Consider the following 252,280-nt stretch of genomic DNA (forward strand, 5'->3'; position numbering starts at 1 on the left):
TGGCTTAATTATAGTGTAATTTGATTAATAATACATTTCTGAATATCCTGTTCATTATCTTCATGGAGCTTGGGATTCAAAATATTAGCATCAGCTTTTCTATAGTACAGTGTTTCCTGGAGGGTATGCAAGCCAATTTATTGGGGCACAGGAAGGAAATAATTTCTTTTCATATTTTTAGAAAATAATGATTTAAATTTTCTTTTTGAGTGTTTACAATGTCATAACTATATAAATATATAATACATGTACATATTTTATAAATAAACATTTTGGAATGCTCGCTAAAAAAATGTCTTACTAATAGAGCATGTGGTACAACGGTTTGGAGACAACCATTGTAGTTCATAAAAATAAGTACGTAGTTTAGAAGGATTCAAGGAGAAGTGTTACCCATCCGATGTTACTGTTCTACTTTATTCTGGAGAGTCACAAAAGTGGAGAGGTTATTTGATATGATACAAGGAGAGGAGAATTTAGAAACTGTCTTTTGGAAAAACAGAAGATCTGTGAGTAGCTCGATTATATCTTTACCTTCTTCCTCTGCTTCCTAATCTTTCTCCTGTCCATTCAGGGTAAAGTATCATTTTAGAAAAAAAATGTTTTAGATAAAATTGGAATACTTGCTTTAGGATGGATGTTTAACATTGAAATGACACTTGTGGGGCCCTTCCAAACTGTGAGATTCTAATATACCAAGCAACCAACCAAAAGAAAAGGGACTAGAAAAAGAGAGAAGGACCTAGCACAGAAGCCAATCACAAGAGGTTTTTTTCCTGTGCCTTCACTACTTAACAAGAGCATTAACTCACCAACTATCACATAGAAGATACCGCCCCACCAATTGATGTGGTAGACCAGAGGAAATAGGGCTCAAAGACATTCCCACTGTATAATTTCATTTGCATCAGGAATGAGATGAGGCAGAGGAGTAGGCAGGTGCCTGGGGTTGGAATGAAAGCTGTTACAACCCATGATAACCCTTCTTCTGCCATCCCTCTCATTCTACCCCTTCCCTCTCTTCTTGGCACTTCTTGTCACCCTCAGCCATCTCAGTTATGCCATGGAGGCCTGTTACATGGCAGTGGTCATGGGAAGACCCATTTGGCAAAGGCCTTCTGCTTTAACAGGAATAAAGTTGTCACAGTGGAGCCTGCAGATAAGATGGACAGAACAGGTAGCTTGAAGCTACATGGTAATTTTCTGGGTGCCAGAAGGGCCTCTAGCCTATAATATCTCCTCAGGAGTCCCTCAGATAACAACTCTTAGAGATGTTTCCATTGGATTAAGCATAATCTTTTCAAGGCTGCCTCTTTAAGAGGCAATGGCCCTGTAAGGAGTGAAAATTTATTGGAAGTTTTCCTCCCTTTGGGAAAGACACAAAGGTCCTATGATAGTAGTATCCATGTAAGGCTGGGAAGGACTTGATAAAAGAAGGGGTAATGGCACCAGAAAGGGAAGAAATACAAGGACTCTAGGGACAAATTTCTCCAACCTCATCATGCTGTACTACAGAAGATGGATATGCCCAGATCTGTGTTGGTTTTGTCTCCTGACCATTTGGTGAGAGAGATGTTGAGCCACATAATATTAATGAGGATGGAGAGGGCATAGATGAGGAAGAAGGCCCTGGAGTACTGGAGGTAGTCTGCCTGGGGAAGCGGGAAAGGAAAGGCTTGGCTGGGGCGGAGGTGACCTGCCATTAAAGAAGGCTGGACAGGGTCTTGGGGCAGGAGCCAAGAACAAAGGGGTTGGGAACTTGTCTTACTTTCAGTGTCTTACTTGCAGTGGAGTCTTAAGAGTAAGGAGCCACCAAGTGGGTGGCTTTATAGGACCCTCCTTCCATTTCCTTATTGACATGTGGAATTCCTTCAGCTAGGAAATAAATCATTTATTCCACAATGAGAGGAAAGTGGATATTATACTTATTAACTGGAGAGGCATATTATGAAGTAACTATTATATTAGGGTGTAAATGACCAACATTTCTTTTTCTGAGGGAAGTTGTGAGCGCAAAGGTCACTAGACGTTAGCTTCCAACAGGGAAGGAGCTTTGGCTTTTAAGTCATAGGAGGAGCCGAGATGAGACAAACTTGGGCACATTTCTCCTGTTTGGAGGGGCTGGTGAATCAGTCCGGGAAAGAAGAGGCAGTGTTGTGGGAAGGAGAAAGGAGAATGGTGAGCTGTGGGGGATCTGACTGGATCTACCAAAGTTGGGGTGGGGGGAGGTTGGGGGTAGTGCTAGGATTTGGAAAGCACTCACAGGGTGCCTCTCTGTGGATCTCTGTGGCTCCAGCAGAGATCGTGGTGGCACACGGTCCAGAATCCTGCCAGGACCCTCTGCTTGTTGGTCAGCACCATGAACCACACCCAAGTGTAAAGAGGACAAGCAGAGCAGCAGGACACAGTTGAAGACCTAGAGGCCAGTACAGAGAAGGAGAATGCAGCTGCAGATCTTCTCCAGGAGCCTATGCTGGAGGGCTGGCATGGAAGAGAAGCGGTGCACGCGAGAGAGAAATTGGCTGTGGTGGGGAAGAGAGGGGAACATCAGGAAAGGAATTTCTTCCAGGCGTCTCCATCTCCATTCACAGAAAAGACAAGCCCGGCATCTTGTGCTGAGAAAAACTCCTCCTCACTCCACACTTCAGCATCTTTTCCTTTTTTGGTTCCAGAGCCTCCCACATTTTTTTTTTTTTGGCTTTTTAGGGCCGCACTCTTAGCATATGGAGGTTCCCAGGCTAGGGGTCCACTCAGAGCTGCAGCTGCCGGCCTACACCACAGTTACAGCCATGCCAGATCAGAGCCCTTTGTCTGCAACCTGTGCCACAGCTCATGGCAACACTGGATCCTTAACCTACTGAGCAAGGCCAGGGATCAAACCTGCAACCTCATGGTTCCTAGTCGGATTCGTTTCTGCTGCGCCACTACGGGAACTCCCTCCCACAAATTTTTATTTTTCAATATTAACTTTAAAAAATATTCCATTTCACCTGCCCCCAGTTTTTTAAGGAAAAAAAAAAAAAAGCGGAGTGACCTTTGCCTCTCCCACCTCAACACTTTCCCCATGACACACACAAGCTGCTTCTTCCAGAAGGATCCCCACCCACTTTAGCCTACAAAAGGCTTCCTCACTCTGTAGGTTGGGACACTCATTCTGCTGATATTGTAAACATTCGGGAAGATCTAGTCGTTTCCTTCTCTCCATCCTGGCTTCTTGCTCAACTGCCATAGAACTTAACACCCCTCGGTCCTGACACCCTTTCCTGCCCCTCCTCCACCACAGGGGACCAGAACCAACAGGAGTCAGAACATAAAGCATGGGAACAACGTCTCTGTCCCATGATCTGCCAGAACGGATCCAATCCCTTTCTCCTGAACAGATCTCTGCCAAACTCCAGACTCCTACAGCAACCTGCCTGCTGCACCCAGGTTTCTCTCAGACACACCAATGCCCGAGAGGTCTTTGTGAAATGTAGCCACCCTCTTTCCACCCTGCACCCTCATCCTGTACGGTTTTCTTATCTCCCACTTGTCAGTCACAATGTGTTCTGCCAATTCCACGTCTTTAATGTTCTCAAGCCCATGTTGTATCTCATCCTGTATCTTTAATGTCCTAAGCCCATCTCAAGGCCACTTAAAAAAAAAAAAAAACCATCTCTTTGTCATTCCTATCCTGGATTGCTGCAAAAGCTTGTTACCTGGTCTCTCTTCCACCAGGTTTGCTCTCCTTCAGTTTATTCTCCACTGAGTTACAAGGTGGATGCCTCTAAAAGGCAAATCTGACTGCATCTCTCCTTTACTTAAAATACTCGGATTGCTCCCCACTGCTATGAAGTAAAACCATGTTAGCATGAATTGGTAAAACTCAGGAAGATGGGGTTTCTGCTCACTATCAAGCCTCACTCAGTCCTTTGGTAGCTCCTCTGTGCCAGGTATGGTGTTAGGTACTGAGGGTGCAGTGGTTTGTTGCAGATCTTCCATGCACCCCATCCAGATCCACTCTCCACCCTTGCTCAAGGAGGCTGACAGATTTGGACTCTTCAGTGGGTTTTCTTGCCATCCAGTCTCTGATTAGACTTGACCAATAGGCAGGCATGGGCAGATCAGAGGTGTAGAAATCAGTGTGTTTGTTCACTGATTCCCTCCCTGCCAGCGTGCCGAGGGGTGTCCATGTCCTTTAACTAAGGAAGAATTCCTAATAGGCAGCCCTCTCCACAGAGCCACCCTTTTCTATTATGGTCACTGCTGCTTTCACTTAAGTGATCAGGCTTAGGAGTGGTAATGACTCTTCCCACTGATGGTTTCCCCAAATCTTTTTCAATTCTAAGGGGAGCTTGTAAATAGTCCCTTAAGTCAGTCTGTGCCAAGCCATCTGTTTCCTGCTGGATGTGGTCCTTAGTATCATGGAACAAAACGAGCATCAACTAGGCTCATTCTCTCCCTCCTTCTCTCCTGGTGCTCCAATTTTATTCTTCTTGCAGCTTCCTAGCCCAGCATGGTCCTTCTTTTGCAGACGGTGCAATTGTTATGTAGCTGGTGCATGGTATCTATCACACTTCCTACTTCATCTTTGTTAACATTATCAAATTCATTTTAGTCTTACCTTTTGGGGAGAGCCTTCCCGGAAACCAACCCTCAATCCCAGAATGGGTACTCCTACAGCACTTTGCAGTTGCCCTCTCACAACCTTTATCACATATTTCTGCAGTTTGTATGTCCTTCTGGTCTGTGACCTCCTTCAGTAGCAAGGATATAGCCTATACAATTGTGCATACTCAACATCTAGCACGGGGCTTGGAACATCATAATGATTCAGGAGAGGTTTCTGGATTGAAGGAAAATTTTAAAGGTAAAAAAAGAAAGACTGGACTTCTGGTTTCTGGTTTGGCATGCAAAGAAGTTGGAAGTTGTCACTCCAGTGTAACAACAGGTAAAAAGCTAAACAAAGGAAAAATCAACAACTCTTCTGGATTGTAAGGCAAATTGTGAACCCCAGAACTGGAGAGACAGAAAGGCAAATACAGAGAATCAGAACTTACTAGAGGAGTCCCTGTTGTGGCTCAAATCCGACTAGTATCCATGAGGATGCGGTTTCGATCCCTGACCCCGCTCAGTGGGTTAAGGTTGCCGGGAGCTGTGGTGTAGGTCACAGATGTGGCTCGGATCCCTTGTTGCTATGGCTGTGGTGTAGGCCAGCAGCTATAGCTCCAATTTGACCCCTAGCCTGGGAACTTCCATATGCCTCGAGTGCGGCCCTAAAAAGACAAAAACAACTTACTAGAGAAGAAAGCTCTGCAGGAACCAGTACCAGGGTATGAAAATCTGAACTGTAAGGTTCAGTGTGAACAAGTCTGAGAGACTAAAAATTAGAGGTCCCTTAAAAACTACAGAAATTATAACTAATAACTAAAAATGGAGTATACCTTTAAAAATTGTGCATCACTACATCTGAAACACATATAATATTGTAAACCAGCTGTACCTCAATTAAAAAAAAAAGAATATATCCACATACTGGGAGGGTACTGCACCTCAAATTCCAAGGACAGAAACTCTCACGCTTGGGACCTCATCTTGGGTATCTTTGCACCTGGCTGAGCATTTGCATCCTTTAATAGCCTTTGTAATAAATCAGCAGCCATGAGTAAAGGACAAAAAAAAAAAAAAGACTAGAGTTCCCATTGTGGCTTAGTGGGTCATGAACCAGACCAGTATCCATGAGGATGCAGGTTAAAACCCTGGCCTTGCTCAGTGGATTAAGGATCCAGCATTGCCGTGTGGCTCAGATCCCACATTGCTCTGGCTGTGGCGTAGCCTGGCAGCTGCAGCTCTGATTCGATTCCTAGCTTGGGAACTTCCATGTGTTGTGGGTTCAGCCCTAAAAAAAAAGGACTATAGGACTCAGTCATAGAAAGATTCCCATATTTTAGTGAATTTTACCAGCAGCTTGACCAGGTTCTTAGAGTGAATATTAGAGAAAAGCCCCTATTTCTGGTCTGTGGGAGGGGAAAATGAACCATTTTGAAATACACCTGACCGTTCAGTTCTTCTTAACAAGGCCTTCCCCGAAGATAAACCATCTTATCAAAGACTAAACTGTTCGGGTTTCATCAGAGCTTAACCAACCTGGGGGAGAGGAACTATCAAACTCTAGCCTGCTCTAACCTGTGAGGAAAGGGACATTCCCAACTCCAGTTCATCTGAGCCATCCTATCGCACCCAATGGGGGGACAGACAAGCACTTGTGAAGCTCACAGTGAGTGCAGAGACACAGTCTCACTAAAAGGCTGAAACCTAATCATATGACTATAAAATTCTCCCCCTCCCCCACAGCTTACCACCACATTTCTAAACACCAATTTACCACAGTTCCTTTTACCCAGTATGGCCTGACCAGCTATCAAGAAAAAATTACAAGCGATACTAACAGGCAAAAAGCAGAGCAAGCACCAGAACTAGACTCAGATATGGCAGAAATGCTGGAATTGCCACACCAGGAATTTTAAATGACAATGTTTGATATGCTTAGGGCTCTAATGGATAAAGTAGACAGCATAAAAAAACAGATGGGCAATGTAAGCAGTGAGATGGGAATTCTAAGAAAAAAATAAAAGAAATGCTAAAGATTAAAAACACTATAATAAAAAATAGAGAATGTCTTTGATGGGTTTGTTAGTAGACTAGACATGGCTAAAGAAATAATCTCTGGGGAGCTCCCTCAGTGGCACAGTGGTTAACGAATCCTACTAGGAACCATGAGGTTGTGGGTTCAATCCCTGCCCTTGCTCAGTGGGTTAAGGATCCAGCATTGCCGTGAGCTGTGGTGTAGTTTGCAGACACGGCTCGGATCCCACGTTGCTGTGGCTCTGGCGTAGGCTGGCAGCTACAGCTCCAATTAGACCCCTAGCCTTGGAACCTCCATGTGCCACGGGAGCGGCCCTAGAAAAGGCAGAAAGACCAAAAAAATTTTAATAAAATTAAAGATCTACAAATAACAAATGCTGGAGAGGATGTGGAGAAAAGGGAACACTCTTATACTGTTGGTGGGAATGTAAGTTGGTACAGCCATTATGGAGGTTCCTTAAAAAAATTAAAAATAGAGTTACAGTATGATCCAGGAATCCCACTCCTGGGTGTATATCCAGAGAAAATTTTAATTCGAAAGTATACTTGGGAGTTCCCGTCATGGCTCAGTGGTTAACGAATCTGACTGGCAACCATGAGGTTGCAGGTTTGGTCCCTGGCCTTGCTCAGTGGGTTAGGGATCTGGCGTTGCCATGAGCTGTGGCGTAGGTCACAGATGCGGCTCGGATCCCATGTTGCTGTGGCTCTTGCGCAGGCTGGAAGCTACAGCTCCAATTTGACCCCTAGCCTGGGAACCTCCATATGCCTCGGGAGCAGCCCTACAAAAGGCAAAAAGACAAAAAAAAAGAAAAAAAAAAGGAAAGGAAAAAATACATGGACCCTAATCTGCACAGCAGAACTATTTACAATAGCCAAGACATGAAAGCAAACTAAATGTCCACTGGCAGATGAATGGATTAAGGCGATGTGGAATATATATACACAATGGAATATTAGCCATAAAAAAGAATGAACTAATGCCATATGTAGCAACATGGATGGACCTAGAGATTATAATATTAAGTGAAGTAAGTTGGACAGAGAAAGAAAAATACCATATTATATTGCTTATATGTGGAATCTAATGATGTATATGAATGACATACAAAAGAGAAATAGACTCACAGACATGGAAAACAAACTTGTGGTTACCAAAGGGGGTGGTGGGGGTGGGATGAAGAGATAAATTAGGAATTTGGGATTAACATATACACACTACTATAGATAAAATAGATAAACAACAAGGACTTACTGCATAGCACAAAGAACTATATCCAATACCTTGTAATAACCTATGATGTAAAAGAATCTGAAAAAGAATATAAATATGTATGTATGTATAACTGAGTCACTTTGCTGTACACCAGAAACTAACACAACATGGTAAATTAACTATATTCCAATTTTAAAAATGGTTATAACAAACAACAAAAACAAAAAAGCAAAATGCCAGGGGACAAAAAAAGAGATCTTTAGCCATCAAAAGATCCATGTGATTGCCTGAATGCCTCACCCTTACTCAGCGTTACACAGTATATGAAAATATGGAAACATTTTTAACTTGATCCATGTATATACTTAGACTGAAAAAAGCCCTTTAACTTCATTTGGCTCAGTGAAACATAACTGTAGCCTAAGGAATCAAAAGAGTCACAGGCTGTCAAGAATCTGAACGAAGAGGGGGGCTCTGGAGCCAGTTCCCGTATAAAAAGAGCCCAAGGACAGATGAGCTCTCTCATTCTGCCCTCTGCTTTCCCTTAGCAGTGTATTCAATAAATCTCTTCTAATTTACTTCTAAAAAAGCCTCTCCCCAAACACAAAACCAAACCAAACCAAACCGAAAACAAGAATCTGATGGAATCTATGGTCCTCTTCACAGAAAAGAGCATACAAGTTTTGTACAGTGTCAGAGTTTGTAGACACTTGGTTAATGCTTCCCCCAGCCTGGAGAGAAGTATTGGGTTTACATAATAGCCTATAAGGGCTTTAAATGACCAATCCTTATGAGAAGTGGGATTTCATAGATTCCTCAGAATCTATCCAGCACCTCTCAACTCCTCAGGGTGGTAGATATCATCTCTATTGTTGTTCATTCCATTTCTCCAATTCATATTCAACAATGTTGTCCAAATGCCTTCTATCCTGAGTATGCCCAAAGCCACACATGATAAAGAAAATTTCAAACAGAATTTGGTGTCATTTTTCTTCATGGACCAGAATGGTCCATGAGATCCCTGATGCCCAGAGAGCTCTGATCCACGTACCACATCTTTTGCTAGTTTCTTTCATTTACGACCCTAAACACTGATGTTTTCTTTCAGAAACCTTTTCTTAAGTGAGTTTTCATTACTTTATGACTGTCATACACATTTTGGATGCAACATACGCAAAGGACATTTCATCAGCTTTAATGCTGTCTCCTTCAGTAACATGGACATGATGTTTGGAGAGTTTCCTCCAATCTGCACAATTACTCCCTACTCAGTTGGCTTCTCCCCTGTTTTAAAGACAAGCAGTAGCTGGGTTGTCCTATCGCCGTCACAGTTCTGCACTTGGTAGTTTTGTCTCTCTTTCACTTGTAGATTCTATCGGAGACCTTAACTCCTCATCTTCAGCAGGCGATACTGTAGTCACTGGACCAATTCCCAGCCTTGACTTCTCTATGGGGACTGCAGAGACATTTTGATCAAGGGGAGGAGCTCTGGAAGTTATGTAGTTGAGGAAGAAGAGGATCCCTAAGGGAAGAGAAGAATTTGAGATGAGTTTCAGTAGACAGGTGGTCTTTTGGTTTTTAAAAATCTTGCTCATCTTTTACATACTCAACTCAAAAGGCCTCTTTTCAGTAAAGCCAACCCACCCTTCCCCACCAGGGTTGATTCCCTCCTGTGCTCCTAGTTCATTATAGTATTTCTCATGTGGTTAGGACAAAGCTTGAACCTCTTGGATGCAAAGCATAGTTCCACTACTTTCTGCATGGTCTTGAGCAAGCTACTCAACCTGTCTGTGCCTCAGTTAGTGGTACAACAGATTATGAATTCTAGATTTCCAGACTCCAAAATTCATGATTTCTTTACCATACCACAGTGCTTCTCCACATACAAATGTTTTTTGGGTTTTTTTGTTTTGTTTTGTTTTGTTTTTTTGGTTTTTGCTGTTTAGGGCTGCATTCGTGGCATATGGAGATTCCCAGGCTAGGGGTTGAATCTCGGAGCTACAGCTGCTGGCCTACACCACAGTCACAGCAAAGCAGGATCCAGGCCATGTCTACAACCTACACCACAGTTCACAGCAACACCAGAACCTTAACCCACTGAGCAAGGCTGGGGATTGAACCCGAAACCTCATGCTTATTAGTCGGATTCGTTTCCCCTGAGCCACAATGGGAACTCCTAAATGTTCTTAATAGGAACAGTTAGTGCTTCTATTTCTCCTAGATTCCACCTCCCTCTCAAGAACTGATTTCCCCTTCCATCCTTCTTGCATAAGTCAGGGAGGGAACTGACTCACCTGCAAATGTGTATAATAAGTCACTCCCCCAGGTAAGATAATAGGTCCATAGTAAATTTGACTCCATGGCACCCCTAGTATGCTCACGAACCTGTGCCAGAAATAGGATGAGGCAGAGGAGCAAGCAGATAGCTAGGACCAGAAGAAAATATGTCACATCCCATCAGTGTCTTCAATTTGCCTTGACCGCCACCCCCAACTCTTCTACTTCCAGACACCATAATGTATGGAAAGGATCAAAGGGAGAAACACTGGGGGACTGACCAAAATGGGAGACAGAAAGGGTCTCTACTTCTTCCCCGGCATAAGTCAACTAATCCATGTTTTATACCATAAGACAGGGGAAGTAACTGGCAACTTGATGTGATATTGAAGGAGAGAAAAAGGACAAGAAAAAGGAGGATGAAAGCCCCCACAGAGGAACTTTGGTCCCTTGACAATTTTACCATGGTGTTATCTTATCAGTCTAGGTCTGTACCTGAGATGAAGGTGAGCACGGATACCTTCAGATCCAAGTTAGCAGCCATGCTTTCTCTTTTAGGGAGGCAAGAGCGCAGGAGCCAGACAAGGACAACAAGTATGGTAAAGACAGAGATGAGGAAGAAGGCCCTGGAATATTGGAGGTAATCTGCCAAGGAGAAGAAGAGAAAGGCTTGGTTAGTCCAGTGGGGAACCTCTCCTTAAGAAAACCAGACAGGAGTTCCCGTCGTGGCGCAGCGGAAACAAATCCGACTAGGGACTGTGACGTTGCAGGTTTGATCCCTGGCCCCGCTCAGGGGGTTAAGGATCTGGCCGTGCTGTGAACTGTGGTATAGGCTGCAGATGCGGCTCGGATCCTGCGATGCTGTGGCTGTGGCATAGGCCAGCACCTGCAGCTCCAATTGGACCCCTAGCCTGGGAACCTTAATATGCCAAGTGTGCCACCCTGAAAAGCAAAATAAATAAATAAATAAAAGTTAAAAATCATTGCAATTCTCCCTTAAAGTAAAAAACAAAAAAAGTTTTTAAATTAAAAATAAAACAAAAAATAAGAAAACCGGGAGTTCCCATTGAGGCACAGGGGAAATGAATCCGACCAGCAACCATGAGGTTGTCAGTTTGATCCCCGGTCTTGCTCAGTGGGTTAAGGATCCGGTATTGCCATGAGCTGTGGTGTAGGTCGAAGACGCAGCTTGGATCTAGTGTTGCTGTGGCTGTGGCACAGGCCAGCAGCTGTAGCTCTGAGATTCAACCCCTAGCCTGGGAACCTCCATATGCTGCAGGTGTGGCCCTTAAAAAACAAACAAACAAACAAACAAACAAACAAACCAGACAGAGTCTTAGAGAAGGGACTTGCTAAGTGGCATCCAGGGCCTAAGTAAGGATCTTTTTTCATAGTTCTTCATTGATACTTGAATTTTTTACTATGAAAGCAAACCCTTCACTGTAAAACTAAAGATAATATGCAAACAGTTGTACATTAACACATTAAGCTGGACATAAATTAGTTTATGAGATGTGACTATAACATCACAACATAAATTTAAACTTTCTCTTGTTCCTAATTCTAATTCTGAAAGTAATACATGTTCATGGAAGTAACATAAATGTCAATTGATAGATGATTGGATAAAGAAGATGTGATTATACACACACACACACACACACACACACACACACACACACATACATAAAATGGCATACTACTCAGCCATAAAAAAGAACAAAATAATACCATTGGGAGCAACATGGATGGACGTAGAGATTATCATACTAAGTAAGTCAGAAAGAGGAAAACAAATATGTGACTTATATGTGGAACCTAAAATTTGACAGGAGTTCCTCTTGTGGCTCGCTGGTAACGATCCTGACTAATATGCCGGTTTGATCCCGGGCCTCCGTCAATAGGTTAAGGATCCAGCGTTGCCATGATCGTAGGTTGCAGATATGGCTCGGATCTGGTGTTGCTGTGGCTGTGGTGTAGGATGGCAACTGCAGCTCCAATTCTACCCCTAGCCTGGGAACTTCCATATGCCGTTGATGTGGCCCTAAAAAGACAAAATAAAATAAAATAAGATACAAATGAACTTATTTATGAAACAAAAACAGACTTACAGACGTAGAAAACAAACTTATGGTTACCAAAGGGGTAGAAGGATGGGGGGATAAATTAGGAGTTTGAAATCAGCAGACACAAGCCACTACTTTTTTTTTTCCCTGAGCCACGACGGGAACTCCTACAAGTTACCACACTTAAAACAAATAAACAACAAGGTCCTACTGTATAGCACAGGGAACTATATTCAATATCCTATAATAAAACGTACTGGAAAAGAATATGAAAACGAATATATATGTGTGTGTGTATGTGTATGTACAACTGAATCACTTTGCTATACACTAGAAACTAACACAACATTGTAAATCAACTATACTTCACCTAAAATTTTTTTTTGTAAACTTAAGAAATAAACAAAAGGAATACATGTTCAATATAAGCACTGGAGAGACTACAAAAGTACCAAGAAGCAGGAAGAAAATCAGCCACAGTCCCACTACCCAGAGACAATCATTGCTAGTATTTTATTTGATTTCTTTCTGGTATTTTTCTATCCTCTGTGCATAGTGAATACAACTCTAAATTTTGTGGGGGTTTCTCTCATGATCTTAGGGTAAGATTTTCCCCAAATCATCTGTTGTAAACATCGTGTTTTTCTTGGCAACACCCACGGCATGCAGAAGTACCCAGGCCAGGGATTGAACCTGCATCACAGCTATAACCAGAGCCACAGTAACAACAATGCATGATCCTTAATCTGCTGAGCCATGAGGGAACACCCAACATCATTTTTATTTTTATTTATTTTGTTTCTGTTTTTGTTTTTTGTCTTTTTGCCTTTTCTAGGGCCGCTCCTGCAGCATATGGAGGTTCCTAGGCTAGGGGTTGAACAAGACCTGCATCTGCTGGCCTACACCAAAGTCACAGCAATGCGGGATCCAAGCTGTGTCTGCAACCTACGCCACAGCTCACAGCAATGCCAGATCGTTAACCCACTGAGCAAGGGAAGGGATTGAACCTGCAACCTTATGGTTCCTAGTCAGATTCGTTAACCACTGTGCCATGACGGGAACTCCCAACATCATTTTTAATGGCTACAAAAGAGTCTGTCAGAGTTCCCATCATGGCTCAGTGGTTAACGAATCCGACTAGGAACCATGAGGTTGTGGGTTCAATCCCTGCCCTTGCTCAGTGGGTTAACGATCCAGCGTTGCCATGAGCTGTGGTGTAGGTTGCAGACGCAGCTCGTATCCTGCATTGCTGTGGCTGTGGTGTAGGCTGCCGGCTACAGCTCCAATTGGACCTCTAGCCTGGGAACCTCCATATGCTGCAGGAGCAGCCCAAGAAATGGCAAAAAGATCCCCCCCCCCAAAAAAAAGTCTGTCATCTCAACATATTTCCCTTTTTTTTTTTTTTTGGCTTTTTAGGGCCCCACCCACAGCAGGTGGAAATTCCCAGGCTAGGGGTCAAATCAGAACTATGCAGGCCTATGCCACAGCCACAGCAACTCGGGATCCAAGACATGTCTGCAATGTACACCACAGCTCATGGCAATGCCGGGTCCTTGATGCAGTGAGCAAGGTCAGGGATGGAACCCACATCCTCGTGGATACTAATCACATTCATTTCCACAGTACCACAATGGAAACTCCTGATTTTACCATTATTGGAGTTTGTTTCCATTTATTTTTTCTCTTTCAAATGTATCTGGAATGTACAGTCCTTGTCAGCCTGAGACAACAAAATGAAGTCACATTTACCTTAACTCCCATATTGTAGTGATTTCAAGCCCTCATGGATTGCAGGAACTTAACACCCCGCAAATATCTCTTCCCTCCTCCCAGCCCCAGAGTCTCTCAAGGTCCCATCTCACATGTGTTTGAGGAGAGACCTTGCTCCAATGCTCTGACCCAAGTGTGCTAACACTCCTCCTTCTCTCTCTCATCTCTTGGCTCCAGACTCTGCTCTTTGGCTCTGCCTCTGCAGCCTGGATGCTGGTAAGAGAGAAGACGGGACACACTAACCTTACTTTTCACTACCACATCCATGATGTGGAATAGATCCTTCCCTTGATTTCCCCGGCAATGTTTTACAGAAGATTTAAGAAATAGAGTAACTCACAATTACAAGTAGATGTATTCTTTCTGAGATACCGCAGGCCCATCAATATCTTCAACATCCTTTATAGGGTGCTTCCTTGTCTAGCTTATTTTCTGTCTCAGTGTAACAACGGCCAGCTCATCCACCACTGAAAGCTCTCTAAGCACATCTATGCCTAAGGACTGAAATCCAACTTCCGAGTAACCCAGAGAGAAGAGTATCAAGCTTATCCCAGTCTATGATCTGCCTCTTAAGTTTTGTTTTGTTCTCTAGAACACACCACTGGCCAACATGATCAATAACAGTAGTTTCCATTAAAAGAAACCACACTCCTACCCACAGAGGTCAGTTCTTTGGCCCCAACAAGTTATCCATATTAAAACCTGGTAAGCCAAGGGCAGCACATTTCCTGAAAACCATGTCATTCAGAGTAAGAGCATATGTAGTCAGTCAGAACCATCAGCCTAGATTGAGCTGCATGAAGCCCAATGTCTTAAGTATCTTTTGCAGTATGTGGCCCACAGTCCTCCATGGGCCCTAGAAGCTCTTGTCTAGAGCTCTGGACCCTTGATTATAACTCCCTTGATTACAGCTAATAGGATTAAGGAAGGGTGTCTGACCCTGTTGGACAAATTTGATTCTTATGCTTGGATATCTGGATTTGGGACTGATTGATGCTAATTTCCCCTTTTGCTTGCTTGAACCAAGAAGATATAAAGCTAGCCTGGGATATCACTTTTCGGGCACTTATACACTGATAAACAGGAAAGACTGAGCTGCAGAGATAAAAGAAAACATCAACAAAGATAAGTGACAAAGGAGCTCTAGAGAGACTGCATGACTGGCTGGCTTGATTTTGTTTGAGATCACAGCCTCCTTTGAAATCCTCTAAGGTTCAGAAAACTTCCTGCCTCTGGGAGCCTATGAGATTCTTTTAAATCTTTATAAATAAATTCACTCTTTAGTTTATGCTAGTTCGAATGTGTTCTGATATTTAAAACACAAAAGAGTACTTGCTAAGATATCCAGTCCAACTCCTAGACATGTTACAGTCCAGCCTTTCTTCTACCACAAGGCGAAGACTGCTCCTTCGTGTTCTTATTACAATCTGCTCTGTTTTAGCTCCTCTTCTCCTGAAAACTGCATAAACAAGATCACCCATAATTCCAAAGGAAAAATTAAAGTTTTGCAGCCTAGTATAGTCTGGCCCCATGAGGAACCAAGACTATCAGTCATAATGATATACAACACATTATCTAGGCAAACTAAACACTTAGCTTCAGAGTCTAAAACAGCCGCATTCAGTTAACTTCATCGTTTTTTTTTTTATTTGTGTAACGAGACAAAGTTCTGAAAAGTGAATTCAAACCGTTATCTGCTCTTAGACATAACGTATTTCAACTTTTAAATAACAGTTTGTATAGCAGCTTACCCACTAAAGTTTCAAAAATTTTAGGACCTAAGTCCAAAACAAAAGACCCTATTTGTACATATCGGTAAGAAACCTTGGTTCAGGAGCTCCCACTGTGGTGCAGCAGGTCATAGATAGACCCAGTGTCGTCTCCGTGATGGTGTGGGTTTGATCCCTGACCTGGCGCAGTGTGTTAAGGATCTGGTGTTGCCACAGCTGTGGCATAAGTCACAACTGTGGCTTGGAATCAGTCCCTGACCCAGAAACTTCCATATGCTGCCAGTGCAGTCAGAAAGAAAGAGAGAAATAAATAAATAAATAAATACATACACACACCTTGGTCCAGAGAAAGAAGTGCCCTAGATATAAGGAACACCAATGGGGGTCTCTTGTATGCAAACATTTCTGAAGCCTTCCCTAAAGACATGCATCAGTTGCAGGAACAGCAAGGCAAGGCTCCCAGATAATGAAGGCGATGAAACTAACACCATGGGAAGAGAGGGGATGTCAGTTTCTATTTGGAGAGAAGTCTAAATCATTTGTGAAACTTGGCAAGATCCTGGTTTTCAGAATCATCCCGGTCACTGTTTCTGCACTTCAGAGCACCGTTAGGTAGGATGTAAAAGCTACCCAGATTAGAGGGGATGCTACTCAACCAGAAAGCAGTAGTGTTTCTCAGTGAATTGAGAAACCATGTGGAAGTTTGTAACTGATGGACAGGATCTCCTTCTACTATTATGAAAGTAAAACTTTGCCCAAGAGTTACTGAAAAGTGGGAGGTACAGGACTATAAGCCACCCCACACTTGTGAACAAATAGGTTTGCTTCGCACTTGCTGCTCTTCTCTTTTAAGGCTGTTGACACCCTGGAAGGAAGCAGTGGAGAAGCCAAGATGACATGAGAAGAAAGAGTACAAGAAAGAAGCCACCTGGCACTCAGGTGCTCCAAAGGGGCTCCCCTCACTTAACTCTAGGTCCTTCAGCAAAAATCAAAGCTGGGATAGGACAGCAGTGCTCCCAAAGGATCTAGTCCCTTTTAACTTTGAAGGAGGCAGACTGAAGGGATGGAGGTGGGATGTAGAATTGATTTTGAGGGTGAGGAATGTGCTATTGGAGATAATCTTTTTCAACTAAAATTAAACCTCCATGCTGCTGCCATTGTGCCTTCATTCTAGACGCTCCATTATGTAAGGTCAAGACCAAACTCCCCCGGATTGAGGAAAAATGCCCAAAGGAGGTGGTTTTGGAAAGGAAAAGATGCTGGATGGATACCTAACACCCTGAAGAGGAAGCTTTGAACTCTGCTTAGTATTTAGATTCCCTTGCAACAGGTTGGTATCAGAATAAAAATCCCTACACAGCTTGTGGGTGATGACTGTGTGATGGTTCCTGGGGTCCTGACTCTGAACCAAAAGACCAAGGCTTTCTTCCCCACCCTCAACAAAACAGTTCAGGTTATTCTCTGTGGCAACACATTCTTTTACATTATGGTCTGATCTCACCTATGCAATGTGGGAAATTAGAAGTGTCTGTTTCACATTGAGACCTAGTAGTAAAAGTGAAGGATGGTGTCCTTTACTCCTCATCCTTTCTTCATCCCATGAGCAATAGCTACAGCACAGGGGCCATCAGTTACCTAGAACCAGGTGAAGTCAGAAGAGAGGAACAGGAGTTCCCTTCATGGCATAGTGGTTAATGAATCCGACTAGGAACCATGAGGTCATGGGTTCAATCCCCGGCCTTGTTCAGCGGGTTAGGTATCAGGCATTGCTGTGAGCTGTGGTGTAGGTTGCAGACGCAGCTCAGATCCTGTGTTGCTGTGGCTCTGGCGTAGGCCAGCAGCAACAGCTCTGATTTGACTCCTAGCCTGGGAACCTCAGTACGCTGCAGGTGTGGCCCCGGAAAAGACCAAAAAAAAAAAAAAAACCAGAAGAGGATCAATAGCCTGAAGTGAGTCGAGGACAGAAAAACAATGGTCTGAAGTGAGTCACATTCTTGAGCCTGAGAAAGCCCCAGTGAAACTCTCAGAAATGACTGGGGACACGATGGGACAGTGGGATAAATTCTTGCAATTCAGTCAGCAAAAGTTTGAAGCTTTTTTTTTTTTTTTTTTTTGTCTTTTTAGGGCCACACCTGTGGCATATGGAAGTTCCCAGGCTAGGGGTTGAAATGGAGCTTCAGCTGCTGGCCTACACCACAGTCCCACAGTAATGTGGGATCCAAGCTGCATCTGCGACCTACACCACAGCTCTCGGCAATGCCGGATCCTTAACCCACTAAACCGGGCCAGGGATTGCACCCACATCCTTATGGATCCTAGTCGGGTTCATTACCGCTGAACCACACTGGGAACTCCAAGTCTAAAATTCTTGAACTTTGGCAGTAATGTATTTGGGTAACACCAACATTAATGTCATAGGCTGATGAGACCCGGACATGCTGACTACACTTGGGGAATTCCTTATGAGATCCGTATTGCAGACTGATCACTAACCCTAGAAATAGGCCTATATAACATTGGAAATAGGATGGATACTTGACTTATGATTGTGTCCTTAAAGACTCACTTAGTTAAAGAATTAACAGTTGGCCTCAGGTGAGTTCAAGGCTCCAAGAAATAAGCTATTTGCTGATTATTTAAGAGACAACATTTCAAGATTTTGACTCCTTAAAGATTTAAATAATAGCCTCAGGGCCCGAGGTTTAGCTTGGGTACTCAGTCACATAAATAAAATGGCAACTTAATTTTTATGCCTACATCTCTTACTCAGTATCTCTAGAAATGAAATTAGCAATTGTAAATCTCTGGATGCACATAACCACATTGCTTTGGTTGTACCTATTTACACAATCCCAGCGCGTATGGGGGGTGTGCAACGTTGTGCGTTGCCATTTGCAAATCTCTGTGAATGTCATGATCGAGAAATCCTATCTCATCATTCATTTGGTTTGCTGTTATTTAATGACTGATTGAGGTTAAAGTTATTTTTCCTATGATTATTAGACATCTGTAGTTTCTGTTTTGTGAATTTTCTATTTACAAAAACATTTATTGGGGTATTCGTCTTCATAATAATAATTTGTAATCTTTTTTTATATATTAAGGCCATTAACCTTTTATCTTTTATATTTGTTGCACTTATTTTCTCCAGTTTTTCTTTTTAGTTGAATATGCAGTTGAATTGTCTGCCTGCCTTTGAATTTAGTTTCTTCCCAAGATCTTGTTTTAGGATCCTGAGTCTTAGTTCCAAACACCCACAGCCCATGCCAAATAGGTGAGGCTCTACCTCAGGGTTGGCCATAGGTACCCCCCTTCCTGCCACATTCTGAAACTCCTATTTATCTAAGAAGGAGAAATAAACATTTACTCATGTTATTTATTCTTTCACAATACCTCTTCCTTTGTTAAAATGTATCTCTTGTGAATGTTTGGGAAACTGTTGAGTGTAGTTATATCTTTTTTTTTTTTGTCTTTTGAAGGCCGCACCTGCAGCATATGGAGGTTCTCAAGCTAGGGGCCAAATCAGAGCTGTAGCTGCCAGCCTACACCACAGCCACAGCAAGACTAGATCTGACCTACACCGCAGTTCACAGCAACACCGGAGTCTTAACTCACTGAGTGAGGCCAGGTATCGAACCTGTGTCCTCATGGATGCCAGTCAGACTCGTTTCCGTTGAGACATGATGGGAACTCCTGCAGTTGTATCTTTCCTCTATACCTTGGTTCTGATTGAAAAACTCATGCATATGATATTTCCTAAAATACGATGTCTTGCATTTTCAGATTTACTTAAATTCACATAAAACTGGATGATAATTTACTCTCTAAATAGCTGGCATTTCTTACACTATATATCTGACATGCACTCAACTCCTCTTCTACTGCTAGCAGAACAAGCTGACCTTGAAAGTTCAATCTGATGGAGACTGAGACACTTTGCTTTATCTCCCAGCTAAGAACAATCACTTTGATTTCTGCAAGCTACATTAGAATAACAATCTCTGAGAAAGCTCTGAGAACTGTGGGGCCTATGGCATTCAATTTAGTGGCACTCACAGGGTGGCTTGGGGGTGTGGCTCCAGCACAGCTCATGGTCGCATGAGATCCAGAGTCCTGCATAGAGTTCAAGGCCATTCTTGATCACCAGGAGCTGCACCCAGTTCAGTGGGGACACGAAGATCAGCATTAGGAGGCTAAAACCACAGAGGCCGCTACAGAACATTCGGATGTAGGCGTGTGTCTGATCCACATGCTGTTGTCGCCTCTCGGGTGGCATTGAGGCACTCGGATGTTTGTTGGTGGGGAGGGTAGGCTACAAGGATGAGGGATGAGGAAGATATTGCCTACCCAAAAAGACAATCCTTGATCCCCGGGGTCTCCTGCTCTTCTCCAGCTCAAGTATCCCCATGTGGGTTCTATTTGTGGCTATCTTTCCCTACCCCGTCTATAAAAACCGGACATTTCAAGATCACCTTTCCCCTATCTTTAGGAAACTCTGGGCCCACCTTTAAGTAAGTCTACTTCCTCCCATCTTCCTCCATCCAGACCACTACTAGATGGAGCTGCTGTGGAAATGATATCATGATGGCTATTTATTCTCCCTGCAGAACCTACAATTGGGTACTGCCTCACCCTTCGATAGTTCCTGTTCCCCTTGACCTTGGGAACCTCGGGATTGTAGAAGGTAAAGGTTACTTGTTCTTCCCGCTCCATCTTGGCAGCCAGTTCACTTTCTAACTGTCACGGAATCTGTCTCACCACTGCCTTATATACACCGGCAGAATCAAAAGAAACCATAGCACAGATCCCATTTCTGTTTCATATTCTGGGTCTGGTCAGACCAGCAAAAAATAAATAAATAAATAAATCATTACATTTTACGCATGTGCGTGTATGTGTGATGCTCCTCACCCTCCCTTCTCTGACTCCTCCCAACTCCTTGATTAAATAAATCTACAAATATTTTTTCAGCAGTTGTTGTGGGTCAAGCTTTCTGCTAGGTCCTGGGATATACAGATAAATAAGACACAGTTCCCTAAAAACAAATTAAAAAATGTAACTCAGGACAGGGAATTTGCCAGGGCCTGAGATGCATATGACAAAATAAGCATTTATTCACAGCTAACAGCTGTCATTCACTTACTTTAAAAAGCAATGTGGGGTCTTCAGTCTGTGCTACAGGCTCCAATTCCAGGCCCATGGGGTCCCAGGGGAGCATGGCCACAGCCAGTGGACCAAGTGCCTTACTCCATAGACCACTACTGGATGGAGCTGCTGTGGAAATGATATCATGATGGCTATTTATTTTCCCTGCAGAATCCCAAAGCTCTGCTTTTGCACTGAAGGCCTTCAGTGTGGAACTGGCTCAAGCTGGTTAAAGACTCAGTCTCTGTGAAAACAATTGGACTGATGCGAATGCAGTTTTGGAAAAAAAAATGTGGCCTATATATACCATGATAATCCACCCCATCAGCCTGTGGCTAATGAACCACAGAAGGTCTGCGCACCAGCAGAGCAGGCCTTGTTTCTGGGCCCCAGACAGACTTCACAGATCCCCAATAAGGATGGCAAGCCAGGCCCCCACATGGGGGACTGAGAAGAAAAAAATGGATGGGAAGCTGCTATGAAAAATCGTAATTTGGGAGTTCCCATTGTGGCTCAGTCATTAACAAACCTGACTAGTATCCATGAGGACTTGGGTTCGATCCTTGGCCTCTCTCAATGGGTTAAGGATCTGGCGTTGCCATGCGCTGTGGTACAGGTTGCAGACGTGGCTTGGATACTGCGTTGCTGTGGCTGTGGTGTAGGCTGGAAGCTGCAGCTCCAATTCAACCCCTAGCCTGGGACCTCCATACGCCGTGGGTGTGGCTCTAAAAAGACAAAGACAAAAAAAAGTCATAATTTAGGGAGTTTCCTTTGTGGTGCAGCAGAAACAAATCTGACTAGTATCCTTAAGGATGCAGGTTCAATCTCTGGCCTTGCTCAGTGGGTCGGGAATCCAGTGTTGCCATGAGCTGTGGTGTAGGTCTCAGATGTGGCTGGGATCCTGAGTTGCTGTGGCTGTAGTGTAGGCTGGCAGCTGTAGCTTTGATTCAACCCTTAGCCTGGGAACTTCCATATGCTGCAGGTGCAACCCTAAAATGCAAAAAAAGAAAAAAAAACCCAAACAAACAACAACAAAAAACAAACAAACCATAATTTGACCTCGCAGTGGATCCTAAAAGTCATTGATGAAGGAGAAAAAAAATGTGGATGAGAAAGCATATTATAATGTGCAGAAACTGGAAAATTGTGCTGAAAACACACAGATATCTCTTCTTGTTCTTTTTTGTTTTCTTTCTTTTATTTTCTTTTCTTTTTTGGCCACACCATGGCATGCAGAAGTTCCTGGGCCAGGGATTGAACTCATGCCACATCAGTGACAACTCAGGATCCTTAACCCACTATGCCACAAGAGAACTCCCAGAGTTCTCTTTTTTAACGCTGGAAATACTGGGTGTAAAGGATCTTGGTGCAGACCATACTGTAAGTCATACTGGAAAAGCACAAGGCATTGTTGTATACTTAAGAGCAATGTCCTATCATGATAGCACAAGAATGGTGTTCCTTCCCTTTTATATTTGCATGTTTGACAAATACATAGTGTTTCACGAGAGAATTTTCTACAGAAGAACCAAGAATAAAAATGGGAGAGACATAATCTATGTCAGAGTGGGTTAAGATAACTGCAACATGTTTATCTAACAAAGGGCTTGTAGCAAGAATACATTAAGAACTCTTAAAAGTTGGGAGTTCCCGTCGTGGCTCAGTGGTTAACGAATTGGACTAGAAACCACGAGGTTGTGGATTCAACCCCTGGCCTTGCTCAGTGGGTTAAGGATCCGGCGTTGCCATGAGCTGTGGTGTAGGTCGCAGACACAGCTCGGATCCTGCATTGCTGTGGCGTAGGCTGGCGCCTACAGTTCAGGCTACCGCTCTGATTAGACCTCTAGCCTCCATATGCCGCAGGGCTCTTCAAAGTGAAGGGGAAGGAAAGCAAAGTATTAGAGAGATGAAAAGTCCTTAATCGTTATTTTGCAAGATATCAAAATGGCCAATAAACATACAAAAAGGTGCCTAACTTCATTAGTCATCAGAGAAATGCAAATCAAACCACAATTATCACACAAGTGCAATTATCACTACACTTCCATCAGAATGGCTCAAAGGAAAAAGTATTGGCAAATATGTGGAGCAACTGGAACTCTCCTATGCTTCTCTTGGCAGTGTAAATTGGTATCATCACTTTGGAAAAATGCTTGGCAGCATCTGCTGGAGCTGAGTAAACACATGCCCTCTTCCTTGCAAGTAGGTATGTAATAGGAAAGTGTCCTTACATCCACCAAAAAGCATGTATTATAACACTCACAGTGGCACATTTCATAATAGTTCCAAACTGGGATCTACTCAACTGCCCATCAACAGAAGAATGGAAAATTGGGGTACATTCATACAACGAAATAGCACACAGCAATATGAACCATCTATAAGCACACTGGAATTTTGGATAAATGTCATGAACCCAATGCTGAGCAAAAGAAGCTAGACACTAAAGGGTATGATTCTACTCAAATTGGGTACAAAACGGGCAAAACTAATCTGTGTTGTCAGAAGTCAGAACTACTCGGGAGTACCCGTCGTGGCTCAGTGGAAAAAAATCTAGCATCCACGATGAAGCAGGTTCCATCCTTGGCCTCACTCACTGGGTTAAGGATCTGGTGTTGCCGTGAGCCATGGTGTAGGTCCCAGACACGGCTCAGATTTGGCCTTGCTGTGGCTGTGGAGTAGGTCGGCAGCTATAGCTGTGATTCGACCCCCTAGGCAGGGAACCTCCATATTCTGCGGGGAGGAAAAAAAAAAAAAAGTCCGAAGTACTCTTTGGAGAAAGATGACTAGGGACTAGAAGGGGATAAGCAAGGGACTTTTAGGATGCTAGAGATGTTCTGTTTCTTGATCTGGGCACTGATTATCAGAGTTCTATACGTATACTTCAATAAAAAGTTAAAAAATAATTTAAACATATCAAGAATATATATCTTTTAAAATCAAGAATCTTAAAATGTATCTTTGGTAACTTCACCTCTAAGAATCTATAACATCAATATTTTATTATTAGGGCTTATTTACATAACCTCTTATCTACTAGAAACTCTGCTAGGTGCTTTGCATACATTAATCCAATTGCTTTTGTGAATCAATTTTTCTATTTTATTTCATAATTTGTTATTGTTAACATGAAAATAAGCTATCTTTTTGTTTTCTTTTCTTTCGTTCTTTTCTTTTTCTTTTTCTTTTTTGGCTTTTTAGGGCCTCATCTGCAGCATATGGAAGTTTCCATGCTGGGGGTTGAATCAGAGTTGCAGCTGCTGGCCACAGCCACACTAACAGCAATGCAGGAACTGAGTTGCCTCTGGGACTTACACCACAGCTCTAGGCAAGGAACCTTAACCCACTGAGCGAGGTCAGGCATAGAACCTGCATCCTCATGAATAGTAGCTGGGTTCATAACCTACTAGGCCACAACAGGAACTCCTAAGCTATCTTTTCTTATGTATTTATGTTTTGCTAGGGTATTTGATTAAATTATTTTAATTTCAATCATTTGTTCAGATATTTTTCTTGAGCTTTCTAAGTAAACATCGTCTCATCTGCAAATATTGATAATTCTCTCTCTTCCTTTATAAAATGTGTTTTATTGCACTGATTGGATAGTGTTTATTAAGAGTAGTGGGCAACCTTATCTTGCTCTTGACTTTATTTTTTTTTATTCTTATTTTTTATTTTTTGTCTTTTTCCCTTTTCTAGGGCCACTCCCACAGCATATGGAGGTTCCCAGGCTAGGGGTCTAATTGGAGCTGTAGCCACCAGCCTACACCAGAGCCACAGCAATGCGGGATCCAAGCCGAGTCTGTGACCTACACCACAGCTCACGGCAACGCCGGATCCTTAACCCACTGAGCAAGGCCAGGGATCGAACCTGCAACCTCATGGTTCCTAGTAGGATTCATTAACCACTGTGCCACAATGGGAACTGTGATTGCTCTTGACTTCAATGAAACTGACTATGGCTTTTTGTTTCATATGTACATTCATTTTCATGTTAATGAAGTTTCATTCTATTTCTATTTTATATTTCTAATTTAGAAGAGATGTATCAAATTTTTTAATCCATTTAACATAAACACTGCCTTTAATACACTTCCTTTTGTTTATCTAGTTTCACGTTCCTGTAATAAAATGTTTGGACAGGATACATTATTCTGATATACTTCTAGGCATATTTGTTTTTATAGTTGGCCCAAGAATTATTTAGAATTTTTTTTTTTTGTCTTTTTGCCATTTCTTGGGCCGTTCCCGTGGCATATGAAGGTTCCCAGGCTAGGGGTCCAATCGGAGCTATAGCCGCCGGCCTACACCACAGCCATAGCAATGTGGGCTCTAAGCTTCATCTGCGACCTACACCACAGCTCACGGCAATGCCAGATCCTTAACCCACTGAGCAAGGCCAGGGATCCAACCCGCAACCTCATGGTTCCTAGTCGGATTCGTTAACTACTGCACCACAACAGGAACTCCGAATTATTTAGAATTTTAAAAGTATATCCACGTATTTAGAAGCCCCCCCCCCATTTTAATATATTATGCTCAAAGAACATGTCCGTTAAGAATTCTAATTTTGGGGAGTTCCCGTCGTGGCACAGTGGTTAACGAATCCGACTAGGAACCATGAGGTTTCGGGTTCAATCCCTGGCCTTGCTCAGTGGGTTAAGGATCCGGCGTTGCCGTGAGCTGTGGTGTAGGTCACAGACGTGGCTCAGATCCCTCATTGCTGTGGCTGCGGTGTAGGCCAGTGGCTACAGCTCTGATTGGACCCCTAGCCTGGGAACCTCCATATGCCGAGGGAGCGGCCCTAGCAAAGGCAAAAAGAAAAAAAAAAAAAAAAACAAGAAAAGAATTCTAATTTTTGGAACTTAGTAATATTTGCCTTTTTGCCAGTTTTTCTAAATGTCTTATGAACATTTAATAACTGTATAAGATAAAAAGTTTTAAATATATTTGTGTAGGATATAAGATTCTATTATACATTATTATAATCATCATTATTATTTTGCTTTTCTTTTTTTAGGGCCACATGTGTGGTATATGGAAGTTCCCAGGCCAGGGGGTCGAATTGGAGCTGCTGCTGCTGGTCTACACCACAGCCACAGCAACTCAGGAATCCGATTGATGCTTGGGACCTACATCACAGCTCATGGCAATGCTGGATACTTAATCCGCTGAGTGAGGCCGGGGATTGAACCCATATCCTTATGGATACTAGTTGGGTTCATTATCGTTGAACCACGACAGAAACTCCAACATCTATTATACTTAAATTACTAATGATATCATTCAAGATGTTTCCATTCTTATTTTTTCTGCACTTGATAAAATATTTTCAGAGAAATGTCAATGTTTCTCACCATGATTATAGTTTTTTCTTTTCCCGTATTATTTGCTCTGGTTTTTGCTTTATACATATTTCTTTGTTGTTAGGTGTCTGATTGTTTATGCTGTCTATTTTCTTTATGAATTATACCTTTTATCATTAAAAATATTCATCTTCAATTTAATTTTTTTGTCCTGGGTTTTGTCAGATGTTAATAAAAGCCTTCCTTGCTCTTTTTGTTTGCATTCTCCTAGCATATCTCTGACCACTCTTTTACTGTCATCATTTTGGTTTCATTTAAAATGTCTCTTACCAACATTTACCCTGTTCTTTGCTCAATTTGAGTTGTTTGTCTTTTATTGGGGAATTTAACCTATTTACATATACAGTGATAATTTAGATATAGTTGGCTTATTTCTATCCTCTTATTCTTTGTATTTTTGGTTAAATATATAGTCATGTTGTTTCCTTCCCTCTCCCCTTTTTTTTTTCAGAATGATCCAGCTTCTTTTTCTATAATATGTAGAAGGCATGAATCCTGTTTCTCTTGCTTGAGTTTACATGTCAATTTTACTAGATACATCTTTTAAAAAATTAATTCCAAGGCATTAACAGTAGTGATGAGAAGATAAATACTAATGTAGGAAGAGAGTAATAAAAAAAACATTTTCATACATTATTGATGGAAATGTAAAATCTTATCCCCTGTTTCCAAGTGTTTATAGTGAGGGGGTGGGAAAAGTAGACAGAAACCAGGGAGGTCCTGGGGCTACTCTATGTCTCATTTAAGCTAGCAAACTGAAGGATGAAATTTCCAAATGAAAAACAAAGTATTCATGGTGAGAAAGGATGGTAATAGATGCTGGCATAACAACCAATATCCTTTATAATGTTCATTGTAGCATTGTTTCTAACTGAGAAAACCTGGGAGCCACCTAAATGTGCAGCAACAGGGAATTGGTGAAATTATAGAATGTGCACACAATTCCTCCGGGGAGATCAGAAGAATTTTGACTTACACAGAACTTTGAAAGATAGCAGACTCTCCAGAAGCATACACAGGAGAATGAGAGGACTCTGAGGCTGGAAATTTATGGAAAATTATAGATCTATTATGCCAAGTCATGTGTGAACAGAGGTTATAAAGAAGCTGATGTAACTGTCAAGCGATGTGGAAAAACTGATCAGAGAAACAGATAGAGAAGAACAGAAAAGCCATGAGAGAGAGAGAGATGAGAGTCATCAGGCCTTTGATTTCTGCTCTTTCTGCAGTTAGGTTTTCTGCTCTTCTGGGTTGTTATGCATATCACTTCAGTAGACCTCCTTTTCTCTGCAATGACATAATAAGTCATTAATCCTTGCAAGCAAAAGCCATGTCATGGAGATAAAGTCAATACATTTTGACAACATGAGGACTTAGGACCTATCTATATTTAAAGGTAGGAGGCAAAGGAAGTCAGATTTCCTGGTAAGCCCTTCATCCTCATCCACACCTCTAATCTCAGCTTACTCTTACTAGCTACCATCTCTCCTCTGGACTCCTTTTGACCCTCACAAACTTCTCTCTCACCAGAGTCCTCTTTCTCCCAAATTTTTAGCCTTCCTTCCCTTTTCCTATTTCCCTTGACTGTTCCATATATCTTTATGATCTCAACTGTCATCTTAAAGCAGATGATGCCCAGAGCTCTCTTGGCCCTGCTAAACATCCCAACTTTGCTGTCCTTCAAGCTCCCCCACAAAGCAGCATGTCTCAGAGCCCATCGTCTTTTCCCCAAACTTGGCTCTTCCTTTTGTATTTGGTCAATGGCACCATCATTCCCTCAGGAAACCAGACGTGTACACCCTCACATTTTTTTCTCTCCTTTTCCCTCTGTCCTCATTCCCACTCCACTCAGGTATTTGAGTTCTATCATCTTGAACTGAAATATTGCATTTGACCCATATCCCTCTTTCCCACTGTCAATCTTTTTGCTCAGATCTGCTGAAAGTTCCCTTGGGGCTTTAATTTTTCCAATTTTTTTTTTCCTTTTTGGCCGCCTTGTGGCATATGCAGTTCCAAGGCTAGTTATCAGATCTGAGCCACAGCTGCAACCTATGTCACAGTGGCGGCAATGCCAGATCCTTTAACCCACTGTGCCAGGCTGAGGATCAAACCTGTGTCCTGGCCCTGGAGATGCCACCGATCCCATTGCATCACAGCAGGAACTCTGTTTTTCTAATTTTCTGACCATAGAAAAACACCTGCATAAATATACTCAGGAAATTCTTTTTAAAAAGTCTATGTGTTGGAGTTCTCTTGTAGTGCAGCAGGTTAAGGATCTGGCATTGTCACTGCAATGATTCGAGTCATTGCAATGGTGAGGGTTCGATCCCTGGCCGGGGAGTTTCAACATGCCGTGCTCAAGGCCAAAAAAAAAGTTCATGTGGGAGTTCCTGTTGTGGCTCAGTGGAAACAAATCTGACTAGTATCCATTAGGATGTAGGCTTGATCCCTGGCCTTGCTCAGTGGGTTAAGGGATTCGGTGTTGCTGTGGCTGTGGTATAGGCTAATTTGACCCCTAGCGCAGGACTTTCACATGCCATGGGTGCAGCCCTAAAAAGACCAAAAAAGAAAAAAGTTTATGTATTGCTTAGAATTGGATAGATGTAGGGCAATTATTGCAAGAGATATATATCTAGAGTTAGGAAAAGTTGTTAAGAATGAATTAGGAACTAAATATGAATAAGATACCTAGGTGGTTATATGATAGATATGAGAAAAGAGGGGATAAAGCTCAAAGAGGAAGACAAACTGGACACGGAATATTTTTAGTAACCCCAAGGAATGCTGTACATGTTCAATAGAGGGAAACTGGGAAGCATTTTGTAATTCTGGAAATAGGATGGGAGGGGCTGGAGGTAACAGTATACAGCAGAGGTAGGGATGCCTCATGTGAACTGGAATGGGTCTAAACTCCATAAGGGGGCCTAGACAATTCTGGCCATCTCCACTACTGTAAACTTTGACAAGTTAAACAAAACTTAAGTCTCACTGGTCTGGCTAGCCAGTGCAGGAGAAGAGAAATGAAGCCATGAACACCAAGTGAATTTAGCTCTGCATTCTCTGAGTTCCACAGCACACAGAAATGGTCAGGTTGTTTAGACAGCTCTTAGCCGCAGGCCTAATCTCCCTGCCCGCGGCTTTCCTCATTCAATTCCTCCACATACGTTAACAGATTAATCTTAGCAAATTTCGACTCTGGTCTTGTCACTCCTCAAGTAAACAAATTCAACTAGCTTACTCAAGAGTAAGATCCCACCATAGTCTTCAGCCAGCTTTCAAGGAAGTGTGATAGATGTCTTAAGCAATAGGCTCTGGCACAGAAAATCTTGGTCTAAATACTGGTTTTGACAACTATCTATGGGGCCATAGTTATTTTAACCCTGTTTACTTACCTGTGTGTGAAATGTAGGTAATACTAAATTTCATACAACTGTTGTGAGAGATCAGTAAGACAGCATGTATCTAGTACACAGTACCTTGATGAAGAACTTCCTCCTTTCCTTACTTCATGACCTGGCTTCAACCTATTTTTCTAACATTATTTTTGTTACTATTTCTCTTTATTCCCTATTAGTTCCAGCCGAACAGCATTGCTTGGCATTCCCTTCATGGCACAGAGGTTAATGAACCCGACTAGGAACCATAAGGATGCGGGTTCAATCCCTGGCCTCACTCAGTGGGTTAAGGATCTGGCGTTGCCATGAGCTGTGGTGTAGGTTGCAGAGGTGGCTTGGATCCTGAATTGCTGTGGCTGTGGTGTAGGCCAGCAGCTGCAGCTCTGATTCGACCCCTAGCCTGGGAATCTCCATATGCCGCAGGTGTGGCCCTAAAAGGAAAAAACAAAATAAATAAATAAATAAATAAATTTTAAGGGCTCTCTGACATGTTGACAAAAGAAGAAAGGAAGGAAGGAAAGAAAGAAAGGCCCTTGAGGAGATGTCTAAGTGCTTCCCAAAGTTTCTCACGTCGTAGCACACACAGGAGATTCCTCTTGGCTGGAGATGACTGACTAGATATCTAGTTGCTCCCATGCTCTGCCTGGCCACCCTGAGGACTGGAGTAGGAGGGTGTCACTGTCTCAGCACACCTGTACTCCATCACAGCATACCTGTTGGTCTGTTCTAGGCTAAGACCTGAAGGATAAAAAAAGGCTAAGTAGAAGAGGAAATATTCAGGGCCCTTCACTCATTCATTTAACAAGTCTTTTTTTGAGAATCTACAATGTGCTAGACACTGAGCGAGGGGCTAGGAATACAACAATGAACACAGAACCTACCCCAAAGGAGCTTTTACTCTAGTGGGTAAGACAGACAAATGGACAGGCCATTACAATACTGAGGTAAGTGTTCCAATGGAGATAAGCTCAAAGAGGTATGGAACCTTATCCAGATTTGAGGAGTTAGAGAAGATTTACAGGGTGGTAAAATATAAGTTTAGACCTTCAAGTAGGTGGTGGGAGTGGGAGGTGGGAAAGGCATTCCAGAGTGAATATGGCAGAAGTGAGATAATTATGGCCCTTTTTCTCTTCTCACTATCTCCATAAACCCTATGCTCAATATACCATCTTTTTCCAAATTTCTGTGCTTTGCCCATGCTCCCCTTCCCTGCCAACACAAATGTTTTGGAAGCCAGCTCAAGTCACTTCCTCTTTGATAGACTTCCCCAGGGAAAATGAGTCATTCCCTCATCTCTTTCCACACTGATGACTCAAATCTATGAACCAAAAATCTGGACACATTGTCTGACAGTGAATTCTTTTTATGATATGTAAACTAATTTTATTAGAAGCTATACATATGGAAATTAAATGTTTTAATCATTTAACACATTGTCTTAATAAAAGGAAAAACAGAGAAAACCACCAGATATTGTATACCAAATATTATCTGTCATTATTTTTGTTATTCATCTATTGTCAAAATTGATGGCAATGTTATATATGCACAAAACTAAAGAGTTTACATATTCTTAAATAACTATTAATTTTAATTTTGGGTACTATATCTTTGCTTGGCTCTGAATATTTATCTGGATTACGATAATTTTTAAAAAGATTTTAGTGGTTGTTCAAGACGTCTCTGATTGTCTGATATACTGGTCAGAGAAGGAGGATGATTAGAATAATATGTTTGCAATACTCTCTCAGCAAAAATCTCTAAGTATTTTCATTAGTAATTTTTATAGTCTTCTTATTCGGGTTCGGTTCCTTTATTTTGCCACTCTTTTGTGTAAATTACTTCTCTCCTGATCCAGGGTGAGTGTCACACTTTAAGGGGTGCCTTGGCATATGTTCAATCCTGAGACCCCCTGTGAACCAATTGCTCTCACCTTCGAACCTGCTCTGAACTCTCCCCAAACTACCCATCCTGTGAAACAGTGGGCTGATTATGAAGTTGGCTCTTCTGACAATGATTCTGGATCTCCTTCCTAGGTCCCTTGGGTAAATGTCTCTCCTGACTGGTGGAATACCTATAGAGTTGCTAGCGGTGATGAAAATTTAGGTTTAAGCAATGTAGAAATTAGTGTGAATATCCAACTGTAGGATCTGTAACTGTAATTGTGAAATCTAATTTCTCCTTCCTCTGCTACAAGGGCCATTCTAAGCACTAACCTTCTAAGAGAAATTTCTTCTTCTTGTTTTTTTTTTGTTTGTTTGTTTGTTTTTTTTGGCTTTTTGCCTTTGCTAGGGCCGCTCCCTCGGCATATGGAGGTTCCCAGGCTAGGGGTCCAATCAGAGCTGTAGCCGCTGGCCTACACCAGAGCCACAGCAACACGGGATCCGAGCTGCGTCTGCGACCTACACCACAGCTCACGGCGGCAATGCTGGATCCTTAACCCACTGAGCAAGGCCAGGGATCGAACCCACAACCTCATGGTTCCTACTGGGATTCGTTAACCACTGAGCCTGACGGGAACTCCCTGAGAGAAATTTCTTGATGAACCCTAGAAAGTTACAAAAGTGAAAGACAATGTTTCTTTATCTGATTTCCCATTATGAGCCATGTATATATAACTGTTAAATTAGGTACTTGAAACCTAAATGTAAGTGATCATGATTTTAAAGAGCCCTATATTTTAAAGAGTTCACTTTCCTGATCTTTGCACTTATTCTAAAGCTAAAATGCAATTTCATGATAAAATTACCTACTGGCTAAATAATGACACACGGTATTATTTTTTTCTCCTTTTTCAGCGAGGGGCTAAACTATGCTCCCATAATACAGTGGTGAATGAGGAAGACTGGGTCCCTGACTCAGAATTGGGTGTTCTCACTGATCAGCCCTCAAGCCTCTCTTGTATTAACTCCTCTGCTTCTGGATACTCACTATTTTCTGGATCTACAGCTTCCTTCCTTTCCCTAAAGTCCTGACCATCAGACTTCCTATGAAAATCCCTGCGGGACTTATTTTGGGGTCTTATCTCTGAGCATTCTCCAACCTGCATGCAAAGTTTAATGATTTACTGCTTGCAGGAGGTACAGGACCTACCCTGTTTGTGGAGTTTTGTCTGCAAGGAGGTGATTTGGGGGCAGTTACTAGGAGATTATCAACCATCAAGAAAGAGCCCACGGAGGCAGGAAATGGGACGCCTCAAGCTTGCTTTGAAAATGCACATTCTCCCCGCCCCCAGGGATAAGCAGATCCCATTTTTGTCATTTTATGATGCTCTCCCTAGCTGAGCCATTCTGACTGCCAGCCCCTGTATGCCCCACAGCATTTCACTTCACAAGGACCTGTGGTTTCAAGCCTCCATTTTTCTGCTTCTGAAGTTCTCCGGGGCTGGGACGTCCTTTACCTCCCAGCAGGCCTGGCGACCTCTTATTCCGCGTTCAAGATTCCGGAAACTTTCCTTTTTCGCTAGCCCACTCGGCCTCCCGACAAGGGGCTCCTAGCCTCTGGTGCGTTTATAACTCTGTGACCACAGGCCTGGCATCTGCGGTGGCGCATTAGCTACTGCCCCAGCAGGCGGATGAGCTGCCAGCATCTGGGCCATCACCGAGGTCCGCACCACCCACTGCAGGCCGCACGAACTCCGGTCTCAGGCCGGGAGTAGGTCCTCCAGAATTCCTGGTGAGGAGCCGTCTCTGGTCACGTGACCCGCCAATTGTCACGCGGACGCCGCTCACCTGACCATGGCGTCACGTGACTCGGCCAGCTGGGAGAGAAGAGACCGGCGGTCCATGGCAGCCTCCACGCTCTGGTTTTCGCTGCTACTGGCGGCAGCTTCCGCTGGGCGGGCGACGGCCCTGTGGCCATGGCCCCAGTACATCAAAACTTCCGACTGGAGCTACACCATCGTACCGCACACCTTCCAGTTCCAGTACCACAAGAGTTCGGCCGCGCAGGTGGGCTGCTCCGTCCTCGACGAGGCCTTCCAACGCTACCGTGACCTGCTCTTCGGTTCCGTGACTTTGCACTTTCGCCATCGCGTGGGTAAGTCGGACCCGCCTTGTCTGGTTCCGGGCTCCGAGAGGGCCTGCCTTGGGACACCTCCCCAAAGTCTCCTGAGACGCCCTTCCTGTGGCTTTTGCACAACCCGCTAGTCCATCCCAGCCTTCTGGGCTCCACGTCCATCTCCCCCTTTTCTCCTCTCTGCCTCCCCAAGGATTAGTCCCCCACCTTCATTCATTTCTTCACTGGGCTGACCACTGGGGTCAGGGCTCCTCCGGAATCCTGCTCTCGGGCTACTTATTTCACCAAAAAGGTCTGCTTTAGCAGTACAATTCAATCAGGATGGAAAATTACTGAAAACATTGTGCCGGTAGAGATAGAAGGTTATCCCTCTGACCTTGTTCAAGTGTCCAGGGTTCTAGTGAGGTTGCGACCAGGGCTGGGGAGAGGATACCAGAGCTGACACCCCAAATTGGTAAGACAAGGTAGAGAGATGTGTTGACCTATGCAAAGTACATGAACTCATCTGACATGTAGCATATTAGGTAAATGTTTTAACTGCGAGGGAAATCATAGAACACTGCCATAAGGAAATGAGTCTTGAGCAGCCGCATAAAGTGAGGTGGTAGATATAATTGGCCAGAAGAGAAAGAAGGGTTTTCCAGGAGGGAGGGAAGGCTTGAGCAAAGGCACAAAAGATTATGATTGAACTCAAAGTGCTGGGCTGGTGTGTGATGAGGGTGGGAACTGGGGAAGGGTGAGGTTCAAGAGAGTGTGGCATTGAAATGGAGAGTCAGAGTGCTTTGGATATGGCTTTCATATGAAATAGCAGGGGCTGGCGATTTTCTTTAAGGCAGTTGCTGAGAGTTGTGTTTGAGGAAGGTTATTTCACAGCAAATTGATGAGTACAGTCATGAATAGAGTCAGCAATGAAAAGAAATAAAATTCAACTTTATAAGCTCAAAATTTAGAGTTTTCTAGAAACTTCCTGCAATCTAGTCCTCTGGTGTTGAGGTGTTTATGGAGGGAAGCCATATTTATGGGGTTGGGCCATATAGTAATAGCATTTTGTCTGGCGTTTTAAGTATGCTTAAATTACTTTTTATTTTTTAATTTTAAAAATTAATTAATTAATTAAAATTACTGAAATGAATTTATCACATCTGTAGTTGTATAATGATCATAACAATATGATTTCACAGGATTTCCATCCCACAGCCCAAGCACATCCTCCCACCCCCCAAACTATCTCCTCCGGAGACCATAAGTTTTTCAATTTCTGTGAGTCAGCATCTGTTCTGCAAAGAAGTTCAGTCTGTCCTTTTTTCAGATTCCTCATGTCAGTGAAAGCGCTTAAATTACTTTTTAAAAGTTCTCATTTGATATATAGAATTAAAAACATTTAATTAAACAGATGACACTGAGAGTGTGACATGATTTAGGGAAAGAAATAACACCAAAGGTATTTCTTTCATTAGGCGAAGGTAAGTTGCATTAGGCTAAGGTAAGATGCATTAGGCTGAGGAGGATAAAAGGCCTGCTCTTGTGTGCGTGGTTGAATCCTTCATGACAAAAATAGACTGCCTTGAAGAAGGACGGTGCTCAGAATGTTTATTTTGGTATAGAAAACTTAGGGTCTGACTTGGATCTGCCATCTATTTGGTTTGGTACATGCCTATTCCTTTGGTGCTTACAAGAATGATATATAACCTAGGTCCAAGCTTTGCAGTCCAATTGGGGAAATATGAAGCAAAAGGATGCAGTGTGTTATAAAATGCTTAAAAGACAATTAGAATGTTTACTATTATTATATGTTAGAATAATTTTCTACTTCTAAATGAAGCTTTTATCTCCCTTGCTATAGAACTACAGCTTAATCAAGAAAATGAAAATGTGGTTATATGACAATGCTGTGCTGTAAATTATTTTATTTTATTTATTTATTTATTTATTTAGTCTTTTGCCTTTTCTTGAGCCGCTTCCACGGCATTTGGAGGTTCCCAGGCAGCTGTAGCCACCGGCCTACACCAGAGCCACAGCAACTCGGGATCCAAGCTGCATCTGTGACTCACACCACAGCTCACGGCAACGCCAGATCCTTAACCCACTGAGCAAGGCCAGGGATCGAACCCAAAACCTCATGGTTCCTAGTTGGATTCGTTAACCACTGCGCCACAACGGGAACTCTGCTGTGCTGTAAATTCTTTAATGAAAGAGACTTACAGACAGCTAAGAAACTAAATAAAATGTTTATTTCAATTTATTACCTTCCTGTAAGTGAATCTGCTCTGTTAGTTGAGGGTTCTTATCCATTAAGAGAGAATGAAAACTGGTGTGGATGAACATCAGCAAAGACAGACAAGTAACTTCCTTTTCTACTGTTCTGCCTATGGAGGCTTCTCTTTGGAACAGCTTCCTAGAGAGGCTTTTGGAGGCCTTGAACCATAATCCTATTTTTGTGAAAACAAGGCTGAATCTATGGGGGAAAACAACATCAGCACAGCCCAAACCATACCATATTTCCCTATGGGGTTGATTTTAGTAAAGAAAACCACATTTGCAAGTTAAAACTTAGCTGAAGCTTTCTGTCTCTTTCCTCCAAATAACTTCCTGGTAGGCTCTGGGCCAGTGTTTTGCTTAATGCAGCACAATTTCTGGATTTGAATCTGGAATTCAGTTAAGTTCATACTTTGTTTTCTAAAAACCAAGTCTAGTATTGAGGTTCAACTCTAGTCTGAATTCGCCTTCAGTTGTTGCCGGTAGTCCATTAATTGCTAAATGGTCTGTGGGGGTGTTTAGTATTTACTACCTGTCTTTGTAATTGAGAAGTATTTCTGCCACCTGGAGGATGTGTGTTGCATGATGTTAAACTTGTTAAATGGAATTACTTTAGGCTCTAGATACTTGAATGAACCCAGTTTTCTGTTTTGATTATTAAGCCACATCCTGTTTGTGAATCAAAGACCTGATTATTTGGGAGTGCACCCATCTAATGTTGCTCCAAATACTTTTGGGGAGCCGATACAGCCCAGGTAAAGTGACTAAATTCAATTATGTCATATGACTGCATTTTTCTTTACTTCTCCTGAAACTAGTTGATTGAAGTCATAGCCCTTAAGAGTTATTCCCATCCTGTCCTGATGTTCACAGCACATCCCCGAGTTACTTAGGATGCCATTGTCCCTGAACAGAATAATTACCACTTCCTCCCCAAGCCCTTTTGTTCTAGAATGGAAGGAAGATTATTGTATGAGTATCATTCTGCAGCCATTATTAATATTTGACTTGTCCTTCCTCAGATATTAAACAAGTGACCAAGCTAATAAATGGCATAATTCATTATAATCTGAATCTCCTAAAATACCTCCTTTGGCCATTCCTTCTATAACTATGCCTGGATCATAGAAGACTCTTAATTATTTGTTGGTATTGTTAACTTAAAAGGGCTACTTTGTATAAAAGTTTGTAAAAAGACCCCATGGTTTTTGTTCATTTCTAAGATCATCAAAACAAAAAGGAGGTGATTTGCAGGTTTCATTTAGAATTGACTGTCTTTCAAGTTTCACATCTGGAGTATTGGCATGTGATTCCAGGGAAAGGAGAATTACACTAGGCTTTGGTCCCAACTCAAGCTGCTCTTAACCCATCACAAAGTTGGAGACACGCTGGGGATACATCTAGAGAGTGTAGGAGGAAAACTGATAAGGAGCAACTGGGCTGGGGAGAAAGAGGCATGCTGATGAGCTCTCTCCACTCTAAATGTCCTCTTTAACCTTTCCCATAACAAGGACAAGGCAGAGCCTTGTGTAAGACTTGATTGCCATTTACGTATGTTGTCTTAAAAACAAAGAGGAAGAAAATGCAGGAAGAGAGTTTTGTAGTTGAATTATTTTTCTTGGGAAGGAGTATGTGGAGAATAAAGGGACACATGAGGAGAAATACGGTTGAGTTGGGAAGAATAGGTAGCAGGAGCATAGTTTTCAAGTGAAGGCAAAATAATTGTGTTCCATTTTGAATCCCTAGGCCTAGATTAGCTTGACCTGTAGTCCTCTCTTCTCACAACTCTTGTTTTTTTCCTTATTGCTAAATCATAATGCTTTTCCAATAGCCCCAAATAGTACAGAGCCCAAGAAGCTCAGCTTGGTGAAGATGTGTCTGGGTAGTCTGGACCTAGTTTATGACAGACTCTAGTCTTTATTTCCTTGAGTTATCACTGCTCCCCCTCTCCCTCTGCCTTGGTGTTCTGCTTGCAGACCAATTACAGTAGAGGACTCAGGGACTGGAACATGATTTATTCTGGAATCAGCCAGAAAAGGTTTATCATTCTCCTCTTTAACCATGTGCTCTTGGCAAATTGCCTAATTTGTAAGCAGCTGCTGCTGCTTTTTGTTTTTTAAATATGCCTACATTCCAAGAATTTCCTAAGAACAGGAGATAATGATGAGTGTCTTCACAAACTTTGAAGGAGGATCCACAGTAGAAGGAAGAACCTGGTGTGTGGTTGGTTTTTTTGGGGGTTTTTTTTTTTTTTTTTTGAGTACTGCACCTGTGGCATATGGACGTTCCTAAGCTAGGGGTCTAATCAGCTACAGCTGCCAGCCTACGCCACAGCCACAGCAACGCCAGATCTGAGCCATGTCTGTGACCTATACCACAGCTTATGGCAATGCCAGATCCTTAACCTACTGAGCAAGGCCAGGGATTGAACCCGCATACTCATGGATACTAGTCAGATTCATTACTGCTGAGCCACTAAGTAAACTCCAAGAACTTGGTGATTTAAAAAAAAGAAACAAAATGGCGATCATTAATAAGTCCACAAATAACAAATGCTGGAGGGGGTGTGGAGAAAAGGGGACCCTCCTGTGCTGCTGGTGGGAATGTAAACTGGTACACCCACTATGGAGATCAGTATGGAGATACCTTAGAAATCTATACAAAGAACTACCATATGACCCAGCAATCCCACTCTTGGGCATATATCTGGACAAAACTTTCCTTAAAAAAGACACATGCACCTGCATGTCCATTGCAGCTCTATTCACAATATCCAAGACATGGAAACAACCCAAATGTCCATCAACAGACGATTGGATTAGGAAGATGTGGTATATATACATAATGGAATACTACTCAGCCATAAAAAAACAAAATAATACCATTTGCAGCAACATGGATGGAACTAGAGACTTTCATACTGAGTGAAGTAAGTTAGAAAGAGAAAGATAAATACCAAATGATATCACTTATATCTGGAATCTTACATACGGCACAAATGCACCTTTCCACAGAAAAGAAAATCATGGACTCGGAGAATACACTTGTGGTTGCCGGGGTTGGGGGGAGTGGGGTGGTTGGGGAGCTTGGGATTAATAGATACAAACTATTGCCTTTGGAATGAGTAAGCAATGAGATCCTGCTGTGTAGCACTGAGAACTATGTCCAGTCACTTATGATGGAGCATGATAATGTGAGAAGATAGAATATGTACATGTATATGTAACTGGGTCACCATGCTATACAGTAGAAAAAAAATGTATTGGGGAAATAACTATTAAAAAATAATAATTGCAAAAAATAAAAAATAATTAAAAAATGAAACAAAATAAAAATAAGATTCCTAAGCCCCAGCGCTTCCCTTCCTCCCGTGTCCTTACACTCCACTTCCTCACCTCCACGCAGAAGAATGAAGCAGGGCATTAGAGAGGTTCGGCCAGTTGATATCTTCTTTTTTGATTTTTAACAGTAGATGGCGGGCTCCCACTCTCCTTATAGTTCCACAGTCTTGCTGGGGTATATTGTCTATTTCTTAGCCTGTTAAAGACATAAACCTCAATCCTTTTCCTAACAATTTGTCGACTGAAATAAAAATGCACATCAATGTGAGAGCTGTGAGTTTCTTTTATTTAGGTTCTTACTGAAGACTATAGCCCAGGACACCACTCTCAGATAGCTCTAAGGAATTGCTCTGAAGAGATAAGGAGGGAGGCCAGTATGTCTGTGATTTTAGAGAATGGGTACGTGCAGTCATGCACACATCTCGGTAGAAGGATGCTACCAGTCACAAGGAACAGACACCTTAGTTCATGCTTTTAGTGCTTTTCTAAGTATGGGAAGATACGGGAATCTGGATTCATATAATTTTCTCCTGAAAATATCTAACTATCTGAAGGCCTGTTCTGCCAGTTTTCTCAGAGCACAGAGGGCCTCACTCCTGAACTCTGCCCTGAACTCCTATCAGACTGTGTTGAATGTCAGAGATTGCAGGGGCTAATCACCCAATCCTTGTAGGACCAGATGGCAAATGATATTCTTTAGGCGACAGAAGGAAAGGAGTTTTACTGCTTAACTAATATTTCTTTTAGACATGAAAGAGGTTATGCTTACGTTTCTGCATTTTCCTAAATTTCCTCTGTGGGCCCTGGAAATAAGTGATAGGATACAGAGTCAATGGGCAACATCGAGAGGTTTAACCAATTGGAAGAGGAGCTTGCTCCCTCTTTTGTGGGGCCCCTGACGGCAAGGTCAGCTGAGAGGCTGGATCTGTAGAGGGGAGAAAGGGATATGGGTGAAGGATTTTCTGTGATCTGCATTTAAAGTTTATGGGCCCAAGGTCTGTTGTAATAGAGAAATGGGTCGGCTTTCCTTCTCTATCCCTGGCAGTAGTGAATAAGACCTATTGTTGGATCAGGACCTTCTATCTTTTCTTTCTCCTACATCTGTTTTAAGTTTCTGTTATTGCTAAAGCTCCCTGGCCATGCACACCGTCCTGATCCTGATTGCTTGCCACCAGTGGGGTGCTAGTGTTGTGTCCACATCTTGAGGTTGGCTGGGGCTTGGGTATGCTGTGGAGCTCTCTTCTCTGGAAGTGTACGCTCAGATGTGGGATGTTTGAGTCTTGTCAGCTCGAGTGTCAGTAAGCAGCCTCCCCTTCTTTCAGAAAGCTTTGGGATAGGGGCAAGAGAGATGGTTTAGCACGTACCCTGTGTCCTAGATGAAAAGTTTATCTCCTGTCCTATTCAGCTTTGTTTTGGTAGTAACTAGTTCTAGGACCCCATCTGTGTGGCCTTGGTCTTTTGACTAGGGCCACGATCCTAGCTGGAGGCAGATTCAGAGTTCTAAGCCCATGTCCCTTTTATATGTTGGATTGTCAGCCTGTTTGCAGCACAGGGTAGCATTGCACAGTGCTGGAGCTTTCAGGCTCCTGTAAGAAGTTCTGTAAAGACGCTCCTAAAAGCCCTCGGGGAAGCTGCTCCTAGGGTGTGGCTATCCCACAAGGCACTCTGCCCCTGGGCTCCTCCAGCCAGGTGGCAAAACTGACTTGTTAAAAGGAAAGTAGAAAAGGGAAGGAAACTAGCATTTATTGAGTATCTGGCACTTGCTGTATGTTGTGCCCTCTGATCTTCATAACAGCTCTGTGAGGTTGGTGTTCTACCCATTTTTCAGAACTGAGACTCAAAGGGTTTAAGTAACATGTCCAGTTTTACCCAGCTAGTAGTAGTGGAGCAAAAATTCCAGTCAGGTTTGTTTATCTACCAAGATTTTGCTCTTTTCACTGTGCAGTTTGGGGCAGTCTACTGATAAATACCGTTACCAAGCATTACACCAAGTAATGATATACTTGGAGAACTACTGACCTCTGGTGGGATTAAGCCCTGATCACATTTCAGTGTTAATTACTTCAAATAGTAACTTCTGACATATAATTGCTTTAATTGTTAGTACTCATGTTATAAATATTTTGATCCCTGGCCCATTGTTCTCAGATGCTAATAGCATTTCTGGTTGGCTTCCTCCCTTCCGTTCATGCTTAGTACACACAGTATTTATTAAGCAACTATAATTTGTCAATAGCACTGGTCCAAAGAATATTAATGAGCTGCCCCTGTCCTTAAAGAATTTAGAGTCTCATACTGCAAAGCTACAGTAATCAAAACAGTTTGGTACTGGCACAAAAACAGACACACAGATCAGTGGAACAGGATAGAGAGCCCAGAAATAAACTCATGCACTTATGGTCAATTAATCTATGACAGAAGAGGCAAGAATATACAATGGAGAAAAGACAGTCTCTTCAATAAGTGGTGCTGGGAAAACTGGACAGCTGCATGTAAAAGAATGAAATCAGGACATTCTCTAACAGCATATACAAAAATAAACTAAAAGTGTATTAAAAACCTAAATGTAAGACCACATACCATAAAACTCCTTGGAAAAAACATAGGCAGGACACTGTTTAACATAAATCCCAGCAGCATTTTTCTGGATCCATCTCCTAAATTAAAGGAAATAAAAGCAAAAATAAACAAATGGGACCTAATTTTTGTACAGGAAAGGAAACTATTGGTAAAATGAAAACCAATTTACTGAATGGGAGAAAATATTTGCAAATGATATGAATGATAAGGTATTAATATCCAACATATATAAACAGCTCATACAACTGAACATCAAAAAAAAAAAACAATTTAAAATGAACAGAAGAAATAAATAGACATTTTTCCAAAGAGAAAATGCAGATGGCCAACAGGCACATGAAAAGATGCTCAACATTGCTAATCATCAGGGAGATGCAAACCAAAACCAGGTTGAGATAATCACCTCACAAATGTCTGAATGACTGTCATCAAAAAGAACACAAATAACAAATGTTGGTGAGGATGTGGAGAAAAGGGAAGCTTTATACACTGTTGGCGGGAATGTAAAATTGGTGCAGCCACTATGGAAAACAGTATGGAGGTTTCTCAAAAAAATAAAAATAGAACTACCATATTGCCCAGCATTTCCACTCCTGGGTGTATATCTGAAAAACACAAGAACACTAGGTCAAAAAGAGCCATACACCCTAGTGTTCTTAGTAGCATTTTTTCTAATTGCCAAGATATGGATGCAACCTAAGTATTAACAGGTTAATGAATAAAGAAGCCATGGTATACATACCCACATACACAAAGGAATAACACTCAGTCATAAAAAAAAGAATGAAATTTTGCCATTTGCAGCAACATGGATAGACTTTGAGAGCATTATGATAAGTGAAATAAGTCGGACAAAGACAAATACTGTATGATATCACTTGTATGTGAAATCTAAAAAATACAACGAACTTGTGAATACAACAAAAGAGGCAGACTAACAAACTCGTGGTTATCAGTGGGGAGGGGCAATGGGGGGGAGGGGGAATGGGAGGTGCAAACTATTGGTGTAAGATAGGCTCAAGGATATATTGTACAACATGGGGAGTATAGCCAAATTTTTTGGTAAAAACCATAAATGAAAGTAAACTTCAAAAGTTGTATAAAATTTTTTAAACATTAATTTAAAAACTTTAAAAATGAATTTACAGTCTCTGGAAGTGGGAATACAGATATATAGTAAAACGTGACTTTCTGTTCATAATTCTGTTCAAAGTACAGGTACTTTGAGAAAACCTGACGTAGGTGTATGTGCTTCTGTGCGCATGCACAGGGGTACTTTTTGTGTGTGTGTGTGTGTGTGTGTCTTTTTAGGGACACACTTGTAGCATATGGAGGCTCCCAGGCTAGGGGTCTAATCGGAGCTGTAGCTGCCGGCCTACGCAAGAGCCACAGCAACATGGGATCTGAGCTGTGTCTGCGATGTACACCACAGCTCATGGCAATGCCAGATCCTTAACCCACTGAGCAAGGCCAGGGATCGAACCCACAACCTCATGGTTCCTAGTTGGATTCATTAACCACTGAGCCACGACGGGAGCTCCAAGAGGTACATTTTGAGAAGGCTTCCAATAAGAGCTGTTTAATAAGATCTGAAAGGAGTTGATGGAAATGTAGTTAGTAATCCACACAGAAAAAATGCCGTAGGAAAGGCCTTCAGAAAAGAAGCCTTCATGCCCTAGTGAAGAAACTCAAGGTCACTTTGGTCAGTATGAAGCACACAGCTCTAGGGTGGATCACTAAGTTCCGAAGCTAGAGATGTGTAGACGCAAGGTCATGAAATAGCCTAGTGAGCCCTGACAAAGGACAGGAATTTTATCCCCAGGCTAAAGAATGCCAGTAAAGGCCATTAATCAGGATAAATGATGTAACTAAGCTCTGGCTGCATTGGGGATCTGTGGGGAATGGGACTCAAGGCAAGAAACCCAGGTAAAAGACTGTTGAGATAAGAGTGGCTGAAGTGGGTTGATGGGTGTACAGCCAGAGCAAACTAGAAATACTGAAGAAAAACTTAGCAAATGGAATGCTTGAAAGCGGGGGTTATGATGGAGAGGGAATGACTCCAGATTTGCGATTTAGCAATTTGAATGTATTCTGCCACCGTTCACAGAGATAGAGAAAATAGTAGGAGAGGAAGGAAAAGGAAGTGAGCAGTGAAAAGAGACAGATTAAGAGGTGAGAGGTGGATGAGACTTATAAAAAGTCAGTTTGATTTTGGAGCTATTGAGTATAAAGTGTCTAGTGTCTAGAGGACAGTTAGCTGTATGGCACTGAAGTGTGAGAGAAGGAGATGGACCACTTTCCAGGGGCAAGAGTGCCCAAAAGTTGACTATGAGAAGATGTCATTGGATAGCCGCTAAGCCAGCATGTGGTTTAGTTTTTCCTCTTTGAGTACTGACATTACCTAGAATGATAGCCAGCCTTGGGACAGAGAGGAAGACTGGACACTGAAATCCAAAGTCAATAAAGAAATCATAGGGAAGTTGCAGAATGTTGTGACAAGGAGAGGCTTAAGATTTTATAGCTGAATGTCTTGAGCTACAGAGAAGAGGCTTTTTTGTTGGTGGTGTTTTGTTGTTTTGTTTTGTTTTTCATTTGATGGTAGAGGATGGATAGCTTGGAAACAGCCCCATATCTTAGCCCTAGGATGTGAGAAGGAGCTGCCTCTCCAAGCTAATTGTAGTGGAAACGGTATTCTGTGGAGAGCCAGGCTTCAGTTAAGGAGGAAGTAGAAGAGGCTGAAGATAATGGTAATTGACCCTGGAATAAAATTCCAGAGGGTTTGCAGGGCTGTGTGATGTGTAGTAAAGGTGGTTTGGTGAAGGGGAAACTACCTTTTCAGGAATGGGAGTGTGGTTCCAGAAATGAGTAGAGGCATTTTACATATTGGGCAGAGTGACCAAAGATGGTAACAGTACGACACAGTAGATTTCCATGACTGTAAGATCGCCAAAGAAATAAGTTCCAGAGACAAACAATCCATTTACACTTCTAGGAGTTTTCCTACAGAAATCTCTCATATATGTGGAGTTCCTGCTGTGGTGCAGTGGGTTAAGAATCTAACTGCAGTGGCTTGGGTCGCTGTGGAGGCAGATTCAATCCCTGGCCTGGTATAGCAGGTTAAAAGACCTGGCATTGCTATAGCTGTAGAGTAGGTTGCAGTGCAGCTTAGATTCAGTCCCTGGCCTGAGAACTTCCATATGGCTCAGGTGCAGCCATTTAAAAAAAAAAAAAAAGTTTATACAAATATACATGAGAATTTTTTTTTTTTTTTTTTTTTTTGTCTTTTTGCTATTTCTTGGGCCGCTCCCATGGCATATGGAGGTTCCCAGGCTAGGGGTCTAATCGGAGCTGTAGCCACCAGCCTATGCCAGAGCCACAGCAACGCAGGATCCGAGCCGCGTCTGCAACCTACACCACAGCTCACGGCAACGCCGGATCCTTAACCCACTGAGCAAGGGCAGGGACTGAACCCGCAACCTCATGGTTCCTAGTCGGATTCATTAACCACTGTGCCACGACGGGAACTCCTACATGAGAATTTAATATATGATAAAGGAGTCATTTCTAACCAAAAGTGAAAAGAGGAGTTCCCTGGTGGCTCAGCAGGTTAAGGATCTGGTGTTGTCACTGCTGTGGCTCCTGTCATTGCTGTGGTGTGGGTTCTGCCCCTGGCCCAAGTACTTCCACATGCCATGAGTGTGGCCAAAAAAGGTGAAAAGATATAGTAGTCAATAAACATGTAGGCATGACTGGTTATCTATTTGGAAAAAATGAAATCTTTATCTTATATCAAACATAAAAGTAAATTCCAGATGTATTAAAGATCTAAAGATAAGATATACCATAAAACAATTAGAAGGAAATAAAGGAAACAAATCACATAGTCCCAGGGTAGAGGAGGCCTTTCTAAGCAAGCCAATAAAGGAAACTATAAAAGAAAAGACCAACAGATTTGACTTCATACAGATTAAAGCAAAGGAACCCATAAGGTTAGAAAATAAAGGACAAGATGGGGGAAATATCTGTAACCTTAAAGGACAAGGTTGAGATCTAAAAAGAGCTCTGCAAATCAATCAAAGAAAATTAACTTTTAAAAAAGTACAAAGAATATGGCCAGTAAATGAAAGGCAATGCTCAAGTTCAGTCATTATTAAAGAAATACAAATTAAAACAATGGTATATTTCTTTATCAGGCTGGCACAGATGAAAAAGAATTGAGATGGTCCAGTTTTGGAAGGATGTTTATCTTGGTTCAGATAAATCAGTACAATAATTTCAAAGAGTACTTGGCAGTGTCAAAACTACAAACTTTAATATCTTTGGCCTTGCATTTACACTTCTAGGAGTTTTCCTACAGAAATTTCTCACAACTGATTAAAAAAGTATATATATAATATGAATATTTACTAGACCATTGTGTATAACCTCAAAAACTTTAATGCAGTCTCAAATATACACAAAGAGGAGACAGGTTAGGAATTTCAACTTTTTTTTTTCTGTCTTTTTAGGGCCACACAGCAGCATATGTAGGTTCCCAGGCTAGGAGTCCAATCAGAGCTGTAGCCGCAGGCCTACCCACAGCTATAGCAACACAAGATCTGAGCCGCATCTGCGACCTACACCACAGCTCACAACAATGCCGGATACTTAACCCACTGAGCGAGGCCAGGGATCGAACCCGCGCCTTCATGGATGCTAGTTGGGTTCGTTAACTGCTGAGCCACTATGGGAACTCCAAATTTCAGCATTTTTAAGTTAAAGTATATCTGGAAAATGGAATTCTATTCAGCACTAACAACTAACAATGTAGCTCTATATATTATTGACTTTAAAAGATCTGCAAATCATTTTTGGTAAGTGGAAAAAAGTTACTACTATGTATTAGCATCTCATTTTTCATTTAAAAATAAATTATGCATTTACAAAATTAGAAAGGTTGTGCGAAATGTTAACCAGAGCTATCTCTCTTTTTTCTTTTTTTAGGGCCGCACCTGGGCACATGGAAGTTCCCAGGCTAGGCGTCAAATTGGAGCTGTAGCTGCTGGCCTACATCACAGCCACAGCAAAGCCAGATCCGAGCCACATCTGTGACCTACGCTGCAGTTCCAAGTAACGCCAGATCCTTAACCCAGGGAGCAAGGTCAGGAATCTAACCCACTTCCTCAGGGATACTAGTCAGGTTCTTAACCCACTAAGCCACAATGGGAACTCCCAAAGCTATCTCTGAAGATCTGGAATTATAGGGAGATGTCCTCCTTCCAGCAGGAGGCAGGGAAGAGAACAGATTAAGTTTTAAAAGTAGGGAAAAAAAGAAAATTTTTAATTACAACTTTCACAAAAGCAGATGGGAGGGAAAACACTGAGCATTCATCTGTGGGCTTGATGGATTGTACTTCCAAGGAGGTACTGGTAGTCTCTGGAGGTGAATAATCTTGGGACTTGTGGGAGGAGGCACCATGGTCCAAACTGAATCCAGCAGCACTAGGGACAGGCTCCAGGCTCAGGGCAGTTGGATTCTCAGGCTCCCACTATACTGGAAGAAGTTTGAGGGGGTCAGGTCTTGCCTCTTCCCCTAAACACACCCGTGCTCATATGTCTCAGCTGCTTCCCAGGCCTGGAATACCTTTTCTCCTCTGAGTAGCTGGCAAATACCAATTCAGGGTTCAAGGTCCTGCTCAGAGGCCCCCTGCAAAGTTAAGCTTTCCTCTCTTTCAGGAGGCAGCTGTTGTATCTGTTTTGTAATTGTTTGTATTTGTCTCTCCCACTAGACTGTGAGCTCCTCAAGGGCAGGGACCAGGGCTCGTTTTGCTTTTTAACTGCCCCAGCACGTAGCACAGTTCCTGATGCATAGTAAGTGCTCCATGGATCCTGGCTGGAATGAAGAAATGAGTGGGAGAGGAATGATTCCAAGGGCTCTCATTAGGCCACGTAGAGGAGAGGAAGCCTGGATGTCACCTATATGTGGGAGGGAACAAAGCAGGTGTGGAGAACCAGTGGTGGCCCCAGCGAGGAGCCTGTCAGGACATGCAAGGCAGGGTAGACCTGAAGGAGTGGGATGGTGCCAAAACTGGGTTGACACTCCTAGTTTACACCCCAGAAGCTAAACCAAATGCCACTTTATAACCAAAATGAGTGGTGTTTTCTTCCTGCTATTAAGATTCTGTGATTTAAACACATCAACATGATGGTAATGTTTTGTCTCAGGGAGGAGCAGGGCGGGTCGAGGGAGAGGCTAACATGCCCTGAGGTAAAGACTAGTTTTCGGGTACCCTGTTGCAGGAATGAGTTCTCCCGAAGAAGTCAAAAGATCTGAATCTGGATTTGTGAACCTAGCCCTCTTCAGAGCAGTGTCTGAAATCATTCCCACCCCAATCCCAGAACTTCAGAAATACTAGGTTTGGATATATAACCATTATATCCAGTTATATAAACTGCATTAACCGTTTGCCATTTATACCTGATTGTTGTGTAGCACAGTCATTATGCATATATATAGCCTTAAATATGCGTTTAAAAGGTTCTAGCATCATTCGTCTGTTTTTTTCTTTTTTCAGCAAACAGTTATTGAATGACTACCGTGTGTCAGGCACTTGGGATACAAAGACACTGAGATTGGTCCCTTCTGTTGAGGAACTCACAGCCTTGGTGAGGAGACAGACAAATAAACAGCATATATTAAGATACCTGTTATGAGAAATGTATGTATATGTTGCTTCGGGATCACATAGGAAGGTCTCTTAGGAAAGGGTGGGGGACCAACCAAGGAGTTTTAGAAAAGGAAAATCAGAGCTGTTTCTTAATCAGGTGAGATATGGAGACGAAATATGTTTCAACTGGAGGAAGCAAAATACGCAAGGAAAAAGGGGGAGGGGGAGAAAACGTGGCATTTACAGAGTTCTGTGAAGAGTTCAGTGTGCTCCTGTGAGAGTTCCTGCACAGCAGCAGAGAATACGAGGCTGGAGTTTGTATAATCATCCAGTGGATCCTGGACTTCATCTGGAAGCTGTTTCTGGGGAAGCATTGTAGGATTTTGAGCAGAGATTGTCATAGTCTGATTTTCATATTAAACGATCACAAAGCATAGTGGATTGAAATGGGATACATTTATATGGTCATCCATCCAGGTAAGAATTCACAAGAGGCTACAGTAGGGCATGGACCCAGTGGGGTGAGAAGATGGTGATGATGTTAAGAGCTAGTAAGGATTTTGTAGTTGTAACACTCAGTTGGGTCTTTCTTTTTTGCTCTTGTAAATCCCAGTGTTTAGCACAGTGTTTGACACCTAGTAGACAGTCAGAAATACTATGCGTGAATGAACTCGTGCTCTACTCAGAAAGATGGGAGACTAAGGAGGTATCTGGTCTGGGTAAATCCATAGATGGTGCTGTTATCAAACTGAGAGAGAAAGTCAGCCAGGAGGAGGAATGAAGAGTTAGTTCCATTCCGTATTTAAGATTCAAAGTGATATCTGAATGGAGGTGCATGATCTAGAGCTCCAGAAGAAGAGCTGGCCTGGAAGGGTAGACTTGCGAATCACTGCCTGCTGTGGCAGTGGGTGACACTGCCCAGAGAGTATGGAAGTGAGGAGAAAAAGAGCAGCTTGGAATGCTGGGGAACACCAGCACATACGGGTGGGTGAACGAAGAGGAGGACAAGGAAGCGTGTTCAGGAGCTAGAAGGAAAGCCAAGTCCCTTAAGCTAAGGGAGTTCAGTTTCTTTTTCTGTTTTTTTTTTTTTTTTATTTTATATTGGAGTATTAGTTGATTTACAATGTTGTATTAGTTTCAGGTGTACTGCAAAGTGATTCAGTTTTATATATACATATGTAAATGCACACACATATATCCATTCTTTTTCAGATTCTTTTCCCATATAGGTTATTCAAGAATATTGAGGAGTTCCCATTGTGGCTCAGCGGAAACGAACCTGACTAGTATCCATGAGGATGCAGGTTCAATCCCTGGCCTCGCTCAGTGGGTTAAAGATCCAGCATTGCCGTGAGCTGCAGTGTAGGTTGCAGACACAGCTGTATATATATATATAGAAGCTCAATATATATATATGTAGAGAGAGAGAGAAGAATTCCTTTTACTATACAGTAGGTCCTTGTTGGTTATCTATTTTTTATCTATAGTATGTGTGTTAATTCTAAACTCCTAATTTATCCCTTCCCCCACCTTTCCCCTTTGGTAACCCTAAATTTATTTCCGAAGTCTGTGAGTCTGTTTTGTAAATAAGTTCATTTGTATCATATTTTAGATTCCACAATATAAGTGATATAAAGGGAGTTCAGTTTCAAGAAGGTAAGGGATGTCTGTGGCTTCCAAGAGGTTCCAAAAGTGAGTGGTCAGTAGATTGTTACCTCTCTACAGCAGGGATCTTTGTTTTGATGACGTCTGTACCCCTAGCACTTAGAATAGCCTGGCATATAGTAAGTGCTGAATAAATAACTGTTGAATGAATGAATGAGTTTATTGAAAAGGATCCCTTGTGTTTAGTTGCAGAATACAGGCCCTTGGTGAAGGCATTTTCACAGGAGTGATGGTGAAGGAAACCCAGATTATAGTAGACTGAGGAGTAGATAGGACGTCAGGAAGTGGAGACAAAAGGAGGACTAAAGCACCTCTTGTGTGCCAGGCACTGAGCTGTGCACTTTACGTTCATTACTTCATTTAATCTCAGTGCCAAGAGTGTAGATACTGTCACGATCACTAGATGAGGGACCTGCAGCTCAGAAGGACAATAACTTGCTCAGGATCCCACAGCTGGAAAGAGCTGGAGCCAAGATTTTGAACCCAGATTGGTCTGACTATGAAATTCAGCACTAAACTGCTCAGCTATACTTCCTCTAGAACTTCTTTGTGACCAGAAGGAGAAAGAAAGCGTGACTTTTTGAGATAACATGGAGTTGAGACCAGAAGACTTGCAAATATTTTAATGCTAATGGGAGAGAAGCAGGAAAAAGAAGTAATTTGAAGATTTGGGGATAGCACTGGAAACTATGTCTGGTCACTTATGATGGAGCATCATAATGTGAGAAAAAAATGTATACATGTATGTGTTACTGGGTCACCATGCTGTACGGTAGAAAAGAGAACACTGTAAACCAGCTATAATGGAAAAAAATAAAAATCATTATGCAATAAATAAATAAATAAATGTTTTATAAATGAGAAAAACAAAAGATTCGGGGGGAAAGGGAAATAATTTATACAAGAGGAGCGTGAGGAGGTTTCCAGAGCATGCTTGAACGGAAACTCCTTCACTGAGGTAGGAAGAGGAGAAGGTCAAGATCAGGGCTGTGTTGCAGTCATTCCATCAGGGAGGAGAGGGGAGAGGTAGAGGTGGATGGGAGCTCCCTTCGGATTGTCTAAGAGTAAAGGAGGTGGTGATCCAATTACGGACTTGAAGTCTGAGGTCCCAGTTCTTTAACTGAAATAGATGTTGCAGAGAAGAGAACAAAAAAGTGGTGGAAAAGGAGATTTTTCAGGATGGCATTAAAGGCCAAACCAAGATGAGAGGCCAGGACGAAGTACACAGCAGGCAGAGGTTCGATTGATCCGGGGTTGAGGGTTTTGCCCACTGCATGATACAGAAGAAAAAGTTCCGGATGTTGAGAGTATTGTCCAGATAGTGTTTGAGGTGATGAGTCACCACATCTAGGGCAGCAGAGAAGGAAGTGAAGATGGGAGAGGGTGGAGAACAGAACGGAAGTGAAAGGACCATAGTACCAGCATAGTAGCAGACAAAAGTCAGCAGTAGGATTTTGGTAGTAAAAGGGTCTGGGGTCCTCTTGATCTCAGAGTTCCATAGCCAGAGCTGACCCGTCTGTGATGAATAAGGCTAAATTGTGCTAAAAGGGATGGGACACAAGGGTAGAAAACTAACTAACTCTTATTTTTTTGTTGTAAACAGTTCAGGCTGTTTGATTCGTTTTTTTTGGTTTTTTTTTTTTTTTTTTTTTTTTTTTGGTCTTTTTAGGACTGCACCTGCGGCATATGGAGGTTCCCAGGCTAGGGGTCTAACCGGAGCCGTAGCAGCCGACCTATGCCACACCCACAGCAACGCCATGTCTGAGCTGCTTCTTCGACCTATAGCACAGCTCACGGCAATGCCAGATCCTTAACCCACTGAGTGACGCCAGGGATCAAACCTGCATTTTCATGGATACTAGTCAGAGTCTTTTCCACTGAGCCATGACAGGAACTCCTGAATTTTTTAACTTCTTAAATTGAAAAAAACAAATTTTTCAATGAACCCAAAGAAGTGAGCAGGCTTTCATGAAAGCAGGGGGATGCGGGAACTATGGAGATAGGAAGTGGTGGTCTGGATCGGGACCTGGGGGGTGATCTGTCTGTGGCACCATGAGGTCTTTGCTCTGAAAGAGGATCAGCTGGAACCTGGTCCCATCCTGCCATTGTTTACCCTGGAGGGAAGTGCCAGCCCCGAGACTTGCTCAGCTTGGCAGCAGCAGAACCAGAACCAGAACCAACCCTTCCTGATCTCCCAGCTCAGTGTTATTTCCCATGCTGCTTCCTGAGTATTTGAGGCTTCAGATTCCTGCTGTCCCACTGGGGCTTATTGTGAGTGTGCCTGTGCTCCTGCCGGCTGAGCAGGCTGTTTGCCAGACCTCGCTGCCCACGCCTCGTTCTTCCCGGTGCAGGGTGTGTGGGTGTGCATAGAGGCGGCTGGCCTGTCCCCTGCCTATTTCCTGTTCTCTGCAGGCGGAAAACCACAATGATCATCTCTATTTACATCCTTTGAAATGACCCAGTGTCCCTCCTGTTTTGCCAGCTCTCACATCACCACCTCCCCCGGCCCTTCCCACTCATAGCTTGTTTAAGCAGCAGCCTTGACTCTGTGTCCTCTTTATCAGCCTCAACCCCATAGGAGTCACTGAAAGCATTTAGGATGGGGATTCTTCACCATGAGATTGGTGGCTGGGGGTGGAGGGATGAGCTCTTAAATTAGGGGGCATTATTCTAGAGAAAAAGTCCTTTCATCTTTGTCAGATCTTCAAAGGATTCTTCCCCCTCTAAAAGACCCTGGATTTAGAGAATGGAGTGCAGATGCTTTTGTTTGTTTGTTTGTTTGTTTTTGTTTTTAGGGCCTTCCTCGTGGCATATGCAGGTTCCTAGGCCGGCCTGCAGGACAGGCCCAGCAATGTGGGATCCAAGCTGCGTCTGTGACCTACACCACAGGTCACAGCAACGCTGGATCCTTAACCCACTGAATGAGGCCAGGGATCGAATTGGCAACCCCATGGTTCCTAGTCGGATTCGTTTCCGCTGCACCATGACGGGAACTCCCCAGATGCGTTTTAGAGAAACAAATGTATAATATCAAGAACAACAACAATTAGATTTTTTCTTGTCTTCCAAGTAATAGTTCAGATAACCTGGTGTTTGCACAGCCTCTCTTGTCATCAGCACAGTGACCATGGGTGGCAGTTGCTATATGGACAGTTGTGATTTCTCCTCAGTTTGGTCGACCGAGGTCCAGTAGCCTAAGACTAAAGCTCAGGACTTTTGCCCTCTGTTGGATGCCACCTCGTAGATATGTATATGTGCCCCCCACACATTGATTTTGGGGTTCTGGGATGTGTGGGGTCAGGGTGGGGACAAGGAGACAAGGGACGAGGATTCCAGTCGAGGAGGGATATTCTTCTATAGTTTTCTTCACCCCTGCCTCTCAGTGAGGTTTTCCCTGGTCTTGGGTCTGTCTGCTTGGGAGCTTGGGATGGTCCTGCACATTCTTCTCTGAGCGTGCCCTCTGCCCTGAAAGCCTGATTGTCCTGTGTCTCAGGGTGGAGTTTTCAGGGTTTACAATGGAGTTGTGAGTTGGCCTGGCCCAGAGTAGCTTCAATTTCTCTTTTCCCGGCAGGGTTTAGACAGCTATTAATGTGGGGCAACAGAGTATGTACAGGGAGGGGAAAGAGTATGTTTGCTCATGATGGTAGGAAAGGCCCCTCATTGGCTTGCCTCTCAGCAGGCCTGAGCCGAGGTGCAGCCATATGGTGTAGGGATCGGGTGTGAGCAGGCTTCCTTGAGATGGTTCAAGGCTTCTGGGTGCCTTCTGCCTAGAGGTAGATAACGTTTGGGACCCCAATTTCGTTCTGAATCCTCACTCCCTGCTTTCTGCCAGACCATCTTCTCCCTGGCTTTGTGGTTCCATAGGGCATTATGGAGGTTGTGGTACCAGTGGGGATGCATGTGGCTCCAGAAAAAGAAGAGAGAAAGGGAGTTCCTTGAGGTTCAGGCTTGGGGTGGTACAATCAGAACCGCCTTGAAGGTCATGGAGAAGAACTGGTAGGAGGGTGGAAAGAGACAGTACATTAGTGTTTTGGTTTTGGCTTTTTTTTTTTTTCCCTACTGACTAGGATCTTGAACTATATTGGATAGTGTGTTAGCTCCTACTGAGTGGCTTTCCACTGCTGGCCAGAAGTCTGCCTCAGACAGAGAACTTGTTAGGGAAGACGAAGGAAGGAAGCAGGATGGGCTGGTGACCATGTACCTTTGGCGGAGCGCCAGTTAGATCATCTTAGGCCTCCTCGGCATGGAACAATCTTCCTATCATCTGCTTCATCTGGAGCCCCCAGGGCAGTGCTGCCTCAAGTGCAAGTCTGCAATGACATGAGAAGCATACATACCAGAATGTAAAACTGTACCCTTCATCAAGAAAAACCTTTTTATAAAAATTACCAGAGCTAAACAGTGTGTTTGCTTTGACATAACTGATTTACATTCTGAAGTCATATAAACTTCTGACCTGGTGACCAACCAGTAATACAGTTTTACAAACCAGCAGCTAATCTGCAGGCCACACTCTGACTAGCAGTGCTCTAGAACCGCCTGTATTCTAGAAGCAGTTGTTGAGGTCTCAGAATCATGTGCTTGACCCATACAAGCCAGAAACAGAGAGCCCCAGCTCCAGAGAGCTGGGGCTCAAACATGGGTCATACATGGGTCAGGGTGGGTTATTGGGGAGAAAGGAGCACAACCAAAATGAGCAAGCTGAACAGATGATGAGGCAGTGCCCATGCCCAGGGCAGGTGTCCCATCCCCCTTTCCCTCTACCACAGGCACAAAAGCCGAAGGGCCTAGAGCTAGGGCCCCTCCTGTAGGGCCTTTGTTTTGCCTGTTGCTTCTGGTGGCAGGTCAGCCACACTGAGTTTACTCTGTCCTTGCAGAAAAATGGCATATATCAGAGAAGAATTCCTTGGTTGTCCTCGTAGTTACTCCTGGATGTGACCAGCTTCCTTCTTTGGAGTCGGTGGAGAATTGTGAGTACTATCTTGTTCCCTATTCTAGAAGAGCAAGCACTCATCTGAAGTTGTAACTCTAGATGGCCTGGCCTGAGTTGCAGGTGCTAGGCCTAGAGCTCTCCATGGATGTGGGGACCAGGGGTCACCAAGCACCCAGAGCCATTGAAGGTAAGTTTTTCCCTTACACCCTAGCCAGTGTTTGAATGCTGACTGTGAGCATCACACTGGTTCTTCACTGAGTCCCACGGGACCCCCGCCATCTGGACTAAATATAGCCCCATTAGCATTTTAGAAACTTTGTATACTTTGCTGATTTTCTCTACTAGACCCCACACTGGAGAGAGAAGTGGTTTTGGACATCTGAACTGAGATGAATCCAAGTCCTTAGTCCTGTGGCTGCCTCCATCTTCCCTGAATAGGGCATCTGGGGACTTATCAGTCTACAAAGTGAACATTCAAGTTTCAGCTTCTTCCTCCTATTCTTCTTGGAGTAGCTGAAGCTTGAGGGAAAGGAGGGTGACTTCAAAGGCTTTGAGAACTCTGTAACCTGGACTCACCCCTCCAGGCATCCTCATACATCAAGATAAAACCTGGCAGTAATTCACATTTCTGGTGGGGACACTGACCCACAGGCGGATGGTTTTTGCAGAGGACTCCGAGTCAGCCTGACCCTCCTCACACATCACCTTTCAGGGCCTGTAGAGCTGCTGGGTGTCCACCTTCACACTCTGGCCCCAGGCCTAAGTGCCACCCTGCTTGCTCAGGGAACATATCCTCTTGTTGGGGGAAAATATATGATCTTTCTGTTACTGTTTTTTTTTTTTTTTTTTTTTTTTTTTGTCTTTTGTCTTTTTAGGGCCCCACCCTCAGCATGCAGAGGTTCCCAGGCTAGGGGTCAAATCAGAGCTGTAGCTGCTGGCCTACACCACAGCCACAGCAACAAGGGATCTCCCACACCACAGTACATGACAATGCCAGATCCTTAACCTACTGAGCAAGGCCAGAGATGGAACCCGCATCCTCATGGACACTAGTCGGGTTCGTTAACCACTGAGCCATGACAAGAACTCCTTGCTCTTACTTTTTACTCCAAGAGTTTATGTAGAACATGTGATTGTAACCTGAGAATAGAAACCCTTAACCATATGGGGTCATTTCTGTCATTTCAGACACGCTGACTATAAATGATGAGCAGTGTTTCCTCCTCTCAGAGACTGTCTGGGGCGCCCTCCGAGGTAACAAGATGGGGCCAACGCTGGGAGAAAGCAAAGGATGATGTGGGAAGGCTGGTGCTGGTGGGCTGCACTGGGGCCCATCGAATAACCCCACTTCAGGAAGCTTGCTTTATGGAGACCATTGGGGGTGTCCTCCTTACAGTGGTCTCTGGGACCTGGCAGGTGTCAGCCTCTGTGGGACAGCAGTGCTCCAGGGAAGCAGTGGGAGTCCCTGCAGGCTGATATCAGGGTGCCCACAGGGAGTGGCCCAGCCTGCCACAGACACTGCCTGTTCAGCTCTTACTAAAGACACCTGATTGGAAAGCTTTCAAAAGGAAAGATAGATCAAAAGAAATAGAAAAAATGTCAAAAAAGAGGTGAATAGTGGTAAAATATGTAGGACTCCATTATTGGGGGAGAAAAATGAGGCCTTTGCTGGCTAACGGATGATGGATCCCTTCCCTTCTTGGTTTACTGAAAAGGTATTTGTTCCCTAGATACAGACGGACAAATACCCTCCTGCTTTTGGTAAAGGCTCTGCTGGTGAAGGATGAGGGAAATTCTCAAAAACCCCAGACCTTGTTTGGGTTATCTGTATCCTCTAGCTTCTCCTCTCCCCTGTGTTTGGAGAAACAGTGTGCCGACTCCCCTTTCTGCCCTCTTGTACCTTTTGCATGGGTGCTGACCATCAGTCAGGTTCAGGCAGGGGAGACGGGGGACCCTGAGTGCCAGGCACAGCAAGACTGGAGAGAAGCCCAGTTAGTCCACCAGTGTCAGGCTCAGGGGAGGTGCTCAGTGACCACGAAGGTCTCAGATCTTAACTTCTGAAAACTTGGGACCCTGGGAATCCATCATGGGTTTTCAGAAGTCAGGCCCAGCCACTGAGAACCGGGAGTGCTCTGGACTCAGCCTGCCTGTCCTCGGGCTTTGCTGGAGTCTGCGTGTCTGCATCCAGCCTTCTGGTGCTGCCTGCCCACACCTCGGCTCCCTATAGCAAGTTCTCTTCCCAAGCTCCGAAGAGGAAGCGTGGATGCTTCTCTGTCTTCAGATCCAGCTGTGGACCTGCAGGTTTAGGAGCTCATTGAGTTTATGAAACTCAAATTTATAATCACATTCTCACAGTTCAGTCTCAGAAGTGAAGGCAGCAGATTGAGGACCCTCTATTCTCAGCTCCCTAAGGTCCTGATGGGTATTATCCATGGAAAGCTTTAACCCTTTGCGAGCTGGCTTGTCCCTGCATCCGTCCTCACAGGCACACATGTTGGCCTCTTAATATCGTGAATTCAAGGCTTAGGAAATACAGTGTGTTGTGAGGAGGGGCACAGAAACCCCTTACACTGCCACCTCCCAAATAAAATAGAGTAAAAACAGATCCTGGCTTCCTAATGTCCCTTTTCATAACTGAGAATCATCAGGCTTCCACTAGAGCCCCTCTCACTGTGTGCCCAAGCATTGTGCTCTGCTACCTTCCAAATGGTTCCAACCCTTTATCCACCTCCCTAAGTCTTTCCATCTGCCTCTCTACTTCCCTGCAGGTCTGGAGACTTTTAGCCAGCTTATTTGGAAGTCTCCTGAGGGCACGGTGAGTATGGGCCCGCAAAAAAGTCTCCTTTTAAATCTCTAGGGTTTGCTCCCAATGTTTAGAGTCCTGGAAACATCTTATTTTGCCTTAAAAAAGTCCTTGTGGCTTGAGATGGCCCCAAAAAGAGTACACAAGGGGAGAGAGATGGGAAATTGGTTTGGTAGATTTTGCCAGTTGGGGTTTAACTTAGTTCCCCTGAGTCATTATTTAGTAATGACCTAGAGACCACACTGCTTTGAAGAAAATATTAACAGTCAGTGAAAATCTAGAATGTGTGGTCTGAGTGGAGTGTGGACAGCTGTATTTGGCTAGCGTAAGACAGCTGCTCTACGGACAGGTACCTGCTTGAAGTCATTGAGGTAGAGATGTAGCATGTTTGTGAAGATAGTTACCCTGCAGAACAGTCACAGACTGGCTTTTCAGGGATCTTGAAGACTTTTCTTATCTCCCTCCACCCCATGAGAGGATTCCCTTTGAATCCTGACGTGGTCAATGTTGTTGCAGTTCTATATCAACAGGACGGAGATCGAGGACTTCCCCCGCTTCCCCCACCGGGGCTTGTTGTTGGACACATCTCGCCATTACCTGCCACTGGCTAGCATCCTGGACACTCTGGTACCCAGGCCTTAAGGCCTTCTTTGCCCTTAGGGTTCTGGGGTGATGGGACAATGGATAGATCAGGTGCCATGTTCGTAAAGAGTTATAGAGAGAATTTATGTAACTTTCAGAGTTCCTGGGGAAAATGTAAAAGATGACCTGCTCCAAGACTCAAAAAATAAAATAAAATAAAATAAAATAAAAAGAGTGATTTAGGAGTTCCCATCATGGCTCAGCAGAAATGAATCTGACTAGCATCCATGAGGATGCAGGTTTGATCCCTGGCCTCGCTCAGTGGGTTAAGGATCCTACACCTTAGGTCTCAGACGAGGCTTGGATCCCATGTTACTGTGGCTGTAGCATAAGCCAACAGCTACAGCTCTGATTTGACCCCTGGTCTGGGAACCTCCGTATGCTGAGGGTCGGGCCCTAAAAAGACAAAAAAAAAAAAAAAAAAAAAAAAAAGAAGTGATTTAAACCTACCCCACTGACTACTGAGGACTGATGTCTAGGCTCTCTCCTGTGATGCAGAGGTGGTTTAGGGAATTGGCTTCCTTGACTGAGCAGAGCTAACTAGTTAATACAGAGTCATAGGGAAGAGATGTTCAGAAGCCTTAACTGGGGATATTCCTAACTGTCTTGAATTTGGTGGGCGGTCTTATTTGACAGTTGCTGATCTAGCTTATGTATCTAATTTTTCCTTTGCTCCTCTGATGGAACCAAAGAAGTGGACACATCCACCAGTCTTGGCATCTGAGATTTGTGGATTATGGTGCTACTAAATTCATAACAGACCTCACAGTTTGGATAAACACTAGTCAGACAACCCAAAACATATGCCAGGAGGAAATATCCGGGTATTGTGGGGTTTTCTGCAGCCCTCCTCTCATCCCCCAAAGAGAAGCTCCTGCTTCCCTATCCATCTTTGGATGTGGAGGGTCTTCCCTGTCTCCTCCGTACCAGGTACTCCCCGATGGGAAGGCTTGATGGAGAGGCCCTGTGAACACTTAGCAGGAAGCTGGGGCAGGTTGCACTTGATCAGTGTGTGGAGCTGCCCACCAGGCTGCCCAGCTTCCCAAGCTTGGGCTGAAGCTGGAGAAGTTTTGAGGGTTCACAGTGTGTGCTCTGACCTACAGGATGTCATGGCATACAATAAATTCAACGTGTTCCATTGGCATCTGGTTGATGACTCTTCCTTCCCATACGAGAGCTTCACTTTTCCAGACCTCACCAAAAAGGTATGTCTCAGTTTCGCACAGACCAAATTCATGGCTTGAAGCCTGAACCTGCTGTGGCCCTGCTGGCAAGGACATGGGCTCTCATCCTAACCAGCCAGTTCTAGGGACACACTGACATATGGGGGAAGGGCACAGTGGCTTTGGAGTCAAAGATCTGAATTCCATTCCAAACTATGGCATTAATTTGCTGTGACCTTCAGGAGACAATCTCTCCTGGTCCTGTTTACTTTTTATTTATTTCTTTTCTGTTAGCTGGGCATAATACCTACTTTACTCATCTTGCTGGCATCAGGGTACTGAGATAAGGCAATGATAGCTTGTGGAAATTAGGATAAAGTTCCTTGAAGACAGCCCCTGATACCAAAGGCCCATGGTAGATTTTTGAATGTCCAGAGGGTCCTGAGTGATTTTGGATATCTTCTACTCTGCTAGCTTCATGAAATGAGATCCTGAACAGTGTTGTGCCTTTCAGGGCTCCTACAACCCTTCCACCCACATCTACACAGCACGGGATGTGAAGGAGGTGATTGAATATGCACGGCTTCGGGGTATCCGTGTGTTGGCAGAGTTTGACACTCCTGGCCACACTCAGTCCTGGGGACCAGGTGAGAATAATATCTGCAGTTAGAGGAAGTTTACTGATTCCCCTCAGTGGGGCTTTGGGATTTTGGCTCTTGGATGTGGCATGCCCCAGCCTTGGTCTCTGGAAGAAATGTTTTTCATCAACTTTTTCAGCTGGAAATTAATCAATTTATTTATTTATTTATTTTTGTGTTTCAGGGCTGCACTCACGGTATATGGAGGTTCCCAGGCTAGGGGTTGAATCAGAGCTGTAGCTGCTGGACTACATCACAGCCACGGCAACACCAGATCTGAGCTGCATCTGCAGCCTACACCACAGCTAACAGCAACATCAGATCTTTAACCCATTGAGCAAGCCCAAGAATCAAAACTGTGTCCTCATGGATGCTAGTCTTATTTGTTTCTGCTGAGCCACGAAGGGAACTCTTTGGCTGGAAATTTATTTATTATTTATTTATTTGTTTTAATTTTTTATTTTTTGTTTTTTGTCTTTTTGCCTTTTCTAGGGCCACTCCCTCGGCATATGGAGGTTCCCAGGCTAGGGGTCTAATCAGAGCTGTAGATGCTGGCCTACGCCAGAGCCATAGCAAGCGTGGGATCCGAGCCGCGTCTGCAGCCTACAGCACAGCTCACGGCAACACCAGATCCTTAACCCACTGAGCAAGGCCAGGGATCAAACCCGCAACCTCTTGGTTCCTAGTTGGATTCTTTAACCACTGTGCCATGACAGGAACTCCTTTGGCTGGAAATTTAGATAGTCAGAATTTACTTTGGTTAAAGGAGGCCACTCTTACTGTTAAAATATGGGCAGATTCTTCTAAGATATCCTTGTCTCAATGATGCCCTTGTATGTTGTTGTGCCCTAGAGCGAAACAAAGAATTTGCCAATTTGGCTGGATCAGGCTCTTTGCTGCAGGAGGAGAGCAGGCTTTGGGAGCAAGGGTGCATGAGGAAGGCAGGCTCTGGGAGCAAGGGTTTCCCACTGGCTGCATGAGGAGAGCAGGCTTTGGGAGCAAGGGTGACCCCGGCTGAGTGTGTCAAGGCAAGAATGTATGTTTGACAGTTGTATGGCTGTAACCCAGCCCCTGACCGTGTATGACTGTGGACATATTTGTATTTCTTTGATTGTCACTAAATGCTCATAATTACCTGTGTCTGAGTGCCTCAGTGTTCCTCCCTGGGTGTGTGTAATGTCTATGAACATGACTGCCATCATGTATCTGACTGTGTTGGGGGTCTGTGTTTGTGACACTTGTGTGGGGCTCTCTGTTGCCTTAGGTGTCCCTGGATTATTAACTCCCTGCTACTCTGGGTCTCAACCATCTGGCACCTTTGGACCAGTGAATCCCACTCTCAACTACACCTATGAGTTCATGAGCACGTTCTTCTCAGAGATCAGCTCTGTCTTCCCAGATTTTTATCTTCACCTTGGAGGAGATGAGGTGGATTTCACCTGCTGGTATGAGCTCTGTGACCTCCCCATCCTGGCCCCATGAACTGCTTACTCAGAATACAGGTCAGCACTTGAGAGATTACCTGCCTCAGTGCTCCTCATCCATCTCTATACAGATGGCTCAGGTGTTTGACCTTTTCTCTCCACCTACAGAGAAGCCCTACCTGATTTTGGCAAGTCTGTGAATGTGAACCTCTCCTTTCCTCCTGGCATAGCTTTGAGATATTTCTTGAGATATTTATAGGAAAACTCTCTGTGCTCCAAGCATATAATTGTCTTGGAAAAATCAGAAGAGAAACAGTCCCTGCTTTTGAGAGCTTAAAACAATCTGGCTGAAGAGATAGGATGCATGAACTTGAGGCTAATATATGACAGGGTCTAGTTACTATTAAACTGTAGGTTCCCAACCTTCAGATCTACTTAGCTCAAAAGAGGGTGAGGGGCTTCTTGGAGAAGTGGGCAGCAGAGCTGGATCTGGGGAAAGCGTGGAGGAGGGGAGAAACAAAATGGAGATGTTGTGGGGCAAGGGAGCTGCAGTGGGTGACAGACAGCAAGGCTTGTATCTGGCAGGAATAAAGAATAAATATTAAGGGAAAAGCAGAATATGCCTGAAGTGGGGGGTTATAGAGGGAAGCCAGAATCTGGTTTGCTGGAGCGCCAAGCTAAGACCTCAGAGTCACATGTCGTAGCCCGGAGAGATTGATATGTGTTCTCTTTGAGAGTTTGAACTTGGAGCTCTTCAGGCCCAGACTCAGCCTTTCTCAGCTTCTGTCAGTGGCCCTCCTTCGTGTAGCTCTGTTCAGCCACACAGCCCAAATTTGTGGCTTTTTGAGATCCTCAGTTGATTGGTTTTTCAGGGGAAAAAAGTAAGTTGTAGGAGGCCAAGGGACAAATCCTCAAACTTCAGGCTTCGAGAATGTTGAAAGAATTAATCTTCATTTTCTCTTGGGATTCAGGAAGTCTAACCCAGATATCCAGAATTTTATGAAGCAGAAAGGCTTTGGTAAGGACTTCAAGAAGCTGGAGTCCTTCTACATCCAGACGTAAGGAAGGAAGGAGGATGGGCAGGGTCCCTGGGGGTCACCTCTTGTGGAGTCCTCACTCTCTATCTGCAGGACCATGCTCTGGGCCCCTGAAGGGCTCCTTTGTCCTGTCCTTTCAGGTTGGGGGTGGCCACTTCCCAAATGGGGAAGGCCCTGCTCAGTCAGGAATGGACCCCAGCCTGGCTCAGCCCCAGGGCACTGGCACCAGCAGTCGAGGGCCTATCTGAGCTGAGCAGACATTCTCTTTTTACTCTCCAGGCTACTGGGCATTGTCTCTGGCTATGGCAAGGGCTATGTGGTGTGGCAGGAGGTATTTGACAATAAAGTCAAGGTGAGCCGGGGCAGAGAGGAAGAGCTGCCTGCAGTGCCTCCCTCTGGTCTCCCATCCCTTCCCTGTTCTGTGCAGACTGATCCCCCTGGCTTGGCTTAGGCTTAATGTTTGGGGGTCCTGGGGCCATTTCTCCTTTTCCCTCTAGAAAGGTTGCAGAGGTTAGAACCTCTGTCTATCTCCCTTCACTACAAAGTGATCAGGAGTTATTATTTCTGCTGCTAGGTTACTGGGATTCCTGGGTCTGGCATGATGGGTTGGGTTTTCTAGGTCTGGGAGCAGGGCTACCTTCTCCCTCATTGTTGATCAGTGAGATCCCAACTTTCTGCCATATCAGGGCCTCTGTAGGAACCTCGTCCCATCCTCAGGAGCTTGGGCCTGGTAACTTCTGATGAGTCTCCTGGGCCCCACTGCTTGCCTCCCTTGGCTCACAGCCCATGTTACCACCCCAGTGTAGACAGGGACGCTGCAGAAGAACTGGGGTGGGGGGAGGTGGCAGCAGGGAGCTCTCCTAGGGCCTGTGGGATCCCTGGCCTCGGCACTGGGTTGGGAACTCACTGGTTAGGAGTCACAGAGAAATGCTTTGCTGCTAGGAAACAGATGGGGCACACACACCTTGGCCTATGTGAGAATGTGGCCCAGAGATCTCCTCAGCTACATGTAGTTACTGCCATTTGACCTTTCATGACAGGTTCGGCCAGACACAATCATCCAGGTGTGGCGAGAAGAGATACCAGTAAAGTACATGAAAGAGATGGAACTGGTCACCCTTGCTGGCTTCCGGGCCCTGCTGTCTGCCCCCTGGTACCTGAACCATATAACATATGGCCCTGACTGGAAGGAGGTCTACATGGTGGAGCCCCTGGCATTTGAAGGTGCAAGCAGGGAGCTTTCCTTGCTGACCCAAGAGGAGGCTGGGGGGTGGGCACCAGGTGGAAGGGAGGATGACCCGAGGAGAGGGCCACACTGGGAAGGTGGTCGAGGCCTGTCGTTGCTCGTCTCCCCTCAGGCACCCCTGAGCAGAAGGCTCTGGTGATTGGTGGAGAGGCCTGTATGTGGGGAGAGTATGTGGACAGCACAAACCTGGTCCCCAGACTCTGGTAAGCACTTTCCGGGGACGCGGAGGGCTGCACTTGTGAGCGGGGTTCTCCCTCACAGGCTCAATCTCATCCAGCCACCCCCAGCTGAGTACCCTCCTTCCAGGCCTGAGAGAGAAGGGGCATCGCAGTGTTGCTTCTGCTGTGTGTAACGTTCACCTCCTGCCTGACTTCCATATTTGCTCCTCCAATCTACTAGGTGTGTTGGATGGAGATTACTGTCCCCACTTCACAGATAGAGATAACAAGTAGGTTGAAAGAGTGTTGCTTTCTGGAGTTCCCATCGTGGCACAGTGGTTTAACAAATCCAACTAGGAACCATGAGGTTACGGGTTCTATCCCTGGCCTTGCTCAGTGGGTTAAGGATCTGGCGTTGCCATGAGCTGTGGTGTGGGTTGCAGACACGGCTTGGATCACGCATTGCTGTGGCTGTGGTGTAGGCTGGCGGCTACAGCTCCGATTCGACCCCTTGCTTGGGAACCTCCCTATGCCGTGAGAGCGGCCCAAGAAATGGCAAAAAAAAAAAATGTTGCTTTCAGAATGGCTTGCTCAGATCCAGCCCTGCAATGCCTGGTCCCTATAATAAGACTCCTCTAATGCTGTTTCTTCAGAGGCTGCAGCCCCTCACTAAACCTGATTGGGTGTGTAGAGTTTCCATAGAGAAAAGCTGCATTGCTGCTGCCAGTTAACTGTTCATGATGCCTTTAGAACACACTCTGGTTCCTGCACCCTGGGTGAGGAGGAGGTGGGATCATGACCCCCATTTTATTGAAGACAGAGCTGGGCCCTAGACGTCCCTAGGAGCCCTCCAGCTGGGTTGTTGCTCTGACTGAGGTGTCGATCACATCCCTTGGTCCTCAGCTAGTCCAGGGTGCCTAAGCAAGAGGCTGTGGGTGTCCACCAGCCTTGCAAGGAATCCAGAGCCCAATGTGGTGCATGTCCACTTTCCTGCAGGCCTAGAGCAGGGGCTGTTGCCGAGAGGCTGTGGAGCAACAAGGCGGTGACCAACCTGGACTTTGCCTTTAAACGTCTGACACACTTCCGATGTGAACTGCTGAGGTAAGCCTGCATGAGCAGGTCGGAGGCTGAGGAGCCCTTACTGACTAGAAAAGAAGAGCAGTAATATCTAACACTTGTAGAGGCATGCTGTGTGGCAAGCCCTGCATGCAGCCCTCTGCAGGCATTATTTCACTAAATCTTCACGACAACCCTAAAGGGGGATGTCGTTTTATCCTCATTTCAGAGATAGACTGCTGAGGCACAGAGCAGTTAAGTAACTTGGCCAGAGCTGCTCAGAACCAGTATTTGAACCAGGTGGACTTTAGAGTCTGTGCTCTTAGCCATGGCCATGCTTTCATGGGGTCTTGTGACACTCGTGCCCTGCATAAGACCGTCATTTCCCTGATTCGCTCATTGACTAGGTCTTGAGGACCTTGGAGACACAGCTTAGTTGGGACAGAGTCCCAGCCTTGTTGCTGAGCATGGTGGGGTTTGAGCCTCCACTTTCAGTGGTTTACTGGGTGACTTTGAGCTAGTTTCTTACCATCTCTGAACACGAAGCTCATCTGGATAATAAAGAAGGCATGCCTAGAGGTACCCAAAGGAAATTGGTCAGGTCCTGAAATTTGTGAGGCTCAGATCTAAGGATGGGATTTCAGGCCCACACCCTGTGCATGGGCTGGACAGCTTCTCAGTTCCCTGTCACCAAAGTCCCCCACGTCCCTAGATATCCCTGTATCAAAATCACCTGAGGCACCTGTTCAGATTGCAGATTCTTGTCCACACGTGGCCTCACCCCAAACAAGAATCGCTGGCAGTGAGCCCCCCAAGGAATGGTGGTGTAGAATGGGAGTTTGAAATCCACTGAAACTGGGCAAAGGGGAGGCTGTTGGTTGTAGTGGAGATGATGTTTCTGGGGCCTAAAGACTGATCTCCTGAGGGGCTCACCATGCCCTGTTTCGTCATGTCCTCTTGCAGGCGGGGTGTCCAGGCCCAGCCCCTCAGCGTAGGCTACTGTGACGTGGAGTTTGAACAAACCTGAGCAAGCAGCACCAGGCACCAAGGAGGGTGCTGGCCCTAGGAGAGCTTCCACTGCACCTCGCCCCGGGGGACGGAGCCCCTGCCCACATGCCCCTGTGCCTGGAGACAAGGGGGGCTGGTGCTGGAGCTGGTGTCCAATAAAGAGTGATGTGGTATTTTTCTTTGTTTTATAATGAATGTAAATTACCTGTGAGAGAAACAAGTGTGCGTGGCCCTGGGTTAGAGGACCTGCCAGGACTGGTCCTGAGGGTGATAGGGCTCAGCAGGGCCCAGCCAGGGTGGGCTCAGTATCTGTTCCTGGAGGGCTCTTAGAAGTTGCGGGCTGGGAGTGGAAGCCATAGCCTTTGTGCTATCCTGCTCTACCTGAGTTCTGAAGTCTCTCCCACCCCGCACACGGTCCAGACACGTACCCCATTCTTAGGGGGGTAGGTGGGGAGGTCACTAAGACCCCCAAGGCCCCTGTAAACAGAAGACATAGGGGACCAAAGAAGTCCTGGGAAGTGGCAGGGGCTCCAGCCCCAACCTGTTCACAGAAGAGCCCCTCCTCTGTGCATGCTTATAAACTTCCCTCTCCTACAGCTTTTCCTCTGCTTTAGGTTTCTTGTTACTTCAGTTTCACACAACCATCATTAAATACTGAATGTATACCATGGTCTTCACAATGTGGTAGGTGTTGAATTTGAAGGACTTGGTTCCCCAGATGCCCTGGTCAACTTCTCAAAATGGCAGCAACTTCTACCCCTCTTCCCATCCCTTTTCAGTCCAGTAGCATCTTCTCAGAGAATTTATGGCACAGGAGAGACAATGAGAGGAAAACCCTTGGGGGACCAAGAGGTGGGCATGTGGCTCTGGAAGAGGGTCTTTGCACAGTGACCAGTTTTCCCTAGGAGGTGGACCCTGACTGCCCCCTAGTGGTTTCATGTTCAGAATTGACAGTGCAGCCCAGAGGCTGAGGCAATAACAGACAGCAGCTGTTTGAGATAAGAATTTCTTTGAACATTATCTCAGTGATTTTACCTGGTCCTGGGGTAGAAGGGCAATGGAGAGGTCCTAGGCGTTTCTTTCAGAAAGGTACCAATTTGTGGATCCAGCAACTTAGGGAAAGCAGGTAAGAAAAGGGATCTCAGTAAAATATGGTCCTTAAAGAGTATTCTTCAGTCCCTCAATCATGCTTCTTTGGGGCCCAGTTGGAGGTGCACCAGCCCTGCCTTCTTGCACTGTTACTATAGCGACAGGGTGGACACCTCTGCAGAATCCTCTAGGGAACACAGTATTCACACAGCTCAGGTGACTCTGGCCGCTGTGTTCTCCCTACACCACCAGGGGGCGTGGAAGTGCCTGGACTGATTCCTGGCTCTAGTTAGCGATCTTAGAGCACAAAGGGCCTCCCCCTGCTCGCCTGTGACTCTCCTAAGGATGCAAAGCAACCTTAATGGGAACCTCAGTAAAGGAGTGAATGGAAGCTGAGAGGACATTCAGCACTAGCTCCCTGGGTGGAGCTGAAGTGTTCCAAGCTCCCCTCCCTTCTTGGAAATCTGGTGTTTTGAGGTACACCTCAGTGGTTTAGGGCAGGGATAGGATAGCCCAGGACTTGAAAGCACTGCTCCACAGCACCTGTGCTGTGGTACACAGCAACGGGTGAGGAAAGTTGAATGATGGGGAAAAGCGAAAAGGGGATTATATAGATAAAGACTGAATTTAATTAATATTACATGCTTGGTGGCAACACTGTTTACACTCCAAAGTTTAGATTTTTATGGTTTTCGTCAATTATCACTTGTAAGATTTATCAGTACAGGCTGTGACAGTTGTGTATTGTGTATTTTTTTTCCAATAAGAAAGAAAATAAGTGGGAATTGGGTACTCTGTCTTAAAATCATTCTGTATTTTTTCTTTTATAAACTTAAACTGAAAGTATAGTATCCTTTTGTATCATTAATAAATATATAAATATATATTAACTAACTTCAGTGACTATTATTCAGTGAAACATTCACTTGATTTTTTTTATATATACATACCTCTCTGTATGTGTATATATATATATATATGTTTATATCTTCACAGTTGTCTTTAAAAATCCTTTTTGAAGCAGTTGTATGTGTGTGAATATTCCTGCATTTTTCAGTGAGATTTTTTAAAAATGAAATTGTCCATGAACCTTGCTTATTTTCACAGTAATTACTTATTCTAACCACATCCATGTTAGGTCTTCCCTTCCACAGTAAGAACATTTATTTCAAATGTTTCAAACAGGAAAGTGTAGAAATAAAATAGTAAACAATATAACCACCAGTCAGCTTTATCACATCAGTCATTGTATTTACTTCAGATTTGTTTTCTTCTTAAGAGACGAAATGTTAGGTATGCCCCCCCTTTCCTAGGTCCATTCTCTTGCTTCCCAAAATAACCACTTTCTGGAATTTATTTTAAATCTCATTTCCTCTAGAATAACTGATACTTAGCTATGATTTTTCTTCATTGCTAATAAATTCTTTATGGCTCACTTCCTAGCAAATTAGGAAAGGATGTTTTGGAAGCCACTCAAAAAAGGGGGAGTTTGTGTGTGTTTGTGTGTGTATGTGTGTAGGGAGACCAGCTGGCAGGCAGACCCAGGCTGGGAAGCAGGCTATCTGTGCTATGTTGATGTGTTGCTGAAGTTAAGAGAGCAGGCTGAGGATATTTGGATAACTGTTATAAAAGAGAAGATATTTAAGAAGAAAATATTAAACTATTCAAATGTTTATGTGTTTGCTGTGTCAGTCATAGTTAAATGCACTTGGTTGGGAGGGAGGCACGATTAAGATGGCAGAATAGAAGGACTGGAGCTCAACTTCTCTCCTAAAAATAACAAAATTACAACTAAATGCTGAGCAATCTTCAATCGAATGGACTGGAAACTCTCAAAAAGACATCCTACTCCAGAAAACAAAGAGGAGGCCACATCAAGAGGTAGGAGGGACGATTATAGGATATAAGCAATCCCATACCTCCTGGGTGGGAAGCCCCACAGACTGGAAAGTAACTGTATTACAGAGACTCACCTATAGGAGGAAGAGTTCTGAGCCCCATATCAAGTCCCCATGCCTGGGAATCTGGCATCAGGAGAAAGAGCCCCTGGTGCATCTGGCATGAAGGCCAGTGGGGCTTGTGTGCAGGAGCTCCATGGAACTGGGGGAAATGGAGACCCCATTCCTAAAAGGTGCACACACACTTTCACATGCACTGGGTCCCAGGGCAAAGCAAAGTCTCCATAGGAATCTGGGTCAAACCTGACCAGTTCTTGGAGGATCTCCTGGGAAAACAGGGATTAATGTGGCATGTTGTGGGGGAAGGACATTGGAAGCAAAGCTCTTGGGAATATTCATCAGCATGCTTTTCTCTGGAGATGGCCACTTGGGAAAATCTGGCCCCACTCATTTGAGAAGCCCCAGGCCAAACAACAATCCAGGTGGGATCACAGCCCCACCCATCAGTAAACAGGTTGCCAAAAGACCCCCCAGGCACACAGCCGCCTCTAATCTCACCCAGAGACAAAGCCCCACCCACCAGAAGGATAGGAATCAGCTCCACCTACCAGTGGGCAGGGACCAGTCCCTCCCATCAGGAAGGCTACAGCAAGCCCCCTGTACCAACTTCAGCCACAAGGGGGGCAGATACCAGAAGTAAGAGAGGATACAACTCTTATTATCTGTAAAAAAGTCACCACACCAAAACCTATAAAAATGAAAAGACAGAGAACTATAACTCAGATAAGGGAGAAAGAAAAAATCCCAGAAAAACAGCTAAGTGATCTAGAGATTCTCAACCTCCAGGAAAAAGACATTAGACTGTTGATGCTGAAGATGATGTGAGACATTGGAAATAAACTGGAGGCAAAGATGGATAACTTACAGGAAACACTGAGCAAAGAGATACAAGATATAAAACTTAAGTGAGAAGAGATGCAAAATACAATAACAAATAAAAAATTCATTAGAAGCAGCCAACAGCAGAATACAGGAGGCAGAAGAACAAATAAGCGAGGTGGAGGACAGATTAGTGGAAATCACGGATGTGGAACGGAAAAGAGAAAAAAGATTGAAAACGAAGAGAGTCTCAGAGAACTCTGGGACAAGAATAAACGCATCAACATCCAATTATAGGGGTGCCAGAAGGAGAATAGAGAGAAAGGGACAGAAAAAATATTTGAAGAGATAATAGCTGAAAACTTCCCTAACATGAGAAAGGAACCACTCACTCAAATCCAGAAAGCATAATGAGTACCATATAAAATAAATCCAAGGAGGAACACCTCGAGACACATATTAATCAAGCTGACCAAAATTAAAGACAAAGAAAAAATCCTGAAAGCAGCTAGGGAAAAGAAAGAAATAATATACAAGGGAACCCCAATAAGGTTATCAGCTAATTTTTCAGCAGAAACCCTGCAGGCCAGAAGGGGGTAGCATGATATACTTAATGTGATGAAGGGAAAAACCTCCAACCAAGGTTACTTTACCCAGCAAGGTTCTCATTAAGATTTGAAGGAGAAATCAAAAGCTTTACAGATAAGCATAAGCTAAGAGAATTCAGCCACACTAAACCAGCTTTACAACAAATACTAAAGGAACTTCTCTAGGCAGAAAAGAAAAGGCCACAACCAGAAACAAAAATACCACAAGTGACAAGGCTCACCAGTAAAGGTATATATACAATAAAGATACAAAATCATCCATGCACAATTATGCCACCAAAATCAGAAATCATGAGAATAGGAGAGTACAAATACAGGACACTGGAGATGCACTTGCAATTAAGAGACCAACAACTTAAGACAATCTCATGTATATATAGACTCTTACATCAAAACTTCAGAGTAACTGGTTGGATGTTAATTTAATCCTCATCACAATCAGTGAGGTAGGTATCAATATTATTCTCACCTGATAGATGAGGAAACAGACATAAGTTAAATGACTTGTTCCTGGTTACACAGCTAGGCCGGGTCAGGATTTGTGCTTAGGGATTGTGGATCCAAGCTCATCTTGTTAATTCTAGCCATACTGCACCTGGCCATCAGCTGCCGCCCCACACTAACCCAGGCATCTTCCTGGGCTTGAACACCACACTCTGACACACAGCTAAAGCTGGGTACTTAACTATATCTAGGCTTGAGTCTACTTCCTTCCACTTTTCAAAACTTCCCAACAAATGGTTCCTTTCTTTCAGCACACACACACCATCTCCCTTATCTTTAAACTCTCTGTCCTGCTTTTTCTCAGTCAAGTTGCCTGAAACAGCTGCAAATTTGTCTCCATTTCTTGACTTCCCATTCAGTCCCCAGGAAGGCTGTTCTCAACAATAACCTACATGTTGCCAAGCCAAGGGACATTTCTCATTAAGTAAAATATCACCTGACCCTTTCTTGCATTGTGAGATTTTGATTACTCCTTGGAAATTCTTTCTTAGATTTCTGTGACACCATCTTTCCCTGAGTTTCCTCCTACATCTTTCATGATTTTTTTCTCAACCTGCATCACTGACTCCTCAAGCAAACTCTCGCCCGCAGCTAGTCATGTTTTGAAGGGTTTTTCCTTTTTCCTCTTCTCTACCTTCTTCTCAACAATCTCAGTCACACTCAAAGAAGACTTCAGCTATATCTATATCCTCTGAGCTCCAGACTCATATACTGCAGATCACATGAAGCTTATGAACCAGGAGTTCCCCTTGTGGCTCAGTGGGTTATGAACCCAGCAAGTATCCATGAGAATGCAGGTTCAATTCCTGGGTTCACTCAGTGGGTTAAGGATCCAGCATTGCCGTGAGCTGTGGTGTAGGTTGTAGACTTGGCTCAGATCTCACGTGGCTGTGGCTGAGGCTGTGGCTGTGGCCGTGGCTGTGGCCAGAAACTGCAGCTCCAATTCAACCCCTAGCCTGGGAACTTCCATATGATGCACATTCGGCCCTCCAAAGCAAAAAATAATAATAAGCCCATGGGCCAGACATTTCATCATCTTCCTAGCCCCTACCCTACTTCTGTACCACTATTTTGCTAGTCATTTGAGCAAAAATCTAGGGAATCCTCTTTAACTCCTTCCTACCTATCATAATTAATTACCTTCTAATCTTTCACCAAGTCATGTCCACTCTATATCAATAACTGTTAGAGCCATTTACTCCTCTCCATCTTCACAGCCACTCTCTTTTGGCCTATTACATCTTCCCTGAACTTGGAATGTACTCCTGATACACCTGCCTCAAGTCATCTTTTTTTAGGGCCGTACCCATAGCATATGGAAGTTCCCAGGCCAGGGGTCTAATTGGAGCTGCAGCTGTCAGCCTACACCACGGCCACAGCAATGCAGGATCTGAGCTGCATCTGCGACCTACACCACAGCTCACAGCAATGCTGAATACTTAACCCACTGAGCAAGGCCAGGGGTCAAACCCATGTTCTCATGGATACTAGTCAGATTCATTTCTGCAGAGCCACAAAGGGAACTTCTCAAGTCACCTTTTTAAGCTGAAGTCAGATTATATCAATTTCCTGCTTTTAATTTTTCCAAGCTGCTCCCTTGTCTAATTCACTCGGCAGGTTATGTTAGTCTCCCACTTCAAATGAAGTGTCTCTTGAGCTCTCCATTATCACTTCCTGACACATTATATTAGTCAAGACTCCTTTAGTTGCAAGGAAACAACTCAAACTGGCTTAAATAAAAATAAATGAATAAATAAATAAATAACATTGCTTCATGTAACAACAGTCAACAATTACATGACTCTAGGAATAAATCTAATAAAGGACAAAAAATTTATATGGGTGTTCCAGTAATGGCTCAGTGGTTAACAAACCCAGTTTGATCCCTGGCCTTGCTCAGTGGGTTAAGGATCTGGTGATGCTGTTAGCTGTGGTGTAGGTCACAGATGCAGCTTGGATCCCACATTGCCATGGTTGTGGCGTAGGCTGGTGGCTACAGCTCCAATTGGATCCCTATCCTGGGAACCTCCATATGTCACGGGTATGGCCCTAAAAAGACAAAAAGACCAAAAAAAAAAAAAAGAGAGAGAGAGAGACATAAAAAATTTATATAGAAAATTATTAAAAATTTCAGAGACACATAAGTCTTTTTAAAAGAAGACCCAGATGTAGATATGAAATATGTTCATGAATCAGAAGACTCAATATTGTAAGGACTTTAAGGTGACCTGTAGATTCAATGTGACACCAATTAAAATCCAAATTTTATTTTTTTCTTAATCTAAGGAATAACAGTTTGTTCAAAGTACTAACAGCAATGTTATTGGTTATGATACCTTATGAAATGCTATAAAGCATGGGAGGGGGAGATTGGGAATAGTCTAAGGTTCTTGTACTACTGTGAAGCAGTACAATGTTACTTGAAAATGGACTTGGATAGGGAGTTCCTGTTGTGGTGCAGTGGAAATGAATCTGACTAGTATCCATGAGGATGTGGGTTTGATCCCTGGCCTCCTTCAGTGGGTTGGGGATCCATTGTTGCTGTGAGCTGTGGTGTAGGTCACAGATGTGGCTTGGATCTGGCATTGCTGTGGCTGTGTAGGCCAGCAGCTGTAGCTCCGATTTGACCCCTAGCCTTGGAAATTCCATATGCTGTGAGTGCAGCCATAAAAAGGAAAAAAAGGTAGACTTGGATAAATTGGAAATAAATGTATTGTACAAACCCTAAAAGGGCAACCACTAAAGTGCAAAAAGAAGTATAATTGATATCCTAAGAAAGGAAAGAAGATGGAAACATAAAATGCTCAGTTAAAAGTAAAAAAGGCAGAAAGAGAGTAGAAGATAAAAAAAAGGAACAAAGCAAAAGGGCAACAAATGGAAAAGGGTAACAAATATGTTAGTAATCCAGCTTTATTAATAATTACTTTAAACATAAGTGGTCTATATACACCAACTGAAAGACAGATTGTCTGAGTGGATAAAAAAGCAACACCCGGAGTTCCCGTCGTGGCACAGTGGTTAACGAATCCGACTAGGAACCATGAGGTTGCGGGTTCGGTCCCTGCCCTTGCTCAGTGGGTTGACGATCCGGCGTTGCCGTGAGCTGTGGTGTAGGTTGCAGCGCGGCTCGGATCCCATGTTGCTGTGGCTCTGGCGTAGGCCGGTGGCTACAGCTCCGATTCGACCCCTAGCCTGGGAACCTCCATATGCCATGGGAGTGGCCCAAGAAATGGCAAAAAGACAAAAAAAAAAATTATAAAAAAAAAATTAAAAAAAAAGCAACACCCAACTACATGCTGTCTATAAGAAACCTGCTATAAACATAAAGACAAGATGGATTACATGTAAAGGGATGGAGAAAGATGTTTCATGATGCACTAATCAAAAGAAAGCTGGAGTAGCTATGTTCATTTCAGACAGAGACAACTTCAAAGCAAGGAAAATGGTCAGGGGTCAAAAGGGGACATTACATATACCACCCAAGGCAATCTGTAGATTTAATGTAATCCCTATCAAATTACCCATAACATTTTTTTTTACCAACAAACAAATAATCCAAAAATCTGTATGGAACTATAGAAGACCCAAAAATGCCAAAGCAATCCTAAGGACAAATAACAAAGCTGGAAGCATAACCCTCCCAAACTTCAGACAATAGTACAAAGCTACAATAATCAAAACAGCATTGTATTGGCACAAAAACAGAATATAGATCAATGGAACAGAATAGGGAGCCTAGATATAAACCCACATGCCCACAGTCAATTAATCTTCGACAAAGGAGGCAAGAATATACAATGGAGAAAAGGTCTATAGACAGTAGTGTTGGGAAAGCTGGATAGCTGCATATAAATCAATAAAGTTAGAACACTCCCTCACACCACATACAAAAAGAAACTCAAAATGGCTTAAAGTCTTGGAGTTCCCGTCATGGCACAGTGGAAACGAATCTGACTACAAACCATGAGGTTTTGGGTTTGATCCCTGGACTCACTCAGTGGGTTAAGGATCCAGTGTTGCCATGAGCTGTGGTATAGGTCACAGATGTGGCTCAGATCCCTCGTTGCTGTGGCTGTGGTGTAGGCCAGCAGCTGCAGCTCTGATTCAACCCCTAGCCTGGGAACCTCCATATGCCATGGGTGCAGTCCTTTAAAAAAAATGGCTCAAAGTCTTCAATATAAGACATGATACCATAAACCTCCAAAAATAAACACATGGAATCTAATCAAACTTATGTTTTTGCACAGTTAAGGAAGCCATAAATAAAATGAAAAAATTAACTACAGAAGTGGAGAAAAATATTTGTAAATGATGCAACTGACAATGGCTTCATTTTCAAAAAGCACAAACAGCTCTTACAACTCAAAACCAACAAAAATAACCCAATTGAAAAGTGGGCAGAACACCTAAAGATTTCTCCAAGAAAAACATACAGACAGCAATAGGCACATGAAAATATATTCAATATCTCTAATTATTAGAGAAATGCAAATCAAAACTACAATAAAGTACCACCTCCCACCAGTCAAAATGGCCATCATTAAAGAGTCTACAGATAGCAAGTGCTAGAAATGGTGTGGAGAAAAGAGAACCCTCTTATGCTGTTGGTGGGAATGTAAATTGGTACAGTCACTATGAAAAACAGTATGGAGGTTCCTTAAAGAAGTATAAATAAAGTTGCCATATGATCCAATGATCCCATTTCTGGGCATATATCCAGAGAAATATATGAAAGAATTTGAAAGAATACATGCATCCCTATGTCCATTACAGCATTATTTACAATATCTAAGTCATGGAAGCCACCTAAATGTCTAACAACAGATGAATAAAGAAGATGTGGTGCGATGGAATACTACTCTGCCATAAAAAAGAATGAAATAATGCTATCTGCAGCAACATGATGGACCTAGAGATTATCATACTAAGTAAATCAGAAAAATATAAATACCATATGATAGCACTTACATGTGGAGTCTAAAATATGATACAGATTAATTTGTTTACAAAACAGAAATAGACACACAGACATAGAAAACAAACTTATGATTACCAAAGGGAAAAGGGACTGGGGGAGGAATAAATGAGGAGTTTAGAAGTAGCAGATACAAAATACTATATATAAAATAGATAAACAACAAGGTCCTACTGTACTACACAGGGAACTAATATCCTGGAACAAGGCATAATGGCAAATAATATGAAAAAGAATATATATTTAACTGAATCACTTTGCTGTACATCAGAAACTAATGCAACATTGCAAATCAATTATACTTCAATAAAAAATAAAAATTAAGGGAGACATTATATAATGATAAAGGGATCAATTCTCCAAGAAGACATAATCCTTAATGTGTATGCCCTAACAATACAGCATAAAATACATGAGGGAAAAATTTATAAAATTGCAAGGAGAAATAGACAAATCCGCTATTCAATTTTTTTTTTTTTTTGTCTTTTTGCCTTTTCTAGGGCTGCTCCCGTGGCATACGGAGGTTCCCAGGCTAGGGGTCTAATCGGAGCCACAGCTTCCAGCCTACGCCAGAGTCACAGCAACGTGGGATCCGAGCCGCATCTGCAACCTACACCACAGCTCACAGCAACACCGGATCCTTAACTCACTGAGCAAGGCCAAGGATCAAACCTTCAACCTTGTGGTTCCTAGTCAGATCGTTAACCACTGAGCCACAATGGGAACTCCCTGCTCAGTAATTAACAAACACAGCAGGTAGAAAATTAGTACTGACATAATTTTTTTTTTTTTTTTTTTGCTTTTTCAGGCTATAACCATGGCATATGAAAGTTCCCAGGCTAGGGGTCTAATTGGAGCTACAGCTGCCAGCCCATACCACAGCCACAGCAACGTCAGATCTGAGCCACATGTGCGACCTATATCATAGCTCATGGCAACGCCAAACCGTTATCCCACTGAAAAAGGCCAGGGATGGAACCCATAATCTCATGGTTTCTACTTGGATTTGTTTCCACTGCACTATGACAGGAACTCCAGTACTGACATAATTGACCTGAACAACACCATGAATCAAGTGGATCTATACATTCCTCTCAAGTTCACATGGAACATTCACCAAGATAGACCATGTTTTGGAGCATGAAACACACCTTAACAAATTAAAAAGACTGAAATCATACAATATATGCTCTTAGACCACAATGGAATTAAACTAGAATAACAGAAATATAGCCAGAAAAATCTACAGATAATTGTAAATTACATAACATGCTTCTTCTGAGTAACATTTGGGTCAAAAAAAATCTCAAGAAAAAAAATTTTTAATATTTTAAACTAGGAGTTCCTGTCATGACTCAGCAGTCAAAGAACCCAACTAGCATCCATGAGGATGCGGTTTCGATCCCTGGCCTTGCTCAGTGGGTTAAGGATCCAGTGTTGCTGTGAGCTGTGGTGTAGGTCACAGAGGTGGCTCAGATCCCTCGTTGCTGTGGCTGTGGTGTAGGCTGGCGGCTAAGCTCTGATTGGACCGCTAGCCTAGGAACCTCCATATGCTGTGGATGTGGCCCTAAAAAGACAAAATAAAAAATTAATTAATTAATTAAATATTTAAAACTAAATAAATATGAAAATACAATGTATCAAAATTTTTGAGATGCAGTAAAAGCAGTGTAGAAATGTACCGCATTAGGAGTTCCTGTCACAGCTTAGTGGTTAACGAACCTGACTAGTATCCACGAGGACGCAGGTTAGATTCCTGGCATTGCTGTGAGCTGTGGTGCGGGTCACAGATGCAGCTCGGGTCCCGAGTTGCTGTGGTTGTGGTGTAGGCTGGCAGCTGCTGCTTGACCCCTAGCCTGGGAACCTCCATATGTTGCAGGTGTGGCGCTAAAAAGACAAAAAAAAAAAAAAAAGTACAGCATTAAATGTATATGTGTGTGTGTATATATGTACACGAGAACATAGAACTAATTTCATAGTTCTGTGGGAACTATGAAATTTTATATTTATATATTTATATTTTATATCTTAGTTCACAGGGATCTAAATACGTTTTAAAGGAATGATCTAAAATCAATAATCTAGAGTTCTCGTCATGGTGCAGTGGAAACGAATCCAACCAGGAACCATGAGGTTGTGGGTTCCATCCCTGGCCTCGCTCAGTAGGTTAAGGATCTGGTGTTGCTGTGAGCTGTGGTGTAGGTTGCAGATGTGGCCCGGATCTGGCGTTGCTGTGGCTCTGGTGTAGGCAAACAGCTGTAGCTCCGATTAGACACCTCACCTGGGAAACCTCCATATGCCATGGGGGCGGCCCTAAAAAGACAAAAAGAAAAAAAAAAAAGAAAAAAGAAAACAATAAAATCAATAATCTAGGCTTTCAACCTGAAGAAACTAGAAAAAATTTAATCCAATGTAAGCAGAAAAAGAAAATAGTAAAAATTAAAGCAGAAATAAATAAAATGAAAAAAACAGAAGTAAACAGAAAAAAACAACAAAAGCAAATGCTGGTTCTTTCAAAATATCAACAGAGGGAGTTCCTGCCATGGCTCATCAGTAATGAACCTGATTAGTATCCGCAAGGATGTGAGTTTGATCCCTGGCCTCACTCAGTGTGTTAAGGATCCAGCATTGCCATGAGCTGTGATATAAGTCGCAGATGCAGCTCACACCCGGCATTGCTGTGGCTGTGGTATAGGCCTGTAGCTACAGCTCTGATTTGACCCCTAGCCTGGGAACTTCCATATGCTGCAGGTGCAGCCCTAAAAAGACAAGAACAAAACAAAACAATAGAATCAATAAACCTTGAGAGTAATTAAAAGTCTCAACAGAAGTTCCCTTGTAGTGCAGCAGGTTAAAATCTGGCATTGTCATACCAGTGGCTAGGGTCGCTGCTGTGGTGCAGGTTCAATCCCTGGTCCGGGAGCTTTTGCGTGCTGAGGGTAAGGCAAAAAAGAAAAAAAAGGCTAAAATTTAGCAGATTGACTATTACAAGTGTTAACAAGAATATAGAAGAAGTTGAATTCTCATGCACTGCTAGTGAGAATATAATATACAACAGTCACTTTGGAAAATGATTTGATAGTTTCTTAAAAAGCTAAAAACATGCCTATGGACATTCCACTCCTCGGCATTGACCCAAGAGGAAAGGAAATACATGTCCATAAAAAGACTTGCACAGGAGTGTTCATAGCAGCTTTGCTTGTAATAACCCCAAACTGGAAACAATCCAAATGTCCATCATAAGGTAAATGGATTAACAAAGGGTGGTTTATAAATACAATAGAACACTACTTTCCAATAAAAAGGAGTAAACTGTTGATGTATACAACAACATGGGTAAATCTAAAAATAATTTAAGTGAAAGGAGCTAGAAAAAGAATACACACAGTAAGATTCCATTTGCATAAAACTATAGACAGTGTGAACTAATCTAGAGTGACAAAAAACATATCAGTGGTTGCTTGGGGATGGAAGAAGCAGGGAGGAACAGAAAGAAGAAATTACATAGGAGCACAATTAAGCCTTTGACTTTGATGGATGTAGTCACTATCTTGGTTGTGGTGATGATTTCGTGGATTCAAATGTCAAATTTTATCAAATGATATACTCATAATACTGTATGTATGTTTCACTATATTCAGTTATATAACAATGAAGCTATTTTAGAACAAGATATTGCCCTAAAAACTCACAAATACTATCATTTGCATATAAACCAATATGTATTCAGCATCTGTGTAGGAGAAAGGGAAGGGAAGGCAATGAAGGGTCTAAAAACCCTGAGAATAGAACTCCCAAATCATTGACGGAAGTAAATGGTAAGTACAATCTGAGAATAGTGCAAAAACTGGGAGGAATCATGAAGACTCAATTTGAAAGTGCATACAAAGGAACTCCAATAATTGTTGGAGATGTTGAAGGGGGATGAACCCTATAACGTCTTGATGCCAACAAATCAAAACCTACTTCCAGGACAAAGCCTAAACTGGGGAAAAACTGATGGGAGCAGAATCCAAACAGAGCTGGGTAGGGACATCAAGGGCAAAAGGAGAAGGGCGTGGTAAAAATGGATGGGACAGTAGAAGATGCAGATCTCAGATGTCAGAGTTTATTTATTTTTCTCTTCTTTAAAGAAAAATAAAGAAAATTCTAAAGCTTTAGAGATAAAAAAATCTGTTCTTCTTATTGCTCCTCATAAACAGAAAAACTCACTGCACTTAGACATTAGCAATTGAAGCTGATCTCAATTAAATCTCATTTATAATCACTATAAAAAAGAAGAGAATAAGAATTACAGCAATGTCCATATTGACAATGAAAGCATGATGGAAAGATTTACCCAGAAAGAGAAAAAACAAAACAAAACAATCAGAAGAAAACCATTAAGAAAATAAAATAAGTTATTTTAAAAATCAGTATAAGTAAGAATTGGAAAAATCAGATATGCGATAATTGGAAAAAGTAAATATTTTAAAAGGTAAGGTTATAAAACTCAGAAAAACAAATAAACAGAAAGTTATTTCTGAAATGAAAAGTAAACTAGAAGGAACACAAGAGAAAATAACAATGCTTTATATCTTCAAACAAGATTAAATGGAGGAACTTCAAAAGCAGTAGTTCTTAATTGTGTTTGTAAGCACTTTGAATCAACAGGGCTCACACATTTAAAACACATTTATGCCTAGGCCCCATCCCAGCAATTCTGATTCAATTAGTTTAGGCTGGCTGTGGCTGTAGCAATGTACTCCTTTCCCCCCCCATCATCAAAGTAGTGTCAGGGAGGTCGAATGGAGAACTGGGACATTCATTCCCACCTAACATTAACAAATTCTCTTTCTGTGGGTTCACTGGAGACCACATGAGTCTCCTCTCCCTCCATCCAATAGTAATAAGACATTACTTCCCTCCCATTCTGTAATTCAGTCATGAGACATTACTTCCCTCCTATTTAGGGTCGTCTTAGCAGAGATTTAGTAGGAAATGCAAACTTAAACCCCTACCTGTCAGTAACAAGCCAGTGTCACTGATTCTCAACTAGTGTAGGATCAAAGAAGACTGTAAAAAATAGAAAATTTAAGTATTCAGAGTATCGTAATAACATATTCAGAGCGTGATAATAGGCACCGACATTGAGATGACACAGATGTTGGAATTATCTACCAAATATTTTAAAGAAGCCATCATAAAATGCTTTAACAAAAAAATAGAAAGTCTCAGCAAATAAATAGAAGATATAAATAAGAACCAAATAGAAACTTTAGAACTGAAAAATACAACTAAAATCAAAATCTCACTGGATGGGCCTGACATCATAATTTAGATAAGAGAGGAAAGAATCACTGAACTTGAAGACAGAATATAACTTATCCAATATGAACAAGAGAGAAAATACACCAAAAAAAAATTTAACAGAGTCTCAGGATTCTATGGGATTATAACAAAAGATTCTTGTCATTACACTTCTGAAGAAAAAGGAGAAAGATGAAGGGGATGAAAAAGTACTTGAATGGCTAAAACTGTCCAAATTTAGCAAACCCCAAACACCATAAAGCCTAAGAAATCCACTTCAAGACACCTCATAATCAAACTTCTAAAAACTAAAGATAGAGAATTGAAAAAGCAGCAAGAAAGAAAGGACATCTTACCTATTTGGGAAGAATAATTTGAATGACAATAGATTTCTCATCAGAAACTGTGAAGGCCATAAAGAAGTGGCATATTTTTAAAGTGCTGGAAGAAGATAACTGTCAGGCAGCAAAAATACCCTTCAGGAAGAAAGGGAAAAATTGAGATATTTTAGGATGAAGGAAAACGTAGGGAATTTGTCACCAGAACAACCACCTTAAAAGAATGGCTAAAGAAGTTGTTAAAAGGTAAAGGAAATGATAAAAGAAGGAATTCTGTATTATCTGTAAGGAGAAAAAAACAATGGAGAGAAGAAAATATGGGTAAATATAATAGGCTTTAATGTCCCCTCCTTTTGAATTTTCCAAGTTGTTTTTTTTTAATAATACTGACGTGATTTAAAAATGTGTAGAAGACATAGTTAAGACAATTATATTATAAATGAGGAAAGATAAAAAGACTTAAAGGTAGGTACATTTTCTATACTTCACTCAAAATGGTAAAATGTCAACATCAGTAAACTTTGATGTGTATGTATAATGTACCCAGAATAAGGAACGAGTACCCCTTAGGAAGATAGAAGAAAGAAAACAGAAATGAAGGACAGAGAAGACAAAAAAATTGAGTGCAGATATAAGCCCAAACATATTGATAATTACATTAAATGTAAACGGTCTAAATACAAAAATTAAAAGACAAAGACTGATGGCCTGAATTGTTAAAAGGACCCAACCATACGTAGTTTGAAGAAACTCACTTCAAATATAATAGTCTACATAAGTTGAAAATAATAAGATGGAAAAACATAGGCTATGTAACACTAACCAAAAGAAGGCTATATTAATATCAGATAAAGTAGATGTCAGAGCAAGAAATTTGTCAAAAACAGAGAATGATGGAGTCCCTGTAGTGGCTCAGTGGAAATGAATCTGACTAGGAACCATAAGGTTGCAGTTGGATCCTTGGCCTTGCTCAGTGGGTTAAGGATCCGGCGTTGCTGTGAGCTGTAGTGTAGGTCGCAGACGCGGCTCGGATCCCATGTTGCTGCAGCTGTGGCATAGGTCAGTGGCTATAGCTCTGATTTGACCCCTAGCCTGGAAACCTCCATATGCTGCAGGTGTGGCCCTAAAAAGCAAAACGAAAAACACAAAAAAACCCCCCAAAAAAAACAGAGAATGAGGGGTTCCCATCATGGCTCAGTGGAAATGAATCTGACTAGTATCCAGGAGGACGTAGTTATTTTTTTTATGTTTTATTTTTGCTTTTTAGGGCCACACCCAAGGCATATGGAGGTTCACAGGCTAGGGATCGAATCAGAGTCATAGCCGCTGGCCTACATCACAGCCACAGCAATGCAGGATCCAAGCCATGTCTGTGACCTACACCACAGCTCATAGCAATGCCAGATCCTTAACCCACTGAGGAAGGCCAGGGATTGAACCTGAAACCTCATGGTTCCTAGTTGGATTCATTTCCACTGTGCCATGACGGTAACTCCAGGAAGACATAGGTCTGCTCCCTGGCCTCACTCAATGGGTTAAGTATCTAGCTGTGCTGTGAGCTTTGGTATAGGTCGCAGATTGGGTTCGGATCTGACATTGCTGTGGCTGTGATTTAGGCCAGCAGCTACAGCTCCAATTCGACCCCTAGCCTGGGAACCTCCATGTGCCATGGGTGCAGCCCTAAAAAGACAAAAAACTAACAAACAGAAAGAAAAAAACAGAATGACATTACATAATGATAAAAGAGTCAATCCACTGAGTTCCCTTGTGGTGCAGTGGGTTAAGGATCCTGAGTTGTCACTGCTATGGCGAAGATTTGGTCTTTGGCTGGGGAACTTCCACATGCAACAAGTGTGGGCAACATAAAAAAAGGGGAGGCACACCAAAAAGACATAGCAATCCTAAATGTGTATGCACCAACCAAGTTGCAAAATATGTGAAGAATAAGCTAAGAGAACTGAAAGGAGAAATAGATACAATCACAATTACAGTTGAGACTTCAACACCCCTCTCTCAACAGCTGTTAAAATAAATAGCCATGAAGTCATCAAAGAAACAGAACTCAATGGCACGATCAACCAAGAGGACATTATCAGCATTTATAGAACACTCCACCCAGCAACATCAGAATATACATTTTTTTTCCTATTTTTGTCCTTTTTAGGGTGGCACCTGAAGCATATGGAGGTTCCCAGGCTAGGGGTCTAATCAGAGCTGTTGCCCCAGCCTACGCCAGAGCCACAGTAACACCAGATCTGAGCCTCGTCTATGACCTACACCTCAGCTCACGGCAATGATGGATCCTTAACCCACTGAGAGAGGCCAGAGATTGAACCCACAACCTCATGGTTCCTGGTCGGATTTGTTTCTGCTGTACCACGATGGGAACTCCAGAATATACATTTTTTTCGTGCACCAAAAACACATTCACTAAGATAGATCATAATCGGAGGATGATACCTCAACAAATGTAAAAGAACTAAAATCATACAAAGTATGTTCTCTAACCAAAATGGATTCAAACTATAAATCAATAACAGAAAGAGAACAGAAAAATCTCCAAACACTTGGAAATTAAACAATACATTTATAAATAATCCATGGCTCAAAAAGGAAGTTTCAAAGAAATTAAAAACTACATTGAGCTCATTAAAAATGAAATGTTCTGGTAACCAGTCCCATGATCAGGTAATTAGAAGAAATAACTTTTATGAAAAGACGAAAAATGATTTTTAAAAAAAATCATAGTTCATTTCTGAACTTGAATATCTCTCTAAGACATTTTGTTGATTCCAATTGCTACGCTGCTCTTGAGAATTTTCTTGAAATAGTCAATGGAGAGAGGTTAGCAATTTTACTGAAAGAAGGCCAGAAAATTTTTTTGAAGTAAACATATAATTTATGAATTATTTATCTTTATTGTATTACTTCTCTGTCCAGACATCACCAGCCCATCAAGAGAATACTCAGACATGAGCAAGAGTAATAAAATTCCATCAGCTCTGATATTTTGCCAACTTTCAGCATATAAAAACAGTTTTACACGTATTTTTCACTTTTATGAAGTTGTATTTGTGAAAATAAGTGAACATATTTTATTTAACAAATTGTAACTTTATATATTTTAAGTATTTATACACACGATATGTCTATTTCCATTTCTTATCTTGCCCTGTGCCCAGCTGTTGGAGGTGGGCCTGGTCCTAACCTCCTTGACCTCAGACCCTCAGCTTCCTTTTCCAGAAAAGGAGGATAACACTCCCGAGCTCACGGAATTGGGATCAACTAGGCACCTGAGCAAATACGGTTAATGTAAGTTTCCTTACTCTCCAGAGGAGGAATTCATGTTAAATAAGTCTTTTGGAGTTTCTGTTTTGTTTTTCTTTCTTAAAATTTATTTTTTATTTTTTAGAGATTCAGGGGAGACAAAAGTGTTTGAGGCTCGTGGCTACAAAAGTGGTTGAAGACACCCAAGAGAGAGCCGTGTGACGGGGCAGGGTGGGGTGGGATCAGCTGGGAGGAACTGGCTTTTAGTAGTGGGAATGGAGACGAGGAATCCCCAATCCACCCCCGCAGGAAATGCTACAGTGATTGGAGGTGTGTATGCCTGTGTGTGCCGGTGTGAGGTGGGGGTTAGCTCTGACTCCCGCAGACATCACCACGCATGACGAAGCTACTTCCCCCTCACGCGGTCCAAGGCGCACAAGCGCGATCCACCGCCACGCCCGCACACACTCCAACACACACAGGGCATCCGAGGGTCCGGTTGCCATGGCGAGCAGGAGCGCGTGAGCCCAGGCGCCCCTCCCGCCCTCAGCCGAGCCCGGTCAACTCCAACTCTGATTGGTCGCTGCTTCCTCATTATGCAAATCATTTGCGTAGACCCGGCGGCCAGCTACCTTACGTCATCAAGCACGGGGGCTGGGGCTCGGGGCTCAGCTCCGAGAGAGCTCGGGCGGGAGCCCAGAGAGCGCCGCGCGGGGACCTCAAGCCAGACCCCAGCGTCCCGCCGCCTCGGCCTGGGCCTGCCCCGCCCCCTGCCCCGCCCCTTTCCAGCCCGCCCCACCCCCTCTACGCCCTTCCACCCGGACCCCGCCCCCTGTGCAGCTACCCCCCGCCCTCGCTGCCTGGGACCCGCCCCCTCCCCCCTGGCCCTCGCCACCGGTCCAGGGAGGGGACGGCGGGACAGGCGGGACCGGCGGGACAGGCGGGACCGGCGGGAGGGCGGACCGGGCGGGGATATGGCCGCGGCGCCCGGAGGGTCTGCGCCGCCCGCCGGCCCCGGCCCACGCCTGGGTTTCAGCACCGCGGACAGCGGCGTCGGCATGAGCGGGCTAAACCCCGGTCCTGCCGTGCCCATGAAGGACCACGACGCCATCAAGCTCTTCGTGGGGCAGATCCCGCGGGGCTTGGACGAGCAGGACCTCAAGCCGCTGTTCGAGGAGTTCGGCCGAATCTACGAGCTGACGGTGCTGAAGGACCGGCTCACCGGCCTCCACAAAGGTGCGCGGGGTCAGCCCAGCCCAGCCCAGGCCAGCCCAGCCCTGCCCAGCCCAGCCCAGCCCCAATCCGATTAGAGTGCGGCCCAGCCCAAATCCCAGCCTCAATCGCAGCCGCAACCCTAGCCCTACCTACAGCCAGTCCAACAGCAGTCCAATTCTAGCCCACTTCAGCCCAGTCTTCTCCCTATATCACAGACCCTCCAACCCAGAATTTTCTGACATCTTCACTCTGATTATCACTCTGGTCCCCTGACATGTTCTTCACTCTAATCTCCACCTCTCTACCCTTCACCTCACACATCCCAACAGTCCCTGCCTTTCAGTTGGACTTCCCTTCATCCTACCCATCAGACATCTCAAATTCTGGAATCTGGAAATTTATTCCACCTTCTTTTGATATTCCAAACCCTGGACCCAGTCATTCCTGAACCACCATCCTCCCCTCTGGTGCCATCCCACTCAGGCCTAACCAACTTAACACATATTTTGAACTTTCACCCCTCATTCTGGCCTCCAAGACTAGCCAATCCCTAGAGACTTCCTTTGATTCAGACTGCCAACCTAAAGCCTGATAGACCTAAATTCTCTCCTCCTTCAGAACCCAGGCCTGGCTAAGTCACAAAATCCAATTCCCCTCCAAGGAGGCTCTCAGCTCCAAATTCCACCTTCATGTTAACAATAACCCCAATCTCTACTACTCCCATCCAGAATCCCAATACTCTCTCCCTCTTCTGATTTGAATCTGACCTCAGTTGGGAACTCCAGCCACCTTGTGCCCTGTCATCTCAGGTTTCCTCTCAGCTGAACCCATGCTTGTTTCACCCTCCGGTGTCACCACTCCTCTGCCACGTATCTGTCCCTTCCCAATCCTCTTTATGGCCTTCTGTTTTCCCTCCCTCACAGGCTGATCTTGGACCAGAGCCTCAGGGTGGGTCAGGTTCAAGAGGCAGTAAGGGGTCTTCTCCCTACCCTTGCTAGAGAGATAGAGGCACCACCGTCCTGTCCAACCACACCCCTTTCTTCTTGTAGGGCGAGGGAGGAGGCTTGTTTACATGCAGAAAAGTCTGTCCAGGCTGGGCTGGAGTAAGAGAGCCAGAGTCACATGTCACACATGAGCAGGGGAAGGAAATGATTTGAGAAGAAAACACCTTTTTCTCTCCCTACCTTCACTGTGCTGCAGTTTCAGGGTTTGGGTGGGGGAGGGTCTCTAACTATCCCCCATGATCTTTCTAGGAGAGAAGTGGTAGGCCCTGGATAATAGCTAAATGTACTTTCCTAAGGGCTGAAAGCTGGAATCAGGCTGTCATCTTTTTGCCTGGGAGGCTTTGGGGAATTTCTAGGCACATTACTGTAGGTGCTACAGGAAAATGCCCATAAAACATCTGGGACCAGCTATGTAGCAGTGCATCTTCTACCCTATGGGGTGGGGTCACTTTTAAAGGTGCATGAAAAGGACAAGACCACACCATCCAGCTACTTGGCTCTCCACCTATCCATAACAACTTATTTTCCTATTTTTTAGACATTTATTTCACTATGCAAGTACAAGCTAATCTTTCTAGGCCATCTGTACAGTACAGGAAGTGTACAGAATACCTTTAATTCTCACTCTTCTCACTTAAACACCATCAGAGTCTGAACTATTCCCTTATCCTTTCTCTTTCTCTCCACTTAGCTTTAATTATTTCCAGGTTTTTTTTTTTCATTCATCTGTCCTTCAAGCCATGCTCCTCTGTCTTTCTATCCCTCTGTTCTTCCACTCCCTATCCCAGGTAGTCACATAGGACTCCTTTAGCCTTTCAGACAGCAGCCCAGTCCTGCCCAGTTCTCATGTCAGCTAATACAGCTATGGCAGAAGATGGAGCAGAGATGTAAGAGGGATCAGATGTTTGGTGATTTATCTCCAAACCAACCCACAACTCCTGAAGGTGGGACTGCCTTGCAAGATCATTGAGGAAGGTCTTCAAGTCAACATGTACCTACCCCTCCCCAGAAACAGTGACATCTAAAAGCTGGAGTAACTTATTTGCCTTTTGATGGCTGAATACAGAGAGGGCAGCCACAGTGCTTTGAAAAAAAGCTCAGCCTAAGAGTTTGGAGATTTCAAACCCTATCCTGCCACTTACACACTCTCTGGGCTTCAGTTTCCCTATTGATAAGAATTTGTGGAGTACCCTGGTGGCCTAGTGGTTAAGGATTTGGCATTGTCACTATTGTGGCTAGGGTTAGATCAATCCCTGGCCCAGGATCTTCCATGTGCTGCAGGCACACCCCTGCCCACTCCTCCAAAAAGTTTGTCTCAGAAATTCTCTAAGGTCGCTTTAACCCAGTGAATGCGGATATCCACCCTCCTTAAGGGGGCAGCCACCTAGAAGTAATTGGAGAAAAAGTTCCTATTTGCCTTTCTAGTCTGCTGAGGTCTAAGTGGAAGACTGCACCAAGCTCCTGCTGGCTTTCCATATCCACTTTCTCTTCCTTCAGTCTTTCTTCTTCCTATACTCAGAAGCCTTTTTTTTTTTTTTTTGGAAAAGACAGACCTAATGTCACAACCCTGCTTCAAACCTTTCAGTCGCTCCATTGTTGCAAGGAAAATGTTCAAAATCCAGACTATGATGAGGTTATAGATGAGCTGATCCTTGCATACCATACGGGCCACTCTGCCCCCAGTTACCAATTTCCAACCATACTAGCCTTCCATCTGTTTCTTCAACACACTGAATTCTTCACTCAGTCCGTCATATGTACTATTTCCTCAGCCTGAAATAATCACCACCCTTTTTGTCACCTCGTTAACCCCTGTTTGTTACTGAGAACTCAGAGTGTTCTTTGAGACATTCCTTAACCCTGTGGACTCAGTTACATCCCCTTTATGATCCTTTACATAATCCAAATGAGGGCAGGGAATGTGTCTGTCTTATTGCCACTCTACCCCCAAGCCCATCATAATGTCCCACCATAATAAATATTCAATAGATCTTTTCTGAACGAGTGAGTGCTCAATGACTTTTGGAAAGGAAGAAATCTTGGCCCTGTGCTTCCTAGCAGGCTATGGGTTCTAAGGCTGAAAAAAGAGAGGGTAGGACTGACTCTTTGGCTCAACCCGGACTCCTTCTCTGCCCTATATCTATTGGATCATTTAGAGAAGTCATATTTGGTACACAGTAATTCTTTAAAAGGCCCTATCTTGAACTCCTGGGAGAGCTGACAGATCAAGCTCTTTGGGTAGCATTGGAAGCCCCTGGAAGTTCCCACCTACAAGATTCCCTTCAAAGAGTCCCATCTTGCAAGTATCAAATTAATCCAGTCCTCAGACTCAAACTTGAAGGAGGTGTTAGGAAGGAGTTGTGGGGTCCTGGTCTTAGCTCCCAACACTTCTCCTCCTCTTCTGTCTCCTCCCATCTAAAACTGAATTGGGAAGGAACTGAGACTGATTCTGGGAGATGCTGGGAGAATGAATACAAAAAGGAAGGGAGACGCTGGGGTTAAAGCTGAAGGCAAAGTTGCTTAGGGAGGTTTAACCCCAACGGGACTTCTGGCTGGACTGGGGAGGGGAGATGTGGGATTGTATGAGCATGTGACTGGGTGTGGGTACGTGGGTACACATGTTCCCTAGGCAAGAGGCCACAAGCAAGTAAGAGGCAGCCAGAGCCTGGGAAACAGGCACATGAAGCCTCTCCCTTCAGAGAAGGTGAGAAGCAGAGACGGCTTTTCAGAAGCAGTGTCCTTGTTTATAGGAGAGTGGCCTTGAGTTTGTCAACTTAATGGGGTCTTTCCAGGAAGAGTATCTGGGGGTTTCAGGAAACCCCCTGAGCCAGCCTCTTCCTCCCCAGGCTGTGCCTTCCTCACCTACTGCGCCCGGGACTCTGCTCTCAAGGCCCAGAGTGCACTGCACGAGCAGAAGACCCTGCCAGGGGTAAGTCCACCAGGGCTGGGGGGTGGGAATCACCTCAGGCTGGGGACAAGCCCTGTGTGCATGCCAAAGCAGCATGTAGGGGCTGGGCTGGGACCAGGAAACAGAAGAGTCATCTTTCTAGGAGAAGACTTACCTATACCCTTAACAGCTACAGGTTATTTATTCTATTCAGTCTTTTGGCCCAAAGAAATGCACTCAGGACTCTTGGGCCAAGTGTTCCACCCCCATATTTTAGGAGAGGCATCACTATTGTGGGCTATGCCATAATTTGTCCACCATGGCTAAAATCCTGATTTGAGGTGTCATTTGTCACTGGTGTGAGCATATCTGCAGGTACATAGGATAGAGGCTCTGCTGGGCTAGGATACCATTTCTCCAGTTCCAGGTCCTTGATGGAACTTCCCTCTCCCTGTAATTTTTTTGGGGTGTTTTGACTCATCAAGGTTGCTTTCCCTCCACATCCCAAACACTTAGCTAAAGTTAAGAGAGACCTGATTCTACAGGCAGCTAGGCCACTGTGTATCAGTGGCACCTGATATGGCCTTGGCTAATGGCTAATCACTGGACAAAAGGCAAAGTGGGACCTACTGCTGAAGGAAGAAACTGATTGTTGGGAACTAGTGTGGGTTCACCAAGAGAAAGTCATCCTACACCAGGCTCATTTTCTCTTGTCCAAGGAGTGATATGTCTAGAACAAGAATGCTATTCCAATGTCCAATCTAGGACTGTATCCAGTTCCAGGCTTTAGATTTAAGAGGTCAAGAGCCTATCAGGAAGAGACCAGGATGGGATGGGGACATAACATGTATTACGGAATGAGAGTCTGAAGAAATTGGGGATATTGAGCTGGAGAAGATAGGGTTTATGGGAGCTTCAATAGGGAGGCATCATAATAATTAAGAATACTAGTTTTTGATTCTCACAGACTGGATTTGAATCCCAGCTCTGCCATTTACCACTTCTGTGTCTTCAGATACATGACTCAGATGCTTGAGCTTCAATTTCCTCATCTATAAGGAGTGGGTTATACTAACACTTAGCTCACTGGGCTACTGTGAGGATTAACTGAAGCTTAGCAAGTGCCTGACACAAAGTAAGATCTCGATAAATATTACTGTTGGGGTGGGTAACCGCTTTCAGAGTCTGAAGAGGGATTTGATTTTCTATGGGTGGCCCCACGGGGCAGGATCAGGATCAGTGGGCATAAAGAACAGTCACTAGGAGTTCCCATTGTGGCTAAACAGAAACAAAGCTGAATAGCATCCGTCAGGATGCAGGTTCGATCCCTGGCCTCACTCGGGTTAAGGATCTAGTGTTGCTGTGGCTGTGGTGTAGGCCAGAAGCTACAGCTCTGATTCAACCCTTAGCCTGGGAACCTCCATATGCCATGGGTGCAGCCCTAAACAAACAAACAAACAAACAAAACAGACACTAATTTCAGCTCAGTATAAAGAAGTCATTTCTCTGAATAGGAGCTCTCCAGCAATAGGACAAGCTTTGCTTAGAGCTGATGAAGCTGTTAATGGGGTTTCAGATCCTAGAACCAATACCAATAATTGAAGGAACTTGAGCTTCCCTCTTGAAGACTCAATGTCGAGTACCACCAAGTCATCACCCTCACCAGTCCTCTGTTTGCAGGCTCTGGAGGCAGACCTGGGTGTGGATCCAGGCTCTGCCACTCACTAACTCTGGGCAAGTCTTTACCTTTCTAAGCCTAAGCCTCATCATCCATGAAACTGAACTTATAGGGTTATTGTAATAATTAAATGAACTAAGTTGTGTAAAGTGCTTAGCATAGGTCTTGGCAGACAGTAAGGACTCAATATGGTTAGCAGGTGTTAGTAGAGGTGGTGGAGGTGGTAGTAGTAGTAGTAGTAGTAGTAACAGCAGTGTTAGTAGGAGTAATAATATAAGTCATTATTCATCCAGCCTTAGGAGTAAATGACTTCTGTCACTGGAATTAAAAGAGTCAATGAGACATACAGTAACACTCCATGCGGGAAACACCATGGTAAAGGGGCAGAGACAGGAGGAACCACTGGGTGTGAAATGGGACTGGAAGTGAAGTGGAGGGCCCAGGTGAGCAATGGGCCAGACCAGAGAGAAATTCCACAGAGGGCAGTGCTTGAAGGGGAGACTTCCAATTCCAGGCGGAGGGGGTTAGCAAATGGAAGATACCGAAAGAATTAGGATGAACTTTGGGAGGAAAAAAAATCCTCTCCTCAACCAGCCACAGGATGCCACAAGATAAGGGGTACCTGGGGAACTCTATACAGCTGAGGGTACCTGAGATAAGGGCAGTGAAGCCCTATACCACTGGGATAATTCCTGGGGTAGAAAAGAGAAATAATAATAATTAACATATACTGATACCATAGTGTTCCTAGCACTTTACATGTTCAAAGTCATTTAATCTTCTGTGAAGAAGATATTGTTACTGGCATTCCCATTTTACAGATTAGAAACTGAGTCATAGGAAACAGGTGACTTGCCCAAGGTCATGCAGCTACTAACAGGAAGATGTGGGCTTTGAACCCAGGTAGTCTAGCTCCAGAATTCATGACGTAATCACTGCACTGTTGCCTGAGCCAAGCGGGTGGCAGACAGGGGTCGAAGGCTCTTGGAGAGGATAGTGACTGGGAACATCTTCTCCCTCCTCCCTTTCTTCTACAGGCTTCCAATATGGCCTGGCTTCCTCTGCTACTGCCAGGACTGGCTTTATTCACCGCCTTCGCTTAACAAAGTGAAAATTAATATTTAATTATTCTCCTAAATGAAAATCAATGGCCCTGTTGGCCAGCCCCAGCAATGGCCACGCCATCAATCTTTCCTCTGGGCCTGCCAGGGGCTGCAGCAGCTTTAGTCACCTGGACTCAGGCCCACCAGCATGGAGAAGGGAGGGTGCCCAGTTTTCTCTAGGCACAGGGTCCTGGGCACACCTGTCATCTGCTGGAGAAGCAAAGACAAAACTTCAATCTGGGCTCCTACTGGAGGAAGGCAGGACTATCACTATCAGGAAAAGTTGGATCAACCCCAAAGAGAAAACCTGGGCCTCTAGGAGAGTTATCTGTTGGACTGGGACCTCACCTCACCTCCCCTCCACCAGCCCCTTGCTAATTTCTGTCACCTATCAAAGCTTGGCCCCCTACTCAGGACTTCCTTTGGACCTCAGTGGTCTGTCCCATTTTCTGCTGCTTCTTCCTCATGAAGCTGGAGCTACTTCTTTCAGCCTCATTTTAGGCTCTGGGATCTACCCGAAGAATGTGAGGCCCAACCTCAGCTCCACCTTCTAGGATTCAGAAGGTGCCCCCCCCATTTGTTTCTCTCCATGCTCATGATCTTCTTTCCCTTGGGCATTCATCCCTTCAAACACAGCGAAGGAGACAGACATAACTGAGTACATTTGCTTTCGCAGGTTGTATCCTGCACAAAACAGCTTGCGTGGGAAAGGCAAATGGGGGCTGAAATCCAGCCAGCCTCTAATGATCAAGCCATGCACATTATCACAGGGCTGCATCAGCCCAGAGGAAAGGGGTGCATTTTCCCTAATTTGTCTGCAGGGTTGCCTCTTTGTAGCTCACACAGAGGCATTTACATGCCAGCAGCTGCCCAGTGCATGAGTTGGAGCCTTGGCCCTCAGGGAGCTTCCAAATGAGAAATAGCTCATGGTTCTTCAGTGGGGTTTACATCTGGGCACAAAAAAAGAGGCATCAGGAGTGGAAAGGGAGGAGATGCTCCACAGAGGAGATGCTATCTGAGCTGAATCCTCATCATACTTCATGTCTGAGGGTCTGGAAACCTAAAAGTGAAGGCTGCTTCTGGAATTCGGGGGACAGTGTGAGAACTCAAAGGGAAGGTTCCAGCAAAGATAGCTAAGGCTCTGAGTGAATGCAGAGCATCATGCATGTTGGGCAGCATGGGAGACAGGACTAAGAGGTTTTGACTCCCAGTTTTAGGGTCTTGGGCTTTACCTAGAGGCTTGCAGTGAAGAACCGTGGGGGGGGGTTAAGCAGGGAAGAGTGAAGAACTAGTGTTAAAAGATCACTTAGGCTACAATGTGAAGGTTGGGTGGAGAGGAAGCAATGCTGGAGGCTGGTGACTCTTTGGACACTGTTGCTCGGGTGCAGGTGAATGATGATACTAGCCTGGAGCTGGGGTTAGGGCAGGAATAGAGATGACAGGACAGACCTGAGATCTGCTTAGGATATCCATATCGATTCTAGAACCAATAGGACTTGTAGTGGATTGAATTAGAGCAAGGCGATGGGGTAGAACAAAATGCTGAAAATGGCCAAGTTTCTTTTTTCTCTGCTCCACTTTTTCTTGCACCCATGACACCTCTCTCAGACCCACCAGCAGTCCCTTCTATGGGGAGGTTCCAATAAACATTCTTCCCATGGTAAGGGGAAGGGGCTGAGGGCATGAGTGCTGAGTGGAGGGAATAGTTGGCATCAGGACAGAAGAGTCTGAAGAGAGTTATGCGGAGCCCCAAAGGCAGGAATTTTAGGCAAGTCCAGCGGGAAGAAGGGGTAAGGTCATGCTTTTCCTTCTGCTTAGAGAGGCAGAAGGACCAGGACTGCGTGCCACTGCCTGGAGTAGGTTGTTCCCTCCTCTTTCTGACACACTTTCTCCTGATTTCTCCTCCTGGACCTGGGACACTCTCAGGAATAGGTGCTCAGTCAAGGGCAAGAGCTCCCTGAGGTCCCATGGCAGGTCCTTGGCCAAGAAAGCACCATCCTCTTTTGCTCAAAGGAAGATGGTGATCATGGCAGCCGACTCCCACATCCCTCTCCTGGCTGTGGCAGGACTGAGACAGGGTAAGCGTGCCCAGGGAGCTCACGTGGGCGGCTCTCTTTCTCTTCCAGCCATAGAGAACATACCCCAGTGCTGAGTGTCCTCCCTAACCACTTGCCAGTGGAGACTGAAGGCCCAGAGCCCTGGGGAGCACTGCTCTTCCCAACTCCATCCTCACCACATTAGGCTCCTCCCTCAGGCTTCCCCTGCACCCCCTAACTCCCAACTCCTAAGCCATAAATCTGGAGTCAGACAAAATTCTCTCCTCTTCCTTTGTCCCCATACCCAATCGAAATTTAGTCCAGTAAATTTTCACTAAATGTCTTTTAAATCTGTCCATTTCCTTCTGCCCTGGTCCAGGTCACTTTCACTCCTTACCTATATCACTCCTCTTCCTGCCTCTAATCTTCCCCTTTCCAATCCTTTCTCTGCATAGTGACAGCTCATGGGATCCTTCGTAAAATAGATCCTTCCTCTACTTAATATCCTCCCCTGGATACCTACTGCCTTTGAAATACAATAAAGTCAAAACTCTTTGTCATGGTTTTCACAACCTGCCCCAATCTGCCCCCTGCCTACCTTTCAGTTTCATATCCTTCTACTTAAAACACACATACACACATACACCCCCCAAAAGAAAAACTTATTATATCTGGTGCAGCTACTAAGAACTAGCTTTTGCCACTTTCCTGCAAAGTAGAATCATGATTCCCTCTTCTACTAATGTGGATACTGAGGCTCAGAGACCTTAAGGAAGTTGCCAGTGGTGGAACCAGTGTTTAAATCCATGTCTATCTGACTTGGAAGCAATTTGCTCTGCTCTGGCTCCCTCAGTGTCAGGTGCTCACCAGAAAATCTTTGCTCCTTCAGACTTGCATTTCCCTCCCCAACCCCCAGCCATCTGGAGTGCTCAGCCTCCGGGCCTACCTCGCTCCCGATCTCCACATGGTCTAATGGCCCAGTCCTGCAAGACCCAGGTCAAACTCTGCTTCTTCCATGAAGCTTTCTCTGAGCCCACCTCTCCAGCTGGAGTCAGCCTCTCTCACAGAGCTTCACCTTGCACTCCTCCTAAAGTCCTGGTACCTCTGTGCCTCGTTTTTTTGTGTTCATGTCTCAAGCACGGAGTTGAATGGCACAATGCAAAAAAATCATGGATTTCAGTATCAGACAGACCTCGGGGCAAATCCCAGCTCAAGCACTTAGCCACCATGGGATCTCTGATATGTGATTTAACCTCCTTCAGCCTCGGCTTTCTCATCTGTTCTATGGGAACGATGGCATTATCTTGCAGAGTGATTGGAAGGAATTTAGAGTCAATGTAAAGTGCCACAGGAAGAGCCTGGTACATAGTGGGCTCTCGGGAAACGGTGGCACCATCATCCCCTCTGTAAGCCTTTGAGGACAGGGTCCCAGGGTCATTGTTCTCTCCTTTGAAGGGCTCTTCACAGAGTTGTGGAAATACTGGCAACATGCCTGGGTGGTAGAAAGTGTAGGTGTCTAGCCTCCAAGACCTGGACTATGCCAGGTCCACGTGGGATATGTACATACCACCTAATGCTCACTCTCCATCAAACAGCGGTGGAGTAGAGGAGGGGAGAAGGGATGTCCCCCAGAGCACTAACAGGTTCTATCTCCCCAGAAACCCAGCCAGGGAGGCAGCTGCCATGGAAACCACTGCTGTCACATATGCTCGTCACTCTAGGCTCCAGAGAGAAATTCTCAGAATCTGTTTAAGAACTAATAAAATAATGATGGTCTTGCTCACTCTCACTGCCCCCCACTTTAGGCTTCTACCCTTCCTTCCTTCTCCCTGCCACACTCCTCCCCACCTTTCCTGAAGCTCCTTCCTGACCCCTTATCCCCTCATTTCCTTCCCATTACCACCAGTGTCTCTCTTTACTTGCCCTTAGTAGGTCTGTCTCTTACTCTATCATTTCTGTCTTCCTGTGTCTCTTTATCTCTCCCTGTGTCTCTGCTCTCCATGTCTCTGTCTCTTGGTCTTTCCTCCACAATCACAGGTGGCCATGCCCAGGGACAGGTCCCGTCTTCCTGGTCCCTGGTCCAGGCCAGTCCAGACCTGTACAGCTCGCCCTGATCTGCTCGGATTGATCTGTCATCCCCTCTAGACTGCAGCCTGAGTCCTGTCGGTGTCTCGGCCCCCACCCACAGCCTGGCACACTGCAGGTGCTCCACCACCGGCGGGTGGGTGTGTTAGAGCACTTAAGAACCTGAGCCCTGGGTGGGAGGAGGATGCGCTGGTTAGGCTTGGCCTGTTTTCCTTTCCTTTCCTTTTTTTTTTTTTTTCTTAAATGAGCCCTCCCCACTCCCCCACCCCCAAATTTGATCCAAAGGAAATTGCTCAACTGTGACTGCCAGGGCGTTACCATGGTTACTGGGTAGCACTTGTGGCTATGGTAACAGGAAGCTGCCTGTTGTCTCGGCAACAAGCATATTGGTAGGGGATGGAGTAGCCCCTGATTGGTGCAGAAGCATTGCATTTCCTGAGGGGAGGGGTTCAGATCATCACCTTCTCAGGCCAGATGGGCATCAGTACCCCTTCCTCCGTGAACAGGAAGGCCGCTGTTCTTTCCTCCCGGCACTCAGCTGTCTGCCCCCCAACAATAATTCCTCACATCCTACGCACCCAGCTCTTGGCAGTTTACAAAGACCCTTTGCGTCCCCATTATCTCATGTGATCCCCACAACACCCATGAGAGGAAGGTGAGACGGGGATTCAATCATGAATTCTCTCAGGGTGGTTGGGGGATGGGAGTGTGTGGGGTGCATATCGAAATCACCTAGGAGCTTTTACAGATTATACAGACCCCCAACTTGAAAGTCTGATGTGGTTCCCAGGTGATTCTTATCGACCCCTGATCAGGGAACCCCTGAATTGGAAGGTGAAATTGGTTGGTGGGGAAGGGGAGGGAGGGAGGAGTCAAGCTGCTTCTCAGGTTTATAGTTTGGATGACTGGAAGGAACAGATTTGGGCAAAAAGATGAGCTCTGGTTTTGGGGTGTCGAATGGAAGGTGCCAGCGGGACCTTCTAGTCTGGGTGTCCAGCAAGCAGCTAGGCACGCAGGTCTGAAGCTCAGGAGGGAGGTATGGGCTAGAGACGCAGAGCTCTGAGTCATCCTTGTGGGGAAAGGAGCTGAGGCTGCGGATGTGGATGAGATTACCCAGGAAGAAAGGGTAGAGCGGGATGAGCAGGGCTGAGAACTTCAGTGTCCTTAGGGGAAAGGGGGCCCCACAGAGGGGACTGAGGGGGTGAGTGTAGAGACTGTGGTGACGCGGAAGCTTGGGGAAGGTTTTTCTCATTTGACAAGTTGAATCTGGGAGAGGGTGGCTTACTCATAATACCATTACATGGCAGAGTTGGGGGTAGATAGTACTAAATCTGATTCCTGGATTGTTTAATTTAAATGATGCATAGAATTATATTCTCAGTTTTAGACACAAAACACAAATCTGCAGTATCAACCCTACCCTCCTACCCAATTCCTTTCACTCAAAGCCTTTAAGGAAGTCTAGGAGCCAGAGGGACAGGCCTCATATGGTCCCTGCAGAGCCCAAGGCAAGAGAATCTCTTTAGCCTCCACAGCCCACCTTGCCATGCTTGCCACTGAGTTTCCTATCACCTAATCCTTCAGGCTTCATCACCTTCTAAATCCCTAGGTTTAAGGGCGGAATCTTGGAGAAAACCTGTAATCTCCATGTGAGAGTGTTAAAGTGTAGAATTCAAAGGGGCCAGGGTTTGGATCCTGAGAGAGAGTCCAGGGGTGGAGAAGCCTGGGGCCCCAGGAACAGGCAGACATACTGACTGAATGTGTTGGTCCAATGTCTTTCAGATGAATCGTCCCATCCAAGTGAAGCCGGCTGCCAGTGAGGGCCGAGGAGGTAACTAGCCTGCCTGTTAAACCTCAGAAGTATCATCCATGTAGGGGTTGGTGGGCCCCCTCCTGGAGTCAGTCTTACCCATGGTTTATTACTAGAGCTTCCCTGAGTCAAGGGGACACGTAGGGACCAGAGTTACTCAGCACTAGAAACAGCTCAGCCATTCCAGCTCATACTGTAGGGATGGGGTCCTGGGGTCCCCAGACGCAGAAGGGGCAGGAGATAGAGGCTGGACATAGAGGAAGGGTGTTCTTGCTAACTAGCCCTTAGAGAGAGTACATTCCTGTTTTAGAGGGTGGAACTTCCAGGTTTGTTTGAAGGACCAAGCTAGAGTTAGTCTCCTTTTCCAGATTCTTCCAGTTATAGAGAACCCAGTCCAATCTGGGCTGAAGCCACTCGTTTCTTCACTGCAATTGCCTGGGTACTTGTGGTAAAAGATGAGGCTGGTAAGACAGGTTTTACAGGACATATTAAGGAATTTGACTGTATGCTGAGGACCATGGAAAATCTTTGAAAGTTTTTTTTAGCTTCATTGTCTGCTAGTGCAGAAAGATAAATGCTCCTTAAGAACAGGAGGGTTTGAAAGCCTGTGCTTTTTGATAACCAGCCATGTTCTGGCAAACTTCCATGCAGCAAAAGCAGTACTGGCTTCTGGTCAGTGCTTGGTGTCTTTCTTGCCTTTGGGTGTTATTTCATTCCAAGATATCTGCCTGTAGCCCTCCCTGATGTCTGCTGACTTTCCCTTAAATAAGATTCTCTCCACACCTTAGGGAAATCAGCCATGGCTTTATACGTTAAACAAACAAACAAAAAAGCTCCCAGATCAAGGAGAGAATGGAACCCAACTGACAGACATTTATTGATTCCTACTAATTTTGTACACCATCCTGCTCGGTGTTCATTCCTACAGAGGACTCTCTCTATTAGCTTCATAGTTCCATTGTGGAATTCTTTCCTCTAGGAAATACTTTCTTCATCCTTTTAGATTTTCTGGCCTCTGGTCTTTGATTCTCAACTTCTGGTCAAGATGTTATCACCCACAATTTGTCTTGAAGAGATATTTCCAAGCTTCCTCCCTTCCCTCCAAATGCATATCCTTCTCTCCCATCTCATTCTTTCCAGACTGGTTTTTGAGAAGTTCCAGGCTATATACCAAATCTCTGGCTCATCTGTCCCAAGAATTTCTGCTTCATGGGCAACGTTAGGCATTAAGGCCAATGCTGGCCATCTTCTAAGCCCTGCCCACAAACTCTATACAGTCCCACAGCTGAGAAGGCACCTGAGAGTACTTGAGTGAGCTAAGAAGCCTACAGGTTGGGCTAGTTTATTCAACCATTCAATCAACATCTTTTGAGTAACTTACTCTACATTAGGAATGCAAGGCAGACCTGGCACTTGGCCTCATGGAGCTCTGGAGCTATGATGGGGTGAGCAAGGGAGCAAGTATTTCAGGCAGAGGAAAGAACATGTGCAGAGCTCAGAAGAACATGATGCAACTTGGAGTCTGGTACAGGAACTAAGTCCACAATGCTGAGGGCACACTTGCTGTTTGGAGCCCAGCCCAGCTTGTCAGGGTGAGGGCCACTGTGCAAAAGAGGCCTCCATGCCGATATTGCTTCTGCTTAGCCTGGGCCAGGTGTCCTGGTCACCTGGGCTCCCATCAGTGACATCAGTGTGAGTTTTATAACTTTCTTCTACCCTTTTATATACCTTTTTCACGTGTCATATTATTGACAAATTCTGTACATATGGCATCTCACCTCTACCTGTTCAGACTCCGGGCAGCTCAAGAGAGCAAGAAAAGCAAATCTAGCTGAAAAGAGGTCTGCCTGGCAGCAGAATTCATAATTTTAGTAGTTACATGTAACAGAGATATTTCTTGACAAGTGATGGCTCTTAAAGAGCATACACTCCAAATGCATCCATGGATAATCCTTCTTGCAGGTTTGGATGACCAGATCTCTCAATTCCTTCCTGCTCCCACTCAAAGCCACCAAATGTTCCCTGGTACACATTTGGGAGAGAGGAGGCATATACAAAGTATTTGCAGAACAGTCAGGCCTTTACAATTTATAAGTATTTTACTACTAACTGATCTGTGTTAGAGACTAATCAAAATGTGTTCCTTCTCTTCACTGCTATCATACATCTCTTCTAAAGTGAGTTCAACTCTCTGCTGAATTTTAACACAAATTAATGCTTTAGAAAACTCAACTTTTAAAATGTTACTGAATTTTGCTTTTGAAATGTAATGTTTGATAATGTTTGGAACAACTTGTCTCATTCAAGTCTTATCTCTGTGATCCCAAACAGTCTATAAACCTTCAGAGTTAATGGTCATACCTGCCCTGATATATAGTTAAACTCATGAACTTGCATATTTTAAAATTATTCTGAAATTAAATCCTTTGTTTACAGTAGTCTAATAACTATTTCTATATCTGATAAAAATACTGGCATCATTGCAGACATAATCAAAGAGTTATCAGGGCAAATATAATCTTCCACAATTTTGCCAGTTTTTTCTGGAAGGGATTATTAGATTTTTCTTCCTATAAAACAGAGATCACTAACTCAAATGCTACAGGAGTCAGGTAAGTAACCCTAAATGGGTGAAACTGCCATGATTGAAAAAAAAATTTATGTTTTAATTATATTAAATGTTGGCAAGTAATTCAGTTTTTAAAAGTGGGCCAGCACTGTGAGAGCCTAACCAAACCTATCAGATTTGCTTCTTTGCTCCAAAGAGTCATTTTCCCCCCATCTGCCACATAGGAGTATTCTATTATGCACGCATGAGCTTTTTGACAAAAATAGTTACTTTACATTCTGTCTCTTGAATTTTGATGCCATTGCAACAGAGTAGTGTTACTAATTTTTAATCAATAGACATGAGGTTTGTGGTTGAAATAATCTAATTTTAGGAGTTCCCATCGTGGCTTAGTGGTTAAGGAATCTGACTAGGAACCATGAGGTTGCAGGTTCGATCCCTGGCCTCGCTCAATGGGTTAAGGATCGGGAGTTGCCGTGAGCTGTGGTGTAGGTCGCAGACGCAGCTTGGATCTGGCGTGGCTGTGGCTATGGTGTAGGCCAGCAGCTGTAGCTCCACTTCGACCCCTAGCCTGGGAACCTCCATATGCCGCAGGAGCGGCCCTGGAAAAGGCAAAAAGACAAAAAAAAAAAAAAAAAAAAAAAAAAAAAAAGAAATAACCTTATTTTAAATATATTGTACGTTGTATTCCTTTTAGACGTTATTGATAACACTTGCACATTCAGTGCCTACAATGCAATAACGGTAGCAATACTATAAGACTTGCCTAATAGAAGGTGCTAGGGTCCTCTTTTTCCATGGCCATCCCTTGCAGCCTTGGTGGCACTCAGAGTGCATCCAGGTCTTCATAGACTATATTATAGCAGCCTTTTAATATACCCCAGCCCTATGTATGTTCATACATATGTTTAATGTATTCCACTTCCCATGATTCTGCAGCCAAGTTCCACTCTGTTCATATATTCCATACTTCATACCTATATTTTACATCCTGTGGTATTGTACAGTACACTCATTTTTTTTTTTTTTTTTTTTGCTTTTTTGCTTTTTAGGGCCACACCGGTGGCACATGGAAGTTCCCAGGCTAGGGGTTGAATCGGAACTTCGACCACCGGCCTAAGCCACAGCCATAGAAGAATCCGAGCTATGTCTGCGATCTACACCACAGCTCATGGCAACGCCAGATCCTTAACCCACTGAGGGAGGCCAGGGATCAAACGTGCACCCTCATGGACCGTACTTGAGTCTGTTGACTGCTGAGTCACAACAGGAACTCCTGAAAAGTACACTCTTCACAGAAAATGAATGTAATTTTCAATAACGAAATCATCTCATAGTATACCAAATGCATCCATTTGTACATTAACTATACATAGTGCCAAAAAGTTTTCCCTCAGCATCTGGATTTATTTGAATGTGATCATTAAAATGTTTGCCTGAATGAAAATTCAAGGTTCATGTATCTCAAAATGTTAACCTCAAATGACATGAGGTCAGAGCTAGGGATCCCCAAATCCTTCAGACAATGGTAACTAGATAGGTCTTTTATTTGCTCTTCAGCATAAAGACCAGTTAGTTGATTTTTCCTAACTTACATTATCTCTACTATGGAGAGAGTAAAAATAAGTTAAACTGTAAGTACCAATCTCATACGAAAAGTGTTTTTTAGTCCTAAGGCAAAATCTTCAAAAATCATTGAACTCCTGTATATTCTTTCCTATATTTCAAATTTCATAACATAAAATCAATAAATTTATAAATCACAATTATGATTGTTCTGCTAGTTCATTTCCCCAACTTGGCTGTATTTTTCACAAAGTAAATATTTATGTATCCAAAATGCCTAAGGTACAGAAATAGTTTTAAGTAATCTATCCATGCAATCTTTTCACTTTAAGTTTTTTAACTTTAAAGTATTCTCTGAGGAGTTCCCATTATGGCTCAGTGGTTAATGAATCCGACTAGGAACCATGAGGTTGAGGGTTCAATCCCTGACCTTGCTCAGTAGGTTGAGGATCCAACATTGCCATGAGCTGTGGTGTAGGTTGCAGATGCGGCTTGGCTCTAGCGTTGCTGTGACTCTGGTGTAGGCCGGCAGCTACAGCTCCGATTTGACCTGGGAACCTCCATATGCCGCAGGTGCGGCCCTATAAAGACAAAAAAAAAAAAAAAAAAAGACAAAAAACAAAAAATATTCTGAGGTGATGCATCTCTTTTTAAATCTTCAAATTTGGTTTACCTCAAAAGCCAATTCTCTGTTATCACATTAACTCTCCTATCACCATCCTATAATTGTTTAAGTAATTTCTTCCTGAAAATGCAAGGATTTAGTTAAACATAAACCTGGGTTTTAAGTATTAAACATATATTACTATCTAACTAGGTAAGCCACTTTTCCAATTTTTTCCCTAGGATCCTCTTTTATTCAGTGTTTAACAACTAAACTTTGAGGTAAAGTTAAATTTTGAGCTAGAATTTTCCTATTTTCTTAATACTGGGACATATTCTCTGAGTTAAAGCAAATGTGGACCTTAGCAACAACTGTTCCATCAGGTAGTTTACACTAATATCTGTCTTTGATCCTTATACTGATTTAACTCTATTTATTTATTTATTTATTTATTTATTTATTTATTTTTCTTGCTTTTTACAGCCATATCTGTGGCATATGGAAGTTTTCAGGCTAGGGACAGAATCGGAGCTGCAGCTGCCAGCCTACACCACAGCCATAGCAATGCCAGATTTGAGCCATGTCTTCGTCCTATGCCTCAGCTCAAGGCAATGCCGGATCCTTAACTCACTGAACAAATCCAGGGATCAAACCCACATCCCATGGATACTAGTTGCATTCTTAACCCACTGAGCCACAATGGGAACTCCCTGACTTAATTCTAAAAAGTGTTCTTCCAACAAGACCTGACTGGATAAGTCTTACAGTACTGCTTAAACCTTGTTAATGTCAAGGTAATGTTTTACTTCCTGAAATGCATGCTGCCAAAAGGTAAAGAGTGGCACTTTCCCGCCACTCGACTTGAGCAGATCACCCCAAAGCTGATGGTTGTAATACTTTTAGGCTGTGGATCTGGCTGAATCTCTGATAGGCCCTTCAGGTACAGGTGAACAGTTCATAGAAGAGAAATGCTTCTCTGGAGGCTAAGACCTTCTCTCTCAAGACAACCCAAAAAGCCGGGCTTGGTCTACTTTTCTTGTCTCCCGGCTCTCCTAGATCAGGATGAAGGAACAGTGGAGTCCCTGTTCTTTCTTGGTCTAAGTCCCTATTTTGCAGGCCTCCTTCACTTTATTTTTTTTTAATTGTGGTAAAATAGACAAAAAATAAACATCACTATATTTACCATTTTTAAGAGTACGGTTCAGTAGTGTTAGCAATATTCACAATGCTGTGCAACCAATTTCCAGAACTTTTTCATCTTACAAAACTCAAACTGCACCTATTAAACAGCTCTCCAGGAGTTGGAGTTCCTGTCATGGCTCAGTGGTTAATGAACCAGACTAGTATCCATGAGGACACAGGTTTGATCCCTGGCCTCACTCAGTGGGTTAAGGATCTGGCGTTGCTGTGAGTTGTGGTGTAGGTCGCAGACTTGGCTTGGATTCCACACTGCTCTGGTGTAGGTCGGTGGCTACAGCTCCAATTCAACCTCTAGCCTGGGAACCTTCATACGCTGTGGGTGTGGCCCTAAAAATACAAAAAGACCAAAGACAAAAAAAAAAAAAAAAAAAACCAGAAAAAAACTCCTCTCCATTTCTCCCTTCCTCCAGGCCATGGCAACCACCATTCTACTTTCTGTTTCTATGAGTTTGACTAATCTAGATGCCTCATATTAAGTAAAATTATATAGTATTTGTCTTTTTGTGACTAGCTTACATTACTTAGCATAAGGTCCTTAAGTTTCATCAATACGTTGCATCATATGTCAGAATCTCCTTCCTCTTAAAAGCCGAATAATATTCCACTGCATGTATATATCACATTTTGCTTATCCATTCACTGACTGATAGACATTTGGGTTGCTTCCACCTTTTAACTATTGTGGATAATGCTACTGTGTACACGAGTGTACAAATATTCTTTGAGACTCTGTTTTCATTCTTTTGGATATACACCCAGAACTGGTATTGCTGGATAATATGGTAATTCTATTTTAAATTTTTTGGGGAACCATCAATACATTTTCCATAGTGGCCGTACCTTTTACATTAGTGCACATATATATATATATATCATTTCTTCACATCTTTGTCAACACTTATTTTCTCTTTTTTTTTTATGGTGGTCATCCTAATGGTTTTAAGTTGATATCTCATTATGACTTTGATTTGCATCTTCTTAATTATTAGTGATGTTGAGCATCTTTTCAAATACTTTTTGGCCACTGTATATCTTCTTTGTAGAAATGTCTATTCAGATCATTTGCTCATTTTTTTAAATTGAATTACTTTTGTTGTTATTGTTATAAGAGCTCTTTATATATTCTGGATATTAAACTCTTATCAGATATGTGGTTTGCAAATATTTTCCTCCCATTCTGTAGGTTGCCTTTTCACTCTGTGTCCTTTGATGCACAGTAGTTTTAAAATTTGCTATAGTCCAAAACTTCTGTTCTTACCTTTGTTGCCTTTGCTTTTGGGGTCATACCCAAGAAATCATTGCCAAGTGCAAGGTCTTGAAACTTTCCACCTGTTTATTCTAAGGGTTTTATAGTTTTAGCACTTATGTTTATATCTTTGATCAGCTTTCATTTAATTTTTGTATATGGTACAAAGAAAGGATCCAACTTCATTTTTTTGTATATAGATGTCCAGTTTTCTCGGCACCACTTGTTGAAAAGACTGGCACTCTTGTCAAAAATCATTTCAGCATATATATGAGGCCTTATTTCTGGCCTCTTAATTTTCCTCCATTCGTCCATATAGGTCCGTCTTTATGCCATTACCACACTTTGATCATTATTGGCTTTGTAATAAGTTTTGAAATCAGGAAGTCTGAGACCTCCAACTTTCTTTATTCCCCCATGATTATTTTTGCTATTCAGGGTCTTTTGACATTCCATATGAATTTCAGGATCAATTTTTATATTTCTTTTAAAAATTCCATTGCAATTTTGATAGAGATTGCATTAAATTTGTAGACTGTTTTGGGTAGTACTGACATCTAAATATTAATTAAGTCTTTCAGTCCATGAACACAGGAGAGCTTCCATTTATTTGTGTCTTCAGTTTCCTTCAGCAATGTTTTGTAGTTTTCAGGAAACAGGTCTTTTTTATCTTTGTTTAAATTTATTCCTAAGTATTTTGTTCTTTTTGATGCTCTTGTAAGTGGAAGAGTTTTCTTTTTTAAAAAATTTTAAATTAGGAGTTCCCATCATGGCGCAGTGGAAACAAATCCGACTAGGAATCATGAGGTTGCAGCTTCGATCCCTGGCCTCGCTCAGTGGGTTAAGGAGCTGGCATTGCTGTGAGCTGCGGTGTATGTAGCAGACGTGGCTCAGATCTGGTGTGGCGGCAGCTGTGGCATAAGCTGGCAGCTGTAGCTCCAATTTGACCCCTAGCCTGGGAACTTCCATGTGCTGCAGGTGTGGCCCTAAAAAAGACAAAAGACCAAAAAAAAATTATAGTTGACTTATGATGTTCTGTCAATTTCTGTGGTACAGCAAAGTGACCCAGTCATACACACACATACACATATATTTGTACATTGTTTTTCTCATACTATCTTCTATAATGTTCATGAAACAGTTGTTTTTTTTTCTTCCGTTTGTTTGTTTAGGGTCACATTCGTGGCATATGGAGGTTCCCAGGCTAGGAATCCATCTGAGCTACAGCTGCTGGCCTACGCCACAGCCATAGCAATGTGGGATTCCAGCTGTGTCTGCAACCTACACCACAGCTTGTGGCAACCCTGGATCCCCGACCCACTGATCGAGGTCAGGGATCGAACCCCATCCTCATGGATACTAGTTATATTCATGTCTGCTGAGCCTCAGTGGAAACTCCTTGAAATAGTTTTCTAAATTCCCTTTTCAGATTGTTCATTGCTAGTGTATAGAAACACAACTGATTTTTTTTTTGTTTACTTTGTATAGTGGAATTTTGCTGAATTTTTTTCTTGTTTCTAACAGTATTCAAGCCCTCCTTGATACTCATCAGATCTGGTCAGGAGACTGTATCCCCAGATATTTCCATCACTCATTTCCTAGTCTTCCTTGGCTCCTTACAGTACAGTAAGAACTCATCACTAAGAACAGCAGGAACATCAAATGCAGCCATCAACAGGATCTCATGGGTTGGTATTTGGATGGAAAGGTATTAGGATGTGTTTTGTGGTTGGTACCCTAATGCTGACACCTTGTCCCTATACGGTCTCTATAATCATGATATCCCACCAAACATGGAGGTAAGTGAGAGGGGCCTAGAAGCCAGAAGCTTGGGCACCTCAGGAATTCCTCTGGGCCAACCTGAGGCAAAGCCACCTTCCTAGAACACCATCTTGATACCTTTCCTGAGGAAGATGAAGTAGATTGACTCTGACTCTGGGCTCTCAATCCAATTATTTGCTGCATTAGAATCCCTGACCTGTATGACCAGCTACATAGGCAGATTCATGGAGAATGACCTGTGAGATCCAAGCAACTTGGTTTGGGTTAAAAGCAGCATTTGGTAGAAGAGAAAGAAGTACACAGTGGTTGCCATGAGGAAAATGCAGTTATACCATTCAATCGTATGTCTTTCTTACTATGTCTCAACTCCACACTAAAGCCATCTTCCAGTTCCTTCCACTCCAGGAAAGCTGAGGCTCCCTGTGAGATAGGTCCATCTTTCTAAGGACCCACCCACCACTCATGGGGTGCTTTTATTCAGACATTTCTGACCTACTTCTTACTGAGTCCTCTTCTCACCAAACTGGTATAGTTTGAATTTGTGGATGTTGAATTTTTTGGGCTAAATCCCATTATCATCATTATCTCTCTGAGTCATGGATCAGCCCTCAGAATCTTTAGGACTACGGATTTGGGGGCTACTTTCAGAGGTCTAGCCTGTACTTCTCTTTGACCGGATGTCTTAAGAAACTTATCCCAACATTTCAGGGTCATCTGATGCTTATATTCACTGTGACCCAGATCATCCTCCTGTCAAACACCATCAAGGTCCCTGTGAAGTGGCAATGAGGACAGCAGGATTCAAGGCAGTAACTGTGAAGCAGGCAGCATAAGGGTCCAGTCCATAGCCCAATCTCTGAAGGATCAGACCACCATCCACACAAACCTCCTTCCTAACGTGGGGGCTCTGTCTCAGCCATGACATCTCTCTTCCTACCTAGGGCTACCTGAATGCTGTTCCATGTGGCACAGGAGCTTACCCAGGTGCTATCATCTTTCTGCAGACCCTAGCCAGTGTCAGAAATGCACTATAAATTAGGGCATCATGAAGTCCTAGGCCTCTGGAGACCCTAAGATGTCTCCAGCCCCTCCCGGGCCTCTTGTAGACACGTGGGCATACTTTAGTTTCACAGCTCAGAACAATAACACAATCACAGAGGGTTTGATTCCCTGACCAAATAGGGCCCGTTTTCCAATGTTAAGGCAAAATTACCATCAGACTATTCAAGACAGTCAGGAAAGACCTTTCCCATATTTTCAGGTTCCTGAACAGAATGATCTCAGACCTCTCTTCATACACTGTATGGAACTCTATTCTCAATCTTTTAGGTCAGTGGTTTACAAAGATCTTTCCTTGCAGCCCCATGTACGAAATACTAGGGGAAGATGAAGCAAGAGAAACTCCAGCCCTCCTACTTTTCTGACTTTGGTCCTAGAAAAGTTCTGCTTTTCTTTTTCGTTTTGAGCTTTACCCTAATATTTCTGTTAGAACAATAGATTCCACAGGTTTTTAAAAAAAGGTTAGGAAGTCAGTGATCCACTCCAAGGGCACTATTCTGTGCCTAACACTCCTGGGAGTGAAGTACACCCACTGGATTGTACTCTCACCACAGAAGATTGGTACCTCCACTGGAATTCCAACCACAAGTACATTATCCGTCTCTTCCCCAACATGATTTCTGGGCAGTAATCCTCTGGACGGAGGGCAGCATTCTGCTGAAACATGCTCTCTCTGGTCCATGTAAACCACAGGCCCTGCCCTCCATTCAGACACACCATTGACAGGCGGGTGACAGAGAGCAGGTTACTCAGGGCAGCCTAGGCTGAACCCCACACCATCCAGATGAAATATGGACGTATACACCGCCTTGTTGGAGATTTCCTCCATTGTTAATTTTAGTCAGTCTAAACCAGGCTTCAGTCTGCGATCTTCACCAGCCTTGTTTCCTCTTTACTCAGGATCCAAGGACCCCCCCACTGGCCTAGCCAAGCTTATCGAGGAGTAAAGGAGTTGGGATGGGTAGTGGGCTCCAGGATCTCAAAGGTGAAGCCTGAAGCCAAATTCCCACCCACTCCTTCTGTCTCAACTTGTAATGCCCTGATGAAGTCCCACCTCAAATTCAGAGACTTACCTTGGTGCAGAAATGAGAGGGGCTGTGACAGCAGAATCAGTGGGCTGGGCTCCTCCTCTCTCACATGCTCCTGGACAGTGCTCCTGAGGCCTGACTTGCTGGAAATGCAGCTGAGATCTGGTTTCTAGACCCCAGCTTGCCAGCTTTCTCCAACAATATAGGCCCAGGTTGCAGCCCTTTTCCCGGCATCTCTATCACTTGCAAAGGAAGGGTGGATACAGGGAAAGATCCTCAGGTGGCCTTCTTGGTCTACTGGCAGAACTTGTTCTCCCATAGCATGAACACCTGGGGAGAGATCAGGGCAGGAACACAGGGGAAGTCAGAGAGGAGGCAGGAGGGCGCAGTGAGGGAATAAAGGAAGCAAGGAAAGGAGTCATGGGTTCAGTAAGTGTAGTGGGGGAAATGATAGTATTGAAAGCTCAGGAACCCAAGCTTCCTGTCTTCTTCAAGTCCTTGGGAGGGGTGCCCAGGTTGAGTTTAATGCTGGGGGTGGGGATTCATCATTCTAGTGCTCAGTGTCTGTGGATGAGGCAGAATGATGAGACAACTGTTTTCTGTGCTGTTTTGTTTTTTGTTTTTTTGACCCAGAATCCCTCTTGAGTCTAGCCAATGCCATCAGGCTTACCTACAGGGTAGACTTATCTTCTCCAGACCCAGTCTGAATACAAAGGACTCCTCTGAGGACACCCTCCCTTAATGGGGCTGAAATGGTCCAAAATAACATTTCCCAAACTCTAAGAACAGAAAGGTCAAACATATTAAATGATGCATTTAGGGCTCTATCGAACCAAAGATACTGAGTGAATCACTTCCCACAAGAGCAGCAATGAGTCTTTCTGGGTTTTTCTAGGCCCTAGATTTTTCTGATGGAAGGCTGGAATTCCTTTCCTTCATATCTGCTGTAGGTCATCCTGCCCCTCAAAAAAACCCAGGCTTATAGCCCCAAGTGAGTAGGACCTCCTCATTCCTTAAGACTGTGATTAAATACCTTCCTAAGTGCCTCCTGTTACTCTGGGGGAGGGGGGGGTCCAAGAGGATTTAGGGTTCCCAAGTGATTCCTGGATTTGTCCCCAGAGGACCGAAAGCTGTTTGTGGGAATGCTGGGCAAGCAGCAGGGTGAGGAGGACGTCAGACGCCTGTTCCAGCCTTTCGGCCACATAGAGGAATGCACTGTCTTGCGGAGCCCTGATGGCACCAGTAAAGGTGACTTGGGCTGACCCCTGGATTTCCTGATGCTCCCATCTCACTCTGGACCACATGACCCTCTAGCCTCTGTGACCTGAGGCAGCTTTATCCTGCCCCAGGCTGTGCCTTTGTGAAGTTCGGGAGTCAAGGGGAAGCTCAGGCGGCCATCCAGAGTCTGCATGGAAGCCGGACCATGGCGGTGAGGGCAGGCACCTGGGCCCAGGGTGGGACCAGCAGCGGTGGGGACGGGTTCCTCTTCCCCACATGCCCGAAGAAAGGGCATGATGAGCAAGGAGCTCAGCCCAGGGCCGGGGCTGGGGTCTGGACCGGTCCTTGCAGCCTCCCCTGCCTTACGCAGGGCGCCTCGTCCAGCCTCGTGGTCAAGCTGGCGGACACGGACCGCGAACGCGCGCTGCGGCGGATGCAGCAGATGGCAGGCCAGCTGGGCGCCTTCCACCCGGCGCCGCTGCCACTTGGGGCCTGCGGAGCCTACACCACAGCGGTAGGTGCCTGGCCCTGATGGGCGCGGGAGACCGCAGGTGAGGTGGGATGTCGGGAGCCGGTGAAGCTGCCGGCTTCTGGGTCCTCCACACCAGCCCTTCTTCCCTCCCAAAGATCCTGCAGCACCAGGCGGCCCTGCTGGCGGCGGCGCAGGGCCCGGGCCTAGGCCCGGTGGCCGCAGTGGCAGCACAGATGCAGCACGTGGCGGCCTTCAGCCTGGTAGCCGCGCCGCTGTTGCCCGCGGCAGGTATGGCACACAGAGGGCGGGGGCTGCGGCGGGTCGGGGCGGGGCTGCGGCCTAACTCTCCCACCTTCTCCTCCACCTGCAGCCAACTCCCCGCCGGGCGGCGGCCCTGGCACGCTTCCGGGTCTCCCGGCGCCCATCGGGGTCAATGGATTCGGCCCCCTGACCCCCCAAACCAACGGGCAACCTGGCTCCGACAGTCTCTATAATAACGGGCTCTCTCCTTACCCAGGTGGGCTCCCTCCCCACCCCCCGCAGCTTGGTCCAAATCTCCCTACAAAACGAGTGGGAAGCGGGGTGGGGGGAAGTGGGGGGTGGAAATGGGGGGCAGGGCCTGGCCCTTCCCTGGGAAGGGCCTTCTCCTTCCCTTCAGCCTCTCGCAGCCTCCCTCCACATTCCCTGAGCTCTCACCTGACCCTGCCTGCAGCCCACTTCATTGTGGGCCTTGCGCCCCTCTCTCCCCAGCCCAGAGTCCTGGCGTGGCTGACCCCTGCAGCAGGCCTACGCTGGGATGCACCACTACGCAGGTTTCACTTGGCGCTCCGCGGCCTGGGGGGTTTTAAGGGTCAAGGAAAGTAATAGGGAGATTTGTGTGTAGGGTGGGGGTTAGGCTCTGTTCTGAGGAGTCGACCCTCCAGTTTCCCCACCGTTGGACCCAGAACAACTTTTCTAGGGGTAAGGGTTACTGCGGACTGGCTGAATTGGTCAAAGGTGGCCAGGCAGATGGGGCCCTGGTTGGGGGATGGCTCCTGGGGGTCACTGCCCACTTCCCCCTTGCCTCCAGCAGCCTATCCGTCGGCCTATGCCCCAGTGAGCACAACTTTTTCCCAGCAGCCTTCAGCCCTGCCTCAGCAGCAAAGAGAAGGTGAGGGACAGGGGTCTGGAGATCAGGGCCTGGTGGGGCTGGACTCAGGATTCCTCCCCTGAACCAGCTGCTCCCATTCCTGCAGGCCCCGAAGGCTGTAACCTCTTCATCTATCACCTGCCTCAGGAGTTTGGTGATGCAGAACTCATCCAGACATTCCTGCCCTTTGGAGCCGTTGTCTCTGCCAAAGTCTTTGTGGATCGAGCCACCAACCAGAGCAAGTGTTTTGGTGAGCAGAGCCCCATTCCTGGGCCTCTCCCATTCCTAACTTTGAAATTCCCTAAAGGCCCTAAGATTTTGCCTCCAGAAGTCAATGATTCCCAGAAATTGAGTGTACAGCACTCAGCAGGGTCACAGATCAGTGATGGGGCTAAGCCCAGACCAGGAACAAGTCTATTTCAGGTTCACCTGGGACGGTTAGGTGTCTGGTAGATCTTCAGCCAGTTAGGCTTTAGAGTCTAGCCAGGGCAGGTGGAGTCTGGGTTTGGGACCATAGATCCCCTCCAAGTCCAACTGCAATTCAGAGAACCAGAATGGGAGCTGTGGAGGGAGAGAGCCTTTCCTGTGCCAAGGAAAGACAGGGAAACACACCAACTAACACATGACCTGCCTCCCAACACACACACTCCTGTTCTTCCAAGAATTACATCTTTAGGAAACTCAGGCCACTTACACATGTAAGTATGAGTGTGTATCCATGTGTGTGTGCATGTACAATCGCTGGGGGGTGGAGGAGTATGTGTTTGATGGAACTGGCCTGAGTGGGCAGGGAGAAGGGGCTGGTCATAGAGAAAAGAGGCCCTGTCAGGCAGAGTTCCCACCTAACTTCTCTGCCCACACCCTCCAGGGTTTGTTAGCTTTGACAATCCAACCAGTGCCCAGACAGCTATTCAGGCCATGAATGGCTTTCAAATTGGCATGAAGAGGCTCAAGGTCCAGTTAAAGAGGCCCAAGGATGCCAACCGGCCTTACTGATTTGCTCTCACTGACCAGCCACAGAAAGGTGAGTCCTTGGCAAACCCTAGGCAGATGTGGCCTGAATGATGGAGGCACTCTCAGCTTAGATATTCCTTTTGGAATGTTGGGGGTACCCATCTCTGAAAAAAATCTGTGAGAGAAGAGCCAGGAGTTAGGATGAATCCTCAGATGGAGACCATGATTTTCCCTTCAATCTAAGGACTGAGATAAATTACACAAACTTCCTGCCCTATTCTGTCTAGGAGAGACAATTACAGTAAGATCCAACCAGTTAGTTCTACTCCAGAAATAGCCAAAAGGGGCCAGAGAAGAGAATTCATGTGTGAGGAGAGCCCTGGTTGGGGGAGAATGAGGCTAGAAAAGTAGGTTTGTGCCAGCACATGGAGGGTCTTAAAGGCTATGAGTTTGGACTTTATCCTGAAGATGGTAGAGATCCATTGATGAGTTTAAGCAAAGAAGGGACAGAACGTAAGGGTTGGGATAATGGCAGTGAATATGGAGATGAGACAAACAAAAATGCTAAAGAAGCAGGATCTACAGGGCCTGGTGGTGATGGGGAGGAGGATGTCGAGCTCTCTTAGGTTCCTGGTAGGTCTGGCTCCTTCAACTTTAGGGGATTATCTCTCTCAGAAAGTTCACAGGACCCTGCCTCACTTGAGCTACCCTCAGGGAGCCCTCTGGAGAGGCTGTTGGGCTGAGGTCATCTGCCCGGGACCCAGGGTCTGGCTTCAGTGGAGGCCTGAGGTCCAGCCACTCCCCAGAGATGTCCCTGATGGGGCAAGCTCCTCTTCTTTTCTTGCTCTCCAGAGTAATTTTTCCCTCCCCCCCTCTGTCCTTATCAATTAATACCCAACAGTGGAAACTGAAGAGTGAGAAGAAAGGAAAAGCACAGCACAGATATTGCTTGAGCAGCCCTTCCTGAAGGAGCAGCCGCAGACGGAGGTGGAACGGACCCAAGGCCGGCACCTGGGCTCAGGCCACTTTAAGGATTGTTTTTACCAAGTGGGTTGTTCTGTGCCTGTGGCGTAGAGCTCAGGCTGGCAAAGCAGCAGGGGCTGGCTAAGGACTGACTGTCTAGGGGAACCAGCAGAGGGCCTTGGGGGTGCCAAGGGCTTCTCTACAAGGGAAGCCCAGATTTTCTTCTTTCAAAATCATATCATTCCTTAGAGTTTAGGGACCAAAGGACTATTGCTTTTTTAAGAATATATATATCTATATAAATTAAAACAAAGAAACAAAAAACAAAATGAGAAAAAAAAAAACACAAGGAAACAAAAAAAGACTGTATAGAGTCTCATAAAAGCTGCCTTTAAATATCCCTAGGAGACAGGGTGAAGGAGACCCTTGAAGGCCCCAGCCTAGGCAGAGGGAGGCTGTGGAAAGATTGTTCTGTGTCTCATTCCCTCTTAAACCACCCCCACCCTTTAAAAATAATTAAGGACTTGAGGTCTAGGCTCACATGCAGGTAACGAGAGTTATGGAAGCAGTGAACCCACAATCCTCAAACTCAGCATCCCTGAAGAGGCCCCAGGAGGAGCTCTGGCCCACCCTGATCTTTGCCACCTCTGAAAGGCCCTTAAGCCAGCAGGAGTGGGAACCTGCCTTTCCTTCTTGACAGCCTTTCCCGTGGAACCACTGCTTCCCCAGGCAGGAAGGAAGGGAGGGTGCATCACCCCAGCCTTCCCTTCCCCCATCCAGATAGACAGAGGCCCTGCCTTTGGCTGAGCCGAGACACCTCCTGTTTCCCCTCACCTTGAGCCAGCCCCAGTGTCCCCTTGCTCCAGGCCACCTTCTGTCTTTAAGTCTAAGTTTGCCCACCTGTAAAGTAGATTCAGGATATATGTAGAGGGCTGTGACAACAGACTTGGAAGGTTTGCTACTACTGTATATACTGCCATTGAGAAGGGGATAAATTTCAATATGTAGAAGCTTCAGAATTTAGAGGTTCCTATTTACCCAGGACCTGGGAGGGAAGTAGATGTTTTGCCAAAATACTTCTTCATTCCTTTAAAAACTACATCTTTCCTATGCAAGAGTGTCTCACATGTGCTTATCCAAGGTGCTTCTAGATGGTGAGCAGTGTTCAGCTTAGAAGTGGTGTGTGCTCTGTCTGTCTGTCTTTGTCTGTCTGTTGTATACAGTGGGTGCCATATAAAGCTGATCAACGGTGGTGCTTTCTGCCTGCTTCTGTGAGATGGGCAAAAGACTCAGCTTAGAACACCATGACTCACCTTGCCTGGTCAGCCTTTCCTGGGCCTGCAGGGCCTTGCACATATTTTTCCCAGGAGGACAATTTCCCCTCCACCCCACAGACCTGGATCAAACTAGCCTGGGGCCCCAGCTGTATGGTGGGCTCCCTGGTCCCCAGATGTTGCTACGGCTGGAGGCCTCTGATCTGATAGCACATCAGACAATAAAGGATGTGGGGGTGGGGTCGAAGGGTTCCTCCTTCATGAGAGTTTCTAAGAAAACTTGTTCCCACCTGTTCCTCTGTCTTTGACTCGTTTTTGGAGGGAATGGAATGAAAAAGAACATTAACAGGTAAGGTATGGTGTCTGTCAACAAACAATTTCCAAATGAGGGAGGAACCAGTGTCAAGGGCATCTGTACACCAGCACCATGCTGACACAGAGACTGACCACCCTGGACACAGAATATGTAATACCTGCACATTCAGATATCCACCTGGAGGCATAGAGGCCCCTCAGTGCTAGATGCTAAGCATTGTGCTGGGAGCTGGGGCTCAGGCATGTTGTAGGCACTCAAGAGTTAGGGGGAAAGGTAGACCAAAAATGCAGTTATACTGGAAGGCCACACAGCGTCTGAGATAGCAGGAAGAGTACCTAATTCAGACTTGACTGGTAAAGCAGGTCAGAGAAAGGTTTACTGAAGAAGAGGAAGGGTCTTCAAGAATGAACTGGCACATCTGTACAAAGCCATTTGGACAGCTGCATCATTCTCATAAACTATCTCTACCAAGCAATAATGATGACTGTTTACTACAGTAGTACCCGTTATGTGGCAGAAATGGGAACCAAGATAAGACCCTTTCCCATTTCTAACTCTACCCTGAACTTTACGTCATTACCAAGTCATGTCAAGACATGAACAAAAATGGCCTTTAAAGTGTTTTGTTTCATGGTAAGGACTAGCAGACTGTGTACAAATGCTGCAGACGTTGGCAAGGTCTAGATCAGGGTTAGGCAAACTATGGACTGTAGGCAAATCTGGCCTACAGCCTGCTTTTGTGTGGCCTACTAAGAATGTTTTTCACATTTTAAAAGGGCTATAAAAATAAAAGAAAAAAGAATACGAGACAAAATGTGGCCCACGAAGCCTAAGAGATTTATCTGGTCCTTTAGATAAAAAGTTTGCTCACCCCATAAGATCATGGAAGACATGTAAAATGTCTAGTTAGTTTATACAATAATGGTGTTTGTGTCTCTGTCGTGTGTGCATGTATTAGTCCAAATCCTTTCAGTTGCAAGTGTCAAAACCCAACTCAAAAATGCTTAAGCCAAGAGGAAATTAGGTGGCTTACATAATTGATAAATCGAAAGACGTATCTGCCTTTGGGCATGCCTGGATTTAGGGGACCAAATGATCATGTCTCCATCTCTTGGCTCTGCTTCTTTCTATTTGGTGGCTTCACTAGTTCTAGCTCTAAAGACCTTAGGAGGACTTTAGCCAGAATGGACATGTGTCCACCTCTAGGGTAGAAAAGTAGGCCACCATGATTGACAACTTACCAGGACTGGGTGGAGGGGAGAAATGGGTCTCCAAAAGAAGGGATGATAGGCCTATAAGCAATTTGCATCCATAATATTCTACCCCTTTACTGCTCAGCATTCACCTATACTTTTATTGACAAACATACAATTTCAAAAATGTGCCTGCTGGAATTCCTGCTGTGGCAGAGCAGGTTAAGATCCAATATTGTCTCTGTAGTGGCACAGGTGTGATCTCTGGCCTGGCACAGCAGGTGTAAGGATCTGGTGCAACCAAAAAACAAAACAAAAAAGTACATACCTAAAAACACAATGATCCTAGGCCCAACAAAAACACACTCACCTACTCCTCAGTGAGAGACAATACAGAATCATGCTCAGTTGCTTTACTGATCCCTCAGGCCTGGATCCCTTTGTGATGTGCAATCCTTGATTGGATATAACTTATTGAGATTTTGCAATCTATGCTTAAAGATAAATGTAGCTATCCCTATATAACCAATATGAAATAGTGGATGGAAACAGGATAACCATTTTGCTTTAGCCATGCCCTCAGCATGCAGAAGTTCCCAGGCCAGGGATCAAGCCCAAGCCACAGCGGTAATCTGAGCCTCAGCAGTAACAATGCTGAGTCCTTAACAGCTAGGCTACCGGGGAACTCCAGATAACCATTTTTTTTAACAAGGAAAAACCACCTTCATTAAAGAGAAAACAATGGTCACTACTCTATAGCTTATAGCACATCCTTTTGGACAATGGAGTATATTTCTTGGTCAACAAAACTGATTACTTGTGGTCCTTTCCACTGGGAAATATCTCGTTTATCCATTGTCCTTTATGGACATCGCTGAGAAGATGCCCCTTCTGGAACTGAAACATCCCTCTTCCCTTTGGACATGGTTTTGCACCTAAAGGTTGCCTTGGAGATTATGCCTTCCCAGACCCCCAATTTCTAGGCGAGGAGTCTCTAGATAATTCCTTCCAGACTGATTAATTTGATCCCAGGGCTCTCTGTGAGCTAGTAACTATCATCAGGATTCTTGCTGAGTCCTTGTTCTAGAGTCTAGATCCAACCCTTGTGGTTTCTGTCTCTTAGAAATAGTTATATTTGGCCCATTCCCTTCCCCCTCAGCTTTATGGCTTTCCTGGTGTCGATGATAATAAGTAAACTTTAATCTGCTCAGTGCCTCCAGAGAGAGATTACCTATTCAACACTAGGCAGGCTTATGCTCCAGTGACCCTGACCAGAGAGTCAAAATCCCTAAGTAGTACTGGCTTCTAGGCCTCAGCCCCAAGGTGATGCTTAGGACAGGAGTGAGGCAATCACACAAGCACTCATTCTGGCCAGTCTGTAGCTTGCTCCACTCCTTGCCCTCTGGCCATGGCCATGTTACACTGAGGCCACATCAGCAAAGTGCTCCTGAGAGGAGTCTGTCAGTGGACAGTGAATGGTGTGTGTGTGGGGGGTGGCTCTGAGAACTTGTATAATTTGGGGGCTGTGGGAAGAGTCTTTCTTCAGCCTTCAACAGGGCCCCTGGAATTTCTATCTTTCTCTCTGAATGCAACCTGGGTGTCTTGAATGGAAAGAGAAAAGACCTTTGGGCTGAGATGGGACCAATAACCTCTGACCTTGAAAGCATCTCTGGACCTGCTTTGTGCTCTGACCAGGCCTAGGGTCTCACCTCTGCTCAGGGGAACAGAACATGCATGCAATACCCTCCAAAAGAGGCTGCTAAAGTTAGGGAGATCACAGAATCTCTCTTCATCTTTTCCAGCTTTGGTTGAAATCTTTGGGCATCCACTGTCCTGACTGGACCTGCCTGCACTGTGACACAGCCAAATCCAGCAGGGATTCTGAGGCTGTTTTAGGCCTCTGGGCCTCCCTCAACCATTGTATTTACACAAGCATGTTACACATCCTTGTGTTCTTTGGAAGAACCAATGAAGGAAGAAACCTCATGGGCTCAGGGAGCTCAGAGCCAATGCAGACTCTGCAGCTGCCTTTGAGCTTGAGCCACCTGGGGTCCACAAAGAGGTGACCAAGTCCACGCCAAGTGCAAACTCAGAAACACTCTTTTTCTCTCCAGTCCCGGCTTCAGACACTGCCATCACGGGGTGGCAGCCTGGACTGATCAGAGCCTTTGATTGGCCATCTGTAGAGGGCACTTTGAACTTCCAGGCTCTAGCCTCCTGCCCTCTAGTGGCCTAAGAGCACAGGGACTCAGGAGGCAGAATGTGCTGCAAGCCAGGGTTTGACTCTTCCCAAGGTAAGTCCCAGGAGAATATGCAGGTAACCACAGACGAGCCTAAAAAATGAGCCTCAGCTTCTCCTAGAGAGCAGGCCAGAAATGGCCTGACCCAGCAACCTTGGTACTGGGCCCCTAACAGGATCCAGCAGTCTGGGCTGGGTCCCCTGCACATGAACAGGAAAAATCAGTTGTATCCTCAGGACCTTCTTGCTACCCTACTGTTGGGACTCAGCATTGGGATAGGGGCTTTGACTGGGGCTCCACGTCTTAACCCAAGTGCTCCACAAAGCAGACTCTGAGGCAAGGATTAAAGTCCTCGAAGTGGGGAGTTCCCTGGTGGCCTAGTGATTAGGACTCAGTGCTTCTACCCACCACTGTGGCCTGAGTTCAATCCTTGGTCTGGGAACTGAGATCCCACATCAAGCCACTGCATACCATGGCAAAAAAAGGGGGGAGGCAAATAAACAAAATGAAATAAAATAAAGTGTTTGCACTGTTTGGGGAGATGGAAGCCCAGGATGACGGGAGGGGAGAAGAGATGTGTGGCAAGGAAAGACTTGAGGCAATGCAGGACAATGCATTGCTGTGCTGGCCTGTTTCACATGCACCGTGAGGAGAAAGCAGGTGACTTTACAGGCCTGTCTGATAAAGCGCATGGTATCTGCAAGGAGAAACTGTACCTTGGGTCAGTTCACTAAGAGACTTTATCCATTGGTTCTCCTCTCATCTCCTGTTTCCCGCTGGCTGAGGTGAACCCCAGCAAGAGCTAACTCCACTGCATTTCTGAGTTGCATCATTTGCCTCTTGGGTGGCTGCTTGGGAAGTCAGATCCCATGCCTGCCATGTGCCATTTCTGCCACAGATGTGGAAGTGAAGTGGCTACTCAGCATAGGTGGGGGTGCCAACCAAGAGAGAGAAAGAAGGAGGTGGCCTAGGGAGTCCAGAAAGGTACATGACGTTTGTGACTTATACATTTCACTCTCTCCCACAGGATTCAGAGCAAGGGTCCCAGCACTGTCTGGATTCCAAGTGAAATAAATAGTATGTAATCTGGGAGAAAAAAGACACATTCAGTATCATCAGGAGTATCATCAGCCTTTTTTTCTAGAATGTCCCAAGCCCTGAGATCCAGTGTCTCCTGCTGGATATCCTGCCTCTATGCCTTTGTCCTTATTCACTTTAGTTTGGGGTAGTGGATCTGGCTTTTATAAGCTATGAGACATGTGATGATCCGACCCTTGGCAGTCTAGGTAGCTGGCCACAGGCACAAAAGGAAAAAAAATCAATGCTTCATATGGCCTGGTTCTATCAGCAGAGAAGCAAGCTGAACTGCAGGACCTTTCTAGAAATCTTGCAAGAGGCCAGCATACTCCAACATCCAGACATTTTTCCAGTGTGTCCCAGAAATCTCCATCTCGGATGGATGCATAACCTAAAACTCCAGATAAAATAAAGGATCATTTAGCCAGCTGACTTGATACCGCTTAACAGGGATTTCTAACTTCCCATTCAAGGATCATCAGATCCCCACGCTGCCTCCATTTCACTTCGGTTCCACCAATTTCATGTTCTAGAGTCTATTGACTGCACACGCCATTCCTTTTGTCTATTAGGACTGGTTGAACTATAAGCAAACCAACAAGAAGGGAGCTGAGGAGTGTAGCTATATTACTGACTTCAGGAAGGGCTGAAATCAAAGGCTCAAACAATATCATCAGATCTCTCTCCATCTCTCAGGGTTCTGCTTCTCTTTGTTCCTTGTCCTATTCTCTTTCCTGCCAAAAACACTTTCTCCATGTGGTAGAGAGCTGGGTGCCAGCAGCTTCAATCTTATATGCTTTTAGCACCATGGCCTCAAAAGCAAGAGAGTTTAAAGGGAAGGTTTTCATTGGCTCTACTTAGGTCACAAACCCTTACCTGAATAATCACTTTGGTCAGGATGATGGAGTCCCCTGCAGGGCCTGATGGGTCATGTATCATGGATCTCTGGGGGACGGAGGCAGGGAGGGGGCAGAGGTGGCACTGTGGCACTGTGGCTGTCAGCCCCAATAAGGAAAAGAATGTAAAAACATGTCCTGCATGGTCTGTAAACACATGCAGTTTGACCTGGATGGCATATAGGACGCAGGTGAAGGAGTGCTGAGAGCTAAGTAGGAGGCCTAGAAAGGGTTCAAGTTTTATCCTAGAGGCAGTTGGGAGCTATGGGAGAACTTTAATAGAGAAAAGACATGATCAGATTTGGGTTTTAGAAAGATTCCCCTAGGCAGCTAAGTGCAGAATAGATCAGAGGAGTAGATAGTGAGGTAACAGGTCTAGGTAGGAGGCTAGTGCAATGGTCCTGGTGAGGAAGAGTAGGATATAAAGGAAGGGCTTATTTAAGATGTATTAAGAGGTAACATGTAAGAAGCATATGAGGGAAAATTGGTTCCATTTACACGAGGGTGGGAGAAGTCTAAAATATTTCCCTTTCAGAGTTCTAGCTGAACAAGTCCTGGTGCTATTTACTAAGCTAGGATCATGAAAGACATGCCAATTGGGAGGAAGAAAATGAGTCTGCCTGTGGGACATACAAGTAGACTTGTCTCAAAGGCAACTTGAAATGAAATAAGGATGGAGATATACATTCAGGAGTCCCAGTCACCTACAGTCAGTGTGTCACAAAGGATGATTTAAACAGAAAAGCCATTTCTTGAAAGGGCACTGGGTATGTCGTGGGATGGCCAAGCAGGACATGTAAGCTTGAAAAATAACTGGGAACAATGGGAGGTCAATCCACCAGAGCAAAAGCTAAAATCAGATGCCAGCCCAGCTTAGTGAGAATATTGCCAGTGTCATCACCATTGGACACTGGATGTCACCACTACCGGTACCCACACCACTACAGCCCCCAAGCACAGGACAGAGCTGACCCCACTGCAGCCACTGCCCCCAGGATGACTACTCCATGGTTCTATCTCTCTGAATCATTTACTCTAAATCTGCATTTCTGGGGGCCACTTGCCCAGGCCTAGGTCACATGGCTCTGACTTACCTGCTAAAGAGCTGGGAAGGTGGAGTTCCTATTGTGGCTCAGGGGAAATGAATCTGACTAGTATCCAGGAGGATGCGGGTTTGATCCCTGGCCTCACTCAGTGGGATAATGATCCAGTGTTGCCCTGAGCTGCAGTGTAGGTCTCAGGTGTGTCTCGGATCCTGTATTGCTGTGGCTATGGCTGGTAGCAACAGCTCTGATTGGACCCCTGGCCTGGGAACCCCCATATGCTACGGGTGCAACCCTAAAAAGAAAAAAGAAAAAAAAAATTTTAAATAACATAAAAATTAAGAGCTGGGAAGGCAAAAAAACCCAAACCTTTTCTTTTTTTGTCTTTCTGCCTTTTCTAGGGCTGCTCCCGTGGCAGGTTCCCAGGCTAGGGGTGGAATTGGAGCTGTAGCCACCGGCCTACACCACAGCCACAGCAACGTGGGATCCGAGCCGTGTCTGCGACCTACACCACAGCTCACGGCAACGCTGGATCCTTAACCCACTGAGCAAGGGCAGGGATCGAACCTGCAACCTCATGGTTCATAGTCTGATTCATTAACACCTGCACCACGACAGGAACTCCAACCCAACCTTTTCAATGTCTGTCATGGAAGGCAGGCTCTGCTTACCTCCAAGACTTGTAATACAGGAAGGGGAATCACATTCTGGGAAGCTCCAAAATACCGGGGTCTGTTTCAGGGGGTGTTTTTGAGGTCACTGGGAAGAGTGATGAAACAAGAAATGGGTGTTGACTCAACTGGGTTTTTTTTTTTTTTTTTTAGTTATTATCATTTAAATAGTGAATGACAGAAAAGGAGTCTTAAGGAAGCTGTGAAGGAGCCATGTGAGATGCAGAAAGAAACTGGAAGAACACACCCCACAGGAGCCAACAGAGGAAAGGGATGCAGGGACAGCTGATCAACAATGCCAACTGACATCAACAGTCAAATCAGTTGAGCTCAAAATTTTCCAAGGGGGTTGGCAGCTCAGAAGACATCTGTAACTTTGGTGAAAGTATTTTCAGTAGAGATTTGGGGGAGAGGTCAGTTGACACTATATTTAAGGAAAACATGGGAGGTGAGGAAGTAGAAATGGAGAGTGTAAACTACTCCCTAGAAGCTTGGTTGAAAGCAAGAAAAAAAAAGTGTAATAGTAATGTGTGGGATGGATTTTTTTTTAGGTTGAGCTAGTTGATCAAGTTTATATGCTGAGATCAAAGAGTAGGCGAGAAGAAAAAGTTGAATATCCATGAAAGAGATATGTAAGTAAAGGAGAAAAGTTCCTGAAGAGACAGAAGGGAGAGAAAAACAGATCATGGTGAAAGGATTAAACGTGGATCTGAGACCTCTCTACCTCTGAGAAAAAAAGGTGGGAGAGATTCAGATGTTTGGAGTGGGCTGAAAATTAAGGCAGCTTCCTCTGTGTTGCCTTTACTTCAGCTGTGAAGCAGAATGGGGGACGGTGGCAGAGCTGATGTGTGGAAGGATTGCTGGGGACACTCAGGGCCTAGCTGAGGAGACTGAATTTGCAGTATCTGCATATTGGGTTCAAGGTTACGTTTTCTTAAGATTTATTCAAGGTAAAGGTGACTCATAGATTCCAAGTTCGGAGGGCCTCAGAAACTTTCAGGAACCAGAGAACAGTCTTATAATTTCTGGTCTTTGCCTCTCTATGCTCATTCTCTTTCCACACATAGTCTTTCTTCACTTTTCATTCCTCAGAGTAACTGGGAGTTGGGAGCACCACAGCTCCTAGGTTTATATATCTTCTGCTCAAGAAACCAGTCCACTCAGAATCATAATCTTTCAGCCCTATTCCAAGATTCCCAGGAGAGAACATTTGTTTAGCTCAGCTTGGATTAGGAATCCATTCACAGTTTGATGAACTACAGTCAGGGCACCAGGGGTCACATAAGAAGAATACAACCCTGGGCCTGCAGATCTGGAAATCAAGTGTAGAAAATATAATTCCCAAAGGATAGCGCTTGTGGGCTGGACTAACATAAGATGGTGTGCACTTGAAGCTCAATTTTGCAGGACTGGGTGATCTCCTTCATCCTGATTTAGGATAGGAAAATAGAGAAAGTAGATGGCAGGAATGATCCAGGGTTGTGATTTTAAGGGCAAGCATGTTAGCAAAAATGTGGTTAGAGTAACCGACTATAGGATCTAGACTAGATGGGAAAAGAGGCAAAGCCAGGAAAATCTTGATCAACTATGAGGCAGTTGTGACTCATGTGATTCATGATGAGTAAAAGAGCTGGTGGTGTGAAATGGGAGGGAGTGAGCAGGGGAAATTCTGGAAGGTTATGGTATACTGGATTCTGACATTTCACTCATGGGGACAGACCTCCCATGCTTACAACCAAGTGCTTCTATTCATACATTCCCCTGTATGTTTGGCTCCCCAAAGCTGCCACAGAGCCCTTGCCAGTGAGCTGTTTTAGGGAGCAGAGCCAACTCCTTCCCCAACTATTCTGAACTTCTACACTCTGGGCCTGTCTTCAAATCCTCTGATTTTATATCACTCATTTTTTAAAAAAATTTTTTTGCCTTTTGTGGCTGCACCTGCAGCATATGGAAGTTCCTGGGCTAGGGTCCAATGGAGCTGCAGCTCCTGGCCTACACCACAGCTGTAGCAATGACAGATTTGAGCCACGCCTGAGACCTATGCCTCAGCTCATGGCAATGCCAGATCCTTAACCCACTGACCAAGGCCAGGGATTGAACCGTGTCCTCATGGATATTAGTTGAGTTTGTTATTACTGAGCCCCAAGGAGAACTCCCTATTCCCTCACTTTTTTTCAGTTATTATACAAAATGTGTGTAACAAACTAATACTAAAGCAGTGTTGTGGCCCAGGCTGAGAGGCCAGGTGAGAAAAGTAGTGGCATCAAAGGGAGAAAGGAGTGAGAAGGCAGATGCTGAGGACATCCAAATGTAAAAAACATCATTGGGAAAATTCTGACTGAGGCCGGCTCAGGAGGGCTGCATATGTCATGTGTTTATATCACTCAGAGCCAAAGCTTCCTTGTGTATGCTGTGTTTAGCTAAAAAGAGGGAAGTAGATAGACAATAAGCCTTCCCCAATAGTGCTGATGGAAAAAACGAGCATGTAGTAACTCCAAAACACCTGATTCTGGTAAGGACGAAGGGAGGTCTGGCCATGTCTGAGGTCAATAACCACAATAACCAGTCAACAGCTTCCATTTATATGTGTTAGGCTGAACCATATAAATTTTTTGTTTTGTAAAATATGAAGAGTCAAATGCACATTCATACAATTCGACATACCTTCTCATTTCATCCTCACCACAAGAGCCCTATTAAACAGGTATTATTGTCCCCACTTCCCAGATGAGAAAATTAAGACTTGACGGAAACTCTAGAAAGTGAAAGTCTTGGTTCAAGGCTGAAAGAGTAAGTCCTGAAAGAAAGTTGTGAATCCAGATTTTCTGAATATAAGGCCAGAGTGCTTTCCAGCACACCACAGCTACCAGGGGCGCAAATGAATTAAACTTAAGAATTAAAAGACCCTGAGGTATTACAAACTAGAGATTCTTGGAGTCAAGAGGGTCTCAAGAGTACCTTCTCAATCTCTATCGCCGCCTGGGCTCCAAAGAGGCTTCCGGAGTGCTTTCCCTGCTCCTTCCTCCCAACCGCATGGGGCGCCCAACCATCTGGTTCAGCGGGCTCTCCCCGCCCTCTCAGGGCCCCTCTTGTTTCTCTACACATCCGCCGCCGACTCACAGCGCAGGCGCCCCCCCTGCTCCGTGCCTCCTCCCAAACGGCAACCACTGCGCAGGCACCTCAAGCCTGGCGTCGGGGGCGGGGGCGTGCCCAGGGGCAGGCCGCGTGGCAGTTGGTCCGAAGCGGACCACGTGGCCACGGTGCCCGCCGCGCGAGCGTGCGCAGAGTGGCTCAGCGCGGCCGTGACGGAACGACGAGGCGTGCGGGTGCGCGACCTCTCCCGCCCGGCCCCGGCCCCCGCCCCTTGGCCTGCCGCTCCGCCCCCGCGGGGCGTCCCGGGCCGCTCGTCCCCTCAGCGGCGGCCGCGCGCGGCCCGGGGTCGCCGTGAGTACTCGCGAGGCCAGCTTGTGGGGCGGCCGCCACGGGGACGGGGCGGGGCGGCCGAGCCGCGGGAAGGGTGCGGGGCCAGGGTGGAGGAAGTGAAGGGTTTGGACCCGGTGGCTCTGAGAGGCCTTCTGAGTTTAACAGGCTTCGCTTATGGCCGGGCGGCTGGCGACACAGATCGGGCTCAGAGCTTCTTCCCCGGGAGGCAGGTGTTGGGTGTCTTCGGGGTCTCCGGGGGAAACCGGAGAAGAGCTCTAAGTGCTTCCCCAAGGGAGGCCTCAGTGAGGGCCTGTTCTGGAAGCACGAGTGGCGGCCAATGTTGGGGGCTCACCCCGGCCTCTTCTTCCGCCGGGTACACGAGATAGCGCTGGGAAGCGGGCATCGCCGGGCGGTGGGTTCTCCCCCGCACTCTTTGTTCCATGGCCTAGGCTTTTTGAAAGGAGCACTTCGCTGCAGAGCGGAGTCACCTTCTTTCCCAGGACCGCCAAGCCGGGATCAAACGTTGAGATCGGAGGCTTCTTTGACTAGATGCAAAGTTGTCACGCGGAGAAGCGCTTTTGGACCTAGGCCAGGACATTTGTGATCCGGACTTGATGCTTATTTACTTTTGGCCTATTCTTATGCAAATTTTTTGTTAGCTGCTCTCTAGCGCTGACACCCTTCTCTGGGCATTCTTCATACAGTCAGTATTTGACTTGGCTTTTCTTGAAAGGGTTCCCTTGATTACCTCGTTTAGATAAATCAAATAGGTCTTTCTTACTAGTTCATTAACAGCTCCCTTAATTGGGTTGTAATCTCATCACTGGAAGAGTGGATGTCATTAGAATCTGACAAATGTGCTATAGTCCCCAGTTCCACTGTACGCTATTATACTTCTGACCCTAAGCAAGTTGCTTGACGTCCCTGCACCTGCATACTCTATCTGTAGTGTGAAAAGTTTAAAATAGGTTATATACAGCCTAGTTTGAAAAAGATGGTAGTCTCTAAATTGTTTCTTCACTGGACAGGAAAAATTCTCTCTGAACTACTTTTTTCTCCTTGTGGTAACAGCAGAAACCAAGCAGCAACAGCCCTTGGAGAGAGACTAAGCTTTCTTGACCTCTACAGTGGCACAGTGGCAAAGAGCTTGAGAAAGTTGGCACTTCTGGGCTACACCATTGTCATCCAGGACATTAATGCCTCCCTCTTTGTTCCTCTGAGACCGTCCAGATCAGCACCTGTTTATTTTCAAATCTCACAAACCCCACCCCAGATCTTCATAGTTTGGTTCTCAGCTGCTCTTGAAGGTGAATGGAGTCTTGCTTTTTAAAATCATTTTTGTATGGTTTTGTCTATGTGTAGATGTGTTTAGGTTCTTGTATTTATCTCCCCTTTGGCTTAGGTCACAGTTCATTCATTCATTCACTCATTCAATTAGCTATGTTATGAGGGACTGACAGTACAGACAGTGAAAATGCTCAAAGCCTCTGCCACCGTAGAGCTTACATTCTGATGGGAGGTAAATACAATAAACAAACATTTTGTCATAGAGTGGTAAGTGCTGTAGGAAAAAATAAAGCAAGGAAAGGGTTTGGAGAGTGCTAGTGTGTTGTGTATTGTGATTTTACTGTTTTATGTAGGATAGTCAAGGTGATCTTCAAGCAGAGATCTGAAAGAGTAAAGGAGCAAGCCCAGTGAATATGGGTGAAAAGCATTCCAAGAAGAGTGGCAAGCAGGCACAAAGACCCTGTGGTGGGAATATGCTTGATATGTTGGAAGAACAGCAAGTTAGAGAGTTTCAGTGATACTCTTCATTTCACATTTAGAGTTGATAGGAGACTCCTTAAAAAGTATGAAAGTAGCCTCTGGGTTTGTTTGTTTTTCTTTTTAGAATGAAAATTTCCAACTATATACAAAAGTAGAGAGTTTACAAACCCTTGTGTACTTATCACTCAGCTTCGTTTGTAATCAACATTTTATGATTTTCATCTGAACATTTCATCTGTTCCCCATTTTATTTGTGCTGGAATAGTATTTTAAAGCAAATCTTGGCGTTCCCATCGTGGTGCAGTGGAAACGAATCCGACTAGGAACCATGAGGTTGTGGGTTCTATCCCTGCCCTTGCTCAGTGGGTTAAGGATCTGGTGTTGCCGTGAGCTGTGGTGTAGTTCGAAGACATGGCTCGGATCTGGCGTGGCTGTGGCTGTGGTGTAGGCCAGTGGTTACAGCTCCAATTGGACCCCTAGCCTGGGAACCTCAATATGCTGCAGGTGTGGCCTTAAAAAGACAATAAAAAAGGAAATATTTAAATTAAGATTTGAATATTTAAAGATATCAAGCATTTCATCTCTAAGAACTTCAGCTGCAGTTTCCTTGTGCATTTTGTTTGTAATGGGTCAGGCAGCACTGTTGGCTGAAGGACTGCTATGTTGTTTGCCCTGGCATTGTGCTTTAGGTCCCCATTCTGGGTCAGTTACCAGGTTTAAATTGGTATCCGAGGAACAGACCACAAGCCCTTGGAACACACAAGGATTTAGAACAGTGGTCTCAGATTTTATCATTCATCAGAATAACTTGGAGGGCTTGTTAAAACATCCCATCTCTGAAGTTTCTAGTTCAGTAGGTTTCAGTATGAGGTCTGAGAATTTACTCTTTTTTTTTTTTTTTTTTGCCTTTTAGGAACACACCTGGAGCCCATGGAAGCTCCCTGGCTAGGGGTCGAATTGGAGCTCCAGCTTCTGGCCTATGCCACTGCCACAGCAACATGGGATCCCAGCCATGTCTGCAACCTACACTGCGGCTCATGGCAACACCAGATCCTTAATTTACTGAGCGTGGCCAGGAATTGAACCCACATCCTCATGGATACTAGTTGGGTTTGTTTCTGCTGAGCCACAAAAGGAACTCCATGAATTTACATTTTTAACAAGTTCCCAGGTGATATTGATTCTGCAGATCCACAGAACCAAGGATCTAGTAACCTAAGATTCAATAGAACCATGTTACAGACCAAGAACATCTCTCTTTAAGGTTGGGATGGATGAAACTGAGATAAATGTAGAGCCAAGAAGGCCAAGGACAGTGGTTTTTAGTTTTGTGAAAGGGCTAGGAGTTAGTGTTTTTCTGAGCATTTCTTTGGATCATTATTACATTAATTGGGGAGTGGGTTCCAAGATGAGTCCATGGCTTTATTTTGACTATGACAACTCAGACTATGAGTACCAGAGAATGGTCAGTGTTGTTGAGGACTTTTTAACTTGGCTCTGATTGTTATATGATGTCTTTGAGGGATGCTAGTGTTAAATAAGAGATTATGACTAAATCACCAGGGGTAAAGACTCCAAAAGAGTCTGCTTCTGATGGGCGTTGGTACTATGAAGAATATTCTAAAATGAACTGACTAGACTGAGTAGCATAAGCGTCTGGTTCTGCCACCATCACTTGTGGCGTCAGAGGTTTGATGCAGCATTGTGAACTAGAGCAAGGACGTGATTCAATCCCAGCCTTCCAGCTTAATTGGAACAGTAGTATCTTATGTTTGTATAGTGCTTTCATATTTCATTATCTTTAAAGAACTGTGCGTACATGCATTCAAGTATGTCTTCTTATGTGCAGGTGCCTACATGTGTATAATAAAAATATATGCTAACGTGTACCTGTGTATATGCCCCCTAGCTGTTAAGTGAGGATGAAATCAGTTGTTTTCTACTTTCCATAGGACAGCGAGTGACTTATTACCACCACCACAACAGAGCCTGCCTTCTCCAGCAGATCTCCAGTCAGCTCCCGACATCATCCCCACCCCCTTCTCCCTTGTGGCCTCCTAAATGCCCATCTCGTTAGCCTGGGTTCATCCGGTGGTATGGAGGGGTGCTGCCTAGCACTGACCTGGAAGTGTGTGTGACCCTCTGACCCAATGGTGAGAACTGATTGCCCACTTCTTCAACTGATCACTGGGGGCAGATGGAACAGACTGCAGACCACCTTTTCCTAGTATTTTCCTTCCCACCCTTTGGGAAAGTAGAGTGGCTATTTGAAGTTAGAGAGAAGGGGCATGGGAACAGTCTTACTTGGTGTCTACAGAGGGAGTTTTCTTGGGAAGGAAGGGGAGAGTTAAATACTTAAGGGATAAAAAAAGGGAATTATGAGACGAAAGAGTTTAGGTAGGCTGGGGAGCTGCCTTAGGTAATGACCCTAGAAGTGGCCAGTATGTACTTGAACCTAGATATCCTAGAAATTAACTCTGACATCAAAGTGCTCCTCACCCTCAGTCATCATACCAGTATTTAAAGAAGGCCAAAATTCCCTGTTGTTTTCTTCCATGCCACCAAGTCAGTGATGGGCCATGGATGTGACCAGATTTAGGAAGAGACTGAGACCCTTCCAAAAGATAAGGTGAAGGGAACAAGGGGATTAGGGCTTCAGTTATTCTGTTCCAAGAGACCTCCCGTTCTTTGTGGAAATCTGTTTCCCATCTTAATTTGACTGTGTTCCCTGGAATAACACGGACCCAGCAAAGCATTGTACCCTTATTTCTTATTAGGACATCAAAGGCCAGTTCTGGAATGATGATGATTCGGAGGGAGATAATGAATCAGAGGAATTTCTCTATGGAGTTCAGGTGAGGTCCTAGCCCCCAAAACCCATGTTGCATGATCTAAATGTGTGTTTCTCTCTTGATACATTGGAAGTGAAAAAGATTGTTTTGGAGCAGAGATAAGATGAAGACCTAATGTTGGTGTGGTCTGAGGATTGTCATGTTAGAGCTAATTTCATATCTTTGCTCTTGCCTGGGACTCATACTTTTCCCAGGGTAAACTGCATCCTCTGTATGTGGAGCTTACTCATATGTTTAGTTGGAAATAATTATTTTCTGACTATTTCCTCGCTAGCCAGTGGGAGTAATTTTATTCATTAGCATCAGAATTTTAACAGATTATTCTGCCAGTGATTGGTTAATGCTGTCACTGTCCAGTGCATGATCCTGAACAGGAATGTTGGACTTTTAAAGTCAGAACCAATCTGATTTAAATTCTGTACTCTTCAGCATGTTCTGAGTTCTCATAGAAAAGATACCTAAGTATCCTGGTCAAGGTCTGAGAGAAGAGTTGAGACTTATGGATGTGAGCTCCTTAAGCAAAGCCCTCAGTTGGTCTACTGAAAATTCTTAGAGTGGTGATGGAGATCCCCATCACCTGTCTCTCAGATCCCCAGCAAGAGCCACCACCAAGAGCACCTTCATATAAGCAGCTCTTGCTTATATGTATTGCTGTAGTTTGATTTTCCTGTTCCTGATGTTTCTTCATGTTCTATTTTCATCTATTTCCTTCTCCCTGTATCTTTCCTCTCTCCACTGTTTTTGCTGCTGACTCAGGGGAGCTGTGCAGCTGACCTCTATCGACACCCACAGCTTGATGCAGACATTGAAGCCGTGAAGGAGATCTACAGTGAGAACTCTGTATTCATCAGGTGGGACTTGACTTTCTGGGATGGCAAGGGAATCAACCACATCTTTCCAAGTTGTTAAAATGACTAGAGGTTTTCTTCTTTATGGTGTGATGAGTTGGGTGCGGTCTGTGGATATTGATGAGCTACGAGCTTAATGATAGTGGGAGTGGCTCAGAATATTTAAGGTTGGCTGACAGGAATAAATAGGGAAGTGCAGCCACTTTTCCTAGAAGTTCCCTCTTATCCTAGACTCCTCTAGGCTGTTTCCCCTTTAAGATAAGAAGGGCTTCTGGCCTGGAGAAGACCTTGATCATAAAAGTGGGATGAGGCTATAGCTAAGAGCCTAAATACAGAGTTGCCTTCCACCCTTCCCTTTCCCTTGTCCCCAGGCTCAGTTCTCTCTCCACTTCAGTCTCTGTTCCCTTCTTTCTCCCTTAATGAGTCTCACCTATGGTCACCTGTATCTCTATAGAGAATATGGAACTATCGATGACGTGGACATTGACCTCCACATCAACATCAGCTTCCTCGATGTAAGTGGTGCTAGTAGCTGCCAACAACATGTCTGTTGGGCTTGTGGATTGGAGTTTGACTTGTAGGCTTAGAATCTTGTTTCTGAGTACTGTATTCAGAGCACATCCTCTTCATCCTTGTCTTTCCTTGACCATCAGCAGACAGTGGTGTGTGCATGTGTGTCATATAGGGAAAATGTCAAGTCCATTCCTCTCTGTTGCCACACTGGAAACTGTTTCCCTTACTCTTTTAGGAGGAAGTTTCTACAGCCTGGAAGGTCCTCCGGACAGAACCTATTGTGTTGAGGCTGCGATTTTCTCTCTCCCAGTACCTCGATGGACCAGGTAAAGGCAGTGACTTCAGGCAAGTGGGTGCTTTGAATGTGGTCTAGTCCAAAATCTTAAGTTAACTGAGGTAGAGAACATCCCTTAAAGGCCCTTTTTATTAATGAAATTGTTTTCTCTAGTCCCTGGATATTATTTATTCCTTCTTTCCCCTCAACTTCTCTAAGGAAATATTTGAAATTGGTCAGTTAGTTCCCAGATTCTACCTTCTGCCTCGATGTTTTCCTTCTCCATCATTGGTGTTTAGAGCATCCTTAGAATCTGAGGAAGCTAATCCACTGAACTGGAGCTGTGGACTCCCAAGAGGATAGACACGCATATGTAGGAGCTTTCTCTTCTCTTTGCAGAACCATCGATTGAAGTTTTCCAGCCATCGAATAAGGAAGGATTTGGGTTGGGTCTTCAGTTGAAGAAGTAAGAACTTTTTTTTTTTTTTTTTTTTTTTTAATCTTGTTTTAGGGGTGCACCCACAGCATATGGAGATTCCCAGTCTAAGGGTCAAATTGGAGCTGTAGCCGCCAGCCTCTGCCACAGGCACAGCAACCTGGGATCCGAGCACATCTGTGACCTATACCACAGCACACGGTAACACTGGATCCTTAAGGCACTGATCAAGGCCAGGGATTGAACCTGTATCTTCATGGATACTAGTTGGTTTTGTTAACTGCTAAGCCATGATGGGAACTCCAGGAAAAGTAGGAACTTTGATCTTTCTGGTTATGAACTTTTTTTTTGCTTTTCAGGGCCACACTTTCGACATATGGAAGTTTCCAGGCTAGGGGTTGAATTGGAGCTACAGGTATTGGCCTATGCTACAGCCACAGCAGCATGGGATCTGAGCTCTGTCTGTAACCTGCACCACAGCTCATGGCAATGCCAGATCCTTAACCCCACTGAGCAAGGCCAGGGATTGAACAGGTGTCTTATAGATACTGGTTGAGTTTGTTTCTGCTGAGCCACAACAGAAACCCCTTGGTTATGAACATTTGAGGGGAAGAGATGTGGATATGTGGATGGACAGACAGAAATCTCAAATAGATTATTTCTTTCCAAAAATGTATTTCTGAGATATGCCCAAGAAAGAGTAAAATTAATTTGGGCCAAATTTCTGGTTGTGTGGGGAAGCTTATGTTTTTGGGGTATCTGCCCTTCAGACTTCTTGGAGGTGAGAAGATAGGCTTGAGGAAAAGCACAACCCTGGAATTTGAGTCATGCTGATCACATTTCCTGTGTGGTTTACTCAGAGTAGGGCTCTAGGAGCTCAGAGAGTTTTAGCTATTGAATGTGTGGGGCACCTTACTAAGTATTTGGTATACAAAGAGAAGTGAATTATAGATTCTCCCCTCAGTCACGTTCCAAATAGAGTCCAGTGGATACATGTTCTAATACAAGTGAATATGTAAGGTTTAGAAAGGACACAGAGGAAGTTATAACTCAGTCTGGTGGCAGGTGAATGAATGAAAGATGAAAGGAGGTAATTAATGGTTTTCAAGAATGGGTAAGAGTTGCCCATGAAGACAGTTTCTGAGGGTAACATTTGCAAGGGCACAGTCATGTGTAGGAAGCTTAAAGTAGTTATATATTGCTGGTAAAATGCAAAGGGAGTAGGATCTAAAGCTAAAGAAGTACTAATGAGTCCAAATCAGAGAGGATCTTGAAATTTTATTTTGTAGGCAGTGGGAAGATTGAAGGGTTTTAGGCAAGAAAAGGACTTGATCAGTTTTAGTTTTAAAAAAATCATTTTGGTAGCATTGTGCAAAGATAGAAAGGATGAGACAAGAGACCAAAACTATTTTTGTAGGCGACATTTGTTGGAGTCCATCCATGAGATGATGTAAACCTGAGCTAGGTATGACTCTAGGTAAGAAGAAAGGCTAGAGAGATTATTTGCAGGGTATAAAATTCATAAGACTTGATGACTGAGTTGGGTATATTATACATGACAAGAGCCAAGGAGTAGTGGAATATTACTCATGCGTTTCCAGCCTGGATGTATATTGTAATACCAGTAATCTAAATAGGGGCTTAAGAAGAGTAAGTTCATAGGATGAAGATTAATAATTAGTTCCATTTTAAACATGTAGTTTAAAGGTAACTTTGGGTTATTCAAGTGGAGAAGCTCAGTAGAGAGATATATAGATTTGATACTTAAAGGAGAGGTTCAGGTTGAAGATTCGTATTAGTTATAAGGGTCAGAATTGCAGCTATCATAGAATATGGTGCTCAGAGATTGCTAAGGGAGAGCATGATAGAATGAGAAGAAAATAGAATCAAGGGCAAAACACCCTTTAACATCCAGACAGAATGCCAAAAGTAGGTAGAGGGAGAGAAACACTCAAGGTAGGACAGAGAAGTTGGAAAAGAACGGGAAGAGAATAGTGTCATTGAAGGCAAGGAGGAGTGTTTCTACAAGGAGGGCCAAAATTTCTGTTTGATTTAACATCAAAGTGAGAGCAATTGTAGCGCAGTGGTGAAGGTAGAAACCAGACTGTACTAAGTAAAAATTCGTCATTGGCAATAAAAGAGAAACAGTAAGTATGGGTTGAGAAATTTGGTTGCAGATAGGAGAGGAAAAGAGAGGTAGCTAGGCTGAGGTGCCAAAAGTTGAAACTTTTTATAGACTTGGGTAAAGGAACTGACAGGAAAGGGGGATGGTTGACAGATCAAGGTCCCTATAGAGGGTCTGAGATCTAGGGTACAAATAGAGCAATTTGTCCTTAATAGGAGGGTCACCTTGTCTTCGGAGAATGGAGGGATCAAGGTAAGGGTAGAAATGGATTTTGTGGTAGGGTTGCAAAATTTTCAGTTTTCTTTACTGAGAAGAAAGGTCATTAGTTGTAGGGTTGTAGGTGAAGTTAGGAGCTTAAAGGAGATGATAGGATTTAGAATAACAGTGTAGAATGATATGAGAGAGAACTGATCAAAGAGAAGTGAAAGGATTGACAAGACCAGCTGAGGGCCCAGCTCAAGTTGGAAACCATAAATTTAGGGATGTAATTTTTTGCCCAACAAAGTCAGTACCCCTCGTGTCCCTTGTCTTTTTCTTCACTGTTCACAAGGCAGTGGGTGGTACTCACTATCCCACCACTTTTGTTCCACTCTCAGTATAGTTATTCTTGGCAATAAATTGCCAGGTTCACAGCCCTGGAAGACACACCTCTAAAGGCAGAGGATCTGAGAATTTCTCTGGTCCATTAGATGAGGCCTGCTAGCTAGTGGGTATATACCCACTGAGGTAAAGAGGTACTTTAGGACAGTACATTTCCATGTGCTAAGGTTTTAACAGGGGGGTTCTTTAGATCCACATTCCCTTGTAACAACTAGCTTAGTGGTCCCTGGGTCTGAATTTTAGATTAGTTGCCTTTTGTGATCCTGGTCCCCCAACCCCCAGATCGGGAAACATGTAAGATGAAGACAGGATTTCATTACCATCTTACTGCAATTTTCTTTTCTTTCTTTCTTTTTTTTTTTTTTTTTTTTTGTCTTTTTGCCTTTTCTAGGGCTGCTCCAGCAGCATATGGAGGTTCCCAGGTTAGGGGTCGAATCGGAGCCATAGCCCTAGGCCTATGCCAGAGCCACAGCAACGGGGGATCTGAGCTGCATCTGCAACCTACACCACAGCTCACTGCGATGCTGAATCCTTAGCCCACTGAGCAAGGCCAGGGATCGAACCTGTAACCTTGTGGTTCCTAGTCAGATTTGTTAACCACTGAGCCACGACGGGAACTCCTTACTGCAATTTTCTTATGTGTTACTAGCCTACATACCTCATGTTTTCTGTAATCACGCAGATATGAATAGAAGTTTGAATGATTAAATAAATGAAAAGTTCATTTACTGCAGAGAATCATTTCACAAGGCATCACAGTCCTATGTCTTGATCACTTCCCTGCCTGGGCTTCCTTAAGCCTGTTCCTCTTTGATTCCTTAGGATCCTGGGTATGTTTACATCCCAACAATGGAAACATCTCAGCAATGATTTCCTCAAGACCCAGCAGGAAAAGAGGCATAGCTGGTTCAAGGCAAGTGGTACCATCAAGAAGTTCCGAGCTGGCCTCAGCATCTTCTCACCCATCCCCAAGTAAGTGTTCCTCCATAAGCTGATTATCTCTTATCACCTTAATCTCCTCTAAGCCCCTACCTCACCTTGATTATGTAAACTTACATATTCTTTCCTCTCCTCAGGTCCTCTGAATTCTGTGTCTTTAATTATTAACACCATCCACATGGTCCTGTCCCCTATGTGTCTTTACCCTTTTACTCCTGGCCCAGTAGTCATACCTTGTCCTTTATGTAAAACCCAGTACCTAGCTCATGGTATGTATTTGGAGAAATGTATGCTAATCTCTCCACCTATCCTGTCTTTGACCCTCATCCTTATTCCCTATGCTAAGGAGGCAGAGTCAGAGCACCAAATCCTTGCTTTTCTGGAAGGATACACTGTTTTATTATCTAGGTTCTAGAAATAAATTCTGCTCCATTCTTTGACCCCAGGTCTACATTTTCCCCTCCCTGGTGCCTTCTGATCTTTTCAGAGGCAAAAACAAACCCAGATTGTAGTTTTCCTTACACAATTATTGTCAGTCAAACATTAGGCTCTTTGGGGTCCAGCTGCCTCTTGCCTAGTTTAATCACATATATACAAATGCATGCGTGTGTGCACACACACACACAGTAGGTGAACTAGGCATCCTCTCCTTACCTGGCCTAGATGCCGTAGAGATTGACCTAGGCTTTGCCTCTGCCTGCAACTTCATGTTCTAATCTTAAGAACACACAGATAATGACATAAGATGTCTGGTGATCTCCTTGTTTTGACAATTTGATCCAATGAAACTTTCCTCAGATATGAGTTGCTCTTTGACTTAGCTTGTTTGGTACTTTCTTATCTCCAGGCCTCTTCCAGACTCATACTGAATCCCCAGTTTCATCACTTCTCTTTACTTTCTCTTCAGGTCTCCCAGCTTCCCTATCATACAGGACTCCATGCTGAAAGGCAAACTGGGTGTACCAGAGCTTCGGGTTGGACGCCTCATGAACCGTTCCATCTCCTGCACCATGAAGAACCCCAAAGTGGAGGTGTTTGGCTACCCTCCCAGCCCCCAGGCAGGTCTCCTCTGCCCCCAGCACGCAGGCCTCCCTCCCCCAGCACGGACCTCTCCTTTGGTACATGGGCTGAGTTAGGGTTTGACTTGGGTATCAGAGGATGGGAGGGGAAATGTGGGAATATGATTTCTCAAGATGAGGTGGGGATCTGGTTGTCAGGTATCAAAAACCATGACATGAATCATGAGGGAGTAGAATGAAGCACATTTAGTGGTTGTGAACTCATATTTAAACAGTCTGGCAAGCTTCTCTGATGGTAGGCAAAGAGTCTGGGGTTGGGCAGCTCAGGGAAATGTCATGTGTAATATTATTAGGTTGTGGTTAGGACTTGGTAGTCAGCTGCTATAGAGACCTATTCCACGTACTTTGGAGAGGGTTAAGGACAGGTGAGCCTTTTTCAAGAGCCTTTGGCCAAAATGTCTGAAGGTCTTCTCTCCAGCTTGGGGACTACTTAGACTGATCAGAGCTAGGGCATAGCTACTTTAGGAGAATTTTAGGTAATGGGTATGAGTGAGGTCTTTCTAGGCACCAGCTTCATAGGAGGCTCATGGGATTTGTCTTTTTAATCTCATCAGGTCAGTGGTCACTGCAAGAACATCCCCACTCTGGAATATGGATTCCTTGTTCAGGTAATCAAGTCTAAAGCTTCATGCATAAGCCTTTCCCGTTTTCTGACCCATCTAATTCCCCAATACCTCCCAGCTTTTCAGTCAGTTAGCACACATTTCCTGAATTGCTCTATTTCTAGAACTAAGTAACTGTTGTTCAGATAGGAAAAAAGAAGGCACAGTTCCCATCTTCAAGAAGCTTGTAGCATTACTGGGAAGACAACACTCACAGACTACTTACAATCTAACGTCAAATGAGGCACTGCAAATTTTAAGTGCACAGGTGCCAAGATGAGAGTTAAAAATGAAGCTAATTTTCTTAGATTCCCACACATCCTTGCTCATGTGATCTTTACATTTCCTCACAAACTTTCCCTGCTTGACCACCACTGGTCGCTTGCTTCTTTTTAAAACCTTTTTACTTTCTGGACACAGTTTCACTTTTGCATCTGCAATTCCTTTGTTCATGTCATTCCCTCCAGTGGCCTTCTTCCCTGTGTCTGCCTGTTGCAATCAAAGTCTCTGATGCCACCTTTTCTATAAAATCTTCCCTTTTACCTGAAATATATTAGCTGGAAATATGTCTCCTCTCACTGAACTCACATAACACTTTTTGTTTTATATGGCACTGATGTGTCATGTGCCACATGCTGCCTTGGATTGTAGTTAATTTGTGTACATACCACATCTCTCCTGTTGGACTATAGTGTCTGAGAAAACTTTTGTTACTGAGTAATCAAGGAGACCTTTCACCAAGTTAGGTACATAGTAGGCATTCAGTAAATCCACATTAAAGGAATGAGTAAAAGCCCTTGTATGTCCATTTACTATACCAAAAGTTTGTGAAATGGAAACAGTTTGATTTATACACAAAGTATATACGTGGTTGGAATAGCCATGTTAAGACAGTGTGTAAAAAAATACGTTAGAATATTGCTGCATGAGCTCTGGATTTGTGCTGTCTGCCCAGCATAGGGTTTTATCTATGATATTGATCAGTTTACAGGCAGATTGTTCTTGGTAGTAAAAATGGCTCTTCTGGCCCCCTGACATCTAATCATGGACTGAATACTCGTTTGCCACACAGACACAGTCTTTAATGACTACAGTTAAGGTTAATAGTTTGATTAGTACCTGTAAATGTTTATGAAGTATTTCAAGATTCATCTCATTACTCTTGATACCTCTTTGAAGTGAATAATGTGCACTTTGTAAATGAGGAAACCAAGGCTCAGGTTAACTAAATTGCCCAAAGTTATATATGATATTAAGTAGCGGAGGAGGGGAGTTCCCATTGTGGCTCAGAGGAAATGAATCTGACTAGTATCCATGAGGATGCAGGTTCAATCCCTGGCCTTGCTCAAGTAGGTTAAGGATCCAGTGTTGCTGTGAGCTGTGGTGTAGGTCGCAGATGCTGCTCGAATCTGGCATTGCTGTGGCTGTGGTGTAGGCCAGCGGCTACACCTCCGATTCTACCTCTAGCCTGGGAACCTCCATATGCCACGAGTATGGCCCTAAAAAGAAAATAGATCGATAGATTGATAGATAAAGATCAGTCAAAAAATCCCATACTAAAGAAAAAATAGTAGAGGAGGGATCTTAACCAAAGTCATCTACCATGTCTGGTCTTGTTTTTACTATAACATTCAGTCTTAGCTCTAGAGTCAGGCCATCAGTTTAACTAAGTGTAGAACCTAAGAATAGATTCTACCTTACTTACATGTCTGGGAGGTAGGAGAGTAACAGAAAGAAGTTTAAATTATTTCCTGTATTTGGGTCTGTACTTCTGAAAGACTTAATAGAATCTCTTCTCCCTCCAGATCATGAAATATGCAGAGCAGAGGATTCCAACATTGAATGAGTACTGTGTAGTGTGTGATGAGCAGCATGTCTTTCAGAATGGGTCAATGCTCAAGGTAAATGCCTCAAATGTGACCCTCTTCCTTAGACCCATGGCTAAGACCGCTTCAGACCTCATCTCTATTTTCCTTTCTTCCTGGGTCTGTGGTAAAGGTAGAATTCTGTCTCTACTCCTTGAGACTTTAGAAATCTCATCAATGCTACTTGGAAAGATAAGGATTATCATTCTAGAGTTGTCTGAGGTCAAGATTGTCCCTCACTCCTTACCTTCTTATTGCACACCTCTTACCACCACCATCTCTTAATATTTCCATTCAGCCAGCTGTTTGTACTCGCGAACTGTGTGTTTTCTCCTTCTACACATTGGGAGTCATGTCTGGAGCTGCAGAGGAGGTGGCCACTGGAGCAGAGGTATGGGGGAGAGAAAAGCTGCTGGGGACCCAGGATCAAGAAAGACCAATGAACCTAGCAGTTTCACCGCTTGGAATTTAATGTCCAGAAATGCTTTCCTATGTCAGGATATTGACTGTAGGATTGTTTATAACAGCTTTTTTAAAAATGGATACAGGCCCATCTGAATGAAGTCCATTTAAGTTATGGTATTTTCTTACACTGGAAATACTATACAGCTGTTATTTATGGATAGAAAATTACATATAAAAGAAAATACAACCGTATGTATAGCACAGTTCTTTTTTGTTGTATTTCCTATATAATAACTATTTCTCTAGGAAAACTATCTGGAAGAGTATATATCAAACTTAGCTGTAGTTACCTGTGAGGAATGGAATTTGGGGATGAGGGGATGGTTTCTATCTTTTTAAAATCACTCTTTTAAATATTATTCTTATTAGGAGTTTATATTTTCTAATGAGAAAATGATACACATATTTGCTTTTGAAAAAAATGCTGAGAGCCTCCATAAGGTAGACCTATGCTGGCTACTGTGTGACTCCCAGCACTGGGAAATCATTTCGCTTCTCATCTCTTTCTCTCCTTTTCCCTAAGGTGGTGGATCTGCTGGTGGCCATGTGTAGGGCAGCTCTGGAGTCCCCTAGAAAGAGCATCATCTTTGAGCCTTATCCTTCTGTGGTGGACCCCACTGATCCCAAGACTCTGGCCTTTAACCCTAAGGTATAGTTGCTTGGGAAGAAAGTCAGGACAAAGGAACAGAAATGCTAAAGATAATGGGAGACTATGGGCTATCATTCTAGTGTACACAACAGGTTGGAATAAGGGGAACTCTTAAACCCTAAACTTTGGTTGTTTTAGTGAATAAATAAGTAAACATAACTTGCAATATAACAGAAACAATAACGTCTGAGTTTGTCAGAAGAAAGGGAGAAGAGTTAATATTAGTTTTGTCGTTATAGGAAAGAATATAGACTTTGATTCAAGACACACTATGATTCCGTTTAGGTTCCGTTGCATCCTAGCTTAATGGTGTTAGGCAAATCACTGAATATGTCTGAACCTCAGTTTCCTTATAATGCCTATTATAAAAATAAGAGATAACATAAAATACTATATTAGTAAGGGTTCTCTAGACAAACAGAACCAGTAGTTAATATATGGAGATATTTATTGTAAGAAATTGGCTTATGTGATTATGAAGACTGAGAATACCAAGATCTGTGGTGGGCAAGCTGGAGATTCAGAAGAGCTGACGGTATAGGGTCCAACCCAAAAGCCAGCAGGTTCAACATCTAAGAAGAGCTCATTTTTCTGTTTCAGTTTGAAAGCAGGGAAAAAAAAAACCAATGTCTCAGCTCTAGGCAGTCAGGCAAGAGGAGTTCCTTCTTACTCAGCTGTTGTGTTCTATTCAGGCCTTCAGCTGATTTAGATGAGGCCCATCTGAAGAGGGAGGGGTATCCGCTTTCCTCAGTCTACCCTCAAACGTTTATCCCATCTAGAAATGCCTTAACAGACACACCCAGAATAATGTTTGAGCAAATGTTTGGGCAGTCCATGGCCCAGTCAAATTAGCACAATTAACAGTTGACAAAATTAACCATCATGTGTTCCCAGCAGAGTGCTTCACTATTACTCATTGCTGTGTATCAGGCACTATACCAGGTTCTTTACATATGTTAATCTTCAGAACATCTCTATGAGAATAGTGGGATTTTGTGTTTTCACTTACACAGAGATACTGAGGTCCTAAGAGGCATATAACTTACCCTATTATGCTCATTTGGTAAAAGAGAACATACATACTATTCTAGAACTTCCTGACACTAAATATATGTTCTTTCCATGAAATATGCTGTTTCCCAAGGGCCTAGTCTTCTTTTGTACATGTCACCCTCCTTTACATCACATCTCACTCTCTTCCTCTTTTCTTCACCTGGTTCTTCTCTTCCCATTGATTCCTTGCAGAAGAAGAATTATGAGCGACTTCAAAAAGCTCTGGATAGTGTGATGTCCATCCGGGAGATGACCCAGGTATTCTGCCCTTTGCCTGTCCCCTGTGTTATGCCTGCCGGCTCATGTGCCCTATTCTGCTTGGAATTCATGGGAGTGGAATGAAGATTTAGAAATGTTACTCAAATCTCTCACTGTATTTTCTTTAGTCTTCCCTTTTTAGCCTTCCCAGTCTTTGTTCTCTGTTTTGTTAGCTCTGTTACACCTCTTTCTCTCTCCTATGTCTCTCTTAACCTTTACCTTTATTGCTGATTTATTCGCAAGTTGTTCATATTTAATGTTTTTCCCATAATTCTTAGGGCATCAGAGAGGTGAGGGAAAGCCCTTTGCCCAGGGTTGGGAGGGTGAGGAGGGGGGCTTGGAGGTAAGGAACTAGATCCAGGGGCCTACATCTTCTATCCTTCTAGGGGTGGGGCAGCCACATGGAGCAGTGATCATCCTTTGACTCAAGGCTGTCCCTCACCAGACTTCCCCACCCCTCGTCTGCAATCTCTGCATGAATAGACATTCATTTGTACTCACATTGACAGGTGGGCCTCTTCTCAGCAAATCCTATATATCACAATTCAGATTAACACATAAGATACACCTAGGAGGGATAATTTACTTGTCGGAAGAATTCTTTGCTTTATGTCAAGTTTTACCACAGGATTCCTTAGCCTAATCTTTCTGCGACATTGATTTTGTTTATTTTTTTGATTTATAGTAAACTTTTTAGGGCTGTAGGAATTGCATAAAATGAGGGAGACCCACCTGCATGTTGTTTTGTAAGCATCTTCAGTCATTTTCATATTTATTTATTTATTAGTCTTTGCAACCTGACTGGGGTCCTTGAGGGTGGGAACCCCATCTCCTCTTGCCTTGGTGTGGCCTTCAGTGCCTACCTTGCCCTGGGCTGATAGTCTTTGGAAAATGGGAGGGCTCCCACCTCTCCTGGGAGATAACCTTATGGCTGTTGTCTTACAGGGCTCATATCTGGAAATCAAGAAGCAGATGGACAAGCTGGATCCCCTGGCCCATCCTCTCCTGCAGTGGTACGAGTAGAATGGTTCATCCCTCAGCGGGTGGGGGAGTAGGGCATAGTACCAGATGTGGAGCCTTCTCTTCTTGGCATCTTTCTCTTAGAGGTGGTTTCAGCATCCTTCCCAAGGTTATATATTTTATGGCTGCTTTTTCTTGGGGCTTTATTGATACACCTGGACTTGACAAGAACTCAGATCCTGACAAAGAGCCCACAGGTTCTGACATGATGCCTCAAGTTTTCTGTGGGTGTTTCCTGTTTCCTAGTAGGCTTTTGAGTGCTGCTTACATGTAGGAATTAATGCTGTTGAATTCAATTCTTTTTTTATGCATGCAGAGAGATCTGTCTCCCTATTTCTACTCCCTTTCCCTATTTCAAGCCCTTCCCTGTTGTTGACTGGTTGACTGGCCAGAGCCTTTTGAAGCACTATCATTACCCCCGCTTCCTTGCAAGGTTCTGGCCCTTCTCTACTTTCCTCTACCCCCCTGCTCTCTCCCTGATTTTGATTCCGTTCTCTATTCCTGACAGAGCTTTCCCCTTCTAGACTACTCTCTGTCTGGTTAGCCTTTGACATTAGTACTTTCTCAGTGCAACATGCTCTTTCTTAGCATGAGGAATGGCCAGGCATAGACCATCCAGGATGGCATCACAGGTACTGGCATGAAGCACCAAAAACCAAACCATATCCATAGGAGATAATGCTCCCTTGCTGAGCCATTAATGGTTTACTCCTTTGTTCTCTCCTGTCATCTGAGTTCAGCCTACATACAGCTGAGTCTGTCCCTGAATCCTCAGGAAATTTGGGCTAATTTCTTCTGTTTCTTTTTCCAGCCCAAAGAGTAACTTTTCATCTTCCCCATCTCGGAGGCTTCAGGCTTCCTCTCAGGATAACCCTGAGCCCTAGTTCTAAATTTCTAAATCCCAAGTGTCAGTTGTCACATCGTAATACAGACCCCACCTTTCTAGTTTCTTTTTTTTTGGTAGCTTACCTCTTGTTCATTTCTTTTTTTGTTTTTACTTTTTACGACTGTACCTATGGCATATGGAAGTTCCTGAGCCAGGGATCAAATCTGAGCTGCAGCTGGGGACTGTGCCATAACTATAGCAACACCAGATCCGAGCTGCATATGCAACATATGCCACAGCTTGTGACAATGCTGGACCTGTAACCCACAAAGTGATGCCAGGGATCAAACTTATATCCTCATTCAGACAATGTTTGGTCCTTAACCCATTGAGCCACAGTGGAAACTCTTTGTTCACTTCCTTTCATTGTATTCTTTAGTCTCCCTAGATATAGGCAGCCCATTTCCCACCTCTCTCTTTCTTTTATCCATTTTTTAAACTACCTTGTAACTAGCTAGTCTCTGGTCAGTAACTTCACTTTTTTTAAGTTTTTATACACAAACACTACCCGTAGGAATATCCGTATAGTGACCTGGACTTAATTCACACAGCCCTGGAATCTTTGCTTGTTCTCGCAGAGGCAGAGCAAGCTGCTACTTTGTTCAGAGTGGCCTAACCACACACTTATTCTATCCTTTTTGTTTTTACTCTGTTTTGTCTTAGGATCATCTCTAGCAACAGGTCACACATTGTCAAACTACCTCTCAGCAGGGTAAGTGACTGTTCTCCCGCTAAACTCTTTAAATTTCTGGTGAGAGGCAGGGAGGGGCTCCAAACCAGCTAACCACATTAGTCCTAGACCTGCCTGGTTGTCTTGTCCATCAGTAATAGTCTATGCGCCTAAGTATATATCCTTTATTTGGGGTCAGTACAAGCCTGATTTGCTCCCTTTCCCCAGCCCTTCCCTCCCTGATCTCGATTTCTGTTCTGTTTTCCTGACCACCCCCCCACCCTGGGCAGCAGCTGAAGTTCATGCACACCTCACACCAGTTCCTCCTGCTGAGCAGCCCTCCTGCTAAGGAGGCTCGGTTCCGGACCGCCAAGAAGCTCTATGGCAGCACCTTTGCCTTCCAGTGAGGAGTGGGGGGGGGCTGGGCATGGGTGCTGGATGAGGCAAAAATAATATAGGGGGATGGGAGGGTAGGTTCTCTTGAGGAATACGAGTTTATGTTACACTATGTCCATCAACCAGTCAGTGAACAAATACTTATTAAATGCTATTGTGATAGGTGTTGTAGAGAATAGAGATACATAAGATAAAGTCATTACTCTCAAGCTACTTACAGTGTTGTTGAGGAGAAATGATATTTACATATAAAAAGATGTGGTTGAAAGAACAGATTGGCAGGGGTAGATTTGAAAGCTACTTTGGAGGAAATCACTTTATGCCTAATTGTAGGAGGAGAGAGAGGGGGAAAAAAAGAGAGATTAAAGATAATTTCAAGGGGAGTCAGTGGTACCCTTCCTTAGGATAGATGTGAAGTCATGACTGGAAGCCATATTTGGAATCAGTGATAAGCTTGTTGAATTCAAGATGATTTTGTTTAATTTGAAATAGCAGGATAATAGACAAATGAAAATATTGAACCAGCAGTTGAGGATTTAGGATGGGACTAGCCAAAGCACAGAAAAGAGGGTGGGACTGAATATTAGCCACACACACACACATCTTGCATGCCTGTGATGACACCCATGTGCATGTCCATTGCTAGGTGTATCTGTGTCCATCTTCATGTCCTGCGTGGGTGAGAATGGGTGGGAGTGGCAGTCTTGGAAGTGTTTTTGAGAACCTCATACCATGAGGAGACATATATTCTACCCTGCCTTGCAGTGGGTCCCACATTGAGAACTGGCATTCGATCCTGCGCAATGGGCTGGTCAATGCATCCTACACCAAACTGCAGGTGAGGCTGTGCCCCTTTTCCCTTTCCACTCCCTGCCCCCTGCCCCACTCAGTTTTGGGGAAGTCTGCCCTAGAGTACCCAGCTGTTTTTTGCTTCAGCATCCTCAAACCTAGCCTCCCGTGAGGCTTCCCTAGGGAGGAAGTTGCAGCCACGTAGAATGAATGTGACTGTTGTATATTTGACCTTAAGCTGTGCTTTTTGGTGTTGTAGGAATGGGAATGTAGCTCTAGGCAGGAATCAGCTGTAGGCTGATTGCAGCCACTGTGATCAATTAACCTGTTAGAACTTTTCTATTTATTTAACTGTTCATTCAGAGAGTTGATATAGGAGACATATTTCTTTGCTCTGCAAGACTCTAAAGAATGGTTATTGTCCCTCATCCTGGCTGCTGTCCTATATTCCTTTTTGGGGGGTGGTAATCTGCATATGTCCCAAGGCCTAGGGACAGGAGCATGGATTCTGAGGGAATGGATTCAACGGCTCTATAACTCCTCTCCAAGGCATCAGTATCTAGTGTTTCATAGGCAAAGGGTTAACCTGCATCCACTTTTCAGCCAAGCAGCTTTTCAAGAGTAGGTGCCTAAGATTATCTGAATGAGTGAGAAGATAAAATGGGGGGACAGAGGGCTGGATAAGCCTTGTGGCTGCCTAATATACAGCCATGGGAGGGCCCAGGCTCATATTGCTCATCCTGGTGTTTCCCTGCAAGCTGCATGGAGCAGCCTATGGCAAAGGCATCTACCTGAGCCCCATCTCCAGTATTTCCTTTGGATACTCAGGTAAGAAATAATCTCTGGCCACGTTGACTCTATTTACATTGCATCCATTTTGTGAATACATAATCCTATGCTGTCTCCTCCATCATGGATACTTGGTCTATGTCAGTTCTCTCCCCAGTCATGGATACATAATCTTCTCTACTTTCTCTCCTTAGAAATTTAGATTCTTTGCAAAGTGAGGCCATGTCTCCCTTTCTCTTAGATAGTCCTCTTCTTCATGGGGATGGTTTTATTCACTGGAGAGGCTTGGCTCTGAGAATGGGTTATGGAATAACTGGTAGATGAAACTAGGCTCTTTTGGAGAACACATTTTTGGTAGTAGCCTGTCATTACAGGTTGTGTGTGTGTACACATGCGTATCGGTTTATATATGAAAGCTTGAGTCCCTTCCATTGGCTTATATCTCTGGAGACATTGTTCTTCTCCCTGTCAACCACCTTTTACAATTTAAACTGTCTGTAATTACACACTATTGTATTAGTCACTTTAAATATAAGAGAAAGCATTTTATTTCAAAGATAGGCATGAACAAGTTTCATAGTTTAGTTAGGAGATGAGTTAAGCTTTGTCCAGTTCAGAAAATGTATCTGACTTAGAGCTCTGTCTTTGTTCCAGGTTTATGTCTGAGTTCCTTTTCAGTCTTCTTTTGTTCTTATTCTGTATCGTCTGTGTATAAAAGATAGCCACCACGTAGCTGCATGTCTACCGTATGAAGGGGACAGTGCTAGATCCTTTATAGATTACTATTTAGTATTCTCCAGTAATTATAACTGTTACAAAGATAAGGAAACTTGGGTCCAGAAACGCAAAACCAGAAAATTCCCTAATAATAGGATAAACCAAACAGTAGAAGAAAGGAGATAATACAGGTAAGAGCCAAAATCAGTGAAATAAAAACAGGTATCAATAGGAGTTCCCACTGTGGCAGAGTGGGATTGACAGTGTCTCTGTGGTGCCAGGATGCAGGTTTGATCCTCTGCCTGGCACAGTGGGTTGAAGGATCCGGCATTACTGTAGCTCTGGCGTAGGTCACAGCTGCAGTTCAGATCTGATCCCTGGCCCAGGAACTCCACATGCCTCGGGGTGGTGAAAAAAGAAAAGCCAGATATATTAGATAGGTCCAAAAAAGCCAAAAGATGATTCTTTTAAAGAACTAACCAGACAGATAAACCTGGTTAGACTGATTAAGAAGAAAAAGCACAATTAATAAAAAGTACGATTAAATAATGAAGAAAGGAACATAACTATCGATGTAGCAGAATTTTAAAAGTTAATGGTGGAAATCCATCAGCTTTATGCCAGTGATTTGAAACCTTTGTCAAAATGGATGAATCCCTAGAAAAATATAACAACAAAACTGATTCAAGAAGAAATAGTCTGAATAGCTCTAAAATTATAAAAGACATTGAAATAGTAGTTTAAAATTTTCTACAACAAAACAGAAAAAGTTACCAACCCCTGATAATTTTACCTAGTGAGTCTTAAGTCAAACTTTCAAAGAACATATTATCCCAATCTTAAACAAAATCATCCAGAGAATAGAAAGAAATGGAATTGCAAATCATAATAAATTGATAAATTTAACTTTATTAACACTAAAATCTTCATCAGAAGACACCTTAAGAAAGTAAAAAGTTAAGTTACAGAGCAGGAGAAAACATTTGCAACACATATAACCGCAAAAGATTAGTAGTAAAAATGTGTTAAAAAAAAATTCTTTCAGGAGTTCCCATTGTGGCTCAACGAAAATGAATGTGACTAGTATCCACGAGGATGCAGGTTCGATTCCTGGCCTCTCAGTGGGTTAAGGATCTGGCATTGCCATGAGCTGTGGTGTAGGTCGCAGACACATTTGGCGTGGCTGTGGCTGTGGCTATGGCTATGGCTTAGGCCAATGGTTACAGCTGCGATGAGACCCCTAGCCTGGGGACCTCTATATGCCATGGGTTAGGCCCTAAAAAGACCCCCCCCCCCAAAAAAAAAATCACAAATAATAAAAAGACAACTCAGTTAAAAAATAGGCAAACAACATGAACAGACATTTCACTGAAGATGTGACCAAGGAAACATGAGCAGCTGCTCAGCTTCTATTAATCAAGTAAGTAAAACAAAACCAAAATGACTTACCATTTAGCATGTAAGTGGATTGGCAAAATTTGAGAATCTGATGCCTTTGATTGTAGCAGAGGTGTAGATCAGCATGATCTCTTTTATTGCATATGGGAATATAAATTGGTACAACCACTTTGGAAATAATTTGGTGGTAAATTTCATAAAAGTGAGAAAATTTTACCCCTGCAATCCAGCATTTTCATTTCTGCATATGTCCACCCAAAGGTGTATACATGTATGTTCAGAGTAATACTGTTTGCGACAGCAAATCTTAGAAACAATGCAAATTCTCATCATCAGGAGAATGGATAGAGTTTCCGTTATGGCTCAGTGGTGACGAACCTAACTAGTATCTATGAGGATACTGGTTCAGTCCTTGGTCTCGCTCAGTGGATTAAGGATCCAGTGTTTCCATGAACTATGGTGTAGGTTGCAGATGCAGTTTGGATCTGGCATTGCTATGGATGTGGTAGCTACAGCTCCGATTTGACCCCTAGCCTGGGAACTTCAATATGCTGCAGGTACGGCCCTAAAAAGTCAAAAAGAGAGAGAGAATGGGTAGATACATTTTAATATATTCTTGCATCGGGCTGTCATTCAGCAGTGAAAATGAGCCAACAATGGCATTCAACAACTTGGGAGAAATTAGCTTAGGCCTGTAGGTATTCATTGTGCTATTAAATAAAAGTGTGTAATGAACCAAAGGTCATGAGTGATCCATGAAGGGTAAGTGCTCAGTGAATATTTATTGAATGTGTGAATGAGTCTTACTCCATGTGCTTAGGGTCCAAAGTGTGGGTGGGGTTGGAATAGTCTTTTGGCTTTGTCTAGGTTCTTAGTTTTTATCTTTGTCCCTGCCTGAGCTTCCCTCTAATTAAGCTCTTGTTCTAAGTAGTGAGGTTCCTCTGCCTCCCGCTACCCACAGAGTTTCTTTTTGTCTATTTTCTCCCTATTCTCTCTCTCTCTTCTCTCCCATTGGCCTTTATTTATTACTGAGTGCCTGAATGACTTTAGTTATCATTTGAAGCCAGAAATCTCTATTGACTTTTTAATTTTCTTCTTTATTTACTGCTTATGTAAAATATCATATGGCACCATTCTTCATCCTCTCCAAAGGTCAATTTGATTATATATACAAAATGACATATGCTTTTGCTGTTGGAGTTACAGGTCATCTTGTTCAATCTCTTATTACTTTACAGATAAGAAAGCAGATACACAGAAAAAAATGACTTTGTCGGGGTCATACGGCTTGAAGTAGCAGAGCTAGAACCCAGATCCAGTTCTCTTAACCTCTAGGCCAGTTACAGGACTGACAGGGTAGGCTTTGCTTGAATGACTGAGTTTCCGAGGGCCCCATAGATATGTGAGAGTCTCTACCACTGGGTGGGATGTTTGGTAATGTCCAGACTTATTTTAGTCACTCTAGCATTTGGCCAGCTCTGTCTTTGTTGTATGTTTCCTTCTGCTCCTTTCTGCTCTGATTTTCTTTATTCTTCCTCAGGGTATCTGTAGGTTAGTGTCACCGGGTACCCTCTGGACATCATTATAAATAGAGAGCATCCATTTAACTAGCGGAAACTGATGACTTGGCCGTAGTTGCAGGTTAAAATGAGGCACAGTGGGAGATGGTAAACTTTGTCTGTTTATTTAGTCATGTGTAGAAACTTCTCACAAGTATATACTCTGGACACCAAGTCTTTAGGGACTGTCTTTGCCTCCAGGTTCTCAGTGTGCATTGGAAAACTCACAGAAGATGATTGGGTCACTGCGGACAGGACAGTGTGCAACAGGATTGAAATGGGACAAGATTTAGATTATATCATAAGGACCATCTCTAAGACTAGTCGTAGAAATCAGAGTGTTCTCTGGGGTAGAACCTAAGTGGGAATTTCACTTAGGACCGTGCACTGAAATACTCAAATCTAAAAATGTCGTAACGTTTGGACACAGAGCTAAACCTAGTCAAGACTAATGGAGAAGTTGGAAACAGGGGTGGTAGGTATCCTGTAGGAGGAAATTGGAAATTCAAGTCTTGAGGCTCTCATTGCCCTGAATTTTGTCAGGGACTTCAGTATGAGTGCATGATGAATTGACAGCCTGAGCAGTGAAGAATGTCAGTCCAGTGGTTATCATTTCTACCTCTATACCATGACTATCACAAAACCAAGACTTGCAGCAGAAGTTAGTTGGAGTTAGAACGTTCCAGGGTGGGCTGATCAGATAAGGGCCCCTGCTTATGACCTGCAATGATGGCATCATTTTCCATCCTCACTTATCTTCCTTTCAGTGTCATGGTCTCATATGCACATACACAGACTCATCCCAACTGTCATAAGGCTGTGCCTGTGATGAAGCTGAATACAGAGACTGAAGTCCTAATCATAGGCCAGAAAGAGTTGGCACTCTTTCATATCTAAACAGGAAGAATTGGAATGAGTCTATAGTTATAAACAGGGCTATTCAGTGAGGGGTAAGGAGGGTGGAGGATTTATGGATCTAGATAGGGCGAAAATGAGTGAATTGGCACCTCTCCCTTAAGTCTGGGAAGACTTTCTGCAGGAAGCAGGACTCTTCAAGGTAGTTACTGTTATGGTTACCTGTGGAAAATTTTTCATCTCTTAATGTTGTGCTTTATCCCTTTACCCTGAATGACTCTTGTCAGAGCTTTTTATGTAACTTTGAAACTAGAGTAGTTCTGATTTGCTCTGCTTGCTTCCTCTCCACTCATTTCACTCAGCCTGGCATTTGACATGAGGCATTGATGTCACCATTCTCCTGGGCCGCTCATTCCTGGCTCATTTCACGTGTTACTTCCTATCTTAGAATCCTTCAGTGATGCCCTGATGTTCTTAGGATAAAGTCCAGTTGCCTTAACATGGCCTACAAGGTCTGCTTGATTTTATCCTAGCCTACCTCTTCCACATCATCTTTCACCACTTCTCTACCATTGACTATACCCCATACAAACTAAGGCACAAGGCTTTGCTTTTCCTCCAGGCCATTCATGTCATATTACCTCTGCTTAGAACACTTCCCTACCTTCATTTAACTAATTAAGTCTTCCTAATCCTATACTTCTCAGCCTAGCTGTCACCAGGAAGCCTTCTTCAAACCCCTAGGCTAGGCTGGTTCCCCTCCTCTGACTCCACACAGTGTTCTGTATCCTTCCCATCATAACCTTTAGCATGCTGTGTTGTAATTATTTGTTCCTTTCCTGTAATCTCTATAAAACTAAAGTCTGTGAGGGCAGATACATTGTTTTCTTCGCTGTTGTATTACCATGTATCTCTAGCTTAGTGCCTGACACATAGTAGGCACTTCAGTAAATATTTGATTAAGGAATGGGTGACTGAACTGGTTTGTTGTTCTGTGACAGGAATGGGAAAAGGACAGCACAGGATGCCCTCCAAGGATGAGCTGGTCCAGAGATATAACAGAATGAATACCATCCCCCAGGTATTATTCGTTAGTTGCCCTTGGTCCACTGAGGCAGAACCCTTCCTCTGGGATAAGTTTAGGCTACAGGGGTGGATGGGGAAACAGTGGTAGTGGTGGGATGGGTGGTTTAAAGATCATTTTGAAGGAATCAGATATGTTTTAAGATGAACACATTTCCAGAGTCATTTGTGGCCTCAGTCATAAGTATGAAGGCAGAGACTGAGTTTAAATGCAGTGACATGAAACTGTAAAGATGGAAGCCTGGACTCATCTAGACTGATTATGGGAAAGCAAAAATTTTGGGGGGGTGACTGGGAGCCCAGGATATCCCAATACCCATCCCCAACCATTACCTACTAACCAGCCTCTCTAGGGAAAGTGTAACAGTCTACCTGGCTCTGCTTTCCTCTTCCAGACCCGATCCATTCAGTCAAGGTTCCTGCAGAGTCGGAATCTAAACTGTATAGCACTTTGTGAAGGTATGTAGCTTACCCAGCCCCTGTTTTTCTGGGCCCTCTGTCTTTATTTCTGGTGCCCCTTTGGCACATGGATCCAACCAAGGATAATGATGATGCCATTTCTTCCCTGCCTAAACATTATATCTGTAACCTCTGGCCCTCTTCTTCCCAGTGATTACATCCAAGGACCTCCAGAAGCATGGGAACATCTGGGTGTGCCCTGTCTCTGACCATGTCTGCACACGGTTCTTCTTTGTGTAAGTCTAGGAGGTTACCTTGGGGACTCCTTGGAGGAGTGAGGGTGCATGATGGGACTGGGAGCATGACGACGTGTGACTATGGGGAAAGTCTCTTTCTGTTATCAGAGACTTGTCCCTGGCTACCTGAGTGGTGCTAGCACTGGGACTTGCCCCTTGGAGGACAGGGATGGGTATAGATCAGGGTCTGTTTAGAGGAAACCAGATAAGCTGAATCTTTTCCACACTAAAGAGTAACAAGAAAGGGTTTGACTTACGGGGTGGTGTGGCCACACTTCTGAATGCAGTTCCATTGGTTGACATTATTCTGGTATTGTTCTCCCTCTTGCGCTCACACTTGCCCTATCTTTGGCAGATATGAGGATGGTCAGGTGGGCGATGCCAACATTAATACTCAGGACCCCAAGATACAGAAGGAAATCATGCGTGTGATCGGAACTCAGGTTTACACAAACTGAGGGGGCCCCAGCCCTCGTACCACCCCCATTCCCCCGGGATCCATCCACCCTAACAAAAAGGGCTCAGGAGCAGCAGACAGGGCTGCCCTGAGGACAAGGGGCCATTATCAAGGGGCAGGAAAAGAATAAAAGCGGCGGCCTTCATGGTGGAAATTGACCCAGGAACTACTCCACATTTGGATGGCCCAGATTGACTCCCTACTCCTGATTGTCCCAGTTGACTTCACCCTGTTTGTAAATAAAACAATAAAATGGAAGGTGCTGTGGACTGGATATGATCACTGTGGTCTGACTAGCCTTGGCCCAGCACCTGCCCCAAGCCCCAATGGAGGTGGGGGTGGGGAGAGTGGAACATCACGAGGGTTGGGACTGTTTATGTTGTGGGAATCAGAGCTGAATCTGTCTAGTATAGTATACTACAGATCTGTCAACATTTTAACCAACAAATTAGATAAAGGAAACTTATCAGTTATGCAGATGACATAAACTGAGGATATAGAATACCACTGATGACTGTTCTTCACGATTTAAAAGGACTAATGGAGGCCAAAACCCCTCAGATTTCCTATCCTTAGAACCTCTACTTTCTGCATAAAACCTCTCCCCTCTCCTTTGCTGTATATATCAGGAGCTGATCCCTACTTGCCTCCTCCTTCCAGCTGTTTCTTTTTGATAGGGAGATGAGGGGAGAGCTGGCAGGTACAGGAAGTGGGTTGGTCTCTAATTCAAAATCTATAAAGAAATCCTAAGGAATCAGCTTCCCTTAGTGAAATGAAATCCAAATTCTCCAAGGCTAGCAATGGGAGGGAAGACAGCTGTTCCTAGGAGACCTAATTGTTTCAGTGAAAGCCATCTCCCTGATGAAATTCCCACTGCCAGCCTTCTGCTGGCCTTTAGGCTATGCTCCATGTACCTAAAATCCTAAATTAGTTACAAGAGACCAGTTGGACATTACAAAATATTTTATGAATTATTAATGAAAAATAGGAACATAAGCATAGAGACAACAAAAAGCACTGAACAAGCCTGGTTTTTAAGTATAGATTTTTAATTCTGTTATAACATCTTGATGTTGGACTACCTGTTTCTTTTCATTATCTTCACCCTACTTCGGAAATAACCTTCTTTGCCTGGGTGCCTTACCTGCTTTGTAGTTATGACTACAAGGCCTGAACTTAACATGGAAGTACCATTCTTAAGGTCCATCTCCTAGGAGCTGTTTCTTAAACTGCTTTACTCCTTGAATGAGACTGCTGCCATTCTGACTCTACATGTCTCCTAAGGCTCTCTCCCCCAATCTGGTTTCAGGTCTAGGAGAATAGCTCTTCTCTAAGTAAATGACCCCATCAGGTGACCCACCCTAACTGAAAATCCTGCCTCCTGGGAAGACCCTTGCAGCTCATCTGTGTAGTATCAGAGATAGCTACTAACATTTTTTAGTTCTTAGGTAGATCATTAAGTTTATAACACTTTGGCTTTCTTACCAAGTGCTTGGTATTGTTGTAAGCTCTCTACTTGTATTGACTAATACAATTCTCAAAACAAGCCTGCGAAGTAGATGTCATTATTCACATTTTGCAGATGAGAAAACAGGCACAGAGGATGAGTGATTTGCTCAGATTCCACGGCTAGTGACTGATGGGGCAACCTGACTCCAGAATTGCTATTCTGGTTCTATGCTATATATCCTTTCAAACTTCACAATTTTTGTTTTTTTCATTTAATCCTGACAACAAAGATGGAAGATAGGTGTTTTTAGAGATCATAAGTAATATGTGCAAGGTCTCACAGTTGGTTAGTGGCCATTGCTGGGTTTTTAACCAGATTTGCTCAACTCCAGGACTTGAGCTCTTAACCATTCTTTTACTTCCCCAGCGGTTCTCAAACTGTTGGCACTGGTGTTCCAACAGTTGAACCTACGTGCTTGGCTACTCAAATGGTATAACATTTTTGCTCAGTTTTCAGAAATTATTAATAGATTTTTCTCAGTTGTAACCATTTCTTAGTTTTTCTGTATCAGTAACATCTGACAGAGCAAGTACTAGCAAACGGTGGAATGAGAAGTAATGAACAGGAGTTCCCGTTGTGGCTCAGTGGTTAACGAATCTGACTAGGAACCACGAGGTTGTGGGTTCGATCCCTGGCCTTGCTCAGTGGGTTGGGGATCCGGTGTTGCCGTGAGCTGTGGTGTGGGTTGCAGACGTGGCTTGGATCCCATGTTGCTATGGCTCTGGCGTAGGCCAGTGACTACAGCTCCAATTAGACCCCTAGCCTGGGAACCTCCATGTGCTGCGGAAGTGGCCCAAGAAATGGCAAAAAGATAAAAAAAAGAAGTAATGAACAGATAGTGTATGTTTCCAGAAAAACTCAAAATACCTGAGCTGACCTCATGGAAGTCACTTTTTTAATAGGATATACACAAGTCTTTTAGTGCCAATAAAATTATAATGAAATTAAATGTACCATTTTATAGTGTTCTGCATAACAGCAACAGGAGTTTTTTAATCTGAAAAGTTAGAAAGCTGTACATGAAAAAATTCAGGAATTCCCTGGTGGCTCAGTGGGTTATAGTCTAGCATTGTCACTGCTGTGGCACAAGTTCAGTCCTTAGCCTCAGAACTTCCACATGCCGCAGGCATGGAAAAAAAAAATTCAAAACATGTATGGTATAAAACAAATCTAATTAAAACCCGCAGCATTCCTATAACAAGAATGCTTGCATTGCCCAGAAAGTTGCACAGGGCCCTGAATTTCTGGAGAGGAGTCCTCCCACAGCCTGGAGTGGAAATTAAAGGACCATTGCCCCTTTCTCCCACCCAGGGCTGGCTGCCTTAGAGGTGGGAGGTGAAACCTGTGAAAGCCAAGTCTGTGCCAGAGATTGTCCTTCACCAAAGCCAAGATTGTTGCAAATCCTACACACAGAGGTTCACCTACTCCTGGTTCACCCTTTCAGACCTGGACAGGCTTTGTTAGTACTAGGTCTGGGAAAATAACTATTTTCTTCAATTAGTTCTAGGGGGAGAGTAAATAGCTATGATTTCTGGATTGAGAACTTAAAACTCCTGGAGTTTAAACTTCCCCATCCCTCTTATGGTAATTTTCCATCCAGGCAGGGTGTGGCCATGATTCAGTTTGTGGTGAGGATGTGGCCATCCAGAGAGGAGGAGCCTTCTGTTAGATTCTGCCTTTCATCTTGGCCAGTGGGGAGAGGGAGGGAAGAGGCTGGTGCTGAGTCATGACTGGGTAACTTACCAGGTTCTCACAAGATGGATTCTGAGATGGAGGTTTGGGTGCTGTCTCAGTTTCTGGAATCAATTTGGGAGTGGCAGGGAGGAAGCTTCAGGGGTCACACAATTCCTTCAGAGCCCTCTTCCCCCAGAAAGGGTGGGAATAAAGTGGTTCATCTGAAGTGACATCAGTCTCTGGAGTATAGGAATTTTCCCAAGTGTTTCAGAGCCACCCTGCAGTGGGCCCAAAGATGTTACCTTTAAGTTAAAGCATTGCCTACAAAAATTGTTTTATGTAGAAAAGAGATCAAAATTTCCTTTGTCCTAGCTCTCCTTCCTGGGACAAGTAGATCAGGCTAGCTGGTAGCCAGTGAGCATGGAGTGGAGACTAGAAATATGGTGCTAAGGACAATGTGACTTTGATGGAACTACAGCAGGAGGACATCCTGGGGAAGGAGGCATTTGATCTCTTGTTTGCTGATGCCTTTCTTGGTCTTCCAGATCTTAATTACTTTGGGGTAACAAGGCCTGCATACAATTCCACTTGCATCTTAGGGAGCCTGAGCTCTGGCTGTACTTGTAGGGAAAAAGGAGAGAGCACCGCAGTGGGAAAAGGTAGAGGCTTGGTGGATAGGACAAACCCACCCTAAGGAGGCTTTGTCCTGTAAGCACTAGCAGTTCTGGGCTATAGAAAAATTGCTGGAGGTCTTGTTGGCTGGGGTAGGACTTCACTGGAATGAACAAGGACTTCTCAAAAATCTTCTCTCCATCTAAGTGCTGATGAGGCATCTCCTTAGGAGGGGGACCTAGATACACAGTTTGATCCAGAAAACTTTTTTTTTTTCCACTCTTCCTTTCCTCTGAAAGGGTCTTTCCATACATACATTCATGTCTCCTTCCCTTTTCCTCACAACCTCTTCCCTCACTACCCTTAACTCCAAAAGGCCAACTTTCTCTTTCTTCCAGGATTTGTCTGGAATTAAGATTTTTCTGCCACCCTTCCACCTACCCCTGGTGGGCCTGAAGAGATCTTGGGAATCTGAAGGAAAGCAAAGAAGAAATTAAAAAGGCTACTTGTTCTGGCTCTGGAAAGGGCATATAAAGTCCAAAGTGAGGAGTTCCTGTCATGGCTCAGTGGAAATGAACCTGACTAGTATCCATGAGGATGCAGATTCAATCTCTGGCCTCACTCAGTGGGTTAAGGATCCGGTGTTGCCGTGAGCTGTGGTGTAGGTCGCAGACGTGGATCGGATCTGGCCTTGCTGTGGCTGTGGTGTAGACCAGCGACTACAGCTCCAATTAGACCCCTAGCCTGGGAACCTCCACAGGCCATGGGTGCGGCTCTGGGAAAAAAAAAAAAAAATTCCAAAGTGATAAGCATTTCTAAACCTGACATTCAGGCCAATGGGTTGTCCTGGGAATTTATATTGGCCTGAGAAAACTAACTGCTGTTTCAGGCAGAAGCCAAGAGTTAACATAACGGTAAATAAAACTTGTAATCTTGCCCTCTTTGTCAGGGCCAAAGTTTTTCTGTTGGCTCCAGAGTTGGGTCAGATATTGTTTGCTTACACACCTACCTTGCCAGTGACTCCAAATGACCATCAAGAGTTAAATCAGGAGTTCCCGTCGTGGCGCAGTGGTTAACGAATCCGACTAGGAACCATGAGGTTGCGGGTTCGGTCCCTGCCCTTGCTCAGTGGGTTACCGATCCGGCGTTGCCGTGAGCTGTGGTGTAGGTTGCAGACGCGGCTCGGATCCCGCGTTGCTGTGGCTCTGGCGTAGGCCGGTGGCTACAGCTCCGATTCAACCCCTAGCCTGGGAACCTCCATATGCCGTGGGAGCGGCCCAAGAAATAGCAACAACAACAACAACAAAAAAGACAAAAGACAAAAAAAAAAATAAAATAAAAAAAAAAAAAAAAGACTTAAATCATTAAGGAGTTCCTGCTGTGGCGCAGCAGAAACAAATCCAAACTAGTAACCATGAGGTGGTGGGTTTGATCCCTGGCCTCACTCAGTGGGTTAAGGATCCAGCGTTAACATGAGCTGTGGTGTAGGTCGCAGACATGGCTTGGATCCTGTGTTGTTGTGGCTGTGGCTGTGGCCTGCAGCTGTAGCTCTGATTCAACCCCTAGCCTGGGAACTTCCATATGCTGAGGGCACAGCCCTAAAAGGGGAAAAAACAAAACAAAACAAACAAAAAAATCATTAAGCTCCAGAGTCTGATTTCCTGGTTAAGAATCCAAACAGGTAACAGCAATCTATACCCTCACTCACACCTCTGTCCAGTGAACCTAGCAGCTCCCCCTCCTATCTGCCAGGTCTGTGAGCATAGTAGGAGGGCTGGCTTATGGAGGAGGAGCCTAGCTTCTAGTTGAGTCTGTGTCCTTCCTTAGTTTCCCTAGTTTCATGCAGTCCTAGGGTTACCTGTTGCTGAGTCTAAGGAATAAAGGTTCAAGAGGATGGATCAGAGAATGGCAGAGTTACTTGAATTGAGAAAGATGTTCTGGTACAAGTCACAAGGAAAAACCTCTAGGACTAGTCAATTCTCAAAGAGGATGCCTGCTGGGCACTGGTTTTTATACTCATTCACATAATCATCTAACCAAACCCCACCCAACAAGTATGACTTTCCTTCAGTTTACCTTTAATGAACTGGACTCACGTTCAATTACAAGATACGGTCATAGGGCTAGTGAGTGGAATTGTAACTAAACACCACAGATCCCAAGCTTGCTTCTGTACTCTGCTCCTTCTCATCAAAATAATGACAACCACCTTAAACTCTGTGACAGATTTTCACCATGCATCTAATGTGAGCAAAATTATGATGGATTGGAGGAGTAGGTCACAACTAGGAACTAACCCCTAGTCTGGGAATTCCATATGCCACAGGGTGGCCAGGGGGGAAAAAAAAATCCAAAAAACTGGATTAGGGTCTGCCAGTTTCATGGACAGCATTTTAAAAAAATAACTGTTGGATGATCAGTATCTGTAACTGAAGGGCAATAGTTTGCCATCAGCTCTCTAACTTAATGCATATGCTTTTCCATCCTGGGAATATACCTAGTTTAGATCTTTAAAGTGCAACATAGTCTAGCATTAGCCAGATTTTTGCCACTCCATTGTGGTCCACCACTGTTCTTAGTTCATCATTAGCTCAGGGGCCACAGCTGGTCATTTATACCATTCCTTTCTCTGGATAGGGAGGGATCTGATTGTCCCTGGTGGGACATGTGGCTTTTTTCCCCTCTCAACTTCATGTGCTCTCACCATCTCAATAACCAAGCATTTACTTCCTATCTGCAAACTAAGGGGATGGGAAAAGATTACAGAAGAAATTATAAAGTATTTTATCTCAAATTTAAGTTGTCACTTTCTCCTCGAAGCTTATCTGAGCTAACAGGAAGGCATAATGAACGCCTGTGATTCAGCTACAGCGTGTCTGCCTGAGCGAGCAGGTCACACCCATTGGTCTCATTTTCCAGGAAGAGGAAAGAATCTAAGAGAATAGCATTCACGATTTTTAACGAGGCAACACTGTATCTGCTTTTAAAACTTGGCTGAAAGTAGGCAAGAGTTATAGGTGTTTCGTTGATAACTGCAGCCATCACTTGTTGCCTAATTACTGGGAAATCAGAAAATGCTTTAGAGAAAAATGTAAAAAACCTCCAACAATATTGATTTAAATGCACAAAATTGAAAACAGAAGTGCTTATTCCAGCAGAGATTACGGGATCTAAGTCTAACTGTATTTCCTGTTGGTTGAGTTCTGCACGAAAACTTTGTATTCACTTTCTACTGTCTGCTGGACTCCAGTCCCCACCAAAGCATTTGCCTGGCCCAACTTGTCCTTTGTTCTAGCCCTAAGAACAAAAGGGCCTCGTGCTCCTGTGCTCCCGCTCCACGCAAACTCCGCCCTCTCTATTTCTCCCTACCCCAGTTCCAGTGTCGGAGCCCTTTCGAAGGCGGCCCATTGTCTCCGTCCCTTCCCACCTCTGATACCCTCTCAGGCTCCTCAACCTGCAGCTCGGCTTGGTCTCCAGGGTGCGCGCTGGGGCGGGCACCCGGGCGGAGTGGGGGGCGGGGAGTCGCAGGACAGGACTTGGGGAATGCTGTCCAGGGACCCATAAATTTGGGTAGACCAGGGTAGCTCAGCTGGGGTGGCCTGGGCCAAAGGTCAAGCGAAGAGCGCTGGTCCAGGATCCCAAATTGGCGGCAACAGGTGGCCTTGGGCGCCGGGAGGTCTGGGAGGGAGGTCTTCGGCACTCCGAGGGCGGGTCCTGCTCCTCGCCGCTTCCCCATTGGTCTCTACGGAATGTCAATGCTCAGTATTTTATGTAATGTGTCCTTCCGCCACGGAATGTAGTCCTCCCCAAAAGGGCAACCTGCCTGCCTGTTCTGCCTCAGCGGCACTTCCTGCAGAAGGTGACTGTGCCCCGCGAGGACGCAGAGGGGCGGGGCACTGCGAGAGGGGAGCCAGGATTGGGTGTGGGGCGGGGCGGCGGAGGGATTGCGGCGGCCCTGCAGTGGAGATAACCTTGAGGCTGAGGCAGCCGATTCCCGCATTGGAGCGACGCGTCGTGAGCCTCCAGAGGTCTCTGCGAGCATCGCATCCTAAGCCGGACCACGTCGGAGGTGAGCAGGGGGAGACACTGGGCCATCTGTCCCCACTAGGGCTCCATCTGCCCGGCCAGTGCGGAATCTTGGCCTGCCTACGCACACAGGGCACCCATATCGGAGACAGCGCAGGAACTTGGGCATCTTGGAGTCACCCGGTTGGGGTCGGAAGAGAGGAAAAAAGCTGCTTGCGCCTAGGGCCTCTTTTTCAAAACCCTCCAGCTCCTGCTTTTTCGGAAAGCAGATGGGTTGGCCAGCTCCTTTCCTGCCGCAGTCCTTCATCTTCCCCCACCCCCATTCTGGTTCCAACCTCTCCTCCTTTTCCTTCCCTTCTGTTTCTGGTCCCATCCTCATCTTCTTCCCCTTATTCTCACCTAATTTGGTCCTTTCCTTTCGACCCTCCTCGTTTCTCCTTTCTCTACTCTGCTCCCATGTTCGCCTCCTCCCCTTCCCCCTTAATACTCGCATCTCGTCTTCAACCTGACTGTGCCCCCTTCATTCTGATGCTTTCCTTGAAACTCCTCTAGCTCCACTCCCTGGTCCCTCCTCCGTTCAGGTTCGGTCCCCTCCACATGCCTACCCGCATTCATGCCTGGTTCCTGCCCCTCCCCCTCCTCTCTGGTCACGTCCTCTCCTCCGCATCCCTCTCCTCCGCACCCTCCTTCGCGCCACCCGCGTCCTCGCCCCTCCTCTTCTGTTCTAGTCACGTCCGCCTGCTTTCCCGCCCCCGCCCCTTGGCCTCACATCTAGTTCTGTCTCCTCCATCGCGGTTCCTCACTCAGTCTTGGGCACTCCTGCAGCCACGGACCTGCGTCCCGGGGTCACTGTGCGAAGTACAGTGGTTTGCGGGATAGGCTCCCGTGTGCGGCCACGGGATGCAGAAGCGGCGCCCGGCACCGCTAAAGGGTTACATAACCCTTGGCCTTCTCCACTGCACAGGAAGAAAGGGTGGCTGCCCTGTGGCGTGTTCCTGTTTTGTGCGGTCCTTAATAAGATGGGGCGACAGCAGCGCTGCACTAGCTCCAAGAGGGTTACAAGACTCCATCCCGCCGCGGCGGGGTTGCACGTAGCGGCCCAGGACCCGCCCCGCCCCGCGGGATCACCAACTACTGACCTTCCGGCCCGTTACTGGCCAGGCATCACCCCTGGCCTGATAAGACTGTGCATGCTGCTCGGGGGCCTCTTAACATTGGAGGCAGTCACCTGGCTCCTGGCCTCTGCTTCACGTTAACAGATACTCCCGATTGTAGAACATGGAGGCCACGGGGTGGGGCCAGGAGCAGGTTATGGGGAGAGGAGGAATTTGTCAAGAGTTTGGTGCCCAGTACTGCATCCACTCAGTATGTAAAGTGTGCAAAGGGCTGTTTGGGGAAGGGGTGTGGAAACCAGGATGGCTAGAATGGTCATAGCCCAGGGAAGTCACAATCTAATTAGGGGACACAGTGCTAAAGTCTGTGAGGAAGGTACACACTCCCTGTGGGGTTGAGGGGGGAGGGCGGCCGGAGGCCTTATAAGGTGGTATCACATTGGGTTTGAAGAAGCAGGAAAGCACCTTCCAATCTGAAGGTTATGTAAAGACCCAGTAATGGAAAGGTATGCCTTGGCTTCATATCTGTGTTCTTCAAACCCAGAACATTGATTCTACCCCCCACCCCCCAGCCCTTGCACAAGCAGTGCCTGATAGTTAAGGTCCAGACATGATAGTGGCATTGGGAACTTGGAAATAGGCTTTTAGAGTCAGATCTAACTCATTAACATACTGCTATGGGTAATGGAGGGAATTCAGCCTCAGCACCACAGTTTCCCACATATAAATTGTAGCATTTTCCTCCTGATGAAAGGATTGCTTTGTACACAACTACATGGAAATATGTTGACTACTCAGTGCAGTATCTAATCTCTTGTGGGATGGCTCTAAATGTATACTTTTCTTTTCTTTTTTTTTGCTTTTTATACTCCTGTGCCCGGGGTAAATGGAGGTTCCCAGGCTAGGGGTCAAATCAGAGCTGTAGCTGCTGACCTAGGCCACAGCCACACCAGACCCGAGCTGTGTCTGCGACCTACACCATGGCTCATGGCAATGCTGGATCCTTAACCCACTGAGTGAAGCTAGGAATCGAACCTGCAGCCTCAAGGATACTAATCAGATTCGTTTCCACTGAGCCACGATGGGAACTCCTAAATGTATTCTTTTGGTCACTGAGTGCAATTGCTTAATCCATAACTGAGCATGAGGGTTCTTCTTCTCCCTGCCATCCCCAAACCCTCAGAGTTAATCTTTGAGAGTCAGGCTCTCTAAATACCAGACATCTCCTGGAAACCAGTCCCCTCAGGGATCCTGGTACAGTGTTTACAAAGTAACTAATAATGTTACATTGCAACTCCGCTTGCAACAGCGGCTCTTTGGTCTCCTGAAAATGGGGACCTCTGGACAAAGAAAGGCAAGGAGGGGGATGATTTTAGCCTTTGATGTTTGGCTACAAGAGTAGAATCAAATTTGCAACTGGGGATGGTAATCTATCTTCACCTTCCACTCCCACCTACTCCAGGTAGGGTTCTAGGACCTGCTTAGCCAGCTGGTGAGTGTGAGATTAGGATTGGAGGCAAAGGACAGTAGCTCCTTGTTGGCTGTGCAAGGGTGTGGCCACTTCCTGAGGCACAGAGGACAGTTTAGGTCAGGACTCTGCAGCATTGTTAGCAAATAATTTGCCCTCAGGCTGCCTGAGGATGCTGCTGGGAATGCAGTGGGGCTGTTCTGAGGGGAAGAGTGTAACCCATCACCTGGTCTGTGGGGGAGAGGGGAAGGCTTTGGGGACAATGGCTCAACCTTTGAATATATCTGCTTTTAAGAGAACTGTCTTCATTGGGTGAGTGGGGAAACTGCACTATAGGCTTCCACAGGCTTAAAAACTCCCCTCTCCCCTTTCAGTGAGTCAAAAAATGAAGCATGAATTTCCCTCAGTTAAGTATCTCGACTAAGTGGAAAAATGATTAGTGCAGGTCCCCAGGCGCTATACCGCCCTAATGCTTAGGTGCAGCACGGCAGAGCCCCATGCCCAGGTAATATAATCTGTGCACCTGAATTCCTGAGCCTTATGCAGTGGGCATGGTAACCCTTTGGGGAATAAAAGTTGTAGTGGATATGAATAACAATGACTTTAAGAATGTCCTTTAACTCACTTCTGAATTACTGGACTTGAGCCAAAATATATGGACATTAGTCTTCTTTCTAGGACACTGCTCTCTTGTTAAGCACTGCATTAAAAGCAGATGATTTTAGTGTTGAATTCACAGTTTAACCAAGAGCACTATTGGGTCTTTAAGAATTGCACCCTCAGTGATTTGGCAAGTGACTCCAAGCAGAACTAGCACCTTTTGGGAGGTGCTTCTTTGCCCTGAGTATTGTGACATAATGCGGGGGTCACAGGAAAAGCCATTTTATGTCTTAAAACTGTTTATTTCTTAATATTGAGGCAGTGGGAGAAATGAGGAAATGGTTGGGAGCAGGAAGGTAGAAAAGATGTAACTCTTGCATTACGAACTTGCACTGCAGTGGTTTTAACTTGCTTCAGCTTTTATGAAGGCAAGCTAGGGTGTGTTATTTTGGCTAAGAGTTGAGACTTAGGTGAAGGTAGTGGGAAATGACTCATCTGACATTATCTTTATTTCTGAATCATTCAAAATATCCACAGTCCAATCCCAGTTAACTGGTACACCACAAGAATGAGTCATCCCATGCTAGAAGCAATAGTTTTCTTGTAACTTTGTTGAGGATCTTGTGAGATAATATAAGTGATTTATTTCATAAAAGTTCTCATAAGACCTTGAGTCCTCACTTTAGCATCAATTCTGGTATGAAGAGGAGCAGAGCTAAATGAAGACTACTACCATACTTTCTGGGAACTTTTTTTTTCTTTCTTTCTTTCTTTCTTTTTTCTTTTAACCATGAGCCAGCCTTAGACGATAAACAAATAGGCTGATTATCTGGGGCTTTGTTAGAGAAACTGCTTTGGGAAGGTGATCCAGAGTGGGTGGTGAGTGCAATGTGCAGCCTCTGTCAGACTTTTTGGCCTCCTGGTATGACTGCTCAGCTTAGGAGGGGAGGTTGGCAGGGCCACCAAGTGGTTCAGCTCCGCCCCTTGCAGCCATTTTTCCTACATTGGTTTGTGCCAGTCTGCACGTAGGAGGGAGGCCAGGCTGCAGTACTTCTGGTGGCCTCTGGGACTCACCTCCCCCACTCTGTCCATAGGCAGAACTCCTGGGGAGCTGTAAGCCTCTCTTTCCTGACGCCAGCAAGCTGTATTTGGAAGTCAGACAAGGATTCTGGTGGGGGAGATGCCAAGAGCCGCTATGATAGAGCATTGAGCTTGCTGGTCATAGCATTTCAAAGTAAGGACCAGCTCAGCTGATCCAGGGGGGAAAAAAATTCTCTGAAGGGAGCCCCAGCCCTTCCAAACACTTAATCAACTGGTAGATAATATTTGTTTAACTTTAGACAACTGGTATCTCCTCTGTCTTGGGTGATGAGTTTAAAATAATTAGTCCGCTGAGTCAGGCTTAGTATAGGAGACAAAGAAAATTGCGCATTTTGGAGGAATCATGGAGTTTTGATCTAGTTAAGAGGCAGAAGAGTAAAAACTTGGTAAACAAAACCATCCTGGTAATCTAGTATCCCTCTTCTGTTTTTACATTAGAGAGCAGATTAACACATGGCACCCATCAGATGGGCAAATGTTTTAAAAGTCTGACAGTGTCAAGTGTTGGCAAAGGTGTAGGGAGGCAAGAGCTCCCTTTACTGGTTGATTGTAAGTGGATATAACCACTTTGGAGAGCAGTTCGGCAATATTTAGTAAAGTAGAAAGTAAACTTACCCTGTGACCCAGGAATTCATTTCTGGATGTATAGAAACTCACGTCTGGACTAGGACACATGTACTAGGAGAGTATTGATTAATGAGGAAAATTTTGGTTTAATGGGGGAAATGACCAACTAGTAAGGGAATGCATAGATGAATGGACTAGTCATACAATGGACTAGTATAGCAGTTCGTACAAGTTAACTAGATCTGTATACCAACTGGATAGATCTTAAATGTGCTGGAAAGGCAAGTTGTAGGATGGTACCTTATAATACACTACTTAGGGTATTTTATATAATATAATGGAGTTCAGTATAGATACAGACACCCTCAAATGAACTGGAAAAATACGAAGTTCATGACAGTGGTTGGTTATCACAGTTTATGCTGGGGTGTGGAAGGACTGGAGGGACCTGGGGATGGAGGAAAATGAACTTATTTTTAAGAGTCTAGAGAAAATTTGGCTAAATGTTAATGGTCAGTTCTGGGTGGTAGAAATACAGATGTTAATATTTCTTTAGTTCAAAGCAAAACAAAATAGAAGCAAACCTACGACAGTCACTATAGGGAACACCAGGCTTACTAACTAGGTCAGTGCTCTCAGAGCTGGCACTGCTCTTTCTTCCTTCCATCCCCCCTTCTCCCAACAGCTGTGATGCCGAGCAGTTCCTCCTTTAAATGCTGAGCCAGTGCCTCCCTTTTGCTGAGGCCCTCAGGCATCCTGGTGTTGTACCTGACTTGGAAGGGCTCTAAATCAGGGTTGCAGATCCCTTGCTGCTTCCAGAGTGTAAATATCTTGCCCTCAGACACCGCCTTATAATTTTAAGCCTCATAAGGGGCACAACACAGCAAAAATTTCATCTAAACTTCCTCCTTTAGACTGAAACCAGTTCTCTGCTCTTAGTGTCTGTGATCAAACCAGGAAATCTTTGATACCTGAGGACAGCAAGATTTCTGTGACTTGGGACTTCCTGCCCTGGAGTTGAGTGGTCCTGTTGGGGGTGGGCCCATTTAGTATCAGCTTTTATGACTTATTCAACCTCAGATTTGAAATAGGGCCTTGGGCTCCTGCTTATAAAGTTTAAGTCGACTTCTAGCCCTGAATAAAAGAGCAAGGGAATTTTACTTGAACCTATAGGTGGGCTCATTTTATGTAACCTAGTAACACCAGACTTTGCTTTTTGGTATGGGGCCTGCTGAGGGTAGAATGGACTTAATAGTCTCATTTCTTAGGCTAAAAACTGCATGTCCTGGCCCCACTCCATATGCAAATATACTGTCATCATTACTCTAACTGTATGTGAGGATGAACAGCCATTCACTCAAGACCTTACTAGGTTCTGTGGCTGGCGCAGCACCCATGTTGATCTTAGTGCTGCTGTTGTCAGATTGGGGCCAGTCTTGGGAATTATGTTCTGCTCCATCATCTAGGAACAGAGTCCGGCACATTCTGATGCAAACTTTCTAGTGAATGCTGCAGTTCTGAAGGTGTGGAAATCGGGCCTTCATGCTGGCTTGGAGACATGGAGCTGTGGGTAGCAAATTGATGTTGCAACAAGGAACAGCTGTGGACATCAGGTGCCGTCATCATTGGGTTAGTCTCTGTGGTGAGATGGGCAACAAAGCAGAATTGGTACACAGAGCCCTGGCTAGTGGAAGATTGGCTTAAGTAGATGCGGGCTCCTAGGCCATGCTGGTTTACTAGGGCGGAATGATTTGGGCCCCTATAAAGGAAAGAATTGGTTGAGTGAAGCATGACTTTTCCCAGCACAACCTGCCAACAGTACTGGCTCTAAGTGACATGCTGGGTATTTTTAATTAATTAATTTATTTAAAAAAAAATTTTTTTTGGCTGCACCTGTGGCATCTGGAAGTTTCAGGCCAGGGATTGAATCTGAGCCTCAGCTGTGACCTATGCTGCAGCTGTGGTAATGCTGGATCCCCTGCTCTGGGCCAGGGATTGAACCCGAGCCTCCGAAGCAACCCGAGTCACTGCCGTCGGATTCTTAATCCACTGCACCGTGGCAGGAATGCTGGGCATTTTTTCTTATATGGTTTTCACCCTTTGGTTTCTGAAAAGTGACCAAAGGATTGTGTCTGACAACAAAACTAGTTTTTGAGAACCAGCAGCCACTTAAGATGAAAGGTGGGAATAGGGGCCGCTGGAGCTGAGCTGGCTGCCTGCTCTATCGTTTTGGCCCCCACCAAGGCCTCTGATGGTGTCTCATTTCTCACAGAGGAGAAATGGCTCTAAGGAAGATCCTACTGCAGGGGCTCAGGCTCAAGAATAAGGCTCCCTGGACAGGGCACAGCATGTGCTGCCATCAGTGGATATGCCCGGCTTCCACTGCGGGCTTGAGGTTGGCTCTGCATGTCTGTGCCTCCTGAGGAGGATGAAGGAATGAGTCAGCCTGGCGCGGGCTGGGCCTTGGGTGCTGGCAGGCACTGTCCTGACAGCTGATGTTGGGGAGGGGAGCTCTTTGCAGAGACCTGCCTTGAGAAACCAGGGCCAAGGCTGCTGTCCTGGGGCTGGGGGAGACCCCAGAGGGTGGTGTAGGTGGAGGACCTTGGAGACAAGCAGGAGAGCCCTGACTCTCCCTGTAAGGGAGACTCTGGGGTGGAGTCTGAGGGGAGGGAGACCTGTGATGACCTGGGCATGAGTCATGAGGTCTCTGGTTTGGTCTGGGTTTTAAGGACATGTTGAGATCTTGTAGGAGTTTGGACTGACTTGCTGACAAGCCAGGTTTTTTTGATTGCTGGTGTGTAAATCCACTCAAAGGCCAAACAAAATTTCATTTGTTGTTTTTGTCCTTAATAGCCTGGGTGAGCAAAAGATGAGAGCTTTTAGACCTCAGATTTAATTCAAGATGACGAAATAGGGTTAGTGTTTGAGTGCAGTATAGTTGTATCTGCTCTATGTCCTTGAGACGGCCCTTCTGTACCAGAACATTCTTTTTTTTTTTTTTTGGTCTTTTTGTCTTTTTGTATTTTCTAGGGCCGCACCTGCAGCATATGGAGGTTCCCAGGCTAGGGGTCAAATAAGAGCTGTAGCTGCCGGCCTTTGCCAGAGCCACAGCAACGCGGGATCCAAGCCACATCTGCAACCTACACCACAGCTCACAGCAACACCAGATCCTTAACCCACTGAGCAAGGCCAAGGATCGAACCCGCAACCTCATGGTTCCTCGTCGGATTCGTTAACCACTGCGCCATGACAGGAACTCCTACCAGAACATTCTTATCACAAATATTTTCCTCTGATGCTTGAGGACAGACTACGTAAGAAAGGAAGTTTGCTGGGTTTGGGCACATAACAGGCTTTTTGGCAGAGAACTGTCCTATGGACTGTATTAATTGTCCCCCAACCCCCCCACCCCTTTGAGGTTCTGAAAGGGATCAAGGTTGACCTTCTTAAGTCAGTGAAATTATCCTGCAGTGCCTTTGTGACCTAGGGCTTAAGGTGCATTATTCCACCAAGGCCATGTTTAAACGGTATTCCTGAAGTGCATAGAGCAGCGATGGACTAATGGAACTGGGAACTTCTCATTGCTTTCGCTTCCAACACTTTTACCAGGATGCTTGTAAATCTATCATTTTTGGAAGAGGTACATTTGTAATTTATCTTATTATGAAAGTATTTCACATTAGTAAGCTTTTTTTAATAAGAGAAGAAAAATTTGCAATTTACAGTGATCCTACCACCCAGATAACATGCTGATAGTAATTTGGTAACTATCCTTCCAGTCCTGTTCTGTATGTTTAATTTAGTGACCCTTCCCCTACTCTCCCCCAAAGGGGAGGGACCAGGTTCTTCTGAGATTTTTTTTTTTTTTTGTCTTTTTTCGGGCCACACCCACAGCATATGGAGGTTCCCAGGCTAGGGGTCAAATCAGAGCTGTAGCTGCTGGCATACACCACAGCCACAGCAACGCCAGATCTGAGCTACGTCTGTGACCTACATACACCACAGCTCACGGCAACGCCGGGTCCTTAACCCACTAAGCAAGGCCAGGGATCAAACCCAAGTCCTCATGGATACTAGTCTGGTTCGTTACTGCTGAGCCACAATGGGAAGTCCTAAAGAGACTTTAAAGGAGAGCAGTCTTTGGAGTATTAGGGGAGTGATAAGCCTAATACCAAAGAGATGGTCCCACAGAAGGACCAATAAGAACTCAGTTTTGCCTGCAAATTTTCTGTTAATCAGTTTCTTGGTATTTTCTTGGGAGGCTTCTGTGTTTTACTTTATAACATGGCTGAATCTCTAGAAGCAGCTATTGCCAACTACTACCTGGATACCTGGTTATTAAGGTAATTTCTCTATTACCCCAGAGAGCCTTAGTTGCACTCAGCTTTTACCTTGATCCTTGTACAGCTCTGCAGGGCAAACCTTTCTCAGATCTGAGCAGTCTTTGCAAGTGGGGCCAAGGAGCCACCCTGAACCAACAAAAGAGCATTATATCACCGGAAGCCCAAGCCCTGAGAACACAAGGTATGAACAGTAATCAGTAGCCCCAGCCAGGTCTTTGCAAGAGACCCTAATGTCTCAGGTAGAGCGAAGATCCAACCGATGAGTTTTAAGAAGAGTGGGGTTGGTTACTTTAGCCTACTCATTGAGGTCACAATACAGCCCCCAGGCTGGATGGCTTCTCCCACTGGGAGGCCACACCAAGGCTTGTGTGTCTGTAGTTGAGGACTTGTAGCCACTGGCTTTCACTAGCTTGCAGGAGATTCACTCACAACTGGTCTCAAAACTTCTTGGGCTTTACCTGACTTCTAGGAAGTGGCAGAGATCGACTTAGATGCAGGCTCTGCTCAAGCCACCCAAAGAGGCTACAAAGTTAGGGATGGAGGAGGAGAAAAAGGCGGGGTTAAATGTAGGGGTGCCTTGATTTGGAGCCCTGAGATTTAGGAGGAGGTGGGACAGGGCAGAAGAAGGGCTTGGCTTGTTTTTCTGAGCCTGGGTGAAGCACCCAGGCACGGGGATTTGAGAAGGAGTAGCCCTTGGTCTGAGGGTTTGAGGAGAGAGATGGTCTGCTGACGAGGCGTGTCAAGCTTCTGGCTCACATCCTTGCCTGATGGTTCTTCAAATGCTGCCCAGAAGCTTCTCAGGTCTCTGTCTATAATCAGCTAGCTAACCGGCTGAGTGAGTTTAGTTGTAAGTAATGAAGAAAAGCAAAGGTTGGGGCAGTTGTCAGGAGGGTGACCTGTGCTGATTAATTACCTGGAACAGATGGTCTTTGTTACTCGGGGTGGTGTGCTTGTCAGACTTAGAAAGGCAATCGGGTTGGTGCATCAGAAGATCTGCTGTGGAGAGGATTTAACAAGCAACCTTCACTTCCTCGTGTTGCAACTGTCCTGTTAATGTAACTGTAGTAATTTTAGAATCAGATAGTGCCACTGTGGTTATCGTTGGCTTGATGCAAACTGCTTCGCATGTCCTAAAGTCCTGACCAAAAGTTACAGGATGGGGTTGGGTACAGATTCCTGGGACTGGTTTTTATTGCCTGTCCGTGGCCTGGGACCTCCTCTCCAGCCTAGGGTGAATTGAGGAATGTGCTTATGTAGTCCTGTGGGTTAGTGAAAACCTTGGACTCCAGAACTAGGAAGAATGCCTGGATGGTGGTTATCTCCATGATTAAGAAAGTCACTTTGGGTTTGGGTGTAGATTGTTAAGAGGCAGTGTGGGTGCCCTATCCTGTAGCAGGTATTTGTAGCTTTGAGACAGCTTTTTGTACAAAGATCTAGTTTGACCAAGGTACTAAACTAGGGGTGAGTTGTTGATATCACTGGGAGATTGGTTGCAGCTTCCTTCAGTGCATTTAAAATGATATTTATAGGATTAGCCCAGGGTGAGGGTGGTATGCTTACAGTGGATGCCTGGGAAGTCCCCTGTGTTGGCCATGCTTTTTAACTTGTTTCTTTGTGGTCTTTTCCACTTGCTCACGGTGACAAGCCTGGGGACCTACCTGAGGAGCACCCACACAGCCAGAGCGTGGCAGGGCTCCCTGTGGCCTGTGCACAGAGCGTGCTTGTTGAGTTAATGTGTAAGCAGGAAACGGCTTCCTGTGCCAAGCTGTATATTAGCCATCCCAGGCCTCTCAGACTGATCCCTCTCTCTCTTCAGTTCCTCTGGACCCAAGACCTCAGAAGCCATGCCGAAGCCCCACAGTGATGCCGGGACCGCCTTCATTCAGACCCAGCAGCTGCACGCGGCCATGGCTGACACGTTCCTGGAGCACATGTGCCGCCTGGACATTGACTCGCCACCCATCACGGCCCGGAACACCGGCATCATCTGTACCATCGGTGAGTGGGGGTGCCCCCCTCCCCTGGAAACAAGGGCTTCATGAGACAGGGATCTTTTCTCTCCTGGAAAGACTAAATAAATGTAGCAAACCTGGGTGCTGAGTGAGATGCTAAAAAGATCCTTATGGGTACTGAGGTCATAGGAATTTACAGTGAGGTACTGGTATGCTCTACGCATGCTCTATGCTTTATGATAAAGGTGAAATTTAGAGGGTATCTTCCTTAGTGGATCTTTGTAGGAACATCTCAGAAACCTACCTGGGAAAGATCTTGACATGCTGTGTACAACTGAGACTCTGTAGCTGGACATCTGGGTGGGCTTCAGGGAGTGCAGAGAGCGCTGGTCTAGTCTTAGCTAGGCTTTCCTAAAAGAATTAGGAGTTATTTGGGGGAGGAAAAGTTTAAGGGGAGGGAAAAAAATTTTTTTTTGCTTCTTATACTGAAGCAAACTTAAAGTGTTATTCTTATTTTGAATAATTAATACTTAATCACTTTAATTTTTTTTAACTTAGGCCCAGCTTCCCGATCAGTGGAGACACTGAAGGAGATGATTAAGTCTGGAATGAACGTGGCTCGTTTGAACTTCTCTCACGGAACTCATGAGGTGAGCCTCTGCCGGACAGTTTGGCCACTGGGGCACCTTGTGGGCAACAGGGCGGGAGATGCCATGTTCATTTAGCCACGGTGGACCAGGCAAGAAAGATTGGTTTACAGCCAGTGGGAAGGTTGTCTTCACCAGCCCATCCTCACGCTCCTTTCCCCTCTCCTCCTCCTGCCCTCTCAAGTGGCCAAGTCTCCTCTAGCAAACAAGACCTGCTTTGTCATTGGCCATGGTTCTCCCCCACAGCTGAGCTCCATTAGCCCTCAGTAAGGAACGTGTGGGAGAGTTTCTCTGGAAACCCCTCTAAGCCATGGGGCTTGACATTCCCACCCCAGCATTTCTCTAACAGCTTGTGTTGCAGTGATGAACCAATGGCTCACCTTGCAGGTTGATTCTGGCCAAGTTTAGACCCAAGACAAACTGGGCAGGTCCAGGAGAAGGGTTTCCACTGTTGCCAGTGAAGGACTGAGTCTAATGCTCTAACACCGTCTGGTGTATCCTACCCCACTTCATCTGCATTGTGTTGCCAGCCTTTCCCTTCCCAGGGATTCTGGTACATTGAAATAAAGAAGCCAGCATGTTTCCCTAGGAGCCTGGTAGGAATATCTTAGCTGGGGCTGTTTATGAGCAGACTTGACCTGTGGGACCTTACCTGGGGTCGAGGTAGAAGCTATTGGGAAGCACTCCCTCATGCTTCTGTTCCCAAGTTCAGAACAAATTTATTTTGAGGAGTGTGGGAGCTCCCTGAGGGACAGTGCCTTTTAAAAAGACCTTCAGTTTCAACCACAGACCATGGGCTGATGAGAGGGTAATGGATGAGATAAATTTTTCTCACTCTTAATCTCTGTATTTCCTATTCAGGATAAAGAAAATGCTACCCCATAAGGTCAAGTGGTGAGGGGTTGCCCTCTGGCATTTGGCAGTTGGTGTTAAGTTTAAACTAAAAATAAAGGCTTAGAAGGTGCAATCCAAGAGCTGAATTCCTCCTTTCTGGAAACATGAGGCTCTTCATTGGAGGTTCCCTAACCCATATTTCATAAGCAGCCTATGGTCTGGCAGGTATCCAGCCTCCAAATGTCAGAAGGGCCTGACCAAGTGCAGAGGAACCGTGCTCAGCAGGCCCCTCGGGCAGGTTGATACGTCTGTGGTGGCATTCTGTAATTTTCCAAAGGCAGGGAGTCCTCAGCAGGAAGTCACTGGGCATTCCTGCAAGTATTAGCTTAGTCCACGGAGAGAGCTGAAGACATCAGTGAAGGTCAGTTCACTATTGATTGCTCCTGCTGGCCTGTGTGCAGGGGAAGGAGCAGAAATAGATTTTAAGAAGTTGACCTTTAGCTAGGCTTTATGGCTTCTTCCATCCAGTAAAATAACACCACACAGCTCTGAAATGGCAAGGGCCAGTGGTATCTGGTGCACCTGCTGGAAGGGGGCTGGCTCAGGGATTTTGGCTTTTTTTAACTCCAAGAGGCTTTTGTAGGTTCTCTGTGCTTTAACTCTCATTCCAAGATGAGACGGGATTTAAACAAAAACCCATGCCTGCCTTGTGGATTTATTTTGAGATTTTTGACCAGGATGAAGTGGGTTGTCCCTGGGATCGGCATTTTAGAAACTGATCTGAAATTGTTCTAATATTAATTATATAACGTAAGCAGTCTTATTTTGACAAGCAGTTGGAACATCCTTTTCCAGCTCATGACAGTTTTCAGTATTCTTCTAAGCAGAACATTGGAATGGCTTTCTCTCCCTCACTGTGACAATGGGACCTCCAGTGTCTGCATCTGATCTTTTTGTGGGGTTGTTGTTGCTACAGCATCTGATCTTTTGACAGCTTTGCCATAGCACCTCTAAACCCCACTTTTGGCAAGATGTGTTCCTACTGATTGTGTGGTCCCATTGTGCCATGTGGGCCAGAAATACAGACTTCTGAACAAACTAAATGTAGAACCTTCCATAAGGACAGTGTTGGTTTGATGGAATTCACTGCCACCCCGCCCCAGTCCCCTCCTCGTGCGTGCCACTCTCCTGGACGGTGGTGGTTAAATGACAAGGCCCATAAAGTGCTGAGTTGGGAGACTTTTATCAGCAGTGTCATTTCAATAACTCTTATCTAAGAGCTTTTGACTTCTTGCCTCTGAGTCCCTTTTTAGTCAAGTAGTTGTGGCAAATGGAAAAAGAAAAAGGAATGGGAGAAAAAATTATGTATTCATGTATGTGTAACTGGGTCCCCATTCTGTATAGTGGGGGAAAAAAAGTGTGTTGAGGGAAATAACAATAAAAAAAGAAAAAGAGAAAGGGCTTCACAGGTGAGATTAAAACCAGGATTTGTTGCAAGTGAGAATAGCAAGGGTTAGTTAGTTCAGAGAAAGGTGTGTTCCCACCGTTGCCTTTTGCACTTTGAGACTCGAGGAAGTGATTATCAGAACCAGGTCTGTAGGACCTCTGCAATGAGTTATTTAGCTTGGACCACTGTTAGCTTGAGTAAATAACTGAGTTTGAAGTGCGGTCATAATCAATAGAGGAACAGCTCAGAATTACCAAATCTGTCAGTCTGACCCTGATGGCCACCAGACTGGTATTTTCCAAACATAAGTCCTAGGTCTTTTAGCCCAAGTGTCTGCTTTATTTGCTGAGGGTTTAGGTGGCAGTCTAAAAGTTCCTAAGATTGGCCCTGAGAGCGGGGGAGTGCTGTGGTAGAGGTGGGTGGAAGGTGCTTGGTGAGTGGGCGGCGCTGAGACTAGCCGATGGCGACAGGGGTCCAGAGCGTCCGTCCACAGCTCTTTCCTGAGTGCTCAGCTTCAGCTCTGGTGCTCCACCCTGGGGCAGGGAAGGTGGCTTATCCTTCTCCCTCCTTTCCCCCAGTACCATGCAGAGACCATCAAGAACGTGCGTGCGGCTACAGAAAGCTTTGCTTCAGATCCCATTCTCTACCGGCCAGTGGCTGTGGCCCTGGACACTAAAGGACCTGAGATCCGAACCGGGCTCATCAAGGGCGTGAGTATCCTGGGGGAGGGGGGAAGGAGCTGGGGCCCCAGAGACATCCTCTGCAGCCTATCCCACCCGGAAGCCTTGTTTCTCAGAGCTGAGGTCTATACATGAGTTTTATCCATCACTGCAAAAAACTTTGATCTACTTTGATTAGAAACAATACCCAGAAGGAATGATTTTTTTTACTCTCAAAACTTGCTTCCAAGACTCTCCTAACCTTTGGGATCAACTTGTCTCTTTTCCCCTATCATGAAATAGTATCACTAAAACCTTGTGGGTTTTTCTTGGGTCATTTCCTTGAAATATACTGAGTTAGACAATGGGATCATTTCTTTCCAAAGAAAAAAGCTTTATTGTTACTTCCAGCTGAGATTTGAGCCTTGCTCCCTGGAGGAAAGCTTTTCTTCTCCTGCCAGGAGGGCCTGGCTTCTCTGGACCTGTGGCTTCCTCTTGTCTGCAGAGCGGCACTGCTGAGGTGGAGCTCAAGAAAGGAGCCACGCTCAAGATCACCCTGGATAATGCCTACATGGAAAAGTGTGACGAGAATGTCCTGTGGCTGGACTATAAGAACATCTGCAAGGTGGTGGATGTGGGCAGCAAGGTCTACGTGGATGATGGACTTATTTCTTTGCTGGTGAAGCAGAAAGGTATATATGGGAGCCAGGGTCTAACTGTCTAGAGGCAGCTCCCATCTCTTTTCTTTGGCAGAAGATAGGAAGGTGGTGGGTTGGCTGGCAGCAAGATTGAATCCATGCATCCTCAGGAATTCCTTTTATAATAAACTCCTTATCCTCAAAAGCAGCTCTGTCGTACCTCTTGGGAAGCAGATGAGAGGATTTCTTTTCTCCCTGTCCGCACTACTTGAGGTTTTCTGCTTTTCTCCTCCATCTCCCCAGTGTGGCATGTCTGGGACTCCAGTATGCCTGTGATTGATAGCTCACACTTCAGTGCCAGGTACTACTCTAAGCATTTAACATATTAATTTGTTTAAATTTTAAAACAACACGAATTCCTTGGTGGCACAGCAGATTAAGGATCTGTCATCGTGGCTCAGGTCGCTCCTGTGGCACAGGTTTGATTCCTGGTCCCAGAACTTTGGCATGTCTCAGGTGCAGCCAAAAGCAAGCAAACAAACACCTTATGAGTAGATATTGTTATTATCTCTATTTAACTGAGGTATGGAGAGGTTAACTGACTTAACCCCAGGTTACACAGCTAGTGGAGTGTGGATGTGAACCCTGCAATGTGGCTCCAGCACCCACCACGTGCTGTCACCCAGTTCTGTCTCCTGGAGAGAGCCTGCTTCCTGGGGAAGACGTGGCCCCCATGGCCCTGCCACCCCACCTACTCCATTCCCACAGGTCCTGACTTCCTGGTGACGGAGGTGGAGAACGGCGGCTTCCTGGGCAGCAAGAAAGGTGTGAACCTTCCTGGAGCTGCTGTGGACCTGCCTGCCGTGTCCGAGAAGGACATCCAGGATCTGAAGTTTGGGGTGGAGCAGGACGTGGATATGGTGTTCGCATCTTTCATCCGTAAGGCGGCCGACGTCCATGAAGTCAGGAAGGTCCTGGGAGAGAAAGGAAAGAACATCAAGATAATCAGCAAAATCGAGAATCACGAGGGAGTTCGGAGGTTAGTCCTCCTGCCTCTCCCCTGCCTCCTTCAGCCCCCGGCCCAGCTCTTTGAAGAGCAAGATGTCCCTGTAAATACCTGCCTCCCTGCCCATCAACTTAGAGGCTCTCAAGCTTATTTCAGAGCCACTGAATCAGAACATCCTAAGAGGGGGAGTGGAAAGTGTTGGTTTTTTCAAGGGGGAAAAACAAACCAATAACTTAGGTGATTGGGATGCTGGTATCTTTTTTTTTTTTTTTTAGTGATTTTTATTTTTTTCCATCATAGCTGGTTTACAGTGTTCTGTCAGTTGTCTACATACAGCATGGTGACCCAGTCACACATACATTCTTTTCTCACATTATCGTATGCTCCATCACAAGTGACTAGACATAGATCCCAGTGCTATACAGCAGGATCTCATTGCTCATCCATTCCAAAGGCAATAGTTTGCATCTATGAACCCCAAATTCCCAGTCCATCCCACTCCCACCTCTCCCCCTTGGAGCCACAAGCCTGTTCTCCATGTCCATGATTTTCTCTTCTGTGGAAGGGTTCATTTATGAGGATGCTGGTATCTTGACATTGTTCCTAGGCCCCAGGACCAGCACCGGAGAGCCCAGGGCCACTGCTTCCCAGTTTGGGAGCCATCACGCTGTGCTCCTAACACAGCCTGTGTTTGCTAGAATTGGGCCACCCACAGGGAAGGCAGCAGACTCTTAGGGGTGCTCCCTCCCCTGGGAGCCACGTGGAAGCTCAGGGCCTGGGGTTGACACCAAAGCATGTGGCCTCCTAGTCTTCACTGGCCGTGGCTTGGGATGGGCCAGTTCTGGCATGGTATCAGCTTCCTAGGGGGAAGCATGCCATTCTCCTCCAGGTCCAGGTTGTCCCAGCTCATCTCCTCCACCTCCCCATTGCTCACCAGGTAGAGCCCCATGAGCATAGCCAGCTTGGTGGCATCACTTCCTCTTTGGTTCCTTTCTAGAAACACAGCTCAGTGCTGTGACCCCCTGACCTGCTTGTGTGGGTTCAGTATGTGTGTTTGCCCACCTTAGCTTTGTGTAGATGTCCTTAGTACTGGGAAATTTGGGGTCCTCCCTCTGCCATCCAGAAAAGCCATGGGTACTTGCTGACCTTGTCTCCAGGCCAAGCAAAGCCATATCCCCTTGCCTTCAGAAAGCTGGAGGTGCCCCCTGAAGGAGCAGCCCTCAGGTGTCCTTGGGTGGAAGAGGCCATGAACCTTTGTGTCAGGAGCAGTCAACCACCTTGGGTTCCCTTTGCTCCAAAAGCGGGGACTGGACTGGAGGTGGTAGAGAAACACCTTAAGAGGGGCCTCATAAGAAGGAGATGGAGAGGAAATGGGACCCTGGGACTTTGGAATAGACCTCACTCCCTTCCATTTCCCCCAGTAAAGTGTCCACACTGGTGCCGACGAATCCCAGAAAGCAGAACTGTCGACCCTCTTTGAGGTACTGAGGTAGCTGGAAGACCCACCACCTCCATGTACCCATGATGACTTCATGCATGGGTGTTTGTCTTGGTGCAAGGACGGCTGAGTCAGAGAATCCCAGGAAAACGTCCTTTGTATCACCATTCTTCTGGCCCCTATTCCATATAACTTCTCTCTCTTTCCAACTTACCTGTCAGATTTGATGAGATCCTAGAAGCCAGCGATGGTATCATGGTGGCTCGTGGTGATCTAGGCATTGAGATTCCTGCAGAGAAGGTCTTCCTTGCCCAGAAGATGATGATTGGGCGGTGCAACCGAGCTGGGAAGCCTGTCATCTGTGCCACGCAGGCATGTGCCTCTCCTGGAGCTTACAACCTTGCACGGGGAAGCATTGGCGGCTACCGGGTCTCTCCCATCTCTTCCCTGCTCCACGTCTCACATAACACACACACATACCCCCTTTCCCCCACATCCCTACACAAAGCCATTCTGTCTGCACATACATGCTCTCTAGGGGGGTTAGCCTGCAGTCGTTTGTGTCCGGAGACAGTCCAGGCCACGTCTCACGAGTACTCTGTCCCCTCCCAGATGCTGGAGAGCATGATCAAGAAGCCCCGTCCCACCCGGGCTGAGGGCAGTGATGTGGCCAATGCAGTCTTGGATGGAGCTGACTGCATCATGCTGTCTGGAGAGACGGCCAAAGGGGACTACCCCCTGGAGGCTGTTCGCATGCAGCACCTGGTGAGTTCTCAGCCTGCCATCTTCCCGCTCAGCTCAGCTTGGGCTTGGGCTGGGATGGAGGTGTGCTCTGGCACTGAGCAATACCTTTTAGGCTTCTATGCCTACAGGGTTTTATCTGTCAAGTCACAAGCCAGAGTGAGGAGATGTGTGCTGGGGGCATGGAGATGTCTTATTTTTTTTCTGTTCTACCTTCCTGCCCACACCCCTCTCCCAGTTCCTTCTGTTCTGGAGGTGGCCTCCTTCAGCAGACGTAGCACAATTCACTCCTGTCTTCAGGGTTGTGAATTCTTCCTTTGGCTCCAGTACTGGGCTATCTATCTGTCCCTGGACAGCCCAGAGGACCTGAGTACCTCTGCCCTATTCTGGAAAAGGCCACAGGCTCCTGCTCCCAGCTGTTCTTTGTTTGGCTTCTGTTTTGACTCGACACCTGTCCCAAGCCAGCTGCCTCCGCCTGCAGGAGGAGCCTGGGCCTGCGGCCTGCACTGGAGTCTGTTGCCCACGCTGAGTCGACTGAGCTGGCTTTGCATGGTGCCTGCAGCAGCGCCTGCTTTGCTGAGCTGTTGCACTCGCCTCAGACTACAAAGTGGGGTTTAAGTGGTGGGTGACAGGGCCACAAATAGAGACAGTTGGAGGGATGACTGATTCTGGCTGGCTCTGGGGTGAGAGCATCTGGAGGAGCCCTGAGGGCCACTCGTCCTTTTCCCCTAGGACCTAGCTTTTCAGGGCTCTCCCACTAAGCTGTGTCCCACAGCCTGGCTGCTTCTCAGGGCTTGAGGCTGGGTTCCTGTGTCTGCTCCTGCTCTAGAGCTTACTGAAGAGTTAGTGCAGGGATCAGCTATCAGAGCTGAGAAAGCAAGTGAACTTTCAGAGCAGTCCCAGGTCACTGTCGATATAGCTCAGTGAATGAACTTGCCTGTTAACCTGAAATGGTGTTTCTTTAAGCTTTTATTTGCTTTTCAGCCAACAAAAGACCCTGTGCCCTTTGTGTGACACCCTCTCCCCTGCATTCCACCCAAATTTACCCCCCACACACATACCCCATAGGAACCCCTGGACTAGATAGGATCCTTTTTTCCTTCACTTTCTGTGTAATTATTAGGCTTTGGTAGCTTCCAAAGAAGATATGACTAAATCATTTTTTACACTAAATCGCTTTTTCAGTGGTGAAACAAGACATCTTGACTAAAGAGGCTCTCTGGGCTGTCCTTGGCCTCCTGGGTGGGTTTGCCCATAACAAAATTGATAGAGACCAATCCCTGTCCCTGGGATGCGAGATATGTTTAGTTAGAACCTTAGAGTTAAATTTTGCTGCCAAAATTTTCCTGTGTAGATTGATGTAATCTTCATAACTTCAGTGAGATAGAAGTCACCCCTTGTTATAGAGGAGGGTCCCTGATGATAGGACTTGAGTCTGAACCCAGATCATCTGGCTCTAAAACCCGTGTTCTCCTCTGCAATATGGTGCTTCGTCTAGCAGGAGATCAGGACAGGTTTCCATGTGGGGGCTGTGCAGAGGCCAGAGACGAGGCATCAGGCTCTGGGCTTTGAATCCATGTATGTTTTTCCATATCCCTGTCTTTCCTTTGAACAGACACCTTAGAACTGCAAGGCTGGGACTGAATAGCACTGCTCAGGAGATAAGTTATGGAGTCTGGGCCAGGCAGTGCAGGCCTCTCCTGTCCATGTCACCAGTTAACACTGGCCAGCAGCTTCCCCTCTTAACTGTCCACTGCTTTCTCCTATATCTAACCGAGGCAGTCAATATCCCATAACTAAGGGTTAGGCAATACCAGGTATGGTTCTCTTTCCTGTCACATCCCCTGTCCTGTGGGCTGCATGCCTTCCATTCTTGCAGGGAGAAAACCTTTAATAACCGAGCAAATTCTGCCACTCATCTGCTTATCCTATCTGATTAATGAGATGGCATTACCAATTGTCCCTTGTCCATCATTCTCTAAGGTGCTGGTAATTGCATTATAACCTCTAAGCTTACATTTTCTTTCTATTTCTTGGTCTGAGCAGGTCTGTGAATAACTCAGTGGCTTTCTCCTGGGTGTTTTAATCACTTGATTTTAATGAAATGTCTTGTTACACTTACCTGCATGCTTCCACAGGCACCTGTCTCTTCACATGGCTGTTCAGTGTGTCCCCTCACAGCTCACCGATTTTCCACCTGCCTGTTTAGAACGTGGTCAAGCCACGTGGCCTTGGCTTTGTCTGACCCAGCTTCCCAGCGCAGCTCTGTGTGCTTCCATGGCAGGCCATTGCAAAGGCTCGTAGCGTCCCTGTGCCTGAAGCCAAGCAAGTGCTCCATGAATGCATGGAGGCCGGCAGGAAGCCCGGTTGGTAACCAGACAGCCATGTGAGGAAGGAGGCCTGTTCCTTCCTGTGAGCTGTGTCATGAGGCAGCGTGGTCAAGTCCTACCAGGGAGCCATGCAGGCCCAGCCTATGTATGTTTCCATGCCAAGGCGCTAGGGTCTGCTGCCATACTGTCTCCCACCGCCAGTCAAAAAGTCCTTCCAAAATCAAAAGGCCCAATTTCCCTTCTGTTGGAAGGGAAGCAGCAGCAGTCAGTGCTTGGACCACACCTCCCTGAGTGGGCTTCCATCACCCTGCCTCTTTGCATCTGCCTAAAGGACAGACTTAGCCAATTAACCTAAGGTACCTTCCTCTCTGATTAATTCCCCATTCTGTCTTTCCATGTTGTTGTCTCTCGTTTTTTTTTTCCCCCTCCTCCTTCCCTCTTCCTTGCCTCCCCTCCTCCTTAAACCTTACAGATAGCTCGTGAGGCTGAGGCAGCCATGTTCCACCGCAAGCTGTTTGAAGAACTTGTGCGAGCCTCCAGTCACTCCACAGACCTCATGGAAGCCATGGCCATGGGCAGCGTGGAGGCTTCTTATAAGTGTTTAGCGGCAGCTTTGATAGTTCTGACGGAGTCTGGCAGGTAGGGCCCCGAGAGCAGGTAACTCTGTAGGATAACCAGCCTCTTGCTCCAGCTGCTCTAGAAGACAGCCAGGGCCTAGCCCTCTGCTCAGGACCTCTTCTCTCATCTGCAGGAAGCCAGCCAGGGAGGTCAGGGCACGACAGGACTGCAGGGTCCTTGAGCCCCGTAGGGACATAATGTCACAGGCACCTGGTGAAGGGCTGGTTCCTGGGGAGCCTTGATCTCACTTAGCCCCACACCCCAATGTTTGGGCTCCTCTTGGCCTCTGCACCCAGGGACATGTTCCTCACCAGCTGTCTGTGCGACTCTTCCCCTCCCTCTCCCGTGTGACATGGCTCTGATAAAGCTCTGTCCCCCTCTCGTCCATCCGGACGGATGTTGCCCCCCTAGATTGCCCGTGAGGCAGAGGCCGCCATCTACCATTTGCAATTATTTGAGGAGCTCCGCCGCCTGGCGCCCATTACCAGCGACCCTACCGAAGCTGCCGCCGTGGGCGCCGTGGAGGCCTCCTTCAAGTGCTGCAGTGGGGCCATAATCGTCCTCACCAAGTCTGGCAGGTAGGAGGTGGCAGCGGCTCCCCAGGAACGCCCCGCTCAGTGGCACCCTTCCTTGGGGGTCCTGGGAGCAGTGCACTGAATGGTGCTCAGATGGCACTGAGCCAAGGTAAGACCCCTCTGCCTGCGCCCCGGACCCTGCAGGGAAGGAGCTCCCCCAGCCCCACTGGCCAGGCTCTGGGAGCGAGCCTAGCCCTTGCCCTGGGCCTGAAGGATGGGACCCCAGGCAGCACGCATAGGATGACCGTTTGGGTCCAAATCAAGTTTATATCTTCATGATGAATCAGAGACTTAATTGCATAACTACAGATAGATAGAGTGATGACAAATGGTTATTCAACATTAAAAGCTGTTCTCAAAAAGTAGGAGATAATCAGCTACCACTTTTGCTTATTCTAGTTACTACATGCTCTTTAAAAAGTTCAGTTTGGAAAGTTAGTGCTGCTTGCTTACATGCTTTGGTTGGTGCACTCATCCCATCTGTCTTTGAGTCCCAAAGACAAGTAATTGGGTGCTGCCCAGGAAAGGTCACCGTGCTGTCTTGCTGGCACTGTGGGACTGGGCAGCCACGCCGAGGCCTCTGCTTGACCTCAGACTCGGGGTCCCTTCCAAATTCGGGACATTGACTTATCAACTTTGCTCTGGGGCCTGGCGATATGCTCCTCCCAGGGCAGCTAGGGTTTCCTGGAAGAGGAGGGTGGAGAGGAAGGAACACCGAGGAGCAGCAGATGGGGCTGCTGTGGGACCATGACACAAGATGCAGATTTCCTCAGCAGAGGGCTCAGAATAAACAGTTCCAACCATTAGGGTTGACCTTTGTGAAAAGGTCCAACCTTTGCTACTTGGCTATTTTTAACTCCAGTCTTCTGGGATTTCACTCAGTGGGTCCTGACTTCAGCACTTGCTTCCCTCCGAAAGCCTTGTATGGAGGCCAGCCCTTAAGCAGGGCATTCTCTGCTGTGACATGGCTTAAGTTTCCCTGACACCTGTTGAGTGCCCTCATAGCTTGCCTTCTGGGGCCCAGTTCCCCCTGCAAGCCCTTCCAACCCCTAAGACACATCTGCAGCTACAAGTGCATAGTGTCAGTGTTGAAAGAAGTGCCGGCATTAGGGTTTTAAGGGGGGGGGCCCTCACCCCTCCAGAGGAGCCTCCACAGGCAAAGCCTTCCCTGCTAAGCACTCCAATCTCCTGGTCTTGACTCCTGGGTAGCACCTATATTTCTAAACCTCGCTTGGGTTTTACTTGAGCTCTACAGCCCAGTTGCTGGGACTGTTTCAGGGGTCATGTGAGGTCGGGAGAGGGCACAGCAGAAGGGAAGGCTTGCGTTATAAAGTCTCAGGGGGACTGGTGGGCTCTGCTCCTGTTTTATGTAGATGTCAAGAGTCAGGTGCTATTCACATGCTGCTTGGCTTGTATGTAGTGTTGCTGGCAGCAAAAGAAATGGGTGTGGTGAGGTTGGGCAGGGCTGCCTCCCTGTGCCAGAATGGAAAAATTCAGGGAAGGGGGGTTCTGCCAACTATGGGCCCTGTGGGTAAGTGGGTGAGCCTGACCAGGCTGGGTCAGCATGATCCCCAGGCCCAGGCCTGTGGGGAGGGGTGCAGCATAGATGGAGAGCACAGCTGTGAAGAAGAGCTATATGCTGTGGAAGATAAAGGATGAGGGGCTGCCCAGCCTTGGGAGCAGATACTGAACTGGTCAGAGCCTTAGGCTGGCATGGTGAGTTGGATTAGAGGGTGAGCTCTTGCTAAAGGCCCTGAGGGGCTTCCTGGGACACTGTTTAATGGTCTTGCCTGTCCCTCATCTCAGGTCTGCACATCAGGTGGCTAGGTACCGCCCCCGAGCCCCCATCATTGCTGTGACCCGGAATCACCAGACAGCTCGCCAGGCCCACCTGTACCGCGGCATCTTCCCCGTGGTGTGTAAGGACCCAGTGCAGGAGGCCTGGGCCGAGGACGTGGACCTCCGGGTGAACTTGGCCATGAATGTTGGTGCGTGGCTGGGAAGCAAGGGCTAGAGGTGGGGGTTGGGGAAGGTGTCCCTCTCTAATGCTGAATGTTCTCTCTGAATCCTCCATCCCATTCCCTGAAGCCTCTGGGCTGAGACCAGGAGGGTCTGATCCACCCATTTTCTCTCCTCACTCTCTTCTAGTCTGGGGTCCAAAGCAAGGGATCCTGGAGAGCTAGGGTTGTTCATTCTTTAGCATCTGCTCATTATTGAGATTTTTCATAAATTTAGCCAGAGCTCCTGCATTGTGGGGCAGCCCACATATGGCTTCTGTCCAGTATAAGAGCAGAGTGTTGTGGGATCAGAGGAAGCAGCTATAGCTGTGACCTTGAGCTGGGCTCTCCACCCTCTAGAGTAGAAAATGAATGTTGTCCAAAGGTCCCTGCCAGCTCTGCTCTGAATGATAAGGAAATATCAGGGCTGTGGGGCTGGCGCCACCTTGTGGGTATAAGGAAGTAAAGGCCTGCCTGTCCTTCTTGCTATTTTTGATTGTGGGGCCGTCTTGCAGGTGCATACCTTCCTGGCATGATTTTTACTCACCCGCCTCTCTCCTCTTTTTCCCCAGGCAAAGCCCGAGGCTTCTTCAAGAAGGGAGATGTGGTCATTGTGCTGACCGGGTGGCGCCCTGGTTCCGGCTTCACCAACACCATGCGCGTAGTGCCTGTGCCGTGATGCACCCTGCAGCCCCTACTCCAGCCCCATCCCATCCCCCTCCCTCAATCCATCCATTAGGCCAGAAATGCTTGTAGTGCTCACTTGGGGCCGTGTGTGGCACTGGTGGGCTGGGACCCAGGGACACCTCTGTGAAACATGGCTGTTTTTAAGACCCTGCTTGGGTGGGGTAGTTCAGAGCTGGACCTCCCATCAAGTATCCCCATCCAAGCAAGGGATGAAGGAAGGGTGCAGGCAGGACTGGAGTCCCCAGAGGGCAACAGCTCCTGCTTCTCTTCCTTTGTGTACTCCTGTAGTTCTGTAGAAAATGGATACCCAGAGAACTCCCAGCCCTGGCCTGGAATCAGCAAAGAGCAGGGGCCTTAGGGCATGGGGCATGAAGCAGTGGTTCCAGTTTAAGCAGACTCTGGCCCTGGCCCTTACTTACTTCTCCAACCCCCTTAGCCTCCCTCACTCCCCCTTTGTTGTGCACTGTGCACTTCTGTTCCTTCACTCCATTTAGCTGCCGCTGCAGACAAACACTCCACCCTCCACCTCCCATTTCCCCGACTACTGCAGCCGCCTCCAGGCCTGTTGCTATAGAGTCTACCTGTATGTCAATAAACAACAGCTGAAGCACCTGTTTCCTCTCTTTTCTGATGATTAAGGGGGTGGTTGAACCCTGCCCTCTGAGTGGGGTGAAAATGGCAACAGCCTTGTGGCTGTGTACTCCTGTGTTAACAACTTAAGCCACCTGCCATCCTGTCTCCCACCGTGCTGAGGTGCTGGGAAAGCCGTTGCTGACTGTCTTGAGGATACACGTTACCCTTTGCATCACCCGGGGATCTAAAAGCTCAGAGAAGGCAGCAAAAAGGTCCTCTTCCTCCTGCTCCTGAGTAAACTGGCGAGTGAGATGGCCCTTGCCCTGCCCCTCCCCCTAGGTTCTCCTGGAGTAGAGGCCTCTAATGGAAGGATGAGGCCAGATTCCAGAAAATTTATGGAAACCTGGGCTGCTTTTGTGTTCCTTCTGTTTTCTAATGCCCACCTTCCATAATAAAGCAGGGCCAAGGGGAGGGGAGAGGGCTGGGCATGAAACTGCATCTGGCTTGCACCTTTTCTCCAGACCAGTCCCAAGGACCAACCCTTTCCTGGTGGGGATTTGAGGGAAAGGGCCCAAAGGTCAGTTTGCCACATCCCCACCAATCTGATCTCTTCACCTGTGCTGCCCCACTCTTGATTTCTGGCCATCTGCGGTCCCTCCCTAGAGACCTCCGAAAGCGTTCTGTTTGGGGAGATTGCCAAGCCCCCAACTCTGGGAAAAGTACATGAATCATTTCATCTCCGGAGCTATCCGACATCCGACTCTTGTTCAAAATTCCCTCTGGTGTTCCCTACTCATATCCTCTTCTATTGTGAAGAGAAATTGAAACTGCCCTGGAACTTAGGTTTGGGAGGTTTTGGAGGCGGGCGGGAATTGGTTGCTGCAGAGGCCTCGGGCTCCAAGGCTAATGCGCTAAAGAGGAAGAACGTGGAGCAGGCACCTAAGGCCCTCGCTGTGAAGAGTAGACCCAGACGGACAATCGGGTGGACCGAGCCGTAGGATCCGAGCAGAACTTGGGACCCCACTTAGATCTGGAGAGAGGGAGGAACTGCCAATGGGCTGGACCCGCCCCGCACGGGCAGCCAATGGGCGTTCGGGGGCGTGTCCTCCGAGGAGATCGTGGGTGAGTGTTCAATCCAGCCGCGATGTTTCCACCGACCTGGAGGCTCCGAGATGACTGCCGTGAGCCGAGGCGAGGCTGCGGAGTCCTGCAGGTAAGGGTCTGTGACTCGCGGACCGCGCGGGGTCCCAGAGGCCGCCTCGAAGGGACGCTGTCCGACTGGACCGGCGGCCGCCGCACTTCCGAGCTTTCTGCCCGCGGGGCAGACACTTCCCAGCCGCCGGAATGCGGGCTCAGCTCCAAAACTGCGCTGCGCGGGCCCGAGCGCTTCCTGGGCTGCTAGGTCTTCGCGTGGAGGCGGGATGTCCGTCTGTCGGCGCTTCGTGCTGCACCCCCTGACCCTGGGGATGAGGCACGTCTGGGCGGCATCAGGGAGGCGGAGGTCACCCTCCTCGGGGTACCTCCCAGGGTCCACCACCACCCTTCTCCGCCGTCGTTGGTCGGTCATTCATTCATTCCCCAGCCATATCGACCCCAAGTCCTGACTGCCCCCCACCCAAGGGCCGGGGCATTCCTTTTGGCCCCTGGAAGGGTCAGCCTCTCTCCTCGCCTAACCGGGTGTGCAATTGTAGCGGCGCTGAGCTGCCCAGGAGGCAACGTGGAGCTGCCCCAGCACGACGGCCGCACCTGCGCGTCAGGACGGCCCCGGTCGGGCGGGCTGGGGCCAGTCTCTCAGCCTCAAGATCTCTTCCACCCTCGCCCTCGGAGGAAGCAAAATTCTTGGAGCTAGGGAAGGGGCAGGGAGGCAGGGAAGGCGGGAGGTGGCGTTTCAGGTGACACCATGAATTGGGGTCTCTGTCCCCTGAGGTCATGGGGCCCTGGAGGTAGAGGTTTTTGGGAAAAAGAGCCAGTGGATGAACCTGTAAATTCCTGCCTTTGCCCAGGTCTCAACCCCCACAGCCTGAGCTCTGGAGGGCGCCTGGCACCCCTGGCCAGCTAGCACTGGGGCAGATAGGGTGAAAGTGTGTGAGCCCAGTGCCCAGTCTATATGGAGCTAGTGGAATGTTTAAGGGCTCTCTCTGTCCTGTCCCCAGAGAGGCTGGTGGAGCTCTACCCAGCTGGCACTTGCCCTTCTTTGCTTTGCTTGCCCCATCCATCCTTGGAGGAATTAGGCTTCTAGGGAATGAGAGACTGTCCTGACAATCCTGCCTTTTCCTCATGTACACCTCCAGATGGCTCTGAAGTCCAGCTCCTTTCAGACTGAAGACTTTGGGGTTGCAGGGAGTGGAGGATAGGGTGTCCCTCCCCTCCTGCACTGAGGGGGCCAGTATGCTCCTATCACAGTACTCTGTTTGCACAGGCAGCTGCTTTCAGGTCTGAGGCTATTGTTTGACAGGACCAGTCAACAGTGAGCATCTCTGGGGCAAATGGGCAGGTTTAGAGCCCAAAGCTGCCACAAGCTGCCACTGAGCTTCCAGGAGCATTTCTGCTGGGACCAAATCGAACTTCTCTTTCCTGACTTACCTTTGGGAGAATTTTCTGAATAGCCTAGAGGGGACAGCCAAGGTCCTATCCATGCCTTGATGTTACTGGTTGCTTGAAATTTCTGAGCTTAGGTGAGTCTTCGAAGCTTTAGTGCAGACCAGAAGGATCTGTGTGCCAATCTATCCACCTAGGAGGACCCCCTGAGGTTGAGGTCGGCACTACTCAAGATAGGCTATGCCAGCCAAACTCCTTGAAGCTCTTTCATGTGCCTGCTTGGGTGGCCCCTCCCAGTCCTTAACCTGGTGAGGTTGTGGCCCTTGAATGCCACATACCATATTTATCAGACCAAGGTGAAGAGCCTATTTTGCTGTGACCTGGGACAAGTTAGGTACCCACACTGCTTTGCCATCATGAGGTAAGGAGATTGGATTGCTGGCTCCTTAAAGGCCTTCCCCAGGCAGTCATTCAGTGCTTCTGCCAACTAGCCTGTTTCCTCCTTGATTTCTGAAGGTATTTTATCTCTTACATAATTGCTTCATTGCTATGACTACCTGTGGAAAGCCCATGAATTCATACCCATGCAGCATTCCACTTTGGTGTCCAGTGTGTGAGTCTAGATACCAGAAAATAATTTGCTTTTCTCCTTTCCTGAAAAGTGAAAATAATTCCCCTCCGCCCAATTCTGCAGCTATCTCTTATACAAGGGTAGTTCTGGCATGGAGTCAGTCTTGGCCATGGTGCTGCTATTCGCCTGGGCTGCAGGGCATCCTTCTATCACCACCTGTTATCACCAACTTTTGAAGCTTTGATTAATTTCCCAGCTATTTAATAATGTAGGAAAAGAGGAGGAAGGGGAGGACAGAAGGCCCTGGGAACAGATCTTCCTTTGTAACTAAGAAGTACCTGCCTCCCCAGGGCATCCCTGTTCCCATGAATATAAGTGTCTGCAGGGCAAGCTGGTTCCTTCTCCCCACCACAACCAGACATTTTCTTTCTTTTTTTTTTTTTTTTTTTTTTTTTGTCTTTTCGCCTTTTCTAGGGCCGCTTCCATGGCATATGGAGGTTCCCAGGCTAGGGGACTAATCAGAGCTGTTGCTACCAGCCTATGCCAGAGCCACAGCAACATGGGATCCGAGCTGCGTCTTCGACATACACCACAGCTCACGGCAACACTGGATCCTTAACCCTCTGAGCGAGGCCAGGGATCGAACCTGCAACCTCATGGTTCCTAGTCGGATTCATTAATCACTGAGCCATGATATGGGAACTCCCAGACATTTTCGTTAGTTCAGAAATGCTTGGTCATGATTTAGAACTGGAGTGTTTTAATAACTTGTGGAGGTTGCACCAGTCTTTAAGTCTTTGTCCTAAATTAGTGTTTCCTCAGGTGATGTTTAAAATCACACTGTTCATTTTTAATAGGACATTGGCTTTTGGCTGATGCTATTTTTAAAAAATACTAACTAAAAAGCATATACATCAAACATGGGAGTTCCTGTTGTGGCTCAGCGGGTTAAGAACCCAGCTAGTATCCATGAGGATGCAGGTTTGAAACCTGGCCTCACTCAGTGGCTCGGATGTGGCATTGCCGTGGCTGTGGTGTAGGCTGGCAGATACAGCTCTGATTCAACCCCTAGCCTGGGAACTTCCATATGCTGAAGATGCGGTCCTAAAAAGAAAACAAAAAATCAGACACAAATTGCTTTTCCCGCTCACGTGTTGACTGGCACATCACAGTACAGTAAAAGATTGTCAGAATCCTACCGGTATTTCATTTAATTGATGTCCCTTTGTTCACTGACTTAGGGTCAGAGCAGCAGCATGAGTGCGCTGCCTGAGCAAACAGCTGTGACTGGTTGTAAGAGTGCTTTTCTCACTTCCTCGTCTATAGTGAAAAAAATTACACACATATATAATTTGGCTGCATCCGTGGTGTGTGGAACTTCCTGGGCCAGGAATTGAACCCACATCACAGCAGTGAAAATGCCAGATCCTTAACCTGCTGCACCACAAGGAAACTCCAGTGTTTCTTTTTTTTAATTAAATATTTGTAATATGCGTTGACGTTAATCAAATTATTTGAAACTTGGCCATAATCACCAGGGCCACACAAAATGTTATTTTAAAATAATTTTTTGGGATGAAAATGCTATAAAATTGGGTTGTGATGATCGTTGTATAACTATAAATGTAATAAAATTCATTGAATTAAAAAAAAAAAACTTTCCCTGAAAGCCATCAAGGAGTTCAGACCTTTTGAGCGTGAGCTGCCTGCACTCCTTGCTTGTGCCCTGCAATAAACGCTGCACTTTCCTTCATCTAATAATAATAATAATAATTTTTGAATTTTGAAGGTCTACTCAGAAATTTTATTTTAAAATAACCCAGAATAACCCAGAGATAGTATCTCAGAATTGATATTCATATGGCTCCCTTGATTACCAAACAAATTGAAAAATGTTTCTATATTTAATTGTTGAGTCTTTTTGTTGTGGAGAATTTCCCACACGTACAAAAGGAGAGACTAGTACAAAAAACAGCATGTGCCCCTTACCCAGCTGCAGCAATTATCAAATTATGGGCCTCCTTTCTCCATCACTCCTGGATTATTTTGAAGCAAATCTAAGATATATTATTTCATCCACAACTATTTCAGTGTGTATCTATAAAAGATAGATTTTTTTTTTTTTTAGTCTTTTTGTCTTTTTCTAGGGCTGCACTTAGGGCATATGGAGCTTCCCAGGTTAGGGGTCCAATCGGAGCTATAGCTGCCAGCCTATGCCACAGCCATAGCAACACCAGATCCAAGCTGCATCTGTGACCTACGCCACAGCTCACAGCAATGCCGGATACTCAACCCTCTGAGTGTGGCCAGGGATCGAACCCAAAACCTCATGGTTCCTAGTCAGATTCAGATTCGTTAACCACTGAGCCATAACGGGAACTCCAAAAGATAAGATCTTTAAAAAATATAACTACAATACCATTTCACACCTAAAAAATAATAACTCTTTCAAATCATCAGATAGCTAGTCGGCATTTAAAGATCCCCCTTTAAATGCCGACTAGCTATCTCTCATAAATGTTTTCGTGCCATTTAAAATTTTTGTTCTTGTTTTTGTTTTGTAGGGCCATGCCTGTGGTGTATAGAAGTTCCCTGGCTAGAGGACGAATCAGAGCTATAGCTGGTGGCCTGCGCCACAGCCACGCCAGGTCTGAGCCATGTTTGTGACCTACACCACAGCTCACGGCAACACCAGGTCATTAACCCAATGAGTGAGACCAGGGAAGGAACCCACATCCTCATGGATATTAGTCAGATTCATTACCGCTGAGCCACAATGATAACTCCTAAAAATTTTTAATAAGGATCCAAATGAGGTTTATATAACTGGCTGAAACATTGAATCTGTATATCTATATCTCTATAATATTTTATAATCTCTAAGTTCCCCTTCCGTGTCTTCTTTTTTCTTGCAATTTATTTGCTGGGGAAAAAACGGGTCATTTTTCCTAAACCATTTTCCAGTTTGCTATTATTGTTGGAAATGTTCCTCTGACTCCTGTATTTCCTATAAACGGGCTGTTGGATCTAGAGGTTGGTTGGATTCAGGAGGTAATGAGCACTTGAGGAAGCACATAAGGTCTGGTTATTTATCTTTAGGGAATGTTAGCAGCCATTGGTGGTTATTTCATGCAGACCTATTATTTCATTAGGGATTAAAAAAGAGTCTTACTCTAATTCTATTACTCTGTCATTATTTAGTAGCTTGAATCTTTCTATAAAGGAAATATCCCTTCTTTGGAGTTCCTGTTGTGGCTCATCAGGCTGAGAACCCAACTAGTATCCATGAGAATGTGGGTTCCACCCTCGGCCCTGTTCAGTGGGTTAAGGATCTGGTGTTGCAGCAAGCTGTGATGTAGGTCAAAGATGGGGCTTGGATACTGAGTTGTTGTGGCTGTGGCATAGGTCAGTAGCTGCAGCTTCGACTTGACCCCTAGCCTGGAAACTTGCATCTGCCAATGGTACGGCCCTAAAAAGCCAACAAACAAAAAACCTTTCTTCAACTATTTGGTTAGCCTGAGGTATATAGCTAGTACCATAGAAAGGCAGAATAAATCCTCAACTCTTTCCTTTTTTACTTACAAGTTTTCAAAATGAGATTCACCTAGTATTCACCAAAGGTGACCAATGAATCATTTTGATATTACTAAAATCTCATGGATTTAAACATATTTGATGTGTTTAAGCCCAGTGTAGACACCATTCTTATGTCCCATCTTTGTCCAATCTTCAAGTTGGCTCCTGAATACTCGTGCTATGACCTCAGTCTTTGATGGCTTCCTTGCTTTCTGGTATGATTAGATATTTTAGGCTCATTTGTGTATTTCCTGCCCCAAATCTGGAACCAGCCATTTATCTAAGGAGCACTGGTTCCTTTTAGTGGGAAATTGTATTTGGACACCATAATCCAAGTACCAGGGGTGTTCATTGCCAGCTGAGTGTTTACTTTTTAAAGATACCAGTTTTGTAGTTTATATTTCAAACCCATTTTGTTGCTGATCAAACTAAAGTTGTATTTCCTATCATCTGGAGAGTCATAGGCTATATTAAAAATCTCATAAAAGTGAAATATTCTCTTTCCAGAGACATGTCCCTTTATTAAGACATGACAAATCTGCCCAAATTCCAAGGGTGCACTATAACCCTTGCCTGGACTCCAGGCTCCATTAGTTTGTCAGCCAGCGTCCATAATGATGGAGGAAGACTTGAGAGAACTGGAAATAACCATTTGGCCCCATGAGAAAGCATTAAGTGGGAAAGCTAATGGGTCTTGCAGTATCTGACCCAGGAGAAGAGAGATTAGGAGTAGTCATGGCCCTGACTCTGTATGGGTCCCACCAGCAGTGCAGAGCTGGTTTTATCAAGAAAGGAACGTGATGTCAAAGGTTTGTTCTTTGGTGAAGGAGCAGTAGATAGAGCAAGCTTCAGTGGGTGTTGGAAAGAACTCTGTAATAATCAGGGCTGCAGTGATGTACCTAAGGGATGGTACTGCCAGGTAGGCACACATATTGAAGTTCCTTGTGCCTAATTGCAACTCCACCTTTTTTTTCACCCACTCAAATATTTATTTCCTCACACTAAATACTGTGATATAGATAACACTCAATACTTTTTTTTCCTTTTAAGTTACTCTCAGGTATGTAGTTACTGTGATAGAATAATAGGAAGAGCCGGAGCTTTTTAGAAAGACCTGGATTCAAATCCTTGCTCCATAAGTTACTGCTGAATTACTACTGGCTCCATTCCTTCATCCATAAAACAGAGTCACATCTGGCTCACTTCAGAGATTCTCAGGTTGTAATGACCTGGGACACAGTAGATGCTCACCAAAAATTAGCTTCCCTACAGTGTCTCCAACTTTGAGAATCTGAGACAAGACTTCTCTGATGATGAAGCCTCAGCTTTAAGAAAAGCTTGGTCTGTTTTCCTATTCAAGGTGCAAGGTTCATTTTTTTAAAAAATAAAATTTAAAAATTTTTAGTTAATTGTAGTTTCACATGCAATTGTACGAAATAATACAGAGATCTTATGTACCTTTCACCCAGTTTCTCCCACCCATTGACCCTGAGATAATCCCACCCATTGACCCTTGAGCTTACTCAGATTTCTCCACTTTTATGTATATTCATTTGCGTGTGTGCATTTGTTTAGTTTTGTGCAGTTTTATCACATGTGGAAATTTGGCGAAGTTCATTTTTATTTATTTTTATTTTGCTTTTTAGTGCTGCACCAATATCATATGGAAGTTCCCAGACTAGGGGTCAAGTCAGAGCTATAGCTGCCAACCTACACTACAGCTCATGGTAACGCTAGATCCTTGACCCACTGGGTGAGGCCAGGGATCAACTTGTGTCCTCATGGATACTAGTCAGGTTTGTTACCACTGAGCCACACAAGGAACTCCCTAAAGTTCATTTTTAAAATCAACTTTCATGAGTTCCCATTGTGGCAGAGTGGAAATGAATCCAACTAGTATCCTTGATGATGCAGATTTGATCCATGGCCACCCTCATTGGGTTGGGGATCCAGCGTTGCCATGGGCTGTGGTGTAAGTTGGAGACATGTTTTGGATCCCGAGTTGCTGAGACTGTGGTGTAGGCCAGCAGCTGCAGCTCTGATTCGACCCCTAGTCTGGGAACCTCCGTAGGCTAGGTTCGGCCCTAAAACGAAAAAGAAAAAAAAAAATCAAGGTTTCTTTTACTGTTAGAATCTGGTGATTTTTATGTAAGAAGCATGAGGTTTTAGACGTCTGGAATTTCAGAGGTGTCTATTACTTAATATTAGTTAATATTGGGATACCCTTGGAACAAAGTTTTTTTTTTTTTTCCTGTATCCTTTTCCTTTTTCCTTTTCATTCTTTTACCAAGTGAAAATTGTTTATTGTGATGATAAAATTTAGGCAAAGTATATACAGCAAAGTATAAAGAAGAAAATAAACATCCAAAATCCCAACTTGTGGAGAAAAATAGTGTTAGGATTTTGATAAGCATCCTTCCCATTTATATTTTATTAGTCATGCCATTCTACATAATGCTGTTTCCAGTGTTACATAATGCTACCCTTCATGTTAATAAACTTATTTTTAGTAATCAGTTTTATTAAATAACTTGATAAATATCATTTTAATAGTTATAAGGCCTTTCATTCTGTGAATTAAGCATAATTTGTTCATGCCTGTTTTTTCTTTTTTTCTTTTATGGCCACCTCACCATATGGAGTTCCCAGCGATCAGATCTGAGCCGCAGCTTTGATCTAAGCCACGGCTGTGGCAACCCCTGATCCTTAAGCCACTGTGTGGGGCTGGGGATCAAACCTGTGTCCCAGGGCTCCCAAGACACCACTGATCTCATTGTACCACAGTTGCTTTTTGTTTTGTTTTGTTTTTTCCTCTTCTAAATACACTTCGGTGAACAATCTTTGTTTTGTTTTGTTTTTTCCTTTTTTTTTTCATATATGGTCATGGGCTATGCAGTAGGTACCAGGTTAAATAAACCCTGTGTTTATTTTTTTAATTACTTAAAAAAAATTTTTTTTGGTCTTTTTAGGGCCGTACCCACGGCATATGGAGGTTCCCAGGCTAGGGCTCGAATTGGAGCTGTAGCCACCGGCCTATGCCAGAGCCACAGAAACGAGGGATCCAAGCAGCGTCTTCGATCTGCACCACAGCTCACGGCAATGCTGGATCCTTAACCCACTGAGCAAGACCAGGGATCGAACCTGAAACCTCATGGTTCCTAGTCAGATTTGTTTACCGCTGAGCCACGATGGGAACTCCTCAATAAAACTTTAAAAAATGGTAAAAACAAAAAAATTCAAACAAAACAGAAATCATTGAGAGTGAAAATCACCCCATAATTCTCCCCTGAGATATAATCATTACTCTTTGATATAGGTTTTTAGATTTTATAAATGGATTCTATTTTAGTTACTAACTTGTACTTACTTTTTAATAAACAACACATTTTGAACTTTTTTCCATATTAACACACGCAGCTATATTCTTTTAGTCAATTGCATAGGAATCTATTGTACTGATAAAATATTGTTTGGTATTTCTACCTTTTTTCCTAGTAATTGTTAGCCACATGAATATAAATTTTTGCCTACTTGTCCATTTATTTCCTTATACCATATTCCATGAGGTGGAGTTTTAAGATCAATGAATTTGCATTTCTTAAGGCATTTGATACATGCCAGAAAGATTAACTCAGTTTTCAGTCTGGATGCTTATTTTCTGAGCCCTTGGTAATTTTGAGCACTATAATTTTTTTAATTACTCAGGGAATTTTATTACATTTATAGGTGTACAACAATCATCACAACCAAATTTTATACCATTTCCATCCCAAACCCTCAGTGCATCCCCTCACCCCCAACTGGTCTCATTTGGAAACCATAAGTTTTTCAAAGTCTCCTCAGTGCATCCCCTCACCCCCAACTGGTCTCATTTGGAAACCATAAGTTTTTCAAAGTCTATGAGTCAGTATCTGTTCTGCAAAGAAGTTCATTGTGTCCTTTTTTTAGATTCTACATGTAAGTGATAGCATTTGATGTTGGTGTCTCATGGTCTGACTGACTTCACTTAGCATGATAATTTCTAGGTCCATCCGCATTGCTGCAAATGCCATTATTTCCTTCCTTTTAATGGATGAGTAATATTCCACCATGTATATGTACCACATCTTCTTGATCCACTCCTCTGTCGATGGACATTTAGGTTGTTTCCATGTCTTGGCTATTGTAAATACTGCTGCAATGAACACTGGAGTACATGTGTCTTTTTGAGTCATGGTTTTCTCTGGGTAGATGCCCAGGAGTGGGATAAGCACCATAATTTTTTAATGTTTACCAATAAGACAGGCAAGAGAGAGATTTCTTCTCTTGTGACTTGCCTGTTCATATTCCTTACTCAGTTAACTACTAGATTATCTTTTCCTTATTGACTTGGATGAACTCATTGCAGGTTAAAAACACCAATCCTTTGTTAATTTAAATTTTGGTGTACAAAGGATTTTAATTTTTAGGCAATTAAATATTTTTTTTGTGCTCTGGATTTTTTTTTTTTTTTTTTGCTTTTTAGGGCCACACCCATGGCATATGGAGGTTCCCAAGCTAGAGGTCCAGTTGGAGCTACAGGCCTACACCACAGCCACAGCAACGCCAGATCCTTTACCCACTGAGCGAGGCCAGGGATTGAACCCAGAACCTCATGGTTCCTAGTCGGATTTTTTTCCACTGTGCCATGATGGGAACTCCTGTGCTCTGCATTTTATATCTTGTTTAGAAATACTTTTCCTGATATAATGTTCTCCTCTATTTTAGTTTTAGTTCTTAATTGATTTATAAAATATTTGGTTATTTAATCTATTTGGAATTTACTTCTGTGAATGATGTGAGGTAACCAATTGCCCAATACCATTTATTGCACAATCTATCCTTCATGTATGTATTTGAAACAGCTTCTTTATTGTATACTAAAATCTCAGATACCCCTAGCTCATGTTCTAGACTCCCTCTTCTGTTTTATTGACATATTAATGTTTCTTGAAGTAGTAAGTTTAATTGCTCTAGCTTTGTCATCTGTTCAGACTTTTGGTGGGGCAAAGCCTCCGCATGCAATTTGGGATAAATTTGCTTCTTTAAAGCTCTCAATCTTCCCACTCAAGAACAGAGTTTCTCTCTCCATTTATTCACATCTTATGTCATTCAGAAAATGTCTGTGGTTTTCTTCTCATAGATTTTCTACATATTAAAAGTTTATTCTCAGGTATATGAGTTGTGGCCATATGAATGGAATTTTTTCACTAGTTATATTTTATAACCTTATTGCAGGTCTACTGATAAACTGTTGATTTTTATGTTCATATTGTAACCACTAGAGTAGCAATTAAGTTTGCAAGAGTGTATTATATGTGTACTCTCATCACAGCTGCCTGGTCCAGTACCCGAATGGAAGAGTATGCATGCCACTGTCTTACGATTTTCCAGTTGATTATATGTCCTCTAGCTAGTATATATGTTACCATCTTTCAAATAATAATCATCTCTTTTTAATACATGAACCATTTTTTCCCCATGTCTTTGTGCAGTGGCTAGAACTTCCAGAATAATGTTGAATTGTAGTGGTATACACAGGCATTCCTAGGGGTTTTCCACTATTAGACAATCTGGGGTTTTCCCTGGAGGAAGAGGTCCCAGGACCCAGTGAGCTCTTTAGGAGTAGTTCATCGCTCACTCGAACGCGCCTGAGGGTTTCGAGGTAGTTGGAGCCTGCAGCAGTTCGCAGAGCTGGACCATGCCTGGGATGCCCCAAATACGGGTCAGCTACTGGGTTTGGTTCTCAATCCGGGCCTGGGCTTCCTTTTCAGGGAGCAGGAGGGACAGGCGCGACAGTTGCACTTCAACAGCCCCAGAGTCTGTGCAAGTGTTTGCTCTTCTGCCTAAGCACCCGCCAGCCCCCACCAAGCAGTCGTGGGTGGCGGGGCAGACTCTTTGGCATGGGGCGTTAAGTGTGGTGCTGGAATTCTGGGTGTGGCTGCCTTCTCTGCGCTCGTGGCGCTGGGCTTTCCAGCCCTTCCAAAGGCAGGCACAGAAAATAGACTTGTGGTTCCTGGGCTGAGGCAGAGACGTATCAGGGGCTGAGGAGGAGCGTCCGGTGAGGATGGCAGGGGAAGGCTTGTCCAGGGGAGAGGCTACGGGCAAGGGCACCACCCCTCCCTCCCGACCGCAGACACACCCCTCAGGGGACCAGGAGAGGGAGGAGCAGTCCCTTCTCCTTTCCATCCCCCAGAATTGCCACGGTCCTTCACTGGGAGGAAGGCAGGATCTGAGGTTGATGAGGCGCTGAGCTGGCCGGTGGCCTGGGCTTTCAGCTGTGCGCAGCAGCACCTTCTCTTGGGCTCAGAGGCCTGTCCTCACTGTCTGTCCCTGAGATGCAGTCACCAGCGTGGGAGGCAGGAAGGAGGGGCAGACTTTAAAGTCTGAATTCAGACATCGCCCCCCCTCCCCCACTACTGCACCATAGGGTCCTGGCTAAAGTTGCAGATCCTCTCCTTGTTGCTAAAGTTGGTAACTGCCTTTCATCCTCCTCCTACCTGGCCTCTCAGCGAACTTCACTGCTTTCCCATTCCTCCTTTTTGAAGCACTCCTTTGTTTTCCATGACAACACCCAGTTTTCTTCCTACCTCTTGGACCACTTTCTCCTAGTTTCCTTAGAGGACTCCTCTTCCTCTACACAGCCTGTAAATGTTAGGGTCCTTGAGACCCCAGACTACTCTCCTTCTCCTTCCCTTTCCCCTTTCCCATCCTCATCATCCAGATACCATGCACACACCATAAAAGTCACCCTTTTAAAGTGTGCCATTCAGTTGTCTTTTAGGTATTCACAAAGTTGTGTGGCCATGATCACTGTCTAATTCCAGAACAATTTCATCACCCTAGAAAGAAAACCTGTGCACATTAGTCATTTCCCATTCTCCTCTCCCTCCAGCCCCTGGCAAAGACTCTCCTTCTCTGAGGATTTGCCAATTCTGGACATTTCTTCCACGTGGAATCATATGATACTTGGTCTTCTGTGACTGTCTTTTCCTTTAGAGTGTCTTTAAGCTTCATTCATGTTGTAACATGTGTCAATAGTATATTCCTTTTATGGTTGAATTATAAAATTTTGTCCACATTTTGTTTGTCCATTTCATCAGTTGGTAGGTATTTGGGTTGTTTCCATTTGGGGGGCATTATAGTAATAATCATAATGCTATGAGCATTCGTATACAAGATATTGTGGAGAGGGAATTCCTGTTGTGGCTTAGTGGGTTAAGAACCAGATGTAGTGTCCATGAGGATGTGGGTTCAATCCCTGGCCTTGCTCAGTGGGATAAGGATCTGTGTTTGCCACAAGCTGTGGCATAGGTTGCAGATGTGGCTTGGATCCGGAGTTGCTGTGGCTGTGGTGTAGGCCAGCAGCTGCAGCTCCAATTTGACCCCTAGCCCAGGCACTTCCATATGCCTCGGGTACGGCCTTAAAAAAGAAAACAAAGAAAAAAAAGATATTGTGTGGACATATACTTTCAGTCCTCTTGGGTACATACCCAGAGATAGAAATGCTGGGTCATATTTTAACTGTGTTTAAGAATTTGAGGAACCACCAAACTGCTTTCCAAAGCAATTGCACCATTTTTTTTTCAATGAATGTTATTATATTTATAGTTGTGCAACCCAATTTTACATTTCCATCCTAAACCCCCAGCCCATCCTTCCCCCCACCAATCTGTGTCCTTTGGTAACCATAAGTTTCACAAAGTCTATGAGTCAGTTTCTGTTTTGCATATAACTTCATTGTATCCCTTTTTTTTTTTTTTTTTTTTAGATTACCCATGTAAGTGATAGCATATGGCATTTGTGTCTCACTGTCTAACTTCACTTAGCATGATAATTTCTAGGTCCATCCATGCTGCTGCAAATGACATTATTTCATTCCTTTTTATGGCTGAGTAATATTCCATTGTATATATGTACCACATCTTCTTTATCCACTCCTCTGTCAATGGACATTTAGGTTGCTTCCATGTCTTGACTATTGTATATAGTGCTGCTATGAACATTGGAGTACATGTGTCTTTATGAGTCATGGTTTTCTCTGGATAGTTGCCCAGGAGTGGGATTACTAGATCAAATGGTAATGGTAATTCTGTTTTTAGGTTATTGAGGAATCTCCATACTGTTTTCCATAGCAGTTGCACCAATTTACATTCCCACCACCAACAGTGTAAGAGGGTTCCCTTTTCTCCATGCTTTCTCCAGCATTTATTGCTTATAGACTTTTTGATGATGGCCATTCTGGCTGGTGTAAGGTAGGACCTCACAGTAGCTTTGATTTGCATTTCTCTAATAATTAGTGATTTTGAGAATCTTTTCATGTGTTTTTTGGCCATCTGTAAGTCTTCTTTGGAGAATTGTGTATTTAGATCTTCTGCCCATTTTTTTTTTTTTTCTCTTAAGGGCCACATCCACAGCACATGGAAGCTCCCAGGTTAGGAGTCAAATCAGAGCTGTAGCTGCCACCCTATGCCACAGCCACAGCAATGCAGGATCTGAGCTGCATCTGTGACCTACACCACGTCTGGAACCCACACCACAGCCCATGGCAACACTGGATCCTCAACCTACTGCACAAAGCCCGAAATTGAACCCACATCATCATGGATCCAAGTTGCTAACTGCTGAGCCATGAAGGGAACTCCCTTCTGCACATCTTTTGATGTTTTTTTTTTTTTGTTTCCTTTTTTTTTGTCTTTTTTATTTTTTTTTATTTTCCCACTGTACAGCAAGGGGGTCAGGTTATCCTTACATGTATACATTACAATTACATTTTCCCCCCAGCCTTTCTTCTGTTGCATGTTTTCTTTTTTGTATTGAGCTGCAGGAGGCATTTTATATATTTTGGAGATTAATCCCTTATCAGTTGCTTCATTTGCAAATATTTTCTCTCATTCCATGGATTGTCTTTTTGTTTTGTTTAGGGTTTTCTTTGCTGTGCAAAACCTTTTAAGTTTAGGAGTTCGCATTGTGGCTCAGCAGTTAATGAACCTGACTGGCATCCATGAGGACGCAGGTTTGATCTCTGGCCTTGCTCAGTGGGTTAAGTATCCGGCATTGCCATGGGCTGTGGTGTGGGTTGCAGATGTGGCTCGGATCCTGCATTGCTATGGCTGTGGTGTAGGCTGGTGGCTATAGCTCCAGTTGGACTTCTAGCCTGGGAACCTCCATATGTTGACGGTGCGGCCCTAAGAAACAAAAACAACAACAACAACAACAAAACCCCCCCCCCAAAAAAAACCTTTTAAGTTTATTTAGGTCTCATTTTTTAATTTTTGTTTTTATTATCATTACTCTAGGAGGTGGTTCTGAGAAGATAGTGCTGTGGTTTATATCAGAGGGTGTTTGGCTTATGTTTTCCTTTAAGAGTTTTATAGTACCAATCTTATATTTAGGTCTTTAATCCATTTTGAGTTTAATTTTGTGTATGGTGTTAGGGAGTGTTCTAATTTCATTCTTTTACATGAAGCTGTCCAGTTTTCCCAGCACCACTTATTGAAGGGACCATCTTTTCTCCATTGTATATTTTATTCTCTGTCATAGATTAGTTGACTATAGGTGCTTGGGGTGAATTCTGGGTTTTCTCTCCTGTTCCACTGATCTATATTTCTGTTTTCTTTGTGTGTGTGTGCCAATACCATATTGTTTTGATGACTATAGCTTTGTAGTATAGTCTGAAGTCAGGGAGTCTGATTCTTCCAGCTCTATTTTTCTTTCTCAAGATGGCTTTGGCTATTCTGGGTCTTTGTGCTTCCAAACAAATTTTAAAATATTTTGCTCTAGTTCTGTGAAAAATGCCATTGGTAACTGGATAGTGATTGTTTTGAAACTATAGATTGCCTTTGGTAGTATAGTCATTTTGACAATATTGATTCTTACAATCCAGGAGCATGGTATATCTTTCCATCTCTTTGTGTCATCTTTGATTTCTTTCATCAGCGTCTTATGGTTTTTAGACTAGAGGTCTTTTTTCTCTTTAGGTAGGTTTATTCCTAACTATTCTATTCTTTTTGATGCAATGGTGAATGGGATTGTTTCCTTAATTTCTTTTTCTGATCTTTCATTGTTAGTATATAGAAGTACAGTTGATTTCTGTGTGTTAATTTTGTACCCTGCAACTTTACCAAGTTCATTGATAAGCTCTAACAGTTTTCTGGTAGCATCTTTAGGATTTTCTAGGTATAGTGTCATGTCATCTGCAAACGGTGATAGTTTTACTTCTTCCTTTCCAATTTGGATTTATTTTATTTCTTTTTCTTCTCTGATTGTTGTGGCTAGGACTTCCAAAACTATATTGAATAATAGTGGCAGAAGCGGACATCCTTGTCTTGTTCCTGATCTTAGCAGGAATTCTTTCAGCTTTTCATCATTGAGAATAATGTTAGCTGTGGTTTGTCATATATGGCCTTTATTATGTTGAGGTAGGTTCCTTCTATGCCCACTTTCTGAAGGGTTTTTATCAGAAATGGGTGTTGGATTTTGTCACAGGATTTTTCTGCATCTGTTGAGAAGATCATATGGTTTTTATTCTTCAGTTTGTTAATGTGGTGTATCACACTGATTGATTTGCAAATATTGAAAAATCTTTGCATTCCTGGGATGAATACCACTAGATCATGGTGTACAGTCCTTTTAATGTATTGTTGGATTTGGTTTGCTAGTATTTTGTTGAATATTTTTGCGTCTATATTCATCAGTGATATTGGCCTATAATTTTCTTTTTTTGTGATATCTTTGGTTTTGGTAACAGGGTGATGGTAACCTCATAGAATGAGTTTGGGAGTTTTCCTTCCTCTGCAATTTTTTGGAATAGTTTCAGAGAGATAGGTGTTAGCTCTTCTCTAAATGTTTGATAGAATTTGCCTGTGAAGCCATCTATGTCCCAGATTTTTTTTTTTTTTTTTTTTTTGGTCTTTTTGCTATTTCTTTGGGCCACTCCCGCGGCATATGGAGGTTCCCAGGCTAGGGGTCTAATCGGAGCTGTAGCCGCCAGCCTACGCCAGAGCCACAGCAACGCGGGATCCGAGCCGCATCTGCAACCTACACCACAGCTCACGGCAACGCCGGATTGTTAACCCACTGAGCAAGGGCAGGGACCGAACCCGCAACCTCATGGTTCCTAGTCGGATTCGTTAACCTCTGCGCCACGACGGGAACTCCTGTCCCAGACTTTTGTTCGCCAAAAGTTTTTTTTTTTTAGGGCCACACCTGTGGCATATGGAGGTTCCCAGGCTAGGGGTCCAATAAGAGCTCTACCCACCAGCCTACACTACAGCCACAGAAACACAGGATCCAAGCTGTGTCTGCAACCTACACCACAGCTCTCAGCAATGCCAGATCCTTATCCTACTGAGTGAGGTGAGGGATTGAACCTGCATCCTCATGGATGTTAGTTGGGTTCATTAACTGCTTAGCATGATGGGAGCATCTATTTGTTGGAAGTTTTTTAATCACAGTTTCAATTTCAGTACTTGTGATTGGTCTGTTCACCTTTTCTATTTTATCTTAGTTTAGTCTTGGAAGATTGTTCATTTCTAAGTATTTGTCCGTTTATTCTAGGTAATCCATTTTATTGGCATATAGTTGCTTGGAGTAGTTTCATGATGATTTGTATTTCTGTGATGTCCATTGTAACTTCTCCTTTTTCATTTCTAATTTTATTGATTTGAGTCCTCTCTCTCTTTTTTTTCTTGATGAGTTTGGCTAAAGGTTTATCAATTTTGTTCATCTTTTCAAAGAATCAGCTTTTAGTTTCATTGATCTTTTCTATGGTTTTCTTCATTTCTGTGTCATTTATTTCTGCTCTGATCTTTATGATTTCTTTCCCAAAATTTTGGGTTTTGTCTGTTCTTCTCTCTCTGGTTGCTTTAGATGTAGAGTTAGGTTGTTTTTTGAGCTTTTTCTTGTTTTCTGAGTTAGGCTTGTATTGCTATAAACTTCCCTCTTAGAACTGCTTTTGCTGCAATCCATAGGTTTTGGATTATTGTGTCATCATTGTCATTTGCTTCTAGGTATTTTTTAATTTCCTCTTTGATTTCTTCAGTGATCCATTGGTTGTTTAGTAGTATGTTGTTTAGTCTCCATGTGTTTATGTTTTTTGTAGGTTTTTTTTCTTGTTGTTGATTTCCACTTGTATATCATTGTGGTAGGAAAACATGCTTGATATGACTTTAATATTCTTAAATTTACTAAGACTTGATTTGTGGCCCAGAATGTGATCTATCCTAGAGAATGTTCCATGTGCACTTGAGAAGAATGCATATTCTGCTGCTTTTGGATGGAATGTTCTATAAATATCTACTAAACCCATCTGGTCTAATGCATCATTTAAGGCCTGTGTTTTCTTGTTGATTTTCTGTCTGGATGATCTGTCCATTGCTGTAAGTGGAGTTTTAAAGTCCCCCACTATTAATGTGTTATTGTCAATTTCTCCTCTTAAGGTTGTTAGCAGTTTGCCCTATATATTGAGGTGATCCTATGGTGGGTGGATATATATTTACAATTGTTATATATTCTTCTTGGACTGATCCTTTCATCATTATGCAATGTCCTTCTTTGTCTCTTATAATAGTCTTTGTTTTAAAGTCTCTTTTGTATGATATGAGTATTGCTACTCCAGCTTTCTTTTGATTTCTGTTTGCAAGAAATACTTTCTTTTATCTTCTTACTTTCAATTTGCGTGTGTCCTAGAACTGAAGTGAATCTCTTGAAGGCAGCACATATACTGGTCTTGCTTTTGTGTCCATTTAGCCTGTTTATGTCTTTTGGTTGGGGCATTTAATCCATTTACATTTAAGGTAATTATTTATTATTTATTTTTTTGCTTTTTAGGGCCACACTCATGGCACATGGAGATTCCCAGGCTAGGGATCTAATTGGAGTTATAGCTGCTGATCTATACCACATCCACAGCAACGCCAGATCTGAGCTGCATCTGCGACCTACACCACAGCTCACGGCAATCCTGGATCCTCAATCCACTGAGTGAGGCCTGAGATCAAACCTGCAACCTCATGGTTCCTAGTCGTATTTGTTTCCACTGTGCCATGATGGGAACTCCCATTTAAGGTAATTATTGATATGTATGTTCTTATTGCCATTTTATTAATTGTTTTGGACTTGTTTTTGTTGGTCTTTTTTCTTCCCTTCTTCTCTTTTTCTCTTGTGGTTTGGTAACTATCTTTAGTATTGTCTTTGGATTGCTTTTTCTTATTTGTGTGTGTATGTATTGTAGATTTTTGGTTTGCAGTTACCATGAAGTTTTGATATAGGAATGTATATACATTCCTATAGTTATTTTAAGTTGTTGGTCTCTTAATTGCAAGTGCATTTCCAGTATCCTGCATTTTTACCCTCCTCTTCTCATGATTTCTGGTTTTGGTAGCATATTTTTTATGGTGTGTGGATGATTTCCTACCTTTACTATATATGTATACCTTTACAGGTAAGCCTTATCATTTATAATATTTTCATTTCTAGTTGTGGCCTTTTTTTTCCACCTAGAGAAGTTCCTTTAGTATTTGTTGTAAAACTGGTTTAGTGATCCCGAATTCTCTTAGCTTTTGCTTTTGATTTCTCCTTCAAATCTGAAGAAGAGCCTCGCTAGGTAGAGTAATCTTGGTTGGAGTTTTTTTCCTTTCATCACTTTAAGTGTATTGTGCCACTCCCTTCTGGCCTGCAGAGTTTCTGCTGAAAAATCAGCCAATAACCTTATCGGGGTTCCCTTGTATGTTATTTGTTTCTTTTTTCTAGCTAAGCAGCTAGAAATATTTTTTCTGTTATTAATTTTGGTCAGCTTGATTAATATGTGTCTCTGGGCGTTCCTCCTTGGGTTTATTTTATATGCTACTTGCTGTGCTTCCTGGATTTGAGTGAGTGATTCCTTTCTCATGTTAGGAAATTTTTGACCATTATCTTTTCAAATATTTTCTTTGGCCCTTTGTCTCTCTCTTCTTCTGGCACCCCTATAATATATATGTTGTTGTGTTTGAAAGTGTCCCAGAATTCTCTTAGCCTGTATTCATTTCTTTTCAGTCTTTTTTCTTCATCTGTTCCATGTCATGATTTCCACCTTGTCCTCCATCTTGCATATTCATTCTTCTGCCTCCTATATTCTGTCATTGATTCCTTCTAGTGAATTTTTTATTTCAATTATTGTATTTTGCATCTCTGCTTGCAAAGCGCCTGTACCAACTTCGGCAACAAGGCGGGCAGACATCAGAAGCAAGAGAGGCTACAACCCTACTGTCTGCAAAAAGGATTTAATCTTTAAATCTCTATTTCTTTGCTTAATGTTTCTTATAATTTATCAGTATTTGCCTCCAGCTTATTTCCAAGATCTTGAATCATCTCTGCTATCATCAGTCTAAAGCCTTTTTCATTGAGGCTGATAATCTCCAGATCACTTAGCTGTTTTTCTTTCTTTCTTTTTTTCTTTCTTTCTTTTTTTGTCTTTTCTAGGGCTGATCCTGTGGCATATGGAGGTTCCCAGGCTAGGGGTCTAATTGGAGCTGTTGCTACCAGCCTACACCAGAGCCACAGCAACATGAGATCCAAGTTGCATCTGCGACCTACACCACAGCTCATGGCAATGCCAGATTCTTAACCCACTGAGCAAGGCCAGGGATCGAACCCACAATCTCATGGTTCCTAGTTGGATTCGTTAACCACTGAGCCACGATAGGAACTCCTGTTTTTCGTTTTTTTTTTTTTTCTTCATTATCTGAATCATAATTCTCTGCCTTTTCATTTTTTATAGATTTTTGGTGTGGTCTCCTTTTTGCAGACAGTAGGGTTGTAGCCTCTCTTGCTTCTGATGTCTGCCTGCCTTGTTGCTGAAGTTGGTACGGGCACTTGCTGTAGGCTTCCTGATGGGAGGGACTGGTGCCTGTCCACTGGTAGGTGGAGCTGATTCTTATCCCTCTGGTGGGTGGGGATTTGTCTCTGGGTGTGATTAGAGACAGCTGTGTACCTGGGGCACCTTTAGGCAGCATGTTTGCTGATGAGTGGGGCTATGTTCCCATCTGGTTTGTTGTTGGGCCTGGGGCTTCTCAGCCTTGATGGATGGGGCCAGATTTTTCCACCATGGTCACCCTACAGGAGTTCACACCTGTGATTATTCTTGAGACCTTTGCCTCCAATGTTTTTCCCTCAGTGGGCCACAGTTGACCCCTGTTTTCCCAGGAGATCCTCCATGAAATGCAGGCAGGTCTGACTCAGATTCCTTTGGAGTCTTTGCTTTGCCCTGGGACCCAGTGCATATGAAAGCCTGTGTGTGCCTTTAAGAGTGGTGTCTCGTGAGAGGGATCGGGAGCTTGGGCTTATCAGACACAACTTAGAATAGATTTACAAGGAGATCCTGATGAATAGCATTGAGAACTATGTCCAGACACTCATATTGCAACAGAACAAAGGTTGGGGAAAAAATGTAATTGTAATGTATACATGTAAGGATAACTTGATCCCCTTGCTGTACAGTGGGGAAAAAAAAAAAAAAGAGTAGAGTCTCCATTTTCCCCAGTCCCATGGAGCTCCTGCACACAAGCACTGCTGGCCCTCAATGCCAGATGCTCCAGGGCTCCTACTGCCAGTGCTAGATCCCTAGGCATAGGAACCTGATCTGGGACTCAGAACTCTTACTCTCATGGGTGTGCCTCTGCAATATAGTTACTTTCCAGTCTATGGGCTGCCCATCCAGCGGGTATGGGGTTGCTTATATTGTGTAACCACCCCTCCTACTGTCTCAATATGGCCTCCTCTTTGTCTTCTGGAGTAGCATATCTTTTTTGATAGCTTCCAGTCTATTTTGTTGAAGGTTGTTCAGTAGGTGGTTGTAATTTTGTTGCTTTTATTAGTGAAGGTGAGCTCCTTCATGAATACTTTATTGCTTTTATTATTATTATTTTTTAGGGCTGCACCAGCGGTTTCTGAAGGTTCCCAGGCTAGGGGTTGAATCAGAGCTACATCTGCCGGCCTATGTCACAGCCACAGCAATGCCATATCAGAGCCGCATCTGTGACCTAAACCACATCTCATGGCAATGACAGATCCTTAACCCACCGGGCGAGGCCAGGGATCAAACCCGCAACCTCATGGTTCTTAGTTGCATTCGTTTCCGCAGTGGCACGATGGGAACTCCTCCATGAATACTTTTTTTTTTTTTTTTTTTTGTCTTTTTGCCTTTTCTAGGGCCGCTTCCGCGGCATATGGTGGTTCCCAGGCTAGGGGTCGAATCAGAGCTGTAGCCGCCAGCCTACACCAGAGCCACAGAAACGCAGGATCTGAGCTGCATCTGCGACCTACACCACAGCTCACGGCAATGCTGGATCCTTAACCCACTGAGCAAGGCCAGGGATCGAACCCGCAACCTCATGGTTCCTAGTCGGATTTGTTAACCACTGGGCCACGACGGGAACTCTCATGAATACTTTTAAAACATTTTTTACAATACCAAATTTCTCCATCTTTAGGCTTCAATGGCCATTAGAGGAAGTTGATACATTCCTTGAACTTCTTAAAATTCTTGTAATCTGTGACCGTTTCTCCTCTTCTTTTACTTCTTTGACAGTTCCTTCTTTATATACTCTTAGTAGAGAAGGCTTTCTTATATTTCTTCTCTCACTTTCTCGTGGTATAGTTGCTCCATATTCTTGTCCTCTGGTTCTTTAGGCAGCAAGATTGCAGATTTTCTATTGGATTTTCAGCCTTCCCATCTGGTGAGGACTGGGATCTGCCCTCAGTTTCTTAAGAGGCTTTGGTGATGTGCTGTGGGTCCCTGGAAGTGCATGCATAAGCACAGCAGGTTTCAGTGGTCCCAACTCTGTACCATTGGCAGTCACTGCTCCCACTTTCTGCTGCCACCTAGAGAGAAGCCCAATTGCACCATTTTATAGTCCTACCAACAGTGAGTGAGGGTTTCAGTTTCTCCACATCTTCACTAACACCTGATATTGATTACATTCTCCTTGGGGGGTGTGAAGTGGTATCACATTATGGTTTTGATGAGTATTTCCTGATGACTAATGATGTTGAGCATCTTTTTGTGCACTTGTTGATTTTTTTTGGGGGGGGAAAGGCACACCCATGGCATATGGAAGTTGCAGATTAGAGGTTGAATTGGAGCTGCAGCTGCCAAGCTATGCCACAGCCACAGCAACATTGGATCTGAGCTGTAACTGCAACCTACACCATAGCTTATGGCAATCCCAGATCTTTAACCCACTGAGAGGGGCAAGGGATTGAATGCATATCCTCATGGATACTGTATAGTTGGGTTCATTACTGCTGAGCCACAACAGGAACTCCTCTTATTGATTATTTGATAGCTTCTTTGGAAAAATGTTTAAATATTTGCCCATTTTTAGTCGGATTCTTTGTTTTTTTATTGTTCAGTTTTAAGTGTTCTTTTGAAAAATTTTAATTGTGGTTAAGAAAAAAAAATAACATAAAATTTACCATCTTAACCATTTCTAAGATAATTTGTACAATTCAAGTGTTAAATATTCATATTCGTAATCAATCTCCAGAACTTTTTTATCTTGCAAAACTGAAATTCATATCCATTAAATAATTTTCCATTAACTGGCAACCACCATTCTACTTTTGGTTTCTATGAATTTGACTACTCTAAATACTTCATATAAGTGGAGCCTTACAATGTTTTCTTTTTGTGACTGGCTTATTTCACTTAGTGTAATATCTTCAAGTTTGTAATAGTCCATTACATATTCTAGATACTAGTCCCTTATCACATATATGATTTACAAATATTTTCTCTCATTCTTTTCACTTTCTTAATATCATTAGCAGCACAAAAGTTTCTAATTTTGTTTTATTTTTATTTATTTATTTTAAAATCATTTATTTTTTTGGCAGCACCTCAGCATGTGAAACTTCCTGAGGTGGGGATTGAACCTGTGCCACAGCAGTAACTACAACCATAGCATTGACTAAGTTGAATCTTTAACCAGTTGAGCAACCAGGGAATTCCAAAAGTTTCTAATTTTGGTGAAATTCAATTTATCTATTTTTTTCTTCTGTTTCTTGTGCTTTTGGTGTCATATCTTAAGAGACCATTGCCTGAAGTTCCCACTGTGGTGCAACAGGATCAGCAGCAACTATGGTGTGCTGGGATGCAGGTTGGATCACTGGCTTGGCACAGTAGGTTAGGGATCTGGCATTGCTGCACCTGCAGAGTAAGTCACAACTGTGGCTCAGATTTGATCTGATCCCTGGTCCAGGAACTACATATGCTGTGGGGTGGCCAAAAAAGAAAAAAAGAGAGAGAGGGACCATTGCCCGATAAAAGATTTACCCCTCTGATTCTTCTAAGAGTTTTATAGTTTTATCTCTGACATTTTTGAGTTAACGTTTGTATATGATGCGAGTTAGGGGTCCACCTTAATTCTTTTTCATGTTATCCCTGAACATTTGTTGAAAAGAATGTTCTTTCTCCCATTGAATTGGTCTTGGTACCCTTTTTGATAGCGTCTCTTCTTTATATACCCACTTTCCCTGGGGGATCTTCCTAGCTCCTGTACCCAACCATGGGCCAGTAACTCAGATACGTATCTTTCCAGCCTCAACCTTCCTTACTCATATATAACTTGATATCTCCATTTAAATGTTTCTCACACATGTTCAAGACTGAACTCATGATTGTCTCTTTCAAACATGTTCTTTTCCCCATGCATTTCCCCCCACCCTGTTTTGTCTCAGCAAAACAGAGCAGGATCCTACTTGCTTAAGCCAGAAACCTGGAGTCATATTTGACGCTTTTTCCCTTAGGCCCCACATCCACTTGATCACTAAGTCTGGGTTGACTTCTCTTTGGAAATATATATCCTGAATCCATCCCTCATCCTCTGTCACCAGCACTCCCACGAAATCTGAGACATCATTATTCTGCTGGAATACAGTCTCCTAACTGGCCTATCTTCATGGACAATTTTAAACATATACAAAAGAGGAGGAGGGTTATAGGATGGACGCCCATGTATCCATCACCATCAACTACAATAACCACCAGCATAAGCTTGTTCCTACCTCATCTATATACATCCTCTCCTCTTCCTGCCCCCGCCCCCTTTGGACTGCTTTGAAAGGAATCTATTAGACTGATCTGTGACCATGTCCAGGAATGCCAGCTCAAACAGATACTCTTCCATGCTCTTTAACATACAACGTTGATTGTGTATTTCCCCCCCCCTTTTTTTTTTTTTTTGTCTTTTGTCTTTTTGTTGTTGTTGCTGTTGTTGCTATTTCTTGGGCCGCTCCCGCGGCATATGGAGGTTCCCAGGCTAGGGGTCGAATCGGAGCTGTAGCCACCGGCCTACGCCAGAGCCACAGCAACGCGGGATCCGAGCCGCGCCTGCAACCTACACCACAGCTCACTGCAACGCCGGATCGTTAACCCACTGAGCAAGGGCAGGGACCGAACCCGCAACCTCATGGTTCCTAGTCGGATTCGTTAACCACTGCGCCACGACGGGAACTCCGTATTTTCCCCTTTAAATCTCTTCCTTGGTTCCCCATTGCTTCTAAGAAAATGACAAAAACCCTTCCTAGGGTCCATCCAGCTCTGCCAACCTCTCCAGCCTCATAGCTCAGCACTTCACTGCTCACCTCTACCCTCCAGACACAAAGGCTCTGTTTGTTTCTCATATATGCCACACACCTCAGGGCTTTTGCACATAATAAGCCCTCCACAGCGACCCTTCTCCCCCAGTCTGATTAGCATCCCTTGGCTATCAGCTCAAATGCTGCTGCTGCTGCTGATTCAGGGAGGTCTTCCCTGATTTGCATAGTTGATCAGGGCTCCTTGACAGAGGTCCTCCTAGGACACTGTGCTTTTCCTTCATAGCATACATTGCACAGTTATAATTATGTATTCATCTCTATAAATATGTATGTCATGTCTGCCTCTCCTACCAGGCGTCTTGGGGATAGTACCTTGCCTTATTCTCCATATACACAGCACTTACACAGAGCTGAGGAATGCAGACATTCAGCTGGCATTTCTAGGAGGGAGGCAGAGGGGCCAGCAGTCTTCTGAGGGCTGTGCTTTTGCCAGCCTCTCCTGGGATTGTGGTTCTTCTGACCACAGAGAGCCAGTGGCCATCTGCCATAAAGCAGGTTCCCGGCCTGGCTTTGTTATTCCCCCAGAAAGTTTGCTTTTCCTCCCGGCCTTAGACTTTCTTGCCATTTCGCAGAGAAGTAACTGAGGCTCGGAAGGACAGAGTGGCTTCCCCAAGGCCCCTCAGTGCTGAGAGGCACTTCCAGGCCTGCCTCCCTGTCTTCCTGCCCCCACACCAGGCTCTTTCGGGACTCTGAGACCACTTGAGACTGCCTATGCCCTCAGAAGAGCCGGGTGGGTCCCCAAAGTCAGAGTGATTCTGCCACACCTCATGGCAGCCTTGCGTGGGGGGCGAGCATCTGAGGGTGTCTGTGGTCCCTTCTCTCAGCAGGCCCGGCAGAGGGTGGCCCCCAGGAGCACAGGAGTACTCTGTTTCTGAATGAATGCAATCCTGTGTTTAGACCTGAATGACCAGCTTCTTGTCTGGAAACATCCAGGTTCTGAGTGGCCTGCCAAGAAAAAGTGGTCTGTGACCAGGGCCGGGGTGCCAGCTCAAACATGCTACTCCAGCAGTGGGCACCGAGGGATGAGGCCAGCAATAGGCAGGCACGCTCTGCAGAACTGATTCCCTGCTCTGTGGCAGCCTGGGCTTTGTAGGAAGTCCTGCAGATGTCCAGGAGCCAAGCTTCTAGGTTTTGGCTATTTGTCTGTCTGTCTCTCTGGGGACTCTTCTCACTGTAGGCCTTTGAGCTCTGGCCAGGAAGGGGGCAGCAACTGCTGGTCTCAAACCTCTGATGGAGGGGAGGGAGAGAGTGGGACCCTGAGTATGGGTGGGCCTGCACTGCAGGAGCCCCTCTGGGCCTGGGGTGTGGTGAGAGGCAGTCCATGGGTGCCATCCAGGTATAGAGGGCCCTGCTTGCAGCCACGCTCTCTGGCTGTGGTCCCAGGGCAAAGATTCAGGCACGTAGGACACGTATGGAGCTTTGTGGGTGCATCTCCGCTTCCCAGGGGGAGCTCACCTCTAGGCATCCTTCAAGGGACATGATAGGACGGGGTGGGGGCAACTCCACTCTCAGTGGTGTGGGCAGGGGTGTGAAACTCAGTGGGCAAGGTGGTGAGGACTGGCACCTTCCCCAAGGCTAGGCCATGCCTCTCTCATATCCTGAAAGCAGCCCTGACCATCTGCAGGCCAGAGAGGGGATTCTCCCCATTTTTTTGAGGAGGGAGGTGCCTGGGGGACACCTAGAGGGTCAGGTGGAGCCAGAGGTGAACTTGAGTGAGTTCTCTCACTCTAGGTCTCTTGTTTGAGTCCTGAGGCCCTGCTGCTGCTGAACAAACTACTAGGACTTTTCGACAGGGGGCATTTGTCTATTTGGTTAACAGTTATTGAGCACTTACTATCCGCCTGAAGCTGTGCGAGGCCCCTGGGGTGGAAGTTGACTAAGGCGGTCTAGTGGGGACACAGCCACAATAGGCAGTGCAGCAAAGGAAGCCATCTGAGCGGCTGGGTGGGCAGAGCAAGGGCAGGGTCTGCTCTCCCTGGAGGTACAGGTGGCCAGGCTTCAGCGAGGAGAAGTGCTAATGGATGAGGGCCAGGGGAGCTCCATCTGGGGCAGGAGCAGCTTAGCCGAGCGGGGCTCAGGCAGAGCGGGAGGGGCAGCCCATTAGGAGGAGAGGAATCAGCCTGAGCACTTTGTTCTCAAAATCTGCCTTTCTGGTGTGCTGAGAGAGCCCAGGCCGGGGTGGGGGGGTCAGGGAGCAGGGAAAGGCGGTCAGTGTGCTGGTCCAGTCATCCAAGTAGCTTGGCTGTGGAATAAGCGAGGGAGACAGGGCCAGCCTTGCTGTCGGCTCTCCCAGCTCCCGTTGGATGAGAGGACCAGAGTTTTTGAGATGCCTGTAGGTAGGAGTTCTTGTTAGCACCAGAGCTCAAAGAGGTCCTTATTCCAGCTGAATCCAGCCTCCCCATGAGGGCTGGTCCAGCCCACATCTCCTGAGCAATGAGCTCTCCCAGTTTGGTTCTTGGAGTAGGGGAGATAAAAGCAGGGGGCGGGGGGAGTACATGTCTGATATGGGGAACCCCACTCCCCAGAGGGACTCTGCATAGTCATCTTAGCCCAAAAGACCCTCCCACCCCCCACCACCTCTGTCTTCCCTCATCCTCCTTCATGGGGCCTGTGGGGAGAGCGGGAGCCAGGCTTGTATCAGGGAAAGCTCTAGGAGAGGGCAGTGTGCCAGGTAGGAAGAGTGCACACCTTCGGCCAGTCTGGAGTTTGGATTTGAGCTCCAGTTGTGTGTCATTTGTGGTCTTTGGGCAAGCCAGTTGTGGGGGTTTCGGGTCTTGGCTGCAAGGCCGGGCCCTGGAAGCAGGATGGAAAATTGAAAAGCAGTTGAGGTGGGTGGACCCCCTTTGCTGCCTCCCAGACAGGGGCAGAGGTGGGGGAGCTTGGCCCATGGCCCACCTGCCTCTCCACTCCCTTGCTCATTTTAGACCCAGTCTCCTGGTGCACCTGGTGACTCCACCCCCACACACCTGCCGCTCTCTCCTGCCTGTTCCCTGTCTCACTCACCTCTACATCCTGTATTTCCCAGTTAGGATTCACCAGAAAGGGATTCTGATGGGCCACCCATCTTTTTGTTCTAAAGAGGCCATGGGTCAGCCTGTGGGTGGCTTTGCTTGGGTCTGGAGCATACCTGTGACTCTGTTGGCCATGGTCAGGGTCACCTGGGATAAACTGGGCCATCTTGGGAAGCCGGGCTTCTGCTGCCACATCCCCCATCATTTCAAATCTGGCACAATGTAGGCAAGGGAAGCGAAGCCTGTTCCTGGCCCAGGGGTTCTCAGACCAGCTCCTGGGAAGCAGGTATGTGACCAGGCTGAGGGCTTGCCCCACCTGGAGTCCTTTGCCAGGGTTGCTGAGCAAGACAGTAGGATTGGGACCCAGCATGTGACCCCCAACTCACTGAGTCCCGCCCCCTCGCACTCTGTATGGAACTCAATTGTGGGATTCTCTCCCCTTTTGCGAATGGATGGAAAGGGCAAAGCTCTTGCCCAGGATATGGAATATCAGCTTAGAAAATAAAAAGTAAGGGACAGTTTCTGTGGAAGTGTGTATGTGCAGCTTTGATGTAAGACGAAATAGTTATTTTTCAAAAAGGAAGGTGCCTTTCAAGTTTCAGTGTGTTGATGAGGCTGACTCCATCCACATTATTCCAATTTCCCTTGGGGGGAGGTCTGTCAACCAGTTTCTGGGTAGTGTGTTGGGACAGTGGCCCCTAGAGAAAGGTAGGAGGCTCTTGGGAAAGACACAGTGTGGCTCAAAGCCAGCCGCTGCCACTCAGGAAGGCTGGTCTTACTTCCTTGGCACAGCATAGGAAATGTACTCTGTGACCTTAACGGATGAAGGAAATCTCTATAAACAGTGTGATGCCCTGTCTCGGCGAGGATGTTCCTGGAACTCCAAAGGGCTGGGTGAAGGTATAGGCAGGTCAGGGCCTCAGGTTCAGAACTCACACAAGAGGATTGGCCTTGGAGACCAGGACATATGCATTTTTCTCTGAGTCACAAAGAAAGGAGGGGTTTAAAATCATCCGACCTTTTAAAAGCCTGAAGCTGAAACTCATGACCCAACAATGCCAATGCTAAGTGTTTACTCATTGAAATGAATACCTGTGTCCACAAGGCAGGTGCTGGAATGTCTGTAGCAGTGATTTTGTAATCAGCAAAAACGGGAAACACAATGTAGGTTGCCCCTCAAGAGTAAAATTAATAAATCAGTTGCAACCTGTCCTTAAAATGGGGTTCTTAACATTAGTGAAAATGCACAGTTTACAACCACACACGGTACCATGGATGAATCTCACAAACGCGCTGCTGAGTAAAAACCCGCCCTGTGTGATTCCATCCATAGAAAGTCCCTGAAGAGGCAAGGACCATCTCTGCTGTTGGAAGTCAGGACGGTGGTTCCCCTTGACGGGGGCACAAGGAGCAGGCGGGGCTCCTGGGGACTGGGTTTTCAGGTGCGCTCCACTGTGAAACGCATTGCACTGCACACTTGCTTTATGTGCACTTTTTAATATGTAAATTATATGTCAGTAACAAGTTAAAAAGATATAGTTACCTAAATGCTACCCCCAGAGCTTCTGATTTAATTGGTCTGAAACAGGGGTCAGGCATCATTTTTGTTTTTTTAAAAAAGCTCTACAGGTGGGAGTTCCCATCGTGGCGCAGTGGTTACCGAATCTGACTAGGAACCATGAGGTTGCGGGTTCGATCCCTGACCTTGCTCAGTGGGTTAACGATCCGGTGTTGCGGTGAGCTGTGGTGTAGGTCGCAGACGTGGCTCGGATCCCGCATTGCTGTGGCTGTGGTATAGGCCAGCAGCTACAGCTCCGATTCGACCCCTAGCCTGGGAACCTCCATATGCTGCAGGAGTGGCCCTAAAAAAGGCAAAAAGACAAAATAAATAAGTAAATAAATAAATAATAAATAAAAAGCTCTACAGGTGATCCTAGTGGGTACCAGCAGGCTGTACATTAGAGTTAACAGAATGGTCTCTTTCCCTTGGGTAGGTGGCAGGCTGTGTGCCAGGAGGCAGAGGTGGGGTGGGGTAACCTGTGGGAATGTGGAAGAGACCCAAGGTCCAGGCTGCTGAGCACTAGTGGCTGACATTCCTTCCAGGACAGGACCCCTCAGCTCCCGTCCCTAGATGGCTCTTTCTGTGGCCTCTGGGTTTGCACTCTCAGGGCCCTGCTACTAAAATGGGCTTTTTGATTGGAAGAGAAGGTGTCTCCTTGGAGCTGCATGGGGCCCAGCATCCTGGCTGCAGGAGAGGCTGGAGCTGTTCCTCGCCTTGAGAGGAGCTGACGGGTAACAGGATGCTCTGTCCACTGGAAGACAACTGGGGAGGGTGTGGACACCTTCCTGAGGGAGGAGATGCCCCAAGAAACCCACCTGTGACCACAAAGGACCAGCTGGCGGGGGCTGCCAGGCCTGGCTGAGCTTTCTGCTTCAGCATCAGCTGCGGGCACCGCTATTGCCAGAACCCTGAAGAGCTGGGGTGGGAGGTTTGCCCTGTGTTTGGGGAGGTTGTGGTGAAGGGGGCTGGGTAGGCTGGGGAATGTTTCCTGGGAGTGCAGCCAGTGTGCACGGCTCTGGGGGAGGGAGGGGCCCAGCCTGGCCTTTCTCTACTCTATCTACTCGTCTAAGCCTCTTGACCCTTTCCCCTGTGTCTTACACCTCCCACCTGAGCACCCCTTTGACCAGTCAACCAGCATGGATTGAGTGCCCTGTGCTGCTGGGCCAGGGCTGTGCCTATTCCATGTGCTGGGGCTCCTGGAGGGAAGGGCCCATCTGTGGGTGACCCCATCAGCTCCTGTCTGCCACTCTCTCCCCTTACTACGGGGCCCCCATCATTCTCTGTGCCTCCTTCACTCTTACTGCCTGGCTTTTGTTCTCCCCTCCTCCCTCCTGAACTGTCACATCTCTTTCTGTCTCTTTAGCTCATTGGTTTAGCAGACCCTGGGTGCCGGCTGTGTGCTGGGGATGCAGAGATGGGTAAGACACACCCTGGTGGAGCTCAGAGGTATAAACAGACAATCACAGTCTGGTGTGGTAGGTGCTGGAGCAGAAGCATGAAAGAAGGGACATGGGACCACAGAGGAGGGATGACCCGCTCTGTAGCGGGGGAAGCATGGAAGGCTTCACAGAGAAGGGACCTCTGAACTGGGCCTTGAAAAATGACTGGGAATTCCCCAGGTGGAAGAGTATGGCAAGGAATTCCAGATAGAGTGACCATGGGGGTTGAGGGGCTGCTGTGGTGAGGGAGCTAAGGGGCTCAGCTGAGCTGCCTGGGTGAGGCTGGAAAGGGAGCAGGAAGGGCAGAAAGGGCAGCTGAGGAGGCAGATGGGGACTACAGAAGGAAAGTCAGTAGGAGTGGGCTGGGCTCAGATCTGGGCGCCCAATGGCTCTGTGAACAGTGTGGATGTGGGAGGAGGCCAGGTGTGTGAGGGCAAGGCTGGAGACAGGTTTAGTTAGGAAGCTGTTGCTAGCCTCCAGGAAAAAGATGGTGGTGGCCTGGGCTTGCCGGGTACCTCAGGAGTGGGGAGAGTGGCTGGTACCCTGGGCTCCTGCTTAGTGGGAAGACTCTCAGAGCCTTGGGGGTTGCCTAGCGGTGGGGCTTGGGAGAAGCATGAGTTGAGGCTTCTGGCCTGGGAGACTGTGAGGCTGGGGCCCTTCAGGGAGAAGCAAATTCGGGGGGATGATGCTGAGCTCATCTTGATGGATTCATCTAGATGGCAGGTCAGGAGGGATGAAGTGTCAAGGTTAGGGATTTTTATTTTAGCTGTGAACCATGGCATATGGAAGTTCCGCGGCCAGGAACCGAGCCTGTGCCCACAGTTGCAGCAGCACTGGATCCTTAACCTTCTGTGTCACAGGAGAACGTCCAAGGTTTGGGATTTAGACTGGGGAGTGTCTTCCTGGTGCAGATATTTGGAGCCAGGGGTGGGGGGTGAGGCATCCAGAGCAAGGGTGCATGTGTCAGGTGTCCTGCGAGGCTTTGTCCACGAGGTGTGTGGGAAGCAGCTAGACGCTTGCATCTCTGGGTCCCCTATGCACTCCTTCTCTCTCCCTCTCCTAACCTCTCTGTACCTCCCCTTTCTTGACGGGCCTGGCTCCTCTCAGGACATCTCTCAGTGCTAGCTGCCCATCCCCTCCCTCTGAGCAGCCCCAAGGCTGGGCAGGCCCATACCGGGCCTATGGGATGATAAGCTCTGCAAGTATGTGTGGAAGGAATGAAGGAATGGGCAGTGAGCCTGAGTTCCCACTCTGGCCCGTGAGGCCCGAGGGCAGGGCAAGCACCAGCTCCATCCTCTGGACAGGTGTCTTGCCTTTGGACCAGGCGAAACAGGGTAAAAGGGCCTCATCTAGGAATTTTCAAATCTTTACTACATTTTATTTTATTATTTTATTTCATTTCGTTTCATTTTATTTATTTTATTTCATTTGGCTGTGCCTGCAGCATAAATAAGTTTCTGGGCCAGGAATTAAACCCGCACCACAGCAGTGACAACGCTGGATCCTTACTGCTAGGCCACCGGGAAATTCCTCTACCCCCTTTAGTATCCAAAATGCTACGCCTCCCCTGCTCCATCCCCTTCATGACCATAATGGCAATTTTTGTGGCTTTGAAAAATGCATATGGCTTTGAAGGCCCCTGACATTAACTGCAGGTGGAGATGAGATGGGGATGCATGGCAGGGGGTGCAGTCCACAGCCTATAGAGCAAGAGCAACTTGCTAGAGGAGGTCTATGTGGGAGCAGACAGAGGCTGCCAGCAGGGTGGGGGACCCAGGTTGGCTGCCCACTCTCTAGCTCCCTGCTCTTGCCATCTCCCTCCTCTGGGTTGGTCCTTGAGTGGACCCTGCCTGAGTGGTTCTGTTGGTGAATTCTCCATGACCATCACCCCAGACCTAGCTTTTCATCTGACTTTGCTCCCATCTCTTTATTTGTACTCATCTAAAAAAATACTGTAGGAGAAAAGAGGACTCAGTAGAAAGGCTGACTTGAAGGTGTTCTTGAAAGCAGTGCATTTTTGGCCATATCCAGGGTCTCTGTGTCAACAGCATTATCAGGACAGCCAGGAGAGGGGCTGGCTTTAGTCAGTGGATATGAAAGAATGGCTTGTGACCATCCTGTTCATCACACACAAAGGGGCTGCTTTTAGTTTAAACATATTTGAGTCATTTCCCCCAAGCAACTCCTGTTTGAATGATTGATTGATTGATTGATTTGCTTTTGAGGTCCTCACCCACGGCAAGTGGGTGTTCCCAGGCTAGGGGTCGAATTGGAGCTACAGCTGCCAGCCTACACCATTGCCACAGCAACACAGGATCCAAGCTTGTCTGTGACCTATACCAGAGCTCACAGCAACGCCGGATCCTTAACCTACATCCAGGCCAGGGATCGAACCCACATCCTCATGTTTCCTAGTTGGGTTGGTTTACCCCTGAGCCACGAAGGGAACTCCCAACTCCTGTTTTATTGGTATTCTTTTCTTCATGGAGATGCTGTGGGAAATGTGACAGCCTTTTGTTATTCTCGTGGCCCCTCTCTCCAGCCTCGGTCCTTGACCTTGCTTACACTGTTCATAGCTTCCTCAGTCCTGTCTTGAGTGCCCAATGCATGCTAGTGTTGCCCTGGGCTTAGCGGGTGTAGAGGAAGCAGAGTCCCTGATGTCCCTGAGCCCCTGGAGACGGGTAGGTAGAGCTCACCGACACAGTGTGACAGGTACTCAAGAGGGAGCTGGGGATTTGGGGCTGAGAAGGTCCCTGAGAAGGTCCTCTTAGAACCTAAGGACCATTGGGTTTAGAATGCATGCAGTGGTGTGGTTATCCATGCAGGTTAGATGATGGAAGCCAAGCAGGATTATAGTCCTACCCAGTTAGTAAGGCTTAGCTTCCTTTTCTCTGGGAGTCTTCTGTAACTCTTTTACTCTGCATGTCCTCTGAGCCCCTGCAACCCTGACAAATCACACTTTCCAGTGCCCGAGTGACAGGCCCCCTGCCTCTGAAACCATGGCCAAGCTCCTTCTTCCACCTTTTGGGGTCCTGTTTTTACCTTGGTCCTCCATGCTGGCGTGTGTTCCTTAGAGCAGAGCCCACACCCTTCTCCTCTGGCAGCTCCTGGGCTGTGGGGTTCAAGCTCTTTAAGGACTTAGTGGTTTGTCTTGTATACTCCTTGCCTTGGGGGCCTCTCCTCTCAAATCACACAAACCAAGAAAGAAACAGAGAGATGAAAGAGAGGGATGGAACCTGCCACTCAAAAATTAAACAGAAGTGCAGTAACAATATCACAGACAGAACTAAAAGGCAAATGACAAACTGGGGGAAATTTTAGCAAAAAGATAAACTAGGGATTAATATTCTCAACAAAGAATGTCTATAGATCAATAAGAAAGACATGAAGTTCCTTACAGGCAATTTACAGATGAAATCGCAATGATTAATGTGTATTTGGCAAAAATGTTCACCCTATCAGTAAGCAGAAATAGAAATGAAAATTATATCTTTTCACCTATCAACTTTGCAAAGGTGAGAAAAGACAGTACCCAGTGCAGGGCCTGGATGTAGGGCAACAGGCACCCTCGTATAGTGCTGATGGCTGTGCTCATTGGTACAGCATCTGGAAAGCATTTTGGAAGTGAGTCTAAAGATCCTGAGAAATCTTTATTCTCCATCCAGTAATTTCTTCTGAGAATCTATCTGAGGAATGAACAGTGACATTGGGAATTTCTCGTGAAATCATGTTAAGCAACAAAAGTAGGGCATACAAATTATATGATACATAATCCCACTGACATAAATTACACATTTATGCATATTTTCTTTGGATGATTTTGGGGGGAATATTTTTTTCTTTTTATGGCCTCACCCACGGCATATGAAGGCTAGGGGTCGGATCGGAGTTGTAGCTGCCAGCCTACACCACAGCTTACAGCAACACCAGATCCTTAACCCACTGAACGAGGCCAGGGATCAAACCTGCATCCTCATGGATACTAGTCAGATTCGTTTCCACTAAGCCACGACAGGAACTCTTGGGAATTTTTTTCTTATGGTTAATTTTGATCATCATACTTTACACATTTTATATTTCTCATTTTCTATAATAAGCATTTAAAAGAATCAATCAGGGTAGGGGGAAGTCTCTGTGAAATGGGTAACAATGGAACCAATTAATCCAGAACTTAGCTTTAAGACGTCAAGGGGTCAGACCACTGGTACAACCTGTCCCTTTGCAAGATTCAGGAAATGCATGATGTGTGCACCAAAACTCTCTGTAAGGTTGAGGGCAGAGGTCAACAGGCCACGTGGCTGAGGTTGGGCTCATTTGATGGGTGAGATTACCGGGCTCTTCACTGTGTGACACTAGGTACAGCCTGGCCCTTGGCAGGTTTCAGTTTTCTATCCGTGTAGTGGGAGGGTGGGGGGTTGGATTAATAACCTTGGAGGGTCTTGGCAGGTCTCAGCTGAGGCGGTCACTCTGTTCTTGAAGAAGAAATCTGCGACTTTGCCAGGTTACATTACTTGACAGGGATGGAGCTCTGGGATCTGCAGCCTCCAGGTTCCACCTCCTTACCTGCTCAGAGACCACTGTTGCCTCTTCATAAGCACCACACTATCCTGCCTTGGCCACCCTCCCCTCCCTTCTCATCAGCCCCTGGATCCCCTCAGTTGTGGTTGGTTTGACCGCTCAGGCTTTACTGATTCCTAGTCTTGCTGCTTTGGAGGAGCACAAAGAGGAGACAGAACACTAGACTTTAGAGCTGTTGAGTGGAGGCATGAACTCAAAAGCCTTTGGGGAGGCCTGACACCCCACCCCCCAGGAAGAGGGTGTCTCCTCCCTCGCAGGCCCTCTGGGACATTTTTGAGATGGCTTGGCTCTCAGGGCCAAGCTCCCCGGACTGTGGTGTGGAGGCCACCTTCTGCCTTGGGGAAGCCCTGCCCCCTTGGCCCACATTCACCTGTGGGCTGACTGGCGTTCGCGTCCACACCTGTGCTGCATCAGCTGCTCAGCCTCAATAAGGCCTCCGGTGCTCAGACTCCTTTCCCAGAATCCACAGGTTTATGGTAGCACTGCCTTCAGCCTGAGCAAGCTCAGGGTCCTCCCTTCCTCCCAGGTGCCTTCCCAAGGGTGGGCCTGGAGGCCTAGCAGCTGCCAGGTACATGGATTTTCCTTCGTGCCCAGGCATGAGCTGAACTTCAGGCTTCCAGAAAAGATAGGAGTGAGATTCCCTCCGTCAGCTGTCCCCTGCCTCTGCCTGGGCTGCTGCCTCTGGACTGTGACACCTTCAGCCTCACCCTCAATAGTGGGGCTGGTCTTGGGAGGCAGGCAGAAGCTGCCCTGGGCAGGGTGGGGCTGGCCGGGAAAGCTGTCCCCAAAGAGCTCCCCTTCCTCATGTGGGCCTGTTTCTCCTCAGCAACCAACAGATGCATGGAAAGACGGCTTCTCTGAAGAGCACAGAGAAACCAGGCAGGGTCCAGACACCCCCAGACTCCAGGTGAGGCCCTTCTTCCAGGAAGGCATACACACACAAACACACTGGGGGTGGGAAGCCCTCCGGAGGTAGCCTTAAGGCTGTGTCAGGGGGTCGGTTGGGCATAGGCCGGGGGCCTCTCCCTCCCACCCCCAGGCTTGTCCTTGGTGCACTGGGACCTAGAAGAGTCCAGGCTTCTCGGGTTACCAGCTGTCTCCCTGCCCACCTGTCCTCAGGCCAACCTGGTTAGGGCCGAGGTTTGCATTTCAGCACCACCCCTCTCGGCCAGCCTCGGTAGCCTCCGTCAGGTCAGGTGGGTCTGCCCAGCTCCAGGGGAGGCGGCTGCAAGGAGGGCAGGCCTGCTGGGATCATGGCCCACGGCCAGGCCCCTGAGCCTTGAGTCTGATACTTCTGCCTCACCCACTTCCCATGCTGGTCCCCGTCCCTGGGCCTCCTACTCATTCATTCTGGGGTCTGCTCCTCTGCGTGCCTCTTGGCTAGAGAAATGAGGGAGAGGGCTTTTGACACAGGGTGGGAGGATAGCCCCTACATATCTCTGGGAGATTGAGGCTTGGGCTGAGCACCTCCGCAGGGGGCTGCTGCTGACGGCTGTCTGGGAGGAGGGCTCTCTTCGACCCCCGCCTGCATCAGGAGTGCCCTCCCCTGGGGAGCTGTGTGCTGGATGAGCTGACCACTTTGCTGCAGCCTCTAGAGAAGGGCCTCCGTCTCTAGTCTCTGCCCCAAGTTTGTGCCTTGAGGCCAGGGCAGAATTGGCACTGAGGCACCATGGGTAGGACCCAAGAGATCCTCATCCCTGGAATGGCTTGTCTCCTTTGCAGTCTGCGCTGGCCACGAGCCTTGAAGGGTGAAGACATAAAGAAGTGCAGCCAAGGAGGGGTGAGTATGTGAGGGCCACTTCTCACCGCCCACCGGTGGAGGGGTCCTGGGCTGCCTGAATTCAGTGACTGCTGGCTCCTTGGCCGCTGGCCTGTCACCAGGAAACCTGAGTGGGTGTCCCTTCCTGGGTGGGAGTTGTGTCTCCTTCTAGTCACAGGCTGCCTGTAGGGACCCTGTGTCACTGGGAAACAGGCTATGCTTGGAACTCAGCCCTCCACACCCCCTGGCTGATTACTGGCTGCTTCAAGCCAAGTCCCCGTCGGACCCCCCAGCCCCCACCTCCTGTGCCATTATCTCCTGGTGGCTGGAGCAGGGCTCTCTGGTGGCCTGATCCCCCAAGACTTCTCAGACCCAGCTTGTGTGTTTGCAGACACTACTGACTAAATACAACCAGCAATACCACAAACTGTTTAAGGACATCCCCTTGGAGGAGGTGGTTCTCAAAGGTGAGCCGTCTCCTAGTGTGGCTGGACAGGTGCCTGCAGTGCCCGTGGCCCGGGTCCTCTCCCCCAGAGCCTCTGGGCACAAATCAGATACGGGAACCAGCTGCCCTTCGAATGTGGTTAGTCCTTTTTTTCTTCAAAAGTGTGAGGAGCCTGGGCTGATTTGAAATAGGAAGGTGAATTTATGAAAGTTTTCTTGAGGAAATGTCAGGGCTTCCAAATCTTATTTCTGTTCTGCTCTTGTCCATGGCCATTCGTTCCTGTTCAGGCCTCTCACTGAGCATGGAAGTGTCTGCACAATCAAGGCCCTCTCTGCAGGGCAAGGAGTTCTGCCTGCAAGAGTGAACAGCCTCTGGGGGACCGGGGCAGAAACTGCTGGACCTTCTAGGGCGTGGGTGGAGGAAGAGGAAACATCTAGTAGTCCTGGGGGAGAGGGGGGATTCTCAGGAAGGGATGCTAGGGTGCTGGGGGAATGGGTTGTTGGGGCCTGGGATTGGGAGGGGGACTGAGGAGGTCAGTCCCTGAGGCTGGATTCTGGACTCTTGAGTGGGAGGACCCAGGCCCTGGGGCTCCCAGGCTGGCCTTGCTCATGACTGTCTCTTTCCTGTGACTTCCCAGTGTGCTCCTGCGCCCTCCAGCGGGACCTTCTTCTCCAGGGCCGGCTCTACATCTCCCCCAACTGGCTCTGCTTCCATGCTAGCCTCTTTGGCAAGGATATCAAGGTAGTGATAAGTGGTAAGGGCTGCCACAGCCCAGGGGAGAGAAACCCCTGCCCTGCGGACATGCTTCAAGCCAGGCCTGTCCCTCTGCACCTGGCACCTGGTAAATCCTCTCACTGTGAGGCGTCCCAGCTGGTGTCCAGGGAAGTAGCCACACCACTTCTAAACAGGGGCTCCTATCTAGACTCCACATCTTGCATGAAGAGTTCACTGCCAAATTATTCTGCCTGCGGGTACCTCCAAAATGCCTTCAGAATCACTGTGGGAAGTCACATTTACCGGGGCTATAATGTGGCCAGGTGGTGGCTCAGGGAACTCTGTTACTGGAGAATGGGCTTCACCAGGGCCCATCCACTCTTGCCTGGGTGATGGGGTGAGAGCCTAGAGCACTGTGTGCAGCCAGGGGCTGGTGGGTAATGGGAAAGGAGCCCACACGAGAAGGTGGAAGGCTCAGGTACCCTCCCATGTGGGATGAGCTTCTTTGTGATGCTAGTACTTGGTTCACTGCCAGCTGTGGCCCTAAGCAGGAAGCAAAGGGACTGTGTCCTTGGGGACAAGTCCTGAGAGAAGCATGCCTCTCCCCCTCCCAGGTGGTCATTCCCGTGGTGTCTGTGCAAATGATCAAAAAACACAAGATGGCACGGCTCCTTCCCAATGGCCTGGCCATCACCACCAACACCAGCCAGAAGGTCAGTGAGTTTCTGGGCCAGCGCTCCCCTGTCCCAGCCCAGGAGTCCTCAGCCTGGCTCTGGCACACTCCCAAGTCTTTCCTCATTTCACCCTTTTCTGTGTTCTGTGTTCCAGTATGTCTTTGTGTCCCTGCTCTCCCGGGACAGTGTGTACGACATGCTAAGGAGGGTCTGCACCCACCTACAGGTATGGAACCTAGGGGCGGGAGGGCTGGGGAGGCTGCTGAGGCCTGCACTGAGGTCTCGGGGCACAGCTGGTAGGGCAGGTTGGCCCGTCTCTCCAGCACATGGAACAGGGGCAGGGACAGGGGAGTAGTGGCTCAGGCTCAGTCAGTCAGAGGCAGTGCTTGGACTGTGTGTCTATGCTTGTGAACCTGTCTTATTAAGGTCAGGGGGCCCTTGAGTGTCCCCATGTACAGCCTTTACTTGTGCGTCCTCAGTGCAGAGATAGGAGCATGTGGCCGTGTCCCAATATGCCTCTAACTCTCTCTGGCCTATGGTGAGGAAGGGGGGCGGGCAGCAGCTTTGGGGGAATATGGGGCCTTGGATTTATTCTCTGCTCCAGCATTAACTAGGGCTCCCCCTGCAAACTAGAGGCAATAGTGCCCCTATATAGTACCTTATTTGGAGGACAATCTCTCTTGGTCTCATGCCTGGCTTTGGCTGTTCCAGATGGATAAGTGACCCCTGTCCCCTTCCTTCCTCAGCCTTCCAGCAAGAAGAGTCTGAGTGTAAGAGAATTTCCAGAGGAACCTGAGTGCGAGTCTCTGGTGAGAGCTGAGACTGGGAGCAAGAGCAGCTGGCCCGAGACTGCCCACAGCTCTCAGGCTTCACGGCCTCCCAGGCAGGGGCCCACAAAGCAGAGCTGTGGTAACAGGCTCAAAGGCCAGTGGCCATGCCGTGTCAGAGGGTCCTCTAGAGGTCCCAGACTTGCTGGCTTTCTCAGCAGATGTCCAGGCCCTGGATCACTGCCCAGGTTGGACCCCGCACCTTTACAGGCACAGAGCCAGCAACCCATGTTGTCCTTTAGAAGAGTCAGGAGGGCCTTCAAGGGGATGGAGAGGTCATTGTAGAACCCAGGCAGGCTCATTTTAGATTTGCCGAGGTCCCAGTCAGTTCTTTTGCTCCTGGAGTCCTGGGTAAGCAGAGTTTCTAGAGCAAGGGTAGGGATGGGGGTTGGAAATGACTCTAGGGTGTTTGAAGTCTCCTTCAGTAACCATTAAGCATTTAGTCAAGCATGCAGTATGCACAATGCCATGCAGGGGATGGAAGGTGATGTTCCCATTTTTTTGGCCCCGGCAAAGGTCAGTGACCTACTTAGGGTTAGAACCCAGATTAGCCGGAGTCAGGACTTACTTCATCTAAGATACATAGTGCTGAGCTCTCTTGGACTCAGCTGGGTACCTGGGTTGGCTCATGTCTTAAGACTCCACTGTGGTTCTACACTAGCAGTCTTCAAAGCCACTGTCCTCTTGGAGAGTGGCTAGGCACAGCAAGGGAGCAGATATGAGAGACATGTGATTGCTAAGGCAGTGGTTTCCCCTGCTTCTGGGTACCTGGTTTCATGCTTGCTAGGCATCCTAGCATTGATATCTGGAAAGGCTTTGATAAACCTAGCAGGGACTCCTTAGGGCAAGTGAGACCCCAAGGACTATGGTGAGCTAGCTTCTCCTGCCTTCTCTGCAGGAAGTCCTCATCCCTGAGATGAAGTGGAGAAAAGTGTGCCCTGCCTCCAGGTCCCTGTCCCTCCCAGACAACATCCCTTGTATCCCTCGGGCATCCGTGGACTCTGCAGACGGCCTCTTCCCCTCCAGGAAGCCTCCAGGGTCTGGTGAGTTCAGTGTGCTTGTCCATGGCAACTGCTTGTGAAGACCAGGCTTTCCCTCCTCCCACTTCTGCAAAAAGGGGTCATCACAACCAGCAGAGCTATTTCCTTGTCTAAATCCATAAGGGAAAGCCAAAAGCCCAAGTGGCTTCAGAGAGTGAGGGTGGGTGGGGGCCTGCCTTCTGCCCCAGTAAGAGCCCTCATACTGTCCTGTTGCAGAGAATGCTGTCTGTGAGGATAAGCTGGAGGAGGAAGCCAGGAGCGACAGGGAGCTGAGGCTCTGGGATTACCGGCTCCTGAAGATCTTCTTCGTGCTGTAGGTGACTATGTGGGGTTGGGGGAGGCAGACCAGCCTGAGTGTCTAGGTATTAGAGCAGGGGCCTTGGTGTGTGGGGAGGTCCATGTCCAGAGTGAGGGGAAGGTTCTGAGTCAACTGCAAACTCCGGGGTGGTGTCTGGTGGCCAGGCAGCAGGCCCTTCTGGAGCAAGATAAAATATCTTTAGCTTTTGTGCCTACAACCCTGTAATTTAAGGTTTAGCCTGTGTGGTTGGGAGGGGCAAGATATGAAACTGTTGAGGAAAGACAAAGTGGCATAGGACTGGGGAGGAGGAGGGCTGGTGAAATCTGAGAGGCCCATCAGATAGACTAGGAGAAAGCCATACCCTTCCCACGGTCCCTAAGAACTAGTAGAGCAGTGAGCGTGGTGGGATGTCTTATGAACAGCCAGCCCCTGGATTCTCTCACTCACCTCATCACCTTCCTCTGGCTCTGATGGTTTCTGTCACCCTGAGCACTTGCTGGGGGAAGGGCTGCTGCCTCCGGGTTATCTTAGTGGCCTTGCAGCGGGGGTGCAGGACCAAGGTATCTGGTCAGATACCTGCTCAGCTGAAGGACCTGGAACTCCTGCTGGGCTCTGAGGACACCTCCATGAGGACAAGCCTCAGGGACCCCTACGTGGCCTCCGGGAAGAAGGATGCACAGGTCTGAACATATAGCTACAGGCAAAGGGTTAATTCCTCCAATTGCAGGAATTAGCTTAGTCCTATTCCTATTTTTGGTGAGCCTCTAAAAATGCCCTGTTTTTAGAAGAGAGATTCAACTCCTTGCTACCCCTCTTTCTACAGGATCTGCTTCTTGGTCATGTCTTCCTCCTACCTGGCATTTCGCATCTCCCAGCTGGAACAGCAGTTATGCTCCTTGACTTGGGATGGCTCGGTCCCTGGGCACAGGTGATGCCCTTTCTCTTTCTCAGGCCTCCGGGATTGAGGGTTAAGGACAGGAGCCAAAACCTATTGCCAGGCTGCTTGTTACTCTGGTTGGTCTTGGCCTTGCCCTTGAGCAGGCTTGATGGCCCTCAGCAAGGTCAGGCAGGTATGCAGAGTAGAGAGAGTCCCCTTGACTTGCTTTCATGCGGGGGAGAGTCTTCACCAACCTGTCTGTCTGCCTTCTAGGCCCTTTGTCTGACCTGGCTACCTCTCCTGTGCGCAGGTAACAGCCACCTGACCTTTGTCCCCACTCCTCTAAGAAGACGACTCCAGGTGCTGAGGTGCCACCAACAATTCCCTTGGTTTATGCTGCTGCTGTGCTGAGACTTAGTCTGAAGGAAATTATTCTGGATCCCCTCCCTGCACCCTCCCCCTGACCCCTGCAACTCTTGCCCCTCCTTTAATGAGTATTCTAAAGTACGTGTTTACAAAGCTCCTACAATTTTGGGACTTAGACAAGAAGTCAGACTTTTGGAACTAGCTGAGGAATTCTATATTCTAAGCTTCAGCAAACACTTGAGTGAAAAAAAAAAAAAACAAACCCACAAAAAACAACCAACGTGTTCCTTGAAAATAGTTCTGGCACACAGGCAGAGCACTTAAGGCCACGTCAAGGGCAAAGGCCATGCCTTGATACCTGTCACATGGCTCACTCCAGTGGTGGGACAGAGGCGAGAACCCAAATGACCAGTGTGGGCTCTGATCTCTCCCAGCATCCTGCACTCTCGCCTGGCCCCTGAGAGTCTCTGTTCTGGGGCACAAAGGCTTCTCTGCAGGCAGCCGGGGACCCATGCAGGGCAGACTGGAGGGAGGTGAGCTATGAGTGGGAAGAGGGCCTGTGGCCAGTACTCCAGCAAGAGAGGAATGTTCCTGCTCTAGCCCTGTATGAGGAGGCTGGCTACATCTGGGAGGACACCACCTGCAGCGGGGGACAGTGGCAGGGGCTGTGAAGGAGAAGGGAGATCCAGCATTCTGTGTTTTCAGCTGCCACCTCCTGGTGAGACAGGTGGAGCAGGGCCTTTGATCACTGTGGGAGGATGGAGGTGTCCGTGATGTGCCTGGGACAGTGTGAGGACCGGGCCAAGGGGATCTGTCTGATACCTCTGGGGAAAAGAGAGATAGAAGAGAGGAACAGTGGACTTGGTGGTGGCTTTGTCTTAGATTCCTCCTTCTCCGTCACGGTCTTCTCAATTCTAAAAAGTTTCTCTGTGCCTTAAAACTCTGATCTGCTAAGACAGTGCCTTTGGAGGTTCTGGAAAGGCCTTAGTGAGGAGGCCAGAAGTATCAGGGACAGTCACTGGTGATGGGGTGGGTGCTGTCAGAAATAGCCATTTTTCCCCTCTTCAGACACCTGAGAGGTTAACTGGGGAGAAATTCATGTGGAAATTATTTATTGTGGAGCTCTGATTGTCTGTCTGATTTATGAAAAACCCAAATGAAGACTGGAGGAGGTGACAACTCCTGAAACTCAGACTGGAGGTCTTTTCATTCTCTGCCATTGCAGGTTCTAGGATTTGGTTTAGAGCCTGGCCTTGTGGGTTGCTTGCACCAAATCTTTATGTCTCAGGTGAAACTCACTGTTCCCATTCTCCCCACAGTGCCACACTGGATGAATGCCTGTCCTTTTTTTTGGAACCAGCCCCCTTCATCACTCCTCTCCATCATATTTTCAGGGAAATAATCTTACTTACCCTACTGCCTCCCCTCCCTGGTCTTTGCTGAAGGGCAGGGAGAACAGGTCCATTCTCTGAGCCTTGCTGGGTTGAGCCAGAGGCCATGAGAGGTGCCAAGTCATGATAGGCTGTGCCAACATGCTGGTGAGCCTAGTCTCCAGCCATGCCCCAGGCTCAGAGACAGCAAGAGGCATGCAGTAGAGTAGGTGGCTTTGGAGACCCTCTTGGGGTCCAGGGCTTTGAGTGATATGGTGTGTCTGTCCCTCTGGCCAGCATACCTTCTGTTGTGCTCATTTATAAACTATATGTATTTATAAAGACCTGCTTGCATTGGCGAATGCTCCTCTAACTCCCTGAGAGTTTGGCTCAACTATCCTTCAGTTGTTCCACTATGGCATTAGCCTTTGAAAATAATTTTAAATAAAAAATCTGATTTTTCTAGTGTCTTGCCTGTGGTGTGGAAAGTTCATTTTTATCTTCTGTGTACTCACTATAGGTACTGACATATTTGGCACCAAGGAAATTGATGGAACCCAAGTCACTCACAGAATCCCAAGTACTTTGCGAATTTCACTCAGGCAAATGGGGAACAGCAAGGATGGCCACAGCAAACCACCAGTCTCCTGCCTTTGTTGGGTGGACACTGGGAATGCTTCCCCGTTTCTCCTGAGCAACTCCAAAGCAAACAGTACTGTGCTTCTGACTCAGGATTTAAAGCCTGGAATTCAGAGCTAGAAAACTCCTGTGTCCTCTTCTATGACATCAAAAGCCTAGATTAGGTTAAATTCCAATTTGGGCCACATCAACTTTCTCCCTGGGAGGCCCCCTCTAGCAGTGATTCATTCATTCAGTAGACACTGAGCCCAGACTATGAGCAAGGTACTGTGATTTTAGGAGAATGATCAGACAATTCACAGAACAAAAATATATGACTAGGATCCTAAGGATAGAGCAGTGAACATGTCAGGCAACATCTCTGCATGTCCCAGGGCACTTAAAATTCCACAGAAACTAATTTCCAGGTAAAGAATGAGCAGAGAAGGTAATTACAGATTGTGATTAAGTTCCAAGAAGGAAAGAAACAGTGATATGAAATAGAGTAAATAGGGAGATGGTTTTAGATAGGTGGTCAGAAAAGTTTCTGTGAAGTGACATTTAAGCTGGTTTTTAAAGGATAAGGAGCCAGTCAGGGGAGGAGCCTGGAAAAGAGCATTCCTGGCCAAGGGTTAGCAACTGCAAGATAGGAAAGATGCTTATGTCTCTGATGAACAGAGAGACCGTCTGTTCGTGAGTCTAGAATACCAGTCAGTGGGAGAGAGACATGAAAAGAGGCTGGAGAGGTCAACCCGGCAACAATAAACCCATTTAAATGTCAGTAAAGGACTTGAACAGACATTTCTCCAAAGAAGATATACAAATGGCCAATGAGAAAGATGCTCAACATCACTGGTCTTTAAGGAAATGCAAATCAAAACAACAATCAGGCACCACTTCATATCCATTAGGATGACTACTATCAAAGAAACGTCAGGAGTTCCCGTCGTGGCGCAGTGGTTAACGAATCCGACTAGGAACCATGAGGTTGCGGGTTCGGTCCCTGCCCTTGCTCAGTGGGTTAACGATCCGGCGTTGCCGTGAGCTGTGGTGTAGGTTGCAGACGCGGCTCGGATCCCGAGCTGCTGTGGCTCTGGCGTAGGCCGGTGGCTACAGCTCCGATTCGACCCCTAGCCTGGGAACCTCCATATGCCACGGGAGCGGCCCAAGAAATAGCAACAATAACAACAACAACAACAAAAAGACAAAAAAGACAAAAAAAAAAAAAAAAAAAGAAACGTCAAACAAAAGGTGTGAGGATATGGAGAAATTGGAACCCTTGTGTACTACTAGTAGGAGTGTTAAATGGTGAGACCACCATGGAAAACAATGCAGAAGTTCAAAATATTAAAAATAGAATTACCATATGCTCCAGAGTATATACGCAAAAGAAGTGAAAGCTGGGGCTTGAAGAGCTGTACACCCATGTTCACAGCAATGTTATTCACAATAAGCCAAAAGGTGTAAACAATCCAAGTGTTTACTGGCAGATGAATGGACGAACAAAATGGGGTATAAACATGCAGTGAAATAATAGTCAACCTTCAAAATGAAGACAGTCTCGACACAAACTACAATATGGATAAACTTTGAGAATATTATGCTTAATGAAATAAGCCAGTCACAAAAAGACAAATACTGTATAATTCTGCTTATATGAGGTAATTTGGGAAGTGATATGCATTGAAATAGAAGAATAGGGGTTGCCATGGGTTAAGGGGAAGAGAAATGAGTTACTGTCTAATGTATACAGAGTTTCAGTTTTGTAAGATAAACAGTTCTGGAGATGGTGATGATGGTTGCACAACAATGTGAATGTACTTCACACTGTGGAACTATTCACTTAAAATGATTAAGAAGATAAATTTTATATGTATTTTACCACAATAAAACAAACCAAAAAAAGAGGTTGGAGGAGTTCCTGTCATGGCACAGTGGTTAACGAATCCGACTAGGAATGGTGGGTTCAATCCCTGGCCTCGCTCAGTGGGTTAAGGATCTGGCGTTGCCATGAGCTGTGCTGTAGGTTGCAGATGTGGCTCGGATCCCATGTTGCTGTGGCTCTGGCGTAGGCTGGTAGCAACAGCTCTGATTAGACCCCTAGCCTGGGAACCTCCATGTGCCCCAGGTGCAGCCCTAGAAAAGACAAAAAAAATAAATAAAAAAATAAAAAAATAAATAAAAATAAAAAAAATAAAAAGAGGTTGGAGGAGTTCCTGCTATGGTGCAACGGGATTGGCAGCATCTTGGGAGTGCTGGGACACAGGTTTGAGCCCCAGCTTGGCACAGTGGATTAAGGATCTGGACTTGCCGCAGCTGTGGCTTACGTCTCAACTATGGCTTGGATGTGATCCCTTGCCTGGGAACTCCATATGCTGCAGGGTGGCCAAAAAAGAACTAGACCCATTCTAAAAGAAATACTGAAAGGGTTCCTCCAAATAAAAAAGACATAAGAAACATGATGGAAGAAATCACAATTGGAAGTAATCGCTTAAATAAGCCAGTTACAGATCTAAAAGGAAAAAAAAAACCTATTGTAAAAGCAATGATACACATTATCAAAAAGGAAAAGCAAAAGGATAAACATGAAGGTGTTAAAAAATGACATCTGGAGTTCCCATTGTGGCTCAGTGGTTAACAAATCTGACTAGGAACCATGAGTTTGCAGGTTCAATCCCTGGCCTTGCTCAGTGGGTTAAGGATCTGGCGTTGCTGTGAGCTGTGGTGTAGGCTGCAGATGTGGCTCAGATCTGGCATTGCTGTGGCTGAGGCACAGGCCTGCAGCAACAGCTCCGATTAGACCCCTACCCTGGGAATCTCCATATGCCGCAGGTGTGGCCCTAAAAGGACAAAAGACAAAAGACAAAAGACAAAAAAAAAAAAAAAAAAAAAAAAACAAAACCCATAAAATGTGAAGAAAAGTAAGAAAATCTAGACTTTTTTTGTTTTAATGTGTTTGAGGCTATATGACTATCAGGCCAAAGCAAGCAGATATAGGAAGGGGTTAACATACTTGAAAAACAGGGCACCACAAATCAAAACCAAACAATACTTGAAATGCAATTATTCAAAATCTATAGGATGCTGCAAAAGCAGTTCTTAGAGGGAAGGTCATAGCAATACAGGTCTTCCTCAGAAAAGAAGAAAAATCTCAAATCAACAACTTAACCTACCACCTAAAAGAATTAGAAAAAGAAGAACAAACAAAACCTAAAGACATGCAGAAGGAAGGAAATCATAAAAGATCAGAGAGGAAATCAATACAACTGAGATTCAAAAAACAATAGGAAAAAAATGACAAACCTCTGGCCAGACTCACCAAGAAGAGGAGAATAAGAACTCAAACAAAATAAGAAATGAAAAAGGAGGAATCACAATACATATTGCAGAAAAACAAGAAATCATAGGAGAATACTATGAACAATTATATGCCAACAAATTTGACAACCTAGAAGAAATGGACAACTTTCTAGAGAATTACAGCCTGCCAAAACTGAATCAAGAAGAAAGAGATCAACTGAACAGTCTGATCACTAGAAATGAAAGTGAATATGTAAATCAAAACACTCCCTACAAACCAAAGTCCAGGACCAGATAGGCTCACAGGCGAATTCTACCAAACATACAAAGAAGAACTTAAACCCACCCTTCTTAACTTTTCCAAAATGTTCAAGAAGAAGGAATAATCCCAAAGACATTCTATGAAGCCACATCACCCTAATACCAAAACCAGGCAAAGATACTACCAAAAAAGAAAATTACAGGCCAACATCTTTGATGAATATAAACGCAAAAATTCTCAACAAAATTTTAGCCAACTGAATCCGACAACATATAAAAAAGATCATATATCATGACCAAGTGGGATTCATCCCAGGTTCACAAGAATGGTTCAACATGTGCAAGTCAATCAACATCATACACCACATTAACAAAAGAAAAGTCAAAAACCACATGATCATCTCAATAGATGCAGAAAAACATTTGACGAGATACAACATCCATTCATGATCAAAACTCTTATCAAGGAAGGTATAGAGGGAACATACCTTAACATAATAAAAGCCATTTATGACAAACCCACAGCCAATATAATACTCAATGGAGAAAAGCCGAAAGCCTTACCGCTAAAATCTGGAACAAGACAAGGATGCCACAGCAATCAGACAAAAAAAAAAAAAAGAAAAGAAAGAAAAGGTATCCAAATTGGAAGAGAAGAGGTAAAACTGTCACTCTATGCAGATGACATGATACTATATATAGAAAACTCTAAGGACTCCACACAAAGACTACTTGAACTGATCAAGGAATTCAGCAAAGTAGCAGGATATAAGATTAACATTCAGAAATCAGTTGCATTTCTGTATACCAACAATGAAATATTAGAAAAGGAATATAAAAATATAACACCTTTTAAAATCACACCCCCCCAAATTAAATACCTAGGAATAAACCTGACCAAGGAAGTGAAAGACTTATATGCTGAGAAATAAAAACATTAATCAAGGAAATTAAAGAGGATTCAAAGAAATGGAAAGATGTTCCATGCTCCTGAATTGGAAGAATTAATGTTGTTAAAATGGCCATACTACCCAAAGCAATCTATAGATTCAATGCAATCCCTATCAAATTACTCATTACATTTTTCACAGAACTAGAACAAACAATCCAAAAAATTATATGGAACCACAAAAGACCCAGAGTTGCTAAAGCAATCCTGAGGAACAAAAAACAAGTAGGAGATATAATTCTCCCAGACTTCAGACAGTATTACAAAGTTACAGTAATCAAGACAGTGTGGTGGTATTGGTACCAAAACCGACATACAGACCAATGGAACAGAATAGAGAACCCAGAAATAAACCCAGACACCTATGGTCAATTAATCTTTAACAGAGGAGGCAATGATATAAAATGGGAGTAAGTCTCTTCCACAAATGGTACTGGGAAAACTGGACAACTGCATATAAATCAATGAAACATACCCTTGCACCATGCACAAAAATAAACTCAAAATGGCTTAGAGACTTAAACATACGACAAGACACCATAAAAGTCCCAGAAGAGAATGTAGGCAAAGCATTCTCTAATATTAACTGTACAAATTATTTCTTAGGTCAGCCTCCCAAGGCAACAGAAATAAAAAAAATAAACCAATGGGCCTAGTCAAAATCACAAGGTTTTGCACAGCAAAAGAAATCATTACAAAAAAAAAAAAAAAAAAAAGACAAACTATGGAATGGGAGAAAATAGCTGCAAAAGATGCAATCAACAAGGGCTCAATAGCCAAAATATAAACAACTCATACAACTCAACAGCACAAAACCAAACAACCCAATTGAAAAATGGTCAGTAGACCTGAATAGACATTTTTCCAAAGAAGACATATGGGTGGCCAAGAGGCATATGACAAACTGCTCAACATCACTAATTATTAGAGAAATGCATATCAAAACTATAATGAGGTACCACTTCACACCAGTCAGAACAGTCATCATTAGTCTACAAATAACAAATGCTGGAGAAGGTGTGGAGAAAAGGGAACCCTCCCACGCTCTTGGTAGGAATGTAAATTTGTACAACCACTATGGAAAACAGTATAAAGATTCCTCAGAAAACTAAATATAGAACTACAATATGACCTAGGAATCCCACTCCTAGGCATATACCCAGACAAAACTTTCATTCAAAAAGATACATCCACCCCTGTGTTCATAGCAGTAGTATTCACAATAGCCAAGACATGGGAAATAACCTAAATGTCCACCAACAGATAAATGGATTAAGAAGATAGGTACCTATACACAATGGAGTACTACTCAGCCATGAAAAATAACAACATGGATGGAACTAGAGACCCCCATAGTAAGTGACATGGATGGAACTAGAGACCCCCATAGTAAGTGAAGTAAGTCAAAGAGAAAGACAAACACCATATGATATCACTTATATCTGGAATCTAATACATGGCTAAAATGAACCCATCTACAGAACAGAAACAAACTCATGGACATGGAGATCAGACTTGTGGTTGCCGAGGGGGAGGGGGAGGGAGAGGGAGTAGGATGGACTGGGAGTTTGGGGTTAATAGATGCAAACTATTGCATATGGGGTGGATAAGCAATGAGATTCTGCTGTATAGCACAGGAAAATCTATCTAATCACTTGTGATGGAACATGATGGAGGATAAGGTGAGAAAAAGAAAATATATATGTACAACTAGATCACTTTGCTGTACAGCAGAAATTGACAGAATATTGTAAATCAACTACAGTAAAAAAAGAAAAGAAAAAAGAGGTTGGAGAGGTAGGCAGAAGAAGGGAGTTTGGACTTTATACATTCCCTGAATACTGCGGCTTAGATCTGAAAATTTGGAGCTGGTAAATTCAGTGGTTGCTGAAACCAAGTGCTTTCTTTTGCTAGAGGAAATAAACTTGTGGATGTAATATGCAGAAGAATGTGGCCATACACCCCTTTTCACTATTTCCAGGGGGTGGTTCACAGCAGCCGCATCACAGTGAGGGCATATCATTTTATACTGTTTAAGTTGAGCTAACTTTATAAGGGAGAAATAACTGCCTTACATTTGGAAAAAAGGAGGGACACACACACACTTCATGCAAGAGCCTCAGTTTTGTAACATGGGCTTTAGCCAGATGAGGAAGGGTCGCAGGAGGGAGCAGGAGTTCTTACATAAGGGCATCCAGGAGTGAGGCCGGCTCCCAGAGACCTGCTTCTCACCAGAGACATCCTGGGAGTAAGAAACCATTCCCATCTCCACTCCCAGGCACCCAGCCAGCCAACCAGCCCTGATCCTCCTGCTTGGTGGCCACGGCATTAGGACACTTATCTAACTGGGTAAGGCTGTGACCCTGTGACGCTCCTTTCTCCAAGCAGCTGGGCTGCAGAATCAGGGCATCCTAGGGCAGAGAAGCTTCTCAGAGAAGGCTCTCCTGCCAGCCTTAGGCTGGGCCAAGCCAGATCCTTAGGCTGAGGGGCTGAGATGCCACTGGGTCACTAGATGGCAGTAAAGTCCACCAGGAACTTGGGCCACAGCGAGGCAGAAGGAAAGCTGGGCAGGCTCCTGTGGCCATTTCTCCACAGTACACTTTGGTCCTTTCTCTCCTTTCATATCCCAGGAGAAAGGCCTGAGGTGATTCTGAGAGGAAAGCATTCATTGCCAAGGGTTCTGCAGATGTTCTGAGGTCATTCAGAAAGCAGAAGTGGAACGTGTGTGTGTGTGTGTGTGTGTGTGTGTGTGTGTGTGTTGGTGGTGGTGGTGGTGGTGGGGAACCTGAGGGAGAGTGGGGAGCTCAGCTTCCAAAAAGGGCACAAAACCCCCAGGCTTTCCCCCTGCTCTGCCCTCGTTTGCAGTAGCATCTTTTTTTATTCAGGGCGCAGAATTACAGAAAGGTGTGATTTCATGCTTTCTCTTCCTACGTTCATTTAGAGATAAGGGCTGGACCCCAGAGCAGAGAGGACTCAAATTTAATGGTTACATAGGATTTGCCCACTGAAAGTGAGGGTGAGAGAGATGTTTAAGCCTCTAAGAGGATAATCCAGAGTAACCTGAGTTCATCCTCTGTCTGCCTGACCTCCACAGAGCCGAGAAGCACCTGGCGCCCAGCAGGCGCTGACTGCTGGGCCGTCTTGGCGTTGGCAGGGCTCCTTGCCTTCCTGGAACGTGTTTCTTCTTGTCTGCCACTCAGTACCTGGCCCAAAGTCAATCCCCGGCTGCTTGGAATACCATGCCCCACTCACTTCTCACAGGATCTGGGACCAGGCTCTCTGCCGTTTGGAGAAAGGCCAAGCCCTCAATGCAGCCTCATCCCACTGGTGCCAACTTCTCTAGGGACATCAGACTTGCTAGTGGCTGAAGGTAAAAGCAATAGGCAGGATGCAGCTGGTACCCCCGCAAAACAAAGTGGCATAGTGACATCTTATCCTTGTGGCAGGATAAGGATCCTTATCCTTCTAGGTTGGGACAGAGTGGGGAAAGCGTTACTCACAGGTGGGCCATTAACTTGTTAAATGCAGAAAGGTTGGCTTAGGCTCCACTTTGGGAAAATGTGACACCCACTGCTCCTGGATCCACTTTCGCATGGAGGAGTGTTAATTGGTGTAGAATTTCTTTTTTTTGTTGTTGTTGTTGTCTTTTTTTGTTTGTTTTGTCTTTATGCCATTTCTTGGGCCACTCCTGCGGCATATGGAGGTTCCCAGGCTAGGGGTTGAATCGGAGCTGTAGCTGTCAGCCTACACCAGAGCCACAGCAACGCAGGATCTGAGCCATGTCTGTGACCAACACCACAGCTCATGGCAACGCCGGATCGTCAACCCACTGAGCAAGGGCAGGGACCGAACCCGCAACCTCATGGTTCCTAGTCGGATTCGTTAACCACTGCGCCACGACGGGAACTCCATTTGGTGTAGAATTTCTGATGGAAGTTTTTTTTTTAGTTAGTTCCAAATATAGGCTAGCCTGAACGCATGCTCTCTCCAGTCTGTAATTACATTTAAAAGATTTATTACACACTTTCTATGGATTCCTGAGTGTATGTTTCTACAGATCTACAATTCTATAATTTTCTGAGCACCAAACTGGGCACTGGGCCCTATACAGGTGACTTTTATGCTCCCTTGACTCTTACTACAATAAACTCTCAGTACAACGATACAGTTTTCAAACCTTATGCTTTGGGAACAGAGATTGACAGGACAGAAATACGATATGGGTCCCTTCAAAGAGTTTTTGGAGGAGACAGGACAGAGGGAATAGCTATGTACCGGTGTAAGACCTGTGAGCCCTGAAAAGTATAAAAGGGAGTGGTACAGACTGACTCAGGGGCAGAAGGGGGAGAGGTGGGGGGAGGATCCTCACAGGATGTGTTGCGGGGGGTAACATCAGTAAAAGGATGGTGGTGTGGAGGGAGGATGGTGCCTGTGAAAGCTCGGAAGAAGGAGAGTTCCCTCTGGGGAATGGATATGTAGGTGTGCAAAATCCCTCAGGATCTGAAGGCAGGGATGGGAAGGAGACTCCATCTTACAGGCAATGAAAGGTTACAGGGGCTTCTGGAGCTTAGGAGTCATGCAAAAATGTGACCGTTTAGGAGTGTAGGTTTGGCGATGGAGTACGAGGTAGATTAAAAGCCAGCCAGAACAGTCTAGATAGTGTTTCTCAACCTCAGCACTACTGGCAGTTGAGCTCAAAACCCTTTGTTATGGGGTGGGGGTTATCCTGGGCATTGGAGGGTGCTTGGCCACACCCTTGGCCTCTGCCCACCTGATGCCAGTAGCACCTCCCACTCCTAGTTTTGACAAACCAAAAACAATCCAGACATTGCCAGATGTCCCCTGGGGAGCAGCGTTTCCCCTGGTTGACAATCACTGGTCTAAAGGCAGGAGGTAAGAGCTTGGACCTCAGAATGTTGGCAGGTATTTTCTTAAGGAACTGCATCAATCTGTTTATGTTTAGAATAGCTGACAAAAGTAAAAACGGTTTCCTTGCCACAGGAAATTCATCATCAGTGCCAAAGAACTTAATGGCCTAGAGAAAACAGCCTTTAGAAGTAGATCATTCTGCATATAAGAAACCTCCAAAGGATACTCCAAGGCTACAGATAACATGCTCTAGACTCATTAGCAAGAAAGTGGCTGATATCAGGATTTCTCTCTACCTATCACCCTCTAAGTCCTATCTTATTCAATGGCTAATTTGAATAAGGAATGCTTTATCTATCTGCAGGCAGAGAAGCTACTGATCTGTAATTTCTCCAGGTTTGCATTCACCCTTCAAACATTGTGTTTTTGGCCATTGGTAGGATGGATAGATAAAGCCTGGCCTTGTAATGAATAACTATGATTTACCAAGATGTCTCTATGTCTAAAGCAGGAATCAGTGAGGTTCAGCTAAAACCATGTAAGAACTTTGGCTTTTAATCTGAATGAAATGAGAAGCAAAAGAGTGAATTTGGTAAAAAAGTAAGTTTTATAGGCTTTAGAAGGATCACTGTTGGCTGTAAGAGATGGAAAGCTGCAAGCAGGGAGGTCAGTTAGGAGACTTTTGGGGCGATCCTGTTGAGAGATGACAGCAGCTCTGACTTAGGTAGTAGAAGCAGAGAAGGTGGAAAGGGTAAGATTCTGGATATATTCTGACATTAAAAACAGTAGAATTTCTCGTTAGATTAGAGCTGGAGGATAACAGAAAAACAGTTATAAAGGATGACTCATGTTTTTTGGCTTGACAGGATGGATAGAGTTGCAATCCACTGGGATGGAGAAAGTCATGAGTGGTGTAGTTTTTGGAAGGAAGATCAGAAATGTACAATTGCACATGTTAAGTGTGGGATGAGTTTTAGACATCCAAGTGGGGATGTCGAGTGGGCAACAGATATGTGGCTCTGGAGTTCAGGAGAGAGGTCTCAGAGATACACATTTGGAAACTGTCAACACAGGGATGGCATTTAAAAGCATGAGACTAGGTGACATCACCAAGTGACTGAGTGTGTCTGTTGACAGAGCAAAGTATGGAGGCCTGAGCCCTGTGGCACAGTGTCATTAAGAGATCAGGGAGAAAAGAGGAACTAGCAAAGGAACATGATGAGTGCCTGATAGTGCAGAAGGAAAATGGGAAGAGACTGGTGTTCTGGAAGCCGAGTAAATATGGCAGGGAGGAAATTGACAAATGCTGCTAATACACTAAATTTCCTTTACTGTGGCTCAACCAAAGTTCTTTCTCACTTGAATATAATTGAGAAGTTTCCAATCTGGACAACTCCAAACAATTTCATGTTTAGTGGTTATTCTTTCAGTACAAAAGTGGCCTCAGCCCTGTTTCTAACCACTGTGGTCAGCCCTGAGACCTCAATTTCTCTAAGAGTTACTGAATCTCCTGGGTTAGACCACGATGCAGTCTGCTTGTCTACTGTCTCCCATTCCTTTAGCTACTGCCCTTGTGCCCATGATGTACAACTCCTCATCCTTCATTCCTCCAAATGGTCCACCACCAAAATAATCGGATCTATCCAAACCGCACAAAAGATTTAGAGTTAATGGAAAGCTATGGCTGAAAGCAGAAAACTTGAAATTCAGTGCACACGTGACTGCTGATAGAAATGTGACAGCCGTTCTCTCAGGAAACTCCTCACCAGCCCTGTCCTCCAGTAGGCTCCTGCCTCCTGCCATGTTTCTGGCATGTATCCCATCTCAGTTCTTTTCGCCATCCTCCCTCCACTTTTTTCTTTCATAGGTCTCATTCTCTTTTTCTAGGGCATCCAATGAAAATTCAGATTTCTTTCATCTTATTATTTGGAGTAACTGATCTCTCTTTGTATCCTCCTGACCCACTTAGGCTAAACCAGAGAGTTGACCTTTCTCAATCAAAAAATTCCATCTAGGAGTTCCCGCTGCGGCTCAGTGGGTTAAGAACCCGACTAGTATCCATGGGGATTTGGGTCTGAATCCTGGCCTCGCTTAGTGGATTAAGGATCCAGTGTCGCCACAAGCTGTGGTGCAGTTTGCAGAGGCAGCTTGGATCCCTCATTGCTGTGGCTGTGGTGTAGGCTGGCAGCTGCAGCTCCAATTCAACCCCCTAGCTTGGGAACTTCCATATGTGGCAGGTATGGCCATAAAAAAGAAAAAAAAGCAAACCAAAAAAAGGTCCATCCCACCTAGATATTCACCTCAACAAAACAACGAGCTCTCTAGCAATAAATTAGGCCATATGCCTGAAATCAGAAAGGCTACATTCAGTTTTTAATAGTTTTTCCTTTTGGGTAAATAAAAGAGAAAAACACACCACTAACAACCAACCATACAGCAGTGTATCACAGTGGTTAAGACCACAGGTTCTGCAATCAGTGCATCTACATTTAAGCCTCATTAATTTGCTTGGGCAACTCTAAGCCTTAGTCTTCTCATCTCTAAAAGAGGAATAATAATAGTATCTATATGAACTTTATGGTTATTATTAAATGGGAAAATTTACATCAAATCCTTACAAGAATGAAGGATGATAATCTCAGGGAAGGAGACATGATTACATATTCCACATCCAATCACAGAAGGAATATTTATTCTGTACTGTCAGATGAAAAAAAGCAAGACCGTTTAGGAGTTCTCTTGTGGTACAGTGAGCTAAGGATCTGGTGTTGTCTCTGCAGCAGCTTGGGTTGCCACTACAGCATGAGTTCCTGGCCCAGGAACTTTTGTATTCAGCCTGGCCAAAGGTGGGGGGGTTGGGGGGAAAGGAGGACCATTTAGCTCAATAATCCTCCCTGAACAGAACAATTTTTAAATATTTTTCTTAAAAAATTTATTTATTTGGAGTTCCCATTGTGGCTCAGCAGTAATGAACCCAATTAGCATCCATGAGGATGAAGGTTCGATCTCAGTGGGTTAAGGATCTGGTGTTGCCATGAGCTGTGGTGTAGGTCGCAAATGTGGCTCAGAATTAGTGTTGCTGTGACTGTGGTTTAGGCCAGCAGCTGCATCTTTGAATCCCCAGCCTGGGAACATCCATATGCTGTGGGTACAGACCTAAAAAAAAAAAAATATATATATATATATTATTGAAGTATAGTTGATTCATAATATTGTGTTAGTTTCAAATGTACAGCAAAGTGATTCAGTGAACAGAACAATTTTTTTCTTCTTATGGCTGCACCTGAGGCATATGAAATTCCCAGGCTAGGGGATGAATTGGAGCTGCAGCTGCAGGCCTATGCCACAGCTTGTGGGCACCCCAGATCCTTAACCCATTAAGCAAGGCAAGGGGTAGAACCCAAGTCCTCATGGCTACTGGTCGGGTTCTTAACCTGCTGAGCCACAACAGGAACTCCCAGAACAATTCTTATTTGGACACATTGCCTTGCAGATTACTTTACATATACGTGTAGTTTTTCCCCTGAGGATAAATAACCTTCATTAGATTCTAAAATGAACATGAGACCTCTATAAGGTTAAAACCTATTGTCCTAGAACAATATATCTATCTTTTCTCATTACTCCATTAGGTCAGAGACCAGTTTCTCTGCTTCAGGTAGCACTGAAAATCCTGTTTACTAAATGTAGTGGTACTTAATAAATGACTGGTTAAACCAGTCAACTGTTATATTTATACAGCTGCCACCAGAGTGTGCTTTAAATAGTCTTCATTTTATTATTTACATAATGTTTACACCTGCCCTGATGAACGTATGTTATTGTTATGTAATATCCCACTGCCTTGATGAATGACCTTCATTTACTGAATCAATTATGTTCAGTCATTTCCATTTTGACAAAATTATATCATCATGTTACTGATGCAGCTTCTTTTTGAATTAGTTAAGTATACACTCTGCCTAAAAATAGCAAGATAAAAATATATCTACCTACCTACTTCCTTCTCTTTTCAGTAAGAGGCCTCATAGCACAGCTGAAAGGCTTCAGAGTCAGATAAAGCAGACAAAGACTGGTTGAATCTCAGCTATACCTTTTATGAACTAAATGATCTTTGGCAAGTGATGTTAGTGTCTTTTACTTTCCCTGGGGCAGAGCTCCCAACTGGTATACAGAAGCATATAGAGAGTCACACGGAATCTCTCATCTTTCAACTGGTAGTCTTAGGCTACAGGAGTGGCCTCTTCCATTTATCCCCATGTGTCATCATGTAAAAGATGTTAGGAAACACTGCCTAGAATAAACTAAAATCTGAAATCTGAATAACTTGGAACTGTGAACAAAACTGTATGCATAGGTGATTTTTTTTTTTTTCCCCTCTGAAGAGATAGTTTTCATTTGATTCTCAGGAACAATATGGGGTTAAAAGTATCGTTCCTGCTGTGGCGCAGAGAGTTAAATATCTGACTGCAGTGGCTCAGGTTGCTGTGGAGGTGCGGGTTTGATCCTCCGGACTGGCACAGTGGGTTAAAGGATCCAGCATTGCTGCAGCTGCAGCTCAGATTCAATTCCTGACCTGGGAAATTTCACATGCCTTGGCTATGGCCATTAAAAAAAATAATAAAATAAAAAGTATTGTTTTGGAATAATGGGATCCATCTCTTCCCCAACACCCTTTTTTATCCATTAGGCCAAACATAACATATCTACTAAAGAGCTTAAAAGTATATCTAAGATAGTGAAAGTAGGAAATACTACTTTCTATTAAGCATGACAAGCTTTAATAAAATGTCACTCACTGGTATTGACAACATACCTCATCAGGAAAATCCAATAAGCCTTTACTCGGTCTTTTTGTAAATACTGAAAATGCACTGAAGTTCATAAAAAGCAAATGTCTATAAGAATCCTTAAAAACTTGTGGAAACCAATCCAAAGTCTCTCAAGATGTTGTGGATTAACTGTCATGAAAATAATGTGCATTACTGATTGTATACTTTTCAGGCTACTAAGATAATGGAATTATTACTATTAATGTAGATGGGAGAGAATGAAAATAATATGGATTAAGCAAGTGAATCTTTAAGAACTATGAGGAAATATGGACTGTTTCTTGTTTTGGGGGGTGGTGGTGGGGGAAATGCCTGCAGCAAGGGAAGTTCCTGGGACCAGGGAGTGAACTCAGGCCACAGTAGTGATGATGCTGGATCCCTAATCTGCTGAGCCACCAGGGAACTCCAATATGGACTATTTCAAATAGTTATACACTGTACAATCTAAACAGAGAAACATACTGTGGTCACGTTACTATCCAACTGCTGTGATTTCCAGTGACTTCTACGTCTGTTCACACTCTAAAGGAAAATAAGGTAGACAAATGATCTTTAGAGACTGGATAACTGAAAAGAAATCACTGCTGCACCATAATCTAACAATCCTAAAGTTTGGAAAATACGTTTCAAACTGTATTATGTCTAAGGGTTATAACAATAATTTGGTAATTGATTCATGAATATTCTTATCTCATATATTAGAATCCTAAATTGTATTTTTCCAACCTCAGTCTAAAAACAGAAATAAATGGGAGGAAGGGAGGGAGGCATTTAAACTAACTAAATGATAAAGTACACTTACTGCTGAACAGTTGGAAACTGTGCCACTTGTTGCTGTTGCCACTGAAGTGTGGGGGAACATGCTTTGGCGCAGGCTGGCATCCTGAAAGCTAGAGATCAGTTCATAAATGTTAGAATCAACGTTAGTGTTATAAGTAGAATCTCATGCCTCTTTGAAGTAAAAGCAGAATAAAGATGAAAAATGAATAATAAAGCAAATGAGACTACATAAGATAGTTTGGAAAAAATTTTTTTTCAGATGCAAAGAAGGAGGGCATTCTCTGCTATGAGTTTAAGACATTAGGAAAAGACCCCTTATATAATCAATTCAGTAAGAGCAGTCTGAAATGGTTTATAGTATATACGTAAAACATACATATTTAGAAATCAAAATGATATGAACCCTGAAGATATAATCTAGTCCTCCCTTTCTATAATAGCAAAATAGTTTGAAACAAAAAGAGATATACCCCAAATAAAGAATTCTGGTATGAACAGAATGTACTCAAATAATTTAAGATGCTTGACTTTACAAGGCCTACTTCTGTTTCTCGTAACAGTACACAGGTCACAACTGATCACATATTGCCTTGAAATAAAACTTAGGGTGGTCACTTTTTAAAATCCAGGTATACAAGGTATCATCTTTCTGCAACTAAAAACTTCTGAAAAGGAATTATATGAAAAGCATAGTGTCTGAATTAAAATCTCGTGACTATAAACATCAGATTAAGTAATTACTTAGAATAAAAAAAGAAAAGGAATTATTATAATTTAAAAATGAATCCTTGGAGGTCCTGTTGTGGCTCGGTGGGTTACAAACCTGACTAGTATCCATGAGGTTGTGTGTTCGATCCCTGGCCTTGATCAGTGGGTTAAAAGATCCAGCGTTGTTATGAGCTGTGGTGTAGGTCACAGACACGGCTCAGATCCTGCGTTACTGTGGTTGTGGCATAGGCTGGCAGCTGTAGCTCACATTTGACCACTAGCCTAGGAACTTCCATATGCCACAGGTACTGTCCTAAAATAAACAAACAAAAAACCAAATCCTCTCCTTTCAACATGGATTAAATAGCACCTCCTCAAAGACAGCTTTTGCGGGCTACACCCTGTTGCTTATTGGTCATTATATGTTAACTTTCTTCACAGCAATACTGTAAAGAAATATGTAATTAATTTGTTTGCTTTTTTTTACTGTCTTTCTCAGGAGAATGTAAACTCTACAAGAGTAGGGGCATTTTTTGTCTCATCCTCTGGGCCTGGTACAATATAGTTGTTTAGTACAAAGTGTGCTAGATATACAAATGAATGAAAAGGTCTACAGTGGCCAAGTACCTAGAAAAGTTTAAGATATTCTGATTTCTATTTTTAAAAAACAAAACCCAGTCAAATTCAGAACATGCAAACTACACTAAGATTAAACATCAGTCCAGTAATAATTATTAATAAGTGGAAAAACGTACCTTAAAAATAAAGGATAGCATAAGTAACATATTTAAAGCCCCCTCTGGGATTTGATAGTGTTCTTATAGTATAATGAGCAAATCTTCAGGGAGTGAAGGGTTACTGAAAACCTTTCTGGAGGCAGTAAATGGCAGATGTCCTTTTAGGGGAAAAAGTAGATGCAAATGTCTAATTTAGTATCAAGTAGTCACATTTTACCTACATCATAACTGATACTGATACTGTAGGGAGAGCCTTGGTCTTTCAATTTGTGGTGTGTGGGGGTAATCCCCTGGCAGGTAATAAAACTCACAGAAACATTCACACTTTGCTTCCTTTTCAACTTCTTTGGGTCAATCTGAGCTACCACAACATCTGGGCACTGAGCAGCTTCAATACTACAAAAAGTAATAAATGCAAGAAACATGATTACTATTGTTCATGTGTAGTAATGAGGTAGGAGGGAGATGGGCTCCTGGGCTGAGCACAGCTGGGACCTGTCAGGCTGAGTAAACTGGGCCTTGTTTCTCTTTGACACTTCAAGGAGAAAGGTTTTTTTTTCCAACTTTTTATTTTTATTTATTTATTTTTAAATGGGTTTTTTCCCCCCATCATAGCTGGTTTACAGTGTTCTGTCAAATTTCTACTGTACAGCAAGGTGACCCGTCACACACATATACACATTCTTTTTCTCACATTATCATGGTCCATCATAAGTGACTAGATACCCAGTGCTATACAGCAGGATCTCATTGTTTATCCATTCCAAAGGCAAGAGTTTGCATCTATTAACCCCAAATTCCCAGTCCATCCCACTCCCTCCCCCTCCCTCTTGGCAACCACAAGTTTGTTCTCCAAGTCCCTGATTTTCTTTTCTATGGAAAGTTTCATTTGTGCCATGTATTAGATTCCAGATATAAGTAACATAAGTTATTTGTCTTTTTCTGACTTAGCTTCAGTTCAAGGAGAAAGTTAACTGCAGGAGCTGAGCTCTGCTGGAGTAAAAAGATACAATAACCACTTCAATCACTCCTGGGGTCAAGGAGAGCTCCGCAATTACAATTAAGCAGTAAGACTCCTGGGGTCAGAAAGGGAGGGGGCGCCAGGCCATAATAAGTCCTGATACCAACCAGGCACCCTTTGCTCTGGAATCCTTCTTGCTAAAAGATGTGCACACATATCAGTGAGAGTCCTGTGTCTAGTAAGGTATGAGAAATAAAAAAGATGATTGGCTAAAGGGAAATAAAGACGCATGACCCGCATTAACTGTGCTATGTAAGTGATTTAAATCGCCCAGGTGACGCCCGCATGCGCACTTCTCTTTGGGGTGTGTATTACTTCTTTGCTTCTGACTTAAATAAATTACTTCTCTGTGTGCTCTTCCACATGTTGTACTGATTCTAACAATAAACTTTATACTTGTTTCCACAGTCTTTACCTCTTTAAAACATTCTTGCTTTCAACAGGGGGTAAGAATCAGGGCAATTCTGTTTTTAGCCTCTAGTTAGTCTAGTGGCTAGGATTCCTGGTTTTCAACCATGCCGCCCAGGTTCAATTCCCAAGCAGAAAATTAAGATCTCCAAGCCATCACTCACTGCTGCCTCTCTGAGATCAGTGAAACAAGTGATCCACTTCTATTTCATTATAAAACCAGAAAAACTTCAAAATTGCAACTGGGATACTAAAATGTATTTCTGAAATTATCTGTACTGAAAACAAATCTAATAGCATGTACCTTGTCACGAGTAATCAGGTCTAACAAAGTTAAGTTCGCAGAAACTCATTCACACACACACACATGTAATCAAGGGATCTTGACTCGGCCAGGGGAACTGGGAAGGAATAGAGGGTTGAGAGAGGAGGCACGGGGTGCTGTGCGCAGGGTCACAGAGGACGACCAGCCCACCTGCTCAGGGTCAAATCGTTCAATGGACCAGCCGCAGGTATTCGTAAGGAGTTCTTGGTAGGTACGTTGCTACTGAAACTTTCTATCAAGTCGCAGTGTTCCATTTGCAAGAGTCGGGGCATCAACTCCTCCACCGCAGACGGGTAGGATACCCAAGCCACTGCTTTCAATCCGGCCGGGCCCTCGCCGCTTAGCGCATGCGCCAAGTCTAGATCGCCGCGCAGCCGCACGTGTGGGCGGGTGACTTTGGCTGGGATAAGAGCAAGATGACGTGCTTAGGGGGCGAATCTGCGCATGAGCGAACCCGCTGATTGTTCCAAGTTTAAGGCTCCGGGGGAATAAAGAAGACTGCGAAGTTAGTTCCTGATAGAAGGGGTTCTGAAGTGTTTGTGGGTGTTCCCCTCTCTACTCTCCCAAGTAAAGACTGCGGGTTATTTTAG

At 45.1% G+C, this 252,280-nt stretch overlaps 5 protein-coding genes and 1 long non-coding RNA gene across 34 annotated transcripts; 4 read left to right on the plus strand and 2 right to left on the minus strand.

The window, feature by feature from the left end:
* TMEM202 (transmembrane protein 202) lies at nucleotides 8,718–20,529 on the minus strand. Of its 2 annotated transcripts, XM_005666174.3 has the most exons (5): nucleotides 20,313–20,529; nucleotides 19,737–19,992; nucleotides 10,610–10,759; nucleotides 10,132–10,263; nucleotides 8,718–9,359 (listed from the first exon to the last, which is right to left on the minus strand). In XM_005666174.3, the coding sequence occupies exons 1-5, from the start codon at nucleotides 20,391–20,393 to the stop codon at nucleotides 9,163–9,165; spliced, it is 816 nt and encodes a 271-aa protein (XP_005666231.1). In that variant the 5' UTR covers nucleotides 20,394–20,529; the 3' UTR covers nucleotides 8,718–9,162. The 2 variants fall into 2 exon arrangements, 1 of the variants encoding a protein (XP_005666231.1); XR_002345846.1 differs by lacking the exons at nucleotides 19,737–19,992; nucleotides 20,313–20,529 and having other exon boundaries at nucleotides 9,158–9,359; nucleotides 10,132–10,222.
* Nucleotides 33,372–66,378, plus strand: HEXA (hexosaminidase subunit alpha). 2 transcript variants are annotated; one of them, NM_001123221.1, is given in 14 exon segments: nucleotides 33,372–33,624; nucleotides 54,970–55,062; nucleotides 56,214–56,279; nucleotides 57,794–57,840; nucleotides 58,345–58,455; nucleotides 59,574–59,675; nucleotides 60,148–60,280; nucleotides 61,536–61,716; nucleotides 62,667–62,753; nucleotides 63,012–63,084; nucleotides 63,773–63,956; nucleotides 64,091–64,181; nucleotides 65,133–65,237; nucleotides 66,156–66,219. In NM_001123221.1, coding segments are annotated over 14 exon segments (1,590 nt in total).
* Nucleotides 39,082–126,562, minus strand: LOC102166620. 3 transcript variants are annotated; one of them, XR_001297909.2, is made up of 5 exons: nucleotides 126,324–126,562; nucleotides 109,965–110,249; nucleotides 54,294–54,402; nucleotides 41,781–41,857; nucleotides 39,082–39,396 (listed from the first exon to the last, which is right to left on the minus strand). It is a non-coding gene; the product is annotated as an uncharacterized LOC102166620 (long non-coding RNA). The 3 variants fall into 3 exon arrangements; XR_002345848.1 differs by lacking the exon at nucleotides 39,082–39,396 and having other exon boundaries at nucleotides 41,692–41,857; XR_002345847.1 differs by lacking the exons at nucleotides 39,082–39,396; nucleotides 41,781–41,857 and having other exon boundaries at nucleotides 54,134–54,402.
* CELF6 (CUGBP Elav-like family member 6) lies at nucleotides 85,941–115,770 on the plus strand. The gene is given in 14 exon segments (XM_003128507.5): nucleotides 85,941–86,283; nucleotides 90,113–90,195; nucleotides 98,838–98,886; nucleotides 111,039–111,167; nucleotides 111,269–111,348; nucleotides 111,508–111,651; nucleotides 111,765–111,897; nucleotides 111,980–112,126; nucleotides 112,360–112,380; nucleotides 112,383–112,421; nucleotides 112,679–112,759; nucleotides 112,845–112,988; nucleotides 113,607–113,762; nucleotides 114,594–115,770. Coding segments are annotated over 13 exon segments (1,440 nt in total). The 5' UTR covers nucleotides 85,941–86,021; the 3' UTR covers nucleotides 113,735–113,762; nucleotides 114,594–115,770.
* Nucleotides 126,648–187,621, plus strand: PKM (pyruvate kinase, muscle). Of its 22 annotated transcripts, none has more exons than XM_021099107.1 (32): nucleotides 127,848–128,095; nucleotides 130,508–130,708; nucleotides 131,333–131,410; nucleotides 132,164–132,258; nucleotides 132,710–132,770; nucleotides 133,004–133,094; nucleotides 133,442–133,508; nucleotides 137,026–137,175; nucleotides 138,050–138,260; nucleotides 138,776–138,829; nucleotides 140,629–140,724; nucleotides 140,987–141,079; nucleotides 141,677–141,802; nucleotides 143,048–143,113; nucleotides 144,059–144,126; nucleotides 145,683–145,731; nucleotides 145,980–146,092; nucleotides 146,851–146,923; nucleotides 147,633–147,702; nucleotides 153,194–153,273; nucleotides 153,671–153,734; nucleotides 153,886–153,970; nucleotides 173,257–173,438; nucleotides 173,951–174,042; nucleotides 176,899–177,030; nucleotides 177,485–177,671; nucleotides 178,386–178,656; nucleotides 180,283–180,433; nucleotides 180,674–180,826; nucleotides 184,162–184,328; nucleotides 186,132–186,313; nucleotides 186,895–187,619. In XM_021099107.1, the coding sequence occupies exons 2-32, from the start codon at nucleotides 130,706–130,708 to the stop codon at nucleotides 186,999–187,001; spliced, it is 3,417 nt and encodes a 1,138-aa protein (XP_020954766.1). In that variant the 5' UTR covers nucleotides 127,848–128,095; nucleotides 130,508–130,705; the 3' UTR covers nucleotides 187,002–187,619. The 22 variants fall into 22 exon arrangements, with proteins under 22 accessions (XP_020954774.1, XP_020954772.1, XP_020954776.1 ...); XM_021099106.1 differs by lacking the exon at nucleotides 184,162–184,328 and adding an exon at nucleotides 183,605–183,771 and having other exon boundaries at nucleotides 127,852–128,095; XM_021099115.1 differs by lacking the exons at nucleotides 173,257–173,438; nucleotides 173,951–174,042; nucleotides 176,899–177,030; ... (5 more) ...; nucleotides 186,132–186,313; nucleotides 186,895–187,619 and adding exons at nucleotides 126,648–126,809; nucleotides 154,326–154,701 and having other exon boundaries at nucleotides 127,860–128,095; nucleotides 138,050–138,200; nucleotides 145,983–146,092.
* On the plus strand, nucleotides 187,624–233,350 carry GRAMD2A (GRAM domain containing 2A). Of its 4 annotated transcripts, none has more exons than XM_013978112.2 (12): nucleotides 187,624–188,795; nucleotides 225,339–225,419; nucleotides 226,235–226,292; nucleotides 226,663–226,738; nucleotides 227,354–227,457; nucleotides 228,045–228,143; nucleotides 228,259–228,330; nucleotides 228,851–228,913; nucleotides 229,830–229,974; nucleotides 230,188–230,284; nucleotides 231,093–231,197; nucleotides 231,420–233,350. In XM_013978112.2, exons 1-12 carry the CDS (start codon nucleotides 188,755–188,757, stop codon nucleotides 231,430–231,432), a joined length of 954 nt encoding a protein of 317 aa, XP_013833566.1. In that variant the 5' UTR covers nucleotides 187,624–188,754; the 3' UTR covers nucleotides 231,433–233,350. The 4 variants fall into 4 exon arrangements, with proteins under 4 accessions (XP_013833566.1, XP_013833567.1, XP_020954786.1 ...); XM_013978113.2 differs by having other exon boundaries at nucleotides 231,457–233,350; XM_021099128.1 differs by lacking the exon at nucleotides 187,624–188,795 and adding an exon at nucleotides 223,964–225,080.

The sequence above is a fragment of the Sus scrofa genome, chromosome 7 (genome assembly GCF_000003025.6).
Source record: "Sus scrofa isolate TJ Tabasco breed Duroc chromosome 7, Sscrofa11.1, whole genome shotgun sequence".
In the NCBI taxonomy this organism is placed as follows: domain Eukaryota; kingdom Metazoa; phylum Chordata; class Mammalia; order Artiodactyla; family Suidae; genus Sus; species Sus scrofa.

Excerpts from the sequence above, each read along its gene's own strand:
- PKM (XM_021099107.1), top strand. Across the intron at positions 145,732-145,979 it reads TCAAACTACCTCTCAGCAGG|CAGCTGAAGTTCATGCACAC; the intron begins GTAAGTGACTGT and ends CACCCTGGGCAG. Across the intron at positions 146,924-147,632 it reads CATCCTACACCAAACTGCAG|CTGCATGGAGCAGCCTATGG; the intron begins GTGAGGCTGTGC and ends TTTCCCTGCAAG.
- HEXA (XM_021097913.1), top strand. The coding sequence starts at position 59,580 with ATGGCATACAATAAATTCAACGTGTTCCATTGGCATCTGGTTGATGAC. Across the intron at positions 59,676-60,147 it reads TTCCAGACCTCACCAAAAAG|GGCTCCTACAACCCTTCCAC; the intron begins GTATGTCTCAGT and ends TGTGCCTTTCAG. Across the intron at positions 64,182-65,132 it reads AACCTGGTCCCCAGACTCTG|GCCTAGAGCAGGGGCTGTTG; the intron begins GTAAGCACTTTC and ends ACTTTCCTGCAG.
- TMEM202 (XM_005666174.3), bottom strand. The coding sequence starts at position 20,393 with ATGGAGCGGGAAGAACAAGTAACCTTTACCTTCTACAATCCCGAGGTT. Across the intron at positions 19,993-20,312 it reads GGAACAGGAACTATCGAAGG|CCTACCCTCCCCACCAACAA; the intron begins GTGAGGCAGTAC and ends TCATCCTTGTAG. Across the intron at positions 9,360-10,131 it reads CTTATTATACACATTTGCAG|GGATCCTCTTCTTCCTCAAC; the intron begins GTGAGTCAGTTC and ends CTCTTCCCTTAG.
- GRAMD2A (XM_013978112.2), top strand. The coding sequence starts at position 188,755 with ATGACTGCCGTGAGCCGAGGCGAGGCTGCGGAGTCCTGCAG. Across the intron at positions 228,144-228,258 it reads CCACCAACACCAGCCAGAAG|TATGTCTTTGTGTCCCTGCT; the intron begins GTCAGTGAGTTT and ends TCTGTGTTCCAG. Across the intron at positions 230,285-231,092 it reads CTGAAGATCTTCTTCGTGCT|GATCTGCTTCTTGGTCATGT; the intron begins GTAGGTGACTAT and ends CTCTTTCTACAG.